This window comes from Monodelphis domestica, chromosome 1 (genome assembly GCF_027887165.1).
Source record: "Monodelphis domestica isolate mMonDom1 chromosome 1, mMonDom1.pri, whole genome shotgun sequence".
NCBI lineage: Eukaryota > Metazoa > Chordata > Mammalia > Didelphimorphia > Didelphidae > Monodelphis > Monodelphis domestica.
The window spans coordinates 405849062-406137419 of record NC_077227.1 but is presented as its reverse complement, the minus strand read 5'-3'; the positions used below and the strand labels follow the sequence as shown (position 1 = coordinate 406137419).

General features: G+C 39.5%; 4 protein-coding genes and 1 long non-coding RNA gene across 15 annotated transcripts in view; 2 read left to right on the top strand and 3 right to left on the bottom strand.

Moving 5' to 3' along the window:
• The window catches only part of LOC130456416 (uncharacterized), a 48701-nt gene extending 47916 nt beyond the window's left edge, over nucleotides 1–785 (bottom strand). Inside the window, exon 1 of the long non-coding RNA XR_008915231.1 lies at nucleotides 1–785. This exon is cut by the window's left edge and continues 794 nt beyond it. This is a non-coding gene — a long non-coding RNA (uncharacterized LOC130456416).
• A 9046-nt stretch (nucleotides 786–9831) lies between these two features.
• TGM2 (transglutaminase 2) lies at nucleotides 9832–64215 on the top strand. Of its 2 annotated transcripts, XM_007474369.3 has the most exons (13): nucleotides 9833–10014; nucleotides 17559–17738; nucleotides 33172–33414; nucleotides 35656–35774; nucleotides 42647–42775; nucleotides 44013–44190; nucleotides 48131–48266; nucleotides 49422–49525; nucleotides 51466–51708; nucleotides 54688–54972; nucleotides 57811–57971; nucleotides 59336–59472; nucleotides 62216–64215. In XM_007474369.3, exons 1-13 carry the CDS (start codon nucleotides 10005–10007, stop codon nucleotides 62358–62360), a joined length of 2070 nt encoding a protein of 689 aa, XP_007474431.2. In that variant the 5' UTR covers nucleotides 9833–10004; the 3' UTR covers nucleotides 62361–64215. The 2 variants fall into 2 exon arrangements, with proteins under 2 accessions (XP_056667913.1, XP_007474431.2); XM_056811935.1 differs by lacking the exon at nucleotides 33172–33414 and having other exon boundaries at nucleotides 9832–10014.
• Nucleotides 64216–88136: 23921 nt separating this feature from the next.
• Nucleotides 88137–181263, bottom strand: RPRD1B (regulation of nuclear pre-mRNA domain containing 1B). Of its 6 annotated transcripts, XR_008915228.1 has the most exons (11): nucleotides 181113–181263; nucleotides 177017–177146; nucleotides 157445–157578; nucleotides 139822–139934; nucleotides 132843–132969; nucleotides 131700–131875; nucleotides 109195–109294; nucleotides 96646–96718; nucleotides 96232–96310; nucleotides 94806–94892; nucleotides 88137–91659 (listed from the first exon to the last, which is right to left on the bottom strand). XR_008915228.1 is itself a non-coding variant. In XM_007474363.2 (10 exons), the coding sequence occupies exons 1-9, from the start codon at nucleotides 181261–181263 to the stop codon at nucleotides 96235–96237; spliced, it is 1080 nt and encodes a 359-aa protein (XP_007474425.1). In that variant the 3' UTR covers nucleotides 88137–94892; nucleotides 96232–96234. The 6 variants fall into 6 exon arrangements, 3 of the variants coding, with proteins under 3 accessions (XP_007474425.1, XP_016278633.1, XP_007474427.1); XR_008915230.1 differs by having other exon boundaries at nucleotides 88137–94892; nucleotides 96615–96718; XR_008915229.1 differs by having other exon boundaries at nucleotides 88137–90674; nucleotides 90811–96310.
• Nucleotides 181264–181743: 480 nt separating this feature from the next.
• Nucleotides 181744–242466, top strand: TTI1 (TELO2 interacting protein 1). Of its 5 annotated transcripts, XM_056811933.1 has the most exons (9): nucleotides 181771–181850; nucleotides 202233–202327; nucleotides 204564–206893; nucleotides 211616–211822; nucleotides 215850–215998; nucleotides 216911–217051; nucleotides 221954–222158; nucleotides 222468–222555; nucleotides 241585–242466. In XM_056811933.1, the coding sequence occupies exons 3-9, from the start codon at nucleotides 204601–204603 to the stop codon at nucleotides 241769–241771; spliced, it is 3270 nt and encodes a 1089-aa protein (XP_056667911.1). In that variant the 5' UTR covers nucleotides 181771–181850; nucleotides 202233–202327; nucleotides 204564–204600; the 3' UTR covers nucleotides 241772–242466. The 5 variants fall into 5 exon arrangements, with proteins under 5 accessions (XP_007474428.2, XP_007474429.2, XP_007474430.2 ...); XM_007474366.3 differs by lacking the exon at nucleotides 202233–202327 and having other exon boundaries at nucleotides 181744–181850; XM_007474367.3 differs by lacking the exon at nucleotides 202233–202327 and having other exon boundaries at nucleotides 181744–181850; nucleotides 241361–242466.
• Nucleotides 242467–274611: 32145 nt separating this feature from the next.
• Nucleotides 274612–288358, bottom strand: part of VSTM2L (V-set and transmembrane domain containing 2 like) — an 82703-nt gene continuing 68956 nt past the window's right edge. Inside the window, exon 4 of the mRNA XM_001381735.4 lies at nucleotides 274612–276742. Within this exon, the coding sequence (XP_001381772.1) occupies nucleotides 276425–276742 (318 nt within the window). The 3' untranslated portion in view covers nucleotides 274612–276424. The remainder of the gene's footprint in view (nucleotides 276743–288358) is intronic.

Here is a 288358-nt window from a genome sequence, read left to right as displayed (position 1 = left end):
TCAAGACTCAGTTCCAAGTCAGCTTTCTGTGGGAAGCTTTTCCTTTCTCCCCTGCCCCTGTCCCCTTTCCACTGACCCTGTCTTCTCTATGAAACCTTCCATTTACACCACAGAGATCTTATCTAGAGTTACTTGCATGTTGTTACTCATATATATATTTTTAAATAATCATGACTTTCTGTCATAGTAACAATTCTAAGACAGAAAGAAAAGGCAAAGGCTAGGCAAACAGGGTTAAATGACCTGTCCACAGCTAAGAAATGTCCAAGGCAAGATTTGAACCCATTGGAATATGAGCTACTTGAGGGCATCGACTGTGTTTTTACACTTCTTTGTGTCCCCAGAGTTTAGCACAGTGCCTGGCATATAGTAAGGGCTTAATTAGTGCTTGATTGTTATGAGAGACACTCAAGTGGTACAATAGACATAGTGCTGGACCAAGAGTTAGGAAGTAAGGGATTCAAATTCAGCCTCAGACACTTAGCATCTTTGTGACCTTGGCAAGTTACTTAAACTCTTTCTGCCAGTGAGATAATATTTGTAAAGAGCTTTGGGGTGACTAGGTGACTTGACAGGTAGAGAGCCAGTCTGGAGATGGAAGGTCCTGAATTCAAATTTGGCTTCTGATACTTCCAAGCCGTATGGCCCTGGGCAAGTCACATAACCCCAATTAACTAGTTCTTATCACTCTTCTGCCTTGGAATTGATATTTAGTATAGATTCTAAGACAGAAGGTAAGAGTTTAGGGGACAAAAAAAGAGCTTTGCAAACTTTGAAGCACTGTATACTCATTATTATTAATATATAAATTCTATATTAATATATTATAATATTATATTATTGTAATGATAAAATATATTATGGTAAAATGACATTATATGATTATATAATGATAAAATATATTAATATGACATATTAATATGTAAAGTACTACATACAAATAATTATTATTAATAGAAAAAGCACCAATTTAAAGTTAGAAGATCTGGGTTATAATCCCTGTACTGCTACTTAGAATCTATGTGACAATGGGCAACTCTTTTTCTCTCAATGGACCTCAGTTTACTCATCTGTAAAAAGAATTGGACTCAATGGTCTTTAAGGTCCTAAATCTTTGATCCCATGGCCTTTGTCAGCCTCAGCTCTTTGTGCCTCTGAAGATGGTAACGATTATCATCTTATTTTACAGATGAGGAAGCTAAGTTCCAGGGAGGTACAATGATTTCCTCATTGTCCCACAGCTAGTACGAGAGTTGAGTCTAGAACCCTGAGCTCCTGACTTCAAAACTGGCACCCTGCCACTACTTAGGGAATCAGTGGTAAAGCAAGAACTCCCACCCACGTTTTGCCAGCATCCCTGTGCCACATGCTCGCAATCGTGCAGGGAGGCAGCAGCCAAGTCCAAAGGAAAATCCAGACCTCCAGCCTTCCACGTCCATAATCTGCTCCTACGTCTATAACCTGTACCTCTACCCCCTCCACAAACAAGTGACCTCAGGATGGGGCAGGGAGGCCCCCCAGCAATCCTGGAGCACAGCTGAATACACTTGTTTCAGGCAAACAAACGATCTGGGGTTTTATGAGCCCTCTTTCTTCTGAGCCCACAGATACTGTAATGACTTTATGAGAAGTCTGGAATGTGTCAGGGGAGGGATGTGGTTTGGCTTTCTTACTTTGGAGGTAAACTTATTGGCCAGGATCCAGATATGGGGTTGGCCTGACACGGATCTCGTAGCATGTTGTATCCGGGATCTGGAGTTTATTTGTGTCGAGACCTTGAATCTTTTTTTTTTTTTAATGAATTCTAGGAACATTGGCTAGAATTTGCCTGACTTTGTGGTATACCTATATACCTTTATAGATATACCTATATATACCTTTACTACTTTCAAGAAAAAATAATGAACGTTTACAAAGCTTTTACCCAAAGAAGTCAAAGGACCTGGGTCCTTTTGCTGGCTCCCTGTGTGACCTTAGGCAAATCACTTAGCCTCTTTGGACCTCAGTTCCCCTTTCTGTAAAGTGAGTAAGTTAGGCTAGATGATGTCTACAGTCCCTTCCAGCTCTAAATTCTATGATCCTATGAATAGACTTTGTCAGAATGTGTTCTGATTTTTAACTGGGATAGTACAGTTCCTATAGACACTTGTCTCTCCCTTTCCCTCTGCTTGCAGGCTCAGGAATCACTGAGAATGGACTGATAGGATATCCCCTGACTGGGTATGGTGTAGACCCAGACTTGGGGCAGACCTCCAGGCATTCACAGCAGAGATAGTCTTTGGAGAAATCCCGAGCTCTGGGTCAAGTCTCAGCTCTGGAAACCATTCGCTATGAGGCCTTGCAAATAATGAACTTTCTGGGCCTCAGTTTCCTCATATGTAAAACGAAGGGGTTGAATTAGATCATAAATAAAGATCTTTCCAATTCTAACTTTTGTGTTCTATATTCTCATATCCATGTCCTTTTCAGCCCAACCATTCTATATTCTTTTTTAATGCTATTTTCTTTTCTCCAATCATATGTAAAAATAATTTTAATATTCAACATTCTATTGTACCTTCAAATCTAACATTCCATGTTCTAAGGGCCTTCTAACTCTGCCTCTGTTGTCTCATTTTTGTTCTGAAGTATTCAAGTTCAGCTATTTTATTAAGTTAGAAATGCAAAAAAAGGCATCATGTCACCTCTCCAGGAGTGTCTCTCTCTTCATCCCTCCCAATTGAAAAATTCTGCCCCATCCAGATAACTCTCAAGTCTATGTCATGTATTTTAATTCTTGCCTTAGTATTAACTGAAAACTAAGCAATCTGAGCTCGGATCCCCAGCTCTGATGTCTACTGGCGATGGTGCCCTGGGAGTCATCTGGCCTTTATGAGCCTCAGTTTTCTCTTCTATATAAAATGAATGAATGAATGAAAAAGAAATATGTTACCACTGTCATTATTATGTTAGTCTATATTTAAGATGTTAGGTAATAACTGAGAAAATTACCATTGTTACCTAAGCTACTAGCCCAAAATAACTGCAGACATGACAACCCTTCTTCTCTTGGGATTCCTTCATACACATTTTATTTTTTGTTGCTGTTGTGTTCAGTCATCTCAGTCATGTCCAACTCTTTGTGATCCCGTTTGAGGTTGTCTAGGCAAAAATACTAGAGTAGTTTGCTATTTCCTTCACCAGATCATTTTACAGATGAAGAAACTGAGGCCAACAGGGGGAAGGTGCCCAGGGTCACACAGCCAATATGTGACTAAGGCTAGATTTGAACTCAGGAAGATGAGTCTTCCTGCTTCCAGGCCTGAAACTCCATCCATTGAGCCACCTAGTTGCCCATTGAATTTTATTATGCTACTCTATCTGGAAGTCATGAGATTTAGAGCTGTGAAGGACCTCAGGGATCTTCTACTCCAAGCCCTTCATTTTATAGATGAGGAAACAGGAAGCCGGGTGCTTTGTCCAAGGCCATTTAGGTAGCACATAGCAAAGCCTAGATTACCCCTATAACCCACTGCTTCTAAAGCAGATAATACTCACCCTCCTTTCCCCCCTACCCCTGCATACAAGTCCAAAATCTTTCCCAACTGGAAGCAATGGATGGTGGAATAACAGATAACAATTGTTCAGAAGCAAAAGGCATGAGTCACCCTAACCTCTTAGGATAGTGTTATATCCCCCTACCAAATCACACCAGACAACAGGACCCTAGGAAGATTAATTTACGCCTTCACATCACCCCAAAGATGTGGTCCTCTTAAGTAATATCTAGATTGATGTGCAGTCTTCATGATAATAGACTAATTATGTCTTGAATACCTACTGTGTGCCCTACCCTATGCTAAGCCATACAAGGACCAAAACTCCATACAAGGGCTGCCCCAAAACTATTTATCTCTTTCCCCCCACCTCCAATGTTGCCTGGAGCTAAATAGTCAGCATCCTGAAGACCTACTGGCATTATGAGAAAAACACAGAATTTGGAGTCAGGAGGACCTAGGTTCAAATCCCAGCTCTGCTATCCGCTACCCATGTGACCTCGGCCAAATTCTTTCCCTTGTATGGATTTCAATTTTCTCATCTGTAAAATGAGGGAGGGCTCAGACTAAATTAGAGGTTCTTAATTTTTTTTTCTATCCTATATCACAGACTCTTTTGGCAGTCTGCTAAAACCTATGGAACCCATTTTAGAATGTTTTTTAAATACTCAAAATAAAATCCACAGGATTGTAAAAGAGACAAATAATATTTTTTAAAAGAAGTTCACAGAACCCAGGTTAAGGATTGCTTGATTAAATGACCTCTTAAAGTCATCTTAAAATGATCCTTCTTACTTTCAGCTGGTCCACTGGCAGAAGGGTCAGTTCTAAATGCATTTTAACCTTTGGAAAGAAGGCATTATGTACATTGGAAAGAGTACTGGTTATGGAGTCAAACAACCTACATGCTTGATCCTGTCTCTGGTTTCTAGAGACCATGTGACTTCAGGCCTCAGTTTCCTCCTCTATAAAATGAAGGATTTCGACTAGATGGTCTCTGAGGTCCTTTTCAGCTCTTCATCCAAAAATACTGTGACTTTGGTACCACTACTTCACCCCACACCCATCTTTCACTCAGTTCCCTTAGAACTCTCTCCCCTTACTCCATCACAACTTACTCTGAGATCAGCTCCATCATACTCAGTAAAAGTGGGAATGTCATTGATTGGGGAATGACTGAACAAATTGTGGTATTTGTTGGTGATGGAATACTATTGTGCTCAAAGGAATAATGAACTGGAGGAATTCCATGGGGACTGGAACGACCTCCAGGAATCGATGCAGAGTGAGAGGAGCAGAACCAGGAGAACATGGTACACAGAGACTGATGCACTGTGGCACAATCAAATGTAATGGACTTCTCTACTAGCAGTAATGAAAGATCCAGGACAATTCTGAGGGACTTATGAGAAAGAACACTATCCACATCCAGAGGAAGAACTGAAGGGGCAGAAACACAAAGAAAAACTACTTGATCACATAGATTGATGGGGATATGATTGGAGTTTTGATGTTAAAAGATCACTCTACTGCAAATATGAATAACATGGAAATAGGTTTTAAGCAATGTATATACATGTATAACCCAGTATATATAGTATAACAAGTGTATAACATGTATAATATGTCAGCTTTGGGAGGAGAAAGGAAAGAGTGGGGGAGGGGAGGGAATTATAAATCATGGAGCCATGGAAAAAGTCTAAATTTTTTAAAATGTGGGAATGTCTTGCCCAGGTGCTGTGTTCCAGCAACCTGTTTTGATTTGGAGTCCAGGATAAAGCCAGAGAGAAGAGATGAAGGACTCTGAATCCACTCCACTTTCTCCAAGTAGCTTTCCCTAATATAGGTCAAACAGCAGTAAGTCGCAGAGGCAGGATTCAAACTCAGGTTCTCTTCCAAATTCCATGCCCTTTCTTCATCCCCGATTTGAATTTCTCCTGATTCAGAACTTTTCTTTTCTTTTCTTTTCCTTTCTTTTCTTTTCTTTTCTTTTCAAACCCCTACCTTCCATCCTAGAATCAATACTGTGAATTGGTTCCAAGGCAGAAGAGTGGTAAGGGCATGACAATGGGGATGAAGTGACTTGACCGGTATCATATAGCTAAGAAGCATCTGAAGCCACATTTGAACCCAGGACCTCCTGTCTCTAGTCCTGAATCTCAATTCACTGAGCCACCCAGCTGCCCCCTGACTCAGACCTTTCAAAGCTCTTTACTCATCTGACATATAACCAGTTTTTGCCATGGTCAAGGTCCAGCCTCACTCATGACTCCAGGGGTTCCCAGCAGGTGGCAAACAATCAGTCAAAAAAATAACAAATGGAAGACAGCTGTATATTTAAGGCCATGGGAATGCTTTGCATCTGATAGCTGCTCTGCCATCCCCAGGCTTGATGTTTTTTATACACATTTTCTTGGCACATAGATACATTACCCAACACACATGTCCAAAGGGAAATAATTGATACATTAACTTTTAACAAATCACTTGATTAACATTCTATATTCTTGTATTGTGATTACAGATTCTTGACAGCATAAAGGTTCCACACAAGATAAATGATTTTGTCAGAGGTGGCTTAATTTTCTCATTACCCTGTGAGAAGTTTTGAGTTTATAAACAATCAAGGAAATTTACTGATTACTTTTAATAAAAAGAAATAATCAAAAGTTCTTAAAAGACAATTCAACAATCATATCATTGAGGTTGAGGGGTACTGGGAACACAATTCAGATTTAATATTAGACTGGTCATTTTTCAGGGTTTACTAGGGAGTTTCTGAGTTATTGGTTTGTGAAGTCGAGTCACTGAGGCATGCTGAAGCTTAGTATACCTGTAGTGTTCCTGTAAGTATTATATGGGCCTTTGTGATTGATTTGTGTGCTGGCTTCATGAGAATACGTTTCTGTGAGTGGGAAAGTTCTGGGTTTGGCTTATAGCTACAGTTTTACTGGGAATTATATACCTAAGTAAAACTTAACCCATGATAGTCTTTTGGGGTGGGGTTTGAGGGTCTGATCTTTTGGTGATGTTTTAGAGAATTAGGGTACAGGTATTTTGCTCTTGTGTTATTCCTTCTGAGACTAGGGAGAATAATAATCATGTCAATTCCATAGGTAAGGGACATTGATGAGAGAGGTCATGCAAGGGGGATAGAGTGGGCAGTTACATCTTGCCAAGGGCCACTCTGTGGCCTACTTAGCTATCACACGTGATTCTGTCGAGGCGTTGTTGCCTAATGGCTCCCAGCAAGTTTGCATTATTATTATTTTTTTATTTAGCATTATTTCAGTGCAATAAGAAAAGCTCTGGATTTGGAATCAGAAGACTTAGACTCCAATCTTGGCTCTGATTTCATCAGGCAATTACTCTCTGGGCTAGTTTCCCTTATCTGTAAAGTGAAAGGGTTGGTTACTTCCAGTGTCCTTATCAAGCCAAGTAGCTGCTATTTTTAATAGTCTAAAACAAAATATGAAAAGATTAGAAGAAGTTTCAAAGTGATATTCAAGGCTAGAGAATGGAAAAATCATTTCCAAACAGGAGAAATAGGGTGAGGTTGGGAAATGATTTTGATAATCTGGGTAAATTTTCTCCTTTTTTGTAGAATTTCCCCAGAACCTTGGATAAATGCTTTGACTTTCAGTTTTCCCTTTTGACCTCTTCCCACTGATAATGAGGTGAAGTAAAATTATAAGTCTTCACTTAAAGAACATTTACTAAGCATTACATGTACATAGTCCTGAGTTGGATGAAAATGAAGACACCAACATGGCACCAGACACAGTCCCTAGTCTTGGAGAATTTAGGGGAGTCCAGCAGGGAGAATAAGACATGAGCACAGGTAGTTATAATACAAATTAGATCATAACCACCTTCCACTGATTTACTGCTCTGAAACCTCTGTGAGAGGTAGAGGTGATACTAGACTTTCTAAGGCTAGTCAAAGAGATTCAGAGTTCTCAAGGGTCCTACCAAGCTGTAAAGCCATGGAGTACAGACCCTCCATAAATTGTGTGTTTGTCATTGATGTACAGGTAGAGCTAGGTGTGAGGAAACTCATCATCAGGTTGTTTGCAGGGTGAACAATACCCTCTGATCACAGAAAATATCATTTATTTTTTTTTAAACTCTTACCTTCCTTTTTAGAATCAATATTTTATATTGGTTCTAAGGCAGAAAACTGGTACAGTCTAGGCAATGAGTGTTAAGTGACTTGCCTAGGGTCACCCAGCTAAAAAGTGTCTAAGGTCAAATTTGAACCCAGAACCTCCCATCTCTAGACTTGGCTCTCAATCCATAGAGCCACCCAGCTGCCCCCACCCAGAAAGTATCATTTATTAAGGTGTACAGGGGTTTTATAATCTACTTTAGTGGGGGGAGTATGCTGATGGATGAAGTGCTAGAAAATGTTCAAGGAAGAAATTTCTTTCCAACTTGAGGTAGTGGGAACATCAGGGAAAGCTCCTTGGAGGAGATGGCACTGATTCATTGCTTTGAGGTTGCAATGATGAGTAAGAAGAAGCAGTCTCTGCCCTCAGAGAATTTACAATCTCATGAGGATCAGGGTGGAAGCAGTGGGATGTGGATACCATAGATTTAGCTCTGGAAGTGACCCTGGAGATCATATAGTCCAACCCTTTCACTTTACAAATAAGGGAAACTGAAGTCCAGAGAGAAATTTCCTGATGCATTAATATCAGAGCCAAGAATGGAGCCCAAATGCTCTGATGCCAAATCTAGGGCTTTCCCCACTGCAGGGAAATATTGCAAACTAAAAAATAATAACAATATAAATTAGAACTGGTTACATGTTGGGGAACTTTGAAAGTTCTGAGCCAGAAGAAATTCACATGGGGGATGAGGAAAGAGGTCTGAATTTGGAGGAGAACCTGAGTTTGAATCCTGGCTATGATCCTTAGCTTGTTGTATGACCTTGAGCATTCTGAGCTCAGTCTCCTTCTCTGTCAAATGAAAGGGTCTTATTATTAAAAGGCAACTGGGGCACTGTAGGCTGACTTCATAGTGTGCTTGTAACTGGCCCTGAAGACTAGGCTACAACTTGACAGAGTAACTTGCTTGGTTTACCACTTGAGAAGAAAAGTTATATTTTGCAAGTTTTTCAAGCAGTATAAAAATGTCAGTTACTAATATCTCCACTATATCCTGAGGATTCTTCAATTCCCATTCCTCCTCACAAAACCTGTGAGGCAGTTATGTTATGCCAGTTTTACAGGTGGGGAAACTGAGGTGCAGAACACAGACATGACTTGTCCAAAATCACAGTCAGTTGGTGGCAGAGTTAGATTGATCCAAGGTCTCCTAATTCTTAGTCCAGTGCTATCTTCAGGCACCCTATGGCTCCAGCTGCCCAGCCATGAACCTGAACCCACCCACAACTCCTCTCTAATTTCGGACACATTCAGAACGACCAGCAAACTATTGGAGCACGTAGTTAAAGTCAGAAAATGAGAACTGACTTGTCGCTAAATCAGCTGACTTCTCGGAATAGCTCAAAGCCTGGAGCTAGGGCGACAGTCACTTTATGGGGGCTTTATCTAGAAACGCAGGGAGGCGCAATTTTCACGTCGCGATGAGCTGCCCACCACATTCTTCTGCCTTGCAAAGTTTCCCGATAAGGGGATGACAGAGATCTGAGCCCCAACTCTCTGACCAGGGCGGGAAGAGGAGTCCTGCGCAGAGGTCAGGTCGCCCTTATTTATTCCCTCCTTCCAAGTTTCATTCTTTCCTTTTCCTTAATCCATTCGCCCCCATCCCTGGACAATCCAAGGCCAGCACCCCGTGGAGAGCTCCTACACTTTGTGGGAGTGTTTGGCCATTTAATAGAATCAGAGGTTCACAACAAAGAGGAACCTTAGAGACCATCTAGGTCATCTCCTTAATTCTGTAGATGGGTAAACTGAGGCTTAAAAAAGAGCAAGTCACTTGCCTAAAGTTGCACAGCGAACAGCAAAGCTGGGGTTCAAATTCAGGGTTTTAAATCCCTGGCTTTTGCCACTACAGAGGGTTGCTAGGAACTAGGGAGGGGACGGTAATGGGGGTCCGTCTGTGACCATCTTCTGGGCTCTGACTGAGGAAGTAGCGGGAGAGTGAGAGCTCTGGGAAAGGAGGGGAAGGCGGGGAAGTGGTCAATGTGCTGAGGCTTTCTGGAAGCCTCAGCCTGCTGCCTCACTTGGCCTTGGTGAGGTGGGTGTGGTCTCTGCTCTATTCCCCCTCCCTCTTTGACTTGGGCTTTCACCCAGGCATCCTGACGTCCCACCTCCGGCGAGTGTCGGAGGAGGGAGGGCTGGGCTCCCGCCAGCCCGCCGGGGATATAAATGTGTAGTCAGGGACAGTCCAGACAGGCGCTGGCTTCTTCTGCCGCTACTGGTGTCACCCGTGGGTGCATCCCGAAGCGCGTGTTAGCTCTGTCCCAGACGAATCTCTGAGGAACTCCAAAGAACCGAGAACATGACTAAGGGTGAGTGTTCCTGGGCGCCAGCTGGCTGTCTCTGCAGACCCGAGAGGGTGTGAGTCTCAGGGTAGCTGGACAGTTCCTGTTCTCCCACCAGCTCTGTTCACCCCAGCTCTTGCCCTGGTCATTCCGCCTCCCTGTCCCACTCCAGGACAGTAGCAAAGACTCGGGACCCGGGAGACCTAGACCGTGGGGGGTTTTAAACTCTTCCCGCTATTGTCTTCGAGAAAAAGAATACTAATAAATCTTAGTCTCTCACTAAGCTCTAAATCCTTTCTAGTTCACTTCCTTCCTTTCCCAGAGGAGGAAGGAAAAGGGGATGGCGATCACACCTATTGTAAAGGTTAGAGCAAAGATGCCAAGGGAGAACTCCAGGCCCAAACTAGAGCCCTAAGGGTGGCCAGGATCAATTGGTAATAAGGTACACAGCCTTTGCAAGCAAGTCTGCATCTGTTGTTTCCACTACATTGAGAGAACTCTCTAGTTGTCATTCCTTTACAAAACTGGTGAGGCAGATAAATTATTCCCATTTCACAGACAGAGAAATTGAGATGCAGACCAGGGACATGCATGACCTGCCCAAAGTCATGGTTAGTTGATGATGGAGCCAGACTGACCTAAGGTCTGCTACTTCCTAATCCAGTACCATCTCCACTCACCCTGTGGACCCAAGGTACTAGAGCAGGAGACTACAACAGCAGGAACAGAAGGGGGGTGGGCAGGGAAGTGACAGTGTCAGTAAGTCTAGCTTTTCTACCAATTAGTTGTGCAACTCCAGGTAAGTCCTAGCCCCCTCGCTGGGCTTTGATTTCCCAGCAAATAAAATGGGAATAATAATAGCTGCTATGCTACCTCCCAGGACTGCTGTGAAGATAAATGAAGGAACGAAAGCACAGGCTACTAGCATCTGATCTGATGGACTTGAGAAGTCCTTTAAAATCACCTCCTCATCTTATAGATGAGGGAAATGAGGCCGTGGCCCCAGGAAGTTAGGTGAATTGTCCAGGGTCATGCAGGTAGTAAGAGTGGCAGAAATGGGATGTGAATGGCACTGTACTGGTGGAACCATTATCTTCTCAGCACCTCCTATGGATCCTCTCCCATTTCAGCTAGTGAGCTAGAACCCAAACAAGAGATCTCATGCACTAAGTAATGGAAAGAGACCTGGATTTGTGGTAAGAAGGGCCGTTTTCAAAATCTTCCTTACCCACCAGTGCAACCGTAGATAAATAAATTTTCTCACTTGAGTTTTGGTTTCCTTGTCCATAAAATTAGAGAATTGGACTAAATGTTCTTTCAGATCTCTGCCAGCTTTAAACACTATGACATAATTATTTGAAGGCTGATGATGTCAGAGAGCACTTTTAGCCATTCCCTCTGCCCAAGAGGCAGCATCCTCTTAGCTCACTCCCAGTCCAGACTTATTTCCAATCTGGGACTAAATTAGTCCTTTCAGGGCATCTGTTGTCCACACAAGTACTGAAGATGGTCATGGGATGAGAGCTAGGGACCCAAGACTTCCACTGGGCTTTAGCTCCTTCCTGTTAGTGACCTAGATGACGCTGGACAAGCTGAAGGGAATTCCCAGCTGGGACATGTCCTTCAGAGATAAAGATGGGGCTGAGGAACATCACTTTATGTAGGGTTTGGGGAGGAAGAAGTGCTGATGTAATCAAGAGACATATTTACATGAATTCGAACTGGAAGGGATTTCATAGATGGAGTCCAACTCCCTCTTATTTTATTTATTTTTTTTAAACCCTTACCTTCCGTCTTGGAGTCACTACTTATTGACTCCAAGGCAGAAGAGTGGTAAGGGCTAGGCAATGGGGGTCAAGTGACTTGCCCAGGGTCACACAGCTGGGAAGTGTCTGAGGTCAAATTTGAACCTAGGACCTCCTGCTTCTAGGTCTGACTCTGAATCTACTGAGCCACCCAGCTGCCCCTTAACCCCCTTATTTTAGAGATGAGGGAACCAATGCTCAGAGAGATACTTCATTCTAGAAAAAATAATATTAGCCCATGAATAAATAAAATGCATTTCCACAGTGACTTTTATTCCCCAAGGGTTTTTGCATTGTATATCAGTCAGTAAACACTTATTAAGTGTCTACTATGTGCCAGGCACTATACAAAGTGCTAAGGATACAAGAGAGGCAAAAGAAAATTCTTGTTCTCAAGGAGCTAACAATCTAAAGGATTTCCATTCCTAGAATGATACAGAGCCCCCATTATACAAATGAGGAAACTGAGGACCAGAGAGTGAAAGTGACTCACCCAAAGTCACCCAATAAGGTTGTAGCCCAGCAGGGACTAGAATTCAAGGCTCCCAACTCCTAGCCTAGTACTCCAACCTTTACCATATTTGTTTATGATCTAGTGGAAAGATCACTGGATTTGGAATCAGAGGATCTGAGCTCAATCTCTTGTTATTTGCTATGTGTGCGCCTCTGGGAGAATCCTTTAATTTCTCTGGGTCTCAGTTTCCTCACTTATAAATGGAGGGGTTGTGCTAGGAGATCTCTAAGGTCCCTTCCAGCTCTAAATCAATGAACTTCTCCAGACATGGGAAATGGATATATTAATGAGAGGCAGCTCAGTGGATTGAGCGCTGGGTCTGGAAGTCAGGAAGAACAGAGTTCAAATCCAGTCAGACTTGATAACTCTGCGCAAGTAACTTAACCTCTTTGCCTCAATTTCCTCAGCTGCAAAGTAGATATAATAATAGGACCTACTTCACAAAGTTGTTTGGGGACCAAGTGAGATGTTTATAAAAAGATTTTAGGACATAATGTTAACATAGTAATTAATGCCACTAATTATTGGATTTATAACAATAATTATTAAACAGGGATCTCCTTGAGATCGGGGAATTACATTTCCCTTTCTTTGTATTCCTCCTGCTTAACCCAGAGCATTACACACAGTAGGTTCTTAATAAATGCCTGTCGACTTGTTGGTATAGTAGGAAGAGCACTGGAATGGGAGCCAAAAGAACTGAGTTTGAATTCTAGTTCTAGCTTTGGCATTTGCTGGCTGAGCTGCCTTAGACTCAAAGCCTATTTTCCCCATTTGGTGAATTACATTTGTGCTATTTTTCTCCCAAGGTCACTGTGAGATTTATTTATTTTTAATAACCCTTACCCTTCCATCTTAGAATCAATACTGTGTATTGGTTCCAAGGCAGGAGAGCAGTAAGGGCTAGGCAATGGGGGTTAAGTACTTGCCCAGGGTCACACAGCTGGGAAGTGTCTGAGGTCAAATTTGAACCCAGGACCTCCCATCTCTAGGCTTGACTCTCAATCCACTGAGATACCCAGTTGCCCCTCATTGTGAAATTTATATATAGAACAGCTACATATAAATGAATAGTTCTAATGACTCTAAGATTTAGAATTGGAAGGCCTTGGAAGTCATAAAGACCAACTCCGTTTTACACATAAAAAATATGAGTCTGAGGGCAGGTACGTGGCACAGTGGACAGAGTGCTGGGCCTAGAATCAGTAAGATTTCTATCCTTGACTTTAAAATCCGGGCTTAGACACTTCCTAGCTGTGTAACCCTGGGCAAGTCACTTTACCCTGTTTGCCTCAGTTTCTTCATCTGTCAAATGAGCTGAAGAAGGAAATGGCCAACCACTCCAGTATCTTTGCCAAGAAAACCCTAAATAGGGTCACATAGAGTCACATAGAACTGAAAAACAACAAACCTGAGACCAAGAGACACGAAGTGACCGTTCCAAAGTCACACAGCTTTTAACAAGCAGACCCAAGATTTAAAACCAGACTCTGGCTCTTTCCAACGCTATTTAATAATGTAATTTAGCTAGAAGTTTCTTCCTTCTTCTTCTTGAGCATGAAACCTAAGTTAGTTTATTCCTTATCAAATTCCTTCATGAGTAATGTTGACCTAAAGGAAATAAGGCCCAGAGAATTTAAGTGACTGGCCCTAAATGATAGTGTAAGTCAGCGGTAGAGCTAAGCCTAGAACCTAGCTTCCTTGGCTATAGGCTGAACATTCTTTCTATTGCAGCGTTCCGCCTCAGAGGCTTGCATAGGTCTAAAATGGCTCTCCGGGTTCAGACTCTCTTCCCCACCCCAAGGAGACAAGTGGCCCCATTATCTATCTCCCAACCAAAGCAGCAATAAGTCTTTCATCAGGAGGGCCAAAAATAGCCCCTGCAGGCAGCCGCAGCCCCCAAACGCCCTCCCTGCTTGTTTCCAGGGAGAGAAACTCAGCTGGGTGTTGTTTGGACTGCCCAGCCCAGCTGTTCCAAATCCTCTCCTTTGGCCCTCTCTAGGCCTTCTCATGGCCAGGTTGCAATTAAATGCCCACACAGGTGACGTCTCCCGGGACAGGGAATGTCCTCTTTGGTTAGGAAAAGTTGGATCCATGCAGAAGACCAGCTAAGTCCTCTTTCATCCCCAGCTCTTCCCCCTACTCCCAAGTTTCGTGTGTGTACAGTATTCATAACAATGAGGCCTCAGAAATCCCCAGGACGTTTTAGTTTACTTAACACTGTCCACAAATCCTCTGGGCAGCACCAGAGAGCAGAAAGTTAAGGAAACTGCCTTATCTAGTAAGGAGCTTAGAAGAGTGAAAAGAGGAGCGGCTTGGTGGCTCAGTAAATAAACTGCTGGGCTGGACACAGAGACTCATCTCCCTAGAGTTCTAATCGGCCTCAGATACTTACTAGCTGTGTGACCCTGGACAAGTTACTTAACCCTGTTTGCCTCAGTTTCCTCATCTGTAAAAAGAGCTGGAGAAGGAAATGGAAAACCATTCCAGTGTCTTTGCCAAGAAAATCCAAATGGGGTCCGGAAAAGTCAGACACAGCAAACAATGAGGGAGAAGAGAAAAGAGTTCAGACTTTGCAGCTTGAGAACCTAAGTTTGAATCCTGCCTCCACCTGTGTGACCTTGGGCTCCCCTTAAGTTCTCTGAGCCTCAGCAGGTACTATGGTTCCACTTTTTTCCTAGAAGGAAACTGAGGTTCAGGGAAGTTAAAATGACTTTCCCAGGATCATCAGAGCTAGTAAGGGTCCGAGGAGGAGTTCAAGCTGAGGAGGAGATGGGGTTAGAGCTAGACATTTAAGGATGGAGAAGATAATAGAGACAAGGAAAGGTACCATGCAGGACTGAGAGCAGCTCTGTGAGGTGAATTCATTCTTATAAGGGACTGTGGCTGTAGTAAGAAGAATGCTGGACCTGGAATGAAGGGAGCTGAGTCTTATTAGCTGTGGGACCTTAGGCACGACACAAGTCTCTGGAGCCTTGGTTTCCTTGGCTGTTTATATGTCAATATCTATGACCCAGTGTGGGAACTCCTTCTTCGAAAAGAGATCACAATCCTTCTAGATTCACAGTCCCCATCCTTAAATGGCAGCTCTAATCCCATCTCCTCCGAGAAGGCTCCACTAGCCATCCCAGGCTCCAATGATCTCACCCTGGAGCATATCTAGAAAAAGGCAAAGAAGTTAGGAGAGGGCTTAAGACCAGACCATATGAGGATCCTTTGGAAAAAACTGGGTCTGTTTAGCCTGGAGGAGCCTCAGAAAGGGCTTGATTAGCTGTCTGTAAATATTTGAAAAGTTGTCATGTGGGCTGAGGCTGGTTCTACATGGCCTTAGAAAGCAATGGACGGAAGATACAAGGAGGCAGACTGAGCTTTCACTGATGTTGAATTATTTTCAGGTCTGTCTGAGTCTTAGTGGCCCCAAATTTTCATGGCAAAGATACTGGAATGGTTTGCCATTTCCTTCTCTGGCTCATTTTATAGATAAGGAAACTGAGGAAAACAGGACTAAGTGATTTACCCAGGATCACACAGCTACAACATGTCTGAGGCCAGATTTGAACTTAGGAGGATGAGTCTTCCTGATTGCAGGGCTGGCACTCCCTCTACTGCCTTACCTAGCTGCCCTGCAGAGGTTTTATACTTCCTAACAATTGGAAATGGAATTGGCTTGTCTTGTGAAGTGGTGAGTTCACCATCATGAGAGGTCTTCAAATTAGAAAGCATTTTATGCCAAAGAATTATATCAAACTCAATACTCTATGAACTTTTTCCCCAGAGACTGAGATTTTGTGATTCTGTGGCATGCTGTCCTCATAGCACTCACAGCCTGCACCACTCAATTCCTTGATTAGGACCTGCCTCAATACTACTTGCCCGTTGCTTCTTGTGAGAATGTTTACCTCCCAGTTATTTTGTGAGCACCTCATGGAGGCAGTGGTGCAATGGATAGATGCTGGGGCTGGAGTCAGGAAGACCTGAGTTCAAATCAGCCTCAAACTCTTATTAGCTATATAACCTTGGACAAGTCATTTATCCTCTGTGCCTCAGTTTCCTTAACTGTAAAATAGGGATCATAATCCTGACTGTATCATAGGTTATTGTGAGCATGAAATGAGATATTTGTGGTACATATTAGGTGCTTAATAAATCCTTATAATCCCCCCTTCCTCATGATCATGGGACATATCTACTACTTTCTCTGTAGCAATTCCTAGCATTGATTGATAATGATCATACTTCCCATTTATATGGTTTTTTAAAAAAGTTTACAAAGCATTTCCCTCACACAAAGCCCTGTGAGACAAGTAGGGCAACATCATCTGACACACAGGGAAACTGAGTTCTCTAGAAGTCACTGGTTAGTTGATTGATAATAATAGACCCTACAAGCATAGGCTAATAGTGCTGTTCATAATTACTATTCTCCATTCCTAATTTAATCCTCACAATACCTTATGTGAGGTCTAATTAGTATATGTTATTTATCTCCACTTAACTCTCCTGAGGAAACATAGGCTGGCTTCCTTGCTTGCTTGCTTCCTTCCTTGCTTGCTTGCTTGCTTCCTTCCTTCCTTCCTTCCTTCCTTTACCTTCCATCTTAGAATCCAGACTATATATTGGTTCCAAGACAAAAGAGTGGCAAGGGCTAGGAAATCAAGGTTAAGTGGCTGGCCCAAGTTCACACAGACAGGAAATGTCTGAGGCCAGATTTGAACCCAGATCCTCCTGACTCCAGGTCTGGTGTTCTATCCACTAAGCTACTAACTGACCCAAGAGTGCTAAATCTCAGAGATGAATATCTGGGTTCAAAGCCTGATTCTGGCAGTTGGATAATTGTGTGACCCTGAGAAAGTCACTTAACTTCTGTTTGACTCAGTTTTCTTATCTGTAAAATGGGGTAATAATAGCACCTACTTATAGGGTTGTTGTGAGGATCAATGAGATCATAATTATTGTGTTTCGTTTTGTTTTTTTTAAATAAAAGATCTTAGCACAGTGCCTTGCATATAATAAGTATTACATAAATGTTAGTTATTACTGTTGTTGCTTCAGTAACTCTCAAAGTAATCATTTGGGAAAAAATGGAAAACATCGTCCTTTTGCTCCTCAACTGACAGGGCTTTGTGAATCTTATAGCCCTACAGAAATAGGAACTACTGTGATTCTGACTCTTAGCCTGAGTTCATTTGCTGCCCTACTCCACAGATAAGCTGTTAACTTCTCTCTTTTTTTTTTTTTTGTTTCTTCTGTAGCACTAGTGATTGATAAAATCAACCAGGATTATGAGAAGAATGGAAAAAATCACCGGACCTCTGCCTTGACTCAGGACAGACTGGTGCTCAGAAGGGGCCAGTCATTCAGTATCTCCCTGACTTTCCATGGCAGAGGCTTTGAAGCTTCTACGGACAAACTCTTCTTCCTCGTAGAGACAGGTAAGTCCCACATAATTTTCTCCTCCTCCATCATGTTGGACAACAAGGCTCATCTTCCCTCCATGTAGCTCAGAATCAGTCCTATCCAGTTAGGAGAGCATGGGCCTTTGTTGGTCTGTCCCCACCCTTCAGCAGAGGACCATCAGCCCCAGATGCTCTTCTCCTACTCTTGGCCTCTAATGTTATGGGGAGTCATTCTCACCCTCCATCTCATCCTCCCTCTAACAATGAGAGCCTGACCTCATCAGTTAATGATGGTCCTTATCTTCAGATGCAGGTGCAAGACTTCCTGCCTGCTGTTTCCCACATCAGCAAATTGTTCCTGTCACCAAGTTCTGCCCTACCTGCTCCTTCCCCCAAATTCCAATTTGGCAGCAAAATTAATCTGCCACAAAGCAGACACTGTCATCCGGAAAGGGAAATGATAGAACAGCCCATCTGAAACCAAACAAAAAGAGTAAGCCTGCTGATAAGGGTAGAAGAAAAAGAGCTTGTTGTCTCTTTAAGTTTCATTTCTAATTCATTTGATTTGATTCATGCCTGATGGAGGTCATGAGCTACTTTCCCACTCCAAGTCTTACTTTTTCCCCATGTAAAATAAGGGAATTGGTTAGACTATAATTCTCTAACGTCCTTTCTAGCTCTGAAATCCTACATTCTAATGTTCCTCACTGCTCGGATACTCTGTACTCTGTGCCGTACACACCTCTCACATTCTGTGTTCTGACATTTCTCACAGTTCTAACATCCGTTGCCATAAAAGCCCTTCTGGCTATAATGCTCTGTGTTCTATGTACTAGTGCCTATCAGTATATATTTAGCTAGTTAGGAATCTTAACTTGTTCACCTTGACGAGTATGAGGGAAGGAGGTTTCTAAGATGATTGTGATGTGGCCTAGAGCCATGGAGTAGGGCCTTGATTCTTAGAGAAGGATCTCTTAGAGAAGTCTTCATCTCCCTGATCCCTGAAAAGGTATCTCTCACCTGACCCCTTCAATTACTGCCCAGCCTTCTCTCCTTCATTTGGTGGCCTTAACTATTCAAGAACAAGGCTATTGAAGACTGTAAACTACTTAAGCCTAGCGAAGATTCTGTTTAGAGATATCCAAAGGCCATATTCCAATTGCTTGAGAACATTCTGTACACTCCTGTCTCTCTCTCCATCCTCCTTCCCCACTGCCAAAGTTGGAGTGGAGCTCAGCATACTTAGTTGGTCCTAAGAATCAGTCTTTATTATGCTTCTACTATGTATATTTAACCTGGCTCTTTGGGCCTTGAATGCATTTCCCCCTCAGCTCCATTTTTCAAAACCCTCTTCCTTTAAGTTCTAACTCAAATACTACTTTGTTCACAAAGCATTCCCTGATCCCTTCTGTCCTTCCCAAATTTTCTTAGAGGATTTTGTCTGAGTCTCTACATCACCCACCTTAATTCACACCCTACTTATTTATATACAGATATGGGAGGTACAGCTCCAGTAGTAGATGGTAAACCCACGAAGGGCAGGGACCATGCTGCTTTTCATCCTCAATCCCAGTTCTGAGTGCATGGATGCCCTGCACAAAGTAGGTAGTTGGGTAATATTTAACTAAATTAAATTATGGGCCTACTTCTGGGTTAGCTTGATGAAGAAACAGGAACACTGACACTGATCTTGTCCCTGAGGGTGGGAAAGAAGGCACATTCTGGAAAGAAGTGGTGTTTAATTAAGTACTCGATTGTGTTCCATAGACAGGTAGCAGAACTAATAGATTCAAATATAGAAAAGCTGACTGGCCTGGAATGGTCATAGAATGCTTCCTGGAGGAAGTGAGCTTTGACTAGGGTCCAAAAGAATGAAGATTTTTATTGTTGAAGGGAGGAAGACATTTTGAAGTTGGAGAAAAAACATAGAGTTAGGGATGAGTGTAGGATTGAGAATTGGGAGAGTGAGGTATCAAAGGAACCATTGCCTACAACAAAGGGTTTGACTTGGAGAACTGGGAAATAAGGTGGAAGAGAATAGAATGGGATCAGATCATGAGCCTTGGGAAGACCAGGCTAAGGGAATAGCTAATTCAGGTTTTCTGTAACACTTAGCTTACCCTTTGGCTCCCACAATGGAGAGAATGAGGGCTTAAAAGAAATCCTTAACTACTTAAAAAAGAACTATGGGGTAGGGGCAGCTGGGTGGCTCAGTGGATAGAGAACTAGGCCTAGAGTTGGGAGATCCTAGTTTCAAATCTGGCCTCAGACCCTTCCTAGCTGTGTGACCCTGGGCAAGTCACTTAATCCCCATTGCCTATCCCTTACCACTCTTCTGCCTTAAGGTAGAAGGTAAGGGTGGCAAAATAAATAAATAAATAAATGAAAATAAAACCATTCCTTCTAAAAATGACTAGAAGATTTCTATAGTTAAGGCTGTCAGCTTGACATCAGAGGAAAAAGGGAGGGAGTAGAATTCCCCATGTGGAGTCATAGAACCTCAGAGACAGAAGAGTCTTCAGAGGAATGGTCCCTATAATCTCCCTGACAAGTGGTCAACCAACCTTTTGAAAATCTCTAAGACAGGCAACTTATCGCTCCCAAAGAGAGCTCATTCCATTATTGGGCAGCTCTGACAGTTAAGAAGTCTTTTTCCTTTTAGGAAGTTCTTTCCTTATACAAAGCAGAAATCTTCCTCGCCATCTTTGCTCCTAGATCTGAACTCTGTGGCCAAGGAAAATACAACAAATCTTACTCCTTCAGGAGGCAGCAATCATATTTCTCTCCTAAGCCTTTTCTCTAAGCTGAACATCCCTAATTCCTTTTTTGGACTATTCTTCTGAAGAGGAAGAAAACACTTTCATCTAAAGGGATCAGAAGGTTTCCTCAGAGCTAGTGGGTCACAGTGAAAAGAATAGCATCCTTGGAGGGCCAGACTGGTTTGCACAAGCTGTCCCCTTGCCTTGCATGTACTCCCCTCTATACCTCCTGGTCCTTTCCTCTCACCCCAGGCCCTCACAAGCCAACCCAGAAATGGCAGTTCTGAGTCCATATCATCTAGAAGTCCTATAGATGCACCCAGTCTCTCAAATAAATCTCAGAAGCTCCTGGTCTCTCACCTTTCCTGCTTCTCTTACATCATCTCAGATCCCATGTCCGAAGCAATTTTTCTTTAGTGGGGGCAGGAGTGAGTTCTAAATTTTCACTCCCTCCCAACCACAGCAGTTAAACCTGAAGCTATCTCATGACATTGGGTGCTGCTTTCCTCTTTGAGGGTTGGGGACAAGTAATGAGAAGAACAATATGAAAATATTGTAGTTACCCCCATGCACAAACACCCCAAGGGTTTACAAAGCATCCATGTTTCTTCAAGGTCAGTATTGCTAGCTAGACTCACTCTTTAGGTCTAACCCAAGAACTTCTCTTCTACTAATCTATATCCATTGGCAAACTGGAGTGGACCCTGAGAAGGGCAATCACCATAGGAGGGGTGGTAGAAATGGGATGCTGTGACATACAAACATTCGTTTAAAGAACGGGGGATGTTTCCCCTAGAGAAAAGACTTAGGGAGGACATGTTTGTTGTCTTAATGTATTTGAAGAACTTTTTGTACTTAGTCCAAGAGGGCAGGACTAGGAACAAAAAGTAGAAGTTTCAAATATTTTGATTTGGGTTAATATAAGAAAAATATTCTCAAAATTAGAACTTTCAAAAACGGAATGAGCTCTATTGAAAGGTAATGAGCTCCCTATCCCTGGAGATTTTTATACAGTCATTGGACATTTGTTGTTCAGTCATTTCAGTCACACCCAATTCTTATGACTCCATTTGGGGTCTTCTTGACAAAGATTTGGAGTAGTTTGTCACTTCCTTCTCCAGCTTATTTTTTACAGGTGAGAAAACTGAGGCAAACAGGGTTGAGTGACTGACCCAGGGTTGCAAGGCTAAGTAAATGACTGGGGCTGGATTTGAAGCTAGGAAGATGAGTCTTCCTGACTCCAGGCCCAGCACTCTATTCACTATGCCATCTAGCTGCTTGGATAATTAGCCATTTAAGATCATCATAGAAGAGATTCTTAGTTAGATAAATGTTAGACTAGATGCCCTCTGAGATTCCTTCCAGTCTTTGAGGTTCCTTTGGTGCCTTTGTGAAATTCAAATGCAGGAAAAGATTCATTCTATACACGTTCCCTTGGCTAGATCTTTGACTCTTGCTCCCAGTAACTTAATAAGGATAGGAAAGCTAACTCTGGGCTCATTCGGTTGTCCTAGATGTCTCAGTTCTCTTCCCAACTAATAGCCTCTCTCATCCTCATTGTCTCATTGTTCAAATGATCTCTCCTTTCCCTTTCCACATGTTGAAGATTAAGCCAAAACTCTGATATGCTGGCCAGCTTCTAGAATTTATAAGACCCCTTGCTTCTCCCACCCCCAGCAACCAAAAAAAGGTTGAGATACATGCATGTGAGCCCACCCGTAGGCCACTGGATAAAGGTGCAAATGCTCTTTGGTACAGAGGAGGCTACAATATGAAAAGAGAAATGGCTTTATATATGGTTATGAAACATGTCCAGCTTTTTGGAAAGACAAGCATCCTTTAGTTCCAAAGTTCTTTAATTATTTCTTTATCTGGGGCCACAGCAAGCAAATAGTTGTGTGCTATTGCCTCATAACAAGCTAACGGGAGGCCAGTTCTCTGAAGCATGCAGTGATTGGGAAATGAATTTACAGAGCCCCACAGAGGCTGGATGTCTCTGAAAGTCCAGACGAAGATGAAGTTATGAGAATGTCTGAGCTAGAAGAGACCTTAGAACATAGACTGTTAGAGCCGCAAATGGCCTTAGAAAATAGAACATAGAATCTCAGAGCTGAAAAAGGGCCCTTAGGATACAGCTTTTTGAAATGGAAGTACTTTAGAATATAGAGCAATGGAGGGAGGGATTTTAAGATCATTGAGTATTAGAACTGGAAGAATCCTTGGCAATTGTTCCCTTGTTTTATAGGTGCCTAATCCTCTTATTTTAGAGATATAATAACTGAGGTCCAGAAAGGGGAAGTGAGAATGACTTCACTGGGGCAGCTGGGTAGTTCAGTGGATTGAGAGCCAGGCCTAGAGACAGGAGGCCCTGGGTTCAAATCTGGCCTCAGACACTTCCCAGCTGTGTGACCCTGGGCAAGTCACTTGACCCCCATTGCCTAGCCCTTACCACTCTTCTGCCTTGGAGCCAATACACAGTATTGGAAGGTAAGGATTTAAAAAAAAAAAGAATGACTTCACTGTATACAGTGCTTTGCATTTTTTTACATTTTATATTAATTTTTAAAAATGTAAAGCTTTCCCAACTTTGATCACATTTGGTCATCCCAAAACTCTTATAAGGGAGATAGAGCAGAGATTCTATTCTCTAACCAAGGCTCTACCTTGGAAGTAACATCACAGGATATCATAGGATTTAAAGCTAGAATTGACCTTAGAGATTACCTCTTTCAACTCATTCATTTCAAATTTGGGAAAACTGAGGGTCAGAAAAAGGAAATGACTTATTCAAGGTCCTATAATAAAGTGGTGGTTAAGCTAAGGACTGGAACACAGGTATCTTTTTCCATGGCTCTGTTTTAGAATGTGAGCATGCCCTCACACATTGATGTCTGTCTTTCTAGATATGGACTGGGCAGAGCAGATCCCAGAATGCTGCTTTTCTAGGTCATACTAGAGGAGAGCAGGAATTTGAAGTATGACACTCAATTCAACTAGACATTTATTTGAGGTTCTGGTCCAAGGTCCCCCCAGATGATTGCTGCCCTTCCCAACCCCTGGCCCTGTCTAAGAGGAAGAAGATAAAGGAATAAGCATTTGTATAGAGTCAACTATTCATATTTGTTCTTCATAATCACCCAGGGAGGTAGGTGTTCTTATTTTTTTCCTGGGGGAAATGAGGCAAATAAAGGCTAAATGACTTGTCTAGTGTCATATGGCTAATAAGTAGCTCAGGCCAGATTTGAATTCTTATGTAGATAAGCATTGGACTAGATGTCCTCTGGGATTCCTTCCAGTCTTTGAGGTTCCTTAGGTGCCTTGGTGAAATTCAAATGTAGGACAAGATATACATTCTATAAATGTTCCCTTTCTGACTTCAGGCCCAGCACTCTATCCATTGAGACACTTAGCTATCTTCGGAAAGAGAAGAGAAAAAAGGATTTTCTAGAATCAGAGTCAACCTTCTAGATCAGGGAAAGGAATATAGGGCAGTTGGCAAAACACTGAACCTTGGGAATCAAGAGATTTGGACTTTAGGTTTTGTTCTGTAACTCTCTAACCTGGGGCAAGTAATTTCTCTTTTGCTGGCCTCAGTTTCTTTCTTTATAAAATGTAGGGTCAGACTCGACTCTGGAGGACCTTTTCAACTCTTAACATTCTAAGATCTCACCCAGCAGAAACAGATTTACTTAAAAACAGAGCTAAGTAAGACACTGGGACTGACTGGGTAGGGCGAGGCATGGGAAGGAGTGAAGTCAGCCTAAGTTAGTGACAAAGCTTCCCACAGTTTAATAGAATCGACCTGGGTTTCAGGCACAAACAGTTTCTTCCTGTCTCCTGGATGGGCTCTCCTCCCTCCCACTATCCCCTGATGCTGTTGGTCTAGGACAGAAGCCAACACCGCCCTGTCCCCTCACCCCCAGCCCTGCCTATTCCCACTCCACCAAGTATGTTTTAGAACTGAACCTACCATCCTGCCCTGGGACACAGAGGAGAGTAGGTCAACAGAGCTTGAGCCCTCTCTGTGGGAGTTTCATTTCCACTCCATACTCCCCTTCCACCTACATTCAGCTCTTTGAAAAGAGAAGAACTCAGAACTATCCCTCTAACACTCAAGAGAAAGCAAGGGAGAGTTTTCCTATTTCTACTCCTAAAGTTTTCTTAGACCCTGAATGTCGTACGACCTGGGGAGTATCATAGAACTTAGAGAAGGAAGACATTGCAAAAACAAAACAAAACATATTTTAAAGGTGAAATGGGAGATTTGCAGAAATGGGGAAAGGGTACGGAACCATACCTAAACTCTCAAATTTAGGCTGGCCTTCTGTGGAGGGGAGAGGGGAGAGGGCTATATCTGGAAATAAAGATGATTAAAAAAAAAAGAAAATATTTGTAACAGAGCTAGACCTGGGACCTCAATTCACCATCACTCTGTACAGAACTCACTTCTGCCATGTCCCATCACAGTGACATTTTGAAGAGTGTGTGGCCATAAATGACAGGAGAGTGCATAGACTCCCCAGAGGTCACCAGCTAGTGTGTCTCCTGGCAGGGATGTCCTTTGGTATCAATATACTGCCCTTGCCCAAGTCCCCAAGGAAGGAGGGAAGGTCCAAGTCATGGATAAGGGATAAAGACAGGAAGAAGCAAGAGCAGAGAAGTCTTAGCTGCTTGACTGAAGTGAAGCTTATTTTTATTTATTTATTTATTTAAAACCGTTTCCAAGCACTTTTCACTTAAAGGAACTTTGCCACACTGGGCACCCTGTGCCCACTCTCCTGAGCCCCGCCTAGGTGGCCCAATACCAAAAATAAACATGAAGTAACAAGGGTGATGCAGGCTCTCTCTGTGTCTTGTCTGGACGCCAGGGCCCTGGGAGGAAGCAACTGGCAAGAGCTTTCTAGAGAGGCATTTAAATGTACACGTAGAGAGGAAGCAAGCTGTACTTTCCTTTCTTCACAATTCTGCCCAGGGCCAATCCCATTTGAACCCAAACATAAGAGACAGAATTCATAAGAAATATATATAGAAGACACAGCGCAGCAGAGGGGGCCTGAGTCAGGAGGGAAGATACCTATTCCAGACCCACTTTACCATAATACAAGGCAAATCCCTTCTTCTGGTCGGTCCTCAGTTTTCTAATCTGGACAATAAGAAGTTTGGTCTAGGCCTAGATGACTGTTACAGAGTCCTTTCCCTTTCTAATAAACATTCCCAGTTAAAAATATTTGTTAAGGTTTCAAAATCACTTTTCTTTTAGGTCTGTGAAACTGGTTGTGCAGGTAGTTTTATGCCCATTTTATAGAAGAGCAAACTGAGTTTCAGAAGTGTGAAATGAAAAACCTTTAGGACTAGAAATGGGAAAAATACACTTTGCCCTCTCTTTAGTCTTAAGAGGGTCAGTTCTGAATTCTCTTTTCAAAAAGCTGAGTGTAGAGAAAATGAACCACCCCAGAGAGGTCCAAGGACTTGACATACTCTCCTTTCTGTCCCAGGGCAGGACTATATATTATTGCATTTCTCCATGCTTCTCTGAACTCTTCACAGTCATCATTTTTACAATGAAGAAATAATTCATTTGATTCATGTGCCACAATTTGTTTGGTTGTTCTTCAATCAATGGACATCTACTCTAGTAGGACTTTGTACTTCTGGCAAAGCATCAATAGCACATGGACACCTTTCAAAGGCCACTGGACAGGGGTCAAAAACTTTTCAGAGGAGGACAACTCCTCATAATTTTCCCATGTCCTTCCCAGGAGTGGGCACACATATTGAGGGGGTGAAGTAGGTGGCTCAGTGGATTGAGAGCCAGACCTTGAGATAGGAGGTTATGGTTTCAAATTTGACCTCAGATACTACCTAGTTGTGTGACTGTGTAATCAGAATCTGAACCCTAAAACTTCAATTCCCAGAATCCCACTTTCCTTCTCACCTTACCTGCTGACATAGAGAGGATATAAATTTTGTGTGGCCCCACCTCTCTCTCTCTCTCTTCCTCTGATCAGCGGCTGCTGACCCGGGCTTTTTGAGCAGGCAGGAGAATTTACTCATGTGGTCTTGTTTTTGTTAGATAATTAGGTTTTTATATTTCTATCTCCTTTTTATTCCTTCTACTTCAAGTAATTATTAATAAACTTTATAAAATATAATACTTGGAGTTATTGATATTAATTTAAATTTTACATGACCCTGGGCAAGTCACTCCCATTGTCTAGCCCTTCCCACCCTTCTGCCTTGGAACCAATACTTAGTATTGATTCTAAGATGGAAGGGAAGGGTTTAAACATACCTCTTCACACACACACATAAAACTCTATCTCTAGCCATCTGCCTTGGGTGCTCTTCTGTCTCTGTCGCTGTCTCTGTCTCTGTCTCTCTCCCCTATTTTACTTCACGGTTTCATCAGCTCCCGTGGATTCAATTATCATCTCTATGTTGATCATCTTTACATCTACTTATCCCTAACCTCTCTGCTTGGCCTCCAATCCTGCATCTCCAATTGCCTTTTACACATCTGGAACAAGATGTCTGGGAGACATCTTAAACTCAATATATCCAAAATTGAACTCATTATCTTTTCCCCTAAACCACCCCCTCTTCAAAATTTCCTTATCACTGTGGAGGGTACCATTTATCCTTCCAATCACATAGGTTTGCAATCCAGGTGCCATTCATCGGGCACTCCTCTCTCTGTTCTGCCCAACCCCTGCCCCCCTAACATAGAGTCTGTTGTAAACAGAGTTGTTTGCATGCTGTCACCCCAACTGGATTGTCAGCTCTTTGAGAATAGGAACAGTTTTGCCTCTTCTTGTATTTCCAGTGATTAGCATAGTGGCTGGCACATACTAGGTTCATTCTTAATGAATGTTTCTTGGTTGACTCTAATTCACTTGGGGAAGACCCTTTCCATCTTTGGACTTGAGTCTCTTCAGTTAAAAAAGGAAACTGGATAATATAAATGGTTCTCAAAGTGGGGATGCATTTGGGGTGGGGTCCCCAACATATTTTCAAAGTAACACTAATTAATACATTTTAATTTCTAATGAAGTAAATATCTGTACATATAACACATCAACAAATGTTCTTTGGAGAAGTTATGGATTTCAAATGCGATAATGGACATAAAACATTTTGCAAATCTTAAAGAACTATACAAATGCCAGTTTATTATTATAATTATTATCCCATAGTCACAAAGCCTCCACTCTGGTAATGACGTCATTTCCTGAGCCTTCTACAGCACTTCTGGTGACCTCAATCAATATTTTTAAAGCAATCCTAGAGTGTGCTGGCCAATGTTTAACAATCAGGCTCCTGGGATGGGGTGGGGGCAAGGGATGTATGCACGTACACTTAAACTTAATCTGCATTATTAATTCTTGCTTAAGTCTAGACAACTAACAAAACAATCAATTTCTGAAGTGTAAGTGATCATGCTGAAAATTTAAGGATTGACTTTCCACAAGCAGCACAACCCTTTGTGGTCCTAATTCACTTTTAGGAGTGAAAAGGGGTCCCGAGGCCAAAGCATTTAAGAAGCTGCCAGACTAGATCATCTCAGAGGTCTCATGCTGCCCTGACAGTCCATGTCCTATGTTCTAAGGTCCCTTCTTGCTCTTTTCAGTAATTCTGGGCACTGAAGGTTTTGTAGGCTTCTAAAAGCCCCTGTTTTGCAATGCTGCTGCCCAGTGGGAGGGGCAGCTCCTAAAGCTCTTATCTCCTGACATCTTCACTACAAAATAATAATAATAATAATAATAATAATAATAACTGGCATTTACCTAGAGCTTTAAGGTTTACAGAGCACTTTACATTCATTACTTCATTTGATTCTCCCAGAAATCCTCTATGGGATGGAAGACAGGTATTTGCAAACCCTAAAGCTTTACAGGAAGTGTGAATTCATATTAGTGGAAGTCCAATTCAGCTACAGAGTTGAGAGTGAAGGGCTGAGTTCAGGGACTTTTCTGAAGTTGGCTGGAAGGGGAGAGGGAGAAGGAGGGAGATGAAAAAGGATGAGAGACAGACAGACAGAGACAGAGAGAGAAAAGCATGCAATTCTTTAGAGGATGGGCAGGAAGGCAAGGGACAGATTTATTAGGGAAAATCAGTCACCTGGAGAATAATCCCAGCTTGACTTTGTGTGATGGCTGCTCGCTTAGTGGGGATGGAGCAGGCTCAGCCTCTCCCTTTTCCATGTAGCCAAGGCCATGACCAGGGGAGGAATTTGGAGTGTGAAGCCTGATAGAAACAAAGCAAGGATATGTGGGGGTGGCACACAGACCCCAGAATTCAAGACAAGCAAAGGCCCAGAATCAGGGAAGTGAAGGGGTCCCAGAGCACAGCAGGCCTGGGCCAGCCTGTTGGTCCAAAGCACAGGTTAGCAAGAAGGGGGAAGGACCACACCCTGTTCAAAGGTGGGGGTGAAGCAGATAGTTCAGAATTATAATTAAAACAGGCTTTTCTGTAATGTTTTCAGTCAGCACTTCTCAGCCTTTTTGATCTTAGGATGGTTTTGCGCTCAGCTATGTGGAACAGGGGATAGAGCCTGTATGTATGAGTATGGAGCCAGAAAGACTTGAATTCAAACAGGACCTCAGACACTTACTAGCTGTGTCATTCTAGGAAAGTCTGACTCAGTTTCCTCATCTTGTAAAATGGGGATCATCATAACATCTACCTCACAAGGTTGTTGGGAGGATCAAATGATATCATAATTGTAAAGTACTTAGCACAGTGCCCAACTCTTTGTAATATTAGTTATCATCATTATTATTATTTTATACTCTTAAAAATAACTGAGGAGCCTCTAAATGGTTTTTTTTATGTGGCTATTGCTATTAATATTTTACCACATTAGAAATTTACAGTATCTTAGTATTATTTTGAAAATGGTTATGACCTCACAGACTCCCCGAAAAGGTCTCAGAGATCCCCACGATTCCCTGGACCACTTTGAAAATGGCTGCTTTAAATTTTGCTAAAAAGTACTTTCCTCACCACAACCCTGTGAAGTAGGCAATGATCTATCCATCAGTATTCATTCGGTGCCAACTGTGCTAAGTGCTAAGGACACAAAGAAGCAAAAGACAGCCCTTGCCCTCAAAGAGTTTGCTGTCTAATGAAGGAGACAACATGCAAACAGGGATAGAGCTGTAAGGAGTTTGTTGCTACATAGTTCAAGATGTCTCACAGACCTCCTCTGTTTATTGGCTGAGACTTGGGGAATACACTCTGTTTTTGGACTTGAAACTATTCAGTTAAACAAGGAGATTGGATTAGATCAATGGTTCTCAAAGGAGGGGTGCCTCTGGGGGGGAGTTCTGAGTAAAATAGAAATGAGAAATTTATTTGTAAACATTTCTAAAATAGTTACAAAGCTAGCTATGTGCAGAAGAAATAAGGAAATAATTAACAGCGCCAAGGCACTGGAATGAAGAGAGGTCTGGAGAAGGCTTCCTGTAATTGGATTTTAGTTGGAACTTAAAGGAAGGCAGGGAGGTCATGATTCAGAGCAGAGGAGGGGGAGTGTTGTTCCAAGAATGGGGGACAGCCAGAAAGAATGCCTAAAGCACAGAGATGGAGGGTCTTCTTCATGGAACAGCCAGAAGTAATCACAACATCTGATACTGACGTAGCACCTTGTAAGGCATTATAATATCATTCCAAATCTGTCTTTGTTCCTAGCCAGGATCTCTGTTTCTGTCTGTCTCTGTCTATATCTATATCTAATCTCTCTATCGTGGATATGTATGTGTATATACACTTATACATCTTTATTAAATCAATATATCTGTATCCATCTCTGTCTCTATTTCTGTCATCTTACTTGAGCGCTATAAAGGAAATCCTTTCTGAGGGGAAATGGTCTGGGTCTTTGACTTCATCATTATGGGAGGAATTCCCTGGAGTTTGACTTCTCTGATGCAGATTCACTGGTTGTTGGTAACTTGGGGGCGCTGGGGGAGGGGGAGGACTTAGCCAAGGTCACATAGCTAGATTGTGTCAGAAGCAGGAGGACAGGAATCCAGTTCCTCCTGACTTCCCCGGCTAACCTTCTACCCATTTCATCATACTTCCTCTCTTTGGATAAAACACCGGAGACTTTGGGATCTTTGTACCAGAGAGGAGGAATCAGAAATGTGGGCAGTGACTCATTCCTCTCTACCGGATTGTAATTTTCGGATCTGGGACCTGAGCCTGGGTCTTCTGACTCCATAACCCGTGTTATTTCCATGAATAATCATCTTAATAAAAGAATCATAATAACTGAAATTTATATAGTACTTACTATGTGACAGACATTGTGCTAAATACCTTACAATCATGATCTCTTTTGATCTTCCACTACTCCATGGACTGTCAGAGATCAGAGGGAAGAACTTTAGCCAATTCCTCTTGTTTTACAAACAGGGAAACTGAGGCCTGGAGAAGGGAAGTGATTTACTTAGGATCTCATAGCCAGTTAGTGGAAGAGCCAGAACAGAACCTTCACTATCCTGATCCTGTCAATTCAGGGCTCTTTCTAAAAAAATTTTCATTTTTTTTTTGGCATAACATCACTTTCTTCTAAGCTTTCTTGATCACTTATTCAGCCTTTGGTAGGGGGAGTAACCCCTTCATGTCCTACAATATCAGCAGGCATTGTTGTGAGCAAAGAAATTCCAGGGCAAAGGGCAGCTAGGTAAGTATGGTGGATAGAAAGCCAGGCTAGGAATCAGGAGGTCCTGGCTTCAAATCTGACCCCAGCTACTTCCTAGTTGTATGACTTTGGGCAAGTCACTTAACCCCAATTGCCTCACCTTTGCTGCTTTTCTGTCTTATAATGGATACTATGCCAGAAAGTAAAGGTTCTTTTAAAAAGAAGTTATCGAAGAGCTCTGGTAAATTGATCTAGGACCCCTATACGGGTCCCTTTTGGACAGGAAGGTTATAAAAAAAGTCACAGCAGAGAACTCTTGGGTACCTAAAAAAAACTGTTACTAATCGCTTTTGCCCTTCTTGCTTGTGGTTTTTTTAATATCCTTGTTTATAAATTGCATTATAGCCACTTTAGAAATTGCTTTTACTGGAGAATAGTTGAATGTCTTTAAAAAACAAACAACCCTTACCTTCCATCTTAGAATCAATAATATGCCTTGGTTCTAAGGCAGAAGAGCAGTAAGGGCTAGGCAATGGGGGTCAAGTGACTTGCTCAGGGTCACATAGCTGGAAAGTGTCTGAGGTCACATTTGAACTCGGGACCTCCTGTCTCTGGGCCTTGCTCTCAATCCACCTAAGCCACCCCTTGAATATCTTTTTACCAAAGGGATTGCTTATTTGAATCTTCAGACTGAGTAATTCATTGCACTAGACATTGGACCATGACCAGAAAAGCCTGGAGCTCTTTTTAGGTCTTTGCTAGAGTATATGTATGAGAATGGGGCCCCTTTGGGAAGGTTCACACAAGCATTGTACCTGGTAGTCCATAAACTCACTTGCCAATGGAGTTCTGCCTTAAAATCCAGAGAAGTAGTTAAGCAAAGCAAGCAGACTCACTTACCATATCTGACAGTATACTGAATGCTCTGTATCCTTAGCCCGCCTCCTCTCTATTAAAAGGAGGGAAGTAAGTTTCATTCTCAATCCTCTGGAATTGAAACCATTCATCATTCTAATCTGAATTCTGATGTCTTTTTTGAAAAAAGATATTTTACTTTCCCACTTACATATAATAACAATTTTCCACATGTTTTCTGAAGTTATAAGATGCAAATTGTCTCCCTCCTTCTCTTCCCTCTCCCTTCCCAGAGCTTGGTAAGCAATTTCATCTGTATTATACATGTACTATCGTGCAAATCTTACATCTCTGTTGTTCACTGTTGTAAGAGAATAGTCATATAAAAGCACCCCCCCCCCAAATAAAAACACAAATAAACTGGAGTGAAGACTAGTATGCTTTGCTCTGCATTCCCCGACTCCAACAGTTCTTTCTCTGGAGAAGGAGATGGAGAGTCTTTGGCATAAATCCTTCAGAGTTGTCCTGGATCGTTGCATTGCTGTTAGTAGCCAAGTCTATCACATTTGATCTTTCCACAATATTGCTGTTATTGTGCATAATGTTCTCCTGGTTCTGCTTATTTCACTCTGTATCAGTTCATGAAGGTCTAGCTCTTTCTGAAATCATCTTGTTCATCAGTCCTTACAGCACAATAGTATTCCATCACCATCATATGCCACATTTGTTCAGCCATTCCCCAAATGAGGGACATCCTTTCAATTTCCAATTTTTGCCACCACAAAAAGAGCCATAAGTGAGAACAATCTCTGGGATATAGACCGGTAGTGGTGTTACAGAGTCAAAGGATATGCTCAATTTTACAGTCCTTTGGGCATAGCTCCAAATTGCTTTCCTGAAAGGTTGGATCAGTTCACAACTCCACCAACAATGTATTAGTGTTTTTTTCATTCACATTAGCATGGTCATTGTGTACATTAATCTCTTAGTTCTTCTTTCTTTATTTTATATTTATTTCATAAAAGCCTTCTCCACCATCCCATGTAGGAACTAGTATCAGACCACAGTTTTCCTTGATGTTCCAGGAAGAATAATTAAGGTGATACCCTTGGCTGGCTGCCATATATAGCCTTGATTCCCAGGCTCTGTGGAAGATGGAGAAGTAAGCATCTCCAGAGAGCAGTAACTCACCAGAGGCTTTTCTTTGCAGGGCCCAGACCCAATGAGACTGTATTCACCAAGGCCAAATTTCCCCTCTCTACCACTCACTCTGAGGGGTCCTGGGAAGCCTCTATGGTCAGCCAAGAAGGCCATACCCTGAACCTGGCATTCTCCTCCCCAGCCAATGCTCCCATTGGCTACTACAAACTCTCCATGGAGAGCATCACGGGATCCCAGCATCATATTTCTTCCATCACTGGATTTGTGCTTCTCTTCAATCCCTGGTGCAAAGGTAAGAATAGCAATAATAATAGTCAAAAAAGAACTGCTCACATTTCTGTGGCACTTTTAGATCTGCAAAAGCACTTTGTGTTCACAATAACTTCATGAGGCAGATAGAGCAAGTGCTATCATCTCGATTTTATCAATGAAGGAAGCGAGGATCATTTTTTCCATACAAATATTTTTCAACATTTTATTTTTCTCAATGACATGTAAACATTTTTTAACATTCATTTTTTGAACATTTGAGCTCCTAATTCCCTTCCTCTTTCCCTCTTTTCCTCCCTCCCCAAGATGGCAAGCAATTCAGTATAGACTGTCCATTGACCTGAAATGACAATGCCAGGTCTCCTGATTCCAAACCCAGTGAAAGTTTTTCCAAAACACCAGACTGCTTCTGGTGGACGGGAACTTGGCCCATGCATGTAAGGAGCACTCAGGCAAAGGCAGTTGTCTTTGCACCTGGGGTTTGGGGGAATGGTGGGGAGAGGCTCCCTTAAGATTGCTGGCAGGTTCCAGGGTCAGATATTACTAATAATAGATGCCTTCTAGGAATTCCCAGCTTTATTTGTCCCTAAGCTTTCTCGTCTATTTTTACATTGGTTCTGCACGCAAAGCCCCAGGAGATTAGGAGGTAGAAGGGTTATTTTTCCTAATTTACAGACTGGGAAACTGAAGGCCAGAGGAGGGAAAGTCGCTCACTGAATTTCAGAACTGAGACCCAATGTATTGATTCCTAGGCTGGGGTTCTCACCTTCTCAGTGAGAGAGATGAGGAATAAAAGGCTAAAACTTAAAAACTTTGATTGAAACTCTGAAAATAGCCCTCTTCTGATGCACGTGTCTAGTCTTCATTTACTGTACCCCAAGTCTCACCTGTAATCTTAAACATATTTCCTGTGCTGATAGGAGAGGTCGAGAAATGCTAGGAGGATCCTGTGGTGAGTAACAAGAATAATATCAATAATAGCTGGCATTTCTAGAGAGGGTCCACTGTGAGCCAAGTACTATGATACATGCTTTACAAATAGTGTCGCATTTGAGCCTCACAACAACCCTGGAAGGTAGGTGCTGTTATTATCCTCATTTTACAGTTGAAGAAATTGAAGCAAATCAAGGATAAGTGACTTGACCAAGATTACACAGAGAACAAGTATTTGAGACTGGATTTGAATTCAGATTTTCCTAACTCCAGGCCCTGAGCTCCAGCCACTGTGCCACCTAGCTGCTTTGTGTAGATTAAACTTAAAAGTGTATGTTTCAATGATACATGTAAAACCCAGTGGAATTGCTCTTTGGAGGAGCAAGGGAGGAGGGGATGGAAAGAACATGAATCATGTAACCATGGAGAAATCTTATAAATTAATTAATTAAATAAAATGGGGGGGGGAAGCCTATGTTCTAGGAACAGCTAAATGGTTCAAGAGCCAGGCCTTAAGATGGGAGGTCCTGGGTTCAAATCTGGCCTCAGCTACTTCCTAACTGTGTAATCCTGGGCAAGTCACTTAACCCTCATTGCCTAGCCTTTACCACTCTTCTGTCTTAGAAATGATGCATAGCATTTGATCTAGGACAGGAAGTAAGAGTTTTCTTTGTGTGACATAGATCTTTCACATTTTTTCTCTTCTGGCAATAGGTACACTGCGTAGTCTGGGGCAAATGACTACCCTTCTCTGAGCCACTGATGTTCCTTATGTAAAATAGTGTCAACAATTTCCATTTTTTATAAGAGTAACAATAACTTAATGGATACAGCATCCTATTATTTACAAAATGCTTTCCTCTCAGCAGCTCAATGAAATAAGTTTGATTATCCATGTTTTACAGAGGAAGAAACAGAGGTCCAGAGCATTGAATTGCTTTTAAGTGGCAGAGCCAGAATTGGAACTCAGATCCAGCTCAGTTTTCACTATCCTACACTACCTCCCTCTAAAGTACCTCCAGATGTCCTGCACTCTATCTATATGGATTTTTTGTTTGTGATTTCATTGGTGTGCAAGGAACTCCCAGTAGCCCCTATTCCTAGATTTGGGGAGTCCTGAGAGGCTCAGAGACTTGCCCAAAGTCACACAATCAGTACCTGTCAGAAGGCTCCAAGACTGTGTGATGATTGTTAACAAGCTCCGTTTTCTGGTTCCACAGGATACTTTTTGGAGCCCGCCCACCATGGCTAACACCAAACACCGTGGAAAGAGTTTGGGTTCAATTATACAAGTGTTAGGCCAAGCATAACTGTTTACTCTTCTCTTCAGAGGATTCAGTCTATATGGAGGAAGAAGAATTTCGGCAGGAGTATGTCATGAATCAGCACGGTCTCATCTTCCAGGGGGCCCCGGCGTGCATTGAGAAGATCCCATGGAACTTTGGACAGGTGGGTGTCTCATCCCCAACCTCTAGCTCCCAGGGAACCAGATACTGCCTTGACCACCCTTTGCTTCCCTCAACCAATCAGGTCATCACCGAGAACCAAAAGGGTGGCCGTCCGTCACCCGGCTGCTATAGAGGAGGCAAAGATGGCTGAGGCATGTGCCCTGCCCTCTGGAGGCTTTCAGTCTAATTAAGAAAAGCAAACTGAGACAGGAGAAATCACTATAAAGTGGCTGAGTTCCAGGTTGTGTTCTCAACCCTGAAGGGAAGAGAAAATGGGGCCAGAGAAAAGCTGAAATAGTAGGAAGGCATTCTAGTAGAAGTAGGACTTAAAGGGGCCCAGGAAGAATGAAGAAAAGAAAGGTTTAAAAGGAGAAACTATGCCTGGCATATATTTCCATAAAATCGCACATTTCTATGGTACTTGTAGGTGGTAGAAATATTGTTATTCCCACTTTACCAGTGAGAAAACAGAGGCTCGGGGGGGGGGGGGGTGAGCCTTTCTTGCCCCAAAGAGCAGGCTTTTGAGGGGTAAAAAGCCTCAAGAGACTCACCCCAAATCAAATTTGAAATCAGAATTTGAAATCAGACCTATTGCCTCCAGGGCTCTTTCCAAGATGTTCTTCAAAGATCTAGGATTTCATTAATTGGATGAATCCTCCACAACCCCTCCACCCTTTCAGAGACATTTTAATGAGCTGCCATTGTCCTTATCCACTGGTCCTTATCCAGATTTCTGGGCACGAGCCTTTCTCCTTAAGCTAGATCAGTTTCCAGGCAGTAGCCACAGAACACCTCGCTAGGCCCCTGCAAAAAAGCCTTTTCAGCATAGTAGGACCTCTTGAGGTTTGGGCCCTGCTGGCCTAGACTTGGGGAGCCGAGGGCCACTGCCATGCCATGAGGTCTTCCATGGAAGACTCTGTACATACTTAGCGAATGGTGAGTGAATACATGTGTACGCTCCAGGCTGGACTAGATGACCTTGGTGGTCTCTTCTAGGTGTGGGATGCTATAATTCTAAATATAGGAAAGGCAGTTATTAATCCCACTTTTCAGATGAGGAAACCAAAGCCTGGAGCTGCCCAGGGACACCTAACTGCTCTGAGTTGATCCTCTGTGGTATGAATGGGCTTATAAGGAAATATCCACATCTCTCCCAGAATGGCTCAAAAAAGAAAACAGAACAAGCAAATAGATGGATGAGCCTGTTATGAGGCCACTGGGCTTAGTATTAATGTGGATTTTTTATAAAGTATTTTCAGGGGCAGCTGGGTAGCTCAGTGGATGGAGAGCCAGGCCCAGAGATGGGAGGTCCTGGGTTCAAATGTGACTTCAGATACTTCCCAGCTGTGAGACCCTGGGCAAGTCACTTAACCCCATTGCCTAGCCCTTACCACTCTTCTGCCTTGGAACCAATACACAGTATTGATTCTAAGATGAAAGGTAAGGGATATTTTTTTTTTATTTTAAATTAAAAAATAAAATAAAAGGAGTGAAGGAACAGGGCTTGTAAGGGATGGCAGAAATGATGCTGTATCTTAAGGAAGGCTATGTGACTTTATATGAGTTACTTATCCCCTCTTGGCCTCAAAAAACCTTTGGGATCTGGGCAGCCAAGGAATTCAAAAAGGCAAGGATGGGGGCAGAGAGGGAGATAGAGACAAAGAAAGAGGGGGGGGGGAGGAAGAAGGAGGGAGGGAGAGAGAGTCAGAGAGAGGGAGAGAGAGGGAGAGAGAGAGATACAGAGAAAGGGAGAGAGAGAGAGACAGTGAGGGGGAGAAAGAGAGAGCATATAGTTGGGTGCTAAGGATGGGAATGAGAGGTGGAACTCCATAATCTTAACTGAAACATCCTGCCAGGGAAATGTGGGTGGTTCCCAGGCAGATAAAATACACCAGAATCCTGCAGAGTTGGCAGGCGGGCAGGAAAGACACCGTTAGATTGGGAGAAAGATAACAACAACATGCCATTCTGCCATTCTCATAAGATGATAACGTTATTGACCCATTATGGGTGACACGTCAGCTATGAGTTTTAGTTTTGGATTTTTAGTTTGGTTTGGTTTAGTTTGGTTTTTAGCAGTGGCTGGTAGTATCCATTGAGCCATCTTAACAACCCTTTTACTTAGTATTCTTCCACCCCAACCCATGCTATAGCCAAAAAAACATAACCATAACCAAAGTGGGGTTCATGAAGGAGCAGAGGAGGCAATCTGTTTGGGGTCAGGTTCAGGGCTCAGCCTATGTCTAGGATCAAAGTTCAATCTGTAATTAGCATCAGAGTCAATCCATGGCCAGAATCAAAGGCTGTTGGTATTCAGGAAATAGCATAGCTATTAATAATTCCTCCCCCAGTTTTTGAAGTGCTGCTTCCTTTTCCTTCTCAGAGAGCGATCAAAGAATAACCTGCTTGTAAGAATCTCTTCCTGGAGTTACCTGAACCTCATTCTGAAGGTATCAGGAATTTCCTAAACCAAAGACTTCCATGAGAAGAGTCCAGGAGAGGCCCCTGCAATACAGTTGGGTCAAAGGAACTCTTTTATTAGGTTTTTAGGCCCATAAATTAGGGAAACAAATATTATCAAATTAAGTAAATAAATACAGTAAAGCAAGACTCCTAGAGCTTGGGTCTCAGGCTGTCAGCATGAGCAGAAATCTCAGAATCCCTGGTCATTCTTTCCAAGATTTGTCTTTTTTTTCATCGTTTGTCCTTCTTCTTCTTTTTTTAAACCCTTACCTTCCATTTTAGAATCAATACTGTGTATTGGTTCCAAGGAAGAAGAGTGGTAAGGGCTAGGCAATGGGGGTCAAGTGACTTGCCCAGGGTCACACAGCTGGGAAGTATCTGAGGCCAGATTTTAACCCAGGACCATTCTCAATCCACTGAGCCACCAAGCTGACTCCTTTTGTCCCTCTTCTTGACCCTTCTACCTGGAGGTAGTCCACTATCCACACACCAACAGCTTGCTTCCCTACCACCTTCCTTTTCTTTTTATCAAAAACCACTGAATTTTGTGGAGTTTTGATGCCCCTAAAATCCTCTTTGCTTTCCCAGTTACTATAGTGCAGGGGGAAAGAGAGGGAAATGGAGCCATAAATAGGCCAGGTACAACAGACCATGAATGGCCAGGCTATAAAAGAAGGCTTAGAAATAAACCAACTTCCTTCTCAGTTTCCCCTGCACTTGATACTTGGATCCATTTAATTGCCCTGGCATAGGGATAGGGAGAACAGGAGGCCAAAGATAGTATGGAGGTTATTATTACTGGAAGCCGGGGCCCGTCAGTAAAACTTCTGGGCCTGAGACCAAGAGTTGGTGGAGCAATGGCAGAGCAGGGACTAGAAACCCAGTTCTCCTAATTCCCAGGTCATAACGACTTTTCCCCTGTCCCAGTTCAACCAATGGGGAAGGGGGGGAGGGCGGAAGGGGAGTTATTAACCTCCAGAATCTGCAACAATTCACTTATAAGAACATTTATCAAGAACTTACCATAGGGGCAGCTAGGTAATTCAATGGATAGATTGCCAGGCCTGGAGTTGGGAGAACTTGGGTTCAAAACACTAGTATACCAAGAACCTGGCCTCAGGTACTTCCTAGACGTGTGACCTTGGGCAAGTCACTTAACCCTCATTGCCGAGCTCTTACCACTCTATAGCCTTGGAACTAATACACCTTATTGATTCTGACAGGAGGTAAGGAGTTAAAAATAAATAAGTCTCAAAGACAGGATGAAGCAAGTCCTGGGCTGATGGAGAAATTACGGAGCCACAGAGGGCAGGTCTTGTTCCTATAAACAGTGGAGGAGACCAGGAATGGGTGGGCTGACATTGGTCCTTGCCCTCCAGCTCGGGACCTGCTTTGGGCTTCCTTCTCCTCCCGGGTGCTCCTGCTGCTAGAACATCATAAGAATCCCAACCGGGAACACAGCAGAAATAATATTTTCCACAAAAGCTTTAACATTTCCAAAGTGCTTTTGCCATTCACGGACCCTATGTGGTGGGGAGAGCAGGTCATTCATTAGTCCCATAAAGGGAGAACATCTATCATTCCCCAGTGTTTGGATTTTGATGCCTAAGGCCTAGGAAAACTCAGCCTCTGGATCCAAGTCTCTCCTAAGAAGCTCTGAAGGCACAATGGGATTCTGGCCAGAGCCCTGGAATCTTTTCTTAGCCTTACCACTATAATTAACTGGAATACCTTAAGGAAAATCTTTTTATCTTCTCTGGGCCTCAGTTTCTCTCTTAAAAAAAAGTTAAGGTTGGATTAAGATGACACCCCGCCCCCAAGGTCCTTTGCAATTCTAAAATGTTGTGATTTACTGTCTATGAACCTTTCCTGAGCCTCAGTTTTCCCAACTATAAAAGGAAGGGACTAAACCTTTTGATTCCTTCTAGCTCTGCTCTCCTAGAATTCTTTTGCCATTTACAGGCAATGTAGATGTCGTGGCTAGCCAATGATGGCAGCTCTCTCCTAACAAAAGAGGCATGGTGGCTGATTTGGGACTGCAGTGCAAAGGGAGGAGACAACAGCCCCAGAGCATTCCTTTCATTGGCTTCCACTTTGGGGAGGAAAAGGGAGGGGGAAGTAGCTAGAATCACCAGTGGCCACTGTTCAGAGAACCCTCTGGGAGCCTGCGGGCATTAATATTCATATGGTGGCAGCAGGAGGTTTATAAATATTTATAAGTTGGTTCTGCTTTTGCTCATTAGATTAAGCCATAAAAAAATTGCCATAAATCACTGTGAAGAAGTTGAGATCTAAGAGTAGCCAGGGGAAGAAGAGAACTGGAGCAGATAAATCCCAAAGGACTGAAAGCTTCAGTTGGTCTCTCTGACCTTAACCAGAAAGGGAACTTTCTATTGATAAATTTGTTGTTGTTCAATCATATCTGATCCTTTGTGACCTCATTTGGGTTGTGGTTTTTGTTTTTTGGGTTTTTTTTTTGGGCAAAGACACTAGAGTGGTTTTCCATTTCCTTTTCCAACTCATTTTACAGATGAGGAAACTGAGGCCAGCAGAGTTAAGTGACTTGCCCAGGGTCACTCAGGAAAGTGACTAGGTCCCCACACTCTGTATACTTCCAGGGGGTCACCTAGAGGCCCACAGGTCAGAACTAGGAGATAAGGAACTTGTTTTGTAGTCCCAGATCTGTCACCATCTTGCTAGATAATCTTCCCCTTTCTCAGTTGTATTTTCTTTATTTCTTAAATGAAAAAGTGGAATAGGAGTGTCTAAGGTTCCTACCTCCTTTGATTCCATGATATAGTTCAACTCTCCCAGTTTATAACCTCCACAAAGGCAGCAACTTGTGTCTTCTCTCTTAGCTGTGCATCTCTCTCAGTATAGATCACAGCAGCTCTGAGCCCGATGGGCAGTTATTTATTGGCTTATATCTCCAGATTTTATAGATGAGAAAGTTGAGGCCCAGAGAAATAAAGTGGCCTGTCAGAGTCCACCCAACAAGTCAGAGTTCAGCCATTCCATGAATATTTGGGCCCCATTCGCCTAGCATAATCTGCTAGACATTGTGGGGAAGGACTAGGCAGAACCCAAGAAGACTGCAGAATTTAGTGTTTGTTGGGCTGACAAGGTTTATGCATACGGAATATTTCCAGAACAATACCAGCCAGGGTACCACTTGAGACAATGGATAGACACGGAAGTTGGAAGGGACTGTAAAAAGAAAAATATGAGAGATCTTTTTCCTGTTTAGATAGGTGCTGATTAATGAATCCTTTGAAGTGGTCACATGCCTTTGGATTCATACCATTCTAAGTTATAATTACAAAAAATTTGGTCATTGACTCCAAACCAGTAGAGACACAGAGTACAAATTTGAATAAAGCCCCTGTGGGAAAGATTTGTTCTTAGTGAAAGATTAAAATTTAGGGGAGACTGAGGCAGTTAGAAATTAGTTTCTCTCTGCAAGGAGTATTATATTTTTTAGAGGTTTATTAAAAGTTAAAGATTAAAGAAAGTACAGAATAAGAAAAAACATGTGCCTAGGCCTCTGGCCAGACAAGATAACCTACATTATGGAAAGAGCCACGTCTGCCCCAAAACGGAAGTCCAAGAGAGCCCGCCTACAGGGAAGACCCTTTAAATAAAAACTTTGCTCTTGTCCCAGGGGAGAATTCAGTGAGATTAGAGGGCATTCTGGGAGCTAGCAAGGACTCCTCGGGAATGGAGTCCAGAGTTCAAATCTCAATTTTACATTAGCCTATGACAAGAGCACAAGGAATAGCTGAGAAAAAGTGTAAAGAGGCGATTTTAGTTCAGGATAAATAAAAACTTCCAAACAATTAGGCCTCTTCCAAAGTAGAATGTGCTGCTTTGGGAGGTAGCGAGTTCCCCTCACCAGAGGTTTTCCAGGAAAGGGTAGGTAGCAGCTTGCCAGGGAACTCTTAGAGAGGATTACTGCTTCAAGTATGGGCTTCTGAGGCATCTGCCCTCCACCAAGGAGAGGCTGGATTATAAGCACTAAGTGGTACTGAGTCAGCTATGGAGTTCAGATGATTAAGCTGGGTGATCTAGGAAGGATTCTCTGCACATGTGAACCTTGAAGAACACTGAAGAAAGATTGGGGAAGCATAGAGAAAAACAAGAGCAATATTGTGAAGCTGGAATTGTGTGTGCATGCGTGTGTGTGTGTGTATGTGGGGTGTGGGGTAGCTTGGAATGCATGGAGGGCCATGAGGTATAGAGGCATTGGGTACCCCTTGTGGACAGAGCTGACCAGTGAGTATCCTTATTCCCTAAGATACTACAATGGGTAAGACATTTGGGCCATCTAGGTCTTACCTCTCCCCAGACAACAAAACATGGCCCAGCCATGCCTGTCTACTGATCTCCCATTTTCTCTCTCCTTGGCTACAGTTTGAAGATGGAATCTTAGACATCTGCATTGAACTAATGGACATGAACCCCAAATTCATAAGGGATTGTGGTCGTGACTGTTCCAGGCGCAACAGCCCTATCTACGTTAGTCGGGTCATCAGTGCCATGGTGAGGAGAAAAGATATCCCAAATAGTCCCCTCATCTACTTCCCTTCCCACTCCATGTCCTGGCATGTAGCATCCTCAAGCACCACCAGCATATCTGTTATTCACTGATGAAGCACTTACCCAAATCACAAAGAGAGCTCTGGACTTGATTATGCCAAGAATGAGACAAAGATCCCAGGAGTATTCCCTGTCCCTTTAGTGTGGAAGAAGATACTTTTGGATGTAATTAAGTGGAGCCATTGCCCATCTCCCCATTGCTCCTCCCAAACTGTGAACCTCTTTCAGAATATTATTTTCCTTTTGTACCCCTGCAACTCACTCTCCTTGAATGTATAATAATTAGTAGGTTCCTTTTTCTACACTTGATCTTAACTAAAAGGCCAAGAAGCAATAGGTTCTTTTTTCATTGTGAGCCTTGGTTACCACAGGACTGTAGGAGTATCTAGAAATGGAAGAGATTAAGAGGGTCACTCTTACAATTTGTTGTGACTTTGGGCAGGTCTCCTCTCCTCTCTGGGCCTCAGTTTTGTAAAAATTAAAATAAATCTCAAATAGTAAAAATATTATATTTTAGGAGATTTATTAATGACCATTAGAACTAAAGGAATAAAAGGGATACAAAATAAAAACCACGTGCCCATAGCTAATTAGCCTGTTCAAACCCCCCCTACCCCAACCACCTTGTTCACAACAGGAAGTAAAGAGGCTGGGACCCTTCACTTCACTGCCTAATATCCCGTCTACAGGAAGTATGTAATGACAGGAAGTCAGTGGGCTCCTGGGAAGTGTAGTTCTTTTTTTTAGGGTAACAGATTTCTAATTACACAGTTTCCTATTCTGTAAAATGAAGAGGACAGTGACCTCTAAGTTTCCTTCCAACTCTTGATATTTTACATTCTACAGTCTCTTCTAACCCTGATTTTTTAGAATGCTTAAGGTCTATAAAATACTTTACATACATTATCTGATCTTCCACTATGAAACATGTGGAATTATTCTCTCCATTTCACACATTAAGAACTGAGTCTTCCAGAAACGATACAGCTAGTCAATATCTGGGACTAGATTCCAGCTCAAGTCTATTGACCCCGAGGCTGGCATTCTATCTTCTGGGCCATGCTGTTTCTAAGCTCTGTTCTAAGCTCTCTAGGATTCATTCTCAGATTATATTTGGGAAATGGCCAGTCTACTTTGTGGGTTCTCCTTTCTGGATCACTGACACCTGGTGCTATTTCAGGTCAACTGTAATGATGACAAGGGAATTTTATTTGGGCGCTGGGATAACAACTACAAAGATGGAATCAACCCCATGTCCTGGATAGGAAGTGTGGACATCCTGAAGAAGTGGAAGAAGAGTGGATGTTGTCAAGTCAAATATGGCCAATGCTGGGTTTTTGCTGCTGTAGCTTGCACAGGTGAGCCCTGATGTGGTCCTCCATAAGGAGGGTAGGGAGGATATTAATTCTGAATTCAAAGAATCCCTCCTAGCCTAAGTTTACTTTGGTTACACCTTAACTACAGATAAAACAAAAAACAATGATATGATTCAAAAATAATTGTCTTCTCTATGTAGAGTACCATACTGGGCAATGGGGAAGACAAAAAAGCAAATGACACGGTCCTAGTCTTCATAGTACTTCTACTCTAGTAGGATGAAAAAGGTGACTATATAGATAACTAAACTCACTCACTCAACACTTATCAAGAAACTTACATCACTATAGAAAAGTGAGCTTTTCCTATTCATATTCTTGTGGGTTCATCATTATGTATGGTATTAGTCCAGGGAAGATCAGGAACTCTGTGGCTGGGCTCCAGGGTAGCAGCTCTCACTAGTTATGCTCATGCCTAGTACATCCATAAAGCAGGTGCTCATAAATATGAACTAGACTCTGACTCACAATCATTCCCAGGGGCTGCTGTGTGAGGGAAAGAGCCGCCGTGGGCCAGGAATCAAAACACTTGGATGTGGGTTCCAATTGTGCTCCTAACTTTCTATTTGACTTTGGCTACATCATTCCTGCCTAGGCTCCCATGTTCCCTTCTGTGAAATGGCTAGAGTAAGTCTTCTCCATTCTTCCTTCTTCACAGAGCAAAGTAAGAATGAAATGAGGCTATGATTCATGTAAACACAGACTGTAGACATTAGCTGCGTAGACACATACATATACAGGATTATTACTAGATTTTTTTTGCTAGTGGGGATGGATTATACTCTCTAGTTCAGTCACTGAGTGTTAGTGACAAGGAAGGAAGGAAATAGACATTTATTGAGTTTCTACTGTGTCAGGCACTCATCTGAGTGCTTTACTAATATGAGCCCATTTGATCCTGACAACCCTGGGAGATAGATTCTATTATTATCCCCCTTTTACAGTTGAGGAAACAGAAACAAGCAGAGATTAAGTGACTTTCCCAGGATCATATAGCTAGGAAATGTCTGAGTCCAAATTTGAACTCCGGTCCTCTTGACTGTAGGCTCAAGGCTCTATCCACTGAGCCATGTAGCTGCTTCTAAGAGCTCAGAGAGCATCAAATCAATGTTATTCAACTTTCATAGCAGGAAACTGAGGCACTGTAAGATGCAGTGACTTCCCAAAGGCAAACAGCTGATATGAGACACTGCTCTAAAATCCTTATACTTAAAGACCTGATGGATGCCCATGATTAGGAAGACACTCTAAGGTCCCCAAGCAGAGTTCTCTGAATGAAGCTGACTCTCTTCAAACTATCAACTTTGACTTCACATACCAGAAGTCATAGCTCCAAGGTTAGGTATAGAGTCACCCTCCTCTTTCTCCCCTCCCTCCCCCCTCTAGAAAATGAAAAAGGATGAAAAAAGAAGAATGAAAACTTTTCTCCCTTGAGGGCCAGTATGGACTTCCCCAGGGGATTTGCCTCAGCTCCTCCCAAGTACCGGATCCCTGATTCCTCCCTGGCTCAGCCCACCTCTCCTATTACTGAGCCTGATCCCACTGTGCTGGGAAAATAGGCTCCCTGCTCTATCCTCAAGGCATTTTTAGAGGAAAAAAGCACAATTCCATCCACAGACGTTGATGAGGTAGTTACTAGATGCAATATTCCCTGACCCTGGGAGTTCGAAGGAGTAAGTTTTTTTTTTTAAATATTTTATTTTCCCAATTATATGTAATCACACATTTCAACATACATTTTCTGAAATTATAAGATGCAGATTGTCTCCCTTCCTCCCTTTCTAGAGCTGGCAAGCAATTCAGTCTGGGTTATATTTGTATTATGGTACAAAACATATTTCTATATTGTTCATTTTTATAAGAGAATAATCATATAAAACCAAAACAAGTGAAAAATTTCATGCTTTGATCTACATCTATCCCCAACTCCAATAGTTCTTCTCTGGAGGTGGAAAGCATTCTTTGTCATAATTCCCTCAGAATTGTCCTGAATCACTGTATTGTTGAGAGTAGCTGTCTATCACAGTTGATCATCCCACAATATTGTTGTTACTGTGAACAATGCTCTCTTGGTTTTGCTTATTTCACTCTGCATCAGTTCATGGAGGTCTTCCCAGTTCTTTCTGAAATCCTCCTGTTCATCATTCCTTATAGCACAATAGTATTCTATCACCATCATTTACCACACTTTGTTCGGCCGTTCCCCAACTGATGACCATCCCCATAACTTCCAATTCTTTGTTATCACAAAAAGAGCTGCTATAGATATTTTTGTACAAGTAGTAGGTCCTCCACCTTCCTTTTAAAAATCTCTTTAGGATACAGACCTAGTAATGATATTACTGGTATGCACAGTTTTATAGTCCCTAGGACATAGTTCCAAATTGCTCTCCAGACCGGCTGGATCAGTTTAAAACTCCATCAGTAATGCATTAGTATCCCAATTTTGCCACATCCCCCCCAACATTGATCATTTTCCTTTGCTGTCATATTGACCAATCTGATAGGTGGTACTCAGAGTTGTTTCAATTTGCAATTCTCTAATCAAAAGTGATTTAATTTTTATGTGATTATTGATAGCTTTGATTTCTTCATTTGAAAACTGCTTGTTCACATCCTTTGACCATTTGTCAATTGGGGAACGGCTCATGTTCTTATAAATTTGACTCATTTCTCTTTGTATTTGAAAAATTAGGCCTTTCTCAGAGAAATTTACTATAAAAATTTTTCCCATCTTGTTGCTCTTATAATCTTGGTTACATGACTCCATGTTCCCCTAATTTGCTTATATCCTTTATGTCTATGAAAGAACAAAATTGATTCAGAACATGGAAACAAAAAGCAAGGGAGAAAGCCTTGGACTTGGAGTATCAAGCTTTAGTTAGAAACCGGACTTATGTTTCTTACTAGTTTACAAACACTTGCATAACCCAGTGAAAGCTGCTAGTCCTGGAATCTACCACAGAGCTCCTGATCTACCCTTTACTAATATCACACATGAAGATGAGCCAACAAAAATATGAATGAGAATTCAATAAGAATATGAAATTATAGGATGTAAAAGGTGGAAAGGACCCTAGAATATCGAATGACAGAGCTTAGAAGTCATACAGCCCAAATACTTTATTTTTTCCCCCATTACAATGTTTCATTTTTTGTATTTTTCTCTCCATTGAGTAGCATGATCCCTGACATATAGTAGGTACTTTATAAATACATGTTGAGGAGCATCTAGGTGGTACAGTGGATAAAGAACCAGACCTAGAATCAGGTGGACCTGGATTCAAATCTGACCTCAGATACGTCCTAGTTCTGTGACCCTGGACAAGTCACTTAACCCCAATTGCCTGGTCCTTGCTTATCTTCTGTCTTAGAATTGATACTAAGAAAGAAGGTAAGGGTTTAAAAAAAAACTTGTTGAATTGTTTGATTATAGATAATGAAACTAGGGGAATAATTTACCCAAGCTCACGTTTTAAAAATTAGTTTGTTGGTTACACTAAAATTCCCAGGTATTTCCCTCATTCCTTCCTTCCTTCAATGGAGAAGGCATCATGTAACATACATACACATACATATATATGTAATATATATCTTCATACTATATCTTTCATGTTTCTATTTATTAATGCTTTCTCTGGAAGGAGACATTCACTACTAATTCTTCAAACATTATTTCTGTAGCTGTATACAATGTTCTCTTGGTTCTTTTCGTTTTGCATTTCATAATTTCATGTAGGTCTTTCCATTTTTTTTTTAATTAACCTGCCCATCATTTCTTACAGCGCAGTGGTATTCCATCACGGTTGCAAGCCACAGCTTATTCAGTCATTGCCCAATTGATGGACACCCCCTCAAGCTCACATTTTGAATGAACAGAACAAACCCTTCAGTACTCATCTCTTTCTGGCTTCTCCTTCAGTGTTGCGGTGCCTGGGAATACCAAGCAGAGTCGTGACCAATTACAACTCAGCCCATGATTCAAATGCTAACTTGGTCGTTGACTTGTACACAGATGAGAAAGGCATGACAGTGAAGCATTCTAATGAAAGTATATGGTGAGTCAGGGTTGGCAGGTGGAGAGAGGGATGGATAAAGGTTCTACTAGGCTTCATTCTAAGATTTTCTTTGGAACTAAGAAGATGAAAAACACCCAATGGGGACGAGGAGAAACAATGAGAGGGAAATTCACTTGAAGTCATGGAGTCATAGAATGTCAGGGTTGGACATTTGAGTTCCCATATCAGTGGTCTTTGGAGGTAGGTACCTTCTCTTTTCTGGGTTCTGAGGCCTTTTACAGAGCCAGTTTTAAAAGGAAACTGAGTAAAAAACTGCTTCCAGATTGAGAGAATGCCAGAAGGTAGCCCAACCATGCCTGTGATTTCATCATTGGTATTTTATTCCTTTGGATTGAATCTTTTCTTCTGTAGGTTTCCATTTCAAAATACAAAATACTAGAAGGAGGGAATCTTTAAGTACCTTAAAAGTGTGAGTTTGTTAACCAGAAACTCCCACTTAGGAGGAGATAGTATAAATGAAAGGCAATGAAGAAAGCACTGAATTTAGAGTCAAAGGACATGGTTTGGAATAGAAGTTCTCTTATTACTAGCTGTGTGACTGTGGGCAAGTCATTTAACTCCTATCAGCCTCAGTTTCTTCCTCTATGAAATGAGGGTATTGGAATAAATTATCTTAGTTTCCTTTCAGTTCTAAATTCTATGGTTTTATGCCCTAAGTAGTTGAGAAATGATAATTAATGATTGAGGCAGTGAGGTGGCACAGTGGATAGGGCACTGTGCTTGGAATCAGGAAGATTCATTTTCCTGAATTTGAATCTAGACCTAGACACTTAAAAGCTATGTGACTCTGAGCAAGGGTCTTCACCCTGTTTGCCTCACTTTCCTCATGTGTAAAATGAGCTAGAGAAGAAAATGACAAACCATTCCAGTATCTTTACCAAGATAACCTAAATGAGGTCACAAAGAATAGGACATGACTGTAAAATGACTAAACAACAAAAACTAAGGATTGAAAAAGAACTAACTCTTATGGATAACCAATACCAAATTGCCCAGGATTGGTTTTGTCAATCAAAATGGTTTGGAATAGATAACTTCCGCAGTTACTTCTTATTCAGATTCTGTGATTCTATAAGCCCCCAAATGTTAGTATATTCCTTGGGGTTTGCTCAACTTTCTCTCTTTCTTTTCAAGGAACTACCACTGTTGGACTGAATCCTGGATGACCCGTCCTGATCTAAAGCCAGAGTGCAATGGTTGGCAAGTTATTGATCCAACTCCCCAGGAAAAGAGTGAAGGTAGGTGGATCAGATCCATGGAAGAACCCCCTGACACTTCCCATGGAAAGAATCTCAAAACACTGCAAAAGATCCAACAGGATATAATGGAATAGAACATTGGATTTGGAGTCAGAGTGACTAGCTGTGTGATCTTGGGCAAGTCACCTAACCTCTCTCTAGACCTCAGTTTTATCTGTGAAATGAGGATATTGGAGCAGATAGTCCCTCAGATCCTTTGCAGTTCTAAATGTTATGATCCTATAGCCCATTCCCATCATTGTTTCTGTGTCAGGCCCAGCACATGATTATTGGGTCCTACATGTATTGGAATCTCCCTCTAAGGAACCCCTTGTATTGGTACTTCATCAGGATGAAGTCCTCCCAGTGTGGTGCATTGGGAAAAGCACTGGGTTTGGAGTCAGAGGACCTGAATTCTATTCTCAGTTCTGCCACTTGTGTGTCCTGGGATAGACTCTTTAAGTGTACTAGTCCTCCATTTCCTCAACTGTAAAATTAGAATGGACAAGACAATCTCATTGGGGTCTAAATGTATGATCCTCTGATGCATCTCAGTGGCCAATCATGGAGCCCAGTTGGAAGCCTTGAATATCACTTCTGCAAGAATGCTTCTCCTAAAGACATTGAGCTCAGGATAGGTTCATTGCAGGTCTAGAATAAGTCCAGAAAAATCCAAGACTAGATAGAAGTGGCATTTGGTAGTTAAAAGGGAACTAGATTTAGAGTAAGATGACCTGGGTTCAAAATCCTGGCTCTCTTACTCACTAGCTGTCTGACCCTGGGCAAATAATTTCATCTCCCTTGGCCTTTTATTTTTCTTGTCAGGAACATGTTTGTTGGGTATGACAGTGGATGAGTGCAAACTCAAAAACAGATCCCTTTTTGACTTAGAAAACCACAAACTAACATTGTGTTTTAATTTTTTTTAAAACATTTCATGATTACATTTTAATCTGAAGTGTCCCACTCAGAAGTTTTGTGGGTTGTATACAGGGACAGTTAGATGATTTCTAAATACCTCATCAGCCCTAAATCTTGTGATCACATTTCCTCAGGGGTAAAGAACACAAATGAAATGATATGGTGAGTCAGGGTTGGCAGGTAGGGAAAGGGATTGATAAGAGTTCAACTAGGATTCATCCTAAGATTTTCTTCTGAACTAAGAAGATAGAAAACACCCACTGGTTACTAGTGATGGGGAGCAACAATGAGAGGGGAACTCGCTTAAAGTCATGGAGTCACAGAATGTCAGGGCTGAAGGGTCCACGTGTTTCCAGATCAGTGCTCTTTGAAGGCAGGCGCTTTCTCTTTTCTGGACTTTGGGGTCATGGGGGTGAAAGATGATCTCTCCATGCATGGGTTACATCTAGGTAGACAATTCTATTCTGAGAGTCTAGTCCAAACTCTAGGAGTTTCCACTCTTTCCAAATTGGAAAAGAAGCCATATAGAAAACTAGTCAAGTTGTTAGAAATCTAAGGTACTTTAGGAATCATTTAGTCCAATATGATAATTTTATTAAAAAAAAAAAGGAAACTGAAGTCCAGGGAAAAGAAGTAACTTGTCCAGGAGCATACAATAAGTTTATGACCGAGCTAGATCTGGAACTCCATTCTCGTAATTACCAGTTCATTGCTCCTTCCAAAAGACCTGTTGATTCCCCTGATGACAGTGGATTAAATTGTTAATTAAAATGTTCCCCCATCTCCAATTGAACAATTAATTTGGGATGAATGCCAAAAGATTTCTATTTGGGCAAGGATCAAAGCTTTAAGCTATAAGAAGGAAAATAATGAGAGTTTAGGTATGAGCATGTTAGATCAGGTATAAGGGAAAGTTGTTCTGAAAACTACATGTCTAAGATGTTTCTATTAGGAAAGACCAGGCACACTTTGTAGATATCTCCCCATATTCAGCACTCATGGTTTTTCTAATCCTATAGGAGCATTTTGTTGTGGTCCAGCTTCAGTCAATGCCATCAAGAATGGTGATGTGAATACCAAGTATGATGCTCCCTTCGTCTTTGCTGAAGTCAATGCAGATGTGGTAAAATGGATTAAGAAAAGCAATGGAACCACTGAAAAGGCGTATACTGAGACCACAATAGTAGGCATGATGATCAGTACAAAGGCTGTAGGCAAGGATGAGAGAGAAGACATCACTCACCTCTACAAATATCCAGAAAGTAAGTCCTTGAGTGGGAAAATGTTTATCTACAGTAGGCAAAATTGGACTCCGTGATTCCTCAAGACCCTAACAGTTGTGAGATTCTATGCCTAAAAGTTTGAGTCCAAGATTCTGAAGTTCTATTATCTAAGAGACTATGATTCTAGTCATCTTTGTCTCTCTGATCTGTCTTTTGATTCAAACACTTTAAAGTACATAAACAAATATTTTAAATGGTCATCTCTTGCTTTTTTTCAGTCACCTGGATGTTGTTGTTGTTGAGTCTTTTTAGTCATGTCTGACTCTTCATGATCCCATCCGGGGTTTTCTTGGTAAAAATACTGGAATGGTTTGCCATTTCCTTCTCCAGCTCATTTTACAGATGAAGAAAATGAGGCAGAGTTAAGGGACTTGCCCAGGGTCACACAGCTAGTAAGTGTCTAAGGCCAGATTTGAACCTAGGTTTTCTTGACTGGGTCTGGTTCTCTATCCACTATGCATCTGGCTGCCCCTAGTAGCCTGGCTAACACTTTTTTTAAATTGGTCAAGAGTCTTGGTGTTTTGGTTTGTTTTTCAAAGTACTCAGATGAATGTTTTGAACCTTTCCCAAGCTGTACTTAGCAGTCAAGACAAATACAAGAGGATCATCAGGAAAAAGACACTAGCATTAAGCGGGATAAGAAAAAGATTCCAGTAAAAGGTAGAATTTTAGTTGGGATTTGATGGAAGTCAAAAAAGGCAATGAGGAGATAATGGAGGAAAATCCTAGGTATGGTGAACAGGTAGTCAAAATGACCAGAGTTAGGAGATAAAATCTCTTGTCAAGGAATAGCAAAGAGACCAGTATAACTAGATTACACACTTTATGGGAAGGAGTGAAGAGGAATGGAATAAGGCATGAGAAATACATACTGGGAAGAGAGGCCGTGGCCAGGTAATGAAGGTCTCTGAATGCCAAACAGGACTTTGTGTTTGATCCTGGCAGTGATAGGGAATCATTGAACTTTACTGAAGTGGCAGAAATGGGGCGGGAGCGGTGGTGATATGATCAGACTTGGGCTTTAGATAGATTAACTTGAAAGCTATGTCAAAGACTCTGGAGTAGAGAGAAACTTGAAGCAGAAAGATCAACCAGCAGGCTATTGTAATAGCAGGTGTGAGATGATAAGGACCAACTTGTCCATATCAGAAGAGAAAGAATTGTAGACAATGTTTTATTTTAAACTCTTACATCTATCTTCGTACCAGCTCTAAGAGAACAGAGTGGCAAGGGCTAGGCATTAGGGGTTAAGTGACTTGCCCAGCCAGGGTCACAGAGCTAGGAAATCTCTGAGGTCACATTTGAGCCCAGGTCCTCTCAACCCTAGGCCTGGTACTCTCTCCTTTGTGCTGCCTAGCTGGCCCTTCTAGATGCTATGAAAGTAAAATTGATAGGATCTGGCGATAGACTAGATATGGAGGGTGAAAAAGAATGAGGAATTGGAAATAACAACTAGGTTTTGAGTCCAGGTGACTGGGAAGATGATGGTGTTCTCAACAGTAGTAGGGACCTTTGAAACTGGTGAAGGTCTAGGGGGGAAATTAATGAATGAGTTCTGTTTGGACTGTTAGGAAAGAGAGATGTGGGTCTGGAAGTTGAGAGAGTTCAGGACTGGATAAATAGATTGAGAAGCATCAGCATAGAGATAACCGAATCCAGGGGAGCCAATATCATCAAGTGAAACATTTTAGAGAGAGAAGAGAGCCCAGTGCAGAGCCTGATAGAGACTCAGCTCTATTGAGCATGACCTCAATAAAGGTCCAGCAAAGGAGATTGAAAAGGAGCAGGCAGGCAGGCAGGCAGGCAGAGAACCAGGATAGAGCAGTGTCAAGGAAACGTAGAGAGAAGAAAGTATACAGGAGAAGAGAGTAATTGCAGAGAGATCAAGAAGAATGAAAATGGGGGAAAAGACCATTCGATGTTTAATCGAATCAATGATGAGGGTAGAAGCCAGACTTTAAAAGAGTAAGAGGAGAAGACATAGAGGGATCAATGGATTGTAGACAGCCTTTTCAAAGAATTTAGCCATCAAAAAGAGGGGAGAGAGATATAGGGATAATAGCTAGTAGGGATATATAGTGCAATCAAGGGTTTGGGGAAGTTATTTTTGGACTGGTGAGGCACAGTCATGTTGGTACACAGTAGGAAAGCAGCCAAAGATGTTTCCTTATTTTATAGAGGTCCAGAGAAAACAAGTGACTTGGCCAAATGAAGTTAATAACAGAATTAGGGATAGACTCCAGATCTCCCGATACCAAAAACAAACAAATAAACAAAAAAACAGTGCTTTCCCCAGGAATTCTACGAATAGAATGCTTTGTGGAGAATGTGTTGGACTTGGAAAAAGGGGCTCAGAGATGAACCCTACCTATGTCACTTACTAAGTGACCATGAGTAAGTCTTTTCAAGTACTCTGAATGCCTCCTTTGCAGGGTAGTTGTGAGGTCTAAAGGAGACAATGTCTATAATGTTGCAAACCTTAAAATGCTCTATAAATATTTGCAAACCATAAAACACTCTATAAAGTCAAGTGCTTTGATCTTATAATTTAAGATCTTATCTGAGAATCTGAAGTCTGTAATCAAAGGGACAATGACTTGAGACAGTCTCTTCATTTGTGAGAAGGATAACACTTGGAAGATAGTTTGGCATTTGCAGAAAGCGTGTTGGAGCTGGACTTGGGAAATTCCAATCCTACTTCAGATACTTACTAGCAAAGTGACCTGCAAGTCACTTATCACTCTGAACCTGTTTTCTTCTGTGTAACAGGGGGATAAAAATAGCACCTACCTCCCATGTTGGTTTTGTGAGGGTCAAAGGAGATAAATTATGGCAAGACCTTGGTGAAGTAAGCACGTAAGGTGCTCTATAAATGTCAGTTATTATTATTGTGGTGGCTACACCCCCATCCCCACCCCCATGGTGCTGCTGCTCACTGAATTTTCTTTCATATCTTAGATTCCAAGGAGGAACGGGAATCATTTAAAAGAGCCAATCACATGAACAAGCTAGGTTGCAGAGATGATCCTTCATCTGATGAAAAGCTGAAGATTAAGATCAAAGTGTCCCCAGACATGAACAAGGGGAATGACTTTGATGTTTTTGCTATGATCAAAAATGGCTTTTCAGAGGAGCAAACCTGCCACCTACTGATAATGGCCCGGACAATGAGCTACAATGGCATACTGGGGCCTGAGTGTGCCAAGAAAGAAATGCACTCTGTAACCTTGGAACCCCTGTCTGGTAAGCTATCATTTAGCGCAGCTTCATTAAGAATCATGGCACTCAGCAAGGTCACAGGATCAGAGGATTACAATTGGAAAGAAACCTTCAGGATTATCAACTCCATCTCTCTCATTTTATAGATGATGAAAGTTGGTGTCCAAGAGGGTAAATGATTTCTTCAAGGTCTCCTGGGAAGTAAGGAGCAAAGCCTGGATCCAAACCCAGTCCTTCTCTTTAGTCTGTGTGTCTAACACAATGTATCTGCCAGAATCTTCACCCCATAGCACCAATTTGACCTGCTAACTCCAGGCTTGAAGGGCTTTTAAATGCCTACAGAGGGCATGACTTTGTCCCTCGAGGTAATGGGGAGTGACGTGGTTAGGCCTGGACTGTAGGAATATGACTCTGGCAGTCATGTGGAACACGGATTGGAGGGACAGGAGAGAGATCTGAGAAGTCTCTGGTCAGCTCCCTTGTTTTCTAAGTCTATCCAGATTTCCCATCCATAAATTTAGGCAGGCTTATACGGTTCCAAAGGGGAGGCCAGTGGGCAAGTGATGGCAAACCTATGTGCCAAAGATGGCACACAGAGCACTCTTTGTGGGCACTTCCCCCACCCCCAGTTCCTTACTAGAAAGGCAAAAGGACTCAGGTGGAGCTGCTCCCCTCCCCCTCCCCACTGTGACTGATGACATTTTTTTCACATGTTCTGCCCCTCTGCCCAGCTGCCAATGGGAGCACAAAAGAGGTAAAGTGGGCAGCTCACAGGTGGCAGAGCTGGAGGGGAGCAGATCACTCAGGACACTCCCCTCTCCCTCTTTACACTCACTGAAGACATTCTTCCCTTTACCCACCCCTCTGTCCAGCAGCCCAATGGGAGCACTTCCTCCCTCCCCTGTGTGGGGTAAGGGGAGGGGCAGGGTGTGCCCAGCACTCAGTGGTGGGGAGGGGCACAGCAAGGGGTCTAGGAGAGTGGGGTGGGGGCAAAGCCCAGTACTAGAATTAAATTAGCAAGCCAAAGCTTGCTCCAAACCCATTCTTCTTCCCTTAGACATTTAATTTCCATTCCATTCCTAGACAGAATCTTCTTTTCTTTACCCAGTTTTATTTCTGCTCTTCATTAAGCCTGGCCAAGGGATATCCTTTTTTTTAAAAAAAAAATTATTTTCATAACAAATTTTCACATAAATTTTCCGAGGTTATATGATCCAAATTGTCCCCCACCCTTCTTTCTTCCTTGGTCCCAGAGAAGCAATTCATTCTGGGTTGTATGTGTATTATCACACAAGACATATTTCAAGGGATATTCCTTTGTGAGTGTTCTCAAGTCCTTGTGAATGTGCCCTTGAGATTTATATTCTATTGTAGAGGAAAATACAGGTAGAGGGTAGGTGGAGAACCCTCTACCTGTATTTTCCTCTACAATAGAATATATATATATATATAAAATACACCCATTCCTTCCATTTAACAAATAATAGCCAGAGTTGATAAGAGTGCTGTAATGTTTGGAAAGTTATCTATGTATGTCATTTCACTGGAACTCTACAACCATCCTGGGAGGCAGATGTTATTATTGTCCCATTTTACAGATGAAGTAACTAAGTCTGAGAGTAATTCAGTGATTTGCACAGGGTTATACATCTAGTAAATGTCTAAGAGAGGATTTGAATTTGGATGTTCCTGACTCCACATTCAGTGCCCTCATCCAATAGGCTACTTCACGTGGTGGTGGTGGTAGTAGTAGTAGTAGTAACAGTAATAATAACCAGAGAAGCGATACTGAGTAGGAAGCCAGCTTCAGAGGTTCAAGTCCCGCCTCGGACACACACTGTCTCTATGACCCATTGCAGGTCACTCGGTATCTCAGTACCCCCAAATAACTCTAAAACTGCAATATGCATAACAGAGACTTCTTTCAGGGGAAATTCCTAATGCCAAGAAAATCACCAGATTCTTGGCCAACTGCTGTTGCTTATATTGCTTTAGAGGAAGTTGGCAGCACAGTAGATAGAGCACTGAGCCTGGAATCAGGTGGACCTGAGTTCAAATTCTACCTCAGATACTTGCTAGCTGTGAAATCTTGGGCAAGTCACTGAACTCCTTTCTGCCTCAGTTCCTTAACCATATAAGGGGACTAATAATAGCACCTACCTCAGAGGGTTGTTGTGAGATCAGAATGAGATAAGATTTCTAAAAGGCATTAAGCTCAATGCCTGCCAGGTAGGAGACACTAGATAAATGCCCATTTAACAATATCCTTCTCCAGCAAGGGTGATAGGTTGGTATAAGTCAGAGGAATCCAGTTTCAATCATGGTCTTGCTGCATGCTCTTAGAATGGTCTTAGACAAGTTTCAATAACCTTAGATAAAGAGCTGGAAGGGTCCTTAGAGGTCATCAAGTCCAACTCTCTCACTTATACATGAGAGAACAAGACCCAGGGCAACTAGGTGACTTGCCAGAGCCATCCAGCTAGAAAATGTTTGAGGTAGGATTTGAACCTGAGTCTTCCTGACTCTAAGTCCAGTGCCTTAACCACTACAGCCTTTCTAACTATAAATTTCCATAGGCCATTATCAAATTTTATCCGCACAACAAGCCTCTGGAGAAGGGTAGGACAATGGTTATCATCCCCATTTTACAGATGGGAAAACTGAAGCTCAGATCAGGGAAGGAGCTAGAGCTGGAAAGGGCATCAGAGAGTGACCCTTAGTCCTCCCCTATGGCCTGCCCACCACTCTCCTAGGGAAGGATCCCTGGAAGAAAGCAGCTGAAAACAAGCCATCCTCAACATCCAAGTTAATGGAAAACTTGGCCAAATGCCAAAGATAAACCTTTCCTTATTTTTCTTACAGAGAAGAAAATACCCCTGAGGATCAGCTACGCAAATTATAGGGACCATCTGAATGACAGCAACCTTATCAAGGTGCAGGTTCTCCTCCAACACCTACAGTCCCAGTCTTTTCTTCTGAGTGAGAGAGATATCTACCTGCTGAATCCAGAGATCAAGATCAGGGTAAGAGGAACAGGGGTCTGACTTGTTCCAAAGGGCAGGCCAGGGGCAAAAGGAAGGGAAGCAGCAGGAGGCAGATGCCCCCCCCCCCCAGTACAGTCCCCAAAGAGGGCTCCTAAGGACAAGGGGCACAGATGGAGCCCAGTTACCTTTCTCGCCCTCTGCACAGAGGCAGAATCAGGGCCTGCCTGAGCATCTCTGCCAGTCTCTCTCAGTCTTAGCTTCTTTGTGTATGAAATGAGAGTGTTGGCAGCAGCTGCATGGTGCAGATGATAAATAAAGCCTGGAGTCAGGAAGACCTTAACTCAGACATTGGCCTCAGACATTTCCTAATTCTGTAATGATGGTCAAGTCATTCAACTCCTATCTGCCTCAGTTTCCTCATCTGTGAAATGGAGATGGTAATAGCACCTACTTCTTGAGTTTGTTGGGAGGGTAAAATGAGATATTTATAAAGCATTTTGCAAACTATAAAGTGCTCTGTATCTAGTTATTACATTTAATAATAAATCTGTAAGTTCCCTTCTCAGTCTAATATTCTTTATTCTAATGTTTCTTCTCATTCTTAAATTTTGTTTTCTGTGTCTTCCTGGTATGATATTCTATAATTTTCCAATTAATTGCTTTTAATATTAAGCTTAGAAGCTCTTAGACAAAAAAAAAACTGACCCTTACAACAAGACAAATGCTTTTGCAATGTATCTATCTCCATTGTGTAATAGTGAAAATAATGCTGGACATGGAGTCAAGATAGACCTGGATTCAAATCTAGATTCCAACACTAACTACCCACCTGTAAAATGGAGATAATAATACTTGCACTATGGTGCTCATGGGGCTATTGTGGGGGAAAATGCCTTTATATATCTTAGGGCACTATAAGAATGTAAGTAATTATTAATGGGACAGCATCCCCTGAGCCTCTTTGGAGCATTTCCCCTTGAGACTAATGGCAGTAGCCAACCAAAGTCATGGTGACCCCTGTAGTTCTAGAACAGAGCAAAGTTATCTGGCCCCCATGAGGATCAAATCCACGAGTCTCTTTAAGAACGTACTCTTCACTGAGCTAGATTCCAGTTCTTGGAAAATTGTATACTTGGAGCAGGAGTCCCCAAGGGCTGAAGGCAGGAGGTGAGTTATATTAGAAATTAAAAAATTGCACACAGGCAGCTCTTTACTCATCACTTATGACAATCCTCTCAATAGCCCTGTGAATAGAGTCAGAAGAGATCATGATCCTCACTTTACAAGTAAGAAAACAGAGACCCAGAGAGATGAAAGGACTTGCCCACAGCAGAGGTAAGATCTATAGCCTTACCTCCTTGCTGTTTTTCCAAAGGTCTGTATCCTTCTTTTGTCCACTGCAGATCCTCGGAGAACCCAAGCAGTTTCGGAAGCTGGTGGCTGAACTGTCTGTGAAAAACCCCCTCCATGTTCCCTTGCATGACTGTGCCTTTACTGTGGAAGGGGCTGGACTGACCCAGGGGCAAAAGATTGCTCGTGTGTAAGTCTCCTCTTCAGACACATAGAAGGGGGTTGCAGGAGAAAGAGGGAGGCCTTTTGTGAGGAAAATGATGCTAATTGTAGAGCTTTTAGGAGAGTGAACAAGACATCAAAGGGACTGGAGACCATGCCAGAAAAGGATTTGTCAAAGGAACTGGGTGTGGATTTAGAAAAGAAAAAAAAAACAAACTCTTTAAGGTTATAAGATAATGGGATCATTGGTTTAGACCTGGAAGGAATCTTAGAAGCTGTTTAGTCCAGTCTTCCACTCCCTCCCTTTAAAAGCACCCAGCAGTAAAGTGACTTCTTGTCTGAGGCCAGAGAGTAAGTGACAGTGAGGATTGGAGCCCAGGTTTACTCCAGAGAAGAGAAAACTTAAAAGGATAAGGTGAAACATAACAGCAATCTTCAAGATTCTGGTGCATGGATTGTCTGTTCAGTGAGGTAACTAGCATTTATTAAGTATCTATCTACTCTGTGTAAGGCACTATGCTAAGCAAGAAGAATGCAAAGGGAGGTAAAAAAAAACCCTTCTTCAGCTTTTATATTATATATATATATATATATTACATATATCTATATATGATAAACTGAGGATAATCTCTGAGGACTGGGGTTAAGGAAACCTGGGAAAGACTTCTTGCAGAAGGTGAGAATTAAGCTCAGCCTTGACAGAAGCCAGAACTAAGAGGCAGAGAGGAAGAAAGTAGGAATTCCAGGCCTGAGGGAGAGCCAGTAAGAATTTTTATTTGAGAGATGGAATGTCATGTGTGAGGAAGAGCAAGGAGGCCAGTGTTACTGGATTGGAAAGCACATGAAGGGAAGGAAATGTAAGAAAACTGGAAACATTGGAAGGGGCCAGCTTAGCTAGGGTTGTAGGGAAATGGTATTAGACTTATTCTGTTTGGCCTCAGCGAAATGACTAGCTGTCAGAGATGTGGCAGAGAGAATTTACTTTCTAGAGATGAATTGGATGAGATCGCTTGTTAGGTCTCTTCTAAGTCTAAGAATCTAGGATTCTTGTAACTAGGAGTAATGGCACATAATTGAGAGGGGGAAGAGGGAGGAAGAGGGAGGGGAGGGGAGGGGGAGAGGGAGAGGGAGAGAGATTTCAGCTTGGTCTAAGGAAAGACTTCCTAATAATTCTTAACAAGTAGAATGGACTGCATCAGAAGGTGGGGATTCTCCATCACTTGAAGGTCTTGAAGCAGAGACCTGATGCCCATTCATCAGGAATGTTATGGAGAGTATTCCTGGTAAGGTAATAGCTTGGCCTGAATGTTCTCGGATCCTGTGACCCATCTCTCCACAGCAATGTTATTCTGTCCAGGGATCCTGGAAGTTTAAAGTTGGCTTCCCCTATGCTTGCAGATTGAAGCTTCTCCACTTCAGAAGGGAATAGAATGAGTGGCAGAGTATACTCTTCCACTAAATGAGCTAGCCAACAACTGACCAATCCCACCTCCAACCTGGGCTTAACTGCTTCTCTGTAAAGAGGAGGCCAAGAGCCTGCCTTCTGGCAGCTACTCGTTTGGCTGAGGTTCCAACAAAGCAGCCAGAAAACCTTGACAATACCATATATTGCCAAGTGCCAAATTGCCTGAGACTGATTTATCATAGTTGTGGGGCCCTTGAAGAGAAAGCGTTCATTATGGGCCAACAAAATCAGAAGAAACTTCAAAGGAGAAGTGGCATTTCAGCTGAGTCTTGAAGGATGGTCACTGGCCCTTCAGAAAGAATGGCTATAGTCAACCTAAGCGAAACAGACACCCTAACAGCCACGTCCATCTCTCTGATGGTGGCCCAGAGCAAGCATCAGAATCATGTCTGGGCTTGGGTCACTGAAGCTCCCTGTCGAGCTTGAAAAGAAAGGGTTTTTAATATGGCCTGGGTTACGAATCTTGCTGTCCTGAGGATGCAGAAACGTAGAATATATAGGAGATTTAGATATGGGTTTCAGATTCCCCTTAGATAGGTCAGGCTCAACTTTTCAAGGCCATGTCCACATCTACCCCCAACTCAGGCAGGGGTGCCCAACTTCCCCTTTGGTCTAATTACAACAGATCAAGGCTTAGTCTCATCTCCATAGCCCTATATATGTCTGTTGATACTGACAAATACCCACCGTCCTTGCATATAAACCTAGGTGTATATGTGAGCGTATGACTATATCGCATCCACATATAGGTATCCAGACAGTATACAAATATATGTAATGACTTACACTCGATGTCTACACATAACTATACCCACATAATTACAAGACTGTATCCTAAGCCCTGTTCTCGAAGTCACGAGATGTGGATTCGAGTATCAGCTCTGCCTCTCATGAGAGCTCGGGCAAGTTACTCCCTTTCTTTTGGCCTCAGGTTCCTCTCCTGTGAAATTAAGGATTTGAACTAGGTATCTCAAAAGTCCCTTCCTGCTCTAAGAAGCCTTAGGATTCTATATGTGTACAAACCTATAACTATGCATTAAGAGTGAGGGGTGGAATGGGACTAGATGATGCCTAAGATCTTTTAGTTTTTACAGATTACGAATCTTTAGCAGCCCAGACAGAAGTGGTTTAGCTCATTTAAAATAAACGAGCTTGGGTCAAACTGAGCCTATCTCTCTCCACTCTCCTCCCAACCCCCCTGCCCCAGGCCCTATCTGCATTGCCCTGAGATATCTGGGGTTGTGGGCATAAGGGGTCATGAGAGCATCTCAGAACCAGGTCTCTACCATCTCTCTATTTCTTCTAGCCCTGAACCAGTGGAGCCTGGAAATACTGTCACAACCCGAATGGACCTGATGCCCCGGTGGCCAGGATTGCACAAGTTGGTGGTGAACTTTGAAAGTGACAAGATGAAGGCAGTGAAGGGCTACTGGAATGTGATTATTGGATAAAAGTTCAACTGAGGAGCCACTGGCTGGCTCTGGAGGGGTGGGGAGGAAACCTCCATCTCCCCATACCCATCCCAATCCACACAACTGAGCCTAATCCCTGTAAGACAACTCCCAAGTTGTACCCTATAAAACAAGCAAATTCAATCAAGAATCTTTCCCCTAATCTTTCTTTTTCCCCTAACATTCCCCTAACATGGGGGTTTCCTGCATCAGAAACATTCTCCAGGTCGACAGGATCAAAGATGGTCAGCGGTCATCTTTGGGAATCATAAAGTCTGGGTTGCATCTTTCTAACCTGTTACCCTTTCTAAAACCCAGGGCCCCCTGAGAAGGGGCTATTTTTTATGTTCCTACAGCCATAGGGAAGATCCTTTTCCTATGACCTACCACCACCATGACTGTGATGGGGCAGTCCTGACAGTGGCTGGCGATTGTCAGAGATATAATGCCCTGTCCCTGACCTGCAACCATTTTGCTGGAGAAACAAGACTCCCTCTACCCCAATCAGGGGTCCCCTTCTTGCACCATCAGGCCATAGGTCTAGACCAGGACCATTCATTTCAATCCTCACTCTCCCTCTCATTCCCAAAACCCAGGAACAAAAGGATACAGGAATCTGCCCAAACTTGTGCTCCCCTGATATAGCCTTAAAAAAAAAAAGTAAGGTTATCTTCATGAGAAGCACTGTCCCAGAAGAAGACCAGGATTTGGAAGAGTCCTGAACCACCTTAATATATGAATATAAGCTGAAGGAGCTAGGAATTTTTAGCCTAGAGAAGATTTGAAGAAGATGGGATGATAGTTGCTTTAAAATCTTTGAAGGCCTATCAAAAGGAACTTTGGACTTATTCTACTTGGTCCCAAAGGACAAAACTAGGAACAATAGAAGGAAGTTACACAGAGCCAGATTCTGATATAAACAAAAAAATATCCAACCAGTACAAAGTGCCTTAGAAGCTCTGGAGGTCTTCAGTAATCAACCAAATTAACAATCATCTATTAAACACTTTGTGTCAGGAGCTGTGCCAGGTTCTAGGTATACAAATAAAAAAGTTAGTCTCTGTTCTCAAAGAGCTTACATACTAGTGACAGATGACCATTTGGGGATACACAGAGAGCTGACCTATTTCAGTTCTGAGCTGAACCAGACAGCCTCTATGGACTTAGCCAGTAAATGAGACTGGATTAGATTCCAGTTTTGAAAATCCCACAGTTCAGGGGAAATACCTAAAAGATAAAAAAGCATTTCTTGCTTCTCTCCCATCTTCCAGTCTCTCATTAGCTCCAGGATATCAAGTTTCAGTAAAACAAGAAAGGCAGAATCTGTAGCAGGGCACAAAATCTTGAGAGAATCTCACTCATTTAGAGGAATGATTTCTGCATTCTAGTCTTGGCTCTGCCAAAAGTGGTTACCCTGGGCAGATCATTTCCCCGGCCTTGGTTACCTGGTCTGTAAAATAAGAATAAGAATTCTCCTCCATAAGGTTGCTATGAAGATCCCATGAAATAATGGCTATGAATTCACTGTAAAAACACTGTAAAACACTATATTAATGTGAAATGGCATCTATCTGGAAAAACAGGAGATGAAGGGTTTTGGAAGCTTCACTCATACTTGCTATTGTTGCTAGGGAAATATTCTGGTTTTAAAACAAAAAGACTTAAATGTTACTCAAAAATGGTGTTTGATTTTGCCCATAGTTTATATAAAGCCTTTGTAGTAGAGCGGGCAGGGGAACTTGCTTTTGAGCCATTCATGCTCATCCCCATGTTGGCACCACCAGCTACTGGGGCACAGCTATGTAGTGCATATGCTAAAGTAACCAAAATAAAGATCTTATTTTTCACCTTCAAATACCAGTCTCTGATTTGTTCTAGAAAGTCTTTTTCTTTTTCTTATTTTTTCTTTCTTTTTAAACCTTCACCTTCTCTCTTAGTTCTAAGACAGAAGAGCAGCAAGGACTAGGCAACTGGGGTTGAAAGACTTCCCCAGTCACACAGTTAGGAAGTGTCTGAAGCCAGATTTGGCCCAGCAGCTTCTGATTCCAGGTCTGGCGCTCTTTATCCACTGTGCTACCTAGCAGCCCCTGGCAAGTCTTCCATCCTCCTCTTTCATGCAGAACTCCAGATTGCCTAATGATTTGGTGGGCAGAGGCAGGCCCCTCTGTGTGCTCTGCCCCAGTGCTACAGTCCAATGGGACAAAGAACACACAAAGGAAAGTAACTAAAAAAGAGATGGTACCATGGGGGTATAAGGAGCCCTGGTTGGGGAACCAAGTGACCTTCATTCAAGTTCCAGCTCAGTTGCTAACACATTGTGTGCCCTTGGTCAAGTCATTTTTAGTTACAGGATTCAGAACAAGAAGAGATCTTAGAGACTTTAGACTGGGTCTAATATTTTGATTTTCCAAATAGATGTAGTAAACCTCTCTGGAGCACCTATAAAAAGGACTGGATCAGATGATCTCAGAGGCCCCTTCAAGGGCTGAGATTTTCTAGTCTGGGCTCCCTTCCAGCTCTGACACTCCATGTTCTGGGAGTCCTTCCACTTTGGACAATCTAGGTTTGAAGGTCTCGTCATGCTTTGGCGTTTCTGAATTCCAGGACTCTATCTAGGTCTAACATTCTGACAGCTAGGTGGCATAGAAAACTAGGCCTGACATCAGGAAGACTTGAGTTCAAATTTGGCTTCAGATGCTTCTTAGCTATGTGACCCTGAGCTAGTCACTTCACCTCTATATGCCTCAATTTCCTTATCTGTAAAATTATAATAATACCTACTTCCCTAGGTGGTTGTATTAAATGAGATAATAGCTGTAAAGGGCTTAGCACTGTACCAGCACATAGTGCTAAATGATTATTAGTTATTATGATACTAGGGGCAGCTAGGGGGCACAGTGGATAGAACGCTAGGCCTAGAGTCAAGAAGACTCATCTTTATGAATTCAAATCTGCCGTCAGATAGTTATTAGCTGTGTGACCCTGGGCAAATCACTTAACCCTGCCTGCCTCAGTTTCCTCAACTGGAGATGAAGCATAATGAACTGGAGAAGAAAATGGCAAACCACTCCAGCATCTTTGCCAAGAAAAGCTCAAATGGGGTCACAAAGAATCAGACATGGCTGAAACGACTCACAACAACAAAATTATTATCCTATGTCCCAAAGGCCCATCCAGATGACATGCTATGGTTCTATGAGAAGTGAAATGAAACTGAAGTTCTTTGCCCAGAAGACCAGGCACCATTTCTCTTCCCAGCCTGTTCCAGGCTCATCCTTATCATTGTAAGCTCCTACAATCATGGGGAGAGTTATTTAGCACCCCAAGCTTTTAGCCAGTGCACCACCTAGTGTGGTCGTAGAGGGGGAATAAACAAACTCTTATTCCTTTATCTTAATTAGAGCTTCTCTTTTAAAACAGTTCTCTGTGAGCTGTAAATGAGGAGCTAATATAAAATCCCAAGTCTGTGGCTGGAACCTAACATTCTACTGTTAGTCATCCGTTCCTTTGGATTCAGCATCATTCTCTTGGGGAATCAGCCTTCAAAATATCAATTCCCTCTGGGCAGGGACCATAGCTAGGTCAGTCCATAGAGTCATAAATTCATAATGTTGGAAAGGCCTCCAGACACCATCTCATCTGCCCTTCTCAATTTACAGGGAAGGAAGCTGAGGCCCAAAGAAATCAAGGACTTGACTAAAGTCACACAGTAAGTTAGTTGGCTAGTTTGGGACTTGAACCCAAGTCTTCTGACTCTGAGGGTTCAATGGAATTCAGTTTCCACTGTACTTTACTGCCTCACACACTGAAGTCCATATTAAGAAGTGATGCCTCTGGGACTAGTAGAAGGAAGGCTAAATTAAACCCAATGTCACTCAGATATATTCAACCCAATGTCACCCTGTTCTCACAAGGGACTCCTATTCTGCACTTATGTGGATCTGAGCAAATTCCTAGGGGAGCCTGTCTCCTAAAGGAGGAGATGCAGGCATTTTCTCACACTCTCTGGCTTACTATGTATCCATACTGTAGTGTACAAAGTTAAAGCTTAGGAATGGCTATGTTTGGGGGAATTCTCAATCTAAAATAGGCTAAAAAAGTCTCTTCTGGAAAACCTATTCAGTGTCCAAAGTAGTCATATCAGATATAGTACAATATTTTCTATGCCACAAAAGACATATTTAAAACACAATCTTCGTAAGTATACATTAACATATTTAAAACAAACTAAAATATCACTAATGTTACAGTAAAGATTTTCAGGAACCTTACGGGACTGCTATACATAGATTGAATTTTTACCTCAGTTTATTCTGTCTGAACAGTCACTCAAGATTCGGATCTTCCAAACAGTCAAGATATGGATCATTTTTGTGGTTGTGGTCGCCTTTCCTATGAAAAGGGAGTAGTTGTACAAAACCCGTCTCCCACTAGGCAACCAGCTTCTGTTTCAAGGGCTCCAGAACTCTCAAATTCATGAAATAGCTATCAGGGCTGGAAATCTCCATCTCTCCAGATTGCTGTTCAGTTTTAGGTACTCCGAGAAGAGAAACACAAAGCAGAGGGACTTAAGTCTAGGATTGGGCTCACATAGGCATACGCATGTTCTCACTACAATTTCTTCACAACCACCATTGCTGTTGCTGGGGAAAGGGAAGGAAGAGAAATCCTCCCTCTTCATTTTCTGGAAATCCAAGAGAGAGCTGGTAGAATCCCAAGTGACATGCCCAAAAGAGGAAAAGAAAGATGAAGACTGTCCTCTTCTTTTAAAGTCTATCTTATTTGGGGCAGCTGGGTTGCTCAATGGATAGAGAGCCAGGCCAGAGACGTGAGGTCCTGGGTTCAAATTTACTTCGTATCTATGTGGCCCTGGGCAAGTCACTTAAACCCAATTGCCTAGTCCTTACCACTCTTCTGGCTTGGAACCAATACACAGTATTGGTTCCAAGGCAGAAGATAATAATTTTTAAAATAAAAAAAAATAAATAAAATCTATCTTAACTAAGAGAGTGGCTCTTCTTAGTTCAGTCACCAATCAGATTGGACAGCTCTCCTTTTTGGGGGGATGAAGTAACCAACCAAGAGCCTTTTGTTGCATATGTGTTTAGCAAGGGTTAGAGCATATGTCCCTTTGGAAGGGGCCTAGGTTCATGGAAACCCAAAATTCTATTGCACTCTTCCCCCCTAAATATTTGATGTCCCCCCAATCAACTGGGGTGCTTTTGTTCATCTCTTCATATCTCTGATTCACGAAAGTCCTCTGGGAATCTGAGGAGGCTTAAACAACTTTTCAATATAGATTTCCTAATCTCTTACACTAGAGTTTTAACAAAGTCCCTTACTCACAATTCTTTATCCCCAGTACACCATGAAGAGTCTCAAGCAGTCCACACAGCACAGTTTTTAGGCAACCTCAAAACCAATAGTTTAGGTTTTGGTTTTTGAGACCCAGATCTGGCATGTCTGGAGATTACAATGACCCACCAAATACAGTTACATAAATTCAATAAACAACATTTACCAGATCCTCATAGGCTACACTTATAAGGGTTTGTCTAACTCATATCAGCTAGGAAAAAAAAATAAAAATGAGAATTAAAGGGGAAAAGGGCAGAAAAAAAAGAAAAAGAAAAAAAACTTTCTTTCTTAGGAGGAAAGTCTAGGACCAAATGAGGTCCCAGAGCACCTGGAGCTCTTACAATAGTGACTTGGGTCCTGGGGTTGACTAATCAAATTGTCTTGGGGGAAAATTTCCTCCATTGATCCTTCTTGCACATAAGGCAACCCAGTTAAAAGTCCAGACAAATTATCTCCAGAGGACCAAAAAACACACAGATGACTCAAAAATTCTTTGGTGAATCCCTGCAAAACCAGAGGGAATTTCAGAAAGTGGTCGGACCCAATATTACAACAGGATAAGAAGGCCAGATCAAAAACAAAAAATCAATCAAGCTCTGAGTTCTGAATATGTGAAGGATTCCCCAAATGGGCTTAAATACTTGAGGTTGATGGAAATCAACCCTTCACATTCTAAATGAGTCTCCAAGATGTTACCCATGGCCCAGGAGAATTCCTCTGCCCACAACAGGTCTAGTTCATGTTACTATGACAACATTTATGAGAATACCAAGCCAGAAATTACATTGTGTAAGGGGGCAGGGGGGAAGAGGTTATAGCTAAAAAAGGGTTAGACTTGATTATTTAAGAGTGGTCGTCAGGAATTTAATTAATTCCAAAGAGATTTTATTTACAATTTATTTACAAAATGTAGAAAGAGTGAAGTAAGAAATCAGAGAGAGGATAAAGTAAGACATCTAGCCTGAGCACTAAGTAATTTACTCCCAGGCCCTCTGAGCAGGGAGAGTTAGTTCTTAGCTGGAAGGGCCTCAGCCCTTGTAGCTGAGTCCCTGGGGATGCAGGAAAAGAATGGGTGTCTTCTGAGGATAGTTTTTTTAGAAAACCCAGCAGTTAAGAGTCAGCTTTTTACTCATGTGTCAATTCAAAGGAACGGGGTCTCAGGTCCAGTTAGCAGATCAAAGAATGGAGAATTTCCCCAGTCTCCACTTCCAAAAACTGAAGAACTGTCCCTTACAGGAAGTAACAGCTCCTTTTCAAGATACTTCTTTTGTGTCACTTCCTGTGTCTTCCCCTAATTTTACATTTAACAATCACAGTTGACACTGTTTTAGGACTACACAGGAGGCAGTCAGTCAATTCTGATTCATCATCCACTATTGTACATGTGGGTCAAGACCTCCCACTTCATGATTAAGTGGGATGTTTGCACTTTTGGTGATTAGACCTAAAAATGGGCAGATCTCCATACTCGACTTCAAGTACTGTGTTTACTCTTATGGGGATTAAATCTAAAAATAGTCAGGGGTTACAATTTAATCTTCACAATTGACAGTCTGTAAGTTATGCTTTCCACAGAAATATGCTTAACTATCTGAGCTGCAGACCTTAAAGCCCCAGAATATTAAAGGCTTTTCCCTTCATAGAAACAGATAAGTTTCTCCATTTCTCCAATATATCTCCACGATATATTATACTTGGTCTATATTGAGTTTCAACCTAAATCACCTTGGCTTATCCCCATTCACTGAATCATGTACACTAGCACACATGCACACACATTCACATGTGTGAACTTAGAAATTACTCCACCCTAATTATACATACTTTAGGGGAAGATAAAGTTGTAAATTCCTGATTGAACAATGAAGATACTTAACTCATACCTTATAGTGAAGTTAAAACTTAAGCTTAGTCTATTTTTAGATCTAATACAAAAGGGCGTTAAGTACCCATAAAGGTTAAATTCATCACAAAAAGGCCAAGTAACTCACAAAAGGTAATCTTAACAAAAAAGTGTGAAGTACCTCAGAAGATAAAATCTAACCAGAGAAGGTGAGACCTAAAGAGTGGACAGTCCTGGAGAAAATCTAATCAAAGAAGGTGAGAACTAAAGAATAGGCAATCCTGGAAAAAGCATCTACTGTGATTGGTAGATGTGAAAATTTAGGGGAGGTGACATAAGAGAACATTTCTTTTAAAGGAGACTAAAAAAATTCAGTTAGGATTGAATTCAGTTCGGAGTGCAACTAGATTCAGAGTTCAGTTCAGTGAGGACTGAAACTCACCCTGGAGGATCCCCCTCAGACAGCTTCCTTGGAGATGGTCTCGTGGTGAGTGATAAGATTGACTCCCTTTCCCTTAGGTTCAGGGAGGCCACTTTGGCCAAGGCCTTTAACTACTGCTTGGCTCAGCCTAAGCCAGAGCAATTTAAATGAATTCTTCTCTCTCTCTCTCTCTCTCTCTCTCTCTCTCTCTCTCTCTCTCTCTCTCTCTCTCTCTCTCTCTCTTTTTCTTAATTCCTTCTCTCTATACTAATTAAAATCACCATAATTCCCAGATGACTTGGGCATTTTATTATTTGGGAATTTTCCCTGGTGACCAATTATTTAGATTTCAAGTCACAAAGCTAAAACCATCTTTACACATGGCCTTGTCTTTGCAATCCTCAGACATATTGCCACAAGATGATACATTGAGGATTTTCTTCTTATAACCCATCCCAACATATATATATACATATATATATATATATATATATATGTATATATATATATACTCAAAGTCTTTAAAAAAAAACCAACTCTTACTTTCCCTCATGGAGTCAAAACTGTGTATTGGTTCCATGGCAGAAGAACAGTGAGGGCTAGGCAATGGGGATTAAGTAACTTGCCCAAGGTCACACAGCTAGGAAGTATCTGAGGCCACATTTGAACCCAGGACTTCAGGTCTCCTGGTCTGACTCTCCATCCACTGAGCCACTTAGCTGCCTCCTATTCAAAGTCTTAAAGAAGGAAGTATAAATGTAAGTATGTGTATAGGTGTGTCCTATACCTATATATCATATATGATATGTAAATGCACATATATAGATAGAAATTGATATGAGATATTATGAATATAAATATGTTACAGGTATTCCTCCTGGGAAAAAAAGGATATTGGGTGTGGGAGAGAGGAGGTCAGGAATTCCAGGCAAACCTTTTGCTTCCATTACTATTTTTCCAGGAATCTATCTCTTGCTGGAACTCCAAGCAAGCTCAGGCATCCATCTTCTACCTTGGCCTAGAATTCCCTCCTCTCTTAGCAACTGGCACCTTTTCTTCCTATATTACTTCTCCCACTGACCATCTTCCTCTCACTCCTGTGTGTGCATCTTAGCAATCTCTCTCAACTCTCCACTGTCTCCAACCAACCTCATCCTTCCCCTCTGCCTCAGCAAGGCTTTGAGCATCTCTTCTTTGAGCAAGGATGGGGATAAATTTTGTCAGATCAACACCATAACTCAGATCATGGGGTTTAAAGCAGAAAAAAGCCATAAAAATTACTTAGCCCAAAAGTAGAGTGAATTGCTTAAGATCTCACAGGTAAGTCAGTAATAAAGGCAAGATCCTCTGACTTTTAGTCAAATGCACTTTCCCCCCCCCATTTTTAAAATTATTTAGTCAACTTAGATCATTATTCCTTGGTTACAAGAATCATATTCTTTCCCTCCCTCCCCTCCACCACCATTCCCATAGTTAACAGGCAATTTCAATGGGCATTACATGTGTCCTTGATCAGAACCTATTTTCATGTTGTTGATGTTTGCATTAGGATGTTCGTTTAGAGTCTATATCCCCAATCATATCCCTCTTGACCCATTTAATCAAGCAGTTGTTTTTCCTCCTGTGTTTCTACTCCCACAGTTTTTCCTTTGGATGTGGATAATGTTCTTTCTCATAGATCCCTCCGAATTGTTCAGGATCACTGCATTGCCACTAATGGAGAAGTCCATTATATTTGATTGTACCACAGTGTATCAGTCTCTGTGTACAATGTTTTCCTGGTTCTGCTCCTCTCACTCTGCATCAATTCCTGGAGGTCATTCCAGTTCCCATGGAATTCCTTCAGTACTATAGTATTCTATCACTAACAGATACCACAATTTGTTCAGCCATTCCCCAATTGAAGGGCATCCCCTCATTTTCCAATTTTTTGCCACCACAAAGAGTGCAACTATGAATATTCTTGTACATGTCTTTTTCCTTATTATCTCTTTGGGGGTACAAACCCAGCAGTGCTATGGCTGGATCATAGGGCAGTCTTTTATCGCCCTTTGGGCATAGTTCCAAATTGCCATCCAGAAAGGTTGGATCAATTCACAACTCCTCCAGCATTCATTACTTTCCTTTGCTGTCATGTTAGCCAATCTGCTAGCTGTGAGGTGGTACCTCAGAGTTGTTTTGATTTGCATTTCTCTGATTATAAGAGATTTAGAACACTTTTTCATGTGCTTATTAAAAGTTTTGGTTAACTGAAAATTGCCTATTCATGTCCCTTGTCCATTTACAAATTGGAGAATGACTTGATTTTTTTGTGCAATTGATTTAGCTCTTTATAAATTTGAGTAATTGGACCTTTGTCAGAGGTTTTTGTTATGAAGATTGTTTCCCAATTTGTTGTTCCAATGCACTTTCCATGTTGCCTTGTCCATTTGCCTGTCAGTTTCATCTAGTCTTAGAATGATCTCCAAGTTCCGTTCTAGGTCTGGGATTATTTTTTCCTAATAACTTTTTAAAAATTTAGTTTAATTTTTATTTATTTTTTTGGTCAATTTAGAAGATTATTCCTTGGTTACAATTTTCTAATAACTTGATGAAAACCCCATGTCAGTTCCACAAACAAATCAATTCAAGGCAGTATCAAACTGGTTTATAATTATAATTTGTTCCCCAGAACTCTCTTTCCCAGATCCCCATTTTCCTTCTCATCTTATGTGTTTACATTTTCAAGATAAAATTGTTTGTGAAGCTCTGCCCTCACTCTCTGCTTCTAGGAAAGCAACGGTTCTAGGGGTTGGGTGAGAATCAAGCAGGAGAATTTTGCCCATGTGTTTTTTGCTTAGGCTTTCTAATTTTGTTCTTTTTTTCTTCTACTTCAAGGGATTATTAATAAATTTTATTAAATATAATACTTTGAGTTATTGGATATTAATTTAAAATTTACATTGTAGGTGAGCCACAAAAGGATAGAATCCTTGATTTTTTTAAAGATCGCCTTTGAGTAAAGACAGGGAGTAGATTATTTTGAGAAAAATCACATTTCTCACCTGCAGCAGTCCTTTTAGCCCCCCCCCTCCCCCGGAGAACTCTTTTCAGAGTGTTCCTGGCACAGGAGACCCTACTGCCCTACTGCTTCGGTTTGCAGGACTTAGCTTGGGGGTACTTGCTGAGCCTTGAGCTTCCACCCACCAGCCATGTCTGTTGAATGAGCTGTTTTCCTGAACGGAGGGTGAGATATAAATCCCCCTAACCCCCTATGGGTCTTAAGCCCTGTAGCCTTTTGAACTTCCAGTGTGCAGCTGAGGCAGTGCTTAAACCACCACACCTAGAGCAGCCTTTTTCAGCCTGACCAGCCCCACTTCCATTAAGCTTCCAAGCTGATTTTAAACTAACCTGGGGAAGCTTTCATAGCCTCTTTTAGAGCTCAAATCCCAATACCTATACTCACTACCCTTGTGAGACATTTACTCCTAGCCAGTACATACTAGGGTAGTGCTATGGACAGGAAGTAGAATTGCTACCAATTTAATAATTTGACTTAAAAGCATAACCCACTCTATGAAAGAGCAGTGCATTACCAAAACTTTAGGATGTCTTTTCTTACTACTGTTCCTGGGAGTACTTCTATTAATTGGATACTTTGAAATTTACCCATTCCTCCCCAAGGAAAAATAACTGAAATATATCTTGAGTAATCTCAAAATGCAGAAGGGAGATTCTACCCAGTCTCTGCAACATATTCAATATGGGGTTCTCCACACTATACTCAGTGCAGAAATCCCCGTTAAGATGGAGAACTCCAGAGGTGTGATCAAAGGAATCTAGATAAGATGTTGACACTCGGGGGGGGGGGGGGGGAAGGAACCTTAAAGTCTGGAGGTGAATTTTAAGCCTTTTTCAGACTCCATTGCCTTATTGATGTTAACTATTTCAGTTTGTTCCCCTCCAAATAGTGAAGTCTTTGTAACACAACTATCAGAATTGGAGAAAAGGACTCTTGAATTCATTGCCTGCATCCTATCACACATATTGTATTTGCTAATTATTTGCTTTAAACTTCAATTTTTTTTTAAGTTCACATTAATCAAATTTAATAGTTTCTGTTACACTGTCATTTTGAACAATGTGTTTTGGCCACTTCTATATGTTCTGTTACATTGTCTTTAATTGTGCCATCCCCCTATGACTGGACTGGAGAAAATACCTTTATAAAAGTTGATAAACAACTTGGACAAATCCTTTTCCATAGCAAAACCATAGGTCCTTATGGATGTTGGGTTTGTCACCAGATCCATCAAGGTCACATGTTGCCTTTTATTCCTTTTTTTTTGCCTTTGTTAATTGTCACTGTTAGATTTAAAATAGTTTTGAGCATTAAATAGTTATAGATAAGAGAGTGGGAGCCATAAACTGTGATAATTAAAATGTTTGGGAGCAAGGGAAATATATATATCAATTATGACCGCTGAAATATGTTTTCTACTGTGTCTTGGTTTTATATAAATATAAGATGGTCACCAGGGAATATATTCCCAATTTATGAATATGCCCAAGCTAACTGGGTTTTATAGAGAAATTTAATTTATAATACACTAATTAATCAATAGAAAAAGAGAGAAAGTAAGAAAGGAATAAGAATGAATAAATCAGTCAGTTGGTTTTATCACTCACCCAAGATCTCTCTAGGTAAGGCTTCTCATGCCAACCTCCGGCTCCACCTTCAAGAGAGTCTCCTTTCAAGAAATGTTTCCAGAGAATTTTCCTCCTTCAGAGCCAGCCTTCTCTCCTGGTCCTCCCACAGAGCCACCTCCTCAGTCCTCCTTCAGAGCCACCTCGATCAGAGCAAAACCTCCACCTCCTCTCTCCTCAGACCCCGCTATCTTTAAGGAAACCATCTAAGTCTCCTCCCCTCAGTTCTCACATCTACCAATCACTGTCGATGTCTCCCCTGTGCCAATGGTGGCTCTAGCTTAATCCAGGACTTCCCAGAGGTCTGTTTCCTTTGCACATGTCTGTTGTAGGTCATATTCTCAAATAATTAAATCTTGATCTATGCTACAGCCCTTCCTAAATCCTGTTAGACTGAGTAGGGTGGAGATTGTAAGTTCTAAGACCTGGTTCTGTCATTCCAAGTATCTCTACTGTATCAATTCTAAAATCAATCATGACTCAAAGAACTTCCTGTTCTATGCTTAAGCATAGGTCAAAGCCCTTTCCATTGTTTAGCAAAAGGTTTCTGTCCTAAAGTAGTCTTAAGTAGGGAGGAGAAGGATCCTCCCATGCCAAGGGGTTTCACATTCCAATAGAGTTCTTACTATCAGTAGGAAATTTTTTCCAAGTATGAAATTTCCCAATGGTGAAATTTCCAACATTCATAAGTCTAAGAAATTTTAAGGTTTACATCACTTATATAGATGATGATGGACTCCATCAAATTGGTTACAACCGGTATCAGTAACAGGTCTTTTTCAGATATCTAGTCATTTTCAGATATCTAGTAGCACCACTACCTCTGACTGATCATTTACCTACCTTTGAGTTGTTTGTAACAAGAGGTAAGGATTGATTTAGTAGTTGAAGTGGCATGCAATAGCAATATTGTTTTCCCCACTTCCACATTTATAAAAATGTAATGGATGAGACATTAGAAGTGATTTTCACTATTGTATTCCTCGCCTCCACATTGTAATGGATACATGCCTTTTACAATCTCATACCAGAGAGGTTTCCCAAGGGGCTTAGTTACTCCATGATGGCTTGTAATCTCATCTGGGAGGTGGGAAGGTTTTCCCAGGGGGCTTGGTAACCCCTAGATAGCTTCCAGAGGGAGAATTTCCCATGGCATCGTGACTCCCAGATGGTTTCATATTTGTAACTCTTCAGCTTACTCTACCCTTCCACCAGAATGATCTAGATTCTTGGTGACATTTTAGACCCAAAAGGCAATCAGCAGTAGAGGGTTGGTTTTTTTTTTTCCTTCTGGTCTCTCCTGATACATTTTGGAATGATGGCAGTAATAGACTTTGTTAGAAATATCGTCACCAAGTTTGAAAGACTGGCTAGATCTGGAGAACAAGTATCCATGCGATTCAAAGTTTTTTAAAATGTCACACAGCAAGTAGCTATAAAAACTCATGTGAATCCTAAAAATATATTGGTTTTGTTTGCTATTGTCATTAAATGGGCTTTTCTAATTTGGGGGATTTTGGTACTTCTTTGAATGTGCATTAGCTGTACTACTGTTTTTAAAGCCTACTTGGTGAAAATCATGTGCACTAACACTGCGGATCATGGCCAAGTTAAAAAGGAAATGGGTCTCATTTTTGGGTGAAAAACCTTTGTATTGTGCCTCTACTTGGCTAACATCTTTTCATGGAATGTGAACTATATACTTTTGATTTAAAAATTTTTTTGTTTTTCCTTGTATGTGCAATAGAGTATTTGAGTTTTCTTTTTTCTCTCATTTTTTTGTATTTGAAGCACGTTACCAGTATTAATACTTTTTAAAAAAATTTGCACGAGGATAAGTTTAAAATGTCCATTAGCCCTAATGTCAATTCATACCCAAAAGCTTTAGACTATGGAAACCTGCCATTGATTGTTAAGTATTATAGGACTTTAATGATTGTGTCTGATTCCAGGAGAAGGGATCATAAAAAAGCCACTGCACAGCACCAAGGAGGACAAAGTTAACCTGCACAGTGCCCAGGAGCACAAGGACAAGGAGACCAATCAATCCCAGTGGAATTGATGAAATTCTGCACCAAAACAGGGGACTTAAAACTTATTTTGGGGTTGATGGATGCTGCTGTTTGATGTCAGATGCAGGATTTTCCTCATGCCAGATCCAGACTTCTACCAAGTACTTCAGTTTGGCTCCTATTTTGGCTCCCCTATCCCTGAGAACAATGGTAAAATCAAACAAGGGAATATTTCCCTTCTGCTTCAAAATCTAGTCCTCTATTTTCTCTCTTCATAGTATGGCAATTTTCTGTAGTCCTGGCTACTGAATGGGTAAGTGCATAATTGCTACCACAGGCTTATGGAACATAAATCACTTTAATTGGGTCTTGATTCAAGGACCTGTAATGTAAAAATTCTCTTAGAATTTTTACACATGAGACTTTGATATTTTGTTTCATCCAGAAGCTACTTTTTTCTCTTTTATTGTTTTGTTGTTGTTTTTGATTTTGAGAATTGATTCATATACCTCATAACTCAGTCATATGTCCCAGGGTGATCCAGGTGTTGGTCAACACCCTCCTCAGGGGGATTGTATTATTACCCTATAATGCAAGGTTTAATACCTTTGAGAGTAATTTTAGGATAAGAAACTTGCTACCTCCCTGAATCAAGATAGTGAACTATTTGAAGACATTGCCATAAAACTGCCTACAGAAACCTCACACTACACCAAAAGATCCAGAATTAACTTTGGGATGTAGTGAATTGAACTGTGTGTGTTTGTGGAGGTTTGAATTCATTTATTTTGAATGTAAACTCTTATGCTAAAGGGGATTACCCCCTAATTGGATTTTTGTCAATGTACCTAGTAGTCATTGGTTTTGTTCTATTTCCCTCTCATCTCCATATTATTGTAATTCCCCCTTAGAAAGTACAATATTGTATGTACCTCTAGTTAAAGGTCTTTAGAGATATACGTTGGTTATGTGTACTGATTCATTGGGGAAACTAGGCATGTAAATCTGGGAGATTCCTACATGCTCATTTCCCAATGGAATCACAGGAAGGGATTGTATAATTAGAATTTGCTCCCCAGAACTCTCTTTCACAACTTCCCATTTTCCTTCTCATGTTATATGCTCATGTTTTCAAGATAAAGTTGTATTTATAGCTCCATCTCACTCTCTGCTCCCAGGAAGGCGGGTTCTGGAGGTTGGATGAGTCAGGCAGGAGAATTTTACCCACATGTTTTGTACTTAGGCTTTCTAATTTTGTTCTTTTATTTCTTCTACTTCGTGTGATTATTATTTTATACTGGCAACATTCAGGTAATTAATAATTCCATCAGAAACCAAATGAAGCCATTATCAGATTATCTTTAAATTGTCAGTAGTTCCCAGGACACATTATAGGGAACCACAGTTCTAGGATGCATTCTACTATTTCCATCCCTCCCATCTATCATTTCCCTTTTTTGTATTCAAAAGCATAGAATGTCAAAGGCTTCTAAACCAACCTTCTCAGAGGGAAGAAAGGACTTGTCTAAAGTTATACAGCAAGTATTGACTAGCTGGGAAGAGTAGAAGGACTAGGACTAAATCCAGAACCAGTTCCATCCTACTTCTATTCTAGCCCAATGCTATTTCTATTACACCATGAAATTCACAAAAAAAGGTAGACCTTGTAGCTTAGGAACTATGAGCTAAGATCACAAAATTTCTAACTAAATATTAAATGTCTGTTGTTGTCTATGCAAGGTCCTTCACTGTGGCTGAAGATATAAAAATAAGTATAACAGAAACCCTGTCTTTAAGGAAATCAAGTGTCTAAAACAAGGAAAGATAATTACACAAATAAATCCAAGATATAGTAAAATGAAAAATGAAGGGAGAAAGCCAGGCAAAATATGGCAATGAATTTGAGAAAACCCTTTGAAGAGTGGCTGGGGCAGGGTAAGGAAAAGCTTTGTGTATGAGGGGCATCTGAGTTGGTCCTTAAAGAGAGGGATGTCAAACAACTGAGGAAGTGACAAAATCCATTCCACATAAGGAAATGGTATGAGGAGTGGATAGTATGAGGAGGGGGATGAGCAGTTTTCCAATTTGTCTAGAGAACAAAATAAGGGGAGAATAATTTAAAATACCTCTAGATAAGTTGACTGAAGCTAGATTTTAGAGGGTCTTGAATGACAGAGACATGAGAAGTTGTTTTATTTTCCCCAACAGAGTGGTCATGATCATAATGGCATATTAAAAAAGGTTGGTAGTTTGAAGGATGATTGGAGCAATTATAGTTTAGACAAGTATTCTTAACCTTGGGTTCATGAGCTTTTCATATAAATTTTGGTAACTTTATTTCAATATAATTAACTTTCTTTATAATCCTATGTATTTAAAAAATTTTATTCTGAAGAGGGGTCTATAAGCTTCATTTTACTCTGTCTTAACATTTTTTGCCTGTTAATTTCACTTTATTTTCAGTTCTGAATTAGCTCTCTTCCTTCTCTCTCTTCCCACCCACTCATAAGGCAAGAAAAACAAATTCCATTACAAATCTATAGTCATATGAAATACATTTTTGCTAGCCATGTCAAAAAAAGGAAAAAGAAAGAGAACATATACTATTAACTTACACTCTGAACCCATCAGTTATCCACCTGGAGGTAGAGTATGCTTTATCATGAGTCCTTGGAATTGTAGTGGATCACTGCGTTGAGTAAAATTTCTCTTAAAGTTGATTATCTTTAACTATATTGCTATCATTTTATTAACTGTTCTCCTGGTTCTTCTCACTTCACTTTGCATCAATTCATACAAATCTTTCCAGGGTTCTCTGAAACCTTTGCCACTTCTTAAATCACAATAGTATTCAATCATATTTATATAACTTGGTAAATATTCCCCAATTAATTGGCATCCCCTCAGTTCCTAATTCTTTACTACCACAAAAAGAACTGTTAATATTTTTTGTAAATGTGCTCTTTTCCATTTTCTTTTATCTCTTTGGGATGCAGATCTAGTAGTGGTATTTTATAAATTAAAGAATATTCACAGTTTAGTAGCTTTTTGGGCTCAGTTCTAAACTGCTTTCCAAAATAGCTGGACCAGCTCATAGCTCCACCAATGGGACATTAATTAATCAGTTTCCCTATATCTCCTCTAGCATTTGTCATTCTTTTTTGTCAGTTTAGCCAACCTAATGGGTGTGGTGGTACCTCAAGGTTGTTTTAACATGAATTTCTCTAGTAGTGATTCAGAGCAGTTTGTTTTTTTTTTAAATATAGCTATTGATAGTTTTGATTTCTTCCCCTGGATACTGCCTATTCATATCTGTGACCATTTATCAGTTGTTATCAATACTCTTCTGAATTTGACTCATTTCTCTATATATCTTAGAAATAATCTATCAGAAAAAAATTGCTGCAAAACTTTTTTTTTTTGCACTGTCTTGTTTTTTCTTCTAATTTTAACTGTGATGGTTTTGTTTGGGTAAAACCTTTTTAATGTTATACAATCAAAATTATCCATTTTACCTTTCATGGATCTCTCCATCTCTCACTTGGTCATAAACTCAACTATACATAAATCTGATGAGGAATTTCTTCCCTGTTCCACTTATTTGCTTATAATGTTAAACTTTAAGTGCAAATCATGTACCCATTTTGAATTTATCTTGGCTACAGTGTGAGATATTGGTCTATACGTAGTTTCTGCCAGACTATTTTTCCATCTTCCCAGAGGTTTCACTAGACTACCAAAGGAGTCCATGACACAAAACAGATTAAGAACCTTTGGACTAGAGCTAGTTGGGAGACTTTGACAATAGTCTGGAGAATAGAGAAGAGTCTGAACTAAGATAGTAGCAATGGAAGTGGAGAGAAAGGGACAGATAAGAGAGATATATATGTAGAAAGAATTTGAGAGTGAGATATATGGATATAAAGAAGAATAAAGAATTGAAGATAATTTCAAGGCTATAAACTAGGGAGGTTAATGGTACAAAAAAGTACTAAATGGTACTAAATAAAGAAGGTAAATAAGGGAAAGAATCAAATTTTGAAGAAAAAATTAAATTCAGGTTTGAATAGATAGAATTTGAGGTGCCAGTAGAACATGTAGGTAGAGATATCTAGTAGGCCAGAGACTAGGGAGAAGTTGGGATTAGGGATACTAACTTCAGAATCACCTAAATGGGGGTAATAATGAATAGAACACCAAGGGGGAGAAAAGACTAAGAAAGAATACCCATTTTTAATGTTTGGGAAGATAAGAAGCCATTGAAAGAGACAGAGAAGGAACATTTAGAAGGGCAATGAGAGAATGATGAGAATATAGTGGCATTAAAGCCCAAAGAATCAAGGAGGAGTGGGTAAGAGCTACAGAAAGATCAAGTAGGATAAAGACACAAATATATACACACACAATTGGATTTTTTAAAGGTCCTGAGTGGACCTAGAGAGAGCTCTTTCAATAGAGTTTGAGATGTCTAACAGGCAGTTGGAGACATGAGTTTGGAGGTCAGAAGAAAGGTTAGGGCTGGATATAGTTCTGAGAACTATCTACATAGGAAGAGCCTTAGATTCCATGGGAGCATGACAACCTGTGGCTCAGTGGATAGAGAACTATGCCTGGAATCAGAAAGACCCAAGTTCAAATCTGGCTTCAGACACTTAGAAGCTGTGTGACCCTAGGCAAGTCACTTAACCTTTCTTTTGCCTTTATCCACTGGAAAATGAAAGGGCAAACTAGTTCAATATCTTTGCCATGAAAAGTCTTGATGTGCTCTAGTCCCCAGTGTCACAAAAAGTCAGACATGACCAAACAATAGAATTTTCCCGGTCACTCCAAAGGGGAGGAAAGAAGTTAGCTTACTCTCAGCCCATTTAGCTTCTTTCCATCAAAAACATTATTAAAAGGACAATCATAGATAATAGTAAGTAAACACGTTTATCAAATTGAGTAGCAAAACAGTAATTGGGGAATATAGATTAGATGACAAAACACACAAGGGTTGAGGGGCTCTAACTCAGTAAAGCAACATTAGGGAAAAACATCATGCTTAGAAAGTTTGCTCTTAGGAGTGTCTAAGAGTACAAACACTGAGACAGACATGTTGGAGTACTAGATTTCCCCATATGCCTGCTGTTCTCCTCTATCATGGGCTGAAAGGTCTGTCATATGTCCACCTGGGTGAGGGGTGCTCATTAAACTAGAAGAATTAGCAAGGAACAAGTGAAAACACTGAAAAGATGAAAGGAATAAGGGGAGCTGAAGGAACCCATATCTGGTGGCAGCACGGTACAATGCTATGGGAAGCCTATTGTTCTAGAGTCAGAGGATCTGGGTTTGAGCCAACTGATCCACTATAATACCTATATTACCTTGGGTGAATTGCTTAAACAGATGACTTCTGAGGTCCCTTTCAGCTCTAAACCTAGGCTCCTATGATGACCCAAATCCTATCAATGAAGTAACTGATGAGAAGTAAAGGGAGAGGGGAGAAATGGAGAGAGGGAAAAAAAAGAACATTTGGGACAGATGCTGAGAGAAATGCAATAGGAACAAATGAGAGATGCGTAGGACTGCCCTATAAAAATGTGTACCAAGTTGATGTTAGAAAATGAGTGTGAATTTATAGTGGATCCATATAGTATAAATTTAGGATTTCCTCCAGCAACTTGGGGTAGAGCACAGGAAGGAAGCAGGAGGGTAGAAACAATGGAAGGTCAAGGATCTCAGGATAGAAAGGGACCTCAGGAATCATTTAGTCAAACTTTTAAAAAAACAGAATTTTTTATTTCAAATTTAATGATAAAAAAGAGAACATTTTCACATACAAAGTAGGACATAAAGAAGATATGTAAAACTGCAAATTATTTACAACTTGCTTTTAAAAAAATTTATGCTAAATTCAACAAGTTATTTTAGAAGCTGTCCAATTTGTTTTATTCTGAACATTCTTCTGTGCATCCAAAAAAATGCTTCAATGAAAATCTTTTCTTTCTTGGGGGGGGAGACCAATACTATTGATATCTCTCCTTTAACAATACCCCTCCAAATTAAAAACAAACAAACACAATCCTTGTAGCAAATAAGCACAGTAAAAGAAAGCAAAAGCCACACATTTGCCATGTCCAAAAATGTGTTTCATCCATACCTTGATTCCATTACTACTCTCAGGAAGAAGCTATCATGTTTCATCACTGGTCTTTTAGAGTCACAGTTGGTCTCTGCATTGACCACTGGACACAGCAGTAGGTGCAGCTCATTTCTTTGAGGGTGGAAACGAGGACTTCTGCAACTCTGAGGGGATCTCAATCTGAGTTTGTTAACCAAGCTCTGAATCATTTTCAAGACATTAGCGACAGATCATAAAATAGTGATAGACATGCCAACCATAGGTCAGATCTTGACTCGTTTACTGGATGAGAAAGAGGGGCATAGGTTAGGAGTCAGCTTTAGTCCAGCACTGTTAGATTCTTTAATACCTGAGGGCAGTTAAACATTCTTACCCCCTCAGTCTAAGAAGGCAAGAACCCATTTTCCTTGTACCAACTGGGCCTGATACAAATCAAATCTTCTAAGAAATAGGTCACAGAACCATAGCTATCTGAAAGAAACTTAAGAGATTATTCAGTTCAACTCCTTCACAGTATGAGAGATAAACTTGAACCCTACACAGGGTGGGTTGCACAAGATCACAAAGTCAGCAGTGGAATTGGTATTAAAACCCATGTCCCCTGTCTCCAACTCTATGATTTTATGCTACAACTCTTTCATCATTCATTCCCTAACCATTTTTTATTTTCTAAAAAAGCATCTGCTATATGCAGAGAACTCTGCGCAGCACTTCAATAAATGTAAACTTTAGTTAAGTCAAAATCCCTGGCCACATGGAATTTATCTACTGTGAGATTACTCCATGAATACAGATAATGTATTTCTATTCCTTCCATTTCTCTAGGTTTGTAAGATTTACCCATAAAATGAAAAGAATTGATCAAGTTCTATTCATATACTGTATTTGGGAGCAAATATTTCCAAATGAGTGAATTTTCGGTAAATCAGCATCCATGCTGATGGGGGAAGAAAAAGGAAATTCATCCACAAAACTTACATATCCAAAAGAGATTTACTGAAAGACATTCTTTTCTAGCCAACTGAAACCTCAGGGAGGCTGGAAACAGGGAACTGTCAATCTCCAAATCTGCATCAGATCAACAAATGTTTATGCAAGGGTCTATAGTCAATAGCAGCTCCAAAGATCCAGCGTACTTTTGTAAATAGGAAAAGTCTTATTTCTGATATATTTATTAGTTTCCTTTGCTTCCTAGGGGTTCTTGAGCAGGAACTACTTCTCTTCCCAGAGCTACACTTTGGAATCTTTGAGGATTATAATTGGTTGGGGAGGCACATGAGAGAGAAGGGAATGGGTAAAGAATCGGATTAATCCTCATGGCTGAGTTTCCTCTCATTGAATTAAGTAGACTACTCTTAATGGCCTGGGAGGGACCCTGGAAATTAAGTAGAGTTCAGAAGCTCATCCCTTGCACAAGTAGCCATTAGTTCAAACAAGTCTCTGGGGCCTGGTGGTGGGAGGCCACGGATTCAAATATGACCCCAGATACTTCCTAGCTGTGTGACCCTGGGCAAGTCACTTAATCACCCAATGCCTAATGTATAATTGAAAATCTGTTACCCTAAAAAAAACCACTACATTTCCCAGGAGCCTACTGACTTCCTGTTCTTACATACTTCCTAAAGACAGGGGATATTAGGCAAGGATGTGAAGGGTCCCAGCTTTTTGTTTCCTTTCCCAAGCTTGGAGGTGGTAAGGCAGGTTTTTGAACTGGCTGATCAGCCATGGGCACATGGTCTTTATTTTATATCCTTTTTATTCCTTGATTTCTAATGATCATTAATAAATAATAACAAAATAATAAATATCTTATTATTTGAGATTTTAACTTTAACACTAGCCCTTATCTTTTCTGCCTTGAATCTGATAATTAACATTGATTCTAAGGCAGAAAGGTTAAAAAAAAAAGGAAAGCGTGGGAGTTTAGTGATAGGAAATGAATAAAGCATGTGTCAATGGTCTGTAGAGGATGAGGTGAAGAAAACCGAAGGGCTTGGAAGGGAACGGATTGTGAAAGCTTTAAATGCCAGATTTTCTGTTTGATCCTGGAGGTGATAGGATGTAAAGTGATGAAGATCTGGCATTTGAGTCAACAAGCATTTTAAGTGCTTACTGGGTGCCAGGCCCTGCTAAGTGAGCACTAGAGGTACAAGCAGCCAGTCCCTGCCTTCAGGGAACTCACATTCTACTGAGGAAGACAAGATAGAAAAGCTGAAAAACAAGGAGGAAGGGGGACATATGGTGGCAGAGTCCAGAGAATGAGAAGGATGGCTGGTCTGAGTGGCCCTTCCTCAAAATGGTGGAGGAATTCAATAATGCAAGAAGGTAGCTGTAGGAATTGAAAGGAAAAAGCAATAAAGTCCAGAAAATGAAGGATAACTAGTCTACGGCCTTCCTCAAAATGACAGTTCTGGAACTCACCGAGGGAAATCAAGTGCAGGTTTAAAGGAACAGGGAGTCCAATCTCAACTTTAATGAATGTTTAGCCATGTTCCATTATGATTTGGGGGGATACAGAAATGAGTAAGATCCCCACCAGGCTAATAAGCTAGCTGGGAAAACAAGCTATGGAAGGCAGATCCCACTGTCAAGGAGTTTACACTTTAATAGGGGGAGACAATGGGCATATGGCACTTATTACTTGTGACTTTGACTTCTCTGGCCCTTGGTTACTCACCTATAAGGTGATTTGGATCTCTTCTAATTCAGTTCTTCTTCTGAGGACTTTTTCATCTCTAATTCCATGATTCTGTGGATACATTCTATTTTATTTTGAACTGTACTTGTGATTTTATTGGCATCAGGTACTCCTAAGGAAGAAATCTACCACTGGAGATTGTTACCCCTTCTACAATTTATGGGTTTAGAGTCTCCTGGTGCAAGAGTTAAGTGACTTGCCCAAGGTAGCATTCATTTTGTGTTAGAGGTAGAATTTGAAACTAGGTCTTCCTGTCTACTATATCAGCTCTCTATCCACTATATCATGCTGCCTCTTAATTATCAATGATATACCTAAAATAAAGTATGTAAAGACAACTGCTTTGGTTCACCTAGAGAATATGTATTTTAAACCTTTACCTTCTACCTTAGAATTAATACTAATTATTGGTTCCAAGACAGAATACCAGCAAGGGTTAGGCAACTAAAGTTAAGTAATTTGCACAGGGTCATACAGCTAGAAAGTGTTTCAGGCCAAATATGAACCTAGGACCTCCCGTCTCTAGGTCTAAAACTCTATTCACTGAGACATCTACCTGCTCCTAGAGGTTGGATTTTTCTAAAAGGTGATAGGAACAGACAGACCTCAAAAATGTTGTTATAGATTCTGTGAATCTCATCCTAAATTTTCACAGGATCAGTTTTAAAGTCAAAAGGGCCTTCAAGCAGTTGCCTAATCCAACTGCACTCATTTACAGATGGGAAAACAGAAGCTCACAGAGGAAAAGTGATTTGCCCAATGTCACACATGTAGTTAAGTAGCAGAGCCAATATCAGAGTTGGGTTCCACAACTATAAATCTAGTGCTCTTGCTCTGAAAATACAGTGGAAGGATTTTCCAGTTTTACAACTGGCAAGTCCTGCTTTCAGGAAAAAACTCATGCTTTGGTCTATGTCATGTTGTCATTGGAAAAGGGAAAAAACTATTTTTGTTGATTAAATGAAATTAACTTTTTTGTTCTTTTCTCTGTAGCTTGAACTGGTTCAATAATCTAGTTCCTCACTCCTAGTTTAAACAGTTTTTGTTTTTACTGGACCTTGGCAATTACTCGTTAACATTAGATGGGATGAGATATTAAATGATGAGGAATAGAAATACTAGGATGACCCTTTGCGGTGAGAATGAGATTGTTTCCCTGCTTTTTAGAAACATGATGCATGGTCAATACAACATGTACATGTAGAGGAGGCCTGGAAAGTTCTGGGGAGAAGTGAAATGGAAGAATGTCTGACATTTCACAAAGTCCAGGAAAACAACACTGAGACAAGAGAGCTTCCAGCATGGAGAATCCTAACTAGAAAATGTGGCACCAGAGTATGCAGTTATTAATAAGCACATATTCTAAACATGAGGTGGACATCAGCTCTATGAAGGGAGAAACTCTGGGATATCTGAAAATCTTAGAAGGAAAGCCAGAGGCTCCAGTAATGAAAGATTTTGTAAATGCTGGGGAAGTTGTCACCCAGAAAAGGTGGGAAGTGGCATCAAAAAGATATCTTATTTGAAATTTTTGCATGTGTTAAATTTTGGTGTTCTAGGAAAAGTCTTAGTTAACATATCCTAATAATAGCTCTCCCAATCAGTTATGGAAGCTGCCAAGTTAGAATTGGATGCTAGAGGATAAGAGAAAATACATATTTGGAAGAGGGTCCTAGAAAGAGTATACGTTAGCTAGCCTATCAATCTTTCTTAAGTCCCCTTCGCTACTTCAATGTACACTTAACTTACCTTCCTCCGAAGACTGATGCAGCATGGTAGTAGAAGAAACCCTACATGGAGATCAAGAAAACTTATGGCTTCTGACTGCGTGGAACTTGGACCCACACAGTCATTTCCCTCCTCTAGACCCATTTCCTTTACTATAAATGAAGGAATATGTATGCATTGGATTTCAAGGGAGGAGACCTAAGCTGGTGTACCAGTTCTCACCCTTTCCAAATGGTGAGCTCAGGTTTCTCATTTGTTAAATCAGGAGGGTAATATTTGTACTACCTATACCTCGTGGGGTCATTGTGGAAAGCAGATAAGATGAAAGATTGTAAAGTAGTTTGTAAATCATAAAGTGTTTTGAAAATATGAGCTATTTTTTTTTAAAATAAGCTATGTGGCAGGGACTCTTCTTGACATCAAAGGTCTAGTTTTACTTTGGGAACTTTTCATTGTCCCTTCTTAAATGAAAATTTAAATGATGTCAATGATGAAATGAATGAAAATGCATTCAAGGGCTTACTCTGTTCTAGATACTGGGCTAAGTTCTTGGGAGCAAACTATAAGAAATGAAATAAACACATATGGGAGTGGTGGCAAGGAAAAGAATGCTCAGGGAACCACAGTAAGGATGAGTTGATCCATAAAGCAGCTAAATGATATGACTTTTCCAGAAGCAATGGTAATAACCATTTGAGTATTGTGCCCAGAGCAAAAAGTGAAATTGTGGAGCTGATGGTCCAGTCCTGAGCTGGGGATTAGAGTAGTGGTTTCACCAATCTAGATAGCTTGGCCCTAGTAGATTAACTCCCTCAGTTACAGGGAGAAGAGGAAGGTTGTTTTTTGGCAGTCTAGTCCAGAGGCTGCTCCAGATGATAAAAATTAAAGTAGACACAGGACTAATTAATGTTAGAGTGGATCGCCATTTAATATAGATAACATGATCTGATGGTGGCACTCCATAGCTGGCACTCTTCCCCAGGATAACTCTAATCATATTCCCCTTATAAGCACTCAGGGTCAAAAGCTCAAAATATTGAACACATTTATTTACAAATTAAAGAACACAGAATGGATTCTCTTCCAAGTTCATATTGAGTTGAGATATTCCTTCAGACAGGCTACCCTCCCCCAACAATAAGTCTTTTATTTTTATTTTAAAATAATTTTTTATATCACCTTCATTTAATATTCCCCTTTCCCTCCTACATAAGCAGGTCGGTCATCCCTTGTAACAATGAAAAAAAGATAAGCATGTCAGCAAAACCTGTACATCACCAAATCTAAAAGTGTATACAAGATTCCATATCCATAGTCCCCCACCTCTGCAAAGATGGGAGAACGGGACATTTCCTGAACTTTTCATAATGTCATAATCATACATTATTTCCTCATTCCTTTTCATTGTTATAACCATTGTGTATATTTCCTAAGTTCTGCTTCTTTTACTCTGTTGTAATTCATAAGGCTTTCCCTGCTGGAGGAAAACACGGAGTAGTGGAGAATATTGCACTTGGAATCAGAAAGACCTGGGTTCAAATCCTCTGAAAATTACCAGCAATATGACCCCGGGCAAGTCACTTAACCTCTCTTGGCTTCAGTTCCTCATCTGGAAAATGAAGGGGCAGGTCTGAATGGCCTTAAAGTCCTTTTCCTGCTCCAAATATATGAGCCTATGAGTTCTTTATAATCATTCCTTAAAGCAAAGTGCTAATCCTTTACCCTCATGGACTATGATTTGTTCAGCCTTTCTCAATCAATGGGCATCTACAATTTCCCACTCTTTGCTACCAAAAAAAAGTGCTTTCATCAATATTATGGAGTAGATAGCACCTTCCTTTTTTGTCTTTAACTTTCCTGGGACATACACTTAGGTTGGGATCGCTAGATCAAATGGTATGGACATTTTATCACTTTTTATTTTTAGCATAATTCCAACTGCTTCCAGAAGGGTTGGAACAAAATCACAGCTCCACCAACCGTGTGCTAATGTGGAGTCCTTCTATAGCTTCTCCACAAATAAATATTTGTGTCTTTTGTCATCTGTGTCAATTTGTTGGGCTTAGTTAAGGTAAAACCTGTTGTTTTCATTTATTTCTCTTGTTAGTGATAGAGTAATCTTTTACTTTGTTATTAACAGTCAGCAATTCTAAGAACCATTTATTCATATCCTTTAACCACTTCTTGATTCTAGGGAATGATTCACATATCTGCATAAATTTTCATAGGATCACCATCAAGTCTAATCATCTCATTTTATAGATGAGGCAACTGAGAGACCAAGATTAAAATGTTTGTTGCAAATTTTAACCATTTTTAACCCATCTTTATTCTAGCTATAATTTAAGCATTTTTCAATTTTATATAATAGAAATGATCTATTTTGTTGTGATCATCTCTACTTCTTATAGGGTTGAGAACTCTTCCCTCTAGCCATCATTATGAAAAATAAATTTAATGTTGTTTACATTTTTTAATGGCATGATCTTTCATATTTAGATCACATCCATTTGAAGCTTATTATGGCATATAGCATAAATCTAAAATTAATTTCTCTCAATTTGTTTTCCTGTTTTCCTTGCAAGGAGTTCTTCCAAAAGCGATTTATATTCTTGAATTTATTGAATAGGGGTTACTGAGTTAAAACTATTTTTTATTCTTTCTTGTCTTTCTTGAGTGGCACTGGAAAGGGACAAAGGGAGAAAGTTTGCAGCTTCTCTTTGGTGCTTCTCTCTAAAGGTTTCCTTTCCTAGGCAGCTCTGTCCAAGCATCACTGATTCCATTGGTCAGTTCTGTGAGTCCTTCATAGGTAGACCAAGTTCATTGTCTCTGCTCTACTTCCTGTGGCTTACCTTCAGAATTCTGCTGCCCACCTGCACTTTTACACTTGCCACATCTTTTGCTCTACTACTCCAAGGACCTTTCAAAGTGCTATGAAAATTGCTTCCCCCCACCTTTTCTTTTACTATTCAAATGAGTTTGTATTCAACCCCTTCCAGAGTTACAGGGAGATATACCATTTGTTTCTCTTGTATTCATAAGATTGTTACTTTTTATTCATATTAACTATATGCCCCCCCTCAATACACCTTAGAACCTGGAAGACTATGCTCACTCTCTCCCAAATTCCTCTTCCTTTCCCCCCAAGTAACTGGATTTTTCAAATTACCTTTAGGTTGCTTTGTGAAAAAATTCTCAAAGGAAGGATGTGAAAGGGAAGAGTCAGCTAGCAGTTTCCACGTTGGGTATTAAAAGACCTGTAATTCTTACTATAGAATTCTTACTATTATAATTATAAAGAAGGAAGCATTTTGCATAAGTAGATATAGGAATTCACCTACAAGCATGAATCTCTCACATTTTTTTCTCTTTTGGCAATGGGTTCTTTCTTCCCCTTCTACACCCACTCCTTTGAGCTTGAGTATACAATCACCCTGAGTCCAGTTCCTATGAAAGATAGACAAGAGTACTTGGGTAGTGAGAAGAAAGGTCAAAAAGGGCTTCCAAGCTAATGTAATAGAGTCAATGTCAGAAAAGGAGCCCAATTCTCTAGAATCTGAGTGAATCATTATTTAGTCCAAACCTTTTGTCCCTTTAGAGCATCATCTTGAATTAAAGTTTGATCCAGACTCGGGTGCCACTTCCTTCAGAAAGCTGTCCTTTGTTTCTCAAAAAACAAAAACAAAAACAAAAAAACAGGAATCCCTCTATCTTTCCATGAAATTTCCTAAAATACCATGTCTAAATCTACCTTGTCTGACATTCTATCCTAATTTATCACGACCTATAACTGTAGGAGAATCACCTTCCCTCTAAGGGCTTTAACTTCTGTGGTAGAAACAGGAATAAATTCTAGCCCCAAGTTCAAACTACCTTACCCAGCAGAATGAATGTAACAACTAAAAATCAGAAAGACAGCCCAAAGTGTCTGACAATCTAGAAGGAAAGACCCTAGGTCAACATACTCATTTTAGATGAAGTAAGGCTCAGAGAGAGAGAAAAGGACTTAAGATCACAGAATACTGGAGCTGAGAGAGTTCTTAAAGACAGTCTAATCCCTTCACTCCCCTCATCTTACCAAAGAGGGACACAAGGCCCTGTATAGGAAAGTGACTTTTTTGGGGTCAAATACTGAATTGTAGAACTTAAGCTAAAATCTTGACTCCTAGCCTGGGGTTCTTTTTGCCCAACCGTGCTGTATCTTAAGCCTACTCTGCTTTTCCCAGAATGCATCTCTTCAGAGGCCAGAGAAACCAGTCTATTATAGGGGAAAGGGTTTGGGAGTGATGATAATGAAGCCATCAATCCACAGGACTGCTTGGTTGGATCATGTTCTTTGCTGACAGGAAGTGAAGAAGGATTGAAGCAGCTGAGGGAAGCCATCCAAATTGTTGGCACTTCAGGGATGAAGCTCCAGATAACTCTGTAATAACTTTTCCATCAATCAGGAAGAATTAGCTTTTTTGGAAGTGGTGGGCTAACCAAATCCCACAGGCCTATTGTTCTTGTTTACTGTTTTTTGCTGGTGGTTGTCAACCCTTGGACAGCTAGCCTGAGTGTGCTCTAAGTATTGCTGAGTTATGGGAAAGGGGGTCTGATGCTGCTGAGAATTCACATCTAAATCAGCACAAGGGGCATGACTCATCTGGGTAGTCTCTGCCAGGTTATTTATGACATCACAAATTGAATTATTTAAAGAGAGACATTCACTGGGATACAGAGGGGCTCTCTGAAATCTTTGGCAGGTTTTAAACTTTTAACAACTTTATATTTGTAGAGCGCTTTATGGTTTCCAAAGTGCTTTCACATTTATTAATAATAATAGCAGCTGACATCTATATAGTGCTGTAAGGTTTACAAACAAACAAAACAACATTTATAAAGTATCCACTTTCTAAAAGATACTGTGCTAAACAAAGATAAAAGTAGCACAGTCCTTACCATCAAGGACTTTATATTCTACAAAACATTTTACATACTTACTCTCCTTTTTCTCACATCTTAATCATGTAAAAATGATAATGAAAATAGCAGCTCACTTTACTATAGTACTCTACAGTTCACAAAGTGCTTTTGTTACCGCTAGCTTATGAGGTGGACAAGTATCCACACTATCAGAGGATTTTGGAATTGGAAGGAACTTTAAAAGTTAACCAATTTCCAAACCCTCACTTTACAGAAGAGGAAAATGGAGGCCCAGGATGGTGAGGTGACTTGCCCAAAAACACCCACTCAGTGATAGAGCTAGAAGTCAAGCTGAGGTTCCCTGTCTTCAAAAATAGTCTTTTCTATGATACAATTTAAGGCTCAGAGGAACAACCAGTTCAGCCCCAGAACTCACAAGGGGCAGAGAGCTAGGATCAAATCAAGGACTTCCCGATTCCAAATCCAGGATTCTTTCAACTACCAGGCTTACTCCTCATTCAGTTCATATGACCTATCTGTTAAGGCAGGTCAAGTTTTACTATCCCATTTTACAGATGACAAAGCCCAGGCCCAAAAGAGGGAAGTGACTTGCCTAAGGTGATGTGGTTATTACTTGAGCCCAGGTCTTCTGAATCTCAGTCCAACCCATTGTAGGAAGAAAAAGTCTCTTACTGACACTGAAAGGTAAATTGAATGTTCTTCGTCCAAGTGATATGGACTTACTAATGCTTACCAAAAGGCTGACTTTGCTCTTCCATGGTACAACAATCTGAAATAACATGCAAATCTATCTCTTCTTTGTCCTAAACTATCTACTTCAAAGGTTATAGGTAGAAAAGCTTCCATCATTCCAAGAAGCAGATAAGTTAAGTGTAAAAGTATACAAGGACTTTATGAAGGCTATCTGAAAATTGCTCAGTTATCATTTCTTCTTCACAAAAAAGGCCACAAAGAATTGTTACTGCCACTTGACAGTTGGAAGTTAACTTGTCCTTTATCACTCTACCCCCAACTAACTACAAAGGCAAGGCAACTGATCGGATGAAGGCAGTAGCTACAACCTATAGCCCTAAGAAGGGCTCTAGTCTCTTAACATTGCCTGTAGGGAGCTGGGAAAAGGAGAGCTACTGTAGGTGTTGGGGCTGGTGTTTCATTAATGTGGACCTTATGTTGTGTCTGTAAAGCTGAATGTGTTGAGAAAAGAGCAAATCATCCAAGAAAGATCTCATTCTAACAAAGTAGCCTAACTCTAAAGAGTCAAGTTAGTTGGGATGGTTTTCTCTGTGTGTTTATGTTTGTCTTCTGGGAAAAATTCATGCACTGGACTATACTATAAGCTACCAGAGAGCTTAGGCACAGTAGATACAAAGGTCCAGGCAGCAAAGATATTAAGCTATGATGCCCTCATGGCAACACCTGAACCCTTCCTTCTTCTTGTAGGTGCATCAATGGCAGAGGTCATAGGATCCCAATACATTTACTGAATCAAGTCATGGAAGAGATGGGCATCCATCAGCTTTTGGAAGCACACTGCATTATAGGCTGATTTTACTCCTACTTACAATACGAAATGCTCTTAACTGAACTCTTAGAAAAAGTGCTCTATTGACTGCTTTTCCCCTCAAGAAGAACATATCATTAGAAGTAGTGTGGTGCAACAGAAAGAGTCCTGGATAATGAGCAAGACCTGGTGCCTGCTAAGGTGACATTCATTGGGCTTTGGACAAGCTCATTCACCTTTGAGCCTCAGTCCCTAGGGTAGGAAATAAGATTAGGGATGGAAGTCAATGGCTGCTAACTGGGTTCCCTTCTCTTAGGAATTCTAATGTATATGGGAAAGTAAAAAACTGAGTCTCAGTTTTCTCTCCTGTAAAGTAGGGATAATAATCTGTAAACTACCTTCCTCACAGATCTTTCCTAAGGATCTTATGAGAAAACAGATGTAAAGTACTTTGTTACTGTAACAGGCTATATCAGCGTGAGCTACTAGAGTCCAAAAGACAGTTATATTCTTGACATTTAATTTTGAATATAAATAACCACAAACACCATACTTAATCAACTTTTAAGTATTATACCCGCATGGTATATAAAGCTTTCTAAAGCATATGTCAAAATCAATGCAACCAAGCAGAGTAAACAATACATAAAATTGTATTTAATATTATACAATATCATAATATACTTTATGCCACGTCCCCTCGCTGAACCTCAAGTTTCCTCATCTGTAAAGTGGGCATCATAATCCTTACACTACCTACCTCAAAGGATTGTGGTGCATCAAGAGCTTTGTAAACCTTAAAGTGCTAAAGACCTATGAACTATTTTTCTACTAGAGATGAGACAAGGGTCAAGTCATGGAGTTACCATCTAAGATGCATCATGGAGACACATAAGGAGTGGAACTTTTTAATATAGCTTTACAAATGTAGATTTTTTAATGCCAGAAAATTCCATTTTCTAGGGTACTTGGGGGATCAACTTTGTGATTAGGCCAATCACCTGTGTTACTGTGAAAGTTTAAAGCCTCTGAAGAAGAATCACACCCAGGGGATACAATTTTCAAATGGGGGACAGAGGGGCATCATTTTTGAACCCTGCCTTGGTCTTGCAAATTTCTCATCCCAGCTCTGACATCCTTATCTTTCTTACCTTGAGTGAATTATACCTGATCCGTAGAGTAAGAAGTGATTATCTTCCTTCTTCATAATTTCTGCCTGACTTTTTACAGCAACAAACCTGAAGGAGAAGGAGCACCCTCATCAGACTCAGAATTCAGAAGGGCTTCCTTGAGGAGGATTTTCACAGGCATCTCTGAGGATGGGAAGGCTTAGGGCCACTCAATAGCTTTCTGAGGAACTGATCGTGGATGCATTTGGGAGCTATCTCATTATAAGTTTCCCTGTGCCACCAGTAAGCAGTAGAGATAAAACTGTTGGTCATTCTGCTGCCTTCCAAACAGAAGGTCTTTCTGCTTTGGGAAGCTGCATCATCAACATTAGCAAGTTTCCTTTTGCACTGTTATGTGAGACATGCTTAGGCTTGCTTTTAAAATGAAGCCACGACTCCTGATTTTCATTGAATATTCCATTCTCTGATTCCCCCCAACAGTAGCTGCATTAGTGTCAATAAGCACCCAAGCTTTGGCTTAAATTGACAGCCAGATGTAAAGGTCACAGCAGTGAGTTTGATCCTGAGCCTAGAATCCAGATCTCCTTACTTAAAGTCTAATGTATTTTTTTGATGTCATTGACACATTTCTTTCTAATTTGTCCACCACTAGCTAGCTGTATGATCTTGGGGAAAGTCACTTCTCTCTGAACCTCAGATTCCTTGATTGTGAATGCTGGGATGGTGCTAGATGAACAGATGTCCTCAGGCATGTTCTATAAAAATAAAACCTGTTTAACAATCAAATGGTTTATCCTGGCAGGAGCTTTAGAGGCAGAAATGATCTGTCAGGGATATTACAAAGGAGATTTGGATTAGATGACCTTTAAATATGAGATTCTATGACTCTCATCACTTTTTGAGTACAGGGAATGAACTAAGATTGCATTTTGTTGATGAGGATGGGGAATGGGGGGTTAGTGACTAAAGGCTGGGTTCCCTTCTCTGTTGAGAATTCTGACCCCGCAAAAGAGAAGAGCAGGAGCATGACCAAATACCAGTTCCAAGATTATCTGGAAGATCATGTCCACTCTCTTGGGCCTTCTGTTACACAATAAGCACATTACATCTCTCTACAGCATTAGGCTGGGGTAGGAGGATATAAGGAAGGTACCCGGGATATTTTATAGGATTGCCTCTTCATTTAACAGATGAGGAAACTTGAGGCCCAGGGAGGAAAAGTGACTTGATTAAGGTCACTTGGCTAGTCAGTAGTCTTCAAAATCCAATGTTCTTTGATTTGATACAAGAGCTATCTGAATCTGTGCCATAACAAGGTATGTAATCACATGTTCATGTGTTTTCTAACTGCTTTTAATAAACATCACCAACCCTGTTCTCAAAGCTCTCTCTGTTCCAGCATGGAGAGATAAGAAACAAACTACTGGGAATAGATTCACAGACTTACAGGTCATTCGGAATAATATCCAGATGTCTCTGGGTTCTTAGCCACTAGAGTGGCCCTGCTCTGGACAGGCCCTTTGAAGCTGAAAAGGGAAATACCAAAATGAGATTGTGGAACTGGTCGATGGGCCCCTGAGGTCTGGCAGTCCTTGGGAATGTTCACTTTCCCCAAAAGGCCCGGACCCTCTCCCCGACATCGATCATCATCACAAGGGCTTCACAAACTATGCCAGAGATAGGAAAGGTTTACAGTACACCTCCTGGGAGCCAAGGGGTCTGCTTATCCAGGGTCTTCCTAAAGCCCTCACTTCAGGAAGAGTTTGACTGTAGCATTCTTCACTTTTAAACATTAACAACTTTGTTTCTATCAGACCTATCTTTAAGTACATTTCAAAGGCTGATTGAACTTCCTCCTCACAGTTGAAAAGACTCCAGCTCCCCTCGCCAGCTGGTCTTCTTTAAGGTAGCCAACTTTTCATCTGTTTCAGGATCTGCAACAAGAACATATTGGGTATTATTGGGTAAAGCAGACAACCTAAGTTTTCACAGAATCTTAGGGTTGGAAGGAACCTGAGGGCCTCTATTCCAACCTGTACATGAACAGGAAATCCCTCTACATCCTTGACAAGGGACCATCCAACCACTGCTTGGTAACCTCCAGGGACGGGGGAAGTAATTATCTTCATTATATTTCAGGGCAGCCCATTCTACTTTTTGGACAGCTCTAATTGCTTAATCCTACTTTTTGGACAGCTCTAATTGTTTAATTCAATTAAGTTCATTCAGTATTTACTTATGTCCCATACGTGATAAGCCTTAGGGCTGAAGTAAAAAAAAAATCCCTGCCCACAAGGAGCTTACATTCTTCTGGGGAGAAGCATGTACACAATGGAAACAAATATACAATGTATACAAAATAAATACAGGGTGCCCCAAAAAGCATTAGTGTAATTTTAAACTATTAAAGCTTAAAACTTCACAGACTTTTGGGATGCCCTGTATAATAATTTCAGTAAGAGTCTGACAACTGGGAGAAATTAATTAAAGCCTCTCATAGGAGGCGTCACTTGAGTTAAGCCATTAAAGGATCTAAGAGAGCCCCTTCTGGTCACTAACTCTAGATCTACTTTCTCTGAAATTTCCACCCATTTCTTCCAATTCCTCCCTGTGGGATGAATCTCTTTTTCACCCTTTACATACTTGAAAATACTGTCATACTGACTGTACTCCATCCCCACATAAATTCATCTCTAGGCTGAACATTCCTTCAAATGATGCTTGTATGACATGGTTTCTGTCTTTACTATCCCAGTTCTCCCCTAAGTGTCTTTATAATCCTTCCTAAAATTTGGGCCCCACAACTGAACACAGTCCAGAACACAATGGGAACATATCCTGTTCTGCACACATTCTTCCATTACTTTCAAGCATATTAGCTTTTCCTTTTTCCTCCCTGCCTCAACAGACTAGCTTAGATTGAGTCTGTGGTCCACTAAACTGTCTAGCTCTTTTTAAAATGAACTTGTCTATAGCCATATCAACCCTATCCTGTAAGAATGTTTTCAAAAGCCACTTGCGGATAGTTTCTGTTCCTATATCCCCAGGAATTAAAGGTTAAATGTACAAAATGACTACATGAAGCCCCTGTAAAAGAAAGCATCAAGTAGTACTGAGTACTCAGAAGAAAGGTCAATAGACTGAGGCTCTGCTCCCTTTTCCACCATTTTATTAGCTGTGGAATACTGGGCAAGCATGTCACTTTTCTGAGTCTGAGTTTCCTCATCTGTAGGATCACAGGAGTCAGATAGGAGGGAATGGAGAATTAAAATAATCATATTAAGTGATATTTATATAGCATTTTAAGGCTGGGCATTATTTATCTCACTTCTTGGCCAAAAGGTCCAAGAAGTAGGGTAACTGATAGGTTAAGTGTCAGAGGTGAGATTTAAACTTGGTTCTCCCCTGCTTCAAGCACTTTTCCCATTTCTTTACACTGCTCTCTAGTCCAATACTTCCAGTTACAAATGAGGAAATTAAGGCTTAAAAAGCAAAAGATTTGCCCAAGATCCATACATAATAAATAGCAGAGCCAGGATTGAAAGTCAGGTTCTCTGATTCCAAGTTCAGTGTTCTTTCTAAAATATTTAATAAAATAGGGGCCCTCTAACAGAGAAGCATACAAATACCACCAATTGGCCCACTGCATCAAACCTCACATATACAGAAATTCAACTAAGTAGTAATGGTGATTCTATGCTCTACAATTAGGAGTAAGCAGTAAACAGGAAAACATGCTCATTGAAAAGATTCAGTTTAAAAAAATAATTTTGGAAGGAAATCTAAGTTTGGCTCAAATTTAATCTACTCTTACTACACCATCTATCTACCTTCAATCAGGAAAAATCTTATTCAGAAAAATGTCTCAAAGACCTTGCACGATCATCACTCTCTAGGAAGATCCATTTCTGGTCAGACCATTCTACTTACTAAGGTAGGAAAGTGAACTCAATTAGACTTTCAACAGGAAGTAAAAACAAAGAGCTAAGCCTAAGTTTGGCTAATCTTCAGCTAACCAGAATGGCCCAGCAACAATATATAACTATGTATGCTCAACATGTTCCAACTAAAAACAATTTGTATAACACTTTATTTTCAGTTTAAAAGGTTTTAAAATTCATATGCTCAGCTAATCCTAAAAAAAAAAAAAATTCTAAGAAGGAGATAGGGCAGTGATTTTTCTCCCTGACAGAGGTCTAAAGATAGGAAATGAATTATTCAAGGTTACATAGCAAATTAGAAATTTGAAGTTCTTGATTTTCAAATCTTCTTGAACTTCTCAAAGTTCAAATTTGAAGAAATCTTGAAACCAAGTTGTCTATTTCTCAGTCCAGGGCTCTTTCTACAAGTACCAAAGAGACTGAAGGCTAATTTATACAAGAGAACAGAGGTCTAACTAAAACTCAACTGTCATAACGTTTTTCCCTTTGGACTTTTTTTTTTTTAAGCATCAAAGGGATACAGGTAAGGGCTGGACCTGTGATCTAACTGGCATAGGATGCGGCAACTATGTCTACTAGTATAACTTAAGAGGTTTAAGTGACTTGTTCAGAATCACTGTCAAAAATGTGTCAGAAGAGGGACTTGAAAATCTACCTTCCTGACTCCAGGTTTAGCTCTTTAATTTACTATGTCATAATGCCTCTCCTTTTAGCAACAAAATGTTGGGAAAAATACTTCCTTGAAAGCAAATGTGAAGGATAATGATATCTAGTCTCCCCTCAGTGACTGCTCTGTGTTCTTTTTCTCCCAATTAAGAGTTATTTTACTTTTTCATCTCTGATATTTTCCTGACAAGTTTTTCTGAAAGAAACATATTTTGTGTATAACCTGTGCATTGAGCAACATTCTGAAAAATATGAAATGAGTAGAAAGATTATAGAACCTGAGCTCGAAGAAATCTTAGAAACAGGGGTTCTTAATCTGAAATCCATTAACTTGATTTTTAATATTGACATAGCTAATTTCATTGATTTCTTTTGTATTTTTATTTTTATGACTAATTTCTTTTTTTATTCTGAGAAGGGATCTATAAATCCACAGTCTGCCCAAAAGTTCCAGAACACACAAAATAGGTTTATGAATTGCTGCCCTAGAGGTTAATCTCCCTCTCAATGCTGTAAATCCCCTCTACAGCATCAGGTTTAAAGATGGTAATCCAGCTGCAGCTTGACTATCTCTTCATTGACAATGAGTTGAAAGGAAAAAGTACATTTTAAACCTTAAAGTGCTAAAGAGAAACAGGAGCCATTAATGCTAATGAAGCAGCACATTAAACTCATAACCAGAAAATCTGGGTTCAGATCCCAGCTCTGCCACCCACTTAAAGTATGGCCAAAGGTAAACCACCTAATTTCTATGTGTAGCCATTTCCTTATTTGTAAAATATATTTGTATTATCCTACATTATGGATAACTTCTTTGAGGAAAGATCTTGTGATTTTTAAAGGAAGACCACTGAATTCCAGATCTGAAAGGCACTATTAGAGATCTAGGCTAACTCCCTTATCTTCCATTTGTAATGGAAAAACTGTAGCTCAGAGATTAAATATCACAGCTAACTAGTGGTAGAGTTGTGCTTCAGACCCATGTATCCTGACTTGTGCTCTATTGTACCATAGCTACCCGAGACATGTTAATTTTATTAGTATATTAAACCAAGTTCTACCTGCCTATAAATGAGATCCTAATTCTTCCCTCTAGGACCAAGCAGAACGTGTCCAATTCCTCTCTATCCTAATGGTCTTTCAGATATTTAAAGATAGCAATCATGCCTCTACCTACACACCACCCCTAATGTCTTCTCTCATCTTTAGTACAAAATTCTGTGAGGTAATTCAACAGATACTATCTAGGTTGGCTTTGCTCAGGAAGGTTTCAGGAAGGTAATCTGTCCTTAAAATGCCTTCTTAAGCCTCCAAGAGTTCTCTAATGCTCTTGACCCATCATCTAAGGGCTTTGTACAATAATATCATCAAAGGAATGAGCCCCTAGTAAACCCTGAGCATCAGAGAAACCAATCTGAAAGGGCCTATAGTCTATAAGTTTACCATATTTTAAAAAATAATATTTTCTAGAACATGTCTCCCTGATGTAGAGCTATAGTTTAGTGGTACTATCTAAGGGAAAAAAAAGTTTTATCAAGTTAATTAACTAGATAAGCAAGACTGCAGGGAGTGTGCATTGGACATTTAGAAATTTCAAACACAATAGTACACAACTAATGTGGTCATTAAATGTGACTATCTTCCTTACTAATTGCGGTACTCTCAGACCTTTATTTGGCGACAGTTATCCAGTATCCTATTACTATGGATAACCCTTTGTATGCACATAGCTTTATACTTATTAAAGCATTTTTATACCACAAATATCTGGGCCTACTTGTGTTATGAGGAGAACAATGAACCTTTATTCAGGATAGCTGGATTTGGGCACATTAATACTTTCTGGATGTGATCTACCAACCTCTCTAAGCTTCAGCATTGCCTCATCTGTAAAATGAGAATAATACTTTTCTTACCTACCTAAGAGTTATGAGGAATCTCACAACTTGTGGTGCTAAAGAGACCTGCTAATATCAGTGCCATATTAGGCAGATATTAGGAAATATAGTCATCATCTGGTCTAGCCTCTTATTTTGAGGTTCAGAAGGGTTAAGTGACTTGTCCAAGGTTATTTTACTTTTCTACTAAATGAGGGGCTTGGATAAGGTGATATGTTTCTTCCCAGTTCTCAACACTAAAGTCACTGACTTCAGGGCACTAGAGTTACAAAGAGGTTCTTTTTCTATTATACCATGATACCTCTGAGCATTGGATTTAGAATCCATTCCAAGCACTGCTTATTTCTTGTGGATGAATCACTTGGCCTTACTTGGCCTCAGTTTCCTCATCTTTAAAATGGAGTTGGACTAGAGAAAATCTCTGTGATATCATGAAACAAACAGTAGTTATTATTCCCATTGAATAAATAAGCCAAACTCAGAGGTTAAGTAACTTTTATATAACTTTCAGTTATGCATCAGAATTTTTCTTTTGCCTCTAATCTTTTCACCAGGATGCCTCTTTAAAACTTAAATGGATGAAATTCTATTTATTCTGAAAAAGTCTATAGCTCCAACTAGACAGATCCTCATTTATCAAGTCCAAATCTATGAGTTTTTACAATATAGGCATTCCTTATTTTAAATAGGGGTGCTAACACAGAGGGAACCTTGGAAATAAAAGAAACAACCTAATCAGAACCCTATGATTTTGTAGTGTAGGAAACTCAGACCCAGAGAAATGAAGTGGCCTAGGTTATCTGGGTCAGAGTTAATGACAAGAGAACTCAAACCCAAGTGTTCCGACAGCAAATTCAGGGTGCTTTCTATGAATCATTCATTATAAAACAAATCTGTTCTTTGTAGAATTGAATTAAGGAACCTAAGTTTGGGTCCTAATGCCGCCATTTATCATGTGACTTTTATTCTCTTTTATTCTCCAGGTCTTAGTAGTGATCAAGTATAAAATAATCTCCAAAGTCTAGCAGATGGCATCTTTTCTGGCCCTTAGGGCTGAAAACTATGTGCTCCTGAAAAGCATCTTTTAGTTCAAAGCCTCACTTCACTGCATTTTCTACCCTAATACTTACAACTTACATTGACATAAAGAAATCTCGGTAAGGAACTCCCTCTATTAATGTGGGTGCTCTGCCACTTATAATCTTGGTGAATAACATGAGGCACTGAGAGAGGTTTAGCGACTTATTGAGAGGCATATCTGTAGTATTGTATTAACAGAACTTGAACCTAGGCTTTATTGACCCTGAGGGATAGCTATTCACCATGCCATACTGCAACAGGAAGGTCACAGATGTTTTAATTTAAGGTTTGGACCAATATCATATGGTCTCACTTAATAATTTTTCTTTTTTTTGGGAGGGGGGGCTACATAAGGTTTAGCTTTATTCTTACTTCAGCTTACGGGTACTGCCTCAATATCTAAAGTCCTCTGGACATTCGTAGATTCATGTATACACAGTAAAAGAGAAAAAGTTACTCAAATTGATTTTGCAAATGAGGTTTTATAAATTTCCATTTCATGAAGATAACTTTAAACTGTGCAACTCTTGGAGTAACTACAGGGTTTTTAATAAAAAGCAAGTATGGGTGTATGTGTGTCTGTATGTACATAATAGGAAGGATCCCAAGTGAGATTAGGTTCATCAACTTTTAAAGTAGAAAAGGAATTCAGAAGGCCTACATAAAATCCTTACCTGAGCAGGAATCCTTTCTACATCATTCCTGACAAATGGGCAACCAGACTCCACTTATAACACTCTAATGTTGGCAAACTCACTACATTTTGAGACAGACCATTCCACCCGGGGACAGCTTTATTAGGAAGTTGTCCTTTATGGAACAGAAATCCTCCTCTCTATAACTTGTACACATTGCTCCTAGATCTGTTCCTTGGGGTCAAGTAGTACAAGATTTACCCCTTTTCTACATATCAAATGACCTGATAAAGTCCAAGTATACTATGCAATCTAGCCCCCTCGTTATACAGATGAAGGAACAAGTAAGTCATTTCAGCATTCTGAACTCAGTGTCCCAAAGCAAATTTGTGGCAGAGCTGGGACTAGATCTCAAATCTACTCTCAATTGTAATGATGCAAGAACTAAAGGGTAGGGTGGGGGACTCCCTATTATTCTATTCTATTCTATTCCTGTTTCTATAGCAAGGCACTGAACAAAGGGCCTTAGATCCAAAATACTGAAGTGACACTTCAAACATGGGCAAAAAGCCATAAAATAAGTTTGTACTTTGAATAAAATTAGGGATCACTAAGAAATGAAACTGTTTGGAGATCACAAGTATGTCTGGATTTCACAAGTCTAACATTTCACACCTGAGACTCATGTGAAAGGCTAGGGTCTCTTTCTTAAGTTAGAACCTATCTATGATCAAGGAAAATTACAAGACAAACTAACATTCAGCTTTTGGAATGCAATTCAGGATCTGACTAAACTATCAGCAAAATGTAGTCTTCCCCAAGATAAATTTTGGGGTTTTTCCACCTAAAGAAACTAAAAATAGAGCAATGGATGAAAAACTAATAGCGCACTTGTCAATTATCCTAAAGTAATTTTTGTATGCCTTTTAGTGTCTAGTCATTATTACATCGAAAATATCAATATATAAATAGGCAATAATTAAGAATTTAAGGGCAACAGTTTCAATACAATTATTAAACACGGGGTGCTAGCTTAAATAGATCAATAAAAATAATTTTTTCTGTGAGCAGACCATTTTGCTGATATTTTTAGGATTGGGTTTAGAACCATAAAGGGTCTTAAAAGATCATCTCCTTCAGCTTCCTCATTATACAAAGAAAGAGAGAAGTGAACTGACTTGCCTAAGCTCACTGAGGTTGTGAGCAACCCTGGTGAAATTCAAACCCAAGTTGTTCTAATCTCGAACCCAGCACCCCTTCTACTACAGCATATTAGCAGTGAGACTCTCAGAAAAAACAAGCAACAACAAAAACAAACAAACAACAACAACAAAAAAACACAACTCAACATACTGCTAATTTTAGTGCTTGCTAAGTCATGGGTGAAAAGATATTTTTAACGCCAAATAACTACATGAAGTCTAAATAATGAAATGAGTTGGTTTTTTGGCTCCATATAAAACTGTATGGTTCCCTCTCAAATGTTATTTCAGGAGGTCAGTTGTAATCAGTGATATGAAAATAATGGTCTAATTCACTCTGAGCCTTAAGAGTGGAAGAATGATTTCTAAATGAAGAATTTCACAGGCACGGTGGTGGAAGGTGGTGGTGGTAATGGTGGTGGTGAGAAATGAGTTGAGACTAATTAAATACTCTAAGAAAGAGAACAAGAATAGAGATCAGAAACTTGGGCTCAAGGATTCTAATAAAACATACATGGATTGCTAGTGACCAAAGGATGAAGTATCTGGTTGCCCCACCCACCCCCCTACTTAGAACTTACCTTTTCTGAAGATTAATTTTCTCCAGGCAAATCTATATTCTACATGGAGTCAAGGAACCATAGTGTTTAATACACAACCTCTTATTTCTTATTCCTTTTGAGGTATTTCACATATATGCACACACACACTCTCACAATGGCAAAGTTTCCAAGACCATAATCCTACACACTTCCGAAGCAATGCAAGACTTCATAAGCTAATAAATCATAAAATGTCAAAACTAAAATGGACCTCAAAGAATTTCTAGTCCAAGTCCCTTATTGTACAGATGGGAAAACTGAGACTCAAGAGAACAGTAATGATTTAACCTAAGTTTGTTTAGTGAGACAGTGGTTTATACTACAATGCAGAGAAAATACAAATCCATCATATAATTCATATATTTACAGTCGTAAAGAGGTCTTAGAGACCACTTAGTCCAATCCCCTTATTTTAGAGATGAGGAAACAAAATGTTCTGAAGGGGTCCTTGCTTTTCAAGGTCATACAATGAGTTAGTGGCTGAACTGGGATTTGAACCTTAGATTTCTAGTCTAATTCTCCTTTCACTACACTAGAATGCCTCTTCATTCTAAAAGAACTAAAGACTCTTACATGGTGCCATTTTAAGGAATGAAGATTTTTGAAACTTTTATACTTAGATATTGAGTATCAAAATGATAAGTTCATTATCCTTGGATAGTGAAGAAACATGAAATTTGGGATCATGCCTAATTTAAAGCTTATAATAAGCTTTTTTTTTTTTACCTCAAATAAGACCTTATGTAACACAGCCTTATCTTATAGCTACCAGTCTGTTGGCAATAAATTCCACCTTCCAATCTTAAGACTAAAAATTTGAGTCACCTAATCATGTGGAATTATGTTTCATTACCCACAGACCTTACCTAAACATTGATACCTTCACATCAAAATACCTGGTTAGTGATGAAGTGTAATAAACACAAAATATTCAGCCTGGAGCACATTCATCTCCTTTAGAAGAAAGGCGGAGACAGTCCTAAGAAAGGCCCTTCCAAAGCAATTTCAAACCCACATTTTTCTGCTAAGATTTAGAAAGTCACATCTAGTGAGGTCACCCAAATAGGTCATCACTAAAGGTAAAAGCCAAGGTCAGAGAGCAAAAAGAAAACAAGAAAATATTTTTGATAGGGGATGGGGGTGGAAAAGCGAGGAAACAACCTTAGGGCTTGCAAATTATTTGGCACTCTACTTCTAACTATACAAAGAAGTGCTCTCTACATCAGAAATCCTGAATAACTCCCAGGAGAATTGTGGGAACAAGTGCTGGAATTAGGGTTTTAATGGGCCTCAGACTTGCTTCTAGGTATTGGGGGGAGGTAGTAGAGTCATTTCACTTCCCTCTGTCAGTTCCTACTTTTTTACAATGAGCCTAAAACTATGGAAGTGCCTCTCTTGGGTATTGTGTGGTCTGACTAAGCAAGGATAATTAAGCCCTTGGAAAATAACAAAAAACACTATCTGAGTGCTAAGTATTTATGAGCAACTAACAGCTATAAAAGCTCTTCAGAGACAGGATTCAGTATAGGTACAGTCTCTATGGGTGATTACTATATCACATTCCTTAAAAACAAAAGCCAACTCCTCTGTGGGAGGTAGGGCAGTGGAAAAAAGGCAACACATGGTCATTCAACAACACCCTCTTTATTCAAAAATATATATCTATGAGAGACATTTCAGAATATACTGCTGCCACAAAAGACAGCCTATACTTCTAAATAAAGTCCTAAATTAATATACAAATTTAAGTTTTAAAAATATTCTTAAAAAAAAAAAAGACAACCTTGGAAAAATCTGACCTCAAGAAGATTCCTTCAAGGTCCACAGAATCCCTTTGGGGAAAAAAATCCACCAAAAAAAAAAATCCCAAATCAAAAAACAAAAACAAAGCAACAACAACAACAACCAAGGGGGGAAAAAAACCACCGCACACACATACACACAGAGAAGACTTCATTTAAATTAATGAAACAAATGAATAACATGGGGGTTGGGGGTGGAAGGAAGGTAAGAAGGAAAAGGGAAGAAAAATGAGAAAAAATGGAAAGTATATCAATTAAAAAATAAACTTCCAACTTTCTCACAGAAAGTCTGCCCAAAGTAACAGTCTGGCTATCCCAACACTCTTTTGTTTACATAATTTATAAAGGTCCTGGGTGTTTTCCTGTAATAATCATATAGTCTGCTGCTGGTAAAATAAAATCTGGCCAAGGGCAAAAAATCTATTGTGCTCTAAATTTTTAGTTGATCTAGTTGATCAGGGCAGAAACTAGGCTTCTTTGGGGTTGCTTTGTGGCTGGTGGGGATTCTTTTTGGCAAAAGCACAGAATATATTTAAGATGTATTTGTTAAAAAGCAAATGTCCATGTGGGGCAATATGATATTGTTTTGCTATGACACTGCATGAAGAGGACAATATACAGTGTCAATAGCAGAGGAATCTAACTTGTAATGCTTCTATTAAGGTCAATTGTCCCTGTAGCTAAAGGAAGAGAAATTTAGAGTTGAAAGTTTAACAGATGTGAAAAAGAAGAGCCTCAATGAGTTTGATAGGAAGTCCAATAAGCAAGCACACGGTTGCTATTCAAAATTTTAAAATTAGAAGAATACAGATGACAAGTTACACAGTTCAATCAAATACCTTATATGCTTTTACTGCTCTAAGAGTCATGAGAAGCTGGAAGTTTCATCCAATGAAAATGTCCCATGAACTAGGTACACAGGAGATAGGAAAAGCTTTCCATTTATCAAATCAGTAGGGAATCTAAAGTTGTGTTTCTCAAATAGCATCTTAAAGCTCCAGTGAGGCAGAAATTCCCTACTATACATCCCTCTTTTGTAATAATACTTAGGTGACAGTATTATGACTCCTATTACATTATTAGGTCAAATTGTTTTCTGCCATTTCTGATGGCTTATTCTGTTTTTTTTTTTCTTTTCTTAAAAAACATCTTTAGAGTGGAATGGTTTATAATTTGCCAGCAGGACTACTTGTTACTAAAAGCAATATAAAAATTGCATCTAAACACATCAGATAAGTTATAGTTATTGGCTGGCATGATAATGGAATTAAAACTTGAGTTTAAAAAACTCACATTTTCCCCTCAAGATCAGCTATTCAGGCATATCTGATGCAAAGTTTAGCATACCTTTCTTGTGTATATATTCACATACACACGGATACACACACACAGGCATGGATTAATATTCACAGACATGCAGAGTTGTGTGTGTGTGTGTAATATATGAAAGAGACTTCAAATTTAGACACTGAAATGTGTGCCCTTTGATTAAGCTAATTAGCTATACAGTGGACAATCCTTCATCTCAGACAGAACATCTCTACCTCAAAAAAAAAAGGGGGGGGGGGTAAGGGGGTAATGTACTACAGCTACACACATCCCAGGGCCCACATTCTCAGCATACTTTGTCTTGTGAAGTCAGCTAGTCTTTATCTTTGGAATGTCACTGGTGCATTCCCCCATACTGACATGTTAAAAAAAATGAGTGTGAAATAGATTTCCAGGAATCTGTTACATTAATGTGATACAAAGGCAAAGTGCAGATAAATGCAATCAATAAAAATGGCATATGTAGGGAGTAGGGTTGAAACTGACAACTTTAACTCATGCTTATGTAACTTGTGATTCTTATTAGTCTGTGGCAAGAGCATTCTTCGGAATTGGCTATGGATTTCGGGCTCTAATTCATTTGCAATAAAATGTACCTAATATTTGCATATACATACTCACAGGTGTAAGAAAAGAAACTATAGATCTGACAAACTGCTCAGACCCCAGGCTGCTCCGCAGATCCCTAGTTTTCCTTCAGGATGGGATGATGCCCTGATAAAGTTACTCTTTTAAGTATGTGAAACCCTCATCTAACCTGGATAAAACCAATTCAGAAACAAAAGGCTGCTTTCCTAATAAAATGATGTAGTGATGAATTTAAATTTTTTTTTAAAAAGCCTTCCAGATGTGTACATGATTTTCATGACTTCTTGGGGCAAACAAGAGCTAAGAACTGAAAAACAATTTGAGCATGAAAATGTGAGAAAAAAAAAGTTTTTCTTTCAAAATGTGTCTATATATTTTATAATCAAATTTGGCCTCCATGCCCACTCCTGCTTAATGAACACTCTCACTCTTCCCCTCAACATGAGAAACTGTACAAGCAGTAAGAGTGCACAGAGCTCTTGGGAGTCTATAGTTCCTTCCTAAATAGAGGGAGTGGGCTAGGAGGAAAATAACCAATCACTGGAAGACAATTTCCAGTCCCTGCTAGAGTCCTCTTCTGCTGGCACAAATGGGAATCTGAGAGCAGGCCATGTGTCCTAGTCAGTTGAAAACAGGTCACCAGCAGAGGGCAGGGGGGCCAAGCCACCTGTAACATTAGGAAGCAGCGACAGGTCTGGAAGGCTCTGTATGTGTGACTTCAGCTCCTTGCGCACTTGGGTTACCCGAGCAAGCTTCTGCTTATACTCCTAAAGAAACAAAAAGGATTAATCCTATTAATAAAGATACCAAGATCGATTGCTTGATAATTTACCCAACAGTTCACTCCCACATACATACATACTTGTTCCCCACCTTTAAACCCCACCATATCTTAACTGTCCACTTATACTCAAGAATCAAGTACAGAAGAATCTTAGTGTTCAAACATAGGAAACCAAACTATAGAACCATGGTCTATTCTTCCTTCCACCACATTAGTCCCTACCTTCAGGATATCATATATGCATTATTATCAGAGCTTCCCTGGTGTTCTTTTTGATTCTAGCTTTTTCCTTTCTTTAATCCACCTTGAATAGTTATAAAACTAGTCTTCAAGATTTCTTTCACTCTGAGGCTCAACAACCTATATAATAAATAGCTTGCCAAGTAGAAGCCCCTAATCCTCAGCTTAGATTCCAAGGGCCTATGTGGTATAATTTAACATTCTAATCCAACTGCATTGCTTACTGCTCTTTCCCATCCACTCTCTGCTCCTGTCAGGCCGTTCTTTCCTTTCTGTCTCTTCCCACCACCTAGAGATAATATTATTTTTGACTTTGTACCTTTGCTAAGTCTAATCTTACCTTCTCTAGATTCTCTAATTACTTGAATTCCTAAAGATTTTTTTCCCTTAAATTCTACTATACTTAGGTACTGAACCAATGATACTTGATTATATGCTATTATTTGCTGCTCTCTAATCGTTTACCTGTGTTAGTTTTCTCTGTCCAACCAAATAAGTTTCCTGGGGAACAGGATCTTTTGCTATTACCCCCAAGAGCATATATCAGGGCCCCAAATATTTATTGATTGAGTAGGCAAACACTAGAGCAAATTCTTCTCCCTAAGATAACTATAAATAGGAAAAAGGAAGGAATGGGAAAAGAAAAGAGGTGGAAGAGGAAGGATTTGGGGAGTGAATCAATATGATTCAACAGGAAGACCACAAGACTAGGGAGTTAGACTTCCTATCATGTAGAACAAGAAATTAGAAATAGATTTGTTTTGCCTTGATACAAAAGGTACTTCTAAGACCAATGGGTGGGAAAGAACAAGGGGATGAAAGAGTGGGTGACATGTACAAAGTTAGATTCAACAGGGAAAAAAAAGCTTCCTAAGAATAGGAACTTTTCATAAGTAGAATGGGCGTCCTCAAGAGGTAAGGGAGGTGCCATCACCTAAAGTCTTCAAATGTCGAATGGATAAATCACTTGTATATCCTTTCATCTACCACATTAACCAGTAATTCAAATCTGCCTTTAGGGGTTCCTAGTCAGATCTAGTCCTTTGACAAAATCCTAAACCTTCCTTTTAAAATTGTTTATTTTAACCACCAAATATCGATCAAAGCTACTTTTCTGCATTTACCTCAACTCAAATGCCTTTTGCTCTCTGGAATGCAGCATAGTAGAAAGAGTGAAATTTGGAGTCAGAAAGTCTGGATTCAAATTCCGGCCATACATATCACTTAGTACTTGTATACCCATACACTTGAAAGTCACTCAACCTCTCTAGGCCTCAATTTTCTCATCTGCAAAATGAAAGGTCTGGACTAGTTGATCGCTAAGGTCCTTCCGGATGTAAAATATGACCCTATGAAGTAGCAAATTGACATGACCAAAGGAAGAAAGGTTAATGTACAGAATATTGGAGCTGGAAGAAATCTTATAGGATATCACAAAAATCTGACTGGGAAGAAACCGAAAAGTTCCTTTTAGTCTAATGTCCTCCTTTTACAACATTCCTTGAGAAGAAGCCATCTAGTTTCCGCTTGAAAACACAGTACAGAAATAGGGAACCCACTACCTCAAGAGAGGCAGTCCATTCTACCTCTGGACAGCTCTAGTTATTAGCCTGACCCTGACCCTGACATTCATTTTTATATATAAAGGTAGTCTAAATGACTTATCCAATATCATAAAACTAGTCCAAACTAGGCAAATAGCAATACTCCCAAATAAGACCTTTTGGTAATTGATGAATTCTCCACCTTCTCTTCTATCTTGATTACGTTTCATTAGTTTCAAGAGCAACATGAGCTTACTAAATGGACCCAAACCAGATAATAAAAGTCACTGTGAACTATGCTAATTAAAAATGTGCATGAGTTTAGGTAAAATATCTGTGGGTGTCATAGTTTTCAAAAACAACAAAATTGATCTCAAAGAAGTTATAGATTTACATTTTTTTAATAGGTGCAAATACAGATTTCCCTTAAAAAGCATGTATCTGTATAGAACTTAAATGTGTAGAGAAATATGAGCAAATGCCTTTGGGAGAATAAATGAAGTCTAACTGATATGAGGATGACATACATAATCCCCCCAAATAAATTCAGGAATAATTCGCTATAGGGCTTTTTTTTTTCTCCAAACCCTTACCTTCCATCTTGGAATCAATACTGGGTATTTGTTCCAAGGCAGAAGAGTGGTAAGGCCTAGGCAATGGGGGTTAAGTGACTTGCCCAGGTTCACACTGCTGGGAAGTGTCTGAGGCCAGATTTGAACCTAGTACCTCCCTAGGCCTGGCTCAATCCACTGAGCTATCCAGCTGCCCCTTATTATAGGACTTCTAAAAAGTCTCACACAAAAGAATGTACATATTAAGTAAATGTTTTTTCTTATATAATCATCTACATAATGCTAGTATAATAGATCACTGAACAATTAAGGGCATAATAATGACAGAACTAACTATGTATTAGCATTTTTAAATTTACAAACCACTTTGCCATTCATTATTCTCAATAGTCCTTAAGGAATATGGAAATTATGTTTTAGAGAGGAGGAAACAAGTTCAGAAAGTTCATATGAAGTTGACCAAAGTCAAGTGGTATTAAGTGACAGAATCAAGGTTAGAAGCCAGGTGCTTGACTTGTAATCCAGTTCTCCTTCCACCATGACACATTGCCTGATGAACATAGCCATAAATGCAACCCAGTATAATTCTAGTTCTTGGTCTCCCTCTATAGTCACTGTTCTGACTCTTAGTCAGGTCATGGAAAGATCTTTCCTTACTGCCCTGATAGAATCGCTTTCTACACAATTCAAAAGGGGTAGGAGAACACTCAAGAGAAATGGATAATTAAAACATAAAGTTCAATCTTAATTTGGGCAGTGGTACAGAATGCCCCATTGCTACCAGGTTCAAAATATTTATGTCTGTACTCTCTTTGAACTAACAAAATCTGACACAATGAAGAGCACATCTAATCTTAAGAATTCTTTATCCATTTCTACAACATTATATGTAATACAAAGTATTTTCCTCACAACAATCTTGTGAAAGTTATGTATCACTTTACAGATGAATGAGAAATAAGAAAGTGATTTCATGAAGGTTCTAAATAGCTGTTTCTTTTAGTTAGCACTCTTTCCCTCCTCAAATGGCTATATCTGTCCTTAGTAGAAAGGTTCCTGAGGGCAGACTGTTTTTTAATTTGTCTTTCTATCCCCCAGCATCTACTATAACTTGCCAGACACAGAATGTACTTAATGCTAATTGGGTTTGGATTAGATCTAGTGAGCATCTAAATAGCCTCAAACCCAGGCCATCTAATTCCTAAATCAGAGACCTTTCCATTGTACAATGTCCTTACCCTTATTTTTTTCATTGGGAGGTGGAAAGAATGGAGATATGCCACAATTCTATATACCAAGTACAGCTTTAGAAAAGATTAAATACTCAATCACATGCTTTCCATGATTACATAATCTCATCCATGAATGTCACAGCAAACAAATTCTTCGTTGAGCTAATACTCATCACTGTACTGACTATTCCAGAAATTCAATCTGGACACAGTTTTATGAAACCATCATAATACTCACTCGTGTCTTTTCACATCTCTCTTAAACAGTTTATAGAATTCATGGCAGTTAATATTGCTTTTTTTTAGGTTGCTTTCACTTTCCTTTTCCATTTATGTCTACTTTTTAACATAAGCAGGAACAGACAAGTCAAAGTAGGATGTTTTCTTGTGGCTTATAAAATAATTTTTACAGAAAGAAAGGGCAACTATAAACTTTATTCTTCAGATCTCCACTGTGCAGGACTCTTATCATCAGACAGGCTATAGCATACCAAGCTTTCCCAGTGACTACAGGGAACAATGAAATAGGTAGGAGTTGTATCAGCAGTTGCCTCTACCACCTTTCAATCTGACTCCAGAGGAGCCTTGGTAATTTTATGGGCAAGATATTTTTAAACATAAGAGGGTATGGCCCAATAGCTAATTTTGTGATGATGTTTAGAATTTATATTTCTGGTATTGCTTTGAAACTTCACCTCAAAAACTCCATTAAACTACAAGGAGAGATATACTATTCCACCACCACCCTCCTTTTGTGCTCTGCTGGTTTGATATATACTACAAGTGAATACTGACTACCCAACCCGCACAACACAAACACAGATGTTTATTGATGGGAATACTACTCATGCATACTTTGCATTTTTAGGTTAAAACAATAAGCTTTACTTGACATATGGTTGGTTTTTTATACCTAAAAAAGACAAGGACCGGCATTACAATGACCCTTTCTAAAGGATTTTCACTTTCAAATACAAACATTTAAACTACTTTTTTAAGAGACTTGTGGAAAGAATGAATAATTAAGATTCATATACTAAAAAACTAATTTTATTTCTCTCAGGAAAACATTTGTACAAACAAAATGATATTAAAAAAAAAACATTTAAAGGCAGAGGCTAAGCTTGACAAAAGATACACTATCCAGAGTTAAGTCTCATCTCTTCTTTTATCTCACCCAGTTGTCCTTGTGGCATCATGCAAAAAGTATTATGCACAAAAGCAGATCACGGGGAGGCTGTTTTAAAGATGGCCTACAACAGTTTAAAACAAATCACTCTACTACTAGATATCTCAATAGAAAAAATGCTTTCTCCAGGTCATTTCGTCCAATTTGTTCCTGAACAGGAAATTCCCTCTATATTCATACCCTCTTCCCCAAAATATGTTCCTCACATCCCTATTCTATGACTATGCCAACAGAACAGCTAATTTATGACAATCCAGGACACCCTAGGCTCAGAAATCACAGCCTAACTGTCAACCCTCTGTGGTCTAAAAAGAAAAAACAAAACAAAAAATGAACAATCAATTTACAAAGCTTTTTGGATATAAAATAAGAATGCCACTTTTCAAAATTTCATGCCAAAATGAAAAACCATCACTGACCTGCGTCTTTCTCTACCAGCCAGCTCCTTTCTCCCACATGACTTAGTGGCAGCTGCGACATTTCAAAATGATACATTCTGGGGTGTCACAGCAGAGCTGGAGCTGCTGAGCAAGACGCTGGGGAAGATACAAGGAAAAGAAAGTGTTCTCTCTAGTTCCTGAGTTTGTTGTTTCTCTGCTCCATTACTAAGAACCATAATAAATTAAATTACATAGGATATTTCACAAGAATCAAAATAATGAAATGTTTGACATCTGGCTCATAAATAAGACACTAGGAATAAGCCAATTGAATTTGTTCCATCAGAAGAATGAAACTGAAACAAAAGTCATGATCTGAGATAGGATCAACAAAGCACCTCCATAGGGATTTCCATACAATAGAGGCAAGCCTGTGGACTTAGAATTTAATGAACTTCTAAAGTATTGATGCAATCTAAAAAGTAGACCAGTGTGTTTTAACAGAAGAAAACCAATAGAAATGGATGACAAAGGCTTAAGAAGTATGTACACTTCAAAGTTAACAAAAAAAATTAATTTTGAAATAATACAAACTAATTGAAGCAATACAAATGTGACTCCAAATCCAAATACTGACATAAAGTGCAGTCTTCACAGATGGTTTGATAAAATATTCTTTTAAAATATTTATCCAAAAAGCACTGGAATATTTTTAAAGTAGTAAACAGTGCCAAGCAAATTAGTGTGTGATTTCAATATGAAAATGAGTGATTTTTTTTAAATCCTAACAGTAAAATGTATGTTCCTTACACATTATACTCAATGATACCAAGATCTGTGTCCTTCATATAAATTTTGCATTGATCTTGTCCTTCATAGCTGTAAAACATTTTTGCAGTTCTTTCTGTTTTGGATCAAAATAGAAAGGAAAAAGGAGGCAGAGAAACAAAAACTGAACCATAAGTGAGTGAGTGGTTTCCATACAAAACAATTCTGACAATTAGGAATGCTACAGTAAAATTAAGTGCTACAAAGTCTGTTTCACTAACAACAAAAAAGGGGAGAAATATAAATACCATTTGAAATAATCAGATTAATATCTTGGAAATAATCACTCAAAATAACCTAAACTAGTTTAATATCCTATCAGTTAAGATAGAAATGGGATACTTTAAAGATTTAGAACTAGACAAATTTATAAATTAAAAAAAAAATCAAAAATACCAAGGGAGAAAATGGAAGTAAAATAGAAAGGGGGATATGACCTGTAATACATACTCTAAAGCAGTAATTAATCCTAAAAAAGACATTCCACCTCTAGTCTCCAAACTTTTGCAACATGGTTCCCCATATCTGGAATATACTCCGTCCTCATCTCTGCTTCTTAGAATCCCTGGCTTCTTTCAAAAATACACCATCTCATATAGCAATACTCCCCATTTCTTGAAACTGTTTTGCATTTACTCATCTGAATACACGTGTATTCACTCATCTAGTAAAAACGTAAGCATTTAAAGGGAAGGAACTGTTTTGTTTTTTTTCTTTGTATTCCTGTCACTATTAAAGTGCATGGTACATGATGGGAATTTCAAAAAATTTTTGGAATTAAACTGAATTAGCTAAATTTTGGCACTACATGAAAACAGAGACATTATTTGGTAGATGGTAGAAGAGTTTAGATAAGTAAGATTTAGAACCAAATACATAAGGTAATCTAGTGTATAATCAACCCAGTAACAGAAATTGAGGAATTCATCATGTAACAAAAACTAGGAAAATGGAACAAGTAAGTAGGTAGTGGAAAATGGAATTAGGACAACTTCTTATACCATATGCCACAAAACTCAATTGAATTATTAGTCCAAATAGAAAAGTCATATTTTAAAAGAGAGAATGAAAGTTATAGAAGAAAAATTCTTAATCAGGTGGTTGGTACAGAGGCAAATATAAAAGACCCTGCCTATAATTTCCATTATTTAATTTTTAGATTTCTATTCAAATAAAAACAATGTATACAGAAAAAGAGAAATAAAGGATGAGGAAAAAATGGTTGCATTAAATAAACATAAAATTTTAGTAAGTAATATTAATTTACTTAGTAAGATACTAATAGCTAATATATAATACTTTAAGTAAAGCACTTTATTTTTTTCCCCAGAAGTGAATTCTACCAAACATATAAAGAAAAATTTATTACAACACTATAGAAAGTATTTGGAAAAATAAGTGAAGGTCTAAATTCCTTTTATAATACAAATATGTACTAGTATACTTTGACTCAGAAATACCACTACTACAACTGTATCCCAAAGAGGCAAAAAACATTTATAGTAGCTCTTTTTGTGGTGGCAAATAAATGGAAAATGAGGGGATGACCATGAATTGGGGAATGGCTGAATGAGGTGTGGTATAGGATTTTGATGGAACACTTTTATACGATAAAAATGATGAACAGGATGGTTTCAGAAAAATCTGAAAAAACTTATATGAACTGATGCAAAGTGAAGTAACCAGAACACATACACTGTAACAGCAATATTGTGTTATGATCACCTCTGAATGGCTTAGCTATTCTCAGCAATACAATAACCCAAGGCAGATTCTGAAGGATTTAATATGAAAAATGTTATCCCATCTCTAGGTTGCAAGTTGAAGTATATTTTTAAAAATCTATTTTAATTGTTTTGGCCTATGTTTTCTTTTGCAACATAACTTAATCTTAGTGGTGACAAAATTGGAAAATGGGGGGGGTGTCCCTCAATTGGGGAATGGCTGAACAAATTGTGGTATATGCTGGTGATGAAATACTATTGTGCTGTAAGGAATGATAAACTGGAGGATTTGCATGTGAACTGGAAGAATGACAATGAACTGAGGCAAGGTGAAATGAGCAGAACCAAGAGAACATTTTACACAGAATGTGAAAGATTGTAGAACTATCCAATGCAATGGACTTTATTACTCATAACAATACAATGATCCAGGATAATCATGAGGGACTCATGAGAAAGGATGCTATCCTCCTCAAGAGAAAGAACTGTAAGTAGAAACAGAAAAAATACAAATGACTTATCACTTGTTTATGTGGGCATATGATTTAGGGTTTGGGGTTTAAAAGATTTAAAAATGCATAATATGCATAATGCATATTATGCAGAAAATGAATAATATGGAAATAGGTGTTATAACATTTGTATAACCCAGTGGAATTGACTGTCAGCTGGGGGGAGGGAATGGTGGGGGAGAGAAAGAAAATAAATCCTAAAAACATGGAAAAATATTTTTTAAAAATAAAAAGAAATGTGTTTTGCAAGATTTCCTATATAATCTATATCAAATTGCTTGCCTTCTCAAGGAGAAGGGAAGGGAGAGATTCAGAGAATTTGAAACTCAAAATTTTAAAATATGAGTATTAAAAATGGTTTTTTAAGTAAAGTACTTAAATTAACTTGTTTGACTCACACAACAATCCTGTGAAAGGTTAATGACTTGTATCATAACTAACTAGTACATGTCTGAGACAGGATTTTGACCGTATGTCTTCTTGATTCCAAGCCCATTATTTTATCTATTATCCATGTTAGTGAAGATGTGGCATGGGTGCCCCAGTAGCATGGAGGGGGTTGCTCCATTCCACCACACCTGAGGACATTTTTTTGCATGCACCACCCCTCTGTCCAGCAGATCAATATGAGCACTTCCTCCCTCCACTCTCTGTAGGTGGTTCACAGCCAGCTTAAAGGTGCAATTTGGGCATGTGATCTCTAAAAGGTTTGCCAATGCTGTACTACACTCTTCCTTAACTATTACTCTATAGATCTGGTTTCAAACTCTCCTATTTGCTTTCAAACTATTCTCCTTATATCAGTGATAGCAAATCTTTGGCATGGGTGCCAAAAATAGCATGTAGCCATGAACAACCCCCCTCCCCCCTTCATTACTAGAAAGGCAGAGGGACATGGGTGGAGCTGCTTCCCTCCTCCTCTCCACCATGCCTGAGGACAGTTTTTTCACATCCCCACCCTTCTGCCCAACAGCCAATGGGAGCATATAGCAGGTAAGGTGGGTGGCTCACAAGGGCAGAGCTGGAAGGGAGCAGAGAGCTTGGGCCACTCCCCTCCCCCTCTCTACACTCACTGAGGGCATTCCTCACTTCACCCATCCCTCAACTGAGCAGACCAATGAGAGTGCCTTCTCTTCCTCCTCTGTGGAGTAAGGGAAGGGAGGATTGTGCTTGGCACTCAGTGGAGGGGAGGGGGGACCACCAGGCACAGCACTGGGTCGGGGGGTGGGGGTGTGGTGGCAGACCACTTCATCTCTAAAAGGTTTGCTATCACTGTCCTATATCATCTGTCCCTTTCCTTCTTTCTCCCATTGGAGAACGAAAGCAAAAGTAATTTGCTGGGAGCTTCCTTTTCTCCCCTACTCTATACCTCAAAATCCTTGATGTTAAGACACATTAAGGCCTCCTTTACTCAGTTTCTGACAGAGGTAAACCTTTTCTCAACAAGGCCAACTCCTCTCTTTGTACCCATAATTCCCTCCCCCATCTCCTCCAATTTATGGCCCTGCAAATGTTTCCTTCTCTCTCGATCTTCAATGCCACAAAATACTTTCTAAAGAAACAAAAAATGATTTAAATAATTGAAGAGATACTCATTTTCATGGTTGAGGCATACAAATGCAATAAAAAATTAATTTGCAGATTTAGTAACATACAAATCAAATTACCAATAATAAAATTCATCTAGGGAAAGCAAAAGGTCTAAAATCTTAAGGGATATAACAAAAAAGTACTGATGAAGAGAGAATAGTCATATGAATATAACAGAATTATTTACCAAGCCATAAGAAATGACAAGAATGAAGAGCTCAGAAAAGTGATAAAACTATACACAATGACTTCAATAATATAAAGAGGAAAAAACCCAACAAAATCAAACTGAATACTATGTAACTATACAACTAAGTTTACCCCTAGAGAAAATGTAGCTCCTTCCTTTCACTGCAGAGTTGGGGGATTATAAGGGCAGAATACTGCCTCTGTTGTTAGATGTGGGGTCACTGTATTGGGTGGTTTCACTAAACTCTTTTTCTCTCTATTAATTTTGTCACAAGGAAAAGGTGATAGATAGGATGAGAGTGGAAGGAAGGGAGGGAGAAAAAAGGAAAGGGAATATCGTGAAATGTAGGGAAAAAAATTCTGATTTCTCCTTAATTCCTTGATCCTTCCCTATCCCCAAGCTATCCACCAACATCCCAAGTCACTTTATATTACCATCTGGGGATGGTAATCTCCTTTTCAGAGACAAAGTCCTAGACACAGATTACATAGTGGATACTGCTCGACTTGGGAGTTAAAATCCTGCCTCAGATGCTAGCTGTGTAACCCTGGGCAAGTTATTTAACCTAGTGAGCAGCTTCCTCATCTGTAAAATAGAAATAACTGCACCTACTTCACAGAGATATTGTGAAGACCAAGTGAGTTAATATACATAAAGTACTTTGTATTCCTTTTATGATGATGAAAGTTTTCTTCACTTATTCTACTTCCTCACTTCTCACTCATTTCTTAACCCCTTAAAATTTAGCTTCTAACTTTTTTATTCAACTGAAACGGACATTTCAAGATGTCAAGTCATTTAATAAACACTCATAAAGCATCTTCTAAGAGCCAGGCATTGGGCTAAGCTCTGAAAATACAAAGAAAGCTAAAAGACAGTCTCTGCTTTCAAGAAACTCACATTCTAAAGGGGAAGACAATATGCAAAAACTATGTACAATATACGAATCTATATAGACATATAGATGTATGTTACCAATGATCCTGTAATTGCTAAACCCAATGGCCTTTGCCCCAGTTAGCCTTCTTGCCTCATCTGCTGCATTTGATAAAATTAACCACATCTCTCTCTCTCCTTTGATATTTTTCTGAGTTTTTAATAATACCATTCTTTCTTAAATCTCTTCTTGTCTGTCTGGCTGCTCCTTCTTTATCTCCCCTTTGCTGCATCAAAATCCACACCCCATTTCCCAACTATGCATACATCCCAGGATCCTTTCTCTCTATATGTCCTCCCTTGGTGATTTCATCAGCTCCCAGTGATTCATTTATCTCAATTTCCAAATGACTCCCACATATCTTTTTATTTTGCCCTAGTCTTTCTCTTCTGCTTTAGTTCCAAATCGCCAAATATCTATAAATGTTTCATAAAGAATGTTCCACAGATAACTCAAAACTTAATATGTTCAAAACATGACTTGACCCCCCCATCCACCTCTCTTCCAAACTTCCCCATTTCTGTCAACAGAACTATCTTTCTTCTAGACACTCAAATGTGCAATATTCCTTTAACTCCCATTATCCAATTTGTTGCCAAACCTCGACTCCATAGCATCTCTCATGCGTTCCCTTCTCTCCACTAACATGGTCATCAACCTGGTTCAGGTCCATATCAACTTCTTGACTGAACTATGGCAAGAAGCTCTTTACTCTTCTCTGCCCTTTTCTCTCCCTTCTCTAATCTAACTTCCACAGAGATGCCAAAAGTGATATTCCTAAAATATAAGACTGATCATGTCACTCTTCTGACTTAAAAAGCTCCCACAATCCCTAGGATCATATACAAACTCCTCTGTCATTTAAAACTCTTTACATAATGGCTCCGGTCTAAAAGTAGCTAAGTGGAGTGTATTGGATAGAGTACTGGACTTGGGGATTTAGGAAGACCTGAGTTCAAATCCTGATGTAGATAATTACTATCTATATGACTTTGGGTAAGCCATTTAATTTTTCTGCCTTTATTTTGTCTCCTGTAAAATGAGGAGGGGTTTAAGACAATGGTTTCTAAGGTCCCCTTCTAGCTCAAAGTCTACAGTCCAATCTTTCTAGTCTTATTACATGAACTTTATGTTCCAGCCAAAATGTATTACTTGTAGTTATTTTCATGGCATTTTATCTTCTATCCCCATACCTTTTCAACCATTTGCTTCTTACACCTAAAATATAGTCCTTACTTATCTTTTACCCAGTATAATTCCTAACTTCCCTCAAATTTTGAAATTTCTTGCTCAAATGGAGATATATTGCAAAATCATTACAAAATTACCATATATTTCACCTACATGATATTTTCTGATTACCCCTAGCTGTTAGTGCTCTGCAAAAAACAAGCAAACAAAAAAACCCCTTCTTATTTACTTGTATATATGTTGTTTTCCCCTCCAAGAAGACATACTCCCTTAAAGAAGTTTTCTTTATATTGCTGACACCTAGTATAGTACTTTTGCACATCAATAATTCCTAAGGATAAACTCCATTCTCCAATGGCTATGAAGAAACAATTCTCAAAAGAAGAAATATAAACTATCAATACTAAATTGAAAAATGTTCAAAATCACTTACTTGAAGATAAAATGCAAATTAAAATACTCCGAAACATAGCCTTAACTCTAAACTAGAAAACATAATAGAAGACATCAAAATTCAATATAAGTGGGAATGAGGGAAAAAGTGATAATTCAATTCAGTTGGTGGGCTATGAAACAATATAGAATTATACTATGAAAGTAACAGGCAACACTCATGTTTCTTTATCTCACTTTTAGTTTTTATATTCTAGGAAATGGGCAATAAGACAAGGCGTATAGAAAATTCACAAAATATTTTAATAGCAAAAACTCAAAATTATATGCCATATAATGGGAGAAGGGCTAAATTGTGGCATATGAATATAACAGAACATATTCCAAAAAATTGAAATATTACTGTATCATAACAGATGATGTTGAATATAAAAGGAAGTGGAAAAAAAGAGAAGTATTTTTAGAGCCTACTATGTATGTTCTAGGCATTGTGCGAAGCATTTCACAAATATTATCTCATTTCCACCTTCCAAAAACCCCGAGAGGTAGATGTTATTATTATCATCTTCTTTTTATAGGTGAGGCAACTGAAGCAAATCTAGATTAAGTGACTTGCCCAGGGTCATACCGCTAAATGTCTGAAGTTGGATTTGAATTCAGTTTTTCCTGACTCTACAATAGGGAGTATTTCTTTTACTCTTATCTACTATGCTACCTAGCTCCTTCTAAAACAAACAAACAAAAACAACAACCACAACAACAAAAAAAACATGTGAAGAGTATATCAAGTGATAGAGAACTAAGAGAACAACATATACATGAAAGAAGATGAAATTATTATGAAACTTACTGTGAATGAGGGTGCTATTTTGTGAAAGCTAATGCATATTATCTTTACTTCCTTCATCAATCAATAAGTAATGACCACAGCTGCAATGTATGAATTTAAGCATGTATAACTCAATTTTCATAATGCCTAAATCTTTTGAGGGTTCTATGCAACCTAGGAAGATTTTATTTTGCTTATCTTCTGATTTTCTTTGAGAATTTATTTTGGTTTATTGTTTTCTTGATTGTGTAATTGTTCTTGGTTCTTATTCATGTTTAAATGCTTATATTTGTTAACAGAAATTAAATAAAACTTATCAACAACAAAAAAGAAGAAATGTAAGGTAATCCCTTAATGATTTTGAGTTACATTTCCATGAGAGCAAAAAATTGGTAAACATTTAATATACTATGCTCCAAGCTTTATGTTAATAATTCATAACATAGAAACATTAGTAAAATAACCTCTGATCTTAAAAGGCTTATATAAGTATATAAGACTATTCACAAATACTCATTTGTAAAGAAAACTCAAATTTTAGGACTAGAAAAAGCCTTTGAAGTTATCTTGTTTCTCTACCACTTCTCAGAAAACTGGACATCTAATCTTTAACTGAAGACAGTCAGAAATTGGAAGCTTACTATCTAAAGATATATCCTATTCTACTGATGAATAGCCCTAGATATTTATTAGATAGTTTCTTCACTACACTAAAGGATATTCCACTTCCCTGTTAACTTCTACACTCTGATTCTAGTTTTTCTTCTGAGGTTACAAAGATTTAAGCTAAATCACACTAAAACTCAAATATTCTAACTCTGGCATTTGTGTTCTTTCTAGAACCAATTCCCTTACTGTAAAGAAATGGACACAGACTATAGAAAGAGCCCAAGTAAATATCAGCTTGCCTAAAAACCAAACTATTCCTAATGATCATCATTTATTACGAGGCTGAGATGATGTCTAAGAGGGTCCTAATTACAACTTAAACCTTCTCTAATGAAATAGTATCTGCAAAGTATTTATCAGAGTGCCTAGCACATAGTGGGCACTTAATAAATATTTATAGCATTCTTTGTATATATTTAATTGCATGTTGTCTCTCCCATTCCATTGTAAGATCCTTGAGAGGAGAGACTGTTTTCTGCTTTTCTGTGCTCCCAGCACTTAAGCACAGTACCTAGCATGCCCAAATGGTAAGGTAGCACTAAAGTTTATTGGGATCAAAGGTCTACATCTTAGGGCAGGTAGGTGGCTCTATCCAAGAGCCAGATCTAGAGATGAAAGGTCCTGGGTTCAAAACTTATCTCAGACACTTCCTAGCTGTGTGAACCTGGACAAGTCACTTAACCTAAATTGTCTAGTCCTTACTACTCTTTTTGTCCTGGAACTGATACTCAGTATTGATTCCAATTCTAAGATAGAAGGCAAAGATGAAAAAAAAGTCTACTTGTCTAACGTTACTAAGTTTTTGTTTTCCCCAAAAAAGTCAAGTCATACCTATAATCCTCTTCTCCATTCTCAAAACACTCATAACATCTCAACTAGTCTATAAAATTTTAGAAAATTACACATAAATGGAAATGTTGTTAGCATTAAAAAAATTACTGTATTCCAGAATGATTCTTGGCAAATGTCTACCAGGAGAGGCAATAAGCACAAAATGAAAGAAGAAAACCATCTATAATGTGAAGGAAACCACAAACAAGAGGAATATTTTGTTTAAATACCCTTCTTAAATGCCCACAACAAACATCTAACATGGTTGTTTCTTGAGATTTTCAAGAATCCTTCTAAGAACTGAAGTTCCCACAAAGATTTAGCTATTCTTTTACTTAAAATAATATAAAATCTGGAAGAACAAAGATGGAGAAGTGCCTAATCCTGAATGATTATTGCCTATGTCTATGACAAGACACTGCAGTTTAAGTCAAAATACTTCTGTATATAAGACAGTATAAAATCAATATATCTATGACTTCATTTCCAAAGTGTCACTCTAAACCCCTTAATACCAACCAACAAACTTTTAAAAGCATCTACTCTGAGCATTAGTTCTATATTCTAATTCTAATTCAAATTATCTACATTTTGAACTCTAACCTCAAAGGGGATGAAACATCACAGTGACAGCTAAGTGTACTTTTAACTCCAAGAAAAGAAACTACATTCTTTCAAAGAGATTAAGAGGAGTAGTGGTTACCTGAGTATAAATTCCCAGTATATGTAAACTAGTCCTATCAATTAAGATCTGCAACTTACCTATAATATAGTCTTGGTGAGCTGACTGAAAGTATTAAGAAATGAAATGATGTGCCATAGCCACAGAGTCAGTATGCATCAGAGGCAGAACTTGAACCCACATCTTCTTGGCTCCAAGACAAGTATCTTTAACCACTATACCATACTACCCCATATCAATTAAAAATATATTTTACTTAAATATGTAGTCTATTAAACTAAGCATTTAGGTTTCTGTAAAATGAATCCTATTCAGAAAGTCATTTTTTGAGTTAGTACGATGATATTAGATATTAACTACTTTCCAAACCATTTATGTAATAAAACTGAAAACCTGGAAAAGGAATCTATCTTAATTCAAATTGTTCTTCATTATTAACCCATTTCTAAAGTTCTGTTTAGAAATTATAAAGTGTAGTTTACACATCTGCTCAATGAATGGCTTAAGATAACTTATAAAAAGGACAGAAAGATTTAAAAAATATAAAATTGCCACTGGTATCAAAACCCTTAAATTTATAGGATCTTGATATTTAAAAAACCATATTCTAGGAGACATACAATTCTTTCTTGTGTCACAGGGATGTTAATGACTTATGGCTAAATATTTCAGTAGGCAAATCACGACAAGAAATTTTTTGTATTAACATGTAGGTGTATTTGTGAATAATGATCAACTGATGTTACACACAGATTTACTGAAAACAATTAATAGAGCTACTCTAAAAAAATGGAGAAGTTAGGTTGTAATTAGGACAATTTAGAATTGTAAAACCTATGGTAAAAGTTTAACATCATCATTTGAAAGAACTTTCAAGGTTTTGCCGCTTCTATCTAATGAAAATTGTTTAGTTTGAAATGATATGGCTAATAAAGTTACATTAAAATGCAATATCTTTTAAGTAAAGAACTTAAAAAATTTCAGAAGGTATGAAGAAATCCTCATCCCCCTCCAAGCATGATTTTAATTATGAATCTGGGCTTACTGACTTGCAAGATACCTTAACGTGGTAATAGCTGCATGCTCAGTTGTCATATTAACATGAAAAATAAGACTCTCAAAAAAACAAGACTCTCAAGACATTTCTGCAAAGCATTTAAATCATATAGGTTCCAAGCATCAATAGCTCAAAAGAATGGAAGAAATCCAAACAGCACAACAAAATGCTTCTAAAACTGTTATTGTTTTGAATCTCTCACAAATCCCCACTATTATTTCAAAGAATAAGTTTCCACAATGGAAATGTAGGAGAACCCTGCATTATTCCACAAAAAAGGGATCACCAATTTGGAGAATATCTTAAAAAAAAAGAAGGGTTTCCATCTCAGAACAGAGATGACAAAGTTGAGGGTATAATAAATAGCTAAAGATTTCAAAAAATACATTAAGCTATAGTAAGAGATTGATCTAACAGTGATGTTAGGATTTGGTTTAACACTGTAGTTCTACTGATTTGTAATTCAAGTAACACTATTATTCACACTACAGAGTGCATCTCTTCAATTCTAAAATGAGGAAGATATTCACAGGATGTTGGCTAAGATGATAATGAAAAAAGGAGAATATTTTTGTTTACCCTCAGCCATATCAGGCAATCTTTATTAATACATGCCCCAAAGGTCCTCAGAGTATGTAAGTATATCTTAGAAGAAAGGGTACCAGAGTAGGAGTAAAAAGAGCTGGGTTCTAGGTGGTACAGGGTCTAGGGTAATAAGCCCGGAGTTAGGAAGACTCATCTTCCTGAGTTCAAACTTGGCTTCGGAAACTTACTAGCTGTGTGACTATGGGGCAAGTGACTTAACTCTGTTTGCGTCAGTTTCCTTATCTGTAAAAATAAATTAGGAAAAAAAAAAGGCAAACCACTCCAGTATCCTTTCCAAGAAAACCCCAAAAGGATTCTTGAAGAGTTGGACATGCCTGAAACAAATGAATAACAACAACAATCCAAACTTCACCAGGGACTAACCTGTTACTAAGTTTCAGATAACCTGTATTTCAGCTTCCTTGTCTATAAAAGAGAGACAATATGACCTCTCCAGTCTAACTCATATTGCTGCTGTTTTGGAAATGAGATAATGTATATAAAATACTCTGAAATGTGTAAGGCTGCATATGAATGCGAGGCAGTACTGCTGCTATGAACCTTTTCTCTTGCTTCGCTCTCCCTCTATATTCCTTACTTCAATCTTTTCTTTCTGTTTCCCTATTGCCTTTTCTACTTACACACCAAAAGGCTTGGTGGTACTGGCTGTATTCAGTCTGGAGGTTGCTTACTCTTGTTAAGGGGATAAAGTCTACTCCCAAATTAACAAAAAGAACTCTACACTCTCATCTACTCTAAGTACAGTTACTCTAATGAAAGCTTCTAGCCATCTGCACCCTGCAGAGAAGCAGAAAAGCTGCCAAAAACAACAGAATGCTATCAGTATAGTTTAGGACTCCTCATCTGTGGCCAAAGAATTTTTCAAGTTATTATAACAAAACCGAAAACAGAAAATCATACAGAAAAGCTGAATTCAAAGTCATTTTCCCTTTCCCTGCTGTGCTTTCTGAATCAATAGGCTATGCCCCTGGACAGTCATTACAGTCATGGGGTGTGCCATGCTGGGGAGAAAAGGAAACAGCTTCAAGTTTCAATGAAGCAATTTCTCATCTCCCAATAGCATAAGAGAACACAGTAAGTTTCATACCAAAGAGCATAGAAAAATCAGTCTGTTGGCATGTTTCCATCTTTAACCAATATACTCTTCTAAGTAAGCTGCAGTTTTTCTTCAAGATAATCAGGAGAACCTTAGTTCTAGCCTTAATTCTGTCCCTCACTCATTGTATGATCATGGGGGTAAATTATTCCATTATTCCACTGTAGATTTTAGTTCTTTTCTCTGTCCAAAAAAATAGAGCCAAAAAAAAAAATAGAGCAAAAAATGAGATGTCTAAAAGTTTATGATTCTCAGCCTAGCTCATTATTAGAGAAAGTCTTCTACATAAAGCTAGAAAGCAATTTGTCTAAGCTCACTCTGTGATATGTATAATTATTTTATCCTTAGCTTGATTTTCAATTGCCTAAAAGGCTATAAGTTCTATAACAACAGGAATCTATTTTTCTCTATAATATCTTATTAATTCTTGCACTTCACAGAAGTTGATCTAATTACTAATAAACTCATAAAATGATATATAGTCTGAAAGAAATATGAGAGTATATCTAATTTTTCCTCCCTCATATTACAGATTGAGAAACTGAAAACCTAAGAGAAGTGATTTGCCCAAAGTCACACAGCAAAATAGTAGCAGAATTAGGACTAAATAATGTCCTTTGCTTCCTTGCAGGGTGCAGATGATTAAATGTCCCAGATTTCAAGAAAAAAAGTACAATTTGAATGAGGTTTTGGTTGCCTGTATCCCTCTTTGACTGAGGAAATACGACCACTATTTCTACAGTACAAAGTTCCTTGAATCCTATGGTCACTCAAAAAGTGTTTAATGGGATTTAACACATCTATAACTACTATTTTAATTTGTTACACCTTTCTATTGCTCCCAGATCTTCCTAATGATACAGAGATAAATACTGAACACATTATACTTCATAGATAATAATTTGTTTTTCTCTTTATAATTAATCATGACAATTTGTTACCTAAATAAGATGAAGTTTGCTGTCCTAAGTTTTCTCATCCTTATAATTCCAATAAACATTTTTATAGGACCATTCATAAAAACTTTTGATGTTCTGAAATATTATTTTAGTATATCCTGGTTTATAATTTTAAAGTAAATATTCACTCACCTGAAGGAAATATGGTTAAATTTGAGCCTTTTCCAAAGGGAGTTAATAAGTGAATACAAAAATGGACTAATTAAATAAAAACATTATTGTTTATAGATGGTAGAAGTTTTTTCTCCCCCAACATGGATTGATTATTTCTAGATTCAACTATTTCCATCTGCTCTATACTTATGTAAAGTGATCTATTTTCTTCCTTCAATCTTAAAAAAAAAAAAATAGACTTGGGGCAGCTGGGTGGTTCAGTGGATTGAGAGTCAGGTCTAGAGACAGGAGGTCCTGGGTTCAAATTTGGCCTCAGACACTTCCTAGGTATGTGACCCTGGGCATGTCACTTAACTCCCATTTGCCTACCCTTACCACTCTTCTGCCTTGGAGCCAAGACATAGTATTGACTCCAAGATGGAAGGTAAGGGTTTAAAAAAAAAAATAGACTTGTCCATCTCTACTCCACTCCCTTCAAATTCTGCATAAGGAGTCAAACTTACCTAGTACAAATGACCCAGATTAAAATGGAAATGGAAAATGTTTGAGAAAATAAAAAACACAAAACAGATAATGTTCATTTGTGGTTTTCTAAGTCAACAGTACAGATACTCACCAGGAAGCAAAGAGAGTTGTTCAGAATTAAATATTTAACCTTCAAGTGTTGTTTATATATTAACAGAAATTCAAACTCTTCTATTGGTACTTTGAAAAAGCAAAGAGAAATTTCTCAGAGAGAAAATGATTTTTTCCTCATATAAGATTTCCAAAGTTCTAATACAGATCTGGCCATGGAGCTGCAAGAAATCCTCTCCGATCTGGGTTTGCTCCTCTGGTGCATAAGAAAAGCTGTTGGATTTTGTTCAGTTAGTTTCTCTGGCAATAACAAAGATTAGACAATGCAAACTATTCAGGGTTTCCCTTGACCATTTAGTGTGAGAATTTTTCTTTCTCTACTGAATGACAAAGAGAAAGGATTTTCTTTCTCTGGAGGAGAAACGTTTAATGTCCTCAGAAGGAGAGAACCTGAACATACCTTATAATCCTAACAATATCCATAAAAATGCAACAGACCCTTAAGACCTAAGGTGGAACTAAATCTCATATTGTAGAGATGAGATTCCTTAACAAGGATAAAATGAATTAAAAGCTACCCTTTCACACTTGTTAGTATATCTAAAATAATTTCTGTTTGTACTACAACATACCTCAAGGAATCTTTTGTATTACAACATACCTGCTAGAGGATATTGGGGGTAGGGGTGGGGGAGGGGAGTGCAGATCAAGGATTCCTGGGGCTGACAGCTTGTGTACTTTAAAACAGAATCCCCTTTGCATTCTTTATTTGTTCAATCTCATCCCAATCCCTAAGCAGTGTGGGAATGGGACCTAGAAACTCTCCAGAAATTGTCAAATACAGTGGTCTTTATCAAGCTTCCACTCTACAGAAAACAGAAAGATCAGTTGAAAAATTTAAGTGGGTACCAAGGTGGAAAGGGTATGCATAACAAAGAGTTAACCTGCTCCACCAAACCAATTTCTTCTTGAAGACACTGTCCTCTATGGTAGCTTGCCACGTTCCACCCAACAACAGCTGCTCATGATAATCAATGTCTGACAGTTCAGAGAAAGCCCTTAATGTGTCGCCAAGGGGCAGTTCAACAGATGGCATAGTGACTTACAACCAGAATCATTAATTACATTCCCTTATTAGTCCCGGGGCACAATGCTGAAAATGCTTCTTCAGTGAAAGATGAACATTTCAGATAAATGACCGTCTGGTATTGCCTGTGCAACTCCCTCTAGGACTTCTGGTCATTGCTGATTTCTAGTCAAAATGATGCTATTTTTATAGCCTTTCCCATCTTCCAAGTTCAAGCTGGCTATGAACATGAAGTTCTTACCAACACTATTCATAATCACTCCCATCATCACTGCAGGTAAAGATAATGTACAACACACATATTATACGTTTTCTACCCTCAAGTCAGATGACAGTGTTAAAACAAAAACTCACTTAATCATATCGCCTTTGAAAGCCTGAAGATTTAATTTCTGTCCCCTCTATGCCAAGGAATTTATGTTTTCTGAGTTAAGGCAAAGGGAAGCTTCTTTATTTCTTTATATAATTTTCTCTTTGGGTTACATTTACAAAACTCTAAAGTTTAAGACAAATTCATGAGTATGATTAAAAACACTGCTTTCCCTTGGCAAGTACTCTTTGACAGTCACAAAATGATAATACCTTTCTATAGACTATAAGTTCCTGGAGGATAAGGAAGAGCATATTGAATGTCTTAAGGTCCTTCCTAGCACACAGCCCATGACACTGATACTTAAAATATTTGTTGAATGAATATTTTAGAATAGAGTGAGTTGCTAGAACAAGGGTACAAACGGTATCTGGGTGGAAGGCTACCTAAAGACAAGGGCTCCCAGTCGTTCCATGAAAAAGCTAAATGAAATGTAGCTTTTCCTAAGTGTTAATGGATAATAATCCTTATTATCTCTGTTGATGAAAATCTACCAAGGATATAAAAATGAGGGGTAAGCATCTGTGAAATTTCTGAATTAACAACACACGGAACTTTGGAGATTACACTGTTTATTGGTTTTTCATTTGCTTTGTAACATTGTTCTCTACTTTTGTATGTAACTTGTATTATACAAGTTTTGTCTGATAACATTCTTCTATTTCAGTGCCACTCTTTTTGTTTGTATCTCAGGCAATAAATATACCTGAGTTTGAAACTGGTATGTTAAAGGTAAGGCTCTAAAATACTAAGGCTAGGAGTTTGGGCTTTTTTCCTGAAATCTAAGATCTGTCCTTTCCTGGTTTTAAGGAAACATGACATCAATTTTCAAAAAGGTCCAAACAACTCTGACACTTAACAGAATTTCTCTTTCTCATAATTTTATTTTACTTAAATGAAAAGAGCTATATTAAGGATCATACCAACTGAATGGTGTGAGCTACAGATAGGGGATTTGAAGGATTCTGGCTCACTTTGGGTAGTACTTACTTCTAGTTTTTTCTCCTTCTCTGTCAAAACATCTTTCTGGTTCTGGGTATACTCCACCAACATACGTGCCAGCTGGCGTCGGTCTTCCAGTTCTGCTGCCAGTCGCCCATTATATTCTGCTAGTAACAAACATGCTTCATCCACTGTCTTTGAAAGACGTTCAGCTGCCTCTTTGTCTAAGCACAAATGAGATTAAAAAAAAAAAATTTTTTTTTGAGACAACCTACAATCACTGGAGCATGACTCAGATGATTTGGGGGGGCAGGAAGGGAAAGGGGGAGACAGAAGTGAGGAAAGGGGTGGTCAAAGGACATTTTCCCACTGTAGACAATCTTTTTTCCCCCTTTTTTTAAAAGAATAGAACTGGACTTAGAGGGAAAAAATGCAACAGCTATAACTCAGAAGTCCAAAGGTACCGTCATCTAGACAAATTATTTAAGGAGCTATGACAAAAAAGATACCTAAATGCCCCATTTTATAAAAGCACTGCCAGAAAGCAAACATCCAAAACGAAATAGGGTTTTTAAGGTTAAACTAAAAATAATTATTCCTTTAATATGCTCAACATATTTCCATTTGTTACTTTATTTTTCTTTCTTCATATATTGCCAAGACAGTTACTATTTTTTTCTGGTTCAAACCTGTTATTTTATTGACATAAGAAACTTTTCCTGAGGAAGTTCCCACTATTTCAGGCAGATTAGCAACTGTTTTGCAAGTTTCTGGTCTTAGAAAGAGGTCTGGAGATCTTGGATGCCCAAGGTCACAAAGAGTACATGTAGGAGAGGCAGAACTTGAATATAAGTTTTCTTGACTAAAGGATAACTCTAGCTACTTTACCACACTGTCTTTCATTAGAACTACATGCATGTAAGAAAGTAGCATTATTAAAAATCCAAAAGGAACCATGATTTTTATGATGCCTAAGGGCAGTATTTCTGTAGGTATTCAACTCATATTTTGGTACCATAGAAATTCATATTTCATTTCACAAGCTGTGTCTGTATGCCTCTCACAACAAATAAGTGTGTCTTCTGTCCAACAAACTATGAAAACTTAAAAACTTTCAGCACTAAGCAGATCTTATAATTCAATGTATAGCAGATATCTTCCCACTCTTCACTTTGGATCCAATGTTCTCACCTGTAATTTTCTCTAGAAGTGAAACATCTTGAACTTCTTGTGGTAGTGAAGCAATTTTCTGCCTCACGGTGGCATCACCTGATGCAGCATTTTCTAAATCCTGCAGGGCTTTGATCAGTTCCTCAGTCTATCAGACAGAACACAGAATTTTATCTTTCTTAGAAGTAAGTGTAAGTAAAATGAGGTGAACATGATTTAAAAAACAGCCACTCCTAATATGTTTGCAGATTCTATTCTGAGAGCTCACTCTACTTTCCCATTCACCAACTGTTTAGTATAAGAAAATATACAAAATCAATCTCTACACTTAATAACTCCAAGACAAAAATGAAATTTTATCTATACCTTAAAAATCACATTCCAAATATATTTGTGGCAAAAAGTCCCAAGATAATATTTTGTTTTGTTGTATACAGTACCTAGAACTATACTAAGAGCACAAAATTTTAAAATAAGTTATTAACAGCATGTTTTTAAATTGCCCCAAATTTCTCCTATCTTTCCTCTTTCTCTCCAAGAACTCTCATTTAAAAAAAAAATAAGAGAAAAAACAGTAAAATTGATTAATACATTGGAAAAAAAAATATGTTATATACCATGTTCCATATCCATGGAACACTTCTGTAAGAGTAGAGAGGTATCTTCTCCTAACTCTTCTTTGGGGATATGCTTTGTTTTTTGTAATCTTGCAGCCTTCATTTTTTATTGTTTAGTAGTGATTCTTTCCAATTTACATTGTTGAGTCACTAAACATATCATTTTCTTGGCTCTGATTCATTTTGCATCAGTTCATGTAAGTCTTTCTAAGTCTTTCTGTATTTCTCACATTCAAATTTTCTTTCGGCAATATATTTCATTAAATTCATGTACCATAAGTTGTTTCACAGTTCCCCAATTGATGAGTACTTCCTTTGTTTCCAGTTCTTTGTGGCCACAAAAAGTAGACCAATATTTGTTGAAGAGATGAAGAACAAATGTTTACTGAATTTCAAAAATGTACAATGCATATTTCAAATTTTATTTCATGAGCTTACTAAAAAAAAAAAAACAAACCCAAAACATGTAAATTCCTATTCTCTCTAGGAAAGTAACTATTAAGTCACCATTTTTAAGGCTACTGTTTTAAAAAAAGAATACCAAGCTCATTAGTAGTAAAAAAAAAATTAAGGTCCCATATGTATCAATTCCATACCATTCAAAAGTATTTATTAAATTACTATGTATAAAGGGGGCTGGGAAGGCAAAGAAAGGGGAAGAAAAAAGAACTATTTCCCAATGTTTTATCTTTTATCTAGATCAATACTGGTATTGGTTCCAAGGCAGAAGAGTAAAGGCTAGGCAATGTGGGTTAAGTGACTTGGCCAGGGTCACACAGCTAGGAAGTGTCTGAGGCAACATTTGAATCCCAGACCTCTCCTCTCTAGGTCTAGCCACTAAGCTGTTCCCAATATTTCCTGACCTTAAGGAGATAATCCTCTATTGGAGGTGGGAAGAAGAGAGGGGCAGAGGGGAGAGCACACACATACAGACAAGTTTATATAAACTAAGTACAAAATAATTTCACAATAAAAGAGGCATAATATCTGAGGTGGCAATTGGCTAGGAGGTATGGAATTAAGACCAAGGACTATATGCCTTGAAGGGTTACTAGAGATGATGAAAAAGGAAAGCATTCCAGGCATGGGGAATAACCTGTGCAAAGACACTGTGGTGGGAGATGGAATATGGAAATGCATCATAGAATAGCAAGTAGCCCAGTTTGGCTAGAACAGAATGTAATGGAAGAGGAGTAATGTAAAATTAGTCTGAAAAGATAGACTGCAACTAAATTGTGAATGGATTTTTTAAATATAAGAGTAGGGGGTCATAGGAGCCCATGAAACTTCCCAAGCAGGGAAATAATGTAGTTAGATCTGTTCCTTAAGATCATCAACTAAGCAGCTATGATGAAGAGGGAAGAGATTCAAGGGCAGAGAGACCAATGAGGAACCTAAGATAATAATATAAGTTAGGTGATGAGGACCTGAACTAGGATGATAATGTGTAAGTAAAGGGAAAGGGTTAGATGTGAGAATAGGTAGAGTCAACAAACCTTGGCAACCATCTAGACATGGAGAGATGTGGAAGAATCAAGAGTAGAAGATGATTCCAAATTTTCAAATCTGTGTGAGAATACTTATGTAAAGTATGAGTTTCATACAGACACAAAAAAGGAAAAATTAGAAGGAAAAACACAAAGTATTTTGACAGATTCACCTTAATAATTTCAAGGAAGGAATCGATTGTTTAGCTATTAATCAAATGAAAACAAAATCAATAATTCTTTTAATTCTTTACAATTTACAAACATAAAATTTAAATCCAATGTGACCATATATCTACTCACTCTCAATAAACTTAGATATAGACAAGCATCAGAGAAGCTTTTCTACAAATTTATATTTAGATAAACAGGCATATACAGCTCCACTAAAATCCTCCTCTAATGTGTCATCTCTGACAAGTCCTAATGAGGCATAGTTGCATCATTTTAGGTATAGACTGTAGACTAATATGCCTGTTGTTAGTCTAGAACCAGCCTAGGTTAAAAGTGACTCATGATCAGAAAGTTGGTCACTAAATGAACTTTTTGGTTATAGTAAAGAATCTAATGAAGCATAAATGCCATGGGTGTGCACACACTGGAGGTATGGGAAGCCAGTTTTGAAATTTATATTAGTAAAAGGAATCCACAATGCTAAAGTTAAGAATCATATGACACATTATGACATACATGTATATGACACAAATGTGACATATACGTATATATGTCAAATGATTCTTAACTTTAATAATGTGAATTCCCTCTAATATGTGTGTGTGTATATATGTATATGTATATATATAAAATCAACAGACTTTATACTAAAGATCTAATATGTGCAAAATACTGTGTTTGACTAGGAAATTTTCTCCTAAAACATGTATATAAATAATGGAATTTTAATAAATTGGTTGTGGCTTAGAAAACATGCAATCTGCACTACATATATCCATTACATAGTCCCATTCTGTAGTCAACTCCAGATTACTACTATGACCAGAACTGTGGTAAACAATCATTATAAAAATCTTTTTAGCAACTAATTCATGAAAAACATGTGAACAAAAAAATAAAAATCTTAACCACTGATTTAAGTTAAAGCATCAAAGAAAAACCAATCCAGTCATTTTACAAGACATGAAAGGTTCAGAACAGAATTATCTACTTTAATCTTTTTTACTGTTTATTAGCACCACCATGTGGTCATATTTTAAACTGGGGGTCTGTCAATTTAAAAAAAAATCTTCATGCTTAACTTTTATTTTTACATTGCTTACATTTCTCACTCCATCCTACTCCATGCCTGGCCCCCTGCTTCCCAAAGAGCCATCTTTATAATAGGAATTTTTAAAGAGAAAAAAAAAAGTATCAAAACCAACTGATAGGGGGCAGCTGAGTGGCTCAGTGGATTGAGAGTTAGACCCAGAAACAGGAGTTCCTGGGTTCAAATCTAGCCTCAGACACTTCCTAGCTGTGTGACCCTGGACAAGTCAATTAACCCCCATTGCCTAGCCCTTACCACTCTTCTGCCTTGGAACTAATACCAAGTATTGATTCTAAGGTAAGGGTTATTAAAAAAAAAAAAACTGATACCCTAAAAAAATCTGACTTAATAGGCAATGTTTCACACCATGGATTCCCATCTCGGCAAAGGAGTAGTTAGAGCTATCTTCCCATATCTCTCCTTTGGAGGCAAGCTTCTATATAATTTAGCAAAATTCATTTCTTTTTGTTGGATTATTTTACATCTTTTTAATATTTTTCCTCAACATCTCTTCCCATACTTGAGAGTATATCCCATCCTATTAAAAAGTGTTTTTTTAAGAACAAAAAAAGAGAAAAAAATCAGCACAACTGTTCCAATACTGAAAATATGTAATATGTTACATTTAAATGTTAAAAAATTAGAAGAGTTAAATTGGGACATCCCCCCCCCAAAACACTATATAAATGATGAATAAAACTAAAAAGCTTGTACTTTGAAAAAAATAATAAAATTGACACTTTCAACTAATAAAGAAGAAAAAATGTTTAAAAAATCAAATATGAAATTAAAATGAAAAAATTTATAAAGATCATCAGAACCTATTCAGCATAGTTAAAAGCTAATAAAACTGTGAACACAAAAGAGATAGAGGACTACCTTCAGAAACATAAAATGCCCAAAATGACAGATCAGAAAAATATCATAAAAAATTCAACCTCTGAAAAGGTACAGAATTATTTGTAAAAGAAACAAAACAAAACAAAAACCCCTCTAAAAAACAAAGCTCCTGGTCCTTATGGATTCACAAAAGAATTTTATCAAGTTTTAAAGAATAGTTAATATTATTAATAATATTTAATATTAATAATAATTAATAATAGCACTATACAAACAGTCTCAAAAACTGAGAAAAGCATCCTACCAGGATCTTTTTATGGTATTGATATAGTCCTAATACCTAAAAACCAAGCAAAGATAAAACATAGACTATTAATTTAAAATTTTTCAACAAAATCCTGAGAGACTACAGTGAATTATCCAAGAAATCATTCATTATTTTGCTGGATTTATAGCAAGACTGATAGGATGGTTCAATGGTAGGAAAACAATCAATACACTTAATATTAAAAGTCAAAACATCCAAACTACATAATTATCTCAGGATGTGCAGAAAAAATCTCTGATAAATACAATACTCATTTATGCTAAAAAAAATATAGGCATAGACTTTTAAAAAATATTATGAATAAAAAGCAACTTATTTAAATTGCATGGCTTCAGATGTAAAAAAGGTATCATGATTCTTGCCTTCTCATGGGGAGTGGGGAGAAAGACAGGGCAGAGTCAAGAAGGTAATTTGGAACTGAAAATTAAAAATTGAAAATATAATAAAATAAAACCAGAAGCAAGTATCGAATGCAATAGAGACACTAGAACCTTTTCCAATAACTATGGGAATAAAGCAAAGATGTCCTTTCTCCCAATGTTACTTGATATAGTTCTGCAAATGCTAACAATATCAAAAAGAGAAAAAAATTAAAGGCATATCTCTATTTGATGATGATGATGATGGTATATTTGGAACATCCTAGGTGAATAGCAAAGACATTAATCAAGACAATAGCTCTGGCAAAACGGCAGGCTGAAAAATAAATCCTCAAAAATTAGCTGCATTTCTATAATAATAAAATCCTAGGAAAATAATAGGTCATCCTATTCCAAATAACTACAAGATGCATATAAGGTATCAGGTAGATATTAAAGCATACAAAAGACTTGTAGAGATTCAATTACAAAGTGCTCCTTAAAGAAATAAAGATCTTAAAAAGATGGAGGAATATTCAGTCATCCTGGCTAGGCAGTGCCAATATAATAAAAATGGCGATGCTATGACAGTTAATTTATACTTTCAATGCTATTACAAAATTATCAAGGGAATAGTTTACAGAGCTGGATAAAATAAAAGTCACTTAGATCTATAATGTCAAAGGAAATGATGACAAGAGATCAGGATATAAGGGAAATAGCATTTCTAGACTTTAAATTACATTCTAAAGCAGCCATCATCAAAACCAATTGTTATTGTAAAAAAGAAGAAAAAGAAGCAGAGCAATAGAACAGACAGACTAGGTCAAGGAAAATATAAAACAATTTAACTCACTGGCAATTGTAGCCTTAGCAATTTTCTGCAGTTTGGACAAAGAATATACAGGCAATGGAAAGAAGCTGAGAAAGGGTAATATTCTTCAGCAAGCCCATGGTTCTGGTAGGCTACCAGAGCCTTGCTTCTTGGAGAATGTAGAGTATGGTGGGAGACAGGATGCTGAGTAAGCTAAGTTAATGAACTAGTTCATTAAGTTTTCACTTTCTTTGGGTTTGGAGTATCCTATAATATGGAGGCAGCTGAAATTGTTTTATTTTTGGTGCTTAATTTCTATTTTGGAAAGGTCTGAGTATGAGAATTGGGGGAGAGGGGTAGAGAGCCTGGTTGGCTATTTTGTTGGTCAAATGATGTGGAAAGCCATAACATGAATTTCCAATTGTTTTGTAGTAGTTATTCTTTATATTTGCTGTAGTCATTGAGTACATTGTTTCCCTGGCACTGGTTACTTTACTTTGCATTGGTTCATATTTGTCTCTCACATTTCTCTGTATCCATGTTTCTTTCAGTATAGTGATATTTCTAAAATTCATGTATCATGATTTGTTTCACCATATCCCATTTGATAGGCACTTACTTTGTTTCCAGTTCTTTACTATGACAAAAATGCTGTTTTAAATATTTTGGTGTATGGAGACTTTCCTGTTGTCAATGTCCTCCTCATTGAGGTATATATACCCAGTAGTGAAATCTCTTGAGTCAAAGTGATATTTTAGTTACTTTCTTTGAATAATTCCATACTGCTTTCCAGAACAGGTGTAAAGATTCAAAGCTTCACCAACATACATTAGTGATTATGCCTTTCCATAATTCCTCTAAACACTATTTTTGATATGACACTATCCAATTAGATATCTTTGTCATTTTTGAAAATTTGTTGGGAGTGAGGTAGATAATACTCTGACTTGGATCTCTCTTATCATTAATAGTATGGAAGATTCTTTAATTCAATTATTTTGAGAATTATTTATTCACATTCTTTGACCACTTAACTATTGGGGGGGAAAGTTTTGGTTTTGGATTGATCTGTTAGTTGTCCATGTATTTTGGATACCAAACCCTCAGAAATATCAGATTACAAAAATCCCCCCCCCCATATGATTTTATCTTTTCATTTTAGTGCATTAATTTTGTTGTGCAAAAGCTTTTCAAATTATATGATCAAAATTATCTTTTTTAACTGTTATACTTGCTGCTACCTATTCATAATTTGCCTAAGGGGTAAATCTAAAGTAGTTACTGGACATACCAAGAGAGGGCCTGCAGTTGGATCTTGGGGAGAGTAGCTTCCAGGGTAATCATCATCTTCATCTTCTTGTATCTGCTGAAAGGTTCGTTTGAGAGACTTCTTCTCTTCTGTGGCTATATGACAACAAAATATAAGCAAACTGAGTCATGCAGTCAATTAAATAATATACATTATTTTTTATATTCAAATTCAGGGCAGAATCTTTACAAATTCAGAAAAAAAAAGTTTTGTGTATTGGTTCCAAGGCAGAAGAGTGGTCAGGGCTAGACAATGGGTGTTAAGTGGTATATAGTACTAGGCATGACCAATGATGGTACTGGTCTATGTCAATTTATACTAGGATGAAAAAATATCTGCAATAGTCTTTTAAAAGTGAAACTTTATTAAATTGTCTATTTAATTCTAAAACTTCATGACACAAAAAGGAAATAAGAAACACCAGGAAATTTGGACCTGAGTACAAATCTTGGCTCTGCCATTTAAGTCATTTTATCTCTCGTAATCTCAGTTTCTGCATGTGTAAAATGAAGATGCTGGTCTAGATTATTTCTAAGGCTCTTCTAACTCTAAATCTATGATCTTATAATCCAGTTTATTTAAATAATCCACTATAACTGACATTTTAGAGATATCTTTACTCCTTACATATGTAAGTTTTCATTGCTATGGATTTTCTTTTTAAATTACTGAAGACAACATAAAAATGCATGATCAAAAATTTAAGCCCTTTTCAACTACATATCTATGATTTTTTATTAGGCCTTTAAGAAATACATAAAATTTCACATTAAAATAAAAATAACCATTACTGAGAAATAAAAAGGAAACTAAATAAAAGGTCCAGAAATTAAATAAACTGCCCAAAGGCCATTTGAAATTAAATCTTTTTCATTGACAATTAGTAATTTTCACTTTTCCACATGTTTCAAATTTTAATTAGTAAAGAGATATACCAATTGCTTTTGAATAATTATTGTTACATTACGTTGGACAGAAAAGTCAGAACTATTACAAAGAAACAAATAGAGTGAATTACAAATCCACAGAATGAAGATATTAAGATTTTTATATGATCCTAAAGATATGCTACTTAAAGGGCAATAATCTAAAATCTGAGATGACGAAAGATCCAAAAAGTCATGGAAAATAAAATTATGAGAAACCATAACCTTTTCCATCAGTATAGGAGAAAAAGAATTGAACTTGATTCAGTAAAGAGACTTAATAAGTTAAAGCCTCAACCCTGCTACTCACTTGCTGTGTGACATCAGTAAAGTCACTGAATCTTTATCTGTAGATCTAAATTTTGATCTGTGTAGCATGAAGATACTTATACTCCCCACCATATGGCCGTATAGTAGGTAAAGTACTTTGTAGAACTTAAAAAGGCTACAGAAATATGAGTAGCTGTTATTCACTACTATAGGAAAGAGCAGCTAAGGTTAGATTGTCAAAAATAGGAGCACTGTGAATGATCATATTTGTCCATTTGTGCAACAATTCTTTCACAAAAGAATGCCAAACATAATCAAAAAGAAATCCACAGGATTCCTAATTTGGAAGTCTCTCAAACTATCAAGAATATAACAAGTACAATAAGGAAGCTATCTACAATTGTTACCTTGGAAGCAGTGGAGTACAATGGAAAGAGCAATTAACTATGGAGTCAGAGGACTCAGTTTCAAATTCCATCTCTGATGCTTATTATTATTTGGGGCAAGTCACTTACCCTTCACAGGCACCAGTTTTCTCATCTACCTTCAAGGTCTACATCTAAAAGCTTATGTTACTGGGAATAGTAAGAAAAATGCAAAAAAAGTACAAAGCTTTCAGCCCTGATAAACAATGAGCAATCAAGCTATTATCCCTTTCCTCATCATCACCACAGCAATTTGTTCTGACAAACCTCACACCAATTATGGCCACCATGTTCTTGGACTGCATGATTCTTCTATCTCAGACATTCACTGTTCCTTATATGAGGCTTGAATGTTAATTAAAAAAATAATTTAAAACATCTTTAAAATGGAACAATTGGGTATACACTAGAGTCAAGAAACCTAACAATGGTGTTTAAAAAAGCCACATTAAAAAAAAAAAAAGAAAGAAAATGCTACAAATTGTATAAGTCTAATAATGACAATGACAGTACTCTATACTTATTTTCCTCCAATGCTCTAGCATAGCATCATGGTCACACCCTGGGCTATATTGAAAGCTAGGCCAGCAAAATGCCAGCTCTGGTAAATCACATCAAGATTGAAAAGCATGAGATACAGGTCTATCTATTAAAGGATCAGATATCTTTAGGCTATGGACCAATTACGTTCTCAATATGAGATATTAACAAATTATTAAAGTTTTGTTGTTGTTTTTTTACCTGAAGGGGCTATAATAATCTATACCAGAAGTGGGAGGACCCATGCCAATGAAATCATGAATCTTTTGAAGTATTAAAGAAATATGTATGCCAAGCTTCAATGCTTTTTCAAAAATATTTGCAAGTAAATGCATTTTCATACAATCCCACAACAAATCTGCGAGATGCCAAAAGGTATTATCATTCACATTTTTCACAAATAAAGAAGATGAAACTTAAGATATATTAAGTGACTTGTCCCTGGTCACATTGCTTATAAAATGTAGAGGCCAGGATTAAAACTCAGATCTTCAAAATGTCTGCTATACAGACAAACCAAATCATAGCTCCAAATCCTCCTATAGATTAATAATTTTACTTATAAGATGCCAAATTTGTGGCTATTTGTTCATCAGCCTGGATACTAGGAAGTCGGAAAGAGAAGAGTATGAATTATTGAAATATATTATAATCATAATCTTATCCATCCTAAATACTTTTATTTCCTCAATGTATTATGTCAGAAACTAGCTTTAGCCCTAAACTTACTAAATTTCTGTAAATAAAAAGTCCATTTACTTTTTGATAGGTACCAGAGGGCATTAAGGACCTTTGTGTAGCAAGATAATCCACAAGTCCCAGAACTAATACAATCTTTCTTAATATAAAGAAAACAGTCTGTTATTCCATCAGTTTGCTCTCTACTTCTCATATTTCACCCAACAAAATTTAAGATGTACTCGACATCAAAGTTGCTATAAAGGTTTAACTTAGTTGCTAGATCCAAATTTAGAGTAGCAAACAGTAATCTGAAATAAACAGGGCAAATTCATCCAACAGTCAGTTGCCTCCAAGGCCAGATTTAAAAAAGTCAAGCCCAACCTCAATTAATTTAAATCTTTCTATCAAGACTAAATACAGCAATATACTTAAGGATATATTTGAAGATGTACCTCATGTATTTTATACCATAAATATATGCCTAAAAAGCTGAATTATAAAACAGGTTGTAAAATAAACTCTCATGTGTAGTAGAGAAGCCAACTAGGGGAAACTGTGCAGAAACCCTTTACAAAATGAGTAACATTTTGAGTAATGAGTAACTCACTAAATCTAAGTTGCAGAGCAGGTGGTGATCTGTACTGATAAAAGAAGTCTCCTGACTAGGAATTTCTTTTTATCAATTGAATCACTTGTCTGATCTGCCTTCTCCAACAAAAAAACCTGATTTTTCTGATAGGGCAAATAATCATCCTATGGTAACAGAAAGTATACTGGACCAGAAAGCAAGACACTTGTATTATAGTTCTGGTTCTATGTCAAGTAACTTTAATTTCTTCAGGCTTCCTATTTTAAAGTGGGGGCCTACTGCAATAAAGCTAGAATAATAAAAGGAGCAAGACATACATCCCTAAACAATATGAATTGTGCATATCAGTAACTACATATTCTCAGCCACTTGGCTCCAAGTGCCAGGTGACCTCTCTATCAACAATGGAAGCAATGTTATACTATTAATTTCTTTAAACCACAAGATGACAACAATATTTGCTCCTGAGAATCTTACTAGATTATAATAACTCACATTTATAAAGTACATTTATAAAGTTTAAAGAGTTCTTTCATCATAACAACTTATCAAGCAAGCAGTATAAATATTATCCCCAATTTTCAGATTAAGAAATTGAGGTTTAGAGATGTAAATTGATTTGCCTAATGGCAATCTAGCTCACAAGGGTTGGCAATGAAACACAGGTCTCTTGGTTATAGGTCCAGTGCTCTTTGCACTAAACAATTTACAATCTAGCCCAACTGGCCTCCTGGCTGTTCCTCACACATGTAAATCTATTTCTTATTTCCATATCTTTGCACTGGTTGTCCTACACAACTGGAACACTTTTGGCTCCTCACAATGGTCTCATGAAATAAATTTTACTTCCTTTAAGCCTCAGTCTCAAGTGTTGCTTCTATATGAAGCTTCTATTGTTTGGACCGGTCTCCTCTGACAAAATATAGCCTCCTTTGGAAGAGGGAAATTTGTCATTTTTGCCTTTGTATCTGGCACTTAGCACATTACCTGATGTATGGTAGGTACTTAATAATGGTTTCTTGAGCAACTGATACACCATTGTTGCTTGGGAAAAAATTAAATTTAAGAGTTGGAAGAGTGCAATAGCCTATCTAGTTCAACTCAACTCATAACTGACCAAGAATCCCTTCTACAACTATGCTCTAAAATAGTCATCAGCAATGATACCTGTAAAACTCAGTTGAATTGCTCTTGGCTATGGGAGGGAAAGAATAGGAATTCTGTAACCATGGAAAAATACTCTACATTAAATAAACAAACAAATGAATAAATAAATCTATGTTAAAGATAAAATAAAATAGTCATCAGGCTTATATTTGAGTTAGCAGAGTATTCAGAGAAAAGCAACAAATTTGGAATCAAAGGGCCTGAATTTAAATTTTGCCTTTTATCATTAAATATATGTGCTCTCTGTCAAATCGCTGAACCTCTCTGGGTCACTGATCCTTCATCTACAAAAATGAAGGAGCCAGACCAGATAGCTTCTCAGGTTCCATTCCGTTTTAAAATCTCTGATGCTGACTGAACCTGTTATCTTCAGAGGTAGCCCACTCATCTTTTGGAAAATTCTAATGGTTGAGAAGGTCTTGTCTATATTAAGCTGAAATTCCCTTTTCTGTACCTTCCTCCAAGTTTTACTCTTTGGGGCCAAATAGAATAAGTTTATAAACTCTCTTCTACAAAGACAGTCTTTCAAATATTTGCTCTTATGTCTCTCCAAGTTATTTTTTTTCTCCCATATTATTCATTTTCATAAATCAATAATCTTATAAAACCAAAACATATACTCAAATAAATAAGTGATAAATCATGTTTCCATCTACAGTCCTACTCCAACAGTTCTTTCTCTGGAGGTTAAATGGCATTCTTTTTCATAAATCCCTCAGAGTTGTCCTGGAACATTGTATTGCTATTAGTAGCAAAGTCTACCATATTTAACCGTTCCACAATATTGCTGTTACTGGGTAAAATTTTTTTTTCTGGTTCTGCTTAATTCACTCTGCATCAGTTCATGTAAATCTCTTCAGTTCTTTCTGAAATCATCCAGTTCATCCAAGTTGTCTCTTCTTAAAGCTAAACATCCACACTTCCTTTAACAGATACTTTCCTGACAACCCTATGAAACAGGGAATACAGGTATTAGTATTCCTATTTTACACAGGAGGTAACTGAGACACATGGGATGAAATAATCTAGCCACCTGCCAAAGCAAGGATTCAAAATGAATTTGTGGGGCATCCAAAGAAAGAACAGGATAATGAGGAGACCAGAAATAACACAGAAGGATAGGCTGATGTTTAGGATAGATAAGATCACAACTCAACTATTCTAGTAGTTGTTTTCAAGTATTCTGAAGAGTTGTAACATGAAAAGAGGAATTAAATTTTATCTGCCTGGCAGGAGAGGCAGAACTAGAAGGAATAGGAACAAAGTTGAAAAAGAGGCAAGATTGAGGCAGTATAAAAGAAAAACTTCCTAACAAAAGGTGTGGTTCAAAAGTGGTATTGGCTACCTTAGAAAGCAGTAGATTCCTCATCAATGAAGGTCTTCAAATAAAGGCTAGGTGACCTCTTATTGGGGAAGTTGTAATAGACTCCTGTGCAGAGTGGATCAAAAAACTTTTAATGTCCCTTCAACTTTGAGATTATGCTACTTTCTGTAAGGTTAAGTGATTTATCCAAGGTCACATAGATATTTAAGTGTCACAGATAGGGTTTGAATTCAGGAAAATTATAGTTCAAAATTATAAATTCATGCAAATCCTTAATACCAATAACCAGGAAATTATGACCTAAGGACCACAATAATATTTCACATGACATAAAGCACCTGCTTTACCCATGCTATCTTCTTAATCTCTTACATCTAAGGCTATTGGATGGAGGAAGATGGGGAGATAAAAAAGATACTAATATAAAATTGGGCATATTTTCTTTCATTCCCTCCAAAACCTTTGTTCAGAAAAACTAGTGCTGGAAGAAGCAAGTGGGGAAGTGATTTTTCCCTCTCTCCATGTTTAATGAATCCTGTTTTCCATCATCCAGGATAAAAACAAGATTGTCAACATCTAAAGCACAAATAAAACAAATAAAAAAAATAGTTGACATCTTTAAGGGAGCAATGAGTCAAGAAATTTGTCAGAATTCTGATAAACAGATCCAAGGTATTGTTATGAAGAGTACAGTTTAAAAACAGTGTTAAGTTTAAAAACAGTGTTAAATTTAGAAAAGAAGCTATACCCATTGGCCTGTCATCTTCAATATTAAAATAGAAAAGATAATATATTTTTCTTATTTCTAATACAATTAATATGTAAAATCAATAAATACTAAGTCCCTATCGTTTGGGTAGTATTTTTGAAAAGGAAACAGGATCAAAGTTCTTTCTAGAGCAAATAAAAGTAATTTCACTGGACAAAAAAGAACACTGCCTATATTGCTATTTTAGTCCAGTGTCAAAAATAAAGAGAAATGCAATACTATCTTTTCAAGCTTGCAAATAAGATCATAGGATTTAGGATTAAAAAAGGAAATTATCAAGTCTAGCTTCTTTATTTTTTCATAGAAGGAAAAAAACACCCATAAAAGTTAAGCGATCTCCCTCGGGTCATGCAGGTGGCAAGCAGTAGAGCTAGGATTCAAACCAGGTCCCTCTGACACCAAATCCAGTATTATTTTTACTATATACCCCATGACATTTAGTCACACATTTCCTCTACATCAGGCTTTTCAAAAATGGTTTGAAGATAAGAACACTGTTTAATACCAACATTTTTCTCCAAAGTCTAATCATAAGGCAAAGACTAGAAAGTCTTGCCAAGGAAAGAAGGCTTCGAATTGTTAAGTTAAATAACTTCTTATACTGAAAAAGGGTAAGACTTTAAAGAAAAATATGGAAACCTTCAATTTAATGGAATAAACACTAACATCTTTAAAACTCACAGTTAAAAAATTTTTCAAATTTCAAACCTACCATAGCCCCAGCGCAAGGAATTCTTGTATGGGCTTAGGATAGTTGGGGGCGGGTTGGTTGTCAAGGTGTGCCTGATTAGATCAAGTACACAGTGAAGCCAAAACTTGAGCCTAAACCAGGGACTAGAATTTGATAAACCCCTGACCTGTTCAAGATTAGAGTGAGATCAAAAGTTTACACCTAAGCCTGAGGCAAGTCTTTAAGCTATCAGCATCTCAAGGGTCAACCAAACCAGCAGGGAGTGGGGCCTCTCAGCTCTTAGGATCATCATATCAGCCATCCCAAGCCTACCTATAATTAGATAGGAAAAATGAGAAAAAACAAAGAACACCTAAATAAAGAATTTTTATGGAGACAAAGGGCAAGGTACAGACACAGAAGGAGACAGTGAAAGCAAAGGAAACACACACAACGTCCAAAAGAAAAATATGGATTAAACACAGATTCTGGAAGAACTAAAAAAAAAAAAAGACTTAAACTAATTAAGAGAGGCAGAGGAAAAGTGGGAAAGAGAAATGAAAGTGATGCAAGAAGAAATAGGCCAATTGAAAAAAGGAGAACCCAAAACTGTCAAAGGAAAATCAGGCCTTAAAAATCAGAATTGACCATCTAAGAAACTTAATGATTTCATGGGAAATCAAGAAACAATAAAGCAGAATCAAAAGAATGAAAAAAAAGAGGAAAACATGAAATATCTTATTGAAAAAAATGACATAGAAAGAAAGATTTAGGAGAGACAATTTGAGAATCATTGGACTTCTTGAAAGCCATGATCAAGAAAAACCCTTGGACATGACACTACCAGAAATTATCAAAGAAAATTGCCCAGAGATCCTTGAACAAGAAAATAAAATTGAAATTAAAAGAATTCATAGATCACTGCAGAAAGAAATCCTCAAATGACAACTTCCAGGAATGTAATAGCTAAATTCAAGAACCACCAACCTAAGGAGAAAATTCTTCAAACAGAAAGAAACCATTCAAATATCAATCAGGTATTTTACAGGATTATACAGGATCTAGGGGATTCTACATTAAAAGATCGAACAGCATGGAATATGACAGTCAAGAAGGCAAAAGATTTGGGTTTACAACCCAGAGTCACCGATCCAACAAAACTGAGTATATTCTTTTGGGGGAAAAATGGATATTCAATAAGCTAGAAGATTTCCAAAAATTCCTGAAGAATAAGGCAAACCTAAACAAAAAAATGTGAAGTTCAAACATGAGACACAAGAAAATCCCAAAAAAGGTAAATAAGAAAAAGAAAATTTATGGAACTCACCAAGGTCAAAATGTCTATATGTCTACATGGAAAGAGGATACCTGTAATTCTCAAAAATTACTCTTAGTAGTAGAGAAGATAGAAGGAAATTTACCCCCAAAGAAGGTGGAGAAATAAGCCAATTATGATGTGATGTATATGATAATATAAGATGATATATGTATGTAAATGTGATGATATGAAGCAATATGTATGTATATGAATGATATGTAAAAAAATCAAGAGGTGAAAGAGAGGGTTGCACTGAGAGAAAAGGGAAGGGAGAGATAGAATGGGGTAAATTATATAACATAAAGAGGCATGAAAAAATCATTACAGAGAGAGGAGGATAAGGGTAGTAATGGGCAATGCTTAACCTCATTGTAACTGGCTCGGGGTGGGGTTGGGGGGGTACAAGTATACTCAGTGGGGTATAGAATTCTATCACCCTACAGAGAAGCAGAAGGGGAATAAGACAAAGGAAGGAGGAGGTAACTGAAAGAAGGGGGAAGTGGTAGAGTGATAAAAAGCAAAATACTGGTAAGGAAGAACAAAGTGAAAAGGAATAGAGCAGGATCTAAATGGGATAATATGATAAAGGGCAATACACAGTAATCCTAACACTGAATGTGAATGGGATGAACTCATCCATAAAACGGAAGTAGATAGCAGAGTGGATTAAAAACTAGAATCCTACTATATGTTGTTTACAAGAAACACATTTGTGGCAGGGTGACTCACACAGATTCAAGGTAAAAGGCTGGAGCAGAATTTATTATGCATTATCTAAGGAAAAACAGAATTGGTTAAGTTTTCATGCGAAATAAGTATTGAGATTGGCCCATGAGTTCATGAATACCTTCTGCACTTCCATCTTAGGTTATATAGGGAATCCTAGTCTTAAGAGAAAAAAAAAGTTATTATTACAAAAGGACTCTGAAGTAATGTCAAGTAATGAAAGGATCACTCTGTCAGGGTAGAAGTGTTGTGCTAATAAATGTTTTACAATCGGCTTTCAGAAAAACCTACTCACTGACACATTTTAAAATTTAATACACATTATCAACATGTGTCTTAAGTCTAAACAATCAGTAAAACAATAAACCACAAGTTCTGATTTGTAAAATTTGCTGATTACCAAGGTGAATACTTACTCTAAAAGCATATCAATCTGAACTAGTCAGACTTGGCTCTGGCACACCCTGACAAATATAAAGAGCTCAGTTGCTAATAAACTTCTATTTTCCAGGAAATATTTTTTTTCAATAAGTGTCTTGTCTTTTAGCTATTCTCTGTTGGGCCAACTTCTTAGGGAACCCATTATCCATCTTCTCCCATCGTCTCTATTAAGTCAGGACTTTTAAACCCCAGCCAATAACAAAGTAAAAACCATCCAAAGGGAATATTCTTGTCTAATAATTCTTATCATTTTTAAATAAATGAATGTTTTCATAGGTATGCCTTTTAATTAGACAATATTCAATCCTCCCCCAGTGTCCTGGATTGAAGAAAGGGTTTTTATTTCAGGAAGAATGGGAATAAATGAAAATAAATTAATAACAAAGCATCAATTGTTATAGGAAATATAATGCATGTTTCTCCTCAATTAACTTACAATCTAGGTGTAGAGACAAAACAGTCAGCTAGAATGATAAATAATAATAATTAAAAGAGATGCTATAAGGCAGTGTAAGCTTAAAATGTATGGTAAAGTTCAGAGGAGAAAAGGAACCACTGTAGGCCACAGTAGTCAAGCAAAGCAACAAGGAGAAAACAGTTCTTGGAAGTGGGCCCTGAATGACAAGCAGACCAGAGAACCAAGAGATTTGAATGGATAGGAAAGGAAAAGGTGTTTTATTCAGAAAAATGGACTAAAGAATGGCCCTGGGAAAGAAATAGAGTTGATTTTATGGTTGGAGTACAGGATTAAAAAAAAAAAAGCTGGTTTTCATGAGTTAAAAAAAAAGTCATTTTATTCCAGAATTTTAAGAGCTTCCATTTTATGAAATATGGAGAAAGGGAGAAAGAAGAGGAACAAAAATTAAGCACTTACTTTGAGCTAGGGACTGTGCAAATATCATTTCATTTGATTCAACAATCCTGTGAGGTAAAGGCTATTAATACACCCATTTTAGAGTGGAGAAATTGAGGCTGACAAAGGTTAAGTGACTTGCCCAGGATCACCAGGCAAAGAAGTACCTGGGGGAAGTTTTGTATTCAGGTCTTATTGAGTCCTGGCTCAGCACTCTTGATCTATTTTATCAACTCACTGTCTCTAGGTTGAGTATTGATATAAACTGTATTAATAACATTTTATGGATCTAGATTTTGTCCCCCCAGATGGTCCTATACAGTCCTATAAACAAGGACCTCTTGATACAAAATTTTGTCTGGGGTTGAGTAAGGCATATAGTTAGAAATGACAACAATGTAAAAAGAGAACAAAAATATTTGTTGCAATGGACATAGAAGCACTAAGAAAAAAACAAATCAGAGTAACTCAAGAAGGGGGAAAAAAAAGTTTACAAGTCCACGATTTCTTAATTTCTGGACCATGGCTTAAAAATATAGAAATGATTGGTTCTTTGCCAGGAACAGAGAGCAGCAGAGGGGCTAATGTAAATATCTCTCCTGAGAGTCTTGAAAACCTAATAAAAAGGGCTTTAAAATTAAAAGGAAGATGCCTCAGTATATCAAAGCTAAGAACATACAAAGTAGCAAAAATACAGGAAAAAACAGCAGTAATGATGCCCAGCAATTCAAAGGAAAGAAAACCTAAAGAGGAATCAGGAGTGATTTCACATGTAAACACATAATGCATAAAGCACAGGTAACAAGATGAAAAACTGAACTTTAGAAGTATTATACTAAGATTTGGTAAGAAATGACTCATGGGAAATGACCAATAGGGTGATTTCTGAAAGATCTGGAAAGTCTTAAATGAACCAATGAAAACTGAAGTGAGCAGAACCAGGAGCATCTCATTGTATACAGTAATAGCAACATTGTATAATGATGGACTGTGAATGACAATCATTCTCAATAATGCAAAGACACAAGAAAACTCTAAGGCACTCATGATGAAAAAGGCTATCTATCCATTACCATAGAAGGAATTGATGGAGTCTGAATGCAGAGTGAAGAATACTATTTTTTACTTTATTTCCTTCATGAGTACTTTCCTGTGTGAGGTAACTTCTTTCGCAATAAGATGAATATGGAAATAGTACTGCATGGTTAGTACATATAGAACCTCTATCAGATTACTTGTCTTCTTGGGGAAAAGTGAAGGGAGAGAGCAAATACGGATGGGAAAATGTCATAAAACAAATGTTTAAAAATATCTGTACATGTAATTGGATAAAAATACAATAAAATATTATGGGGGGGGAGAAACATAATTGGAAAATGTTAACCAAATAAACAAAAATGCAAGTAAAAAAGAACCATGGCTGGAATATGGTTCTGGAAGAATAAATATTCAAAAGGGGGATGAGATTTAATAGTATTATATAGTAACATATACTCATGTCAGGAAATTTAGGAAACAGAGAGGAGAAGCATATTGGAGAGCATTTACCTAAAAATCAAGAGAGGAGGAAACAGAAAGAATATCAGAGCAACAATAGACTCCCTAGACAGAAAGACTGAATAGATGAAGGATTTGGGAACCCTATAACAAGCTTGGAATGGAGGTATGATACAAGAGTGATAGGGATCTTCTAGCTAGGGATCGGTTGGAGTTCATTCTCTACCAAGACCAGAGTAACTAGTGAATTTCTTTGTGTGTCTGAATAATTTCATTCTTTAAAAGGTAGAAAAATCAACTATGGAAATTGCTCTTTTCGAGCTGGTTCTCAACAGCAAAGAGACTGATTGAAGTGTGTAAATGATGGGAATATGGCAGGAAGCAGCCACTTCATCTCAGAATTTGTAACAGGAAAGGAAAGACATATGCAGAATATTCAGACATGTAAAGACATGAACATTAGGTTTTAGAACTTATTTCACAAGTTTAGGCAAAGGAATACATATGATCTCTTAAGATCCTACAGAGTAAGTCTGTCCTGGACAGATGGGAAGCTCTCCACAATGAATTTCTGAAGGCAGAGAAACAACTTCTATGTTGAGATAGAAAAGGTCTAAGTTGTTTAAAGAAAAGAAGAAATGGTTTAAGCTGTCTAAAGAGACCAACTATTCCATGAGGAACTTACAGAGAAACCTTGATTTTAAAGAGGTGTATAAAAAATGGAAGCAAGGGCAGGTAACCAGTATGAATACAAAAGCATGGCATAGTCTTCTGAAAGAGAAGTATTGGGGACAATTGGCTTTAAATCTGGTCTCAGACACCTACTAGCTTTGTGACTGGGCAACTCACTTAGTCCCCACTGCCTAGCCCTCATCATTCTTCTAGGTTATAACCAATTTGCAGTATTGATTCTAAGACAGAAGATATGGACTTAAAAAAAGAAAAGAAAAAGTACTGTCAAGAATGTCAAAACTCAGAATGAACTGAGAGGCTGATAGGAGAAACTAAGGACAAAAAAAAGTTGTTTATTCGGTTTGTTTTTTAAGCTATATTGAGGGGGGGAAAGGAGAATCTAAAATGGGACAGGAGTACTTTACAGGAAGTAGTGAGGCTCAACTATCATTCCACTTCTCTGTCAAGGAGAGCATAAAATGAAAATGGCTAAAAGAGCTGAAACCTAAAATAAGCTAAGAGATATTAAGAGAACATCTAGCTATCGCTGATAAGCTCAAATCACCAGACCTAGTCAAACTAAATTCCAAAGGAAAAAACTGACAAATGTAATCACTAAGCTACTCCTGTCAGTAATCCTTGAAAAACAATGAACAGATTTTTTTTAAAAAAGCAGAGGTTACAAGTTATAGAGCAGTGAGCTTGACTTCAATTACTGCTGGTTAGTGAACATCTGAAAAAGGTAGCAGTGATCACAAAGAGCCTGCACAGATTTATTAAGAGCCACTCCTAAGAGACTAATTTTATTACTTTTTTTGACAAAATTCCTCTCACTCACTTTGAAATCCTTGGCTTCCAACCTATTCATTCAATGAAACTAATCTCTCCAAAATTACCAATGATCTCTTAATGGCCAAATCAAATGGTCTTTTCTCAATTTTCATCCTCCTTGACCTCTACCAAACACTGTAACCTCAAGTTCACAAGCATTTATTCAGCACCTCCTATGAGCCAGGAACAGTGCTAAGTTGTTGAAGATACAAAGATTAAAAAAAAAAACACTTCCTGCTTTCTGAGCTCACAGTTTAATGAAAGAGACAACATGCAAATAACTATATACAAAAGAGACAGATAAATAGGAAATAATCACTAGCATTAAAGGAAATAAGAAACAGCTACCTATAGAAGATGAGGTCTTCAGAGGGATACCAAGAAAGCCAACTGGAAGATGAGGAAAAAGATAATTCCAGACATAGAAGTCAGTTAGTGAAAATGCCTGCAGTTGGAAGATGGAATATTCTACTCAAGGAACAAAAAGGAAAGTGGATCACAGCACATGTGGAAATGAGTAAGTAAGGCAGAAGACTGGAAAGTGTTAAAAGACAGAATATGTTATATTAGATCCTAGAAGTAAGAGAGAGCCAGTTAGAGCTTATGCCAAGAAGTAACATGGTCAGATTTAGGAAGGGAGCAGAACTTAGCAACTAATTGGATATATTATGGCTTGGAAGAAAATAAAGACTCAAAGAAGTCACACCCTAGATTGTGAGCTCCTAACTGGGAGCACTTATTTGATTTTGAATAATAAGTGCTCCCAGTTGGGATGAACCCTACCACCTTGCTTCCAGATTTACCAACTTGAGGAGAACCATTACACAGTTGTGAAACACTAGTGTATTTGGACATTAGTGTCCATGGCAGAAAAGACTCTAGATGGTCTCTTGGACACTCCCTTAGACAACTCAAACCTGCTCTTATTTACTTATGGTTCTTTTATGAGTGATGGCATACACTACACTGGAGCTGCTGTAGTCACAGAATTTGCCACTGAGTGGTCAGCTTCTCTGCCCTCTAATATTAGTGTTTCTCCTACTACCTTAAATTAAGCTTTTGTCTGAATGGCTGCTCTTAAGAGGAATGAGTTTTTAATTGCAATCTTTAATCTATAAAACAAAAAGATGCTGTATTTCTAACATCTTTTTCCTTATAGTTGCATGCAAATCTCAAAAAAGTGATGCGACTTTTATCTTTTTATTTTTCTTTGCATGCATGTTTTATCGATTCCATTCCATAGATTCAGTCATTCCAACATCTCATCCAAGTTTAAAGTTTCTATAATCAAATTAATGCTATTCAATTACAGCAAGTTTTTATTCTAATGTAATAACCAATCTTTTCTTTTCACACTGGCAGTTTACAATTAAACTAGACTTTCCTTTGTCCATTTTGTAAGATTCTTCATAAAAAAATTAATGACTTACAGTAGGCAGCAGTATACCACATCCACACAGGAGGATAATCAAGTATAGAATGACTATGTAGTAGCATGTCAAAAGTCTTATCTTGGGTTTTGGTTGGCATTAAATATGACCTGGTATTTTGTAATTCACACTAAGTCAAATTTCATATGATTCAAGTCTGTATTAATCAAGATTTAGCTATATTTTAACCTGAAATGAAATCTCTACCACAGTAAGCTAGGGTTCTTTGACATTGTGTTATTTAACATTTTTATCAATCACATGGTTAAAGACAGAGTAGGTCTATTTATCAAACATGCAAATGACTCAAAGCTATGAGGGATAGCTAACATAACTAGACAATAGTGAAGATCCAAAAAGATCTTAATAGGCTATAGCAATGATAGTGAACCTTTTAGAGGGGTGGGTAATTTCCTCAGGCACTCATGGAGAGAGAAGGAAGTAGCCCCATCCCATGTCCCTCTGACTTTCTTGTAAAGAACCCTGGCTCTGTGCTAGATGATGGCACACGTGCCCACAGAGAGGGCTCTGATTGTCCCCTCTGGTACACATGCCATAGGTTCACTCACCACAACACGACTATAGCATTAAGCTATGCCTAGTAAGATAAACTTTAATAGGGATAAATGTAAAGTCTTACATTTGGGTTCAATAAGTCAATTCTACAAACATAAAACAAGAAGCATGGCTAGCTAACAATTCATCTATAATAGATCTGGTGAATATTTAATGGATTATGTACACAAGTCTACAATGTGATGTGGTAACCAAAACCTCCATTATCCTAGGCTGAATTAAGAAGTAGCATAAAGTTCAAGACTAGCAAGACAAAAAGCCAACCATGTTCTTACCCTGCTAGATCCTCTTCACTTCTATACCCAACTTTTTAGTGATTCAATTAGCCTCTATGGATGTGATGGTCATTTCTATATAAATATACATACCTAAACACTTTCCTGAACTTCAGTCTCACAACACCAATTACATGCAAGACATTGACCCTTCCTCCAAACCTTCCTTTTTCTGCTAAAGATACCACTATTCATCTTGTCACACAAGGGGGATAGCTAAAGTATTAGAAATGGATAGCCTTGAAGTTACCTACAAATCTTCCCTCTTCTCTATCTTCCAAATCTGATCAAGTTTAGTTAAATCTTGTCAATTCTGCCTCCAGGACACTTCCTCTCATCCTTCCTATTCTCTGCTCTCAGAAAGTTAGCACCCTACTCCAAGTTCTCATTGCTTCATGCTTCAAGCCTCCTAAAAGTTCTTCTAGTTTTCAATTTGCCCTCTCATATATACTGAAATAATCTTCCTAAGGAACATATCTGACTCACTCTCTGCTCAAATATCATCAATGGCTCCCTATTGCCCCTAGGATAAAATACAAATTCTTAAGCTTGGCACCATATGCTACAAAAACGTATCCAGAAATTTCATTCTCTTCATTTACTCTACATTCCAGCTTACTTCCTTCCTAAACTTATTTGGTTCCTTTGCAAAGGCTCTTCCACATTCTGGAATATACTCCTACTTACCTCAAACTATTAGAATCCATAGCTTCTTTGAAGGCTCAGCTCAAGTTGCAAGCTCAAGAGAGCTCATGCTCTCTCTTCTTAAATTATCTTATATTTTCTTAGCTGTGTAAAATTGTATTACTTAGTAAAATTTTCTTTTTACTTTTCTTTTTTTGGAGGGGAGGGGGCATATTTCCCCAGCATCAGCCACAATGCCTGTAGTTTTATTGCTATGGGGAACTCCCAATGAGGAGACACCTATTAATGCAGATCAGCAGCTCACCACTAACAGTCTTTAGAGTTGCTTCAATTCATTATTTGACCATGGTACTTCACTTAACCTCTTAAAATCTAAATCTTTTCATCTTTAGATATAGAGATAAAAATATGATAGACTTAGCTACTAACAGCAATACAATGATCCAGGACAATCCTGAGGTCTTATGAAAAGGAAAGCTATCCACTTCCAGAGAAAGAACTGTTGGAGTAGAAATGCAGATGAAAACATATGAATTATCACTTATTTATTTGGGTATATGATTTGTAGTTTTGGTTCCATAAGATTATTCGCTTACAAAAATGAATAATATGAAAATATGTTTTGTGTGATAATAAATGTATAACCCAGATTGCTTGTCAGTTCTGGGAGGGAGGAGGGAAAAAGGGAGGGAGACACTATGGATCATATAACTTTGGAAAACTTCATGTGGAAATTTGTAATTAAAATTTTTAAATTTAAAAAAATAGAGATGATTTTTATACTTCCTACCTCATAAGACTGTTAGAGGTCATGCTTTGTAAACCTTAAAGGTCTATATAAATAAGCTAATATTATAAGTACCCCTATTATTTCTCTGATAAATCCTTTAATGGCTAACTAGTCACAGAAACTTCTACTGTATTTTTTACACCATCTCTTTTAAAAACAGTCAATGACCAGCAATAAAACATATTTCTACCTTTAGGTGGAGGGCTGTTGGAGTCTTCCATAGACAACTTGAGCTGCTGAATGAACTCACCACCATAAACACTTCTTTCTTGCCAGATGTTCAGCAATCTTTCTAAAGGCTTTTTACAGCCTTCATCTGCCTCTCTATTAAGAAACGGGAAGGAGAAAATATCAAAAAGTTATTTTTTACTTTAAATGAAATGAAACCCATTTAAAAAACTACAATGAAAAGAAGATATGTATTGTGATAATACCCCAGCAACCAAATCCAAAAAAAAGATTATTATTTATTGTGAGAGATGAACAATATAAAAGGAACTCAAATGTCATCTATGTATAAGGACAATGTTTTCTTCCTTTTTCTACCTTTAGGAAATAAATATAAACAGAGAAATTATGCTTCTGTCCCCTACAAAAGCCCTTTCATGTGTCTGACTATTGTGACCATTTTCTAACAAAATATTAATAATTAAAATAATGAGTTTAGAAATTTTAAGGATTTTTAAAGGAATTCTTAAACTCTAACACACTTTTAAGAAACTTACCAAAACTCATCATTCAATAAAATTTTCCAAGGCAACACACAAATATGCTGATTATCCAAGGTGAATATTGTTTAATTATTTTTAAAAGAATCTCCAAAATATTTAAAAGAAATAAATAAAAATGCATTTTTTTTTTTAAATCTCCAAAGGGCAGTGAGGTGGCTCAGTGAATTGAGAGACAGGCCTAGAGTCAGGAGGTCCTGGATTCCAATCTGGCCTCAGACACTTCCTAGGTGTGTGACCCTGGGCAAGTCACTTAACCTCAATTACCTAGCCCTTACCACTCTTCTGCCCCACAGTATGGATTCTAAGACAGAAGTTAAGGGTTTAAAAAAAAAATCTCTGAACTATTTCTCAGACATTCAAATACGGGCCCAAGTGTATTTTTCCTGTTCAAAGAGCCTAGGAAGATTGAGGTCACATGGCAAAAAACAAGAGTCCTTTATAACTGCACATCTAAAGAAAGGACCTGTAACTTCTTTCTTTAAAGCCTCTGAAAGAGTACTTTTCAATAAAATGACCTTTTATCAATATGATACATTTATTCTCCTCTGTCCAAAATAAAAAATTAAGTAGAAGAGTCATCTTTATTTTATCCCTTCAAAATGATTATGATGTACAGATCATAGGATCAAAGATTTAGAGCTGGAAGATTTATACCCAAGAAGCCAAATTCAACCTCTTCATTTTACAGATGAGGAAACATCTGAATGAAAAAAATTCCATCCCTTATTTTCCTTCATGTGAATTTTGCTACATCCTAAGAACCAGCCTAAATGATATTTCAAATCAATTCAATGAATTTTTTTTTAACCCTTACCTTCCATCTTAGAATCAATACTGTGTATGGGTTCTAAGGCAGAATAGCAATAAGGCCAACTAAGGAATGGGGGTTAAGTGACTTGCCCAGGGTCACACAGCTAGGAAGTGTCTGAGACCAGATTGGAATCCAGGACCTCCTGACTCTAGGCCTGCCTCTCAACCCACTGAGCAACCTAGCTGTCCCCCTATTCGATGAATTTTAAAGGAATACTTTCTAGTTATGAATTGACATACAAATAATAGTTTGTACCTGATTTTATTTATCTTCTGATTTTAAATAAGTATGACTACGAATATGCTGATTCTCCTTTATAACAAAAACGTATTTAGTTATAAATAGTTGTTTTTTTTTTACTGAAATTAAGTTCTGATTAATATTATGGTGCTCGTGTCTAGTTTTGTTCACAGTACAAAAATCAAAATGTCAAGGAAAACCAACTGGTTCAGAGGATAGTAAGGCCTAGAGATGAGAGGTCCTAGGTTCAAATCTGACCTCAGACATTTCTTGGCTGTATGATCCTATTACCTAATTCTGGTCTTTAAAGACTGGTTTGCCTTTTCAGTTTGGTCTACCCTGCTTTTTGTGGCTTCCAGCTGTTTCTCCAATTGGGAGTTCTTGTCTCTCATACTGTTCTCTCTTTGAATTATTTCCCATTTTTCTTGCCAGAAGGCTTCCATCTTTTTGATAAGTTCCAATTTGAATTCTTCCAGAGCTTGTGGACAGCTTCCATTTTTTTGGAAGGTTTTGATTTTATTTGAATTTCATCCTCTTTTTTCCTCTGTAGCCTGGGTTTTGCCTCCATAAAAATTTTCAAGAGTCAATGTCTTCCTGTTTTTCTTGGAGGGTATCTGTTGGCCCTAGGCACAATGAGCCATCACTGTGGTGGTTTTTCCTTCTCTTTTTAGTCAGAAATCTGAGTGAGATGGGCAGGTTCTCTTTTTATGGAGTTATGGAGCAAGGCTTTTGCCTGAGGCAAGCTCTCAAATCTCCACAGCCTCTGCTGTTCGCTAGTGTACCCACAGTCTGCACTCTCCAATGTGCAGAGGTTTCCTGTGTAACTGCTCTCAGGGGTAGATCCCCGGCAGTCCTAGTCAGCTCCCAAGGACCTAGAGGTGCCCCTAGCTCACTCTAGAGGTGTCCCTCGCTGTTTCTGGTGTGCACTGGCTCTGACTCTGGCTCCGTAGGTGAGGTGGGGGAGGGTATATTGGTTCACGTTTGGGTGGGAGCTTTTTCCTCCTTCTTATAGTGTGGAAATGCTCAAACCCCGTGTACCTTCAATGCTACGCCCTACTATTGAGTCCCTCCATTCTTCTGAAGATGGCTTTTATGTTCTTTTGAGGTAGTATATTTCGTTGGGTGCTGGGGAGAGGAAGCGTCTCGGGTCTAGACTGCCACCATGCTTACCCAGAAGTCCTGAAGTTTGGCTGTATGCTCCTGTGCAAGTCACAACTCCAGTTGCCTAACCCTTACTACTCCCCTGCCCTGGAACTGATCTTAGTAAGGAACTAAGTGTGTAGGTAAAGATTTTCTTAAAAAAGGCTACTATTAAAAAATAAAAATTAATGAGATAGCAATATGGTTCCAGAGAAAGATGAGAAAATAAAATTTCTTAACATTTAACTCACTATTACCTACCCTCCAACAATTCATTCATTCCATGAGCATTTTTAAGTATATACTATATGCTGGGGAATATGCTAGGTCCCAGGGATGTAAAGAGAGAAACAAAAACAGTTTCTGCCTTCAAGAAGCTTATATTTTACTGGGAGAAAAAAATATAAAGACAAATAAGTAAACACTATACAGAACAATTTCAGGAGTATAAATAAATATAAGTTCTGTCTCAAATTTATTAATTTTTAGATGTGGTGGGTAATGTAGGACCAGAACTCAAAGAGAGAGCTGAGGACTAGCTAAGTAGTTATGAAAGTCATTTGTATAGAGATGCCCACTCTCTAAGTCCACTGAGTCCATAGAAAGAAGAGAGTCAAGGCAGAGTCCTGACAAATATCTACTCAAATTGTTCAGAACTTAGATAATGATCTAACAAAGGAAATAAGAAGTAATAATTAAAAAAAAAGATAGGAACACAACAAAAAAAAAGAATATCATGAATCAAGTATCCAGGAAAGAGTTGAAGAGAAGAGCTATTCAACAGTGTCAAATTGTGCAGTGGTCAAGTTGGAGAGTCTAGAGCTAAGATTTCAAGAATGGAAGGATCTCCTCAAGAATGGAAATTCCCCTCACCAATGCAGATAGACAATGTATCTACATCATTGTCTCATGGGCCACTGAGAGACTAATAAATGCTTTGTCCAAAGTGGTAGGATGCTTATATGTTAGATTTTTTTGTTGTTCAGTCATTTCAGTCTGACTCTTCATGACCCCATTTGGGGTTTTCAGCAAAGATATTTGAGTGATTTGCCATTTCCTTTTCCAGCTCATTTTACAGAAGAGTAAACTGAGGCAAACAGGGTTAAATTACTTGTCCAGAGTCACACAACTTGTAAGTGTAAGGCTAGATTTGACCTCAAGTCTGCCTTACTCAAGTTCTCCACTATACCACCTAGTTACCTATATTCCAGAAGTAAGACTTAAAATCAGGTCTTTATGATTCCAAGACCAGTCTTCATTCCAGTCTGCCACAATAATGTTTTTAATTATTAGCTTATTATAATAATGTACATTAATTGAGCCAGCTAAGTGGCACAGTGGATATAGAGCCAGGCCTAATCAGAAAAACCCAGTTCAAATCTGGTCTAGGAGACTTATTAGTTTTGTGACCCTCAAGAAGTCATTTAATCTGCCTGCCTCAATTTTCTCAACTGCAAAATGGGGATAATAAAAACATCTACTGTGGTGTTATGAACTGATCCAATTAACCACTCTGGAGGGCAATTTGGAACCCACCCAAAGAATGATAAAACTGTGCATACCCTTTGATCCAGTAATATCACTAGGTCCATATCCTAAAGACTAAAAACAAAACAAAACAACAACAACAACAACAACAACAAAAGGAAAAGGATCTATTTGTACAAAAATATTTATGGCAACTTTTTTTTGTGGAGGCAAAGAATTGGAAATTGAGGGGTGTCCGAATGGCTGAACAGTATATGCCTATGATGGAATACTATTGTGTTATAAGAAATGATGAGCCCTAGCTGTGTGACCCTGGGCAAGTCACTTGACCCCCATTGCCTAGCCCTTACCACTCTTCTGCCTTGGAGCCAATACACAGTATTGACTCAAAGACGGAAGGTAAGGGTTTAAAAAAAAAAAAGAAATGATGAGCAAGATGATTTTAGAAAAAAACTGAAAAGACTTAAAATTAACTGATACAGTGTGAAATAAAGAGAACCAGAATAACATTGTACATAGTTAACAACAATACTGTGATCAAAGACAATTTTGAAGAACTTAAGACAAAGAATGTTATCTACTTCCAGAGAAAAAACTGACAGTCTCAATGCAGATGGAAGCATACTATTTTTCAGTTTATTTTATTTGTGTTTTTATTGTGGGGTTTTGGTTTCATGAGTATTTTCTCAAAACAAGACCAAGAAGGAAAATATATTTTGCATGATCATACATGTATAACCCAGAATCAAGCTGCTTCCAACCTCAGAGGAAGAGGAGGAAAGGAAGAGAGGTAGACAATTTGGGTCTTGTAATTTTGGAAAACTTGGTGTTAAAAACTATTACATGTAATTGGGAAAATAAAATACTTTTTAAACAATATTATCTTGCATGTGTAAAATCTGTATGAGATTGCTTACCATCTCAAAAGGGTGGGCTTAGGAGGAAGGGAGAGAGGAAGAGAATTCAAGACTCAAAATTCTTTAAAAAATATTGAAAACTTTTTACATGTAATTAGGGAAAAATTAAATAAAAAACAGAAAACAAAAACAATACAATCTACCCTGCAGGATTGTTTTAAAGATCAGATGAGATGTTTGTAAAGCACCTGAAATGGTCCTTAGCACACAGGAGGCCCCAAATGCTTGTACCCTTCCTTCTTTCTTAATCCTAGACCACTTTCTTACACACTCTTTTCATCTTCTTCATAGATTCTTGGGTTTCCTCAAGCAGCCACTGTATTTCTAGTCACTCTGTCCAGTACCAGGTGCTCTTTTTCTTACTCCCTGTAAGAATTCCTATATTTCTCATAATACACTTATCCCTACTATAATGTAAGAGGAGAACTAAGTATATGTCACTCCTTATTCTTCATTGCTTTTCCAAGACTATTTCACTGCCATGAACAGTCAGTAACTCCCTTTTCCTTCTAGATTCACACTAGTCTATGTAATTTTGTCCTATTCTTTAGTATTTATGGATCTTCAGATCATTCTTTTCCTTCTAATATTTGACTCACACTTTTCCCCTCCAATTTTATCTCTGAAATCAGGACTTCAATACAAACATCATCTATAAAGACAACAGATAATGCTATCTTTTAAATGTCAGACTTCCCAATTCTTTTTTTTTGTTTTACAATTTTTATTGCTCTTCTACTTATCTTTTATTTTTATTTTTTAAATTTAGTCAATTTATAATATTTTTCCTTGGTTACAAGAGCCACCTTCTTTCCCTCCCCGCCCCCTACCACCTCCCATAGCAGACACAACTCCACCCAGTTTTACAGGTCTTTGATCAAAACCTATTTCCATATTGTTGATGTTTTCATTCCCCATCAACCCATTTGATCAAGCAGTTGTTTTTATTCTGTGTTTCTGCTCCCACAGTTCTTCCTTTGGAAGATACATCCCTCCGAATTGTTCTGGATCACTGCATTGCTATTACTAGAGAAGTCCATTACATTCAATTGTACCACAGTGTGTCAGTCTCTGTGTACAATATTCTCCTGGTTCTGCTCTTTTCACTCTGCATCTGGAGGTTGTTCCAGTCTCCATGGAATTCCTCCACTTTATTATTCCTTTGAGCACAATAGTATTCCATCACCAACACATACCACAATTTGTTCAGCCATTCCCCAATTGAAGGGCATCCCCTCATTTTCCAATTTTTTTGCCACCAAAAAGAGCACAGATATGAATATTCTTGTACGTATCTTTTTCCTTATTATCTCTTTGGGGTACAAACCCAGCAGTGCTATGGCTGGATCAAAGGGCAAACAGTCTTTTAGCGCCCTTTGGGCATAGTTCCAAATTGCCCTCCCTCTAGAATGGCACTACCAGCACTGCATTAATGTCCCAATTTTGCCATATCCCCTCCAACATTCATTACTTTCCATTGCTGTCATGTTAGCCAATTTGCTAGGTGTGAAGTGGCACCTCAGAATTGTTTTGTATTTGCATTTCTCTGATTATAAGATTTAGAACACATTTTCATGTGCTTATTAATACTTATGATTTCTTTATCTGAAAATTTCCTATTCATGTCCCCTGTCCATTTATCAATTGGAGAATGGTCTGATTTTTTGTACAATTGATTTAGCTCTTTATGAAGATTGTTTCCCAATTTGTTGCTTTCCTTCTAATTTGGGGTGCATTGATTTTGTTTGTACAAAAACTTTTTAATTTGATGTAATCAAAATTATTGATTTTACCTTTTGTCATTTCTTCTAACTCTTGCTTGGTTTTAAAACCTATCCTTTCCCAAAGATCTGACATGTATACTATTCTTTGTTCACCTAATTTATTTATAGTTTCCTTCTTTATATTCAAGTCATTCACACATTCTGAGTTTATCTTGGTGTAGGGTGTGAGATGTTGATCCAAACTTAATCTCTCCCATACTGTCTTCCAATCTTCCCAGCAGTTTTTATCAAATACTGGATTTAGGTCCCAAAAGCTGGGATCTTTGGGTTTATCATAGACTGTCTTGCTGAGGTCACTTACCCCAAGTCTATTTCACTGATCCTCCTTTTTGTACCGTATTGTTTTGATGACCACTGCTTTATACTACAGTTTGATATCTGGTACTGCTAGGCCATCTTCCTTCACATTTTTTTTTTCATTATTTCCCTGGATATCCTTGATCTTTTGTTCTTCCAAATGAACTTTGTTATGGGTTTTTTTTTCTAATTCAGTATAAAAGTTTCTTGGTAGTTCAATGGGTATGGCACAAACTAAGTAATTAAGTTTGGGTAGGATTTTCCAGACGTCCCAATTCTTAAATATCAAGTCTCATGTCCTACATCTTTGCTCCATTTCAACCACTCACAAGGATGATCATTCTGTAGATCTTAGCATCAAATAATATTCACATGATGTTGAATTCTAAAATACCTCTCTCCCACTGCCAAATTCCTCCTAAAATATCCTTCATTCTTAATACAACCTTCTGTCTCTCAACCCATACCTCTTCTCCCATTTCTTGACCCTTGTTTCACTATCCCTACCCACATAGTCAAGGCACTATTGCTGATTAGATCAACCTTATATTGTTCTCCACCTTTGAATTGCTTGCTAACTTGTATGACATCATTCATGCCTTGCCAAAGGGCAAATCTTGAATTATGCATACCATTCTTTCTTTTCTCCCAATTCAAGGGTTGCTGAATGACATCAGAAATACCAGGTTGCCTGGGTCCAATACAAAATGACTTGGCCCTTAATGCTACATGATAATCCTTGCTACATAGTAATCCTTGAGGTTCCCCCAATTATCACAGTCCCTACAGTGGTTGTTCCAAGCTTTCTTTATTTAATGTCTCCTTCATCCTGATTTCTTCCTCATACCATGGTGTTCACAACTTCTACTTTACTGAGAAAAAAGAGGCAAACTAAAGTGAATTCATTCCTTTTCCCATGCTTCAAACTCCAAAATTCCTGATTTCATCTTATATTCTCCCTTCTAAGGAGAAGTTCTTAACCTCTTGGCAAAACCAACTGCTCTACTTATGCCTTAAATCCCATGCCCCCTGTCCCCTTGACTCCTTGAGGAGTTTAGTTTACCCTTTCAATGAGAATGAGAGAGACAGAGAGACACAGAGAGAAAGAGGGACAGAGACAGAGAGGAGAGAGAGTAAGAGAGACTGAACTCATGAATTGATTCAAGCATTCTGTAGAGCAATTTGGAATTGTGCCCAAAGGGCTATAAAAGAATGCATACCCTTTGATCCAGCAATACCATTACTAGGTCTGTATGTCAATGAAATTAAAAAAACGAGAAAGGATCTGCTTGTACAAAAATATTTACAGCTGCACTTTTTGTGATGCCAAAGAACTAGAAACTAAAGGGATGTCCCTCACTTGAGGAATGGCGGAACAAAATGAGGTATTTGATGGTGATGGAATATTATTGTGCTGTAAGGAATGATAAACAGGATGATTTCAGAAAGAACTGGAAAGACCTATGTGAACTGATGCAGAGTGAAATAAGCAGAACCAGGAGAACTTTATACACAGTAACTGAAATATTGTGAAACAACCAAATGTGCGACTTTACAACTAATCACAATACAATGATCCAGGAAAATTCTGAGTAACTTATCACTTACAAAACTGAATAATATGGAAATATATTTTGCATGATAATACATGCATAACCCAGCTTGTCAACTCCAGGAGGGAAGAAGGGAGGAAGACATGAATCCTGTAGCTTTGGAAAATTTATGTGGAAATGTATTGAAACAAAATTAAAATTAAATAGATAAATAAATTAAATAAAGTTAAACATAAAAAAATAAGTACTCAGTCCTAATGTGGCCCCAACTTATGTTTCTATTCTTAGTGAACTTTACTCCCTTACACTACACCCTTTGCTAGCACATGGTTAGCACCATTCCTGGCACAGAAGAGGCTCCAAATGCTTGTTCCCTCCCTTTCCTCTTATCTTCTTTATCCTAGATTCTTTTCTTTCATACTCTTTCCATCTTTTAACACTCACGGATCCTTGGGTTTCCTCAGGCAGCCACCGTATTCCCAGCCACCTTCTTCAGTACTAGGCAAATGAGCAACACTGGCCTTCTTATTGATTCTCATACCCAATACCTGCTGTCATACCCATGCCTAGAATATATTCATTCTTCCACATTCTGCCTCTTAGAATTCTCTATTTCCTTGAAGACAGGAGGGCCCCTTTCAATGGAGGCCTTTCCTGATTCCCATCCCCCAACCCAACTGGTGCCTTCTCTCCCTCTCTCTCAAATAACTTGGTTTGTATCTATTCAGTAAATACCAATAGCTGTACATGTTTGTCTCTACCAGTAGACTATAAATTCTTTACATTGTATCTCTAAAATATAGTAGGTATTTAGTGTTGATATCGGGCCTCTCTATTCAGTGGTCTTTCTTTGCTCTCTAAATGTATGAATATCTACATATCTCTTATAGTCTTTAAAAAAAAAAAACAGGGAGAAGCTGGGTATCTCAGTGGACTGAGAACCAGGCCTAAAGATGGGAGGTCCTAAGTTCAAATCTGATCTCAGACACTTCCCAGCTGTGTGACCCTGGGCAAGTCACTTAACCTCCATTGCCTAGTCCTTACCACTCTTCTGCCTTGGAACCAATACATAGTGTTGATTTCAAGATGGATAGTAGAAGTTTAAAAAAACAACAACCAAAAACAACAAGACCCATTAGGGGTCACGCAAGGTGACTCAGTAGACTGACAGCCACGCCTGGAAATTAGAGGTTCTGGGGTTAAATTTGATCTTAAATACTTCTAGCTGTGTGACCCTGGGCAAATCACTTAACCCCCAATTGCCTAGCCCTTAGTGCTTTTCTGCCTTGGATTCTGAGCCAAAAGGTCAGAATTTAAAATAAACCAAAACCTTCATATGACACTACCACTAAACTATCATTTTACATGTATTCTCTTTCATTGGCAAACTTCTAAAAAAAAAAAAAGGCTTCCTATACTTTCAGTTTTTCATTTTTTTTATTCCTCAATTCCTTGTACAAGCTTTTGACCTCCAGCATTAGACTGGAATTGTTCTCAGTGATCTCTTAACTGCTTAAGTCTTTTCTCACTCCTCAGGCTCTCTGAAGTTTTTGATACTGCTAATTATTTGTTTCCTCAATACTCTCTTCCCTTCACACCTATGACACTGCTTTCTCCTGATTTTCCTCTTGACATTCCTTCCTCTTTTTTGTTGAATCATCATACGTCTCCTTCCCTCTAAGCATGAGTGCTCCCCAGGTTTCTACCCTAAATCCTTTGTTTTTCTTCTTTCTACTCACTCTCTATGATCTTTCTGTAGGTCCAATAATCCTCTCTATGCAGATGACTCCAAATCAACTCAACCCTCCTCTGTCTTGAAGTAGTCATATTGCCAAGTGTTTTTTAGATAGCTCAATCTAGATATACCAATGGCATTTCAAATCGTGTTCAAAACAGATTTTTATTATATCCTCCACTAACCTTTCTTCCAACTTCTTTATTTCTTTTGAGAATATTACCAGATACAGATTTGTAACCTCTACTATCTTGGATTCTTCCTTCACTCTAACCTATTTCCAGTTGCTAAATCTACCAAGGCAACAACATGAAAGAATATTCATTCCCTTCTTTCCCTTCTCTACAATCACATGGGCACCAACTTAGTTCAGTAACTCAAGCTCTTCAATCCTGTGCTACTGCAATACAATGCACAAGCACTCGCTCTCCCCCCCACCCACTCCAGTCTCAATTCTTTATAATTCACTTTTCAATGAAATGCAAAAATAATATTCCTATTACACAAGTCAGGCCATATCCTTCTCCTGTTCATAATTCTTTTGCAGCTCCCTGATGCATCTTGGATCAATAAAAATTTCTTCATTGGCCATTTAAATTTCTCTATTTGGCTCTAACCTATTCCCTCCCCCACTTCAAATATTCTATAACCTAACCAAACTAGTCTATTGCCTGTTACTTAAACTTGGCATTTCATTGTCTGTCTCTGTGGCTCTGCAAACATAGTCCCTTATTCCTGGAATGCACTTCTCTTCTCCTGTTGTTGTTCAATCATTTTTCAGTCTCATCCCACTCTTTATGACCCCATTTGGGGTTTTGTTGGCAAAGATATTAGAGTGGTTTGCCATTTGAGGAAAATGAGGCAAACAGGGTTAAGTGACTTGCCCAGGATCACATATCTATAAAGTGTCTGAGGTCAGATTTGAATTCTGGAAGATGAGATTTCCAAACTTCAGGATCAGCACTCAATCTACTGTACCACCTAACTGCCCACTCAGAACCTCAAGCTTCCAGATCCTGTTCAGTTATGCTACCTATCCAAATTCCTTCCAAGTTGTTAGGACATTCTAATTGCTTAAATTACCCTATTTATACTATGCTTACATATTGTACTTGCCAGGAAAATATAAGCTCAAGAACAAAGATTGCCTCTCTTTGGGATACAGACCTAGCTTTTTTTTTTTTTAGTTTAATACTGCTTACTACAGAACAGGAACTATTGACAACTCATTTTCTTAGCAATATTGAGTCTCAACATCAGAATTCAGCCTTAAAATTCCAGTTATAATGTAGACATTTCTAGATCTTAGTTTCCTCTTGTAAAAAATGAACATGTAGGGCAGCTAAGTAGCATAGTGGATACATAGAGCACTAGGCCTGGATCTGGGTGGACCTGGGTTCAAATCTGGTCTCTGAGACTTCTTAGCCATGTAACTATAGGCAAGTTATTTAACCCCTATTACCTAGATCTTGCTGCTCTTCTGAACTAAGAGTAATTTCTAGTTTGATGCTATTTAAGATGAGAAAAAAGTACTGTAGTTAGGTGGAGAAAAGGCTATCCTTGGGAATCAGAAAGGCCTAGGTCCAAGTCCTGCTTCTGACTCATACTGGCTGTTAACTATAGTCAAGACACTTAAAGCCTCCCAGTACACTGGTGGACTTGTCAATCGATCCAACCATTTTGGAGGGCAATTTGGAACTATGTCCAAAGGATTATAAAACTGGGTATACCCTTTGATTCAGCAATATTCCTGCTAGGTCTATACTTTGTCTGAACATTCTTTTTATGTCATATACCCTCTCTTAGTTATTTCTCCCTCCTATCTGTCTGCCACCCTTTCTCAGTATCCCTAAATGTGGATGTTCCTAAGAATCCATTCTGGGCCTTTTACCTTCTCTATCTATGTTCTCTTGGTCACCATATCAGTTTCCAAAGGTTTAATTATCATCTCTACGCAGATGACTCACAGATCCATATATACAACTTTAATCTTCCCACTGAGCTTCAATCCTGTGGCACTAAAACTCTATAGTCGTGTTGGTGGACCTGTGGCACGTGTGCCAGATGGGGGGCTACTCTCCTCCCCTTCCCCACAAATACCTGAGGACTGAAGACATTTCTCACTTCTGCCCAGCAGCCCAATGGGAGCAGCATGAGGGTTGCAGTTTGGGCACTCAGTCTCTAAAAGATACACTATCACTGCCCTAAAGCTCTCTCAAACGCTAGATGTTCAAAAGTGGACTCCTTATTTTTTGCCCCAAACTCCACCCCACCTTCTACACTTCACTGTTACTATCAAAAGCACCATCATTCTTCTAGTCTTTTACCTTTCTTTATATTCCCAGCACTAAGCACAGTGCCTAGTATACAGGAGGCACTTAACACTTACTGAATGACCCCACAATCCATTCAGTAGCCAAATCTTGCTATTTCTATCTCCATAACAACTCCCATAACCAACTTTTTCTCTCTAATCACACAACTACCACCTTAGTTCAAGTCCTCAACTTCTACATTATTATAAAAGTCCTTTTGGTATCCTGGCCACAAAACTCTACCTATTCTTGATAAAAAGAGCTGCCAAATTGATTTTTTCTTAAGTTCAAATCTGATCATATTGCTCCTTAATAAAATACACTGGTTCCCTCTTGCCTCTAGGATACAAATATAAATGCCTCTATTTGTCTTTTAAAGACTTTTCAATCTGGCCCCAATCTATCTTTCTAGCTTCACTGAACACTATTGCTCCTCCTGCATTCTGGGATCCAGCCAAACTGTCTTTCCCTCTGTTCTTTTCACATCTTTATGTCTTTGTACCAGCCATCCACTATATATACCTGGAATATTCTATCTCTTCACTTCTGCCTTTTAAGAGTCTCTTTTCCTTCAAGATGCAGCTCAAGTACCACCTTCTATATGAACTGCTAATTTCCTTCCTCCAACACTCATATTTAGCTACTTTCAATGTATTATTTTCATTTATTCGGTGTATACATACAGAATTTATATGTACTCATTTCCCTCATTAGAATGTAAGCTTCTTTTGAATCAAGAATGTTTCACTTTTTGTATTTGTTTCCCTAATGCCTAATGTAGTGCCTGAAATTCAGAGGTACTGATGTTCAAAATATTGATTCTAAAGCATGCAAGTTTTGAAATAACTCATAGAAAGATTCAGAAACTGAAAGCTAGAGAATATATTCCAGACTCATTTTTTCCCAGGGGAAAAAGCTAGGACCCAAAATGAAGACTTGTATAGTCACTCCTCAAATTAGTAATAAATCTGCAACAAAAGCTCAGGTCCTCCTGCATCATACATAGTCCAGTGCTCTTTCTATTACACAATACTGTCAACTGTGCTAATATGTTCTTATATATCATAGTACTTTTTTTTTTCATAAACCTTGCCTTTTTTCTTAAAATCAATATTGGTTCCAAGGCAGGAGATGGGTAAGGGATAAGTAATCACTTAACGTGACTTGTCCAGGATCACACAACTAGAAAATGAGGTCAGATTTAAACCCAGGACCTCCCATCTCTGGACCTGGCTCTCAATCCACTAAGCCACCTAGCTGCCCCCTTATCATGGTACTTTAAGATGAGTCATTTCAGTGCGGTCTGACTCTTCATGACCCCATATGGGGTCTTGTTGGCAAAGATACTCAAGTGGTTTGCCATTTCCTTTCCTAGCTCATTTGACAGATGAGGAAACTGAGGTAAACAGGATTAATATAGCTATTATGGGTTTGAGGACAGATTTGAACTCAGGAAAATAACTCTTCCTGACACCTGGCCTAGCATTCTATCTACTGTGCCACCTAGCTCCCCAAGACAGCAAAAAAAAAAAAGTTTTAAGTTTAAGTTTAACTCTTTGCTGACTAGAAAATGTAATAGGAAAAAAGTCATAGATAAAAATAGTCCATTTCTCCCAAAGTGGTTTTATTCAACATTCAACTTCTTAAATGTTTAAAAAAATACTCTGCTTCAGATATATATTTGGACCACACTGTTGAATTTTCAATCATATATTTCAGGATTAGGAAGGAAAGCATCCAAAAAATATATTTGCTGGTAGAGATCCTTTAGTAGCTGGACTTGGAGAATATACTGAAGATATGACTGAATAGCAGTAATTTACTTTGCAAGTTGAACTAATTCACTAAGGAAATTTTTTTAAGTAATAAAAATCTTCTTTACCAGTCTAGACAACAAATAAACATGTGACATTTGCATTATATGTTTCTAATGCTGATATGATCTAACAACCAATATACTTCAATCTTTTTTAATTAAAAAGCGGAAATTCATTTTTAATAACATATTTTAAAGAAATCTGAAAATTCCACAATTTGTAAAAATTGCCAGAACATTTTCTGTTCTTCTTATTGGCTCAGCCCTGTGATTTCATGAGTGTATAGATATTTTGGACTAGAAAATGACTATCAATAAAACAATTTATCTGTATCTTAAAACCTTAGACCTGCCTAGATCACTGAGAAGTGAAATGACTTGTCCATGTTTACATAGATAGTATGTGTTAGAGACTGCTCTTAAATACAGGTTTTTCTGACTCTTAAGACTATCCCAGGCTGCCTCTTAGGAATTGTCTATGCAATCCTAATTGACAAGTAGGTAGTGAAATAGATAAGAGTGCTGGACCTGGAGTCAGGAAGAGGTGAAGTCAATTCTGATCTCAGATTTAGTAGCTGTATCTCAGCAGATCATTTAACTTGACTCAATTTCCTCAACTATAAAATGAGGATAAAAGGTATTTACCTTGGATAAAAGGTATTTACCTACTGAGCTAAGTAGCTCAGTAGATTGACAGCTAGGCCCAAAGGCAAGAGGTCCTGGGTTCAAATGTGATCTTGAGGCCCTTCCTAGCTATGTGACCCTGGGCAAGTCACTTAACTCTCATTGCCTAGTCCTTACTGCTTTTCTGCCTTGGAACTAATACATAGTATTGATTCTAAGACAGAAAAGTTTATTTCACATGGCTATTGTGAGGATCAAATGAGATAACATTTGGAAAAGCACTTGGCACATAATAGTCCTTTAAAAATAATCTCCTTCCCTGCCTCTTTTAAGCTTACTTTTGAGTAAATTAAAACAATTAAGAATACACTGGATTTTCTAAATGGTAGTTATCCTCACAAAGCACAACAAAATACTGAAAAATATTTTAAGTGCATTATGATTTCACAACTATTTCAGTTGGATAATCAAAATCCCCTACAAAGCATTCTAACATAGATGCAAAAATAAATGTAAAAATGTCAATGTGAAAAATATATAAAAATGAGTTGTTGCTTTTGAAAATGGAGGTCTTGGGCCTTAAGATTTCCTTACACATGTCATGTTGGTTCTCTCTCCTCTGATCTCCTAAAGTACTTAGTGTTCAAATCATTTAGTATATATACTACCCAGTATTATTCTAGTTTATAGGCAATTAGTAAAGTAGGCAAGGAGTACAGGGGAAGAGTATTAGACTGTAAATAAAAGCAGATATGTATTCATTAAGTGCCTGTTGTATGCCAGTGACTATGAAGACACTGATGATACAAAAGTGAGATAGCCTCTCATTCAATGAGTTAAAGCGCTAGAAGAGGAAAACAACATGTCCACAAATAAATTCGGGAAATAAAAAAATACAGTTTGGGGAGGGAAGAGACACTAAAAATTGAAGTAATCAGAAAAGGCCTCTTGTGGGAAGTAGCACTTGAACTGAATCTTAAAGAATACCTGGGCTGGAGTCCTATCTTTGTAAACTCGGATAAGCCACTTCCCATCTGGGCCTCAGTTTCCTCATCTGTAAAATGAGGGAAATTGTCTAAGTGTTCTTCCAGCTCTGATATTCTATTATCCTATTTATTTTTTCATATATATGGTTTGTTCTCCATCTTCACCTTCATACTTTCCACCTCCCACCCCCTGCAACTACTTGAATATAGGAACCATTCTTTATGTCTCTTGGTAACCCCAGAACCATATATATATATGTATATATATGTATGTATGTATGTATGTATGTATGTATGTATGTATGTTCAAGAGTTATATGGTAGAGCCAGAGGGAACTTAGAGATCATCCAGTTAAATTTCCCACTTTACAAATAAGGGAACTAAGTGAAAAATACTGATAATGAAAATTGTATCTCATGCTATATGGAAAATACTATTTACTTCAGTTACATAAAAAGAATTGATGCATTTTGCATAGTATATATCTGTATAGAACGTGTGTGTGTGTGTGTGTGTGTGTGTGTGTGTGTGTGTGTGTGTGTGTGTGTAATTTTTCCCCCTTCTCTTTTTCAGACTTAGGAACTTAATTACAATTTTAAACAACACCACTCCATAGACCAGTACTTCTGACCCTGCTTGCTCAGCACAAAGCCATCACAGTAAAACCATAAAAAGAGAATAGGTATAGCTACCATACAGTTGAAACAGTTCTGTTTTTGTTTTGTTTTTTTTTAATAAGATGGTCTTTTAATTACAATCTAAACTTGATTATGGGTATGTACAGATCAATTATTGGGTTACAATGTAAGTCACATGTCTTCAAATTTTAATAACCCTGGAAAGAAAACGGAATAAAGAAACTTCCAAGAGCACTAAATAAAAACGTAGCCCTTGAAAAAGACAGATAGAAAGGGGGAGTAAGAAATACTAATATGATTTACTCTTCCATAAAGTAAATGGACAAACTTGTCCACAGAGCTTCTGGACAATTTTAATCTGGAATCCATGGCCTTTCTAATGACTGTAAAATTATATGTTCCAGGTTTCCTAACCAACCCCTTCCCATCCCAGTTTAACAATGGTACTCTTTACTTAAACCCCAGTTTAATAACAAAGTACTCTTTCCCCTATTCAAATTATCTTGCATTTATTCATCTGTTTTATGTATTTCCCCCTTTAGAATGTAAGACTGTTTAAAAAAAAAAGTTATGTTGGGGCAGCTGGGTGGCTCAGTGGATTGAGAGCCAGGCCTAGTGACAGAAGGTCCTAAATTCAAATCTGACTTCAGTCCCTTCCTTGCTGTGTGACCCTGGATTAAGTCACTTAATCCCTATTACCTAACCCTTACTATTCTTCTGCTTTGGAGCCAATACACAGTATTGATTCTAAAACAGAAGGAAAGGTTAAAAAAAAAAAGATAATTTCCTTTTTCCAATCTTTGTTATTCTAACCAGTTCTTATAGGCAAATACTCCAGGTACTGACTATCTTCTAAAATACATTATATAAGTTTGAATATGAGGCACATTCAACCTCTACATCAGTCTTTCTTATTGTAAGGCTTCCTAAATGATTTCAAGTATTACATTTCAGCAGTCTGTTGGAAACTGAATTTATATTAGAAAGACCCAATTTTTAATCATATAAAAGCCAATAACAGCCACTATCTTTTTAATGTCATCAGTTTAGAATTTGGCTTTCCTAAGAAAAAAAAAGGGGGGAAACATTTTATAACATATTCAAAGTTTTTCTATGTTTTTATTTTAGTTTTTAAAAATATTCTATCATTACTTTTTTTCAATATTATCCTTCTGGCAAACAGGAGGTTTTTTTGTTGTTTTTTTCTATACATGAAATAACATTTCACTGAAGAATGGTCAGATTTTCTTAACTACAGTTTCTCTCTATGGAAAACAATTGAATGCTTATACATTGACGTTTCTTAAACATGTGCCAAGCCATGTAAGCAATGTTCCTCCTTCTAAAATGTTAGCTATGAAAGTATGCATCAAAATGTTTAACATATATGTCAATTTCTCAGTATGAACATTTTTTTTCACTTAGTTCCAAATTCCTGGTTCCTCTATATCCCAGGTATATTCTACAGTAAATTTATGGATTCAACCAAATTATTTCTAAATCCAAAGCATCCTGTGGAATTTTTATCTTCTGAATCAAATATAAAGTCCTTTGTTGACATTTAAAGCTCTTCATAGCCTGGTGCCTTTGTATCTTCCCAGTCTTTTTATTTTACTATCTTCTGTGCACTCTGAGGTCCAGAAATATCAGCCTACTTGCTGTACTTACATGATATTACATCTATTCCCTTCCTGGAATACTCTTCTTCACATCTGCTTCTTAAGATGGCCAGGCTTTCCTCACAGTTCAAAAACCACTACCTGTACAAGATCTATCTCATCTACCCCTCTTTTCCCCTAATGCTACTAGCACTCTCTCTCTATAAGTTTACCTGAATCTATCTTGCACGCATCTCATATTTAGGCATTTTTAATATGTTGTTTCCCCATTAAAATATGTGCTTCTAAAGGGCAGGATTTATTTTTTTTCCCTTTCCTTATACCTCCATACCTGGAATACAGTAAGCACTTAAAAATGCTTGTCAGATGCTTTTTAAACAAAAAAAATTATTTTATCATATTGCAACATGGACATGCTATGGTGGCTCTTCACCAAAATAGGGAAACTTTAGAAGGACAATACTAGATCCAATACCAATTTTGCACAGGGTATTTATTGCCTTCACTTTTATGGAAATAAGTGTTATTTTAAGTTGCAAGAAAAACAGACACTGAACTTCTTTCTCTATAATCAGGTAAGTATGCAAAATGTAGAAAGCTTATTTCTTTTAACAGGGCACTATCACCCAAAACTTCTCTTAATATAAAGATTAATATCCATGAAAGTCTCTGGGTCTAATCACTTTATATTCTAATTGAGGTTTATTTGTTGACTGAATAACTTTAATGAAACATGCTATTTGCCATACTAATCACAAGCTAAAAAGGCAACTCAATAAAACCCAAGTAAAATATGACTGGAAAAATTACTAGGATAAGTTGTTACATCATTGGAGAAAAGAAAGAATATACTTAGTAAGAGTATCTCTTACATGTTATGAATTCAATTCTCATAATGTGCCAAAATATATACATAGTGGGGGAGAGCTCTTGATTTAGCTTGAGGGAAGATCATTAATTTGGCTTCTACAACTGTAAATAATCCTTTGAAAAATGCTTAATTTTCAGGCAGTAGAGGGTTACATATATAGTAAGAAAAGAATTACACAAGGCAAAAGCAAACATACCTGGCAACATGGGAAAAAGCATCCACGAGGACAGATTCAAATTCCCTAGTGAATTCAGGCCCCTTCCTCTTACTGTTTTGGATGACATCATTTGCTAAGTATAAAAACGTAAGCTTTCTATTTGATTTAGCTGAAAGAAGAAAAGAAAATACTTTTAACTTATATTCTAATTATGGCATTCTCATTTCATGGTCAGTTCCTTGTCAAAGACTATTTACCATAGAACAAAATTCAAGTATATCTTTATTAGATGTCAAGGATCATGCATTTAACAAACTTTATACAGTATAGCACCAAGTGAACTTAAGACGTCAATATTTTCATCAAAACTGGCCTAAAGCTGGTTGGTATGAAAGGAAACGCCTGTCTATTTCTTCATCAAGTAAATTCGTCTCTGTGACTAATGTACAAAGCTACAAATACCAATTTAAGAAAACACCTCAAAAGTTAAGAATTCAAAATATAACAGTATATGGCAAAAAAAAAATTTTTAATTCAGTGAATTTATTACAAGGATGAACATTTCTAAAACTTGCTGTTAATTACTATCTGTCCCTGGAAGAAACTAAATCAGAGATTATTTTTATCTCAAAATAACTTGATAAATTTTTTCCTAAACATTTTTAGTCATCACTCCATGTGGCTGGCTGATTCTGTAACCCAAAAGAGAAACTTCCAAGAGATATTCTTTATTTCAAATGCAAAAATATATTAATGCTATGTTACTACATTGTTACTGAAAATTTACATGCACATGAAGTCAGAAAAATAAAAATTATGGCTCCCACAAAACTCATAATTCTTTTTTTAAAATACATAGTAGATGCAGCATTTCCTATTACTCTATATAGTATCATATATTAAGCCATAAAAACTTCATGCAATATGTCTGAGTTACAATTGCTTTGGGGAGCATTACTGAATTTCTTGGCTTCCATGAACATAATTTCTTAACCATAAAGTTGCATCACCACATTTTTGGTGAAGGTTTTCTTTTAAAAGGATAAATAAAAGTATAATCAGATATCTGAACACACTAACTTTTCTTCAATGCCAAAGAACTTGAACTCAAATGTACTGTATTTCAACCTTTACACAGCTTACAAACTAGTGTTTCCTCCATTTTTCTTCCTCTTTTGAAATGCACATAATATGTATCACTCAGCAGTTATGTTACATTTTCAAATGTAGCTACTGAGGATAAGTAAAGGTTAAATTTGGGGTTTTGAAAACAATAGTTTAAACATTTCCCCCCAATGCTTATATAAATATATTTGCACTCAATTCCAATAACTATTTAGTAACAATTCAGATCAACAAATAATACATTTGTAATCCAAAGATACTTTAACAGTTTAAAAAAAGTACTCAAAAAATAGATTCAATTATTACTCTCATATCCCATAACTGTGACAAAGGTATGAAAACCATAGAAGGCATTTCTTTTCATATACTTGTTTTGGAAAGCTGGAAGAAACCAATAAATACCAAGACTAAATTGATATTAATCAATAATGAACTAAAAACAAAGTAACAAGATAGCCAGATAGCTTTGCATATTTCACATGTCACATGTTCAAAGACAGAATTCAAATTACAAGAAAACAATTTGGACACTGTAGGATAACACCATAACATAGTGGAAAGGGCTTATAGTTGGAGTAGGATCTGGGTTCAAATCCCAGCTTTGTTACCTACAGCCTGTGCAATCTTGGACAAGTCATTTACTCCCTCTGCGCCTCCTTTGCAAAATTAGAGTGTTATGAGCAGGTAAACACTGGGGTCCCTTCAAGTTCTAACCAAAGACTATGAATTGAAATTTTTCCAGCACTTGAAATTATGAGTTACATAAGAGGCCTTTGAACAAGAAATCAAATAGTTTCACTGCTTACAATGACAATTATTTTCATCATCCTTCTATTAAAACTATTATGATGTGCTTAGGATGAAACAATTTTCTTTTCCTCAATTTCTACATCCCTAGCAAGGAGTCATATAAGAGAAAAATACTCAAAGGGCTCACTGGAACAATAATTTTTTTTTTTTAATTCCCAGACACATGGACAATATAGCACAAAAAAATTAAGGCTCTCTTGAAAAAACAAAAAAATTCATTTTAAACTCTCTGCTTTTCCCTTTCCCCATTCAACCCACTCTCCCAATCAATTTATTTAGTGATTGGACAGTAACAAAAACTTACTGCCTTATGAGAACAGCCTTAAAATTATCCATTTGGTAGGCATTATAATATTTAATTTTAAAGAAGTTTTTTTCAAGAGTATTTTAAACAAAATACAGTACTAAAACGATTGCATAAAGAAAAAAATAAGGTTGAAAGAGAAAAACAGGAATATGCACTAGGTAAATAGAAATATTTCTGGCAATGAAAAAGCAATAATTTTGGTCAAGAGCTAATTTAAGGACTTCTGAGGCACTTTATAAGAAAACAATATTGAATTTGGAGGCTTCTTAAATGTATCATGGGGCGGGGGGAGGGCAGAGAATATAGCCAGTTAGGTGGCTCAGTGGACTGAGAATCAAGCCTAGAGATGGGCTGGTACTGGTTTAAATCTGGCCCCAAACACTTCATAGCTTTGTGTCCCTGGGCAAGTCATTTAACCCTCATTGCCTAGCCTTTACTGGTCTGCTATAGAATCAGTACAGAGTAGTAACTCTAAGACTGAACGTAAGGGTTTAAAAAAATTATCCTGTACCACTGAATCCCCACTGACTGTTCAAGTTTTGTGGAAAAGAAAGTATCTTACATACATATATCTTACATAGTATGTAAAGGAAAATATTTGCTGATGTGAACAGACTCAACTACAACCAAAAAGTCTCTGGAACCAAAGACCTAATTTTAGTTATTTCCAGGAGTATCCCAACAGGGACACAAGAGTGCAAGCTCCTTCATCAACCCAACAAAAAGATGCAGTCAGAAGTAAAAGGACATTTACATCAAAATAAGGTTCCTCCCTTCCAAATAAAGCACTAGGGGAAGCAACATAGCAATCACACTCCAAGGTCTGTCCAAAGGAAAAAAGATGAAGGAAGAGATAAGAGACTAAAGAGCAGGAGCAAGGCAAAAGGGTGTGGAAGTTGTGAAGTGAAATGCCAGTGTGATAGGTTGAAGACTCATGGAGAAGAGTGTGTGCAGTGCTGAATGACAGAGGCAGTGAGCTGGAGAGACATTCAGTGAAGATGGATTGAAGACTAAAAAGTCTTAAGTAGTGTGCATGGAAAGTTGGGAGGGATAGAATGAGGTAGTGGAGGCCTAGGAGATGGACAGGGGTACCTGGCAGTTTGGGGGTTGATAGACACATAAGGAAAGGTTCAAGAAGGATTGAGTACTATTCAGACAGGTGGTAGTGGACTGGGGACCAGACACAAATACATACAGAGAAATTTATGGAAAATTGGGGAGCTGTTCAGACAGAAATGGAAGGGCATTTTTGTAGGGTTAGGAGAAATTATCACAGTACTTGGCACAAAGAAGATGCTCAATAAATGCTTCATGACAATAGAGGAGAATGTATGAAGTTAAGAGAGAGGCAGTGGAGGGCTGCGTGTTCCTCAAGAATAAGGACTATCTTTTGCTTTTCTTGAACTCCCAAGCGCTAGCACACTGCCTTGGCACAGAGCAGTGCCCTCAAAAATGTATGGCTGACAAATATGGAGAGAAGTAGGGGAAATCAGGGGGCCAGAAAGAAGCACGCGGCGGAGAATGGGACACATGGGGAATGGGAACTGGAAAGAGAGGAAGGGGATGGGGGAGTCCTGAAGAACTGTGGTTTCCTCTTAGCACAGAGCCTGCATAAATGCTGGCTGCCAGCTCAGACCCAGCAAAGGGGAGGCAGGGGGCGGGGCAGAAGCACATGGAGAGGGACGCAAGAAGGTTTGGAGAGCTGGACAGACACAAGTAGAGGAAGATTAGTACAATTCCTGATACATAGTGGGCACTTAATAAATGGGCTCGGCCAGACATAGGAGAGGCAGGAGATGGAACAGACCACACGGAAGGGGACGCACCGAGCACTGGAAGCTGGAAAGACAGATGGGGAGGCTGGGGGCCGGAGAGTCCTGGCGGTATACGCACCTTTTCGCAGCTCGCGATGCCACACGGAGACGATGGGCCCCGCGTGCTTGCGGTGGTGAATCAGCCACAGCGACAACGTCTGGACGCTCTGCTGGGAGTTACTCAGCTCGGAGAGTTTTTTCTCCAGCGCGGACTCCGAAAAAGAGGACATGGTGGCGGGAGAGGAAGGAGAACGCCGGGCTTCCAGGCGGGGCGGAGTAAGAGGCGGCAGCCGATGGACACGGGCCTTCGGGCGAAGCCCTGTCGGAGACTGGCCTGCAGACTGATTTGTCAGGCCAGGCCAAAAGTCTGAAGGGCTATGGCCCGAAGGGCTGCCGAGTCTCCTCAGTAACAGCCGCCTCCGCCTCCGCCGCCGCCACAAGATGGCCACCTGACCTCTCACCCCGCCGCGAGAGGGAGGGCAAAGGGCAAAGGCCTGGGCCGGGGCCGGCGCGGGAGCTGGAGGGTAGCGGGGCCGGAGCAGATGCAGGACCGCTAAGCGTTACCTTCGGTAGACTTTCACATTCCCTGCTAGAAAGTAGCCCAAAAGAGGAGATGGAGAAGGAAGAGGTTAGGCCGGGCCCCCAACGGAGCTCCCGGAAGGGGCGGGTACCGCTCTCCAAGCGCGCGAGCTCACTGAGTCCAGAGTGCTCTCTTTTTCAGCGCGTCCCGGGACCTTTCTCGTGCCTCGGCGCGCTGACCTCAACGTCACTTCCGGAAAGGAGCCCGAGTGGTGGGAAAAGGCTAGAAGATAACCAGGTAAGGGAAAGTGTGTGGAGCAGAGTAGTTTCTCTCATAAGGGGAAAGGAGGGCTCTGCGAACTGGAGAATAAAAGATTAAAAGGCATGTGAGATGAGGGCCCAGGAAAGAGATGCTCGCTCTCCTGCCCTGCGCTCTCTGATCTGGGATTCTCCACATCTAGTTTCCTGCCCCCAACTCTTACCACTTGCTAGTGTGGGACCCCGCGCTAGTATAGGAGTCTAATCATTCCGACCAGTCTACCGGAAGATAATCTTTTGTTTGGAACCTTTATTTCACTATAGAGTATAATCCTGACTGTTGATCCTCTTATTTAGAGATTGGACCACTGGTTTGGCTCCCCTGCCCTGCCCCTGTCCCCGGGGCCACTCTTCAGTTTAAGTAACTAAGAACGTTACTGTAGCAGGAGGCGATCTATCAATCAGTAAACATTTTTTAATCACCTACTATGTGTCAAGTACAATGCTAAACCACTGGGGATACAAAAAGAGGCAAAAGACCAAAGCTCCCTCCCCTCAAGAAGCTTAAAATTAAAGAAGAGCTGTAACTTACAAGTAAAATATTTTTAAAGGGAGGTCATAATACTTGCACTGTACTCCCAGACTTCTGTAGAGAAACTTTGTAATAATAGTTTTATAAATAAGTTTTCAAATCCCTCTACAAATATCTCGTTTGATCTTCACCTTTCCAGAGTTTTTGTTTAGTCCCTTCAGGTTCTGTCCAAATCTTCCTGACCCCTGGAATTTTCTTAACTAGATATGAGAGTCATGGTCGATTTCCTTCTCCAGTTCATTTTACAGATGAGGAAACTTGAAGCAAATATCTAAGTGATGTCAACATGGAAATCTAGAAATCCCCAGTTTATTTAGTTGGGAGGTAGAAACCCCAGGTTTTGACCTTAGCACAGGAGAGTTTTCCCCCCTGAGGGAAGGTCCTACTTCACAGGTCCCAGGCTAACAATAGAAAAATCCACTTCAAGTGGGAGCTAAACCCAATCCGAAGTCAAGTGACTCTTCCTCTCAAGAAGCCTTTCCCAGTATATCACACCCTCCTTTTTGGGAGACTGATGCCCTGCCTATAGCACCAGAGTCAACTAGCCTGAGAAGAGTGAAGTGGGACCTTCCCTCAGGAGGAAAATTCTCCTGTGACATGGTCAAAACCTAGGATTTCTACCTCCCAACTAAATAAACTGAGGATTTCTAGATTTCCATGTTGACTGTGACTTGCCCAGCATCACACAGCCAGGCTGTCTTGAGTTCAGTTTTGAATTCAGCCCCTTCCAAGTTACCCCAGATGTTACAATTGAAATGTATTATCCTCTTACCCATACCATCTCTGCTGCCCCAAATAATTGTCTTCTAATATCCCTTTCACTATCATAACTAGCAATTTTATAGTGATTCATATTTTACAAAACACTTTTTTTCACAGCAGCTTTATTTTCTCATTTGATCCGACAAGCATCCCTGTTTTAAATGTTTCCTTGTCAGAGATGTAGTGCAGGTATTATTTTCCCCAATTTACAGATGGGGAAACTAAAGCCCAGAGAAGGAAATCAACTTAACAGTGTTACAGAGCTATAATATAAAGAACCTAAGAGTCTGTTTTTCTTCAGATAAAGCCCTGTTTCCCAGGTAGCACATTTGTTATAATCCTACCCCATCTCACTCAGCACTGTCGACTTCAGCCTTCTCTCTACCTATATCTATGTTTAGTTAACCTGGTTTCTCCACATAGACCATGGTCATTCCCATTTCTGTACCTTTGTTCATATAGTAACACTTCCAGAGAAGCATCAGCAGTCTAGAGATTCCTTTCTGAGAGTTTTATACACATAAAAAGAATGCTGGATTAAGAGTCAGAGGATGTGGTTTTAAATCCTAACGTTACCAGTTATATTACCTTTTCCTCTAATCTCTTTGATACTAATTTTCCTAGCTATAATTCCCAACCCATAGACATGATGATTTCTAAGGACCTTTTAGTCCTAAATCCTGGGATCTTTGAATATCTAATTCCCTTCCTTTCTAATTATTTGGACTTTAAGGTTCATCTCATACCTTTTCCAAGAAACTTTCTTCTATTGCTCTTAGAGGGATATGGATCTTCTCATTCTACCATGCCACCAAAATGCCTTAGTTCTCATATCAAAGTATCTAATTAATTTCTCAACACCTTTTCTCCTTTTAAATATATGACATTATTTCATCAAGTAGATAATAGTTACCATTCATTTGGGTAATTTCACTGAGGAGATACTTTATCAAATTAGTGATATGTTTGGTGCCAAAGACTTCTAAGTAAGCAATTTCATTTCAACAAACTTTTATCAGTGTTTGCATTTTAAATGGCCTACTTTCTTGTATGTAATTTGGACCATAAGTATGTCTGAGTTCAATTTAATTCTATCCAGAGATTATCAATGAATGATCATTTTTTTCTTATTTAATCAATTTAGAACATTATTCCTTTGTTACAAGAATCATATTCTTTCCCTCCCTCACCTCCCCCCACCCTTCCCATAGCCAACGTGCAGTTTCATTGGGTATTACATGTGTCCTTAATCAAAACCTATTTCCATGTTGTTGATGTTTGCACTAGGATGTTCATTTAGAGTGTATATCCCCATCGACCCATGTAATCAAGCAGTTATTTTTCTCCCGTGTTTCTACTCCCACAGTTTTTTCTCTGAATGTGGATAGTGGTCTTTCTCATAGATGCCTCTGGGTTGTTCAGGATCACTGCATTGACACTAATGGAGTACTCCATTACTTTTGATTGTACCACAGTGTATCAGTCTCTGTGTACAATGTTCTCCTGGTTCTGCTCCTTTTGCTCTGCATCAATTCCTGGAGGTCATTCCAGTTGCCATGGAATTCCTCCAGTTTGTTATTCCTTTGAGCACAATATTATTCCATCACCAACATACATCACAATTTGTTCAGCCATTCCCCAATTGAAGGGCATCCCCTCATTTTCCAATTTTTGGCCACCACAAAGAGTGCATCTATGAATATTCTTGCTCATGTCTTTTTCCTTATTATCTCTTTGGGGTACAAACCCAGCAGTGCTATGGCTGGATCAAAGGGCAGATAGTCTTTTATCACCCTTTGGGCATAGTTCCAAAGTGCCCTCCAGAATGGTTGGATTAATTCACAACTCCACCAGCAGTGCATTAATGTCCAAACATTGCCACATCCCCTCCAGCATTCATTACTTTCCTCTGCTGTCATGTTAGCCAATCTGCTAGGTGTGAGGTGATACCTCAGAGTTGTTTTGATTTGCATCTCTCTGATTATAAGAGATTTAGAACACTTTTTCATGTGCTTATTGATAGTTATGACTTCTTTAAGTGAAAATTTCCTATTCATGTCCCTTGCCCATTTATCAATTGAAGAATGGCTTGATTTTTTTGTACAACTGGTTTAGCTCTTTATAAATATGAGTAATTAGACCTTTGTAAGAGGTTTTTGTTATGAAGATTGTTTCCCAATTTGTTGCTTCCCTTCTAATTCTGGATGCATTGGTTTTGTTTGTGCAAAACCTTTTTAATTTGATGTCATCAAAATTATTGATTTTACATTTTGTAATTTTTTTTCTAACTCTTCCTTGGTTTTAAAATCTTTCCTTTCCCAAAGATCTGACATGTATACTATTCTGTGTTCACCTAATTTACTTATAGTTTCCTTCTTTATATTGAAGCCATTCACCCATTCTGAGTTTATCTTGTTGTAGGGTGTGAGATGTTGATCCAAACCTAATCTTTCACATACTGTCTTCCAATCTTCCCAGCAGTTTTTTTTTTATCAATTAGTGGATTTTGGTCCCAAAAGCTGGGATCTTTGGGCTTGTCATAGACTATCTTGCTGAGATCACTTACCCCAAGTCTATTCCACTTATCCTCCTTTCTGTCTCTTAGCCAGTACCAAATTATTCTGATGACAACTGCTTTATAGTATAGTTTGAGATCTGGGACTCTAAGGCCACCTTCCTTTGAATTTTTTTTCCCATGATTTCCCTGGATATCCTTGATCTTTTGTTCTTCTAAATGAACTTTGTTATGGTTTTTTTCTAATGCAGTAAAAAAGTTTTTTTGGTAGTTCAAAGGGTATGGCACTAAATAAGTAAATTAATTTGGATAGGATTGTTATTTTTTTTATGCTAGCTCATCCTACCCATGAGCAATCCATATTTTTCTGATTGTTTAGATCTAGTCGTAATTGTGTGAAGAGTGTTTTGTAGTTGTGTTCATATAGTTCCTGTGTTTGTCTCAGCATATAAATTCCTAAGTATTTTATATTGTCTAGGGTGATTTTAAATGGAATTTCTGTTTCTAATTCTTTCTGCTGAGATGTGTCGGAAATATACAGAAATGCTGTTGAATTAACGTGGGTTTATTTTGTATCCTGCAACTTTGCTAAATTTTTGATTATTTCGACTAGCTTTTTGGCTGGTTCTCTAGAATTCTTTAAGTAGACCATCATATCATCTGCAAAGAGTGATAGCTTGGTTTCCTCGTTGCCTATTTTAATATCTTCAATTTCCTTTTCTTCTCTAATTGCTACAGCTAGTGTTTCTAGTACAATATTAAATAATAGAGGTGATAATGGGCATCCTTGTTTCACTCCTGATCTTATTGGGAAGGCTTCTAATTTATCCCCATTGCAGGTGATGTTTTCTAATGATTTTAGATATATACTGTTTATCATTTTTAGGAAAGGCCATTCTATTCCTATGCTGTCTAGTGTTTTCAATAGGAAAAAGTGTTGTATTTTGTCAAAGGCTTTTTCTGCATCTATTGAGATGATCATGTGGTTTTTGTCAGTTTGCTTGTTAATATGGTTAATTATGTGAATGGTTTTCCTAATATTGAACCATCCTTGCATTTCTGGTATGGATCCTACCTGGTCATAGTGAATAACCCCCGTGATCACTTGCTGGAGTCTTTTTGCTAGTATCCTATTTAATATTTTTGGATCTATATTCATTAAGGAGATTGGTCTGTAGTTTCTTTCTCTGTTTTTGACCTGCCTGGCTTGGGGATCAGTATCATATTTGTGTTGTAAAATGAATTTGGTAGAACTCCTTCTTGGCTTATGCTGTCAAATAGTTTGTATAATATTGGGATTAGTTGTTCTTTGAATGTTTGATAGAATTCATTTGTGAATCCATCTGGACCTGGGGATTTTTTCTTAGGGAGTTCTTTGATGGCTTGTTCAATTTCTTTTTCTGATATGGGATTGTTTAGGTGTTCTATTTCTTCCTCTGTTAGTCTAGGCAACTTATATTTTTGTAAATATTCATCTATATCACCTAGATTGCCATATTTATTGACATATAATTGGGTAATATAGTTTTTAATGATTGCCTTAATTTCCTCTTCATTAGAAGTGAGGTCCCCTTTTCATCTTGGATACTGTCAATTTGGTTTTCTTCTTTCCTTTTTTTTAATTAGATTGACCAGTACTTTGTCTATTTTATTTGTTTTTTTCAAAGTACCAGCTTCTAATCTTATTTATTAAATGAATAGTTCTTTGACTTTCAATTTTAATTTCTCCTTTGATTTTTAGGATCTCTAATTTAGTCTTCATCTGAGGATTTTTAATTAGTTCACTTTCTAGTTTTTTAATTTGTATGCCCAATTCATTGACCTCTGCCCTCTCTAATTTGTTAATGTATGAACTCAAGGATATAAATTTCCCCCTGAGTACTGCTTTGGCTGCATCCCATAGATGTCTCATGAAAGGATGTCTCATCATTGTCATTTTCTTCAATGAAGTTATTAATTGTTTCTATGATTTGTTCTTTAACTAACTGGTTTTGGAGGATCGTATTGTTTAATTTCCAATTTATTTTTGATTTACCTCTCCATGTTCCCTTACTAATTATTATTTTCATTGCATTGTGATCTGAGAAAGTTGCATTTATTATTTCTGCTCTTTTGTACTTGTTTGCAATGTTTTTATGCCATAATACATGGTCAATTTTGTGAATGTACCATGTGATGCAGAAAAGAAGGTATATTCCTTTTTGTCCCTATTTATTTTTCTCCACATGTCTACTAACTCTAATTTTTCTAAGATTTCATTCACTTCTCTTACCTCTTTCTTATTTTTTGGTTTGATTTATCTAGTTCGGATAGAGGAAGGTTCAGTTCTCCCACTAGTATAGTTTTTCTATTTATTTCATCCTTGAGTTCCTCTAGTCTCTCCTTTAGAAATTTGGATGGTATGCCATTTGGTGTATACATGTTGAGTACTGATATTTCCTCATTATCTATACTGCCTTTTATCAGAATGTAATTACCTTCCCTAATGCTTTTGACTAGATCTATTTTTACTTTGGCTTTGTCAGATATCACGATTGCGACTCCTGCCTTCTTTTTGTCAGTTGATGCCCAATAGATTTGACTCCACCCTCTTACTTTCACCCTATGTGTATCTACCGTTCTCATATGTGTTTCTTGTAGACAGCATATGGTAGGGTTTTGGACTCTAATCCACTCTGCTATTCGCTTGCGTTTTATGGGTGAGTTCATTCCATTCACATTCAGAGTTATGATTACTAGCTGTGTATGTCCCAGCATTTTGATTTCTGCTCCTTTACCTGTCTTTTCTTCTTTCACTATTTCCTTCTACACCAATGTTTGCTTTTGAACAGTCCCCCTTGTTCCCACCCTTATTTTACTTCCCTTTCTAGCCCCCCTCCCTATTTACACCCCCCCCCTTATTTTCCCTGTAGTCTTTCTAAAATTATAACCCCCCCCCCGCTCCCTCCCTCTCTTGTACAGCTTACCTCTCCACCAGACCTTTTGTTACCCTTCTACTCCCCTATAGGGTGCAAATGTATTCTCTGCCCAAATGTATTTGATTGTTCTTTCCTCTTTGAGTCAATTTCAATGAAGCTAAGAGTTGAGTATTTCCTATCTCCAACCTCTTTACCCTTCCAGTTTATTGATGTTCTGCCCCCCCCCCGCCATGAGCTTTTTTGTGTCATATAAAATCAACCAATTTTGTATCTTTTCCCAATTCTCTTAGTATTAACCCCTTTTTTAATTCTATTTGTATACACACACATATTTATATATACATATATCTATATACATATTTATGTCTTGGCATTTCATCCTATACAGTTTGTCATCCTATACAGTTGTTCCCTCTAAGTATAATTCTTCCAGCTACCCAGGTGATAACAATTTTTAAGAGTTAGAAATTACTTCTTTTCTTATGGGGATACCTATCATTTTAACTTATTGGGTCTCTTAAAAAAAAGGTTTTTGGTTTTTTTGTTGTTGTTGTTTTGTTTTTCTTCCCCCCTTTCTTAATTACCTTTTGATGATTCTCTTGAGTTCTCTGCTTGGGCATCAGATTTTCTGTTCAGGTCTGGTCTTTTCTTTATAGATGCTTGGAATTATTCTATTTTTTTTAAATGACCATACTTTCCCCTGTAAGAATATAGTCAGTTTTGCTGGGTAGTTGATTCTTGGTTGTAGACCTAGTTCCCTTGCTTTCCAGAATATCATATTCCATGCCTTTCAGTTCTTCAGTGTAGATTCAACCAGATCCTGTGTTATTCTCACTGTATTTCCATGGTATCTGAATGACTTCTTCTTAGCAGTTTGTAATACTTTTTCCTTGGTCTGATAGTTCTTGAATTTGGCTATAACATTTCTGGGTGTTGTCAGTTGGGGATTAAGTACAGGAGGTGATCTGTGGATTCTTTCAATCTCTAATTTTCCCTCTTGCTCTAGAATGTTGGGGCAGTTTTCGTGAATAATTTCCTGTAGTATGATGTCCAGTTTTTTTCTTTTGTCATGTTCTTCCATAAAACAATGATTCTTAAGTTGTCTCTCCTGGAATTATTTTCTAAATGTTCTGTTTTGTGAATGAGGTGTTTCATATTTTCCTCAATTTTTTGATTCTTTTGATTTTGTTCTATAGTTTCCTGCTGCCTGGTGAAGTCGCTTGCTTCTAATTGTTGTATTCTGGTTTTTAAAGACTAAATTTCATCCCTTGGTTTTTGGTCATCCTTTTCCTTCTGGTCTGATTTTCTTTGGAAGTCATCTTTCATCTCCTTTGCCTCATTTTTAAGCTGATTAGTTTTTACTTTCAAGACACTATTTTCTAATTTTAGTTCAAGTGCCTCTGTTTCCAGATAACTTATCTTGCTTTTTAAGTTCTTTTCCCAGTTGTCTTCAGCCTCTCTTAATTGTGTTTTGAATTGTATTTTGAGTTCTTCCAAAGCCTGGTTCCAATTTGCTGGAGTTTCTGTGTTTTTGCTTGGTGTTCCTTGATCTTCCTCTGTTACATTTGCTCTTTGTTCATTGCCTGTATAGAAGCTGTCGATTGTGATTTCTTTTTTCTTTTTCTGTTGTTTGCTCATACTTGTCCTTTTTTCCCCCTGTAGTTGCCTGTACTCTTACTCCTCTCATAATGTATTGGATCTGTGGGTTTGGGCTTTTCTGTCAACCTTCACCCTTGGAGCTTAGGAGGTGCTCTCAGAGCGGTCTGTGGGGGATGGGTGTCGGAGCTTGAGCTTCCTTGTCCTCTGAATGCTTGATAAGATTAAGCCCAGTGGAGTTGAACTTGCAGAGCTAGATGTGCCCTAAAACCAAAACTTGGCCTGGGGGGTGGGGGGGGTTTGGAATATGGAATGTCTTGGCTGCAACTAGACTGCCTGCTCTGCACCTCTCCAACTGCTTCTCCACCTCCTTTGTTCAAAGTCCACCTGTCACAGCTTTTCCCTCAAGGTACTCTAGACTAGCGCCCTTGCTGGCCCAGAGATTCCAGCCACTGCTGGAGGCTCAGTACTGTAGGTGGGGGAGGGGTCCTGGGACCTTCCTTCCTCCTTCCCCTTAAACCTGAGAGTTCTCGAATTCAGGCTTTTTGGGGGTGTACCTTTTAAGTTGAGTCCAGCAGGAAGGTTCCTTGGCTCTGTCCTGTTGTTAGATTTGGTTTTTAGTCCTCTAAGACCATTTGGTTTTTAATCGGTAAGGAAGGGTTTTTCAGAGGTCTGAACTTTTGCTACCTCTACACTGCCATCTTGACTCTGCCTCCCAATGGATGGTCTTAATAACCAAATCTAGTGGCCTTTTCTTAGTTCCCATCCTTCTTAACTCCTCTTCAAACTTTGACACTATTGGCCACCTTCTTCTCTTGGATACTTTCTCCTCTCTAGGTTTTTTCTCCTGGTCTTCCTATTTGTCTTACTTCTCTTTCTCAGTCTACTTTATTGCTTATTCATATAAGTCTTGCCCACTAATTCTTAATGTCTTCCAGTACTGTTCTAGGACCTCTTCTCCCAGTATGCTCTCTCACTTGGTGATTTCATTAGTTCCTATTAGTTCAGTTGACTTCTCTATGTAGATTCTTATTTATATATGTAAAGGCCAGGTCTCTCTTCTGAATTAATCTTGTATCACCAGCCCCCTCATCAATATCTTGAACTACATGTCCTGTAGACTTTAAAAATAACTCATTGCTTTTCCCCTTAAAACCCCATATTCTTTCCATTTTTCCTTTTACTCTCAAGGATCTCACTATCTTCCCAGTGATCTAAGCTCACAAACTCAGTGTCAACCTTAACTCCTTTCTCACACTGATTCCACATTTCCAGTCTGTTGCCAAGTTTCATAATTTCTACCACCACAACATCTCTTTTATATTCCCCCTTCTCCCCACTCACAAAGCTAATACCTGGTGAAGGCTGCCATCACTTCATGCCTGGACTATTACAATAGCCTTCTGATTGGTCTTCCTGTCTCAAATTTCTCCCCACTCCTCTGAAAATTAAAACTCTGCCAGGCAGAAATGAGGAGATGGTACATTCTATGATGGACATTTTGTGCTAGTGTACTGAAGCAGGACTCTGAATGTCAAGTTCAGTTTGGCTGCATATGAATGAGAATAATAAGAAATAAGACTGCAAGGGTATATTGGAGCCAAATTCATGAATTTGTACTTTATTCTGAAAGCAAGGTTAACTACCCATGGTCTAACTATGTTGTATGAGATTGTTTTGATAGCTGTGTAAAAAATGGATTGAAGTGGGAGGAGACTGGATGAAGGAAAACCAATTACTATAATAGTTCTAGGCCACATATAATGAAGACCTAAAAAAGGACAGAGCCCATATGATTGAAGAAAGAGGGAATGGAATGGAGGCAAGAGATATTATAAAGATAAGAGTCAATAAGACTTTGCAATTGAATGTATGTGGAAGGTAAGAGAAGATAACACCAAAGTTATGAAAATAGAAGGATTGCACTCAATAAAAATTAGGAAATCTGGAGGAGGGGAAAATTTATTGGGCAAAGATAATGAGTTATACTTTGGAAATGTTTCATTTACTATGGGACATTAAGTTAGAGAGATATCCAGTTAGCTGTGTAGTATTGAAGTTTGGGAGGAAGATTAGGATTGGCTATATAGATTTGAGGGATATCTACAAAAAGATGATAATTGAACCCATAGGAACTAATGAGATCCCTAAGGGGAAAAGCATATAAAGAGAAGAAAATTGAGTGAAGAAATATCTATGCTAAGTGGAAGGAAGATGGAGGATACTGAAAAGTAGGCAGTACAATAGGAGAACCTAGAAAAAGCAGTGTCCTGGGAGCTAAGAGAGAAGATGAGTATTCAGAAGGAGAGGATATTCAATAAAATCAGAACTACAGGGAGGTCAAGAAGGATGAACACGTAGAACAAGATATCGGATTTATATTTGAGATTATTGATAACCTTGAGGAGAGCCACAAATACTAGGCTTTAGCTTTAAGCTAATGCAGCGAGGAAGTGATAACTGTGATAGCAAGTTGAATGCCACAAGTCCAAATGAGATGACCAGAGAGCCATAAAAATATAGGCTCAGCACCTTAATATTTATGTCATTGTTCTGGATGTAGAGGTTGCACCTTTTCCCAATTCTAGCCTTTGTGAAACCTGAGTCTGGAAAGGATTTGTCTCCTGAATTGGGGGGTGACCATGGGACAGGTTGAGTACTGATTGTTGAAATGAAATGAACTTGGTATTTTCAGTTTTAAGTACCCCACTCCCTTAGTTAGAAGAAGGATAAAAGGGCAGCCAAGTGGCTGGTAGCTTTGTGGGCAATTCATTAATAATTCTGTAGCACTTGAAGTTTTACAAAATGCTTTCCTTGCAACATCCTCACAAAGTAGGTCATGCAACTATCTTTCCATTTTATTTATGTTAAAACGAGGACGCTCCAAATTACCGTGTGTGTGTGTGTGTGTGTGTGTGTGTGTGTGTGTGTATGAGAGACAGAGAGAGATCGGCATGTAAGAACAATTTTTGCATTGTTATTAAAATTTTTGAATTCCAGATTCTCTTCCTTCCTTCTCCCGTTACTGAAACAGCAAGCAACTTGATACAGATTATTTATATATATATATATATGCATTCAGACTCCATATCAGTTCTTTCACTGGAAGTAGATAGCATTTTTCATCATAAGTCCTTTGAAATTATCTTAGATAATTGTATTGATGAGAATAGATGTCATTCCCAACCAATCATTGTATAATATTGCTGTCAACGTATACAATATTCTCCTATTTCTGTTCACTTCTCTGTATCGGTTCACTTAAGTCTTTCCAGGTTTTTCTGAAAACATCCTGCTCATCATTTCTTATAGCACAATACTATTTCATCACAATCATATACCATAGCTTGTTAAGCCATTCCCCTATCAATGGACATCTCCTCAATTTCCAATTCTTTGCCTTCACAAAAAGAGCTGCTATAAATATTTTTGTAGGACATAAAGAACTTTTTCCTTTTTCCTTTGATCTCTTTGGGATATTGACCTGGTCAAAAGGTATATACAGTTTTATAACCTTTTGAACATAGTTCTAATTGTTCCCCAGAAAGTTTTATCAGTTCACAACTCTACCAATAGTACATATGTCCCAATTTTCCCACATCCCATCCAACATTTGTTGTTCTTTTCTATCATATTACCCAATCTAATAGATATGAGGTAGTACCTCAGAGTTGTTTAAACTTAACTTTTTCTAATCAATAATAATTTAGAGCTTTTCCCCATAACTTTAGATAGCCTTGATTACTCCATCTGAAAAATGCCTGTTCATATCCTTTAACTACTTATCAAGTGGGGAATGACTTGTATTCTTATAAATTTTATGCATTTCTCTAATAATTTGAGAAATGAAGCCTTTATTAGAGAAACTTCCTCAAAAATTTTCCTCCAATTTTCTGCTTTTCTTCTAATCTTGGCTGCATTGGTTTTGTCTGTGCAAAAACTTTTCAATTTAATGTGATCAAAATTATCTATTTTATATCCTGTAATTCTCTCAGTCTCTTGCTTGGTCATAAATTCTTCCCCTATTCATAAATCTGACAGGTGAACTATTTCATGCCCCCATAATTTGCTTATGATATTTCCCTTTATGTCTAAATCACATAATCCACTCTGCTCCCTGCTTCCATTTTATAGGTAAGCTTTCATTCACATTAAGTTATTGTTTCTGTGTATTTCCCTCCATCTTACTTTTTTCTTATTTATCCTTCTTTCTCTTTCACCTTGTCCCTTCTCAAAGTGTTTTACTTCTGACTTCTGTCTCCCCTGATCCACCCTCTTTTTTTATCCCCCTTCCCTCCTATTTCCCTGTAGAGTAAGATATATTTCTGTATCTAACTTAGTGTGTATATTATTCCCTCTTTAAGCCAGTTCCAATGAGAGTGTGGTCCAAATATGTCCTACCATTCCCCCCATCTCAATCTTCATCTTCCCTTCCACCATAAAAGCTCTTTATTCCTCTTTTAGGTAAAGTAATTTACCCTATTCTACTTCTCCCTTCTCCCTTCTCCCTTCTCCCACCACATATATCTTTTTAACACCCTTAGCTTTATTCTTTTGGGTATCATCTCATCATAGTCAACTCACAGCCATGTCCTCTGTCAATGTATACCCCTTCTAATTGTCCTAGTAATGATAAATTTCTAAGGATTTAGAAGTATTATATTTTCATGTAGGAATGTAAACAGTTTAATCTTAATTGAATCCCTTAGGATTTCTCTTTCTGCTTATCTTTTTATGTTTATCTTGAGTCTTGTATTTGAAAGTCATATTTTCTATATACGTCTGCTCTTTTCATTGAAAATTCCTGAAAATCCTCTATTTCATTAAATATCTATTCTTTTCCCCTAAAGAATTATACTCAGTTTTGCTGGGTTGATTTTTGGTTATAATCTTAACTCCTTTGCCTTCTAGAATATCATATTCCGAACCCTCTGATCCTTTAATGTAGAAGTTCCTAAATCTTGTGTTATCCTGACTGTAGCTCCATGATATTTGAACCATTTCTTTCTGGCTACCTGCAATATTTTCTCCTTGACCTGAGAACTCTGGAATTTGACAATAATATTCTTAGGAGTTTTCATTTTAGGATCAAGATGATTAATAGATTCTTTCCATTTCTATTTTACCCTCTGGTTCTAGGATGTCAGAACAGTTTTCCTTGATAATTTCTTGAAATATGCCCACAGCCATTTTCTTTCCTTTCCTTTTCTTTTTTTTTAAACCCTTACTTTCTCTCTTAGAATCAATACTAAGTATTGGTTCCAAGGCAGAAGAGTAATAAAAGCTAGGCAATGGGGATTAAGTGACTTACACAAGGGTCACACAGCCAAAAGGTGTTTGAGGCCAGATTTGAACCCAGGCTCTACTTCCCCTAGGCCTGGTTCTCAATCCACTGAGTTACCTAGCTGCTCCCAGGATCATTTTCTGATCACAGCTTTCAGATAGTTAAATAATTTTAAAATTACCTCTCCTTGATCTATTTTCCAGATCAGTTATTTTTCCAATGAGATATCTCACATTTTCTTCTACCTTTTCATTCTTTTTATTTTGATTGTTTTTTTTTTTTTGGTGTCTCTTGGAGTCATTAGCATCTACTTGCCCAGTTCTAATTTTGAAAGAATTATTTTCTTCATTGAGCTTTTGTGTCTCATTTTCCTTCTGGTCAATTTTGTTTTTTAATGAATTCTTTTCAATGAATTTTTGTACATCTTTTTCCACTTGACCAGTTCTGCTTTTTAACAAATTATTTTCTTCAGAGAATTTTTGTGCCTTCCCTCATTTGACCTATTCTGTTTTTTAAGATGTTATTTTTTTCAATATTTTTGTCCCTCCTTTATCAAGCTGTTGACTCTTTTCATGATTTTCTTTTATCACTCATGTTTTATCCCAGTTTTTCTTCTTCCTCTCTTCTTTGATTTTTAAAATCCTTTTTGAGCTTTTCCAGGAATTCTTTTTTTTTTTTTGGCAAGGGGTGAGGGAGAATATAGCCTGAGACCAATTCATATTTTTGCATTTGGCTGTTTTGACATTATCTTCTAAGTCTGTGTTTCAGTCTTCTCTGTCACTGTAGTATTTTTTCTATGGTTGTGCTCTCTCTCTCTCTCTCTCTCTCTCTCTCTCTCTTTTTTTAATTGGTTGCTTATTTTCCAGCCTGTTTCTTGACTTTTAACTTTATATTAAAGTTGGGTTCTGCTCCTGGGATGAAGGGGAACTCTCCCAAGCTTCAGGATTTTTATAGTGCTGTTTTCATAGCTTGTTAATGGGATTATATAAGTTTTCAGTTCTTCCAGGATGGTACTATCTAAGGAAAGTTGTGGTCACTGCTCTCTTGGACTGTGCTCTAGTCTGTAAGTGACCACAGGCATTCGTTTCTGCCCTGCAGCTATGTCCAGGGTCCTTGGTCCAGCTAATTCTTCTCACTCTGGGATTGTGACATGGAATATGACATGGGCAATGCAACCGAGTCCTGTTCCCAATGTCCACAAAAGGTCCCCTGTATTCTTCATCTGACCAGTTGTTCAACCCCCTTACCATATGTGAACTCAGCTTCCAAAGTTCTAGCTTGCTGGGGCATAGTCTGCAGTAGGGTACCTGCACTAGACTACACTCTACTCTCACCCCAGTGAGATAGGCCTTTTCCTGCCTACCATCTAAATTAACTTGGACTAGAAAATGGTTTCACTGCATTATTTTGTTATTTCTACTACTTCAGAATTCATTTTGAGGTGTTATTTTTACATTGTTTGGTGGAGAATTTGGTAGAGCTCAGGCAAGTCCCTGCCTTTATTCCACCATCTTGGCTCCATTCCCCGTCACCTCCCCCCAGAGTGCTCAAATTATTTGCCCAGGATCACAGAGCTTATAGGAGACAGCATGGTTTATTGGATAGGACACCAGGTTTGAATTCAAGAACACTTGCCCTGGGTCACACAGCTAGTAGATATTTGCAATCATATTTGAACTCATGTCTTTCTGACTCTAGGCCTAGCCCTCTATCCAGTGTATCCTTAGCAAGGAAGGAAGGATAAAAGAGGGAACAAATAAAGGAGGAAGAAAAAATTAAAGGGAAGTAAGAAGAAGTTTCTTAAGAGCAGAGACTGTTGGTTTTTGTCTTTGTTTTTCCCTTACCTTGCATAATTCCAGTCCTACTGGAAATAATAAGTGCTTTTTAAACTGAAGAAAGAAAAAAAAAAAGAATGCATCCAATCCTGACCCAGACATTTATTGCAAGACCCTAAGAATTCACTTAACTTTCTGTGCCACAATTATCTCATCTTTAAAATAAGACCATTAAACTCAGGGCCTTCTAAGGTCCCTTTCAGCTCCAAATCTATTCTAAATGTTAGAGCACAAGATGAGTACTCTTTCCAGTATATCAAAACCTGCTAGAATGTTTCCTGAGCAAAAATGAGCTCAATCTGATGGATCATTGAAATAAGTCTTAAATTTGACCCTGAGGTGCTCTGGAAAGGAAACTGCCATTTTCATTTGCATAGCAGTTGTGTATTCCTAATGGAATAGAAGTTCCTGGTTGGCAGGGGTGAGAAGAGCTAAATACTTCCTCCTAGAGGGAATGTGGCTGAGTTAAGATAGGCTTGGGAAACTGCAGCTCAACAGACTAGTTTAGAAGTTAAGTACTAGTCTAGGTCTAGGAAGTTTTCTTTTTATGCTTTTTTTTCTAATTACCTTCCCTGGTATATTATTTTTTAATTTACATATTCTCTTTGACATTGTAAATAACCTCCAAAAAACTCACTCTCACACTCTGGAGTGTGTAGAGATGAAGTAGAAGGGGGAAAAGGAAGCAGGTGCTAGAAGCCAGCACTGAGATACAGAAGTGAGGGTAGGGGCAGTAGAGCAAATGATCAACGTTTGGCTATGGCAGAATTTTGAACTCCAAGGTCAAGGAAGATGGGGATGCACAACCTTGTCAGGAGTTCATTTGAAGCTTAAGAACAGGACTTCTTAAACTTTTTTTGTGTTATGGACCACTTTGGCAGTCTGGTGAAACCTAAAGTGTTCATAAAGAGATAACATAAAATATACAAAAGAAACCAGTTATTTTGAGATTAAAGATGTAACTTTTTTCCCCATCCAAGTTCAGAGACTTCCTGAAATATTTATCCATGAATTCCCCAGTCTTTGGACTAAGATCCAATTTGATTGAGAAAATTACAAAACATGAAGCCTCTAGGCAAAGATCCCCCTTGAACTGATTCCAAGTAGAAGTACAGGTGCCTTGGAATGGATTCAGTGAGGCTTACGTCCCAGAGCAATATTCTTTATAACCTATAATATCAAGTAACCTTTATAACCTATAGCTACATTATTATTATTGGTAATAAATAGTGCTAAAGAAATCAGGGGGGAAATGACAAAAGAAAAGAAAGCAATTATGAAAAACAATGGCATCTTTATGAAATGAAAGAAGTATTTTAAAAACCTTTCACCGTATATGTATTTTGTGCAATAATTTCATATATACTTTTTTTTCCTTTTCAAGATCTCTTTTATATGATACAGCCTGTAGTTGGGCCAAAATGGTATTGTTGTCTATAAGCTCTCTTTTGTTACATAGTCATGTTTATTAATTGCTTTGTGTACTAGACCTTTTCTCCCCAAATAGATAGCCTCTTCCAAGTGGAGCTTATGTAAAATAGTATCTTTCAACAAACATTTGTCAAATCCAGGTCCAACTCTATTTTGTAGATAGGGAAACTGAGACCCAGGCAAGTCGAGTAATGCTTCACTGAATGCTACATCATTAGCTAAATCTCTAAGACCAGAAAGAATGAGACTTGATTCTAGTTGGATCATCACAGTAAACTAAGTTTGTGGTGGTTTTCTAGCCCCAAATCTAGCATTGATTTCTGAAAGGTCATGCAAAGATTTTTTGCAATTGCTTCTGCCATGCTCTAAAATCTGTCACAGTAATTTGCTCTAATAATCGAAAGAAAGAGGGATGGGTAGATTCTGTTTTGGATGTCTAATTAATTGTGCAATTCCTAAGAAGTAGACTTACTCTAGGAAATAAAATAATTTTTCAATTTTGTTAAAAAAAATGCTTTGTAACTCTAAAAATTCTGTGATTTGGAGAACCAGAAATAATATTAGAATATTAGATATTAGAATCTATATCTCCAGACTCCAAATCTACTGAATCATCAGATTAATCCAAATTTTACCTCCCAAAGAATCTCAAAGTTGAAAGGAACCTCAAAGATCATGTAGTCAAACTTGTGTGTGAATAGAAATCTCTGAAAAGTGACCATCCAGCATCTAATTGAAGACTACAATGAAAGAAGGTCTGCTACTTCCTGAGCCTGCCCCCACATCTTTGGGATAGTTCCCTTTTGATTCTGTGTTGACTAATGAAAGAGAATACACATAGAAAAGGTTAATGATTTCTTAACATAAATAAATGCTGGCTAATTCCAACTACTTGGTGTAAAGGGTACAAGGAAACAAGTTCCAAAAGTTTAAAACAGCTTATATTCACAGTTTGTTACAAAATTTAAATGTTTATTATAAAATTCTATTCAGCTCCATGTAGACCCCCCACTGACAAGAAAATGATCAGGAGATGAAACCTACCCATGAAACATTTAGGAAACAAGACTATGTAGAATCAAGTTCCTCATTTTGCCACTGACATTTGGAGATTGTTATGATAATGCAGATCTAGGGCAGCTAGGTGACCCAGTGGCTAGAGTGCCAGTCCTCAACTCTAGAGGACCTGAGATCAAATCTGGCCTCAGATACTACCTAGCCTGAGTCACTTTCCCCCAATTGCCTGGCCCTTACCACTTTTCTGCCTTAGAATTAATACTAAGCCAGGGTAAGGGTTTAAAAAATATTTGTGATATGGATCAGAATAGAGAATGCAACTCTCCAATGGGATCTCTTAAGAAGGAAAAAAAATTACAAAATGAAGTGTACAAAAAGTACTCACAGATTCCTCAAATGTTAGCAATGTTCTGTAGGCTAAAGGGACCAAAGTGGAAGATAAGAGTCCTATGTTCAGGACCTTACTCTGCCACTAATTCACAGTGTAATATAAATCAGTTCACATTCCCTCCCTGGGCCTCTTCTAAATCCTCTCAGATCCTATCATCTCCCATCTGCAGCAATGAAACTTATTTTGCAGTTCTCCATATTATCAAATAGGCCTCTTGGGGTATTTTGGACCAGGGTCCCAGGCCATAGGCCTCTACCATTATGCAGGGAAGAGGACACAGATGACAATGAGACCTTATATTGCAATCTCAGCCAGAGTCCTTCCCACCTGGTTGGCTTACTGCAAAGTTTATAACCAAGGTGCACTAGGTTAAGTTTTAGCAGATGTTTTCAGGCATGATTTGCTTATTCTTTTGAATGCAAACTTAGGGCTTGTTGTTGTGACCCTGACAGAGGACCTAATACAGCTGGGAGTCTGCCTGCCTGACTTTCACCCTACTTCTGAGATCAGAACCTCAATCCAGAACATTTCCCTACTGCTTAAGCAATCATCAGTCATTCTCATAAACATGAGTCTTCTTAGGACCCTTTTATAGTTATCCTCTCAGTTCCAGTGAATAGTTGAAGCCAGATCATTAAGGAATCTAAGAATTCCACTTTATAGCCTCCTAATCACCAAATAATTCTAACCACAAGTGATACACCAGCAATTGAAATGTTTTTTTGCAGATGGTAAGGGGTTGTCTAAACCTGTTCTTCCTATGAGTTTTGTTTATAACAGAGTGAAACACATAAGCCTGAAGCACATTCTTTTGAATCTCCTTGATATTGAAAAAGTATCTTTCTTTTTAAAAGATGAAGTTGTCTTGTGGATATAGTAAAAAATCTCCTGAACCTATGTGTGGCAAATGAATTTTCCTTTGTTTAGAGCAGTGATGTCAAACTTAAGTAGAAATGAATCCCTGTGGATTCTATATTGACTTAGAAAACACACATTAACAATATCTATGTGGTGGTGTATTTTTATTTATTTTGTAAACATTTCCCAATTACATTTTAATCTGATTCAGGCCCTCTGGGAGTTCTTCAGGCTGAATACAGCCCTGTAGGCCATAAAGTTAACACCTCTGATTTAGAGTAGATTTCCCTAAACCTGAAGTGTCTTACCTTCTCTTTCCCCTCTACTTAATTCTTATCTTTCCTTTAACATCCAGTTCATGTCACCATCCCAGAAAGTTTTCCTTGATCTAACCCATTACCTTCCTTCTTGGACCTCACATGGCATCATGTGATTTTTATAGCTCTAATGTGATATTGTGTATTATAGTTATCAGTGTTGTTGTCTTACTTGACTGTATGTTCCCTGCACCTAATAGTGCTCTACACAGTGTAGTCACTTTAACAAATATTTTTTTTAGGAGACAGTAGGTAGTTAAGTATATAGAGAATCTAGCCTTAGGCACGTCCTAGCTGTGTGACCATAGGCAAGTCACTCAACTGCCATTGCCCAGCCTTTACCACTCTTCTGCCTTAGAACCAATATATGGTATTGCTTCTAAGTCTAAGATGGAAAGTAGGAGTTTTTATTTCTAAAAAAACAAATACTTGTATATTGTATATTGTATTTTGATCAATTGAATTATTCCATTTTTGGTCAAAAGAAAGTTATTATTTTAGTCACGGTAAAAACTACTACTTCACTTTCTGAAAGATCCTTCCAAAAGAGGAGCTTAAAAAATGTTTTGAGCAATGGCAAGAATATTTCAGTATGTGTATATCCTCCCTAAATTGACTTGCTTTGTAGGCAAAAGCTCTAGCATCCATCTCTACTTTTCTACTTACAGTGACACTGTTGACCATTCTTTTTCTTCCCTGGATTTTCTTGACACAGCTCTCTCCTGATCATCCCCTTACTTGTTTGGCATTTACTTCTCAGTCTGCTTTTCTGGGTCATAATTAACCTCCTACCCAGGTTATACTTGGATATATCCCAGAGCTCTGTTTTCTGTCCCCTTCTCTACATCTCTCAGTGATCTCACCTCCTATTAATTCATTTGTCATCTCTTTGCACATGTCTCCTAGATCTACATATTTAGCCCTCTCCTCTCATCTGAGTACCAGCCCCACAAGCTGTTGACAAGCTGTCTACTAAATATTTACATCTGAACATCTCACAGGTATATGAAACTAATCATGTCCAAAATCTACCATTTTCCCTGATTTCTCTATTTCTATACCACCACCCTTCCAGACACATGATTTTAGTACATCAGTGTCATCATCAAAAGCTCCGAGTTGTGTGTAGAATAAATTGGAGATGGGAGAAATTGAAGGACAGTCTCTGTCAGGAGATTGTGGTCATAGTCTAGATGAGAGGTGATAAGAGCCTGAATTGGAGTGGTGCCTATGTGAGTGGAAAAAAGAAACTGATGAAAGAAAGGTAAAGGCAGAAATGACACTTAGCAACCACTTGAATGGAAGGAATGGAAGGACAAGGGAGAGGGAAGATTTGAATGACTCCAAGGTCTCCCATATCTGGAATGCACTCCTTCTCTGATACCTCCTAGAAATCCTACCTCCCTTCAGGGCTCAACTCATGTGTCACCAAGCCCATTTTACTGATCCCCACAATGGTTACTTCCCCCCCAGCCTCAAAAAATCTCTTTTTAGTTTACTTGAATAAATTTTCTTTTTACTTCTCTGGGTACATGTGTTTCTTTTGAGTAGATAGTAAGCTCCTTGAAGTCAGCAACTGTTTTTGTCTTTGTGTCTCTGCTATCCAGCTAGGGTCAAATGCAAAGTCCATGCTTGTTGAACTGAATTCAATTCAGGCTCTTATTATGTCTTATCAATATCATAATCCCTATAATTGCTATCCCTGTTTTCAGCCTTTTCTCTCTAATCCATCCCTCCCCAGTAACAAAATAATCTTTCTAAGGCATAGATCCCATTCATATCATTCTCCTATCCAAAAATTTTCTGTGACTTCTTATTGCCTAAAGAATCAGTCTATCAACTAATAAGTATTTATTTATAAACCTTTACTTACCTTCTGCCTTAGTATCAATTTTAAGACAGAAGAGTGGCAAGGATTAGGCAATTGGGGGTAGGTGACTTGCCCAGGGTCACACAGCTAGGAAATGTTTGAAGTCATATTTGAACTGAGGTCTTCCTAATTCCAGACCTGATAGAGCTATCCACCGTGCTTCCTAGCTACCCCCCCCCAACAAGTATTTATTAAACACCCGATATGTATTTTGTATTTGAAAATACAAAGCCTAAAGTCAAACAAACTGGAAGTTCTAGAAGTCATAAAAATACAACAAATATACAAAACAAATTCAAGGTAGTTTCTGAAGTTGGGAGTAGGAGATATCCAGAAAGTCCTCACATCAGAGATAGAACTTCTCATAGCTTAGCATTTGGAGTCCTTCATAGTCTAGTTCCATCCTCCCTTTCTGTCCTTATTTCATGCTACTTCTCTTCATGCATTCCATATTCCCATTTTCGCTAATCTAATCCTACCTGCTCCCAATTCTGTTTATTTGCACAAGCCTACCTGTGCATATCACTAGGCCTAAAACTCTCCAGACTCCAGTGGTTGAAATTCTTCTCTTTCTTGAAGGATCAGCTCAAGGACCACTTTGCCTGATTCTTCCACCTTCCTTTCCCACTTGCTCTAGCTAAATGGGATTTCATTCTCCCTCACCTTTCTAATAGCCCATTGTCTTGGTCTTCTCTTTGTACTTATTTTGATTTGCCTTGTACAGATCTTATTTGTGTTTTACTTTCCCTTCCCCCCACATTGTATTATAAACTTCTTGAAGCTAAGAGTTTTATTATGGCTCATCTTCACAGTTCTGATGTGTCTTACAGGGTCTTTCATATAGGGTACTCAGAAATTGTTGAGTTAAATTGAACCCTTATTTGGATCTAGGGGATGTTGAGGGGAGGAGTAGCAGTAGGGAGAAATGATGGCTCTCTTCAAGTATCTGAGGAGTTGTCATGTGGAAGACACATTAGACTAGTTCTGCCTTGCCATGGGAGGACATAAGAAGTTACAGAAAAAGAGGTTTCACCTCAATATAGGGAACAATCTCTTCACAATAAGATCTGTCCATAAATAGAATGGACAGCCAGCTCAAAGATAAGGTGTTCCCTATCATTGGAGGCTTTCAAGTAGAAACTGAATTCCTTGTCAGGAATGCTTTAGACGTTGTTCCTGTTTAACATTGGGGTTGGACTAAGATGATTTTTGAGAAGAGCCCTTTTCAACTCTTAATTCTTTAAGTTCTAGTATATTTTAATTTTAAAATAATTTCCATCGCTTCATAGTCAAACTTCATTTATCCTTTTAAACAAGGGGATTTGGGTTTGTTTCACTGAGAAGAATTTCCTTGTTTTATACTACAGGAAGTAGTCCTTTTATCAAGAAGAGAACTTCTGAACAATGGCGGTTTTTGATTCTCCCCAGGAAGCATTTGGCATTTTACGCCCAGTTTGTGTTCAGCTCACAAAGACACAGACCATAGAGAATGTAGAACACCTTCAGACAAAACTGCACACTATAGGTGATTCTGCTCTTCAAGACCTTCAAGAATATGTCCTCTTTCCCTTAAGATTCACCCTCAAGACTCCAGGTTCCAAAAGAGAAAGCCTGGTCCAGTGCGTAGTGGAATGCATTACATTTGTCCTTTCTACAACATGTATAAAGAAACAGGACCTCCTTCAAGAACTTTTTTCAGAGCTATGCCTTTGCCTGTCTTCTCCTAATTCCCAACAACCAGCACCTGTATCAGAAGAATTAAAATTGGCTGTAGTCCAAGGACTCCATACATTAATGCATTCAGCCTATGGAGACATAATCCTCAGCTTGTATCAACCTTGCACTCTTCCCCACTTAGGATTTGCTATATCTTTACTGTTAACTCTAGCAGAACAGGAGAAATCAAAGCAAATTAAAACTTCTGCCTTAAAGTGTTTACAAGTTCTTCTCCTACAGTGTGACTGCCAGGACCATCCCAAGTTGTTAGATGACACTGAGAGAGAACAACTTGGAGATTTGTTTGCTTCTTTTTTGCCTGGGATCTCAACTGCATTGACCAGGATTATCACTGGGGATTTTAAACAAGGTCATATGATCATCATATCTGCCTTAAAAGTCTTTTACAAGATAATTGGCTTCGTTATGGCTGATGAACAGTTAGAAAAAATTCCAAAAGACAAAAAGAAGCCTTCAGTTGAATGCAGGGTAGCAGAACTTATGGTCCACAGAGAAGCAAATTGGGTTAAAAATACTGGCAGTAAGTTGGCTACCCTTATTGAAAAAATAGTTGAATTTGTTTCAGTTCACCCACACTGGAAGGCAAGGATGGAACTGATAGAACTTGTCCAGGATCTTCTATTGAAGTGTAGACAATCTTTGTTGAATTCTGTTGGCCACCTTTTGAAGGCTCTGGTGGGTTTGGTAAATGATGAGAATGCTGATGTCCAAAGCAGATGCAATAAAGTTCTGAAAACTTTTGCAGATCAAAGGATAGTTGTTGAGAGCAGGGCACTTGCTGACATCCTGTCAGAAAATCTACATTCTCTTGCTACAGCCCTTCCCCGCCTTATGAGTTCACAGGACGATCAAGGCAAATATTCTACTCTCCTCTTGTTACTTGGTTACCTCAAACTCTTAGGCCCCAAAGTAAACTTTGTTCTCAACTCTGTGGCCCACCTTCATCGGCTATCCAAAGCACTCATACAAGTTCTAGAACTCGATGTGGCTGATGTGAAAATTGTTGAAGAGCGCCGCTGGGGCCCTGATAGATTGGCCGAATCCTCAAGTTCATTGTCAGAGCCACCTTTATACAAAAGCAAAAGCCAGAGGAAATATTTTCGCTTCTTCACAGATGAGCGGATTTTCCTGCTCCTGAGGCAGATATGTCAGACACTTGGCTTTTATGGGGATCTCTATCTGCTTGTGGATCACTTCACCGAGCTGTACAATGAATCAGTCATTTATAGAAAACAAGCTGCCATGATCCTTAATGAGCTGATTGTAGGGGCTGCAGGGATTGAGGTGGAAGTTCTCCATGAAGATAAGAGCATGGCAGGCTCAGAAGAACTGAGGCAGGTCATCACATCCATCCTTGAGGAATACATAAGCCAAAAAAACTGGTATTTGGTCACCTCTAAGGAAGCTGAGGGAACAATGAAGCATTCACACCTTCAGGCCATCACATCAGATGTTCACACCTGTCATCTTGCACCACTTCCATCGTCTTCAGAGCTTAGTCTCACTGTCTGTTCTATGAATAGCAACATCTGGCAAATATGTATCCAGTTAGAAGGGATTGGCTGCTTTGCACATGCACTAGGAAGAGAATTCCGTTTGCTTTTAATGTCAGCTCTCTACCCCGTGCTTGAAAAAGCTGGAGACAAAACTCTGCTTATTAGTCAGGTGGCTACCAGCACCATGATTGACATTTGTCATGCCTGTGCCTATGACTCTCCCCGGGACCTGATCAATAATAATGCTGACTATTTAGTGAATGAGATTTCCTTAAATCTACATCAGATGGCACGGTCCCCTCATACCCCAATAGTCTTGGAAATTATGTTCCAGAACTCAGATGCTAGCTTGCTTCCTTTGATAGAAGATGTGATTCAAGATGTACTGTTCAGCCTGGATCAGTTTCATGATGAGAGAGCTGCTTCATTCCTCAGTGTCCTACACACAGTGTTGGCAGCCTTAGGTAGAGTGGAAACCTTTTCTGGTATATAATTTGGGGAACTATATCTATATTATAGCCTACATACTCCCAGGCTTTTACTATTTGTAGTTATGATTTGAGGTACATAATTTGAATAGAATTATATCAAAATCTATAGAACAATAGACTGTGTTAACTCATTTTGTTATGTTCTTTTGAATTTCTAATGATTAAATGCATTAGCATGTGTAAAGTGTGCTTTGCAAACCTTAAAAGTGCAATATAAATACTAGCTGTTTCATTTAATGGTAATTGAGAATTGGCTATGTCTTGCTAATGGTAGAATAGGAATAGCCTGGAAAATTGAGCACTGTATCACAGATAATTCAGAAATCTCATTTTAGCCTTAAGAAACAAAGACCTGAGAATGTTAGAACCAGAAGGTACCAGTGAATATCTCTTTCCTGTATATAGGTCTTGGTCAGTGGTGACAAGGCAAGCTTCATTATAGGTCATAAATTTGGAATTGGAAAGAAATCTTAGGAGTCATCTAATCTAGACTTCTCATTTTACAGGAAAAGAAACTGAAGCCCCCCAAAATTCAATGGTTTGGTAAAAATCCTACCATTTAGTTTGTGCAGTTTAGTCAGTAGCAGAGCTAGGAGTTGGACTTAAGTCCTGACTCAATGCAGTGCTCTTGCCTCCTACACCATCCAAGAAAGGTATGATTGAATACAAGCTTAAAGAGCTTGTTCATCCTCCACTGCCTTAAGCAATATGAATGACTCATTCCAGATCCTTTGTTTCTTCTCACTTGCATTAGACCAATAAGATCTACAGAGAGCCTGCTTGTGTACTGTCTCTACCTCCCTCCCTCTCTTTCCGTCTTGGTGTATGTGTGTCTGTCTGTCTGTCTGTCTGTGTCTCTCTCTCTCTCTTTCCCTTCCCCTATCTTTTTCCCCTTCTCTTCCCCTCCCTCCCTCTTTCTTTCTCTCCTCTCCTCCTTCCCCTTTGTGAGACCAAACCCTTAAGAAGACTTTCAGTCTTTCATCCACAGTAATGAGAAATAATGTTCCCAGGGACCTACAAGTTTATGAGCTATTAGAGATGGAAAGGACCCTAGAAGTTCTCTAGTCCAACCCTCTCATTTTATAGAGAAGGAAGCCAGGCCTGTAGAGAGGAAGTGACTTTACTGTTGTTCAGTCATTTAAGTCATTCCTGACTCTTTGTAACCCCATTTAGGGTTTTCCTGGCAAAGATGCTGAAATGGTTTGACATTCCCTTCCTCAGCTCATTTTAGAGAAATGGAAACTGAGGTAAACAGTTAAGTACCCAAGGTCACACAGCAAGTGTCTGAGGGCTGACTTGAACTCAAGAAAATGAATCTGCCTAACTCCAGGCCCAGCTCCCTATCTACTGCAACTCCTAGCTGCCCCAAAATGACTTGGCCAAAGTGACAGAGCCAGTATCTGAGCCCTGGTCTCCAAAGCACTTTGTGCTATAACAACTTCTTCACTCAGGCCTCAGCCTTGCATGAGAATCCACCAATAAAAGCTCCTAACTTCCTTACTTCAATGACACTAAAACAAAGGTCAGACACCAAACCCAAATCAGATTTTCAGGCCTGTATTATTCCAGCACATCTCAATAGACAAGCTGACTGCTTCAAAGGAGAGAGGTCATCGCCTAATGAAGAGTGACCATTTTTGAAATTCATGTTAGCAATCGCTTCCTCCATGTCTGTCACTACATGCCTAAAACCAGTCATTTTGTTTCTCTATTGTGTGTCTTAAGTATCTAATGCCATATTGCCGGTATTTCAGCCATGTATCACTGACAGATCTTTGGAAATAATGTATTCCAACCCTCTGATATTTACTGAGCTCATTGACTCTCCCCAAATCACAGAGTTCATTAGCAGTAGAGTTCAAACTAGTCCCCTGGTTTTAAACTCTGAGTCTCTGGTTGCACCTCTGAAATAGGAAGACAAGTCTTTTTCTTTCTTTCTCCCAGAAAAACTCTGAGGTTTTATAACCAAAGTAAGAAATGTTAGAATAGAAAGTTAAGATTGATGCTAAAACTTCCTAGGAAAAGCAAATGTGTTAGGGCAGGGAGGAACAGCAAGATCCCAAGCAAAAGTTCTTAACCTACTCAGACCACAACTGTTTGAATTAAGAGGAATAATGAGGTACTGCTGATGTAAAGTCTGTCAGGATTACTAAATCAGCAAATTGGGCCTAAGAATTGTGTTTTATGATTGTTTAAACTTCAACAAAAATATATTTGGGAGGTGGAGGTTGGACGACTAGGTGGCTCAATGGATAGAGAGCCAGGCCTAGAGATGGGAGGTTGGGTTTAGTAGTTTTGGCCTCAGACACTTCCTAACTGTGTGGCACTGGGCAAGTCCTATAACTTCCATTGCCTGCCCTTAACACTCCTTGGCCTTTGAATCAATGCACAGCATTGATTCTAAAATGAAAAGTAAGAGTTTTTGTTTGTTCGTTTGTTTTTAATGTATTAAGCATCTACTGCATGCAGACCATTGTGCATAGAGATGGTATGGTATAGTGACAACAGCAGTATTTGGAGTCAAAGGAACCAGATTGGAGTTTCAGATATGCCACTTGGTACCTGTGAGTCTCTGACCAAGTCACTTAACATTTTTGGCTTCAGATTCCTTATCTGGGCATAATAATACACTGTTTGCTGTTGTTGCAAAGATTAAATGAGATGGTGTACCAAGAACGCACTTTGTAAAACCTTGAAGTACCATATAATGTCATCCATTTTAAAAAAGACTAAATGAAGTACCTTCCCTGACTATGTAGAGCTCCCAGTCTACTGTCATGGTGAGTAAAAGATAAAATGACTTGGGAAACAAAGGTTTGATCTGAGCACATCAATTTATTAAGCAACACATGTAATTAACAAATAGGCTCTAGGCCCCTTCCTCAGCTTAGGACTGAACCCTGAAATCAGGGGAGACAGACTTGTATACATTAAAAACAGTCAAATAAATCAAGTTAATTAAAAGGAAATGATACAACATTAGATAATTTGATTTCTAATTGAGTAAATGATTAGAAACTTTTCCAAGTTGGAAAGGAGGAGCCTGAACAAGTACAGTTCCCTGAATTTAGGAAAAGAGGTATCCTACTCCTCCCTAAGTATCTGTAAACAATCAAAGGAACATGGAAATAATAATAAATTGATTGGTATGGTTCTAGTTTTCAGATAATATATATGGGTTTCTTGAAATGTACATTTATGAGAAGAAAACTTGCATCAATCTTAGTATCTGACTGTGTTTCTGGTCAATATAACCTAAGTCTTTGTTTAAGGCTCTCTAAACAGCAGGTACAAGTGGTCCAGTTTCCCAGCCACACAGGGCTAGGTTCAAACAGGTTTTCTCTCAATTCCCACAACTGAATAAAGCCACCCCCTCCAAGTCAGAAATTGGAGTAGATCTATAATTGAATAGAAAGAGAAGTGAACTAGCTTCAGAATTGTCATAAGATGGAGTCATTGTAGTTCAGGCAGTTCCCACAATTAACGACTTGCTGTCCTAACCCCCCCCCCCCAATTTCCTCACTAGGGAGATGGTCCATGTGCATAAGCATAAAAAATAAAAAAGAATTAGCAGTTATTCTCATGGGTAGCAGAAAATGTCTCTTAAAACATCAACAAAGTGTTTAAAGAAGACTGTAGATGCTACCAGGTTCTTTCAACAAAGATATCCCTAAGTGAAAAGGGGCAATTTCTTTTTGCTATCCTTTTTTGATGGAAATAGTTCTTTAAGACTATGCAACTCCCTGTGTTCTCCAAGAAGCCTTTTGATTATTGAATAGGTTGTTATCCTGAATATACTTAGTAACTGGAAGAGAGTTCTGTATACAGATGGTCAGTCCTGTTGCCAGATAGACCGACCACTATAAACAAGTATAGTCATATATTCTTATTCAGAAGTCAGTCTCTCTGTAAGTTTGGTTTAAGTGAACTAGTTCTTCATTTTCATATCCTATCTGTATAAGTGTATGTATTTAGGGACAAGAATGGAAAGAATAATATTGAAGCAAATTATATTAAAATTATCATTGTGCCTGGTCTAACCTGAACCCAGTGTATGCTCCCTCCCTTCTTATTAATAAGGATATATGTAGGCCTTAACAGATTAAGACCATAGTATTTTAGAGTTAGATTGGCCTTCAGAAGTCATCTACTTCAGTGCCCACGTTTTCAAAATGAGAAAACAAAGCCCCAATTTTTAATACCTGACAGATTTCTCCTTGATGTTTTAATAAAATGAAGGAGTTAGAGTACACAGTAAGAATAACTCAAGTTTCTATAGGATAAGTTATTCTCAAAGTCTATCCCTAACTTTAACTACCAATAATCAAGCAAACCAGTTTCAAAAATGGAGAGCCTTGCATAGAAAATATACAACCAATTCAATTCAAGCATTTATTAAGCACTTGCTGTGTCCCTGGTAAGGTGCTAGGCACTGGAAGATAGAAAAAGAAAAAATGAAATAGACTCTTCCCATAGTAACTTCTATTTTATTTTAATATGTAAGCTACCTGAAATAAGCATTTGAGAATGAACCCTTGAATATTTGTCTGTTCCTGGGGATCTCCAGAACATACCCTACTACCTCTCCCATTACCATTAGGCACTACTAGTTAGTGCCTACACTTGTCTTTTTTTTGGAATCACATTTTTTGGTAGCTGTTGCTGCTAAATATCAGTATGATACTTTCTTCTTAGCCCGGTGGTTCCCAGAGGCCAAGGATGACAAACAACTCCAGAAACAGAATTTCAGGAAGGAAAAATATGATTTACACCAAGGCTCATCGACTCTTGGGAATGGATTTGCATTTACTACCCCTGCTGAAGAAATAGAACAGTTTTTGTTGAACTACCTCAAAAATAAGGATGTTGCGGATGGAAATGTCTCCGATTCTGATAATGAAGGTAATTTTTTTAATGGGCCTCCTGTTAGTGTTCCAAAATTTAAAGGGAAAGGGAAAATAGAGTGGTTTAACTCTAGCCTGTTGTCCTTACTGATGTTGTCCTCTCCTGCCCTACACATTTCCCCCACCCCCACTTCAGTTCAGATCTTCACTGAAGAACTGATAAATTACAAGAATTTCTTCAGGTTTAAAATGCCAAAAAATAATGAGCATGGTGGTCTCAGCATATTTAAAGTCTAACTTGTCCCGAGGGGCATCTGGGTAGTTCAGTGGATTGAGAGCCAGGCCAAGAGATGGGAGGTCTTAGGTTCAAATCTGACCTCAGACCCTTCCTAGCTGTTGTGACCACAAAAATATGGTTTTCAAGACATTGAATTGCCAAAACTGTAAAGATAATTTTTAGAATCTTGGTTTAAATCAAAAATAAGTGGTCGCCATGGGAAAAATTCCCAACTATGAAATACCCAAGTCAGCTGGGTTTTATGGAGATTTAATGAATACAAATGAAGGAATTAAGGGAAGGGAAAGAGACAGAGTAAGAGGAAATAGTAGGAAAAGGCTAGGGCCTAGGCCTTTTTAAGAGAGAAATTGAGTCAGTCTTTAATCACTCACCACAAGATTTTGCCCCAAGCAAAACTCCAATTCTTCACTGAAATCCTCAACTCCTGAACTGAGTTTCAGAGACCCAGCTGTGACTCCTTACCTCCAATTCAGCTTTTCAGCTTCCAAAGCTGAACTAAGTTCAGAGCCTCAAGCTCCTTCCTTTTAAAGAAAATTTTCTCTTGTGTCACCTCCCCTAAATTTTCATGTCTACCAATCACAGTAGACGCTTTTCCTAGGACTACCCATTCTTAGTTTTCACCACTCTCTAGTTCTCACCTTCTCTGGGTAGATTATGTCTTCTGAGTACTTCATACCTCTTTGCTAAACTTTGCCCTTTATAAGTTGCTTAACCTTTTTTAGTGATTAATTTGACCTTCATAGGTACTTAGCACCCTTTTGTATTAGATCTAAAAATAGACCTAGCTTAAGGGCTTTTGCCTCACTATAAATATGAGTTAAGTACATTTTCATTGTTCAGTAAGGAGTTTTACAACTTTATCTTCCCCTAAAGTATACCTCAGGGTGGAGTAATGTTAAAATTCCCAATATATTCCTGACCAAGTACCTCCATTGTTTAAATGGGGAATAGTCTTAACCAAATGTTCTAAGGTAGAGTCTGAGAAATTTTAAGATTCACATTGTGTGACCCTGGGCAAGACATTTAACCCCCTTTGCCTAGCCCTTACCACTCTTCTGCATTGGAACCAATACATAAGATGGAAGATAAGGGTTTTAAAAAAACAACATTCTCAGATTAGTTTGTTCTGTGAGAAGAGAACAAAATATTTTCTAGCAGTCTGTACTAGAACTCTTGGATGAATCAAATCTAATAATTCTGGGATAAACAGAAGTGGTAACTCATTGAAACTAACTACAATGAATTCTTTCTGAATAGCAGGAAAGATTGCAAATGTTATTTGGGATCTGAATAGTGATTTAGTCAGGGTTCAGTCATGGTTTCCTCCAAAGGCAAAGCTTCTTTATTGGAAATTTATTAGGTTATTTCTTCTCAGGTAAAGCCTTACCCCTTTCCTGAATACTTCCCACCCCCATTTGGCAACATTTTCAGTGGGAAAGATGGCTTGATAACTCATAGTCAGGATTTGCCCTACCTTGCTGAAATAGCTATCTTTTTAGGCAATCCATTGTTAGGAATCAATTGATATTGATCAATTAAAATGAAAAGATGTTGGAAGGGAACAAGCCATATAAATAAAACCTTCCAGTAAGAAAAACCAAGAGCCCTCCATCAAGATATTTTGATAGGTGAATTTAAACAGTGAATCTTTCTTTGGGAAAAAAAACTTGCCATCCTCACAGTTCTCATTCATCAAACACATGCTACACATTTGGCATTCATTGTACAAAATATTGATGATGTTCATCCACCCAGAGTAGGGTTTTCATTTATACCAACATGTTTAGTTGTTTTTAGTTGTATCTAATTCTTTATGACCTGTTTTTGGGGAATTTCTTTGCAAAGATACTGGAGTGGATTGGCTTTTGTTCAACTCATTTGACAAATGAGGAAACTGAAGCAAACTGGGTTAAGTGACTTGCCTAGGGTCACACAGCTAGTAAATGTGTGAGGCCAGATTTGAACTCGAGTCTTCCTTACTCTAGGCCTGGCGCTCTATCTACTGTGCCATCTAGGTTCCCCACATACCTGTATAATATCTAAAGTACCTTTCTGCAAGAAATCTAAATTGTGTCTAGACTTGTTTGCCATCTCTTGTATAGTAGACAGACCACCAGTATTAGGAATCAGAACTAGCTTATATATATACTAGCTCTGCCACTTGGTAGCCATAGGACTTTGGGCAAATCACTTAAATTCTCTGGGATGTCATTTTCTCACCTGTAAAATAGAAGTAATATCTATACTGATTGTCTCACATTCCTTCTCTGAAGCTGATTTAAGTCAAAGAACCTGGATTCAAATTTGAGCTCTTGAGGCAGCTAAGTGACTCAGTATATAGAGAGCACTAGACCTAGAGACCAGAGGTTCTGGGTTCAAATATGACCTGAGATACTCCCTAGTTATGTGACTCTGGGCAAGTTACTTAACTCCAGTTGCCTAACCCTTGCTGCTCTTCTTCATTGGAACCATTACTTGTACAAGTCTTTTTCCTTATTATCTCTTTGGGGTATAAACCCAGCAGTGTTATAGCTGGATCAAAGGGCAGACAGTCTTTTATCGCCCTTTGGGCAGAGTTCCAAATTGCCCTCCAGAATGGTTGGATCAATTCACAACTCCACCAGCAATGTATTAATGTCCCAATTTTGCCACATCTCCTCCTACATTTATCACTTTGCTGTCATGTTAACCAATCTGCGAGGTGTACCTCAGAGTTGTTTTAATTTACATTTCTCTAATCAAGAGAGATTTAGAACACTTTTTCACGTACTTATTGATAGTTTTGATTTCATCATGTGAAAACTGCCTATTCATGTTAGAACCATTACTTGATTCAATTCTAAAATAGAAGGTACAGGTTTAAAAAAAAAATCTCAGCTCTGCTATATCCTACCTGACCTTGAGCAAATTGCTTAACCACTTGGGAGACCTTCAGTTTCCTGATCTGTAAAATGAGAGGATCTGATTAGATGATTTCTAAAGTCTGTTCCTACCCTACATTTTAAATCCTATAAGATCAAATAAAATCATATGAGCAAAACACACTTTACCATTTTAAAAGGCTTAATAAATGTAAATTGTGTGGCATGACCTAGTGCAGTTGGCAAAGTATTGGCATGTGTGCCCAGCTAGCATAGGGTGGAGGGGTGAGAGAAGGGGAATTACTCAGGTCTCCCTCTTCCTAGCACCTGAGGACATTTTTTTGTATACTCTGCCCCTCTATCCTACTGCCCAAAGCAAGCACTTCCTCTCTCTATTCTCCAGGGCAACGTGGGGAACTCACAGGCATTTTGAAATTGTAGTTTACCAACACTGACCTAGTGAATAGGGTGCTAAGAGTCAGGAATTCATAAGTTCATATTCTGCCTCTGACATTTATTCTGTATGTGACTATGGAAAAAATCACTTCATCTTTCAAATTTTCAATTTCTTCATTTTTAAAATTGGATACAAAGTTCTCCTGAGTCTCAAATGAAATGATGTGTATAAAACACTTTGCACATTTTAAAGCATTAAATAAATGTCAGGTATCATCATCATCATTATTCAGTTTCTCGTCTCCAGTTTGTCCTAGCAGTCCCAAGGAATATGTGTGAGCACTGTTAGGCTTATCCATTTTTAACAAAGGAGGAATCATGTACAAAAATGTTAAAGAAAATATTTTAATCCATTTTGAATTTCACTGGGGGGCTGGAAGTGGGGGAAAGACCACTACCTTGAGAAGTGGTCTTGGATTTAGTTTCAGAGAGATTCTCCCCACAGATGCCAATTGTGCTCTGTTTTCCAGAGGAGCAACCACCCCCGTCAGAGGCAGAAATGAATGATGTCTGTCCAGATGTGGAAGCCTTACTTCCAGTTCAGACCCAGATAGCCAAGGATGTGATGGAGAGGTGCATTCACTTGCTGTCTGATAAAGATCTGAAGACACGCCTGAAGGTCAGTGTGCCTTGTCTACTGTGTATTTATAGACTGTGGGATGTAAAGAGGGTCGGCCTGGTCAGGAATGAATGCATTGATAAAAGAGCAGCCTCCCTTATCTTCAGGTCCATGTGTGGTGGCCAAGAGAAGGCCCTGGAGGAATTTATCTGTGAGATGATGATATTATGTCTGTCTATGCCAGCTCAATTACTAGGAGAGAGCTGATCCCCTATGAATCAAGAAGCAACATAGTTATATTAAGTTCAAAGAATCCATAGGAGAAAGTGATAGACTTCAAAAACCATTTCTTTTTCTGAATACCTTTTAATATAGGATGCAAGCTTTGATTCTGCTAGTATTCTCACGTTTTTGAAAGTGGTCATTCTTCCATGCCTACCAACATTTCTTATCTCTGTTTTCCTTCTTTTGAGAGACACCAATAGTTACTATGTCCCCTATTCTCCACCCCCAAAATCCCCAAACTCCAATTACTTCATAGATGGAGTTTAAAATGAGAAAGCTTACAATATCTGTACCCTTTTTTAATTTTTAAAATCTTTTTTCCTCCTTGCTGTTGAATCCATTATACTGGTATGTTTCTCAGTCTCCCCAAGTCAACCATGCACAATGAATCCTTATGCAGCAGAGACAAAGACAGAACTGACTAGGCATGAATGAAAACATGTCTCTGGTGACCATTAGCCACAACACTAACTGGGCTTTGGGCTGAAAGGTACAATGTACTCTCTCATGCACTGAAAAAAAGAATCCTAGATCCCACTGCCACCATGACCACCTTTCTGACTTTCTCCCCACCCCCAACCTTTTACCCAGCCCTCTCAAAATCCTTAAAATCAAATTTGTTGTCTATCAGCTTTCATCTTCAGACCTTTCACTACTCATTAACCCATTCTCGTCTTGTTTTCTCAGGTTCTGGATGTGTTGGAACTGTGTGTGACAGTTCTGCAATCTCATGAGAACCAGCTACTTCCCATGATACATCGAGTCTGGCTGCCACTCGTGCACCGACTTACTAATGATGACCCCCTGGCTGTTCTCAGAGCTTTTAAGGTACATCATTGACCTCCCCAACACTAGATTTGAGGTCTTAGTGGAGTTATAGAGAGTTAAGCTTTCAGTGTCTGGAACAACATGGTCTACTGCACTGAGGTCAAGCTCAAATAAAAATGGGAGCCACCAAACCATGCATAAGGATCCCTTTGGCTGCATATTGACTTAGGAAATCACATATTAACATTATCTATGTTCTGTTGTATTTTATCTTTTTGTTGAATATTTCCCAATTACATTCAATCTGGTTCAGACCACAGTGGGGAGTGTGGTGGGCCACATACAACCCGTAGGCCTCATGTTTAACCTTTCTGATCAAGGGGAAAGAACATCTACCTACAAGGGAATTGGCCTCTGCCATTCCTTCACCATGTAAACTGAAGCAAGTCACTGCTTAGCCTTCTGTTTCCTCAGTTGTCAAGTAAAGATGACCTGCCTAACTCACAGGGTAATTGTGGGAACAAATGAGAGGTATGCAAGAGCACCTTCAGAAGTTAAATATATAGAGAAGGATGAAGTGGTATTCTTATTTTTGGGGGGAACTTCCTGATTTTCTTTGGTCTTTATTGAAGCAGAAGAAAGAAAGGAATTTATTAAATGCCCTTTGTGCAATGTAAGGATAATTTTAGGGTTATAACCTAATCTAAATTAATTTTGGTTGGTGCCAGGGAATATCCCAAATACAATACCCAAGTCAGTTTGCAAATTTATGGTGGTTTAATTAATATAGAGGGAAGGAATTAAGGAGAAGGGAGAAGGAAAAGGTGTAGGATTTCTCCCGCCTGGCCTGTGCCAGGGGTAGTTCAAGGTCCTCTGCTATGAGGTCTCTGAAGAAGATTAGTGGCTTTCTAAAAGGATAGTGTTTGGAAGGTAAAGGAGAAAGAATCAGCCTAAACTCCGAGAGGACTCAGTAAAGACGCCTCACCTGAACTAGGCTACTCAGATTCCTCCAGTATGGTATCAAGGAAAACTCACCACTAAACTCAGACAACAGCAACCGCCACCCAAGATGCCGAAACCCTCAGCATGCTCTGCCAGCCACTTCTTGGCCGCCAAAGATAGCAGAGAGAGGAAGTGACACAAAATATATAGACGGTTTTTACATCACTTTCCTGCATCTTACATGTACAAATGGTAGCTTAAGCTTGACTTGGGACAGCCCAGGGGTCTGTCAGTTGTTTCTGATTTGTCATTTGCTAGCACATGACTATCATAGGCCATCCTCCTAAATACTTAATCCTTAAGTATGGGTGTAGACATTCCTGTTTTTGTTAGATAAGTAGGGTGGAGTAATCTAAAATTCACAATCCCCCCAGTGATGATTGGGAGACTAGTCTCCCCAATTGATCACTAAATGTAATCATCCTGCACCTCCATATCCCTGAAAATGACAAAAAATCAGAACAGGGAATGAAACTTCCCTATCAAAATAAAATTCTAGTTATTTTCTTCTTATAGTATGGCAACTTCCTGTAGTCTTGGCTGCAAATGGGTAAGTGAAATATTACTGCATTCTGTCCTACAGACTTGTGGGATAGAAATTACTTTAAACTGGACCTGTACAAGGGCCTATTAAGAATTTATTCTTGTTTACTCAACATTTTATATACATAGATTTTGATATTTTGATTCTGATTTTGAATTTTTTTTCTTCCAAAAGTTTTAACTTTCTCCCATTTTTTTCTTTATGTTTTTTGTTTTTGTTTTTTTGGTTTTTTCCTCTTCTTTTGATAAATGACTCATACAACCCCATAACTCAACCATGCATCCTGAGCTGAACTGGATGTTTCTTAACACCCACTTCAGGGGGGCATTGTATTTTAATAAAATTCCAAGATTTTGAAATTTTGTTTGAGAAAAGATCTTCAAGGAAGAAGCTTGCTAACTCCTAAATCCAGAGAATGAACTGTTGCAGAAAGATGCCAGAAAACCTACACTACATCAAGAAGATTCAGAATGAACTTTGGGTGTGGTTGATTGAACTGAAGTTTGATTGAACATTTATTTGATTGCATACTCCTATGCCAACTGCCCCCTAATTGTTTTTTGTCAATGCGCCCAGCAAACATTGGTTTTGCTGTCTGTCTTTCTTCTATTTCCCTCTTCTATCTAACTATTGTAGTTTCCTCTTAGAAGGTGAAATTATGTATGCACCTGCAGTTAGAGCAATAGGCACTGTACTAAGCACTTTACAATTATCTCCTTTGATACAAGCCTGAGAGGTAGCTACTGTTATTATTCTTGTTTTGTAGTCAAGGAAACTGAGGCAGACAAATGTTAAATGACATTTGAACTCGGGCCTTCCTGACCCCAGGCCCATCAGTCTATCCACCACAACAGTAGGTGCCTAGCTACTGTTGTTTTAATATTATTTTTATGTGTCTGTAGTATCTACTTACAAAGCCAAAATATAAATCTAATTTTTTTCATTAATACTATTCTGAAAGTAAGAACTTCAAAATGAAATATATACAGTATTGCTGAGAGGTTGTGTTTAGAGGTGCTCTTTCTTTTATGAAACTATCCATATTTTCAAGAGAAGTAACAGAAAAAGAGGACAGGATAGAAAAAGGGGGGTAGGATAGGGAATAGAGGACTAGATCTCTAATTTCATTGGTTTAGGGAACTCAGAGCAAGTTGTCACCTTCTTTTCAACTTTTAGTCTTAGAGAGTTGCCCAGAACACTTAGAGCTTATGTGACATACACAGGATCACAGAGCCAGTGTTTGTCTGTCCTGGCTTCAAGGTCAGTGCTCTAACCATTACACTGCACTGCCTCTCAGGAAAATAGAAAAAAAGGAGAGAAATATGATTTTTTATGTTCCCTATTAGTGCTTTGTCCCCTTTCACCCCAAATATGTTTTTGACACTGGTAGACTGTTGTCATTTTGTGCTTTCCTGTTGAAGTACCTCAAGTATGTACCTAGATCTACCCTAGATAGCCATTTTGTGAGCTCATTATTGTTTGTCCAAGATTCTTCAAGATACCCTCTTGTTGTTTATCAGGAGACCTTAAAGAATATTGGTTACTATCCTTTGTATTCGGTCCTTCACTAGAGCAATGCATCTGTATATGTTCTGCTAGAAAGGTTAAATGGAGACATGCAAAGAAACTGCATGTTCTGGAGGGGAGAATAATAATGATTAAAGCTCATGTTGGTACAGCATGCTGGGCTCCTTGCCCAACAATCCTGGGAGGCAGGCAGGGAGTGCAACAATTACCTCTCCGTTTGATGAAGGAACTGAGACACAGAGGGGAAGTGATTTGCCCAAGGTCACAACTTGTTTATGTGAGAGTCAAGGCTCAAACCCAGATCTTCTGCTCTCTTGTTCACTTTGTATTTGCCCCATCTCCCTCCCTCCCTTCCTTTCTTCTCTATCTCCCTCTCCCTCTCTCTCTCTCTCTCTCTCTCTCCCTTTTTCTCTTTCTCTTCCTCTCCCTTCCTCTCTCCTCTCTCTTTCACTTCTTTTCCCTCTCACTGTCCCTCTCTCCCCCCACTTTGCCCCCACAGTTCCTTTATCAGGGTCTTTGAAGAGAAGGAACAATGGATTGAGCATTAGAAAAGTTGACTCTAGCCAACTTTTTTACTCTGTCCTTGATGTCGCTAATTAATTTTGGGCAAATGACCCACTGTTTTAATCCTTATTTCTAGAAGTAGAGAAAAATCTGTCCAGTCCTCTCACCCCCAGGGAATGTTGTCAAGAACCAATAATTATGAATTGCTTTAAGGTTTCTTTCTATCTTAATACAGTATATAGCACACTGGAAAAAGCTGTGGACCTGATGTCAGGAGAATCTGAGTCCAAGTCCCAACTTTGAGAATTATGTGACTCAGGACAAGTGGTTTAACCTCTCTGATCCTTCATTTCTCTATCTTTAGAATTGCAGATAATAAGCATTAGGGTGCTGTATATATAAGAAGTGAGTTATTGATATCATCAATATCATCATTATACCTGAGAGACAAGCAGTATGACATAGTGGATAAAGTCAGCAGACTTGGGTTCAAAGCTACTCCTCCCATTCACTGGTAGTATGTTCCTAGCCAAGTCACTTAACCTTTCAGGAAACTAAGCAATTCTCCTAAAACCCTTACCTTCTGTATTAGTGTCAGTTCTGACAGAAGAACATAAAGGGCTAAGCAGTTGGAGTTAAGTGACTTGCCCAGAGTCCCACAGCTAGGAAAGTATCTGTGGCTAGATTTGAAACCAGGTCTTCCTGACTCCATGACTAGCAGTCTAACCACTGGGCTACCTACCTCTAAGGCTATAATTTTTTTTTAAGCCCTTACCTTCCATCTTGGAATCAATGCTATTCTAGGCAATGGGGGTGGGGGGTAGAGAGGGTGGTTAAATGACTTGCTCAGGTTCACACAGCTGGGAATTGTCTGAGGTCAGATTTGAACCTAGGATCTCCTGTCTCTAGGCCTGGCTCTCAATCCACTGAGCTACCCAACTGCTCCCTCTAAGACTATAATTTGAAGAATTTGCAGATCTTCACTGGTAGAAGGATTTTCTTTACTGGAAGTTTCCATGTACCAATGCATTCACAAATTTAGACCAGACCAAAATTATTAACCAAAAGAAATAAATAGTATGCAAATCAAGTTTTTAATCAACTAGCTCTTTGAATTATTAGTTATTACCTACTATATATTTATAGATCTAAATAATCATACCCCTGGAGCCTATTCCTCGAGATTCATAGCTGTTAGAAGTACAGAACATGGGCCAAGAATTAACAGTAATTCTATATGTCATAAAGCAGAGAATTAGATCAAATTGAATTACTAGGTATCTTTTGGTTATCTTTTCAGGAAATATTTCTGAACAGTCTTGAGCATATGCTTCAGTAAACACTAGGGTGTTCATTGGATGGAACTTGGGTGTCTTTTTTTACAGGTGTTATGCACCCTAGGAAACCAATGCGGTGATTTCCTTCGGAATCGGTTTTCCAAAGACATCCTGCCAAAGCTATCTGGCTCCTTGGTCACCCAGGCTCCCGTCAGTGCCAAGGCTGGACCTGTCTACTCCCATACACTTGCCTTCAAATTGCAACTGGCTGTGCTGCAGGGTCTGGGGTCACTTTGCAAGGAACTGGACCTGGGTATGTACCCACCCACCGAATTAACTGGTTCACTCATAAAACACTGACACTGCCTCAGCCCCCTCCAGGTGCTCTCATTTAGATCCCGCCCTGATCTGCATAGCTCATCTCATTTACCCTCTACCATTTCCCTTCATTTGCCTAACCTTCAGTTGCTTGCTTTGGCCTCATTTTTCAATTACTCTAGGGAAAGAGGAAGGAATAGAGGACATCTTTTCTCACCGTTCCTGTTGCATCAGACAGCACTTGCTTACTACTTATCCTGAATGAATCCTGAAGGCCAGTGCCTGCTTTGTTTTCTCTCTGCAGGTGGGGGTGACCTGAATAAAGTGGCAGATGCCTGCTTGATTTACCTGAGCGCTAAACAGCCCGTGAAATTACAAGAGGCTGCCAGGAGGTAACACCACTCCAACATATGCCTACACATTCATATCTTTCCATTTTTGCTAAATTATTAATGTCTCAATAATGACAGAGTTAAAATCATTTCTCCTTTCTCCCCCTTCTTGCTAAGTTAAGGTATATTTGTTTAACTCTTCCAATTGTAGAGTTGAACTTTTTTCTGGTGACGTTTCTCTCTGTAGGTAACCTTTTCCTAGATCTGGAAGGAACATTAGAAACCATCTATCCCAGATGAGGAAACTGAGGCTCAGAGCCTTATCCAAGGCAGCACAGTTGAAGAATGGCAAAGTTAGGGTTCAAATCTTGGTTTTCTGACTCCTAAGTCCAATATAAAGTCTCCCCAATTTAATAATAGTGACAATTGTGAGAAGCCAGTTAAAAGAAAGACAATGATGTAGTAGAAAGAGTTCTGTATGAGAAGTCAAAAGATAGACCTGAGTTCTTATATTGGCTTTGCTAATAATTAGATTTGACCTAGATACATCTCTCCTGGACATCACTAGCCTTCTCTGTAAAAGAAATCAGCAAGCATTTGTTACGTACCTACTATGTGTTGGGCACATTGCTAAATGCCAGGGATACAGCTACAAAGGAGAGCTCACGTTCTAACAAAAAGTATTCACTAAGTTAGATCGATTTTCAGGTCCCTTCCAATGTTTGGACTCTTTGAACCAGCAAATCACAGAGTTGGGGTGGAAGAGAAGGCAGTGGAGGCTGGCTTTTAGAGGTTATCTAATTCCAATACTGCCTAAACCATAAATCTCATATGTAATTCCAATTTCCATGAATTTGAGTCATGCTCATTATATGTATTTTTCCATCTTGCATCTTGGCTTAGGAGGAAAAAAATAGCTTGATACTCTAGTCCTTAGTTATTTTTCTCATGATGCAAAATCATGGTCAGAACAGTTATCTGGATTCACAGCCTACCTGAAATGTACTTGGGCCCCCCTTTTATAGTGGTTAGTTTCTTTTTCAAAGCCAGTGGCAACCTTCGACCCAGAACTACCTTTACTTAGAAGGCTACTAGGGCCTTGCGAAATCCAGATCTGTCCAGCCTCTGCATGAGACACATCTGACCCTGCATTTCAGTTCCAGCCTGACCCAGCAAGCACAGCTTTCCAAAGTAGTGGAAAAACTCATCTTGCTGCTGCTTCTTGGGCATACATAGTAGCATAGGCAAAAGTCAGCCAGGTGCCCAGAGAGACCAGGAGCCAGATTCTGATTGGGGGCTAATAGGGCACCAGCTAGAAGAAGTATCTTTTTTCACCAATTTATTCTACTTAGTGATTTTGCTCTTTTGCTTTCCTGTTTTGTTTTGTTTTTTCTCCAACCCTTTGCCTGTCATACCCTGCTAGGCCTAGAATCAATCTTGGCTTCCCAAGAATGAGAACTCTCTAAAAAACTCACTTTCTTTAGACATCCTCACTTGTAGAGATCTCCCTAAAATGAAAGGCAGCTTCCCATAGGTAGAGACCCTGAAGCTAATTATGTTCTCATTTGAAACACAAATCAAGAATTTAATGAATGGCTTCCTGGTGTGTTATTTTGCCTGCTTTCTATATGAAAGAGTCTTAGGGGCTCCCTTCCACCAGCACCACCAACTTAGTCTTTCTCCTCTCACCCCCCCAAGCACACACATTTAGACCCATCAAGACAAGTTGATTTTCACATTTTGTTATTTCATTCCCAATTTCCTTTTTTGCCACTGGAAAGCAATTAAACTCTGACTTGAGTCTCCTGCATTTTTGAGTTAGTATTCAAGGCATGTTGAAAACAAGAATGAAACAAGTGTAAAAATGTATCCAACCACTTGGCTTAGAGCTAGAAAGACAGTGCAGGGACTGAGCAGAGAACCACGCTCTGTGTCTTCATTCTACCACTTAGAGCTGCTATGTGACCTTCCACAAGTGATTTAATCCCCCCCAAATCTCAGTTTCCTCCCTTGTAAAATGGAGATCACAGTCCTGCCTTGCCTACCTCCCAGGGCTCTTTATAAGCAAGAGAGAACTGTAAAAATGTCACCTGGCATTGTTATTCTAGTCCTTGTTTAATCAGTAAGAATTCCATTTAGAGTTGAGGCAGATGAACCAGCTTTTGAGGTACTGGGAGGCAGCTGGGAGCAAGGGTGATTGCTTTTCATTCAGACTTCTGATGATTTAAAATAATTTTGAATTCAGGAGAATTGCAGTGTTGTTCTGGATCAGAAGCCAAAGCCACTATGTTGATTTGGAAACTAATGAGTCACCTGAATAGGGAAAAGGGACCCAAGACAGGATAGCCTCTGGCAAGGTCCTTGTGACTGTCTCCACCTGTGTGGTGTAAATGACAGATGAACAAAGATTACCAATCACTGGCTATACCTTGCTGTTTGATATTGTCCTGTAGTATTAGGACACTCAGCCTTCAAGAGGTGCCATGTGCCCCTAATTCTGTGAGATATAAATTCAGTGAACATTTTGTACACTTTGCACTGTGTTCAAGGTTCTGTTCCAAGGCCTAGAGATACAAAAATGACATCTTCCCAGCCTTCTAGGAGCTTACTTATAGACTCCGGGGGAGCAGAGGTGGAGGAGGGATCGGTACAAAAATAGGGTAGAATGTGGTGGGGCAAAAACTATCCATAGGAAATGGAGCAAGTGAGGACATCTTGGTCTCGGACAATTAGAAGGGGCTTTGTGAAGAAAAGTGCTTTCCAGGCATAAAGGATGTCCTTTGTGCCTCCCTGGCATTGGATATAGCAAAATATGAAAGGGGATGCTTATCTCATTTGGCTTGAATATCCAATGTATAAAGGAGAGTGAGAGGAAAAAAGGCTAGAAAAGTAGTCAGATTGTTGTTGTTCAGTTGTTTCAATCTTGTCTGACTTTGTGACTCCATTTGATGTTTTCTTGGCAAAGATGCTGGAGTGGTTTGCCATTTAGAGATGAGGAAACTGAGGCCAGTAGGGTTAGGTGACTTACCTAGGATCACACAGCTAGTAAGTGTCTGAGGCCAGATTTGAACTCAGCAAGATGAGTGTTCTTGACTCCAGGCCTAACACTTTATCTACTGGAACACCTAAGGAATTTGTATTTTTTCTCTAAGCCAGGAGATGACAGCCTAAGAGCCAAATCCAACCTACTGGCTACCCATTTTTGTAAAGCCTAAGGCCCTCCAGCTAAGAACATTTCTTAAATTTTTTAAGTAAAGTTCCCAGTGGGCCATAATTTTCTTACCCTAGCTCTAGGCAATAGAGATCCAGTGAAGGTCAAAGGAAGCCAGTATGGCCTAGCCAGCCAGCATCTGAATCCTCTGATGTTTTTCCTTCTTGGTGTTTTGCTTTTAGAACTCTAAAGAATGGCCAGGTTGCTGTTTGGTTGGTTGGTTTTGCTTTTTTTTTGCTTTTTTTTTGTTTTAATTTGTTGTAATAAACATAACCTCCCTGGCAATCTTTTACATTCAAGCTGTAAACTCAGGAAATGGAAATTGATCAGGTCTTAGTTGATATAAGAGAAACTGTAAATGGTAAGAATGAGGCTGCCATTCCAGTTTAGTGCTTATATCTACTGAATGTGCTGGGTGAGGATTAGATATAAATCTTGGTGCTGGGGGGAGGGAGTGGTATCCAGGAGTGGGAGAAGGAACAAATAATAATGCCTCATTTTGCCACCAGATGTCACTGTTAACTGGAGAGAAAAGACAATTGAAGCTCATAAAAGTTCATCTAGCTAAATCATTTCATCTCTAAGCAAATAAGAGAATGATTTGGGGGGTGGGGAAGATGGGATTGGCATACTGTTGGTCCACAAATAAGCTGGGATCCCCAAGGTAGCCATTAGATTGAAAATAACAGGTCATAGCATCCAAGCCCACTGCTGCAGATTATAGAGCCAAACTTATCTGATTTCAATCCCCATGTGGCTTTCCAAGCCATTGAGATATCTCCCAGCATGCAGCGTGCCTCCACAGTTCTCTGCCTTTCTGGCAGACAAGCTTTTCCTATAGGGCACATGAGAGGTAGAGGATGAGAGGAATTGGGCAGAAAAAAAAGCAAGCCCTAAATTTCCTTTAATTCCAATCTGTACCTTTAGGCCAATATGCAGATGAGGACCCGGAAGCAAAATGGTTTAAAATAACACCTTTTAAACTGAGCTGCTAGCATGCTTTAAAACAGTAGCAGCACCCAACCTTTTCTCATAATGACCATAAATTAGACACCAGGAAAGCATTTCAACCCTAACAGGGGAGATAAAATAGGTAGTATCTGTTCACGAAAAAGAAATTCAAATGAAACAGTGATTACACAACACAAAAACAGCCTATTAATTTGTAGAACTCCTGCACCAGGTTTCCCAGGCCATTCATCTTCTGTCCAACAGTCCCTTAGAAGCAAGGAGGCAGAAAGCAGAGATGATGGGGGCAACCCCTTCTGTAGACTGGAGGGGATAGATGGATGGATGGATGGATGGATGGATGGATAGATAGATAGATAGATAGACAGACAGGCAGGCAGGCAGGCAGGCAGACCAGCAGACCCCTGTGTCTGAGGCTAATTCTTAGTAGTTTAGCCATGGCTACAGGGGGAACTGGGCGTCGCTGGCCCACCAGAAAAGCCTGTCGAACTGCTGCACTTTTCCCTGTTGGTCTGGGATGGTCAGGTGCAAACCTTTGTCCCAACCCCAGTGTGAATTACAGTCTAAGGCTGAGAACTAGTGCTTTAAAAGTTGTGTCCGAGAAAGCAAGAGCTTTGAATGACAGTAGAATGTACAGATCCCAGATGAGCCCTCTCTTACCCTCTTTTTAAAAAGCCCTCTTTAACTTGTGGTCACACAGCTTAGGGATTTTCTTGCTTATCTGTGGTTCTTGCTGTGAGCTTCCTTCCATCTATTGTAATCTGAACAGTGGGTTTCAACTCAGTCATGCATGTGTGTCTCATTCATTTAGAGAGTACCACTCTTCCTATTGTGTTAGGAGCCTAGATCTCTGTTCTGTGGTATGCTGACTTTTCTCCTGATCTCCTTCCTTCTAGCAGTAGGACACCAAAGTAACATCATAATCCATCAAACACCAGGCAGGTGCCTTCAAACACCTAAAGACCACACATCTAGCACAGCTGCCTCCCTTGAAAAGTATTCATTTTCTACCTATAGTGACAACTTTTCCCTACTTTCCATACACACAATGTTCTGTGATGTCTAAAGACAGTGGGACTCATGGAGGGAGTTAATCATTTAATTGAGCTTGAAATTAAGCAGTTCACACTCTCAGACTGGGAATCAGTTATGACAAGGGTGGTCAGTTTTACTCTTCTTGCCATTTATACCCATTTTCTACCTGGAATTATAGCCTGAATGGGATTGGGAGCTTCTTTTCCTCTTCCCCCATACCCTAACCCTACCCTATTTGGTTGAGAACTTCAGACCTAAAAAGTGAGCTTTCCTTTTCTCTGTCATTCACTAGGCATTCACTTTTACATTTTCAAGACCAGTTCTGAAAACATACTCAGATCTGAACTGTTCACTATGGCAAATTTGGGCATGGTCTTGTTGTCAGAGATAAGAGACATCTGCTATGCTTATGTTTAAAAGGAAAAAAAAGTAGGTAATGAGGTTTCAAATCTAAAAACAGTGACTACAGGCTTCCCAAATCTGTTGCTACCAGACCTTTTACTTGCATTCTCTGCCACATCATGTGATTGATGACCTGTCAGGATAGAATGTTTCATTAGCCAATAGAAAAGCCGAGTTGGGGTATGTTGGGGAGAGGGGGCCAGTGAGGGAGAAAGAGAGGGAGGAAGGAAGGGTGGTGGTAGATTGAGCCTAGTGGCTCTGCTGACTGCACAAAGTGAGGTTCCAGTTATCCATCAAAAGCTCTGGCATGCCACAGGGTAGCAATTTAATCACTTTTGCGGGGTCTGTGGTTTGTCTCTGTTGAAAACCTTGGAGGTTGAAATGAATTTGATGATCCCAGCTTAGCGTAGTACCCAATGTGCAGTAGTGGGAGCTGCAGTCTTTGAGGCAGCAAAAGAAGGGGAATAGATTTTTCTCATCTCATATATTTTTTAAACAAGTAAGCATAGATACGAAAGTAATTGGTAGTATATTTGAAGGATGAATCCTTGCTTCATCTCATCATCCTCCGTTTTCAACATTTTTAGAAACCAAGAAAAAAATGTCCTTTTGCAGGGGAAGATAGCTCAATTGAATAGTGAGTGAGGACAGGCTTTAAATACTGGTTAACCAATGAAGCGCAGCTCATTAAAGTAAATTACTGAGTATAGAAACTGGGTATATAGCACGCCATTGCTTGCTGCATAGGACACACTGACACCCCAAGCATCCATTTGTTTGGAAGGAAACACATTGCCTCATTTGTACCTTCTGTGCATGCAGAGTGGAATAGCAAAAGAGCTGAGCAGAGAAAAGGAGGAGAGTGAGATGGCTCTTTGGCATATGAGTAACAAGGAGGCTAAAATAACTTTAATTTCTGGGCTTAGTTTACATAAAAAGAAGCCCTGTGGGCAATTCTTGAAATCATTTAGGTTAGAATCAGCCACTCAGTGCCCTCACCCTGTGGCCACTGGCTAAGTGAAAGTGGGTAGCTTTATTAGACTTATCCCTGTAAGGTCCTTTCCGCCTCTAAAAATTCTGCCTTTCTATGAAATTTACTCAGTGACCTTGGACCTTTCCTTCTCTGGGCTTTAAAATGAGGGGGTTGGACTGCAATCTTCCAACTGGATGATCTCAAAGATCCCTTCTACCTCTCACAGGCTTGTGGCACATTTAGCTCTTGGTATCACCTAGACAACTCAGAAGAACATTGTATAATTCCAAAAAGAGACCAGGTGTGCTAAATCTCTGAAGCAAATAACTGTATCAAGAGGGTAGCCTGTCATCCCAAAAGACTGGAAACCTGGAATTTCAGTTACTGCCAATTGTCACCCAGGAGATTGGAAACCTGGAATTTTGTTACTGTTGATTTAGCTTTACCAAGCCACAATTGGCTGACATTTTTCTAGTGCCCTCTTTGAGCAGATGTTGTCTAGACAGAGGACCTGAAACTCATAGGGTTTTTTCTCTTACTCATTTCTGAAGCAATTAGGGGTCTCATTGGATTTACCTCACCAAGTCACGAGGAAGCACCCACAGATAAAAGAAACACCCTCTCTTCCATGCAAAGAAAAACTTGTTTGTTCTCTTCAGATGCATGGAAAGGAACCTTGGTAGTTGCAGGAGCAGCAGGGTTGATTATAAAGGAATCGGCTACCCCAGTAGCTTTGACCATTGGAGTTTATTGGGCACTTACTGATGCCCGTCAATTGCCAGGCTGGGTTGAAGGGTGCTGAAATGGCCGCCTGCGTGAAGTGAAATTCAATAAAACCGCATTTTAAGTGAAAAATCAGTATAAACACCAGGATTCTTTGCCATGGAAACAGAGGTTGCTTAGAAACTGCCTAACAGCGAGTTCTAAATTTTTTAAAGTCAAGTTATCATTTAAGCTACATGGCCCTACAGGTTATTGAGAGATAATCACCCGCCTCAGGACATGACGAGGCACAAGACACAGCTGAGTGCTTCCTGATACTCCAGGGACCAGATAATCTCTTGATAACTGTGCTCCCTCAAGCCACCGATTTGGGCTTGGGGGGAAGGAGAAAAAATTTTGTTCAGGAGTTAAATAGTGTATATATATTTCTTAAAGTGTTTCTTTTTGTGCCAGAAAAAAGGTGGGACTGGCCATTTGGAATGTTCAACAAGCCATTTCTACTCTGTTTCTGGAGATGTATTTGGAACATTTTCCAGGCCGTTAACCTGATTACTTCAAAGCAGGTTTTTCTTCTTTGTCTTCTGGCTTCCAGTTACACAGAATGGGCTCCTCCTTACCCAGAATATACCAACAGGCATTAGGTGACTCAGCAGGCCTCAGCAGAGCATTTTGGTATCTCGTTCCTGGGAATCACCTCTTCCTAGTTAAAGTTGAGGAGAGTCACAAAAAGCAGTATGATTGTAAGGGAACAAACACAGACAGAAGGGGACCCAGCTGTCTCAGTTTTGCCCCTCATCTACCTCCAGCTGGGACTCTCTCTGCCCTTACTCATATACCTCCTTTTTTCAGACTTTACTGACCATACCTCAGTAGAGACCACTTATTGGCCCTCTAGCTTCTATTACTATTGCCATCAGTCACTTAACCTTTGTGGAGACAACCCTTGTCTTTTACTTCATGAATGTGAGACAAAGTCCCAGAGAGTATCATAGATAAAGAGAAGAGTGAAGAAGAAAGGGAAGGGTTCTAGCCTAAGAGAACAAGAGAAACATAGTCATAAGAAAAGGAGAACTTGAACTTCTAGAACTGGTCTCCTACTTGCCTTGGGACATTTTTTCACAAAAACCAAGTTCTTTGGTTTGGAACCAATAATGGCTGAATATAATGTGACTCCTGTATATACCATATTATTATGTATATAGACTATACTCCAAAAAAATGAAATCCCTTTTAAAGCAAAAAAGATTTGCAATTAGACACTGACAGATTCTAACCTCTAGATTTATACAACTCAGCTTTTGATGGGGAAAAGTGTAACCCATATTCATAACATAATTAGCGTGGAGTGTATACAAGATGTACCTTATATAATAGCTATTAAAATAGCTTGTACAAATAAGCAATTAAAGCTTAAGACTGCTCTAAGACTTTTGGTATCCACTTTATATGTTTTTATTTTGTCAGTGTTTTATATTCAGTGGTTCCAACTTGTCACAGTGAATAAGGTCCATCTCATCTCTCTTTTACCTTTCGGGCATGTGGAGTTAAAAGGAAGAATAAAATATTCTTCATCCTCCCTCAGTCTCCACGTGCCTGAAAAGCAAAAAAGATGAGATGCCATGGAGCTGTATGTATGTATGTATGGATTATGTATGTACTCTATAGCATATATATCATATACATATGTGTGTATATCACATTCCTATTTCCATGCAGGCACACATATGTGTATGTTTATTACTAAGTCATTACTATTACTAAGGTGAAATTACAAATCCATTGACCATGCATTGGTACCATAGTCAAGTCAATATAGTAGAAATTTCAAGGAAAACAATTAATAAACAAATGTTTGCCCTCTTCTTGTAATTAAGAATTTTCCAAGGATCGAGTAGTTCCAGAATTAGGTGGTAGTAATAACCATTTCTCCTTCCTCACTCCCTTTCTCTCTCCCTTCCCAAATGAAGGACAGTGCTTTCTATTTTATAGAATGCTTGTCATGTTTTGACAGCCATTGTAGCCTGTGGATAGGGAGCCAGCCTTGAAGTTGGGGAGACCCGGGACCAAGTTCTGCTTCTGACACATACATTGGTTTTGTGACAGTGGGCAAGTCATCCAATCTCTCCATGTTCTAGGCCACTCTATCAAACTCCAGAGTTGCAGAGATGGTGCCATCCTGCCTTGGTAGAAAGAGTTTCCCTAGACAAATAAAATCACAGATCCAGATACAATACAGCCAGCTTTGATCACAGGTTCCTGCTGTGTATAAAGCACTGTGCTTCTGACCACCCTGTGAAGTGGACAGGATAGAAATTATTACTTCTGAAAGAAAAGGAAAGGGAGGCTCAGCCAAATTAAGTGTGGCCAAGGCCACACAGCCAGTGACTGGAGTGAAATTAGAATCTAGGTCACTTTTTTCCTTGCCTGGAACACTTTCATACTCCTACTGATTGTGAAAGATGATATATTAAAAAGTCATTTTATCTAGCACCTGGTGATTGTATCACCCACTGACATTACCCTTGCTCAACCCAGTTGCCTGTGCTAACATTTCTTCTCCCCGTGCTAACCTTTAATTTGAGGGGCTGAGGTAGGGTGGGGAACAGGGAAGCACCTTGTACATTTGCTTTTCCACTCACTTATTCCAGGGCTATTTCTAAAGCACCCACAGGATGCAGAATATTCTTCAAGAGGCTAAGGGAAAACATGACACAGGCCTTGTTCTTGTGGGGCTTAAAACCTCATAAGAGAATATAACCCACAGGCAGATAATCCAAGTTAGATGCATCAGCAAGGTGGACATCAAAGCCGTGTGTGAGGGCTGAGAGGAAGATTGCTGCCACCCTAGCTAGGGAGTGTCACCCCATCAGGCATGATAGAAGGGACTCAAGAAACCAGCATCTTAAGAAACTGGTAGTTCCACCTGCATAAGATACTGATATATATCCCTTTCTCTACTCACAGGGCTAGCAGCCAGACTCCCTCCCTCTTCATTTCTCCATTGTACTATCACAACAACCTCCTAGTCATCCTCCTGGCTTCAGGTTCTGTCCTCTAACCCAGTGTCTAACTATGCCCTTCCCCTCCTCAAGTGCTTTCAATGGCTGCTTATTTTACCTTCATCCTAGAATACAAATTATTCCTCATGGCATTTAAAGGCCTTCACAGTCTGACTCCCACCTAACTTTTCAGGTGTAATGCTCATTATTCCCCCTTATACATGCTATACTATAGACAAATCAGCCTCCTTGCCTTGCTCAGAGCTTCATGCTACTCCTACCCTACCTCACTTCCACCTCCTCGACTCCCTAGTTGCCCATTCTCTGCACTTTTGACAGACAGATGAGCAGTTCATAATAAGACACTTTCTGAGACATGACCACAGGAGGGAATATTGGTTTTGCTTGACTAATGTAGTTTTGTTTGATTGTTAATGGGGGAGGGGAGAAGGAAAAATATTTTTCTTATTTAAAAAAATAAAGTGAAGGAACAGATTATTTGAGTTTTATGGGACCATTTTATTTGGAAGATTTTTGTTTTTTGGTTTTTTTTTTAAGAGGAGAAATCTCTACATATAAGATTTAGTTCTATATTCCCTGCAGGAAGACTTTCTTGGTACCTATGAAGGGAGGGTGTGCTCCCTCCTTCCCTCCTCACATCATCATCTGTCTGTGTACATATTTATCCCCCTCCTCAAAAGCAAGGGACTGTTTTTTGTCATTGTCTTTGTATCCCTTTGCTTTTGCACATAGTTGAAGCTTAATAAGTGCTTGTTGGATTGGATTAGATTTGATCAGATTCATGCAGGAAAAAGCTTTGACTAAACTGGGCCCGGGACCAGGTTGGCTTTCATCCGGTGCAAGCACAAGTCACTGTTGGCCAAATAAAAATGTTCATTGCAGCTGGGAGTACACTGTGCTTCAGCCTGAGAAATTGTGCCACTTCTTTAAGGAAACAGAATCAGATGAAACCATTTGCATTCTCAGAGTCTTTGGCACTAGGGAAAACAGTCAAGCGCATCACGTGTAAATAGAAATCTGTTTCCCATTTTGGGTGCGTGTTTCCTCATTTCCCTTGCCACTCTAATTATCAAAGATATTTTTGTTTTTAAACAAAAATTGTCTCCCACGCGGGCCGCCTTCTTTCTGCGATGAAGTGGAAACGATGAATTAGAATATCCTAATCACTTCTCCAGCAACCACTGCCAAGGTTATAAACATGGGATTATCCCAAGCAAAGGAAGCTTAAATCATTTAAGCACGAAACAGTCCAAGACATCCTCAAAACAGCCCCACCTCTTTTCATTGCTTTTTTGCCATATGCATGTGACAGATTGTCCAAGTGGGATGAGGCCTTAAAGTGAGGGACATCAGAACTGGGAAGCAGGGGGACCCTTGGAATAGAGATGGTCAGAGCCGGAGACATAGAACACAAAATGCCAGAGCTAGGCATGACCTTAGAGTATAGATTGTCTGCATTGGAAAGGAGTTTAGAGACCGAGTCTAATGCTCCTTCTTCCTCTGCCCCTATTTTAGAGAAAAAAGAAAGGGAAGTGTCTTGTCTAAGACCATGAAGTACATAGTGGAACTGACCCTAGAATCCCAGCCTCCTGATACCCAAGGGCTTTTGGCACTGCCTTCATATTGGAAAAAGAGCACTCCCTGGCTTCACTCAGTAGACATTTCACTGTTACCAGCTACCTGCATTTTAGAGTCACTAGTCTGACATTCAAGGCCATTCCTAATATGGCCCTGCTCTACATTCTTCAACTTCTTCTTGCAGTCCTCCTTTCTTGTGTTTTACCCAGACTGAATTGATTGTCATCACCTATACCTTTGCTCACAGCCTTCTCTGCTCCTAGAATGCTGCTCTTCCTCATTGCCCATGAGTGCCTGCTGAAATTGTCCCTGGTCTTCAAGATTCAGTAGAAAGTAGTACAAATGGCAGTCTTGAGCCCCCTAGAAGCTTAGCTTTCTCTTTGTGGAAGGAAATGGTGAACATACTTGACACATTAAAAAATGTTGCAAGACACTAGGCAGTCAAGTGGGAGATGGCTTGGTACAGACTCTGAATGCTGTAGGATTCAGAGAAAGGAAGCAGCATGTGTGAGGTGGGATTAGTCAGGGAAGGCTTCTTGGAACAGATGGTTCTTGAACTGGGCTTTGAAGAAAATGCAGGACTTAAAGGAGGTAGAGGAGAGCATTCTAATCAGGGCCAGCCTGGAGGATAAGCTTTTTAGCCAGTTGCCTACATGAAATGATCCAAAGTCTTCTGAGAAGGCCTTCTCCCTTCTGCTTCCCAAATATCTCCCATCTGGTGTTGTGAAAGAATGTGGAATATGGCATCAGAAAATCCATGCTTACACCCTGAATCTGCTACTTCACTAGCAGGTAATTTGGGCAAGTCATTCCTTTTTCTGGGCCTCAGTTTCCTCATCTATAAAATGAGAAGTTTCTCTAAGATTATCTCTAACAGCCCTTCCAGCTTTTCCATGGTGAACAATACTTCATGCATGCTTTGTTCCTTGGCACTAATTATTGTGTTCCCTGTAGTCTTCCTAAAAAATAGATAGTCCTGAGAAGAATATCATGTTACGTTCCATACTATGGTCTAGTGGAACTGGCCATGGGTTAAGTATCAGACCTACACTTCAGTCTTAGATCCACCTCTTATTGAGTGTGTGTCCTTGGGCCAACACTTTTCCTTCTGAGGGTCCCAATTTTTCCATTTCTGCTATGAGGGACTAGACCAGGTGACCTGTGAATTCCCTTCTAGCCCCAAGGTTCTATGAAACTCATGTGTAGGCCCTTATGAAATCATGCTTTTCCCCGTCAGGAGGGTGGCATACTGGACCTAGAATCACAAAGGCCTGAATTCAAACCTGACCTCAGACATTAGCTGTGTGATCCTGGGCAAGTCACCTTACCTCTGCCTCATTTTCCCACCTATAATAATAACCCCTATCTTCCAGCATTGCTGGCAGGAGAAAATAAGATAATATTTGTACAGCACTTTGCAAATCTTAAAGTGCTATATAAATGCCAAATGCCCGGATAAGAACACAAAGTTTGAGGGAAAAGTAGGGCCACCAGAAGGGGATAAATAGATAAAGATAATAGATAAATAAACACAAATAATAGATATATAGAGAAAAACTCCAAAAAGGAAATTGAGGGCAGGAGCAATAAGGTTTGCCTATTGCAATTTTGTCAAAGACTGTCCCAGACTTTTTATTTTACAGACAATTCTCAAAGCATAATTATCTTATTTTTAGGCTGACAAATTAGAAGCAGCAGAATAGAAGAGGGGAAGCAGCAGGGAGAAGCAAGGAGAGGCAGCCAGCACCCAGAAAGTGAGGAAGGAATTGGAAAAGCTAGAAAGTAGACAAGAACTAAACCTAGCCATCTGGGGCCACAACCCCATAGCCAGCATTGGCTCCTGAGGGCATCACGATGTTCCCTAACCCCACATTGCTGGATGTCACCTGAATGAACCTGCATTGTCCAAAAAGTGTTACAGGGCTAACTGTGGAATCAGGATGGCCTGGCCTAGGGTCCACCTCTGATTCCCACTGGCTGTGTGACTCTGAGCAAGTCACTTAATTCTCCAAGTCCCAGAAAACTCTTTAGACTAGAAGCTGTTGATCTGCATGTTTGCATTGGTAAAGAGAATTTCCTCACTTGGGGGCTTCTTACCTCCGTAAAATCACAGGGCTCAGCCTCTCCCCTGCCTCAAAAGAAAGGGGATGGGGTGCTAGGCTGTGTTCAAAAATTCCAAGAGGTATGAGATATGTTCCAGAAGGACTTTCATCAGAAACCATTAAAATCAAAGGTGGTTCTGTTCAGGAGGATAATCATGAAATGCCCTGGTGTGCCTAATGATGAGGGGATGGACTTCTTTACTTATAATGCTGGTTTTTTATCTGTTACCCAAAAAAACACCATAAGGAATAGATAAACTGCAGGGCACCAGTGTATAGAACACCAGGCCTGTAGTCCAGAAGACCTGGGTTCAAATCTGGCTTCCGATACTTCCTATATGACCCTGGCCAAGTCACTTAACCCCACTTGCCTAGCCCTTGTCCTACTGTCTTAGAATCATTACTAAGAAAGTAAAGGTTTTTACAGAAAAGAATAGATAAACTTGGTGACAAGGAGTTTTCACCTTTGGGAGAAAATTTTTAAAAAACAATATTTGAGTCTTCTCTGAATAATGGGGGAGGGGGTTCTCCTCAACAAACATCTCACACCTACTTCATCTACAGTTGGCCCTTGCTATATTGCGGTTCACTTATTGCAGCTTCACTGTATCACAGGACTTTCAAAGAAAATATCTAATTCTATATTGTGGAGTTTTCACTATATCTTGGGATTTTGCAGGTGAATATCGTACTGTAACAATGGAAATGCAATACGCCACTACCCCTTGCGCATTTGCCAATGTGAGATTGTACAGGGCTGAGCACAAAGTGGGAGTTTCTGTTTTGGCTGATGAAATGAAAGGCAACCAACCACAGTGCTGTGTTCTGTATCCTGGGTGCTGATTGACTCTGTGATTGTAGGTTAATAGAGTGTGGAAAGGGTTTATAGGAGAGTGGGAAGGGTTTATAAAGCCTTAAAATATATATATATAAATGATAAAATAAATATGACTCCACTATTTCACAGGCTTTCACCTATTGTGGGGTCTCTGGAAGGTAACTCCCACTATAGATGAGGGATCATTGTACATCGTTTAATGGTTACCCCAGAAAGGTCCAAGGCCTCCCCTGAGGTCACACAGCTCTTAATGGCAGTCTGTATTCAGAGCTTGGATTTGCCTGTTCCTGTTTAAGAGAACCTAGGATGGGACCATCTGATCTGACAAAACAGTTAAACTCCAAGAGAGAATATTTGCATTGCAAAAGGATCCACAGCAGGGTTTCTTTAAATAGCAAAGCCCTGCTGCTTTAAAAAAAAAAAAAGTGCCCCAAACTTTGTAGGAATAGATCTTTTGTGCAGAGCAAGGTATACCTGTATTGGAATGTCGTCTTAAGCCCATTATAACAGAGCATGGTACTAAAGTTAATAGCCCCTTGCTTAATAGAGAGTTTGATATGATATTTAATTCAACAAACACTTTTAAGGCATCTACCCTGGGGCAGCTGGGTGGCTCAGTGGATGGAGAGTCAGGCCCAGAGACAGGAGGTCCTGGGTTCAAATTTGACCTCAGACACTTCCCAGCTGCGTGACACTGGGCAAGTCACTTAACCCCCATTGCCTAGCCCTGACCACTCTTCTGCCTTGTATTCGAAGATGGCGATAAGGGTTTAAAACAAATCAATAAAGCACCCACCCTGTGTAGGGCATGTTTTAGCCACCAGGAGATAGAATTAGTCCTTGTCCTCAAGATGCTCAGAGTCTAATGGGGAGACCATAAACCAGATAACTATAATGGGCTATTAGATACCTACCCCAAAGAAGCGCAGCAGGCTAATATCAATTAATCAGTCCATGTTACTTGGGCTTCAGAGGGACAGGGTTTACTCATCTTGAAGATCAGGGAAGACTTGATGCAGGAAGTAGCTTTCTTTTTGGATAAAGAGCAATGAGATAAAAAGCCCCCATTGTGTATTTTCTTCCTGGATATCCCATTGATAAGACTTCCACTTGGTACCTATTTTATGTAAATGAAAGTGCTGTAAATGTTCATTCATGATAGGGAAACCATTAGCCTGAAGATTACTGAGCTCTCTCCCAGCAGGTTGATTAAACAGACAGTATTGAGCCCAGACCTTGGGGATGAGAGTGCATGGGAAAGGAATAGAGAACAATGAACAACAGGGAAAAGGGGGGTGGGGGGGAGTCGAGTGGCTAAGAAAAGCTACAAGAGATGGCAGATGGCTTTGGATCAGTATTAAATCTGGGGCTTGGAGGCCCAGGAGATTGAAGCATCCTGGGGTCAAGCCAAGCCTGGAAATCCAAACCAAAGGGCCTTGTCTCCCTAATAGCTGAGGAGCTAAGACTACTGTGTACACCAGTGCTTCAGTCTGGGGTGGGGAATAGAAGCAAAACATAATTAAGGAGAAGTCCCACTTTTTGAGAAGCCAAACTAGCAAGGGCTGAACAAGAGGTTGACTGAAAAGAGAACCACACCTCTGAGACTTCTTTCTTATACTGGAAGTGACTTCTTAGCCCTTATAGTATGTAAGCTCTTTGATCCTAGGAATTGTTTCATTTTTTTTGTATTTGTATCTTCAGCACCTAACACAGTGTCTCGTAGATTAATAAATGTTCATTGGTTGAGTGATTAACGGACAAAGCTAAATAAAAACATAGTTAGCCCTTTAGTTGTGGTTGTCTGCCTCTGTGTGGTTAATGCCTGGAGCCTCGTATTTTTTTTTTAATTTCACCAGTTATTTGCCTATGATTGTTTTGTCATTTTTCAGTCATGTCCAACACTCCATAACCCCAGTTAGGGTTTTCTCAATAAAGATACAGGAGTGGTTTGTAATTTCCTTCTCCAGCTTATTTTCTAAGGCAAACAGGGTTAGGTGACTTACCCAGGGTCCCATTGCTAGTAAGTGGCTGAGACTGAATATGAACTCATGAAGATGAGTCTTCCTGGCTCCAGGCCTGGCACTCTATCCACTGTGCCACCTAGTTACTCTTGATGATTGTACAGCTGGTGATTCCCAGTTAAGAAAGGGAGCATTAATTCATTCAATGGACATGTCTTGAGATCTATAAAGTCAGGGACCGCGTCTGATCTAAACTTTGTCACACAGTAGACACTTAGGAAGTGCTTGATTTGACAAACATTACAATGTACAAAGCACTGTGCTAGGTATTAGAGAGCTACAAATTTTTAAATGGCATAGTCTTTATCCTCAAGGAAGTTATAATCTGGGTGAGGGCAGGGGGAGAAGGGATAGGAAGATGACATGTTCACTTCTTCAGGTCTCTATCGAATTTGTGAACTGTCTCCCTGAAGCTACTCCTTGTACCTATTCAGATTTCAAGTCATCCATGCATCTCTTGTGCAGTTCTTTGTCCATGTCTTTGCAGAAAGCCTCCATCGAGGAGTTACCCACTGCACAGGAGGCCTTTCTCTGATCCTTTTAATATTTCATAGATATTATTAGCCCAGCCTCCAAGCTGGCGATTGATTATTTCTCATTCTCAATACATGCCTGCCCCACCTCCTCTTTGTGTCCAGTCATGTCCTTGATGATAGCTTTTGTGCCCCTTCTTATACACACGTCAATGTTGTAGCTTATTTATTTCAGCCGTGTGTCTTTCCATTGCCCTGTGGGTGACCTGTGATTTGGATTTTTCTGAGATCATGGTGGACTAGGGTTTGTAGTCCCATAGCACTATTTGTAGAAGACTGGTGTTGAAAGAAGGGCTTTTGCAGCAGAGAGCATCTTAGAATCATTTAAAAGGGCTGTACAGTTTCCCAAATGCAATATAGTTCACTTCTTGCCCTGTATCCAGTCCTGGGCTCAACTCGTCGTTCATTTTCAGTGATGTCCAAAATGCACTGGTTTAGTGGGCTGCATGTACACCCACACTCTGGGTGATACGCATGTACAAAAATAATAATATAAGTTAGAAGATTCTTATATGCATAGGAAATGACAGAGAAAAGTTCAAAGAAGGGATAATTTCTAGTCAGGGATATCAAGGAAGATCTCATGGAGTAGAAGTCCCCTGCGCCAGGTCTTGAAGGATTTGAGCTAGAGATAGTGGGAAGAAGTTGTTCCAAGCATGAAGGATGGTGGGTGAAATGAAACAAAGGCAGACTAGGGCAAGACATAATCAGTGAACATCGAGTCATCCACTTTGGCTAGATGGAGAAGTAAGTGACATGAAATAAGGGACAGAGGAGAGTGGAAGCAAGGGCACTGACCTCTGGCCTGCAGCCCGAGGCAAACCCAAAGACATCATTCAGAAATATCAATGACAAAAGCAAGTAATTCTCTCCTCAAAGTGACCTTGATGTCTCTCCCCAGGCCTGTCTAAAAACATCTTCAGCTGCCCTGTCTCCAACCAGAGCTGACTGCATTGCAGCAGTAGCCCCAATAATCCCACCTGGTGGTCAAAAAGAAGTCTTTGGTGTGCTTGAGAAGGGTTTTAGGACTTTTCTATGACCACTGGGTGGGATTATTGGGTCTGACATTCTGGAGAAGGGGTTCCTCAGCCAGGGGGAGGGCACCTTGTACATTCTAGACAAATAAGGAAACAGAAACACTCGAGAAGAAATATTTACCGAATGGGCCCCAGTGAACTGAAAGAGTTAACGCCATTCCAGCCTTCTCCCTGATAGAATCAGATGTATTGTGTTACAAGACATTATTTTTAAGCCTTTATTGTCGCTGACTGGGCCTATTCTTAAGGGTTCCCTGTTCAGCTGCCTTTTCTCTGCCCATAATAAAGTGTGTGCCTTGTCATTTTTCTTCTTTTTGAAATCTGCTTTACACCCTAGGACTAGACCAATTATTTGCCAGAAGCTTGTTTGATGTCAATATTGTTCTGCTTAGACTAATGACTTTTTTTCCTCTTTGCCAATAGACATGAAACTGTTTAGCTGAATCTCCATTGGGCTTAGGAACCATCTTAATGGCCCTGCTTAATGAACTTCAGTGTATTTGTTATGCTGTCAGAAGCAATTTGACATTGTTATCAGAGTCCTTTTGAGTAGCCCAGTAAATACTCTCTTGGGCAAAAATCAAATGTCCCTTTCTCCCTTTTCCCTTTTATTCTTCCCTCCTCCTCATTCCATTGTGTCTCCCCAGTGTGTTCCTCCACCTGATGAAGGTAGATCCAGACACCACGTGGTTCATTCTGAATGAACTTTACTGCCCTCTTCCATATGAGCCCCCACACCCCAGCCTCTACCCAGTGAGCCTGAGTGGGATGGCCAAGCCTCGGACAGAATACACTGACAACGTGCTCCTCCTCCTAGCTGAGCTGCAGGGCTGAGGGGCTCTCCCTGAGAGGCCAAGCATCCCTGCTTCCCGGGATGATGACACATCTATGCCAGCTGCTGACTGGCCACCCCCAAGGGGCACGAAGGGATACATGTTCTCCTGAAGCTGGTAGTCGTTAGAGCAATTTCTTCTGCCCCTGAACCGTTGGACCCCGAGACTGGCAGCCCAGAGGCAGCCTTCAGAGAGAAGAACATGAAGGGGGATGAGACAGCCCATCGATTTATAAATTGATCGATCATACAACTGCTTAGAAATTGGATTGAAGCAAAATAGCTGACTGTTATTTATATTTTACACCTTGTGTTTTCAAATGACATTGTCAAACAACTCTAACAATTTAACTCCTTGATATACTTTAGTCATTGGACAGAGCTATGTTCCAGGGGCAGATTGCTGGCCTGACACACACACACCACCACCCCACTTCAGCTGCTTTTTTCTGCGTTTTGTTGTCATTTTTTTTAGACATCTGGCAAAGACAAAATGACCTTTCTTCCTCCTGCATTTTTGTTCTCTTGAATGCCTTGTTCAAATATTGAATCCATGAAAATGCAGAGTCTACAGACTTTCCATTCCATATATGTGGAAGCATTATCTCCTCTTCTTCCCACCTAAATAATGACCCTGAATCTGTTGGTTTGGTTTTTTAGCACTTTGGATACACAATAAAGATGTTATAATCATTCACACTTTGAAGCCTGCTTTTTAACCAAGTGACGTATAAAAAATCCAGTCAAGCTCTCTGGAAATAATGCTTTTTTCACCTTGTTAGGTGGGTTAAAGCAGACTGAATATGGGCTGCTCTAGTGGAAAGTGAGACAAAGGAAAAAAGAATCCCCTACCCCTACCAGTGAAGAACATAAAAAAGTTAGGAGTAGTTGGCGTGGGAACATTTAAAAATATTTTATTAGATCACCCTAGTGCAAACATCAACAACATGGAAACGGGTTCTGATCAAGGACACGTGTAATACCCAGTGGAATTGCATGTCGGTTATGGGAAGGGGTGGGGCAAGGGGAGGGAAAGAACATGACTTGTAACCAGGGGGAAATGTTCTAAATTGACTAAATAAAATTTTAAAAAATTTAAAAAAATTTTTTATTGATGCCCCTTAAAAGAAACAAAAAGCACCACTACCATATTCAGTTCCCAGTATACCAGCAGCCCCCTTCTTTTGACCCAGCACTTGAAGAGAACCCTCCCTCTCTGGCCAGTAACCACCCCCCAACCAGGCCCCATTTGTCTTCACATATTAGAAAGTAAGCCTCTTGAGAGCAAAGACTTTCCTCCTTGCTTATCCTTGTTGGATCTTCAATGCTTAACACACTGCAAGTGCTTAATGGTTTTTCATTCATCTCGTTAAGTTAAACTCATAGAGCAGCCATGTCCAATAGCACATGTAGCATCCCGAACCCTTAGAACCCCCACCTCTCCTGAGTAAAGGGAGATATCCTTCCTTTTTTCCTCTAAATCAGGATCAGCTGTGGCAATTAAGATTCATTTAGTTGCCTTTTTGAGTTTTATTTCCATTCTCATCCTTGTATATTGTTCTCCCTGTCCTGCCTGCCTCACCCATGCCATGCAGCTGGCTAAGGCTGGGGGAGTGTGACGCATGTTTATGCCACCCGTCTGAGGCTGGTTCCTCTCAGTTCTTTCTCCTTATTCCCACACCAGAGTAAAACAGGAAAAGTCTTTTCCCATAGCCTCACTTCCCTGCTCTCAATTTCAACCCTAAAGTGATAAGCTTAGAAAAAATCACTGTTAATGGATAATGAATTTATTAGCATATCTGGTACCCTACTGTCAACATTTGAACAAGCTAGAGATGGCTACAATGGTAGCTGGCAGCTAAGCATGCCAATTTTTATTCTATTCCCAGCTTGTCTAAGGGAGGCTGCTGAAAAAAAGGAAGTAAGATTTAAATTCAAGGTGGACATTTTCCCAGCACTGTTGAGGAGAGAGGAGTTTTCAACTAAACTTCATGCTCCTCAACTTCACAACTGCTACATCAGCCTGGCCTGAGTTCCAGTCCTCTTGCCATGAACTTCCTCACTCTCTTACTCTTGCCTCTTTGCCTCCCCATCTCTCACCCCAAAACACGAGATCACAGAAATCCCCATCCTAAGAATTCTGTTATCCCAAGAAGGTCCTTCAAAGTCTCTGTGATCCTGGAGAGGACTTCTGTAAGGACATCTTGGCCCCTAGAGGCAGTTATCTCTAGATATCTCTAATTTCTGCCAAAGAGGAATCAAACCTCCCTGTCTGCCCCAAAGCATCTCAGGTAAAGCTCTAGACCAAGAGACGGTAGATCTTGGTTCTGATCCAAGGCCTGTCCCTCAGGGTATGAATGACCTTGATCAAGTCACTTCTACCAGAGCCTCAATGACTACCTCTGCTAAATGAGAGATCTTCAAAAGGAAGCTCTAAAATTCTACCTTATGACTGAGAGTCTTAAGAGCTTAGATTCTATCCCACTTCTGCCACTCACTATATTATCTTGGGTAAGTTAAAGCTCTTGGGTATTCTTTAACGTGTTCTAAGGGACAGTTAGGTAGCACAGTAGATAGAATGCCATGGCTGGAGACAGGAAGACTTGGGTTCAAATGTGGCCTCAGATACTTCCCAGCTGTGTGGTCCTGGACAAGTCACTTAACACCAATTTCCTAGCCCTTGCCACTTAGAATTGATACAAATAGTAATATGGAAATGGATCTGGATCAATGACACATATAAAACCCAGTAAAATTGCTCTTTGGCTATGGGAGGGGGGTGGGAGGAAGGGAGGGAAAGAACATGAATCATGGAACCATGGGAAAATATTCTAAATTAATTAAATAAATAAACTTTAAAAAAAACGATACTAAGACAGAAGGTAAGGGTTTAAAAATTAATGATAATATGTATTCTAACTCTAATATTCTATGCTAATTAGAGAAGTGGAAGGGAAGGGGAGTAGGGAGAAGAGAAAGGTTGACATCCCTCTCTTTTTTTCTTTGTCAGAATTTCAAATTTGTTTTTATTCCCAGAGTATCTGGGTGTGAGAAGGGAGCCAGATATTCCCTGGGGAGCAAGGGAAACCAGCACAGATTAAGCATTCATGCCAGGTAAACTCCCAAATGAATAACCTGTCCCACAATCTTAATGGAGAACTAGTTGCCTATGTAATTAATACCAAAACCAGTCCTGGTCATAAAGCGTTAAAATAGCCAGAGTGACTTTGTGATTCCCTGGAGCAAATTGTTGCCGTTGATTTTTTTTTTAATCAGAAAGCTTCTCTGATTATTGTTTTCATGTAGGTTTAATTTTGAACCTGTCCAGTTAACTCATCTTTTCTTGTAAATTGGGGCTTCACAAATCTGTCATTCCCTTTGGTACAGATTTGAAGTATTCCTATGATGCAGGTTTCAGTGATAAGTTAAAATGACCCAGATGATCTCCCCATTTGGTTGTATTCTGGATCCTTCTATGGTCAGCCATATTTTCTACACCAGTGGGGTGTGAGGGCCAGAGATGCATACCAGGGAGGTTTATCATGCCTTTGTGGCCTTTATAATTTCAATTCAACAAATACTTGTTAAGAATCTTCTGTGTAAGGCACTGTGCCAAGCCCTGGCCAAAAACAAAAACAAAAACAAAAAAAACACCTTTTTAAAAGATATATATCGGGACAATTAAGTAGAACAAAGTCAGGCCTGGGGACTGGAGGTCCTGGGTTCAAATCTAGCCACAAATATTTCCTGGCTGTGTGACCCTGGAAAGTCATTTAACTCCCATTGTCTAGCCCTTATTGGTCTTCTGCCTTGGAGCCAATACTTAGTTTTCTAAGACAGAAGGTGAGGGTTTAAAAAACACACTAAAAGATACATATGATACAGACTTCCCAGAGGGCTTATAGACTAATGGGGTGGGAGGTAGGGGTGAGAAAAGATCACTTTGACCTGGAAGAATCAGAGAATAATAATAACATTAAAAATAATGACTCACAATTACATAACACTTTAAGGTTTAAAAGTGTTTTCCATAGATTATTTCAGAGCCTCACAATAGCCCTGTGATATAGGTGCTGTTATTATCCTCACTTTATACATGAAAAAACTGAGGCAGTGACTTGGCTAAGGTCTTACAGCTGGTAAGTGTCTAAAGCAGGATTGAAGCACAGATCTTTCTGAAATGTAGGTCTGGTGCTTTATCCAAACTATGAAGGAAGTGGTGCCTGAGACCCTAAAACTGCGGTTACACACATTCATAAAAGAACTCTAGAACAGATGAATGGGGATGGCTACTAAGTGCTATAGGTCAGAGGTAGGCAGAGTTTTCAGAGATGGTTTCCTGGAGCTGATGCAGCAGCTGGACCCAGAAGGATCGGGGCAAGGCTATGGAGGGGAGAATGAATATGGCATGTGGAGGGGCAGGGGTGTCAGACAGGGGCCCAGCTAAAGCATAAGGCTCATGTTGGGGTGTAGAAGTGGGAGCTAAGGGTAAAGACTCAAAGTGGGGCCAGATTGTAGGGACGTAGCATATCAAGTTAAAGAGTGTCGATCTGGTCCTGGCAGCTGAGAGCCACTGGAATTTCTTGAACATGGAAGTCCCATAATGGCGGATGGCGTTCAAGAAAGCTATCTGTTGTGATGGAACAGAGGACCAAGAAAGGAAAGAGGGCCAAGAAAGTGGACAGGCTGGAGAACATGCAGAAGACATCAGCTAAGATAGTGAAAAGAGCCCTAATGTGGTCAGTGGAAGGGATTTGGAATGTTCAACCAGAAGAGCATATCAAATCCTCAGGATCATTTATTCAATGAAGACTCAGGAGAACTGATAATGGCTTCAAGTATCCAAAAAGCCATGGAAGAGATTTGTCCTGCTTGGTCACAAAAGGCAGATCTAAAATGATCATAATTATAAGAGAAGTAAAATTTATATGACACTTGAAGGTTTGCAAAATAATTTACAAATATATCATCTTATCCTGGGAGACAGATATTATTATTCCCATTTTACTGATGAAGAAACTGAGACAAATGGAAGTTAAGTGACTTGCATAGGCTCATAGAACTAATTAGTGGCTGAAACTGAATTTGAACTCAAGGCTTTGTGGTCCTAAGAGATGCAGTGGATAGAACTCTGGACTTGGGACAACAAAGACTTGCCCTCAAAAAACTTACATCTTCCTTGTGAAATTAGATAGGTAGATAGATAGATAGATAGATAAAGTCTTAAATACACTGTATAGAAAGCTACTCTTCTACAAGCAATAGGTAAAAACTAGAATCAAAGTGATTAGATCTCAGCTTAGTAATAAGGAGAAACTTCTCAATACCTACAATTGTCCAGAAGTGAAATGGGCTGCCTTGGGAGGCTGGGGGGGGGGGGGTTCTTGACATTAGAGATCTTTTTTATAGAGGGGAGGGGGGGATGCTGTAGAAGGGATTCACCTTTTCAGATTCAGATTGAACTAGATGACCTCAAAGGCTCAGTTGCTCCAAGATCCTTTGTTTGTGATGGAAGACCCCAACAAGACAATTCCCAAAGACCCAAGATTCCTTTTTGTCATGCCAGACCTGTTTGGTGCAATACACTTCATGAGGCCTCAAAAGGTGCCCTTTGAAGTTAGAAGTAGAAAGATGGCCTGTCCCCCAGGCCTGGAGTGCTCTCCTTCCTCACCCCCCTCACCTCGGGTTCACCCAGGCTCCCTTCAAGACTCAGCTCGAGGGCTACCTCTTCTATGAGGTCTCTCCCGATGATCCCCACCTTTGCTGCTGTTTGTTCAGTTGTTCTCCGGTTGTGCCTGACTCTTCATGACCCCATTTGGGATTTTCTTGGCAAAAATCCTTCAGGGGTTTGTCATTTCCTTCTCCAGCTCACTTTACAGATGTGGAAACTGAGACCAACAAGATTAAATGACTTAACCAGGGTCATGCAGGTATGTGTCTGAGGCCAGATTTGAACTCAGAAAGAGGGGTCTTCTTGACTCCAGGCCTGGTACTCTAGATGCCCCATCACCCACCTACACACCCCCAGAGTCACTTTGTATATTTTATTGTATATATATTTTTATTTGTCTATTTTATTGTATATATATATATATATATTTATATATATATGTAAAACACATAGATATATAAATAAACATATATGTATATATACACACCTACACATGTTTTATACCAGGAAGATGTAAGTCTTTTGAGGGCAAGGATTATTTTGTTTTTCTTTTTATAACCTCAGCAGCTAGTAGAGGGACCTGCACATAGTAGGACCTACTAAAAGTAAGTGAAAGTAGATGCTTAATGAAGATCAGGGCAGACCTCAGACTTCACATACCTAGGATCAGTGGCAGACCCACTGATTATTAAAGGAAGTTTTTTAAAAAGCTCATTTCAATTATTTTTTTTTACAAAATATTTTCTTTATGATACCAAGGCGGGCGGTCTGCATATTATCCCAATTTTACAGATAAAGAGACTGAGGTTCAGAGAAATTGATCCCATACAGGTAGTAAGAATCAGGGCTAATATTCACACTCGGGTCTCCTGTGACTCCAAGTTCTTTGTCTTTTCCATTACATCAAGCTAAAGGCACTGATGATTCTTTCTTTGGATTGTTCCTGAGAGCTGAGCAGCTTTAAGACCGATGCCCACAATTCCTGCTGAGGTCCTCGCCTACGCCAAACAATGCAGGGTCCATTCTCGCATGCCATGTGTCCCTTATGTCCTCTGTGCCGGGCTTGATTGGAAGCAAAGTGCCAGCATTGCCTTCCCTCAGGAGGGAGGAATAAAGGCCAAATTTCAGTTAATAATTCTGAACGATGGTGGAATCAGTCAAAGGGCTGATTGCTTTATAAATGGCTTCTTTCTCTTCCCCTCCCCACAACGCCCCCATTCCCTCACCCCCACCACAGAAGTTTGGAGAGTGTGGAGGCAGTGACTTTTCAAATTACGCCTGAAAAGCTGCTTGATTTCCCACAGGAATCATCTCGTAGATTAGGAGCTGTTCTACCTTTTGCGACAGTTTTACCTAGAGTACAAAGCAGTCTCGTGGAAAGAACAGTGTCTTGCTTCCATCAAGGCTTTCAGCATAAACCATTTATGGAAAAAAAAAGATGCCTCCTCCTGCCACAATACCAGAGTTCGCCAATTCTTCAACAGAAGGGTCAAAGAGTCACTGATGGGCTCTGTCCTTTCCCAAGCTTCAGGGGAGATGGTCACTCCCCCTTCATGCCAACCCCTTCCTACGTGTAATTTGCTTTCTTTGTGCAAACAGCTCATGGGACCCAAACTGCTTCTTTCAATCTGAAGTCTTGTATCTTCCAGTTTCCTCCCAGGTATGCCAGCCCCGAATTCTGGCTCTGCCACATGGGTAATGTTAGGGAAGTTATTTTCCCTCTCCAGGCCTCAGTTTCTTCACCTGTAAAATGAGTGGGTTACACTATATGATCTCTGATGCCCTTCCTAGCTCTAACATTCTACAATCCAAAGCACTTTTGAAGGGCCTTACAGAAATCTTGGAGAGAAAGGAAAGAGAAAAATTGTAGGAAATACTTTTGCTTATTGGGACAGTAGTGTGAGGTAAGAGCTGACTTTAGCTTCTCTGCTTCCTATGTGCTTGACCCACCACCACCACCCTATTTGCCCCTGGTACTCAGTAGAGATCTTGGCATAATGAAAAGAGACATGCTGGGAAGACTTGGGTTCAAAAGCTGTCAGAGCTGGAAAAGGAAATGGCAAACCACTCCAGGATCTTTGCCAAAGAAAACCTCAAATGGGGTTACATAGAGTCAGACACGACTGAACAACAAATTATTAAGCCTATACTGTGTGCAGAACACTGTGCTAGTGTTGAGGAAGATACAAATTTTAGGTAAGAAAGTCCCTGCCCTCGTGAAACTTATAATCTAACAGGGGAGACTGTTGGAGATTAACACCAACAGAAAGAACTATAATCCAAGGAAATATACAAGTTATGTCACCCTGGTCAAGTCTTTAACCTCTCTGGGCCTCAGTTTCCTTATCTGTAAAATAAAGGAGTTGCATTAAATGACCACTAAGGTACCTTCCAGCTCTAAAGCTCTTATTAGTAATGCTCTGTTAGTCCCATCTGCACACTGTGAGACCCTGAGCAAGTCACTCTCCTTCTGGACCTCAGATCACAGGATCCTAGGTTTGGGGGCCTGAAGGGACCTTGCAATGAACTAGTCCAACTCTTTCCTTTTGCAGATGAGGAAGCAGAAACCCAGAGAGTGAAGATGACTGTCTGAGACCATGAGATAAGTGACAGAGGCCAGGCTCTAGATGGAATCCTCTGACTGCAACTCTGACAGTCAATAAGCATTAAGCAACTGCTATGTTCCAAGCATCGCACTAAATGTTGGGGATACAATTAATAAAAGAGAGGGGGGAAAAGAGAAAGAGAAAGAGAGAGAGAGAGAGAAAGAGAAAGAGAGAGAGAGAGAGAGAGAGAGAGAGAGAGAGAGAGAGAGAGAGAGAGAGAGAGAGAGAGAGCCATTCCCTGACCTTAAGAAGCTCATAATCAAATGGGTGAAGACGGTACACAAAAGGAAGCTGAAGGGCATGGGGTAGGGGAGGGGGAAGGTACCCAGTACAGAGGCATGAGAAAGTTCAGTCCAAAGGCATGCAGCCAGCTGAGAAATGAAGAGATGGCCATACCCTCATTAAAAGAAGTTTTTTGGAGGAGCTCTTTGCTCTCCCCTCTAGTCCTCCAAACTGAGAGGCAGTAATGAGGGCACTGATAAAGTTGCAATACCAAGACTGACACAGTCTTACAAGATGATGAGGGTCAAGACAACTAGGTGGCTCAGTGGATCAATAGTTAGGCCTAAAGATGGAAGATCCTGGGTTTAAATCTGGCATGCATGACCCTGGGCAAGTCATTTGATTCCCATTTTCTAGCCCTTACCACTCTTTTGCCTTGGAACCAATACACAGTACTGATTCTAAGATGGAAGATAAGGGTTAAATTTTAAAAAAAATGATGAGGATCTTGATAGAGTTCCTATGAGCAAACGAGTGCAGCCAGATGGGAAATGATGTGACAGCTGACCTGAGAGCCCCCTTTATGTGAATGGAGGTCTAAAATTCTTTCCTGGACACCTCATAGCCTCAGTTTCCTCCTCTGTTCAGTAAGAGTGGGAGGAGAACTAGATGGTCTGTATGATCTTTGACAAATCTAAGATCCTGTGATTCTGCCCAAATTTTCTTCATGATGAGCTCAACAGCAGTGAATTCCAAAGAAAACTCTCTCCCATCCTCCTCTGGGGCAGTAAAGGAATCCAGCAGCAGACCTCTGATTATTTATTACTCGCTCCTGGGTCACTTAGCCAAGGTCAACCAAGATGATGCCAAAAGCCAGTGAATAGGAAACAGCAAGGGATCCACTGGAGGAATCCAGAAGCAAGGAGAGCAGGCATTGCAGACAGCATGGGGGAAGTGCTTGGCAGGCACCACTAAAGACTGGAGCCTCAACCTTTTCAAACACGGGGAAGTGTAGAAACCAAAGGATGCCTCCTGGTGACTGTCATCTTCCTGCCAGAGGCAGCTGCCAACTCTATGTGTAGGAAATGCAAAATGGTCTCCTCCTGGAAAAACAGAGGGCTTAAGGAAGTTGCTCTATATTCTGGCGTATTGGGGAGGAGAAAGACTTCCCATGATAGGGAATGATCCATGAAGCCTTTCCTCCTCCCTGCAGTTGGTGAGAACCTCAGAACTCACAAAGCACACAATCTGCAACCTCTCAAATGCATTGCCATGTATTATAGTTCTTTCTAGGGGTGTCCTGTTAGCCTACAAGTTTCATGAGGGCAGGGATTGTGTCTTACCTAAAATTTGTATATTCCCAGGTCTAACACAGTGTTCTGTACACAGAAAATGCTTAATAATTGTTTTTTGTTGTTTGGTCATTTTAATCATGTCCCGTTCTTACATGCCCCCATCTGTTTTTTTTTTTTAAACTCTTACCTTCCATCTCAGAATCAATACAGTATATTGGTTCCAAGGCAGAAGAGTGGTAAGGGCTAGGCAATGGGGGTTAAGTGACACAACTAGGAAGTGTCTGAGGCCAGATTTGAACCTAGGATCTTCCATCTCTAGACCTGGTTCTCAATCCACTGAGCCACCCAGCTGTCCCCCTCCCCCCCCATCTGGATTTTTTTGACAAAGATCCTGGAGTAGTTTGCCATTTCCTTCTCTGGCTCATTGGACAGATAAGGAAACCCAGGCAAACAAGGTTCAGTAATTTGCCCAGGGTCACACAGCTATTTAAGTGTCTGAGGCCAGATTGAGTCCAGCAAGATGAGTTTTCCTAACTTCAGGACCAGCATTCCTATGCCACTATGCCACATAGCTGCTCCAACAACAACAACAACAACAACAATAACAACAACAACAACAATTGTTAGTTGATATAAATTCAGTTGAAACAGATATTTAATCAATGTAGACTGGTCAAGAGATTGACTGGCACATGTAAGAAATAATGCAGAAGGGAAGTCTGGAGGTCAAAGTTTCAGAAAAAGTAGAGGGGGTGTCAAATGGACAATGAGAAATGTTGGGGAGGGAAGATGAACCACTGAAATGACTCAGATATAAAGCCCCTCCCATGCATAATAGATTTGGACCTTCGGAGGAAGAAGCAGTACCCTGAGCATTTAGACAAGGAGAGGACCAAGAAACATATCAAAGACAAGATGAGATACTATGTTGGCCATTCATGTCTTGCCACTAGAGTGCTTTCTTGACCTCACTTGGCCTAAATTATTATTTATTTCATATATATTTTAGATTAACTTAGAAATATATGTGCGTGTGTATAAAAAATTATATGCATATATATCTTGGTAAAATACAAAGGTCTTTAAGGAAATGAGTTCTTTGGTCTTTCTATCTTTAACACCTAACACTGTGCTGGGCACATAGTATTCACTTACTGTTTGTTAATTAAGAGCAGTTGACTATAAAGTCTTATTTTGCTGAGAAAATTGGGCCACTCTTTGTGGGGCAGCTAGGTGGCACAGTAGATAGAGCATGGGGTTTGGAATCAAGACTCATCTTCCTGACTTCCAATCTGATCTCAGACACTTCCTGACCCTGGGTAAACCATTTAACACTGACTGCCTCGGTTTTTGCATCAGCAAAATGAGCTAGAGAAAGAAATCATTGCCAAGAAAACCTTCCAAATAGGGTCATGAAGTATTGGATGTGACCAAACAACAACAATAACAACTGTGCTCTGGGAGCTCCCTCTCTTCATCTCATAACTCCTTCATAGAATCACAGATTTCGAGCAAGTAAGGATCCCAGAAGCCATCTAGTTATTGTTGATTGGTTATTTCATTCACATCTGACTCCTCATGACCCCATTTGGGGGTTCTCTTGGGAAATATATTGGAGTGGTTTTGCCATTGTCTTCTCCAGCTCATTTTACGGATGAGAAAACTGAGGCAAACAGGGTTAAGTACTGGCCCAGAATCACATAGCTAGGAAGATCTGAGGGTAGATTTGAACTCAGGTCTTCCTGACTCCAGACTCTGTGCCCTATTCACTATACTTCCCAGCTGCCCCGAACCTACCTCTCTCAAAGTCACCTCTTTCTGTTAAAGGTACTACATTTCCCCCAGTATCTTGGGTTTGTAATCTTGGATTCCTTAGTCTTCCTCACCTCACATATACATTCAGTTGTCCAATTTTGCTATTTCTATCTCCACGACATCTCTTGCATCTGACCCCTTTTCTGTTCTCATGCATCCCTTACTTTAGTTTCAAGGGTTCGTCAGCAGCAGCTTCCTCCCTGCCTCCTTTCTCCCCATTTTAGTCTCTTCCACTCTGTTGTCCAAGGAACTTTCCTTAAGTCTCTCTCCCATCCGGTAACCCCAATAGCTCCCTATTGCTTCTAGGAGACAACATACATTCCTTCCACTTTTCAGCTTTTAAAACCTTTGAAAATTTGGCCTCAAGTTATATTTCTAACCTCATTGTACACTTCTTCCCTTTCTGCACCCTGCTATCCAGCCATATTGGCCTTCCCATCCTCACACCTGACACTACGTCTCCTGCCTTTGGACTGGCTGTCTTCCATGCCTGCAATCCATTTCCTTCCCACCTGTACCTCATAGAATCTGACTCTTACTTTGTTACATAGCTCAGGTTCCACATTCTCCAGCTTTGATCCTCCCAACCACTACTGTCTTTCCTCCAAGACTCTTCTGTAGTGATATGAACTATTCTCTGTATACTTATTCTGTATATACTTATATATGCTGGTGATTTTGTACAAATCTTTCTCACTCAAATCCAATTCATGCACAAGTCAAGACATTACCCCTTGATAGGGGGCATCTGGGTGGCTCAGTGGATTGAGAGCCAGGCCTAGAGACGGGAGGTCCTGAGTTCAAATCTGGCCTCAGACACTTCCTAGCTGTGTGACCCTGGGCAAGTCCCTTAAACACTCCCCGTTGCCTAACCTTTACCACTCTTCCGCCTTGGAACCAATACACAGTAGTGATTCTAAGATGGAAGGTAGGGGTTTAAAAAAAAAAAGATATCACCCCAACATGTGGTTGGGCCTCTTCGAAAGGAAGGATGACCAAAAACAACATATATTTACATATGTTTATGCCCCTCCCCCCATTAGAATGTAATCTCTTTGAGGGCAAAAATTATTTCATTCATAGTATCGTATCTCCAGCACCCAGCATGGGGCCCAGCACATAGAAGATACTTAAATGTTTGTTGATCAAGTAACTGACAGGAGGAGTAGGCATGGCCAATCAGGAAGTGTGCTATCCTAGGCTATATTTGGAATGGGTGCAGAGGGAGCCAAGCCTAATCAAACTTGCAGACTGCTACCTACTTCCACTTATACATGTTTAAAGAATGACTCCATCTGTAGGAATTGTAAAGTCTTGTGACTACATGGAGATGCAACTAGCCTCTGGTCAAGTACAAGAATCTATTTTGGTACTATACCATCTGGGCAGCTGGGTAGCACAGCGGATAGAATATCAAGCCTGGAATCAGGAAGACCCAAATCCAAATGTGACCTCAGATACTTATTAGCTGTGTGACCCTGGGCAAGTCACTTAACCACTTCATGCCTCAGTTTCCTTATCTATAAAATAAGCTAGAGAAGGAAGTGGCAAACCAATCTTTGCCAAGAAAGACCCAAATGTGGTCCCAAAGAGTTAGACACAACTGAACAACACAATAAATGTTTATTCCCTCTTCTCCTTCCCCCACCTGCTTCCCTCTTCTGCTGCTTCAGATATCCATTCCAGGTCAAAGAGACCATCATACTCTCCAAGGCTAGAGCCATTAGCAGTCTTTTTCCAAGCCAGCTAGGAGAGCCAGAGGAACCCTTCATATAGCCTACTGGTATTTCCAGTGCAGCAGCTTCTGGCTATATTCCCCTGGAAATTCCCACAATGCCTTTGATCTGTTGTTTGGGACCAACCACATCCAGACGCCTGGGGACAAAAGATCTGAGTTCAAAGCGTAACTCTACTCTTTGCTACATAGGAAACCTTAGGCATCTCCTTCATCCTCTTGGCTCAGTTGTCTCATTTGCCAAAGAAGAGAGTTTGACTAGATAAATGGTCTCTCCAGTCCTTTGCGGCTATAAATTCCACAACCCCAGGACTAACTCTTCTGAATGTACAATCTACCTCTGGGTCACAGTTGATGGTCTGAGGACCCCTCGCATGCAGGGATGCTGAGCTGCCTACTCGGAAATGATGCCTCTGAAGGAGCCCAAAGAGAATGATTCCCCTCTGGAGCACATGGCTGTGACTGACAGGGCAAAAGCCTTGCCCTCCCAGGCTTTCCAAAGCAGAACTTCTTCCTGCAGGCCCATTGTTCACATAGCCTGTCATTCAGCAGAAGCGTTTTCACAGAACAGCCTTGTTCTTACTAGGCAGCATTTGGCGAAGAAAGAGTGAGCAAAATCCGCCCCCTCATTCCCACTCTAGCCCGCCCGTGTGTGCTGCCTGATCCGGCTGTAACAGCTTGTAACCATGTCACATCTCAGCCAAGCTTTAAGCTTCAGCCAGAGAGGATGCTAGAGTATAAACACAGGACTCCTTCCCAGCCTGAGTGCCAGCCAGCAAGGGCTCTTAGCTCCAAACTGGCACCCAAACTCAGCCCTGCTTACTTTGAGAAGGAAGAGGAGCTTAGTAACAACTGGATGTGAGGCATCTTCCCCTGGAGGAGGGAGTCCCCTCCTCCCACCTTCCCCTACCCCCCTCCAAAAAAAAAATCCATTATCTGACTCGGTCCAATAAACACGTAAAATGTACAGGGCCCTGGACTTGACAATGATGAAGGATGAAAAATGATACTGTCTCTGGGAGGTGCCTTATAATCTAATAGGTGGGTGGAGGTGAAAGTGAGTTATGGATACACATAACTATAATACAAAGCAGAAGATTAGCTCCTAGAAAAGGTCAATAGAGAGGAAAGAAAGATTCAAGAAGGAAGAGCTCACTTCCAGCTTGGAACTTTCAGGAAGACTTCCTGGGGAGGGTGACATGAGTTAGATCTCAAAAGAAAGGAGGCATTTTTTTTAAACCCTCACCTTCCACCTTAGAATCAATACTGGTTCTAAGACAGAAGTGTGGTAAAGGCTGGGCAATGAGGGTTAAGTGACTTGCCCAGGGTCACATAGCTAGTAAGTGTCTGAGGTCACATTTGAACCTGGAACCTCCCATCTCTAGGCCTGCTTCTCAATCCACTGAGTTGTGTGGCTGCCCCTGAAAGGAGGCATTTTGATAGCAGAGTTTGAGAGGAGGTAAAGTAGGTATAGTGTATAGGGCTCAGGACTTGAAGTTAGGAGGTCTTGGGTTTAATTCTGCTTCAGATATATACTAGTTATATGATCCTGGTCAAATCACAACCTCTCTGGACCTCAGTTTCCTCATGTGCAGAAAAAAGAGGAAGGAGGAAGTTGATTTGACCTCTAAGGCCCCTTCCAGTTCTAAATCTATTATCCTACAATCCAAGTGTAGGGAAGGTAGAAGCAAAGGGAAATGCAGAGAGGGGAGAAGAATTCAATGGGTATGGAGGCAATTATGCAGTTTGGCTGAATCTTAGAGAATGAAAAAGGTAGTAGTGGAAAATCAAGCTGATAAGGTGTATTAAAGACTGGCTACACTATGCTCCTGACCAAACCTACCAGACACTGAAGTTAGAAGTAGGATCCCAAGGCTCAGACCTTGATTATTTTATTTAATACATGGGTGACCTTTGGCCAGAAGTCAGTCAGTCAATGTATATGTACTAAGGACCTACTATGTGTCAGGCTCTATGCTAACTGTTAAAGATATAAAGAAAGGGAAAAAAAGCCAGTCCTTGATCTCAAGGTGTTCACAGTCTAATGTAATGATGGTGAACCTTTTAGAACCCTTTAGAGACTACATGCCATGCCCCAGCACCCAACTTTGCAAGGCAAGGGAGAGAGAAAAGGAAGGGAGTGGCTCAGACACTCCAGCATAAGTGTGTCTATTGGGCTGCTGGGCACAGGGGTGAGTGATAAGAGGCCGGTGTGAAGAGGAGTGGCCCTCCTGCTCTACTCAGAGGAGGGAGTAAGCACTTCCATTGGGCTGTTCGGCAGAGGGGCAAGGAGATATGGTGGAATGAGGGAAGGGAGCAACTCTTCCCAAGTCCCTTTGTCTTTTTAGTAAATAACTCTGGCAGGCAATATCCAGCAACAGAGTGTGTGCTCACAGAGTAGTCTCTGCATGCCATCTTTGACATGCGTGCTATAGATTCACCATCTAATGGAAGAAAACAACAGGTAGGAGGTTTAGAAAGTCCCAGAGAGGGGGCATGAAAGAAGGGTAAATAAAAGATAGCTTACCTGGGTTTACACAGAGGTCCTAGGAGGAGCGGTCTCCACTCTCCCATCAGAGGAAGGAAGGGACCCTCGAGCTAGCAAAGGGTACTGAAGAAGCATGCGGTCCAGGACTGATGTGATCTTATAGGGTGAAGAGGTTTCTGAGAACTGTTGGAAAAATCCAAGAGTTGGGGGTGAGGGTGTATAATTTAAAGGAAGGAGAAAATAGTGAGATGTAATAGAAGAAATACTGGATTTGGGTGTCAGAGTACCTACCTATTAATTCTGATTCTGCCACTCACCTGAGTCACCTTGGACAAATCATTCCTTCTCTATGAGTCTTAGTTTCTTCATCTGTATTTAAGATCAGACCAGAAGATTCTCCCAGTCACTACAACTTATGAAACTGTTTACCAAAGCATGGAGAGGGCATCCCTTTCATGGGTAGAGGAAACAGGGGAGTGGGAGACTACAGAGGGTCCCAAAAGTCTTTGTGCTGTTTTAGAGAGTTCTTCAACTTGATGATCCCTAGGGTCCCTTCTAGCTGTAAACCACACTAAGACTTCCGGAACACCCTGTATTTGAGAAAGTTGAAGCAATAGATTTGACAGTGATAGGGTGAGTTGGGGGTCAAAAATGTAAAAGAAATAGAAACTAGCTCTGTGATCCTGAGCAAAATCATTTAGCCTCTCTAAATCTGTTTCCTCATTTGTAAAATGAGAAGTGATTAGGTAGTCTCTAAAGTCACTGCTAATTTGGAACTATACCAAAGGGCCATAAAACTGTGCATGCCCTTTCATCCTATAATACCACTACTGGGTCTATATCCCAAAGAAATAATAAAAAGGGGGAAAAGATCTACTTGTACAAAAATATTTACAGCTGCTCTTTTTGTGGTAGCAAAGAACTGGAAACTAAGGGAATGTCCATCAATTGGGGAACAGCTGAAAAAATTGTGGTATTGTTTGTGATGGAATACTATTGTGCCACAAGGAATGATAAGGAAGATGATTTCAGAAAAGACTGGAAAGATGTGCAGGAACTGATGCAGACAGAACTAAGCAGAACCAGGAAAATATTGTATACAATAACAGTAATATCATCTGATGATTATCTGTGAAAACTTGGCTACTCCCAGAGTGCACTGATCTGAGACAAGCCTGAAAGCCTTATTGCAGGGAATGCTGTCCACCTCCAGAGAGAGAACTGTTGGAGTCGTCTTTCTCATCAGTGTATCTGGTTTTATTTGGGGTTTTGGTTATGTATGAGTGTGCTCTTAAGGCCACATTTAAACCCAGATCCTCCTGACTCCAGGCCTGGTACTCTATCCAATGTGCTACCTAGCTGCTCCTTAGCTCTAAATCTTTTGATCCTATGAAAAGAAACCTAGGAACACAGTATTTGGAAAAGATCTTGAAAGCTGTTTATTCCAAACTCCCTCCTATTTTAGAAAAGGAAACCAGCTCACATCAAGCTTACCTAACCAAAATCCACCCAGTTCTCACCCCACCCCATTTCCCTGGATCAAGGCTGAAATGGGGAGGAAATTGTTCTGGGGCTGCATTTTAACTAAGCTACCTGGGCCCATTCGTGCATTTACAGCAATCTAGCTGGGACAAATCCCTGAGGCGGTGAAATCTGCCCCTAGCCAACTGGGTGTCCCTGCTGGGCCTGGGCCTCTTCTCTACAGGGCTCCTGTAGATGGAGCTCCAAACACAGAATTGGGCATGGGGGAAGGAGGGGCAGCCCAGCTCTCACCAGGGGAGGATTCCTTGCAAATCCAGGGCTCTAATTGTCCAACAAAACAGCCTCGGGCTCTGGGGGTCAGGACCCAGTGGAGTGGAAAGTGGAATGGGTGACAATCTCTGGGAAAAGGAAGGAAGCTGAAGTTTTGCCTGTGTGTGTGGGAGGGGGGTGGGGAGGATTCAAAGCTGCTGATTTCTGATTTTCTAATTGCTGTCTGATGAGCATGTGTGTTAATGAGACCAGGGATGCTCGAGGCTTGTATCAAATTAGCCATGGCCTAACAGGGAAGAACAGTTAGCAAATCCATGAATGGACTCCATTCGCCAATCCATCATTATTATTTGCAGTAGAAGTAGTGGCAGAAGCAATGATTCAAATGTACGGCTATGGCCAGAGAGGGTTTTCCCAGCAGCAGCTCTGGGGAGGTCCCTAGGACAATGAACTGGAAGTCTTAGCTTAAGGCTGCCGGAAAGGCTTTGAGGACACCTTCTATCTTGGAACCCTTACCACCTTCCAAGGCTAAACTCAACTGTTACTTTCTTTATTTTATTTTTTAGCTCTCACCTTCCATCTTAGAATCAATACAGTGTATTGGTTCCAAGGCAGAAGAATAGCAGTAAGGGCTAGACAGTGGGGGTTAAATGACTTGTCCAGGATCATACAACTGGGAAGTGTCTGAGGTCAGATTTGAACCCAGGACCTCTCATCTCTAGGCCTGGCTCTCAATCCACTGAGCCACCCAGCTGGTCCCTGTTACCTTCTTTAACAAGCCTTTTCTGATTTCTCCTAGTTCTTAGTCCTCCACCCAATAACCTTATAATTATTTTATGTTATATGACATGTTTATCTGTGAACATGCAAATGGAAAAAGTATACACACACACACACACACACAGGCAATGGAATGTAAGCTCCTTAAGGACAAGGACAGTCACTTTTGTATTTGTATCCTGAGAGCCTAGCACATAGTAGGCACTTAATAACTTTCTTGTTTGATTGTCTTTTAGTTTCACTTTATAGGATGGGAAACTGAGTCCTAGAAAGAGGAGTGACTTGCCCTCAATCACTTAGAGAGGGAAGGAGAAGAACCAAGATTAGGATCCCAGGCTAATAGATTTAGAGCTTAAAAGGACCTTATAGTTAATCTAGGTCCACCACCTCATTTTACAGATGAGGAAACTGAGGCCTCGGGATGTTAAATAACTTGCCCGGGGTCACACAGGAAGTAATGACAGAGCCATAATTTGAATTCAGGACCTCTGACTCATGCTTTCCTCTGTACCATGAATTTAGAGCTCCTTTCTATTTTACATAAGATGATATGAGCACTAATGCAACCACGGAGAGAACAGCTCCCATTTCTTTAGACAAATACAGTTTAGAAGAGCTTTATACAAAATAGCTCTATGAGGTTGGCATTATAGATACTGTTTCTAGCTTGAAAATGATGAAACTTCACAGCCAAAGAAGGAATTTTTAGTCTGAGTCCAGATCAAAGTATGCCATCTTCCACTTTCTTTCCTTCATGAGATTTTTATTGCATGTGTGACATGGGTCTTCTCTCGTGACATGAGCAATATGGAAATATGCGTTGTGTGATGGTACTGGTAACACCTATATCAGACTTCAGGAAAGGCCAGGGAGAAAATCCAAATTCTAAAAATGTCAGAAAACAATTGTTAAACATTGTTTCTACATGGAACTAAAAAAGAAAAAAGAAAAGAAAAGGAAGAAGCTGATACTCTTTAGTTTCCCTGTCTTGAAATGAATCATCATAATGATTCCACTGGTTCTTCCCTTCTCCTCGGTGTCCTCAACATCAAGACAACTGCCCCCCCCCCCACACACACACACAAGGTGGATCCCCCATGGCAAACTTTGGGGAAGACACAGATGAGAAGGAGGAGAAGCCAGGACAGGCTGTGTAATGCTCTGGGCTGGAGGGAACCCACAAATCAGGGAGAGGGCAGATCCCGGGGGTGCTGCACTAGAGTAAAACTATCTGTTGGCCTAGTGAAGGTGGGCGTGGGGCATGGAGACCCAGCTCTGTATTAGCAGGCTAGGCCAGATGCTCTGTTGGGAGCTCCTTCTGCTAGCTGGCAACTTCATAGAAGGCCAAAGAGCAAGAATGGCTATTGCTAAATAAACTCTATCTTCAGCTTCAGTCCTTTATGGTTTGTCCCTAAGCCAGAACTAAAGAACTTTTTTTTTTTATTAAAGACCCAAGACTCCCCAAATGAGTGCCATCACGGCCCAGATGCTGGTAAGACATCCATGTGATTACTCACAGTACCTGGTTTGCTTTTCGCTGATACATTTATGACTTTTATTTTATATAATAATAAGACCTTACTTCTATGGGCAGAGAGGCTCCATGGAGGATTACATAGTACTTCTGTGAGATGTGACCTTTCTGGGCCTCAGTTTTGTCATCTGTAAAATGAGAGGGTTGCATAAGATGACTTCTAAGGTCCCTTCCAGCTCTATGATTAATCTTATTTTCCTACTTTGTCACAACAGCCCGATGAGATAAGGTTACAAGTTTAATTAGCACTATTTTACAGAAAAAGAAAATGCGAGGGGGAGTAAGTAACTGATCCAGGTTCACACAGCTAATTGCAAATGCAGGGAGTTTTTCCACTCTACTCCAGTCTCTGTATACTAGTGCTTCTCCCCGTCTAGACTATGAGCCCCATGAGGCAAAAACAATGTCTTATTTCAACATTGTGTTTCCCCCAGGACCCTACCCAGGAAGGGCTTCATAAATATTGCTTGAACTTGCCTTCACAAACTAGCTTCAGATCCTGCCTCTCCAGGCTCCACAGCCACCCTGATCTAACCAAACGAGTCTCCTTGTTGTTCCTGACTCACCATGCTCCATTTGCCATCTCTAGCTTGACATGGGCCGTGTCCCTCATGCCCACCTTGCCCTCCCTCCTCACTTCCACCTCGGAGAATCCTTCAACACTCAGCTCAAGCACCATCCCTTTTGTGAGACAAAGGAATTCATCCCCTAGATGTCTTTGTTGGCTCTTTACTCTTTCCCCTTCTCCACCTCCCACATCCAATCTGTTGCCAATACCGTTCTATTTTTAAAATATTTTAAAACCCTTACCTTCTGTCTTAGAATAATACAATAAATTACTGGTTCGAAGGCAGACGAGTGGTAAGGGCTAGGCAATGGGGGTGAAATGACTTGCCCAGGTCACATAGCTAGGAGGTATCTGTGGTCAGATCTGAACCCAGGACCTCCCATATCCAGGCCTGGCTCTCTATCCACTGAACTACCCAGGTGCCCCATATAGTAGGAGCTTAATAAATGGTTACTGACTGCCTGATTGACTGACTTTGCAGCTAGTCCTTTCCTTCTGCCAAATTACCAAATTATTCATATGTGTGTGTACATGTCTTCCCCTATCTGAATGCAAACTTCTTGATAGCAGGGACTAATTCATTTCATCTTTGTCTTGCAATTGTTTGTTCTGACACATAGTAGGTGCTCAATAAATGCTTACTGATCAAATGTACAATTAAAAACACAATTTTAAAAGCCTGGTGGCATTTCTCCCACAAAACACAGGTACTACAGAAAAGACAGAGAGCACATTCTATCCCTTCCCATTTGCCAGCTTTTTTTTTTTAATGACAAAGAAGCAAAAACAGAAGCTAATGACTTTTTCTGAGACTGCCTATTGTGAAGTTGGCATTTGGTACCCGCTTTGCTGCAGGTCCAGGTGAGCATCTGTCATCTGGGATCCCAGGCACGGTTTCATTCGAGCCATTCCATTCAATTCAATTCAGCAAACCTTTATTAAGCAGGCACTGGGGATCCAAAGATGAAATCAGACCCAAGCCTTGCCCTCTAGAATTTCAAGTCAGGTGGGGAAGTGTTGATTCACAGCCTAACTCTCAGAGTTCCAGAGACCCACTCTCAGCAGCTGCTGCTCTGCTGGTATAAAAAGAGCCCTTTTCTCCCTCAAATTCCTAAAAAAAATAAGAACCAGTCTCATTCAAGGATCAGAATCAGAGGCAGGAAACTTGATTTTGGAACCTAGCCCAGCTCTTTATTGCCTTGACAGCTTTGGACAAATCACTTTAACCTCTGGGCCTCAGTCTCTTCTCCTGTAAAATGAAGCAGCTGGACTTGGTGGACACCAAGATTCTGGTCTCTGGCTTCAAATCCAGGACTCTTTTTTTAAAAAATGGAAACCTTAAAGGGCAAGGGCTAGACAAACAGGCTTTAGTGGTAGCTAGGAAGTGTATGAGACCAGATTTGAACTCCTGACTCTAGGCCTGGCTTTCTATCCACTGAACCACCTCAGTGATGCAGGACTCTTCCATTCTTGGACTGTAGGTCAGGAAGGCAACAGTCTCTTTCTTTAACAGATCCCTTCAAGGTAAACTTTGGTTATCTCTGGCTGAGTTCCAGATCCAAGTTTACCCGAGTAGACCACAATCCTTATACTTTCTAGACTTTATCCAATCACAGCATCCCCAGTTGATCTCCCTGCTTCCTTGGGGTCTAGTCAGACTTAGGAAGTAAGGCTTCTTTATTTGCCCTTCTTTGTTCTTCCCTTTTCCATCTCAGATCTATCATTCCAACCCCACCTGCTTCTTAAGATTGTAGCTCTGGAACTAGAAGGAATCTTAGAGACCATCTAGTTTAACTTTCCCTTCCTCATTTTTCAGGTGAGAAAACTAAAGCCCAGAGAAAGGAAGGGACTGCCCCAAGGACATGCAGATAGTAAATGAGAGAGCTAGTCCTCTGGCACAGAATGGTCTATAGACATCACCATTGGTTTCTATTACGGTCTCTCTCTCTTGTTGCTCAGCTATAGAAAATGTCCCCATTTCTGTGTCCCTGGTGAGGTTTCCTCATTCAGCTTTCTTGACTGAATTAGTTTGATTTATCTTTTCTATGTTCAGCCCCAGATTCTATCTCTCTTCCTCAGAAGTGGGCCAGTTTATTGGCACACTCAATTCTATAGGTACTGATGATGCATCTTCCATGGATGATCCGGGGAGCACAAAACAGCCCCTGTCCTCAAGAAGCTTATATTCTAATGGGATTGAGCAACAGATACAACATAAGAAAGAACTAAGTTAAGGCAGTAAGTTCAAGGGGGACAGTGTGTGAATAACTGGGGGATCCACAAAGGCTTTGGGGAAGAGGCAATAATAGATGCTAGCATATAGCTAGCACTTCCTTGTCTCCTCATAACAACCTGGGAGAGTAAGAACTGCGCAAGGGGAGGGGCCCTCTTATGCCTTCCTTTGTATCCCCAGCATCTAGCTCAAGGCCTGGAACATAGGAAGGATTTAATAATGCTTGTTGACTGAATGGTTGATTGACTGTGTCCTACTAGACTGCAATTGATTGAACTTACATATTATTGCAAGGCTCAGTTCCTTTTAGCCCTTCTTAAAACTGAGGCAGAACTTTTCTCATTTCTTCTAGCTCTCAAATTGCCATGTGCCTGGCAGCCAGGAATGTCAAGCTCCCGGCTAGCCCGGTTCATATGCAGCCTGCAGAATTTGATGTCCTTCTCTACATCATGGAATTTAAAGCTTGAAGGAAGTTTCAAGACTATCTAGTCCAAGGGGACAACTAGGTGGCTCAGAGAATTGAGAAATCTGAGGCAGAGAGAGAGGAAGTTGACTTGTCCAAGGTCAGACACCTAGCAGAGTAGAGAGCAGATCTGGAATTAGAATCTAGATTCCATGACTTCCAAATCCCATGCTTTTGCTAGTGCCAGCCTGCTGCGAAGGTCCCTTCCTAATGTTCTCTCCCTGGGCCCATCCAGAGGGGAGTCCCTCCTGTCCCACCAACGGTGTGTGCCCCTCCACTGATCACATCATTAACTCCCCAGTCTGGGGAGGCAATATCTCGGCAGCTGCACAACAATCCATCAAACTGCCAGCCAAGCCTGAACGAGCTCACGCCCTTGATAGAAAAGTCTGACTTTGCTGGCTCCTTTGGTGGAGGCTGGGCTGGAGCGTGGGGGTGGCTCACACGGGCAGGGAGCATTGATGGTGGAGCACACAATGAGCCCCAGCTGTAGAGGAAAGCAACCCACTCAGCCTAGACTGACCCCCAAATTAGCGTTAGGCTGTATTGCTTTTTCTCTAGCAAAATGAATTTCAGGGTCTTCCTTGGGGAATGCATGAATTTTCCAAATTGAATTGAATCACATAATCTCAGAGCTAGAAAGTACCTCAGACTTCATCTACTCCCCAACTTTGTCAGGAATTCCCCCTGCAAAATCACTGAAGAGTGCTCACCCAGCTTCTACTTGTACATTCCAGTGATGGGAAACTCACTATCCAGTCCTACTCATTCCATTTTGGTACAACCCTAATTAATTTTTTTTCACAAAACATTTATTACATTTAATGTAATACATTACACATTGCTAGTGTACTACTAATAGATTTAACCCAAAGAACTTAGGGCAGTTCCCCCAAGGCCCTGCACACAATATTAGCCTGTTCATCTCCATGTTAGGGGAGGAATGAGTAAATAAATGAATGAAAAGTCATTTTTAAGCACTTAATGTGTGCCAGGATCATGGAGCTTACATTCTAAAATGAGAAAGTTATCCATGTAGGAGAGTGATAGATGGGGAGAGGGGTTTGGGTCCAGGAGGTCACTGAGATGGTTAGTGGAGCCATTTGAATGATAGTTCCTTTCCAAGAATACAAGTTGCATTTGATCACTATTCCTAGAGCTAGAGCTAGAAAGGGAAATGAATCGAGAGAACTGGTATCATTTGGTATCTTGGGATGGTATCAAATAAAGATGGCAGATCTAAGTCTAGACTAGATATGGAGAATTTTGTTTAATCAAGAACCCAGAGCAAGATGGCTTAATGGCAATCACAATTAGGACCTCAGTTTCCTAATCTGTATAACAAGAGGAGTTGGGAAGGCTTCTAGCCCTAGGTCTAGGATCCCAATGGAATGTACATAATATCTTACTGATGTAGATTATCATAGTGGACATGGAATTAGGAAGACTTCTGTGTTATCAGGTCCTATCCAGGTATTTCATTCAGTGTTCTAAAGTCCTTAGAATTTTGACTTCCTGTAATCTTAAATTTTTAGAATCTCAGCCCAGTTCTTGAAATCCATGGGCCAAAGGTCAAAGAAAATAACTACATCTTGCATGTACCTAGCACCAGTTTTTATTCATATTTGTAGTATTTTTCATTTATATTTCTAACACATTTTCATTCATATTTATCATATTTTTGTGATGAATATAGAGGACATTTGAAGTTGCAAGATCATCTATTTTGAATGGGAGGTGACCTCAGAGGTTATCTCGGTCAAGTCCCCCATTTTCTATATGAGGATAGCAAGGGTCAGAGAAATTAGGTGATTTTCCCCAATGTCACACAGAAAACGGACACCAGTCCTGGAGTCAGGAAGACCTGGGTTCAAATCTTATCTTAGACACTTCTTAGCTATGTGACCTTGAGCAAATCCCTTACTCTTCTGTCTTAGAATTGTTACTAAGACAGAAAATAAGGATTTAGAAAAGAAAGAAGAAAGAAAATAAATGGCAGAGCCAGAACTCATACCAAGGTTTTCCATCTTCAAAGCCAGTTCTCTGAGGAGATCCTAGTTTGAAATGACTGTCTTATAAAGGGAGAGAAGAGATTCTTTTCCACACATACAGTCATTACCACAATGATCCTACTTGGACAAAATTAATATAGAATTTCATTTAAAACCCACATACACATCTTGAGAGAGTGAGCAAGAAGGGCCCTTCACCAATCCCTATCCCATTAATGGTGAATCTTTTAGAGACCTTACAGACCAAATGCCCAAACTGCAATCCTCATGCCATGTGTGAGCCCCACACCTTACCCCAGTCAGGGGAGGGAGGAAGCACTCCCATTGAGCTGCTGGGAAGAGGGGCATATGATGTGAGAAATGTCCTCAGGCACACATGAAGAGGAGGAGAGGAGCAGCCCCTTCCGGCACCCATGCCATAGGTTCACCAACATGGCCCTATCCCAATGGCCTCATTGAAGAAATGGAAATGTTTTGTCTAATGTTGAACAGGTGGTACATAGCAGAGTAAGGACTTGAATTCAGGCCTTGAATAGTTTGATGCTTATTCTACTACATCACATTAAATCCAGAGATCTTTCTACAGCAATAATAATACTATTTTATAGTGGTTACTATGTACTAGGCACTATTCCTTGTTTAGTCATTTCAGTCTGACTCTGTCTTGTTCCCATTCAAGATTTTATTGACAAAGATACTGAAATAGTTTGACATTTCCTTCTCTAGCTCATTCTACAAATGTGAAAAATGGAGTTTTAAGTGACTTGCCCAAGGTCACACAGCTGGCAAATGTCTGAAGTTGGCTTTGAACTCAAGTCTTCCTGATTCCAGGTCCAGTATTCTATCCACTGTGCCACCTAGATGCCTTAGTACTTGTGCTAAGTGCTTTACAAATATTATTCCTTTAATCCTCACAAAAACCTTGGGAGGTAGTATTATATATATATATATATTTTTTTTAAACCCTTACCTTCCGTCTTGGAGTTAATACTATGTATTGGCTCCAAGGCAGAAGAGTGGTAAGGGCTAGGCAATGGGGGTCAAGTGACTTGCCCAGGGTCACACAGCTGGGAAGTGTCTGAGGCCAGATTTGAACCTAGGACCTCCTGTCTCTAGGCCTGGCTCTCAATCCACTAAGCTACCCAGCTGCCTCCAGAGGTAGTATTATTATTGATACCCATTTTACAACTGAGGAAACTAAGGCAGACAGATTAAGTGATGCCCAAGGTTACACAATGATATGAGGCCAGATTTGAACTAGAGCCTTCTGTCTCTAGGTCCATATCCACTGCATATCCAGTCTTATCCACTGCACTGCACCACCTGCCTAACTGTCTCAATGTAATTTCCTATAAGGTGGGCATTTGATAATTAAAGACTCCAAGATAGAGTGCCTGGGTTTAAATCAGGTGTTTCTTCCTTGTTGCTTATGCCATCTTGGATAAGTCACTTTTTCTTTCCAAGCCCTTTGTTCCCCATCTACAAAATGAAGGATTTGGCCTTGGTGACCTCAAAGATTCCTTGACACTCTAAATTCTATGGTCCTCTTCCTAGTCTGAGGATCAGCCTCCCTGGAATAGAATGTGTCAGTTCCATCAATATAGGATGTGTAGTAAGGTCAGAGACCACAACCCCCATCAAACTTGGAGGCAGATTAATTTCCAGATTTGACTTCTCTAAGAATCAATACTTAATCAGAACAGCAAACCCTAATCACCCGCTCCACTTCCTTCTTCCTGCATGTCTTAGCTGTGTCTTTGGGCTCAGGAAGCCTTTTGTCCATCCAGATCCAGTACCTTTGCAGTAAAGCTCACGCAAGGGTAGATTACTAATTAACCAAATCTTCATCCCTGTATTGCTTCATTAATGCAGAAAAGTAAGGGAGGACTGAGGAGGATGAAAGATAAAAAACCAAGACTGCTTAACAAAATTATTTGCCATGAGGCTACTGGAAAATCAACCCAACCACCACAAAAATCATGAAGGTGCCAGACATTCAGCAGCATTCCCAGTGCTTTTGTTGATTATATTGGAAGTTCTAGGTAGAAGCAACAGCAAAAACAGCCCTGATTTCAAACTTCCACCCTTTAGCTCTCATATACTAGATGGAGGTGAGGGTGCTCCAAACAAGATTCAAGAGACACCTCAGAGTTCTTAAAAATGAAACCCAAATTCCCTATTGCCTTTCTTTTACTTTTCTTTTACTTTTTTTTAATTAAAAAAAACCCTCACCTTCTGTCTTGGAATCAATACTGTGTATTGTTTCCAAGGCAGAAGAGCATTAAGGGCTAGGGGAGGGGAGTGACTTGCCCAGGGTCACACAGCTAAGAAGTATCTGAGATCAGATTTGAAAGTCTCTAGACCTGGTTCTCAATTCACTGAGTCACCTAGCTGACCCCTCCCCATCTCTTTTATTTGAACCTTACTAGAGAATCTCAGAGGTAAAGGTGAGAAGGGCATGTTGTTCAGCTGAGACAGGAAGATGATATAAAAGGCCAAGAGGGTGAGGAATACTTCATAAAATAGTAAGAAGGGAGTGTGTACAGGCGAGAGATATACAATAAGCTCAGAAAGGTAGGTTGAAGCCAGATTATGAAGGGCTTCAAATATAAAACTAAGGGGTTTACCAGTGGAATTGCTTGTCGGCTGAGTGAGGGGGCAGGGAAGAGGAGAAGAAAAGAAAATGAATAATGTATACATGGAAAAATATTTAAAAATTTAAAAATACAAATAAAAAACAAACAACTAAGGAGTTTATATTTTATCCTAAGGGCAATAGGGAGCCTCCAAAGTTTCTTGAGCTGTGGAGTGCCATCAGACTTGTGCTTTAGAAATACAATTTGGCAGCTCTAAAGAGGATGGACTGGACAAGTGAGAGACTGGAAAATGAGACAGCTGTGTTAATATTTCAGGTGAGAAGTCATGAGGGCCTGAACTAGGATGATGGCTCAGGGAGTAGAAAGCAAGGGACAGATTAGAGGTGTTTCATGGAGGTAGAATCCAAAAGGCTTAGAAATTGTTTTAGATCCTGGAGAGTTATAGAGTTAAATGAGTCTAGGATGACTCCCACGTTGCTTTGGAGCTGTCCAAAAATAAAAAATAAAGCTTGCCCGGGTAACCATATTAGAGGAACTAGAGCAAGGGAAGGGGGAAAAAACAGCAGGAAGGGAGACAGCAAGGGAAGCCCAGCAGGTTGGGTAGGAGATAGGATGAGGAGGTCCCTTGGCTCTGCTCAGCCCCCTCCCCCCATAAACTTCTGTGGCTCACTCTGGATATAGGGTGCAAGAAAAGAGAGAAAGCAGGTTTCCTCTACTCCAGGCTCTCTCAAAACTCTCCCAGGCCCCTTCAGGGAGCCTGGTTGTTTGTTTTGTTTTTTTCATGAGTAGATCAATACAGTGGGACTTGCAGGTATCTGGCAGCCCGTTCCTCTCCCCACCAGCTCTCTGGGAGGTCCTGAGGAGAGGCTTCACCCCTTAGATAAGGTTGCCCTGTGCCTAGTCCTTGAGGGGAACTTGGGCTAGCAAGGAGATGTGCAACTGTTCCAAGATGGCCAAGAGAAGACAGTCTCAGTCAGGAAGAAAAGGTGAGAAAAGTGAAACCTTCATGGGGCAGAAGGAACACTTCCTACCCTCAGGATTCCTAGCAGAGTGGATAAAGCATTTGATTGGAGTCAGGAGAACTTGAGTTTAAATCTTGCTTCAAACCCTTACTAGTTACTTGACCCTGGGTATGTCACTAACTTCTCTGTGCCTCAGTTTCTTCACTAGTAAAATTGGTGGGAGGTGCAGTGGAGAATTAGATTTGGTGTCCTCTAATGTCCCTTCTAGCTCTAAATCAAGGAGCAGAACAGAATATTCAATAGAAACTCTTCCCTATGCCACTGCCTCAGAACTCACTGACCAGAGAGTCCTCAGAACTCTCCCTGGGGGGTGGGGAGCAGGTCAAGGGTTACTGATTGCATTTTAGACACAACAAAACAAGATTTCCCAAGGCCACATAGCTGAATTCACAGAAGAATTGGGAGCTGAATCCTGGGATCCTCATAGTCGATTCCAGTTTCCAAAATGGTCCAGCTGCTCAAAGCAGAGTCAGGAGAACCGTGAACACTCTGACAATAATAACGTAAATGAAAACCACACTGGAGGACAGAAGAAATCAGAGAAAGGAGAAGATAAGGACTAGGCCACTTAGTAGTAGTATGACCTTGGGAAAGTCTTTCTTTTTTCTGGTTCTCAGATTTTTCAGCAGTAAATTGAAGTTAAGTGGCAAACTCTCTAAGGACTATCATAAGGATCCAATGTAGTGGACTTTGGGATGGAACAGAGAGTGCTCTGGACTTGGCATAGGGAGACCTGGGAGACACTTATTAGCTGTGTGATTTGGGGAAAGCCACTGATCTCTGACTCTCAGTTTCTTCCACTCTAAAATGGGTATAATTATTCCTATACTACCTACCTCCAGGTACTAGGGAGGAAAGTGTTTTATAACCCTTTCCATCAATTCACAGTGAATTAAGTTCTCATTATGTGCCAGAAGCTCTGCCAGGCACTGGGGATAACAAAGCCCCAAATGACCATTATTGGACCTCAAGAAACTGACATTTTGTTGTACTAGAGGAATGTGGATTGCCACCATTATTCTGACTGTAACCACTGGCCTGGCCCAACATACCGAGGCTCCCAAGTGAGGAGGAACAGATAGAAGGCACCAAACCAGAGAATGCTGCCATGGTCTAGATTGGTGGTGTCAGGCCCAAATAGAAACAGGACCACTAAACTGAATATTAGGATCCCTTTCAGGCTGCATATTGAACATGGTTTTAAAATGGGACATTATCTACATTTTGTTGTATTTTTGTTTATTTTGTTAAATAGTTCTTAATTACATTTTAAAACCCTTACCTTCTGCCTTAGAACCAATAGTGAGTATTGGTTCCAAGGCAGAAGAGCAATAAGGGCTAGGCAATGAGGTTTAAGTCACTTACCCAGGGTCACACATGTAGGAAGTGTCTGAGGCCAAATTGGAATCCAGGACTTCCTAACTCTAGGCCTGGCTCTTGATCTCAGCTTCCCCCTCCCAATTACATTTTAATCTAGTTCTAACTACATTCAGGAGTGCCATGGTCTGGTGGATTTGGTGGCAGAGACCTTAGTTTTGAATACCAATTTTTCCACTTAATAGCTTTGTGTCTACGGACAAGTCACTTCTCCTTTCTGGTCTCATTTTTCTTCTCTATCGAATTAGATTGTTGGATGAGATGATCTTTAAGGGTTCTTCTGGTTCTAAAATCCAATGATCCAATACTCCCCTTGAATCTCCTATTCTCTGACCTAAACACATCCAGTTCATCTCAAACCTGCCAGTTAGATGCAAGCCAGTAAGGGGGCCAGAAAGGGCACCAGCTTTAAAATGAGTAATGGAGGATTTGGGTTTGGTCAAGCACAGGGCCTTCTTCTTTTTCACAGGAGGCAGTTGTGTTAGAAACATCTAGAAGCCACATTGGTTAGCCCAGGTGTCCAGACCCCAACTACTACATTGAAGACATTTTTCTATTGGGTTCCTGGGTTCTGGAAATTGAAAATTTGAGACTCTGAGTCTGGTATATTTTCCCTTCTTTCTCATAACTCCTGCTAAAGTCCTTTTTTGGAAAACTCAGCATCTGTTACAGTTGATCGAGGAGAAAGAAGGGGATACAACTCCAAATCTAGGAGGGCTAGCAGACTCAAAATCCCTAAAGTCCTGGTCCAAACTGGTTAGCAGTGGAAAAGAGAAACTGCCATCCCTCACTTCCCTGTTGTTGAATATATAGGCTCATGAGAAGATAAATTATAAGGTGCATAGAAACTCAGAAATTATCCAGTTCAACCTCTTCCTTAAAAAAAAACCTCATCTTCCATCTAAGAATCAATACTGTGTATTGGTTTCAAGGCAGAAGAGTGCTGTAGGGGCTAGGCAATGGGGGTCAAGTGACTTGCCCAGGATCACACAGCTAGGAAGAGTCTGAGGCCAGATTTGAACCTAGGACCTCCCATCTCTAGGCCTGCCTCTCAATATAGAGTCACCTAGCTGGCCCCTCAACCCCTTCCTTTTCCTTTTTTTTTTTCAAATGAGAAAACTAAATTCCAGAAGGGAAGGAAAATTTTCCTAAGGTCATGCAAGAGAAAGCAGCAAAATCAGAATGCAAACCCAAGTGTTTTCACTCCAAATCTAAGGAAAAGCAAGTGGTGTTAGGGTTCATCTCAGTGCCCTGCACCTTCTTCTCTCTAGACCTTGCTTTTCAGAAGCATGTTGTTAAGATGGAGAGAGACCTCAGAGGTGATTTAGTCCAACCCTTATCATAGTGACTCTTCTGTGAAGCATTCTGAAAAGTGGTCCTTCAAACTCCATTGAAAGTTTGTCATGAACTGCCTTCCATCCTCTCAGCTGTATCTCACCCCAGATGCACTATGGGGCTTCCAGTCACCAAGCCATCAAAATCTGATACACAGACTATTATGACAGTTCCCCTGATTTCCTGTCTCTTCTTCAAGCTACCTTGCACAAGTCCCTCAGATAGTTCCTGATTTACCACTCTTGTCATAGCTCTTCCTTCCTCAAGACCCCCAGGAACATGGGAGCTAGACCTACATGGGCCCTCTAGACATCATCTAGTCCCATCTTGTTATTCCACAGGTGAGGAAACTATGGCCCATAAAGGAAACACAAATATCTGAGCTGAGTCCTAGAACCCCAACTCCTCACTACCTATAGAATAAAGGTCCGTGCTTCTCTGTGATATGGCCCCAACTTACTTTTCCAACTTTTTTTTCCCACTTGTTCCCAGAATTATAATAATAATGCTATACTCCAGCCAGGATAGTTTTCTCTACCTCCCAACTCCTATCCAAAGTCTATGTCAAGTCCTACATATCAAAAGAGCAATTTATTTTCTCTGTTTCCTTAAACAGTACTTTAACTTAGCACAATTCATTTTATTTGTTATTTATTTGATTAAACCTTTACCTTCTGCCTTAGAATCTATCCTGAGTGTTAGTTCTAAGGCAGAAGAGCAGGAAGGGCTAGGCAATGGGGGTTAAGTGACTTGCCCAGGTCACAGAACTAGGAAGTGTCTGAGACCATATTTGAACCCAGGAGTTCCCGTCTCCAGGCCTGGTGCTCAATGTATCGAACCATTTAGCTGCCCCTACAATTTATTTTAGATAATAGAAAAGTAGTTTTCTGGCTGTGTTGTATTTGTGAGATCCTATGAGGGCAGGGATTCTCTTATCTAAATTTTATATCTCCCTCAGAACTAAGCACAGTGAGTGCTTTACATATAGTAGGTGTTGAATGTGTTTTTACTGTTCTCTACTGTATTGTCCCCCCCTCCCTTTATTTAGTTTTTTTTTCTCCCTCTCCACCCTTGAGTTCCCACATCGGAAAGGCTGTTCCTTCTCTTGTCATCCTCAAAGCATAGTGGGGCTTAAAGAGAACTTGTTGAATGAGTAAATGAAGTCATATTTAACTCATAGTAGCAATGTAGAAAATGAGATAATTCCTTTCCGGTTTTACTTTTGGCTTTGTATTCCCAGTGCCTGGCACTTAGTAGGTGATTTGAAATGCTTGCTGATTGACTGATTGAATGAATGAATGATTAACTCCTGTCACAGAAAGACACTCAGCCAGAAGTTCATTTAAACAGCTTTATTCACTTCAGCAAGGCTGATAATCACAGATTGGATCATGTTGATATGAAGAGGGCCTGGCAGGTGCCGAGCCCCCAGTGTTATAACCTGTGGTCACACCCTTCTGTATTGATGCAAAAGACTTGTGACGGACCTCTACCCAGGGAACCTTTGCCCTCTCTCTTCTCACTTCAGTCAGGCAGTGACCAGGGCAGCAGAACCCTCTGTGTGCATGTGTTGTGTGTTGTGTGTGTTTATATGTATGGGGGTGAAGGGTTTGGCCCATTAGAAATATTTACAAATTCTTGTGGGGCAGGGGGGTAAAAGGGATAAGACAATGCAAGTGTGGGTATGAGAAAGGGATGGGGCCTTGGGCAGAGTTGTTACGGAGCCCCAGAAGATCCCCTCGGAGAAATGGACTCAGCTGCACTGGATCAGAACAGTCCCTGGAGTTTGTGAGGTTGACAGGAAGAGGTAGGGGGGGCCTTCTGGGAGAAACCTCGGGCTAAAGTGAAGTGAGGTTGGGAAGGTGGGGCCCCTGCTGGTGCAAAACTTTGCATGGGGGAAGAGAGGAAGGTGGCAAAGGGAGGAGGGTCCAGAAATGAGCCCTGGAAAATAAGAGCTCCTGGGTTTGATTCTAGGTTCTTCCAAGAACAGGAAAAGGAACGATAGTTATTTGGAAGGCTTAGAATGAAAGGAGCCACAGAAATACAAACTATAAAGATTTAAAGACTGTTTGCAGACCCTTCCCACCCACCTCAGCCCTGGGCCCATCCAGGTAGCAGGGATCTTCCTTGCTGTTGCCAGTCTTATAGAGGGAGCTACAGTTTAATAGGGGCCAGGAGTTCCCAATTTAGGGTCCCTTCAAACATGTCCTAGCCTCTTTGAAGAGGGGTGCTTCTCATGGCAACCTTTCCTCTCTTGTTGCCCCATTTCCCCTGACTTACACACACACACACACACACACACACACACACACACACACACACACACACACACACACATACACACACACACACCAAGGGGAAAATCATTCATCTGGGAAATTTGCTTTTTACAATGTACAAGTGTGGGTAGTGGGACTAGCTGCTTGTTTAGCATGGCCAGATCCTGGCACAGCAATGAAAGTAGATAGTGAGGGAAGTAGGATGTGCCCAAGGAGCAATGATCAAAGCAAGAGTGAGCTAGATCTTTGGGCCTGGGCCTGGGCCCAACAAGAAAAGCAAAACACAGGACTCCACCAAAGCTAGCAATGAAATGAGGCACTGCATGGACTGCTAGGTGTGGAGAGATTAGACCTTGTGGCATAGGAACAACATCCCCACTCTACCCCAATTTCTGATGGCCACAGCTTCAGGATCTCTATCAAAATGCCTTTTTCCTGACAGCCCCCAAAGCCCCAGTCACACACTCCAACTCTCCACTCCTAGAAGAACCTCTGAAAAAGCAATGGCCATAGGAGCATAGGGGTTAGAGCAGGAAGGGACCCTGGAGATCATCTAGTCCAACTGCCTCATTTTACAGAGGAGGAAACTGGCTGAAGGAAGGGGGACAGGGGCTCACATGCTGAGCATGGGGAGAGCAGCAAGGGCCGCTGGTAGGGAACACACAAGGGCCCGGTGGGGCCAACATCAATCAGTGGCATCTGGATCCAGGGCACTTCTCTGGCCCAGGCCCTGCTCCTCATGCACTCTGTACAGTGGAGAAAGGAGAAGAGGGGAGAAAGAAAGGCAGAGGGACTGGGGAAGGAGTGACCCTCCCACTCTCTGAGCCACCAGGGTGGGGTGGGTGGGTAAGGGGAATGAAGAAATGTCAGTCTACAGAGCACAGGCAGCATCTACTGACCGCTTCTTCAGCTCCTTGCCTGGCTTGGGGGGTGGTGGGGGTGGGGCAGGAGCTGCAGGCTGCCCCCCCAACAGTGGGGTATCCTGCAAGTGAAGAGAGGGGCCATGACCATGGTGATGAAGGACGGAGTTCTCTCCAGGGTCCACCCGAAGGTAGGCTTTGACCTTGTGGTGTCGGGCCTTGCCATCACTGAAATCAATCACTCGGCACTCGTAGGTCCCTTCATCTGTGGGCTTCACCCGAGAAAGGCGGAGCTTGTGAGAGATATTGCTGCCAACCACCTTGACCACCTAAAGGAAGAGGAGAAAAGGGGGATAGGAGACATGGTGACAGCCTGAAGAAGGCCTGTATAAGGGTTAGAGCCAATGCATCAGCTATCAGCCCAATGAGACCCAATGAAAGGAAACATTTCTTCCTTATCCTCCCTTCTCAGTGAAGGTTCCCAAAAAATCCATACACACACTCCAAAATCAAAGCCTGAGACTGAAATGGATTTAAAATCTAGCAAGATTTACCTCTTTCTCTCCTCAAAGCTCCCATTGTCTTTACCACTCATATGATCCTGAACATATACTGCTTGACATGAAAAACACAAAACAGAGACTACCGGAGCTGTAAAGATCCTTAGAACAATGGTGAAGCTGGGAGGGCCCTAGGAACATGGACTTTCTGAGCTGAAAAGGTCATAAGTACATGAGAGAACAGAGTTGGGATGATCTTTTAAACATAGAGCTGGGATTCTGAATCTGGTGGGATCTTTTATTTCACACAGAACACAGAATATAAGAATTGGGAAGGCCTTTAGAACTCAAAATACAAAATGACACCCTGGTAAGGGAATTTAGGGATCACCCAATCTCCTTTATTTTATAGAGAAAATAAAGCCCTAGAGAGGGGAATGGGAATTGCTTGATGCCACCATGAGTGGGTGGAAGAGCAGAGGATAAGACCCAGACCAGTGTTCTTTCTATTTCATCACACTAAGAAAAAGGTGCTACCCAAATATTTGTTGACTGACTGATGATAACAAACATTTGATGACTATGAAGTGCCCTTAGGCTGAAGACTTCTCCCTAGGAGCCTCTGGGGATGAGACTGGGCCAAATCTTTCCACTGTCAGTAAGATCAAACAGTCATTTTCCTGTAGGAAGCACTAGCCTCTGGGAGCTGTCCATCGTCCTGATATCTAGCTAGTGTCCTGGGAGCTGTCCATAGTTCGGAAATCTAGCTGGTGTCCTGGGAACTGTCTGCAGTCCTGAGACCTAGCCAGTGTCCTAGGAGCTGTCCAGAGTTCTGGAAGTCATTCACATTTGAAACTGATACAAGAGGACAGAGTTTGTAGCACTTGAGAAAAGGATCCTGGAACACCACCTTGTTGAATCAAATTGTATATAAACTCTTAGTTCAAGATCAAGCCTTTTTAAACACATGGTTTCTTGAACTTCCTGACCTCACACCACATTTTACTGTTTGCTCCTTGGATGCCTTCATTTCCATGCTCCTAACCTATTCCTCCAGACCTGTCTCCTCCCTTTGTCTCCTATGTTCTTGGAATATCATACAACCTGCTATATAATTGAACTCTAGTATATCTTAAGAATGGTAAGAGTTTAAAGGTTTTCTACTCCAACCCTCTCATTTTACATATGAAGAAGCTGAAGCTGAGAGTAGTTAAGTGACTTGCACAAAATCATAACAATACTAAGTGGCAGAGCTGGGATTTTTTAAGCCAAATTTTCCAACTCCAGATTTATTGTTTTTTCTGATTGCATCATACTAACTCATGATCTTCATCAGTGGAGAGAGTGGCCACAATGATGAAATAATGGGGCTGTAGAGTAAGGTGACAATAAATACTTCTAATTAACTGGTTAAGACATTGTTATTATAAATTTATGATGCATTCTTTCCTCACTTGTACCTCATGGAATCACTCACTTCCTTCAGAGCCCAATTCATGCACCACCTCCTAAGGAAAAGTCTTTGTTGAACCTCCTGGTTATCAGCACTCTCCCTCCTCAAATGATCTTTTATTTATATGTTTATCTTCCTGTGTAATGTAAGCTTCTTGAAGGCAGGAGCTGCTTTTAATTTTTGTCTTTGTATTTCCAGAGTTTTGCATATAGTATTAAAGTGGTTGCTGAATTGAATTGAATGAGGAAGGAGAAGGAAAAGAAAGAAGAAAAGGAATCTTTCTGAGGTACAAAAATACTGAAAGAAGACCCAACACCCTATTTCCAAATATCAATTAGAATCTTATTTTTGATCCACTATATCTTTAAAACCTTTCAATCCTAACATGCTAAAATCCCCATCCTGGACTATCGCATTCAGTTTGTAGAGATGGGATCAATTCAAGGTCGCCAAACTATTCTCCAGGTCTTCCAGGGCCTATAAGATTTCTCAGCAGAGCACCTCGCCCTATCCTTTCTTTGGAGAAATGCTGGGTAGGGACACTAGAGACAAAAGGAGCTAGCACATCTCCAGGTTTTCTGTCATCCACAAAGCTTGACTGGAAGGACACACGTGGATAAAAGACTATCCCACATCTTTATTTGCCCAAGAAATAACTCTAGACATCTTATTTCCTTATTTTGTAGGAGTTAGAATGAGTTTTTAGAATTAATCTAGTCCACTCCTCTCTATAGAAGAGGAAGCAAGCCTCTTTCCCCACCAAGAAACAATGTAGCTCATCTCACTTCTTTATTTCTACAAAAGAAATGACCCTGAGACCATCCAATTTCTTTGTGTCTTTAACCTCACCCACCCTCTCCCGATCACCTAGATTTTGCTCTCAATCCCACCCCTCCCTGAGGAAGGAAGTCCAGAGGAGGAATGCTATATTCATCCTGAGGCCCTTCTCCTCTCCTCCCTGCTCCCTGAAACAGGCCAGATGCATGACCCATTCATCCCTGGCTTCCCCTTTTCCTCATAGCTGAACGACCTAGTCCCCTCTAAGAAGCATCAGGCTAAGATCGATGCCACAGCTCGCCAGCTAATTAGCTTTCATACCAAATTGATTCCCTCCTGGTATTTATCACCCGATGAAATTTAAGACTCACTCACAGCCCCGAGTGGGTGCAGCTTTCAGGATGGGTCAATAAATCCGATTTATGGCCCGCCCTGGGTCCCTGGCTCTGTGCCAGAAGGGAAGGGAGAGATGAGGACCCAGCAGGAAGCAGCTGCTACTATTCACCCAGTAGTGGATCTAGCTAGTTGGGCTTTCCTATAGTTTGGGAGGGGTCCTCCCAAACATAACCCTCATGAATATCACCATTTGGTGGCAGGGAATTCAGAGAAAAGCTACTCTGTTTTCCAGAGTGTTTTAAGCTTTACAAAGCAATTTCCTCACAAGGATCCAAGACATATAGGACCACAGGATTAAAAACTGGAAAGGACTTTAGAGATCATCTAATACAATATCCTCATTTTATAAATGAGCAAACTGAGGCATAGAAATGGGAAATGACTTGACCAGAGTTATGCAGGAATGTAGCAAAGGCAGGATTTGAACTCTGGTCCTGATTTCAAATCCATGCCCTTTCCACTATGCCACTTTGCTTCATTTTTTTTCTCCATTTAATAGATGAAGAAACTGAGATTACCAAAGGGTAAGTGACCTTTCCACAATGACAGAGCTTGTAAATCCAAAACTTCTAACTTCAATGTCATTTTTACTATACTACGATACCTCTCAAAAAGAGAAAAGGTGCAGAGAAGATGGCCATCGGTACCCATCTGGGTCTGCCTTTCTTGTCCACAGTCTGTGCATTCCCATAGATCCATCTACGAAAGGTAGCACATTATGTCAAAATTGCCAGCTTGAAGTAAGATTTTTTTTGTTGTTCATTCATTTCAGTCTTTGTGACTCTATTTGTAGTTTTCTTGACAAAGATACTAGAATAGTTTGTCATTTCCTTCTCTAGCACATTTTACAGATGGGGAAACTTGGAGGTAAACAAGGTTAAGTGACTTGCCCAGGGTCATGCAGCTGAGGCCAGATCTGAACTCAGGAAGATGTCATTCTGACTCCAGGTCTGGCACCCTATCCTCTGCTCCATCATGCTGCCCCCAAAGTATAGAAGAACCTGGGTTCAAATCTTGTTTCTTTTTACTAGCCATGGGCAAGTCACTTAATAGCATACCTACTTCACAGGGTTTCTGTGAGGCACAAATGTGATATGTATATTTGAAATATGCTTTGAAAAACTTAAAGAGATATATAAATTCCAGTTTGTCATCATCATCATCATCATCATCATCATCATCACATAAAGGGTTTGTTTCTTAGTCTCTCCCCCCGATATTGCCCTGTTACACATCTGATTCCCTGGCAAATAATCTGATCATGTAGTCCCTTGCTGCTGCTTGTGTTTATGGTAGAGGAATGGGGGGAAAATTTCCAAGTAACGGGTATTTCAATTTGAACTTTCTAGGGTTATCACTCTAGCAAATACATATTGTCTTCATGATGTGATAATCCAGTGAAATATGGAAAGGATTCTGGATTAAAAGACCCAAGTTCTTGTCCTGGTACTGCCACCAACTCTTTGACCTTGGATAGCTCACTTCTCTCTGAGTCTCAGTTTTCTCTTTTATAAAGGGAAGAGGTTGGACAAAGTACTCTAAGGGTTTTGCCATCTCTTAAGTATTATTGATAATAATATTCAACTATCATCAATAATAATAACAAAATAGTGATTTCCAATTTACAAAACATTTTACATGTGTTAGGACATGAGCCTTCGGTTGTTCTTTTTTCTTCCTTCTTTTTCTTTTCCTTCCTTTGTCTTTTTCATTCTCCCTTCCTTTTTTCTTTCTTTCTTTAAAAAATAAAACCCTTATCTTCCATTTTAGAATCAAAACTGTGTATTGGTTCCAAGGCAGAAGAGCAGAAAAGGCTAGGCAATGGGGATTAAGTGACTTGCCCAGAGTCACACAGCTAAGTATATGAGGCCACATTGAAACCCAGGATCTTCTGTCTCTGCTCTCAATCCAGTGAACTACCTTGCTGCTCCTTCCCTTTCTCCTTCCCTCTCTCCCTCCCTCTCTCCCTTCCTGAAACTAGGTTTCTCTATCCTTCTTAGGCTAGAAGCATACTGGCCACTCATGGACCCAATCCCATTACTGATCAGAACTAAAGCTTTGACCTGCTCCAGTTTAAACCTAGCTTTTATGTGTGTGTGTGTGTGTGTATATACATATATATACACACACATATGTATTATATACATATGTATATAAAACTCCTAAGGTAGCCCCACTCCCAGAATTCACCTGATTTGTGCCAGACTTGGTGCAGACACCCAAGCTAAAGGCAACTCACAACTTCTAAGCTCATGTGATCCACCAGCTTCAGCCTCCCCAGTGGTAAAGATTTTAGTAATATACTACTATTGTCCGGCTGTTTTTTCTTTCCTCTAGCAGGGAGAATGACCCTAAGATTTGTTGGTCCCTTCCAGCTCAGAAGTCTGCAGTCTGATGACACCAGCACACAACTTAATTAAATTCAGCAAACATATATTAAGTGTTTAACATATGGTAGGTGCTATTCTAGGCCTGGAGGAGGGAAAAACAGTCCTTACTCTCACATGTGAGAAAACTGAGAGAACTGAGGGAATTAGGAAAGCAAGTGGTTAATTGTGGGAATTGAGTGAACTACACTGACTCCTTCTCATGACTCAATTCTGGAGCTAGCTCAGTTCCCTTTCTATTCAATTATGGGCCTAGTTCAAATTCTGTCTTATGAGAAAATTTTATTCATTTAGGGGAATTGGGAGAAAACTATATTGTACTGTTTGAACCTGGCCCTGCATGGCTGGGAAACCAGATTACCTAGATTACCTATCCCTGCTGTTTAGAGACCCTTCCCCAAAGATGTAGGTAGGTTATATTGACCAGAAAAAAAGACAGATCCTAAGGTTGATGTAAAGAGTTTTCTCATAATTGTACAACTAAAGCAACCTCTATGTCTTATCTGAAAAATGGCTGCACAGTGATCAGTTATTGTCTCCATGTTCCTTTGATTTTTTACAGATATTTGGAAAGGAGCAGGGCATCTCTTCTTTTGAATTCAAGGAATTGTACCTGTTCACTCTCCCCTTCCCAACTTGGAAAGTCCCTAATCATTCCCCCAATTAGAAATCAGAATATCTAATGTATTGTTTTCCTTTTAATTAACTGGCCTTATTAGACCAATTGCTTTTAATGTATAAAAGTCTATCTCCCCTTGTTTTCATGGTCCAGCCCTAAGATAAGGAAGGGGCTTGGTCCTAATTTGTTAGGCAATTAGAATGCATTGCTTAATAAATTGATACACTCAGAAAATCAAACCATTGTTTCCTCAGTCATTTCACCTTTTGCTTGTTACACAAGAAGGATACTACTAGAGGTAATCAACTTTTACCTACATAAAAATAATACCAGATCAACTTAGAAGAAAACTAACATGTAGAGGGAGTCAGGGAAGGTTTCATGGAAGAGGGGGCCCCTGAATGGATTCTTGAAAGACAAGGATTTCGAGATGTGGAGATAGTGCTGAATTTAGGATATAAGCTATAACCAACAGAACAGAGAAAAGCTAATTTGTCTATATGGAGATCACATCCTATGGCCTTCCCTCAAAAATCCCATATCCTAATCCTTGAACTACTTGGACATGGAATCAGTGCAGGGCAGTGGACCAGCTTCTCATGGTGTTAATTCTCTTCCTTCCTCAACTTTGAGTGTTGGTTGACGCCATTGTTCTTAGGCCATGTGTCTGGGTCTCTATGAACAGCTGAGCTTATGTGTACTGGCCATGGTCCCCAATGAGTGTACCAGTCAGATTCTGTTTACATGAACAAAAGAATTGAATTTACGGGGCAACAGGGTAGATCTGCATTAGCTAGAGGCAAGAAATTCCCAGCCACTATGAGATAATAGAGTAGGGCAGGTCTCATTTTTATGGCAACCAAAGAGTTAAACTGCCTGGGGTGTGAGAGTGTTGGGGAGGTGAGTGGATGAGTATGGGCAAGAACTGGCTGGTATCCAAGGATATCTCCTTGGAGACATCACAGCCTCCAAGACAACTTTAGGAATCTTGTGACTTTGAAGAGGATTGGTTCAGGAAGACTTAGCATCTTAGATCCATTGTCAGGGCCTTTTTCTTTGAAGAAAGGAGAGATATCATTGCCTTTGAGTGACCTTTGGGCCTTGGAGTTCTTACCTAGTAAGAGAAGGGAGATGGTGCTAAGGAGAAGTCCAGTAACAATGGGGAGAGAGAACCAGCTAGCCTAGAGTTTACCCCCAGGAGATCTGTGAACTTGTTTTTGTTTTTTTAATGTTTTAACAACTAAATTTTGATATAATTAGTTTCCTCTGTAAACCTACATATTTTACTTTCTGGCATTTAAAAACATTATTTTAATAAAAGGTCTGTAGATTTCATAAGACTGTCGAACCACTTTATGACACACAAAAATTCAAGGAATCTTGCTGCAAATACAGACTGCAGCCCATCTATGACTTAATCGATGGTTTTATGAGGTACTGTGGTCAAAAGAATGGCCTAGTAGCCACCCTTCTTTCCACACATAGCAAGGCTGGTCCTTGACTGACAAACATGGACCTTTTCAGAGTCTGTAGTCTAAGCTTTTCCAACTTGGTAGGACTTCAGAGAGCTGGCCATCTACCGCCACAGCTTTAGAAAATCCATGGATATGGGTCCATGCTATAGTGAGGCATCAGACTGGGATACTAGTGAAAAAAATAATACGTGCACATATTCCTGTGGTGCTTTATTGTTTGCAAGTCACTGTCCTTACAAGCACCCTGTGAGGTGAGGAGTATGTTATCATCCTTGTTTTACAGATGAGAAATAATCGTTTTCCCTTAGAAGCGAAGTGCCATCCCACCAGGAAACAGGGCTGATAAGAAGACTTCTGGGTGACCCCTCCATCTGAGGATCCCATGTTTCTCTTAGCTAGGAGGCACAGGGTGACGGGTTTCCTCTGAGGCACCAGGACCTAGAATAGGCTGGAGGCTTGGGCGCTCAGATGAGCTAGTTTGGCTTCCTGACCCCTCCACTCCCTCCAAATGAGGGGCTGGAGCAGTCTTGCCAAGCTTTGGCCCAGTCTCTCACCCGAAGTCCCCGACCTTAGAGGAATCCAAGGAAATGCTTTTTCAGATGCACAGCAGGGAGTGAATTACCTCAACATCTGTTTCCCTCACGGATATTAATTATCCTTCATTTGTCAACCCTACGAGCCACTAATGGAGTAATAATGCTTTGAGCTCAGAGAGGACCTGCTTCTCGGGAGTGCCATGTGCTTCACATATCCTCCTGCCCTCCTCCTGATCTCAGTTGTGGTGGGGGAAGAGAATATACATTTGCCCTCCCATTTCTTACAGGGGGAAAGAAAGGTCTCGTCAAATTCCTGTTGGCTTGCCCCAAAACTTAAAATATTAGTATTAACAATCATTCCGTCACCTTAATTCAACTCCCTCCAGAAACCTCTGGAGAGTCCACCCTCCAGATCACTGCCATCTCCCTAATTCTCCAATCCTCTCTCCTGCAGTCTCCCTGTACCTTAGGAATCCAAATCATCTCGGCAGCAGAGGCATCATGTTGTGCAGCAGAAAATGGCTTACACTGGGAGACAAATCCTGGCACTGCCACTAATTTGATGTGCGACCTTAGGCAAAGTCCCCGGCAAAAGGGAAGGGGTTGTGCAAGATGGCCTCATGTTCCTCTCTGTTGTCACGGTCCCCATTCTAGCACGCCATCACCACTGACATGAGCACGAAGGCTAATAACACCTGCAATACCTACCTTTCAGGGTTGTTGAGACAGAAATGTGAAAAGCTTTGGAAGCCTTAAAGTGCTATAGAATGTCAGCTATTAAATCCTAGGCACTTTGGGGGGGATTATCTATGGTATTTTGATTATCTGCATCACTGCTTCTGTCCCCTGCTTAGTGAAGATAAGGAAGTGTTGACTAGAGCAATAAGAGTCTCGGTCTCCTCACTGTTCAGAGGTTTCCAGATGGTACTGGCTAGAACTAGGTAGTGACTCTTTCCCCAAGACAATCTGATTTCTCTCCCCCGGTGATAAGTTTTGATGGAGCTGCTTCATGTTTCAGAAGGTTAAAGGTAAATGGATAGGGATGCACAGTGGATAGAGTGTCAGGTCTGGAGCAGGGAGGATCTGGATTCAAATCCAGCCTCAGACACTTCCTCGCTGTGCGTCCCTGGACAAGCCCCTTAACCCCATTTGCCTAGCCTGTGCCCTTCTGCCTTAGAGCTGTTACTAAGAGTTTTAAAACAAATCAACAACAACAAGTACTTGTTAGTTGATTAAGCGAAAGGGATGATGGTAATATTCCATGCATTGGCAGTGCCACCGCCCCATTCCCCCTCAAACCTGTTGGCTGGGAATGAGGACTTGGCACATCTCCTGTAAAGGTTCCGGCTCGGCTCAATTACTTCTTGGACTGTCCTCATCCCAATGGCCAAGACGCCATTCTTCCCACTTACACACTGCTTAATAATCGTCGAAGTCCTTCTCTACCTATTCTCTCGTGGTCGAGATGATGATGATAATTAATAGAGGGACACCATTAATAGCCCTTGAAGGCTCTTGCAGAGCTCCTCAAATGTGGCTTCATTTTATCCTTACGATCCATTGAGGCAGGTGCTGTTATTATCTATCCTCCCTCTATAGATGAGGAAACAGACACAAGCATTTGTGACGTGCCCACAATTACAACCATGGAAAGGGCCTGAAGCGAGATCTAAGCTCAGGTTTTCCTGGGGTCGCATCGAACACTCTATTCACTACCCCGCAGTGGCGCCTGGGAGGAATCATGGTTTCAGATGAAAATGAGGGGAGAGAGATGAAAAGTATTTGCCCAAAGTCACATATCCAATGAGCGATGGGGGCAGGACTGGGATCTAGGCCTCCTTACTCCCTGTCAAGGACCTCTCACCCCACCTCCATCATGCCTTTGGGCATACCCTTGTGGGGCCATTATTGCCATTGTTCCTTTCAGTTGATCAATGGACAAGGATTTTTTGTTTTGTTTTTTAAACTCTTACTTTCTGTCTTAGTAACAGCTCTAAGACAGAAGGGAAGGGGATAGGCAAATGGGCTTAAGTGGGTTGTTCAGGAACACACACCGAGGAAGTGTCTGAGACCAGATTTGAACCCAGGTCTTCCCCGCTCCATCCTCCCACCCTCCCACCACCACCACATCTCTGGCTTCTCGAAGGGTTCTTTACCTCACTGGCCTCTGCAAAAGGCTTCCAAGGAGCAGTGCTCCTTCCTTATTCCACCCAGCAGGGTCTGTGCCTCTGATGAGGTAATTAGGATTCATTGCCACGGGGCTGGCAGGTTCTCTGTATTTGTTCAACAGGAGAGACAGCCCCCTACATAAATGTGTGCACAGTGAACATGGTACTTATCCTCCAGGGGAATCGAGAGGGGGGCCAGTGTACAAGGAACAGAGCCGAGAGGAAGTGGATGTGCTGAAGCTAATAATAATGGCTCCTATTTCGAGAACACGTTCAGTGGGTTGATGGCCCATTTTCCTCACAACTGGCCATGCAGTATGGAGGAGGCAAATGAAGAAGCTCAGTGACTTAGCCAGGGCCACACAGCTATCAGTGAGGATTGGAAAAGGATTTGAACCCAGTTCTCAGGCCTCTTCACAGAATATTTTGTCTGAAAGTCATCTAAGTTCAACTCTCATTTTCCAAATGGGTAAGTCAAGAGGGTTCAGATAGGGCCCAAAGTCACACAGTCAAGGAGAGCGTGAGCTAGTGACTGAAATCTTTGGTTGGACCTCACGCCTTTGTAAAATGGCTGGCAGGTCCCCAAATGGAGCTGTTTGGGGTTTTAGTTTCTTATTTAATTCATTTTAAACCTTCCAAAATTTAAAGCGAATCTTGCTTAAGGCCCTGCTGACAAACCCTCCGATTCCAAAATAGTTCTGAAAATTGAGCCCTTCTGGCAGGAATCTAACTGGTGGTAAATGGAGAGAGAATGTTAACAAACAGAGGTTCGCCCGTAAATCATAATGACTTCCTCGTGCAAATGCATTGACATGGTTTAGCTGTGCAATTAGGCACCTAATTATGCTGAAAGACACAAAGCCCAATTATGGCATGACCAAGCCTGGGGCTTCTTCCTTCTAAGAGAGACTTTGCCACACATTCCTTTTCTTCTAATTTTTTTTGAAAACTGGGGTAGTGTTGCTAAGCCTTATTAGGAAAACTGTAAAACAGTGCGTGGCTACCTCAGGGCAGGAGATCAAAGGTCTTGTCCTGTAGGACAATATGATCAGAAGACTAGATGGGACCCAGGACAGCTAGATGGTTCAATGGATTGAGAGCCAGATCTAGAGACAGGAGGTCCTGGGTTCAAATCACCAGCTGTGTGACCCTGGGCAAGTCACTGAACCCCCACTGCCTTGCCCTTACACCTTTTCTGCCTTGGGAGCACTATTGATTCTAAGATGGATGGTAAGGGTTTAAAAAAGCCTGGAAGGGATCCCTTGAAGTTTCCTATTCTAATCTCTTGCATTAGGATGTGTCTTGATCCACAATTGGGTACCAAGCTCTGGTTGGTATTTCTTTTCTGAGAACTCTCCAAAAGAAGGGGCCACCAGTACACCAAAAGGAACTTATGTGACAATCTCTCACAGGGCCTCAGTGCTGGGCACTAGGGACATAGAGTTACCTACCACAGAGGTCCTGCCCTCACTAAGCCTACAATCTAGTGGGTCAGGAAGAGAAGGCCACAAATAATTGATATAATTGAGAATGAGAAAGATACAAAGGAAAGATCCAGAGAAATGAGAGGGGAAATTACTTTGGAAGGCAGGGAGAGGGAGAATCAAGGGATCAGAAAAGAATTCATGGCATTC

Bases quoted from the DNA above. Each gene is read 5' to 3' on its own strand.
- TGM2 (XM_007474369.3), top strand. The intron at 33,415-35,655 runs GTAAGAATAGCA...TCTTCTCTTCAG, and splicing joins CTTCAATCCCTGGTGCAAAG to AGGATTCAGTCTATATGGAG. The intron at 42,776-44,012 runs GTGAGGAGAAAA...GTGCTATTTCAG, and splicing joins GTCGGGTCATCAGTGCCATG to GTCAACTGTAATGATGACAA.
- RPRD1B (XM_016423147.2), bottom strand. From the start codon at position 181,263: ATGTCCTCTTTTTCGGAGTCCGCGCTGGAGAAAAAACTCTCCGAGCTG. The intron at 177,147-181,112 runs GTGCGTATACCG...TTCTTCTTTCAG, and splicing joins GCATCGCGAGCTGCGAAAAG to CTAAATCAAATAGAAAGCTT. The intron at 109,295-131,699 runs GTAAGTACTACC...TTGTTTCTTTAG, and splicing joins AGAAGGAGAAAAAACTAGAA to GAGTATAAGCAGAAGCTTGC.
- TTI1 (XM_007474366.3), top strand. From the start codon at position 204,601: ATGGCGGTTTTTGATTCTCCCCAGGAAGCATTTGGCATTTTACGCCCA. The intron at 217,052-221,953 runs GTACATCATTGA...CTTTTTTTACAG, and splicing joins CTGTTCTCAGAGCTTTTAAG to GTGTTATGCACCCTAGGAAA. The intron at 222,556-241,584 runs GTAACACCACTC...GTGTCTCCCCAG, and splicing joins TTACAAGAGGCTGCCAGGAG to TGTGTTCCTCCACCTGATGA.